This window comes from Thamnophis elegans, chromosome 1 (assembly GCF_009769535.1).
Source record: "Thamnophis elegans isolate rThaEle1 chromosome 1, rThaEle1.pri, whole genome shotgun sequence".
Lineage (NCBI taxonomy): Eukaryota > Metazoa > Chordata > Lepidosauria > Squamata > Colubridae > Thamnophis > Thamnophis elegans.
In genome coordinates this window covers 82,037,515-82,281,976 of record NC_045541.1, presented here as the reverse complement: position 1 = coordinate 82,281,976, position 244,462 = coordinate 82,037,515, and the positions used below count along the sequence as shown (strand labels likewise).

General features: G+C 37.0%; 7 protein-coding genes across 21 annotated transcripts in view; 2 read left to right on the top strand and 5 right to left on the bottom strand.

Annotated features, from left to right (window-relative positions):
• Positions 1-24,847: 24,847 nt before the first annotated feature.
• On the bottom strand, positions 24,848-50,355 carry SAAL1 (serum amyloid A like 1). Of its 8 annotated transcripts, none has more exons than XM_032226075.1 (14): positions 49,985-50,355; positions 48,101-48,269; positions 42,490-42,658; positions 39,737-39,832; positions 36,717-36,800; positions 35,197-35,276; positions 32,667-32,726; positions 31,419-31,534; positions 30,294-30,477; positions 29,691-29,776; positions 29,403-29,591; positions 27,898-28,094; positions 26,701-26,793; positions 24,848-25,014 (listed from the first exon to the last, which is right to left on the bottom strand). In XM_032226075.1, exons 3-14 carry the CDS (start codon positions 42,613-42,615, stop codon positions 24,922-24,924), a joined length of 1,404 nt encoding a protein of 467 aa, XP_032081966.1. In that variant the 5' UTR covers positions 42,616-42,658; positions 48,101-48,269; positions 49,985-50,355; the 3' UTR covers positions 24,848-24,921. The 8 variants fall into 8 exon arrangements, with proteins under 8 accessions (XP_032081966.1, XP_032082007.1, XP_032081992.1 ...); XM_032226116.1 differs by lacking the exon at positions 49,985-50,355 and adding an exon at positions 49,885-49,955; XM_032226101.1 differs by lacking the exon at positions 49,985-50,355 and adding an exon at positions 49,714-49,781.
• Positions 50,356-53,756: 3,401 nt separating this feature from the next.
• On the bottom strand, positions 53,757-93,025 carry HPS5 (HPS5 biogenesis of lysosomal organelles complex 2 subunit 2). 2 transcript variants are annotated; one of them, XM_032222331.1, is made up of 23 exons: positions 92,806-93,025; positions 90,707-90,852; positions 88,752-88,862; positions 87,904-87,968; positions 86,991-87,183; positions 86,139-86,272; positions 82,866-83,081; positions 80,833-80,904; positions 79,760-79,848; positions 78,173-78,351; positions 76,828-76,986; positions 76,159-76,318; positions 74,159-74,282; positions 65,905-66,054; positions 65,353-65,424; positions 63,917-64,563; positions 62,150-62,270; positions 61,686-61,841; positions 61,169-61,288; positions 60,205-60,318; positions 57,651-57,757; positions 55,997-56,273; positions 53,757-54,965 (listed from the first exon to the last, which is right to left on the bottom strand). In XM_032222331.1, the coding sequence occupies exons 2-23, from the start codon at positions 90,803-90,805 to the stop codon at positions 54,905-54,907; spliced, it is 3,426 nt and encodes a 1,141-aa protein (XP_032078222.1). In that variant the 5' UTR covers positions 90,806-90,852; positions 92,806-93,025; the 3' UTR covers positions 53,757-54,904. The 2 variants fall into 2 exon arrangements, with proteins under 2 accessions (XP_032078222.1, XP_032078230.1); XM_032222339.1 differs by lacking the exon at positions 65,353-65,424.
• A 101-nt stretch (positions 93,026-93,126) lies between these two features.
• Positions 93,127-115,498, top strand: GTF2H1 (general transcription factor IIH subunit 1). Of its 3 annotated transcripts, XM_032222322.1 has the most exons (16): positions 93,127-93,292; positions 93,401-93,485; positions 97,658-97,816; positions 98,879-99,071; positions 100,077-100,239; positions 101,748-101,841; positions 102,990-103,139; positions 104,220-104,299; positions 105,086-105,216; positions 107,904-107,991; positions 108,087-108,175; positions 109,628-109,745; positions 110,365-110,455; positions 111,376-111,491; positions 112,386-112,478; positions 113,072-115,498. In XM_032222322.1, the coding sequence occupies exons 3-16, from the start codon at positions 97,663-97,665 to the stop codon at positions 113,156-113,158; spliced, it is 1,647 nt and encodes a 548-aa protein (XP_032078213.1). In that variant the 5' UTR covers positions 93,127-93,292; positions 93,401-93,485; positions 97,658-97,662; the 3' UTR covers positions 113,159-115,498. The 3 variants fall into 3 exon arrangements, with proteins under 3 accessions (XP_032078213.1, XP_032078206.1, XP_032078199.1); XM_032222315.1 differs by having other exon boundaries at positions 93,127-93,485; XM_032222308.1 differs by lacking the exons at positions 93,127-93,292; positions 93,401-93,485 and adding an exon at positions 93,545-93,772.
• A 10,248-nt stretch (positions 115,499-125,746) lies between these two features.
• Positions 125,747-140,675, top strand: LOC116512018 (L-lactate dehydrogenase A chain). Its single transcript, XM_032222295.1, has 8 exons — positions 125,747-125,839; positions 128,435-128,569; positions 129,959-130,076; positions 132,216-132,389; positions 132,919-133,092; positions 137,657-137,774; positions 138,098-138,221; positions 139,955-140,675. The coding sequence occupies exons 2-8, from the start codon at positions 128,444-128,446 to the stop codon at positions 140,117-140,119; spliced, it is 999 nt and encodes a 332-aa protein (XP_032078186.1). The 5' UTR covers positions 125,747-125,839; positions 128,435-128,443; the 3' UTR covers positions 140,120-140,675.
• A 3,211-nt stretch (positions 140,676-143,886) lies between these two features.
• TSG101 (tumor susceptibility 101) lies at positions 143,887-178,560 on the bottom strand. 4 transcript variants are annotated; one of them, XM_032222277.1, is made up of 10 exons: positions 178,377-178,557; positions 175,795-175,879; positions 174,030-174,095; positions 167,507-167,670; positions 166,890-167,016; positions 162,208-162,274; positions 160,036-160,133; positions 147,809-148,011; positions 146,214-146,453; positions 143,887-144,341 (listed from the first exon to the last, which is right to left on the bottom strand). In XM_032222277.1, the coding sequence occupies exons 1-10, from the start codon at positions 178,416-178,418 to the stop codon at positions 144,252-144,254; spliced, it is 1,182 nt and encodes a 393-aa protein (XP_032078168.1). In that variant the 5' UTR covers positions 178,419-178,557; the 3' UTR covers positions 143,887-144,251. The 4 variants fall into 4 exon arrangements, with proteins under 4 accessions (XP_032078168.1, XP_032078155.1, XP_032078161.1 ...); XM_032222264.1 differs by lacking the exons at positions 143,887-144,341; positions 146,214-146,453; positions 147,809-148,011 and adding an exon at positions 153,860-156,681 and having other exon boundaries at positions 178,377-178,560; XM_032222270.1 differs by lacking the exons at positions 143,887-144,341; positions 146,214-146,453; positions 147,809-148,011 and adding an exon at positions 153,860-156,678 and having other exon boundaries at positions 178,377-178,560.
• Positions 178,561-180,258: 1,698 nt separating this feature from the next.
• UEVLD (UEV and lactate/malate dehyrogenase domains) lies at positions 180,259-205,280 on the bottom strand. The gene is made up of 12 exons (XM_032232124.1): positions 205,043-205,280; positions 202,314-202,398; positions 200,964-201,029; positions 198,868-199,031; positions 196,610-196,745; positions 188,326-188,444; positions 187,800-187,905; positions 187,081-187,251; positions 184,738-184,911; positions 183,793-183,871; positions 183,420-183,543; positions 180,259-181,299 (listed from the first exon to the last, which is right to left on the bottom strand). The coding sequence occupies exons 1-12, from the start codon at positions 205,082-205,084 to the stop codon at positions 181,135-181,137; spliced, it is 1,431 nt and encodes a 476-aa protein (XP_032088015.1). The 5' UTR covers positions 205,085-205,280; the 3' UTR covers positions 180,259-181,134.
• A 27,176-nt stretch (positions 205,281-232,456) lies between these two features.
• Positions 232,457-244,462, bottom strand: part of SPTY2D1 (SPT2 chromatin protein domain containing 1) — a 17,998-nt gene continuing 5,992 nt past the window's right edge. The window contains exons 2-6 of one of the 2 annotated variants that reach the window (XM_032224380.1): positions 240,144-240,258; positions 236,522-237,946; positions 235,762-235,927; positions 235,020-235,097; positions 232,457-233,064 (exon numbers count right to left, since the gene is read on the bottom strand). In XM_032224380.1, coding sequence (XP_032080271.1) covers positions 232,968-233,064; positions 235,020-235,097; positions 235,762-235,927; positions 236,522-237,946; positions 240,144-240,258 — 1,881 coding nt within the window. In that variant the 3' untranslated portion in view covers positions 232,457-232,967. Of the gene's footprint in view, positions 233,065-235,019; positions 235,098-235,741; positions 235,928-236,521; positions 237,947-240,143; positions 240,259-244,462 lie in introns of those variants that run through there. The other variant, XM_032224388.1, reaches the window with a different exon arrangement.

The following is a 244,462-nucleotide window of genomic DNA, read 5'->3' as shown; positions in this document are numbered from 1 at the left end:
TTACCCGCCCGAGTGTTGACTGTGGAATGCAAGTTGTGTCTTATTATTTTATTTTGGTCACTTATTGTTTGTTTTTTGGTACTGCACTCCCTTCCCTGTGATTGTAAGCCGCCCTGAGTCCCCTCAGGGAGAAGGGCGGCCTATAAATCTTAATAAAATGACTAAAAAAAAAATGACTTATCTAAGCAACCCACTGAAAACCAGACATGACACAGAAACCTTTCTTATGTCTCCATCCCATAATAATAATAATTGATTCCACCTTCTTTCCCTCAGTTCTCCTGTAAAGGTGATCATATGGATGAGTCAAAACCTGAAAGCCAAAAATATAATTTCAGCTCAGCTACTTGGAGAACAGGATGTTCTCCACATCTTGCATTAGAAAATGCACTCACTGAAATAGAACTCAGGTGATCCTTGAACCACATCTGAACTCCCTGACAGGATGCAAAGATGCAGAAGCACTTACATACACTGAAATCACCTGGAATGCGAATTTATTGTTCCCTGCACATGAAGAAATTGCTTTATGAAATCCATTTGTATTCTCTTCTCTAGAAAATATGATTTTTCCTCACAGATGGAAAAAAAGGGAAGGAGGAAAGGAGGATGGGAGAGAGGAAGGAAGGAAGGAAGGAAGGAAGGAAGGAAGGATCGCATATCATTTTTTGTTGTAGGATCAATACACTTGCACATTGTTGTTCTTATTTAATCATAAGCCAGCCAGCCAGCCTGCCAGCCAGCCTGTCTGCCTTCCTACCCACCCATCCGCCTCCCTTCCACCTGCCTGCCTGCCTGCCTGCCTGCCTGCCTGCCTACCAATAGAGCACAGGTTCGATTCCCAATATAGGGTATGGCTAGCTGATGAGAGCTAAATAGCTTGAAATAGATCTATACTAGTCTCCCTTTATTTATTTATCAGCATAAATATAACATACATACATACATACATACATACATACATACATCATACATATACACACACACACACACACACACACACATATACATACATACATATGCATACACACACACATACACACACACACAGAGTGGTTTGGTTGGATCACCATTATCATATTCTCAGTCATCCCAGTGGCTGGACAATTTCACCACCTCAAGTGACAGAGCAAAATTAGAAGCTGCAGAGAAGTGCTTCTATTGCTTCTACATGCCCCATGTTCACTCAGTGTCAAAGCCTGCTTTATAGTGGCCCTCATTCCTCTCAGGAAGACATAAATGTGTTCCCTGCTTACCACAGCATTGTCATGTGGACAAATTGGGGACTCCTCAAAGGAGAAATGGGGCAGAAAGAACAGAAAAATGCCAATCAGCTGTTTTCTCCATCTTTCTCTTTTGTAGTTCTCCTTTCTTTAGAAGGAAGATTAGCATGAAAATCAGTTTCCAATTGAAAATTGCCAATTGTTATTTTAAGATATTGAAAGGAGAAATTAGAGCCTGAAATTACCTGTCAAGTGGTCCCCCTCCCAAATTAGAGCAGCAATGTGCCTAGTCTGAAATTGTGTTCTGGTTCAAAATTCAGGCATCCTTGAGTACTCATTGAAATATGTAAAATAGAATAAAATGACAATTATATTGTATATTAAATTATATTGTATCTTATCCTATAACTATTGTATTTTACCCTGCTCTTATTTTAAATTGTTTGTATAGGATTCTATTGGTGATATGTGTTTGAACCTTGTGCTTCCAGGGGCCAGGGGTGAAATTCAGCAGGTTCTGAGAGGTTCTGAAGAACCAGTAGCGGAAATTTTGAATAGTCCGGAGAACCAGCAAATACCACCTCTGGCTGGCCCCAGAGCGGGGTGGGAATGGGGATTTTGCAGTATCCTTCCCTGGAGTGGGGAGGGGATGGAGATGTTGCAGTATCTTTTCCCCTGCCACACCCACCAAGCCACGCCCACAGAACCAGTAGGAAAAAAAATTGAATTTCACCACTGCTATAGGCTAATCAATAAAGCTACAATAATAATAATAATACTCATTGAAAACTTTATTCCTTCAGGGGATGCATACAGATAGCCTCAACCATTATAGCATTAGAACCATTATAGCCTTATAACCATTCATTTAGCGACTAAAGTTACAATGGCACCAAAAAAAGTGAGTTTTGACTGTTTTTCACATGGCCATTGCAGCATCCCCAAAATTTGGCTCATGTTTATGTCAGTATTCCAGGTCACATGATCTTCTTTTGTGACCTTCTGACAAGCAAAGTCAATGGGGAAACCAGATTCACTTAACAACTGTGTTACTAACTTAACAACTGCAGCCATTCACTTAATAACTGTGGCAAGAGAGGTCATAAAATGGGGCAAAATTCTCCTAACAACTGTCTCATTTAGCAACAGAAAGTTTGGGCTCAATTGTGATTGTAAGTCAAGGACTACCTATAATCACTTCTGGGAGAAGTGAAATCAGCATTTGTGATCTAGAATAAAGCATCAGATTTTAATAGTTTGTATGGGTGGAAGATAGGAACCCCTTTCCCAGGATGACTTGAGTTATTTAGTTATTACAAGTATTTCTCAATTTACAATTGGTCATTTAATGGCCATTCCAAGTTACAATGGCCTTGGAAAGAGGTGTGTAGCTCATAAAACACTCAGCCATTATGAAATATCTGCCTTATGACTGATTTCCAACTGTCCCATTACCATTTGCATTTTTTTCTGCTGGCTTCCCCAGAAAGTCAGTGTCTCTGCTTGCCAAGTTGATGCCCCCCCTGGCTCCGGGGGATGGCTGAAAGAGCCTACCAGAGGAGAAACAAAGTTAAAATCCAAAGATCCATTCCTGCAGCCCACTGGAGCAGTTGTTTCCACACCTGATGGGAAAATAAACTTGCCAGGCAGCTCTTTCTCTCCATCTGCTTTATGACCTGAGAGACAGAGGTGGGTTCCTACCAGTTCGCACCTATTCGGTAGAACCGGTTCGTCAAATCTACCAAACCAGTTAGAAGAGGTTCTACCAGTGGACACGGAAAGCAGGCCGCACCTACAGAAGAAGTTCCAAAAATTTTTGAAACCCACCACTGGTCCTTGGATATGATTATTCTACACTATCATGCTCATATTTATAAAACTCAGTGCCTCTGTGAAAGGTAAGGATGACTACTGCGTTTGTGGTGCAATCAGAACATTCCGTGTGTTGAAGTTGTTTTAACGCAAACCAAAGATGCCTTTTAAAAAACAAGTTTACATCATATTCTTATGCATGCCAGTGCTGTGTGTGAGGTAATTTAAGGTGGTTCTGACAAGTGTTGTCGGCATCTTCATATCCAGTCACATGGGCGGCAAGTCACTCCCATCCAGTCACATGGGTGGCAAGCCATTCCCACAAAGGAGGCCACACCCACAGAGTAGGTTCGAACAATTTTTGAAACCCACCTCTGCTGAGAGATCACATAGCAGCCACAACTGGAAGTGCCAGGATTGTGATAGTAGAACAAACAGTCATGTAAGCATCTCGCTTAATGACCACTTTTCTCAATGGCTAAGATTCCAGTCCCCAATTGTGCTCATAAGTTGAAGACTACCTGTAACTACAAGTAGTAAATAGTTCACCTACAAACCTGGCCCAGGAACAGGTTTTGATGAACGTGTCATAATCATCTTCATCGGGTTATTTGAAAGTCTGTAAGAAGACACACAATTTATAGATCATCTATTTTAATAATCTAAAAGGTTTTCACATTAGAAACTGGGGAGGCAAGATGAAAAGATAGAGACAGAGATGTTTGTAGTAGATGAAGGCATCACAGCTATTCCTGTGCAAACAGAAAGAGAGACGACGTTAGTGTTAGAAGGAGCTGTTCTTTTTTTCTGGGTTCTGAAATTGTTTCTCAGTCATCATTGATTGCAATCAACCTAATCAGTGCTCTGAGCAAACTTCAGTTTATATATTATGAGATCACTGTACTAATAATATAAAGTAATGAATCTGTGGAAAGTAATTTATTCTATCAGTAAATGTTTTGTGTGTACAAAAGTCATTACTCTGCATCCCAGCTCTATTCTCCCTTTGCGTGATTTGCTGCCATTTTCTTTAAATATTAATTTTGCTTCCCTTTCCTTTAAATATGGCTATGTCAACAGTGGGAAAATAAGGCTCAATCAGATGCAATGTTTGCTCGTTGATATGAAAATGAAGAGCAAACTAGTTACCGATTACAGCAAACAACTATAATCCCAAGAGCATATCCTGCCACGTAGAATTTTCTGCCACTCACTTTGAAGCTAATGGGTTGGCCAGTTGGCTAAACAAAACAGTAGACTCCTGTGGTTTGTTGTTTCCCAGATGTTTAAGACTTCAATTCCCATATTCCCCAGCCAGAAGCCATGATATCTTAGAATTGAAATCCAACACACCTGAATACCGGTAGTACTGGACTGAGAAAAAAATATGAGATGAGATATGTCCTTTTAGAATAGAATAGAATAGAATATACTTTATTTGTATGCCGCCCTTTTCCCTGAGGGGACTCAGGACGGCTCACAATTCAGGGGGAGGGAAGGACAAAACAAGTTACACACATGAAGACAGTACATCGTTAAAAGCGCAACAATCATACTATTCGGGTGGGGTTGAAGTCTTTAGCCCCAGGCCTGTTGGGACAGCCAGGTTTTAAGGGCTATGCAGAAGGTCCGGAGGGTGGTGAGGGTACGAATCTCCACGGGGAGTTCGTTCCATAGGGTCGGAGCAGCCACCGAGAAGGCTCTCCTCCGGGTAGTTGCCAGTCGGCATTGACCGGCTGATGGAATTCGGAGGAGGCCTAATCTATGGGATCTTATTGGCCTAGTGGAGGTAATTGGCAGTAGGCGGTCTCTCAAGTACCCAGAGAGAATCAAATTAATACAGCTAAAAAGTAGTCCATGTAAGCATTTTGGATCACTAAATAAATATTAGCCATGCATGAGGGAAGATTATGAAGGAAAGAGAATTTCAAGCCCTTAGTGTAATGCTGAAAAATTATATTGCCCAGAAGCATGAACATGTAATATACATTGTTGTTGTTAAGATTTATATAGCATTTGATTCAAAATGGGTCTTGGGCAGTTCACAAGTAAAAACATTAAAAAAAACAAGGAAAAATACAAGAACTGACAAATTGTAAAACAGGTGGAAACAGTAACAAAAAAATCCACGAGAGCCTTCACTCCCTCATGTAAAGAATCAGGTCTTCAAGGTCCTTTGGAACACCATTCTTATGGGAGTCACCTGGGGAAGGTACCTCACCCCAGGTGGTAAGTGCTGCTATGAACAGGTGTGCTTCTGAGTTCCTGATAGATGACATTGCTTGATTGAAGGTATCCAGAACATGCCAACCCTGCAGTTTGAATTGAGTCCAGTCCACCCACATATGGTTAAAAAAAATCCCATTGAGTTCATGAGATTTTTTTTAAAGCTATCAAATGGAATGGTATTTTGAAACACAGTTTGGCTCTCAACTAGTGGAGACCATTGCACAAAGACTGAAAATTGCTTTTAAAATTGAGTTTTGCAAGTGCTGAGAGATAATGCAAGGCCTTGTTAGAACTTATATTTTTAAAACTATAATAATATTCATTCAAATTACACCTGATTTTTAAAAAAAGATAATTTTAAATAAAATTTGAAGACACCATTTTTTAATTAATTTTTTGTACCACCCATCTTGTCTGGAGACATTTAGAAGCAACAATCAATCAACAGAAAGCAGGAAAAAAATATGAAATTCAGGAAAACAAAACCACCTAATGGGAAAGCATCATATTGATACCCATCAGAAAAGAAAGGAAGGAGACGCTAGTTATTGTCTCTTGAGCAATGTACTTCTCTACTTAATTGATCTCCCAAAATTAGAGCTTTCCCCTCAGCTAGTAATTTCTATTCTGTGTATAAATTCATTTCATCCCCTGCATTTTTATAAAGCCACGTCCACTACTGTTGTAGACCATTAGCCTTGAGAATCCCCACCCTAATACAGTCTTTCAAGAATCTGGGTCAGCTACCTGATCCCTCTGATGGAAAATATTTTTTTTACATGTGTGCCAGTTGGAAAACAAAGGATTTTGTCATAGCCCACTAACACCCTTCCTGAGGCACATCAGTAGCTTCGCTTCTAATTACATTAGCCTTGATACTTTCATGTGAAAAGCCTCCTTTCTTATCTCCTTATCCAAATTTGTCATAATTTAGCTGCAGAAGGAATATCATTGCTGACCATTGATCCATGGAAAGACCTTGATAGCCTAGAGTTTATTAAGCAAAGCTCATTTATACAACACAACACTTTAGCCATTTCTACATTCAAAGGTTTCTGCACTTGGTTATCAGTAAACCAATAGCAATTTTTAGTAAGTTGGAAAATAAACTGCAATTAGGTTTTAGAAAACTGCCCTGGCTCATGTAGGGCAGTATTGCTAACTGTGACAGCCAGTCTCAAATAGCAGTTTCACCTATAATGTAATCTTTGATCCATTCAATGACAAAGATTTACTCCAAGACCTCCAGCATACAACGCATGTATTCTAACCCATTGAACTCATGACTTCTTCTGAAATTACATTTAAATCAAATTTAAAATGTATATGGTTTAGGAGCATTGTACAGCAAGCAAGTCCTCATTCCAATTTCCATTTTCCATATCATTCTCTCGAGTGTCAGTCAACCATAGAATAGATGCTACATGTTGGCAGTGCCTTCTATGTCACATCCATGCTGAATTCCAACATCAGGTTACAATAAATATAGATTTGTATAATTTGTGTATATTCTTGAGATATTCAATAACCCCTGTTTTGCCCTGGTTCTTAGACAGATGGAACCTCTTCCAAGTAATTCCTTTGTACATTCATTTATAAAATTGCAAGTGCAAACAACACATTTAGCATAGCAGATAGCCTGGCCCAGAAATGATCTTTGTAACTCTAATCAGTTACAATGTCAGATCGCAGAGTATTGAAGGAGCTTATAAGTATAATAAAAACAATAAATAAAACATTGTTGCAATCAATCAAATGTATGCAGGCATATAGGAACAATACAACTCTATGTTTGTCAGATTGTAGCTTTTTCCAAAGGCTTCCACAGTTCACACCTTTTCGTAACCTAAGAGTCTCATTTAGCATTCTGAGTGTCATATTCATGGACAGTTGAAGAAAGAATACATCTCACTGAATCTCACATCCATTTCGTTTAATTTAAATGCAGTTTCTGTCAGATAATACTCTCCAGCTCCACATAATTCTTGTTTTGTCTCATTAGGAATTCAAATTGGACAATAACTATAACTGTCACTGGGCTAAGATCAGAGATTGCTTAGAATCTGAGTTTTAAAAGCAGGGAATGGTAATAGAAAACCTTGTAAGAAACTTTAACAAATACAATAAACATTAAACATTTTGTTTAGGAAAATGAGCTTTAAGAAAGTCAGTTTCAAATCATTCCTGAGGGACTTCAAGTGTTAGCTTGAAGAGCTTGGGAGCCGAGATGGCGCAGTGGTTAGGGTGCAGTACTGCAGGCCACTTCAGCTGACTGTTATCTGCAGTTCAGCGGTTCTAATCTCACCGGCTCAAGGCTGACTCAGCCTTCCATCCTTCCGAGGTGGGTGAAATGAGGATCCAGACTGTGGGGGTGATATGCTGACTCTGTAAACCGCTTAGAGAGGGCTGAAAGCCCTATGAAGCGGTATATAAGTCTAACTGCTATTGCTATTGCTATTAGCTCCTCACCAAATCTAAACTAAGGCAGTCAATGTACAGGTAGTCCTCAACTTGCAACAGTTTGTTTAGTGACTGTTCAAAGTTACAGCACTGAAAAAGTGACTTATGACTGGTTTTTCACACTTACCACCATTGTAGTGTCCCTGAAATCATGTGATCAAAATTCAAACACTTGGCAAGTGGTTCATATTTATGATGGTTTCAGTGTCCTAGGGTCATGTGATCACCTTTTGCAACTTTCTGACAAGCAAAGTCAGTGGTGAAGTCAGATTCACTTATCAACTGTGTCACTAACTTAACAATTACAGTGATTCACTTAACAACTGGAGCAAGAAAGATCGTAAATTAGGACAGAATTAACTTAACAAATGTCTCAACAACAGAAATTTGGGGCTCAGTTGTAGTCATAAATCAAGAACTACCTGTATCCAAAATCAAAATTTAATATAGACTGTTGGGGAAAAAATGTTACAAATACTTCTAGTAACCATCATGTTGCTAGTTCATTCATGCAGTATTTTCAGTAATGCAGTTCCAAATATATTAAATGAGAGAAGGAAAATAAATATAAAGCAGATAACAAACTATCTTCTGAATGTAATTATCAGAGTGAATACTGCTGTATGCCCTAACATACCCTATTTTCATCTCCTCCATCCCTCAGAAAACAGGATCAAACTTTAAGCAGAAGACAATATGTCAGTCATATTGTCTGCCACTGCCACAGACAATTTTAGCTCTCAGGAAATGGGCTCTGTATTTCATTTAACCATTTTATATAAGTTTATCTTTCATAATAGCATTTATTTTGAGTAATTGTTCTTACAATAACATTTTTTATTATATTGCAAACTGAGCTAATAATGATTTCTTTTGCCTTTGTAATATTTTACCAAGCTTTTGTAACTTCATTTTTGTTCTCTTTGGAATGAATTTAAGAACCTGCTGTAAATACTGGATTATAACAATCCAGTTGATTCTGAATCTTGTTAAATACATCGAGATAAGTGAGTCCAGGATTAAAGACTAAAGGTGATCATGTGTGGCCTACCTGCATGCAATGTATTTTGAAGCTGGACTCTTTGGTTACCCTAACCCATTAATTTCAATTAAAAACAAGGCACCTTGGGACTTTCTCTCTCAAACTACATTGAAGCTGGTGGAGCTTTTCCCTTGATACAACTTGAGGTTCTGTCAAGGCTAAAGTAGAGATGCAGTTCAGCACTAAATGTGCTGCCTTTCCCTGCTCCTCCCCTCGCCCCCAATTAATCATCTCTTCAGTGGAAGATAAGATTAATCACCTGCCAGCTATAATAAAGAAGGAGGATAATCAGATAGCTGTAAAATCTTCCTAAGCCTCTCAAGGTTATTTGTGTTGCATAAGCTTTATTTCATTTTCAAAAGAAGCCACTTTGTGGCATCCTTCATTTTATTAATATAGTATTTTGTGGTTTAAAAAGTATTTTTGTTTATAAATTTCCAAGCTACCTATGGAAAACTTTATTCCAAATGTTTTTCTTCACCCATAAATATATTCTGTCAGAAGAGAGCAGGCTTTGGGTGTTGTTTTGATCCCTCACTTTGCACATATAGTACTCATCTTTTTCAGCCTAGAGGAGTGGCATATGAGTAACTGAAGATGTAATCAGGTGAGAAAAGGCACAAAAGACCTTTTCTCTTGCACAACTGGCTTTGAATTCATCCTTTCACTAAGACCAGATTTCTCAATATGTTAAAGATAAACAAACGTAAGGAATAAATGGCAATCCTAAGCAATTTTTTCTCAAATAGCAATAGCACCTAGACTTATAAATTCTTCATAGTGCTTTTACAGCCCTCTCTAAGTGGTTTACAGAGTCAGCCTATTGCCCCCAACAATCTGGATCCTCATTTTACCCACTTCAGAAGGATGGAAGTCTGAGTCAACCTTGAGCCGGGAGATTTGAATTGCTGAACTGCAGCTAGCAGTCAGCTGAAATAGCCTGCAGTGCTGCACTCTAACCACTGCGCCACCGCAGCTCAGTCCCAATGAGTTTAGGAAGGGTTAATCCAAGTGTAATGTACTTTTAACATTCCTCTAGATTGTACTACTTCCCACTTTACAAGTTCTTCTATGAAAGAAGTGCATTTTGCTCCTTGGTTATGTATATGTATATGTATTTTATGTCTATGGGAAACCTGGATGCAAAATGAAACAATTACATATATTTGAGTTTAAAGTTTATAAGTAAGAATAGCATCTTTTGAATTTGGAAAGCAAGGCATGAAGAGAGAACAACAAGACAGAACAGGCACTTAGAAGAAGTGATGTTGCCATACCAGTTCATGATTTTTTTTTCCAGTTCCACACTGATTTTGACATATATAAAATCATTTATCTTTGGAAAGCAGAAGTGTATACTGATCAGATGTGAATACAATGTAAAAGATAGATAGATTATTCAAAATAGTGTAAAAGTTTATTGCACATAAGGTGTCAGGATAGAGTTCCCTTCCTCAACAAAAAGGAGAGATCAAAAAGAGAATTAAATGTGTAAAATTAAATGAAGCAGTCAGGTGGGAAGACAAACAGAAACTGGTTTTAAGTCCTGGCAGTGGAAATGTAATAAAACAGAAGCAAAAATAAAATGGTTCTGTATTTCCTCAAAATGAGCAAAATTGGCACAAAACTGTGGTCTGATAAAAGACATCATTTCATCAGAGTTTATTTCACAGATGAAGCAGAAGTGAATGTAGTGAAGTGAAGCCAAAATGTAACTAAGACATATTTTAAAAAGCAAAAAACAAGCGATTGTATGTATAGGAACAGAAATTACTGGTCACCCATATGCATCTTTGTAATTTCAATTTTAAAAATACACTCAGTTGCAGGCAGGAAGAGATTAGAATGCATAAGTTAGGTAAATGGGGAAATCATTGCATTCTTGGTGGGATAAAACCTAATTCCATGGAAATGAAATGGATTATTCATAGTTAATAATGATAGACTGATAATAACCGGTCTTGTCAATCAAAGAAGAGAGACATAATATAAACCAAGAAAAGCATATCTACTCATAGCCTAATCATTGTTTGCACATTTGCCTTTGCAACTGTTTGAAGAAGTAATTCTGACCTTTTCGTGTGAAATAAAACAATCATTTGTTCAGAAATCAAATACCATTGGCACTGATGAGTGAAGGAACTACTCCGAGCAAACAAGCACGTAGTCTATTTAATCACTAGCCAAGTTGCATGTTTTCCAAAGTGAAACAAAGGATTGGATGTGATGTGTGTTTATTTAAAAAAAAAAAAACCTCCATTGCTCCAAAGCGGAAAATAGTGGAAGGTGACCTAAGAGATAAATAGAATTTATGTAGCATCTGAACACAGTTCTATTATTTCTCCCCACCCACTTCCTACAACAATTGGCATCCAAATATATTAAGCACTCTATTGGGTTCTTGGTGCTCTCTGAAGAAGGTGTTTGCACTGATGATGTTATGTAGTTTGGTAATAAAACATCTGCAAGACAACCAGCAAGCTCAGAGAGCACTAAGAACCCCACAGGTCAACCCTGACTTACAAATATTCTATTCTATCAATAAAGCACTCCTTTTGTTGGAATTGATTCCATTTATCTGTCAAGACCATGGTAATTCACAAAAACGTATATGCTATGAAAAGTCTTTCTTAGTTTTTATTCCACTAGTTTGCCCAAGGATGTTGTTTGACTGAAACAATTTCCAGACACAAATGGGATGGAGGTAATTTGTCCCCACCCCCAACACCTCCATAACATATATGTAGGGTTAGTTTGGAATCTGCAGGGGGAAAAGATAAGAAAAAGTCTCTTTGGGTGGACCTAGAATCTGGCTGCTTTATTTGCCTCATGCCTCATTCTGTTCTCACTTTGATTCAGTGCTTCTTCCTAGAAATGTCAAGAAGCAAGAGAAAGATGAATGAAAATCTTTTGAGGTGAGCACCTGCAGAACATGATAACATTATATCAACATAGAATAGAATAGAATAGAATAGAATAGCACAGTTGGGAGAGATCTTGGAGGTCTTCTAGTCCAACTCTCTGCTTAGGCAAGAAACCCTACACCATTTCAGACAAATGGTTATCTGACATCTTTTTTAAAACTTCCAGTGTTGCAGCATTCACAACTTCTGGAGGCAAGCTGTTCCACTGATAAATTGCTCTAACTGTCAGGAAATTTCTCCTCAGTTCTAAGTTGCTTCTCTCCTTGATTAGTTTCCACCCATTGCTTCTTGTCCTGCCCTCATGTAATACCACCTTTCCACTGGTATATGCCTATATAGATAGGCAGGGAAGTAAGAAATGTCTACATTGTGATTGATGGCCTAAAACTGCCTACACACACGCACGAAATAGAACATGAACTATTGAAATAGAATAGAATAGAGTAGAGTAGAGTAGAGTAGAGTAGAATAGAATAGAATAGAATAGAATATTCTTTATTGGCTAAATATGATTGAACATACAAGGAATTTGTCTCTGGTGCATAAGCTCTCAGTGTACATGCAAGCAACAAAGTGTTCAATCATAAATCATAAGATGCAATCATAAATCATAAGATACAACCAACAAAGTGATAGTCATAACATACCAATAGGAGTAGGTAATAGGAAAGATGAGAAGACTCATCCCGACAAGACTGAATGGCTACTGATGTTCCCTCCCAAAGATTGGCTAATTACTCCATCTCTCAGTCTGGGGGGGGTGAATTATACGCCACTCAGAGAAGGTTCGCAATTTGGGAGTCCTCCTGGACCCACAGCTGACTTTAGATCACCATCTGTCGGCTGTGACCAGGGGGGTCTTTGTCCAGGTTCGCCTGGTGCACCAATTGCGATCCTATCTGGATCGGGAGGCACTTCAGATAGTCACTCACGCCCTCGTCACCTCAAGACTGGATTACTGTAATGCGCTCTACATGGGGCTGCCCTTGAAAAGTGTTCGAAGACTTCAGCTAGTCCAGAATGCAGCGATTGTGGGTGCACCTAGGTACACCCACGTTACACCTATCCTCCGTGAGCTGCACTGGCTGCCCATCGGTCTCCGGACTCGCTTCAAGTTGCTAGTTGTTACTTATAAAGCCCTGCATGGCATCGGACCTGGGTACCTGAGAGACCGCCTCCTGCCGATTACCTCCCAAAGACCGATTCGATCACACAGGCTCGGCCTTCTCTGGGTCCCATCTGCCAGCCAATGTCGGCTGGCGACTCCTTCTCTGTTGCTGCTCCAGCCCTCTGGAACGAGCTCCCTGTGGAGATCCGGACCCTCACTACCCTCCCGGCCTTCCGTAAAGCTACTAAGTCCTGGCTGTTCCGACAGGCTGGGGGCTGTTGAAATAGCCAGCCCCGCTCCAATTGTGACTGTTGTGTATTTTAATATTGTTTGTATTGTCTTATTTATCCCCTCCCCAGTTTTATTGTGAGCCGCCCAGAGTCCTTCGGGATTGGGCGGCATACAAAACCAATAAACGAAACGAAATGAACGAAACGAAGAATAATAGTAATACAACCTTACTACATGGTTAGATATCCTTAGGCATAAGACAGTCCTATGGGAATTATGTGTATAGCAGAGTGATGGCAGGGAGAAAAACTATCTTTGTACATAGCTGTTTTGACATGCAATGCCCTATAGGGTTGTCCCAAGGGGAGAAGTTGAAACATTTTATGTCCAGGATGTAAAGGGTCTGTACCTATTTTCTCAGCCCTCTTTGTGGCTTGGGCAGTATGCAATTCCTCAATGTAAGGCAGGCTAGTTGCACTTCATTTTTTCTGCAGTGCTAATTATCTGTTGAAGTTTGTACCTGTCCTGTTTGGATGCTGTACCAACCCAGACTGATTTCAGGGGGGGAAAAAATCTGAAGTTTAAAAGATGAAACTGTAGCTTCAGAATCATATCCAGAGCAACTTGAAATATTTTTTCAGACCCTCTCAATGCTCCCTTGATTCATGCGGCTCTTTTTCAGAGACACAAAATAATCAAATTCATAATTACAGTAAATAACAGCTGCCAAGTGTTTTGCTGCAATAGCCAAGTGGAAAATGTAAGCTGCTTATTAACATCAAGAGAAAGACGTTACAAGGATTGTGCAATTGGTCAGCCTTTGTAGTTTAAAAGATATGAGTAAGCAGTTTGGGGCTGTGCAGAGAGCTTTGAACAAAGGATCCGCTTCCCTTTTTTCATGTTCAGCTCCTGGTTTGTGTCAGTTCTTTCACATTTAAACGTAATCACCCCAAGTGTTTCTTTTTCTGTTTTTGCCCTACCACACTCTCAAGCAACAATTCTGTACTGTCTCTCTGGCTAAGTATCTAGAGAATCTTGCCTGGAAGCACACAGTTCTTCCTTATTGTGGTCAAACACCAAAAAGAGCTCCTTCCTGTGTTTATCAGCACACTCTCATGCTAACTTTCAGATGAATAGAGCTGAGGAAACGTGAACTGCCAACTCTAGAATACCAATCAAAATAACACCACAAATAACAGAATAGCAGAGCTGAAGGGACCTTGAAGGTATACTAGTCCAACCCCCTGCTCAAGCAGGAGACCCTATACCAGTGGTGGGTTTCAAAATTTTTTAGAACCTCTTCTGTAGGTGTGGCCTGCTTTGTGGGAGTGGCTTGCCGGCCATGTCACCGGGTGAGAGTGGCTTGCCAGCCATGTGACTGGGTGGGCATGGCCAACTTGTAAAATGTGGTGAAACTCACTTAACAATGCTCTTGCTTAGCAACCAAAATGTTGGCTCAGAAACTCTGGCATGTGACTGGGTGGGAGTGGCTTGCCAGCCATGTGACTGGGTGGGCATGGCCAACTTGTAAAATGTGGTGAAACTCACTTAACAATGCTCTTGCTTAGCAACCAAAATGTTGGCTCAGAAACTCTGGCATTTGAAGCACGCAAGTCTTAAAGCTGTCAAGTTACAAGACCCTTGCACCCCTAACCTTTTAGAAAAAAACCCCAGGGGTGTTCAAACTTGACAGTTTTAAGACTTGTGGACTTCAACTCCCAGAATTCCTCCTCTTGCTCTTCATCTTGATGATATGAGGACAGACGGGGGGAGAGAGCTGGAACCGGTTCTAAACGGCACTGTAGATTTGTGGAACCTTTTCTATAGAAGAGGTTAGAGCTGGCAGGAACCACCCCTGCCCTATACCCATGATGGTGAATCTATGGCACGCCCTCTCTGTGAACATGCCAACCATTGCCCCAGCTCAGCTCCACCTCCCGCCGCTCAGCTGATTTTCAGGTCTTTGCTATATATGTGCGAAGGGCGGGGTGCATGTGAAAGATGCGTGCACTTGTGGGGGGAAGGGGAGGTGCAGTACAACCTTCTCATGCCCCTTTTTTTATTCCAGGAGGCTTCAGGGCAGCCTGCTAGGCTGCATGCATTGTATTATGGGTGTGGTCATGCACAGGTGGTATCACACGCCCACACACACTTTTGGCACACGGCGACAAAAAGGTTAGCCATCACTGCCCTAAACCATTCTGGACAAATGGCTATCCAGTCATAATTTCTGAAGGCAAGTTGTTCCACTGGTTGATTGGTCTTGTTGTCAGGAAATTTCTCCTTAGTTCTAGGTTGCTTCTCTCTTTGTTCAGCTTCCATCCATTGCTTGTAACAAAGAGGCTTTTTCAGAAGGCAACTGGACTTTCTTATTTTTTTCTTTTGAGGACGTTTCACTTCTCATCCAAGAAGCTTCTTCAACTCTGACAGGATAGTGGGGAATGGAAGGATTTATATTTCTTGCTGGTAATCTGCATCCTTTTAGAGGGTTGATGAAGCACTTGGAGGTTTTTCTGTGTCCTCAGGATCACCTAAGTAGTACTCCCGGTTCCTGTAGTCTGCAATTTTTCTTTGGAAATCAATTCCTACTCCCTATTGCAAACTACAGGAATCAGGAGCACTACTCAGATGAGAAGTGAAACATCTTCAAAAGAAAGAAAAAAAGAAAGAAAGTCCAGTTGCCTCCTGAAAAAGCACCTTTAGGACAACTGTGACCTGGATGGCTGAGAATCTCTACAGGATCCATTGCTTGTCTTGCTTTCTAGTGCTTTGAAAAATAGGCTGACCCCCCCCCTCTTTTTTTGTGGCAGCCCCTCAAATATTGGAACATTGCTATCATTTTATTCCTAGTTCTTTTTTTTCCATTTAAACTAGACATACCCAATTCCTGCAATCGTTCTTCCTATGTTTTACTCTCCCGTCCCCTAATCACCTTTGTTGTTTTTCTCTGCACTCTTTCTCAATGTCCTTTTTATATTGTGGTGACCAAAACTGAATGCAATATTCCAAGTGTGATCTTACCAAGGGATTATAAAGCGGTAGTATCACTTCCTGTGATCTTGATTCTAACTGTATGTTAATGCAGCCTACGATTGCATTGGCTTCTTTGGCAGCTGCTGTACACTGCTGGCTCATAATTAAGTGCTTGTCCACTAGGATTTCAAGATCCCTTTCATAGTTACCATTGTTGAGCCAAGTTTCACATAATCTTTCCTGTGCATTTGATATATATATATATATATATATATATATATATATATATATATATATATATATATATATATATATATATATATATATATGTTGAATTTCATTTTGTTAGATAGGCCCCCGTTGTTCAAGTCTATAGTCCATCGAGAAATGTTAATAACAGGGATGTGCAGTCAGGGGAGGCAGAGGAGGCAGGGCCTCACCAGTGTCATGAGGAAAAGAAAAGAAAAATTAAAAGGAAAAAGGCTAAGGTAGTTGCTGCGAGACTCCAGAGTCACAATGGATGATTCTGAGTCTACTTAGTGCTAACTGCAGGGGGAGGCGAGAGAACTACGGGCCTCCTTTGCATAAGGAATTTTTCGCCTTTTAACCCTTGCTCAGAGTTAAGCAAGGATTAAAAAGTGAAAAATTCCTTATGCAAAGGAGACACGTGGTTCTCTGCCTCCTGATCTGGCAGCAGCAAATTTTGCCTAAGTTGCCTTTTTATTTTTACATTTTTTACATTTTCATCATGGCGGGCGGACAAGAGGAGAGTTGAAGTCCACAGCTGGAAAAGGTATGTGGATCGGACGGAGGGCGGGGGGGAATTCAAAATTATTGTAATTTAATTTGTAATTTTTTATTGTGAGTAATGTGTGTGTGTGTGTGTGTGTGTTTCTTTTTTTACTCAAACAAACTCTCTCTCAATTTGACTTAATAATGACTGTATGGTAATGTGAAACAAAATCCTTGCCAGGTTTGTAGGCCCAAAGATTGAGTTTTTGCTTCAGTCTGCATCTCACAAGGGTCATTTTAGGCAAGCCATAACTTTTCAATTCCCCTCTTTCACCTTTTCATGGGGGATAATGGAAATATATAGAAATTACCCTTCACCACAGATGCACAGACACAAACCAACAGCTGAGAACCTGGAGGGCATAGATAAGAATCTGGGAAATGTCCCCATGTGTATATGAGTTCATGTTGCATTTGTGCTACTGCTGTTTTCTTTTGTAATTCTGATTTTGTGGATTCTTGCATTTTTTTAACACTGTGATTTAAAAGGGTTTTGGAGAGCTATTTCATGAAAAGCAATATAAATTGTTATGCTCTGTGCATCCAAGCTCTTGAAATGAAATGACATATTATAGGTGATGAAGAGCAAGATGAACTGTCTCCAAATTTGAAATATAGATAGATAGATAGATAGATAGATAGATAGATAGATAGATAGATAGATAGATAGATAAATAAACAAGAAGAAAATGGAGGCTTTTTTTTAACAATGTGGAGTTTTGGAAGTCAATGTTATAAATTAAATATCCTATGTGCCATTGTATGCAGATGAAACATTTGTTTGTTAAGAATAAATAATGATACCAAGTAAAATCAATAGCAAACATGATAAGGAATAGAGGCATTGGCACTCACCCAATTCCTAGTTTTCAGTAAAAAAAACAAATTAAATCATTAAGACCAATGCTGGTTGTAAGTCAGTTGTATTTATATAATTTTATTTCTAATTTCTTACCTTAGCCAGGATTTTATAACATCAAAGAATTGTTCATTTAGTCATTAAAATTTAAATCGTTTCATGTAGCCATTAAAAATCAAATCATTTTCGATTGTTTCAATTGAAAATAAAATCAGAAAATTGCCTTGTCACTAAAATTAATGTTTTAGCAACAATAATTAAATAGGAAGATAATTTATTGTAATATTGACAAAGTTCAATGATTTAAAAAGTTCTAATTCATTTTTTTTGTTCCATTCACTATACTGCACTCTAACCACTGCGGTGGCTATGTGGTTAGAGTGCAGGACTGCAGGCTACTTCTGCTGATCATCGGCTGCCAGCAGTTTGGCAGATCAAATCTCACCAGGCTCAAGATTGACTCAGCCTTCCATCCTTCCAAAGTGGGTAAAATGAGGAGCGAGATTGTTGGGGGCCATATGCTGACTCTGTTAACCACTTAGAGGGGGCTGTAAAGCACTATGGAGCAGTATATAAGTCTAAGTGATATTGCTATTGCTATATGGGCGTCCTAGGAACAGATATTAATTTCTTCCTCTTATATTTATATTGTCATAAGAATTAGACAAGGTTTTTAATGGGACAAATTAGCATCAAAGCAAAGCTTTCTCAAAATGTGATGCAGAATATAGTTCACAGAGCTGATTAGAAGGATTAATCTGATTCCTTTCAGCATGAGCAAAAACTCATCTCAGAGAAATTCAACTTCTTGTTTTCAAATGACGAAGGTAGGACCAGTCTAATGTTCAATGAAAGTGCAACAGCCTTGGTCCTAAAACCACTGATTGAATCTGGGAAAGCTTTAAAGAATTGAATTAGCCTTCTAAGTAATTGAATGCATATATAAGTTGTATATATGTAGCTGTAATTTATCTTTTTAAAATTCTTTGCCAGTTCTGAACAGTTCAAGAATAGGGCACATAAGGTTCTGCTGGATCAGCTGATCCATAGGATGACTGAATTCCTTTTGGATCTAGTTTCTTTGTGAAACAAAAAAATAATTTGGGTTGTACTGTCGATATACACGAATTAAGACTACCAGATATGAGCTGCAAGAGTCCAGGCAATCACTAGGGGGTGACATAGAGGTACAACAAACTATTTAAAAAATAATAATAATTGAACAGTCATCTTGGATTTTTGCCATCTAGAGTGAGTAGCCCAAATACATACAATCCTGATCATAAAGATAAGCTCATGGAGGTACTTAATACAGGAATCCTGTGCAGATCTGAGTTTGTATTTCCAATACACAATAGCCACTAGGCAATAAGCAATACACACACAATACAGAGATGAGGCAGTGGCAATACAAATAATTACTTTGCTTCTCAAGATGAGACTGCTGCACTACTTCAGGAGTATTTCACAGTCCTTTAATAAAGGCATCCTTTCTATAAAAAATGAACATAATGTAAGAAAATTAATTTACAAAATACAAAACTGCCATCACCGAATACCTACCCAACTGGTAAATTATATTTTAGTTTTTTAAAGTGTACCACCAAAAAACCCCAAGTGCCATTTCACCCCAAATTCTATTTAAAAACCACGCAGACTAGAGCTTTCCTGTCAACCAATTACCAGTTCTCCTTCTTTATGATGCAATTCCAAAGTTAACTGGGTACATATTTACAAAAGGAACAGCATCTCACTGATCTTTATTGCCAGCTGCTGTATCACACATGCTCATAGGTTTACAGAGCTCATTTTAACATGTTCCTGTGCCCTGTTCCTCTTCACCCTATCCTTTACGCATGTTGCACCTGGACGTCATATTTCCTTCATTACTCTTGCCTGACAGGAAAACAAAAAGCAGGGCTCCATTATTTATAGCTTCTTTGTCATCTCCATGAAACAAGAAAGGGACTCGACCATGTAAAGACAGGAAGGCTTTGTTTAATTTTAATTAATTCAACTTCTTTCAGATCTGAGTAAATCCCAGAACCAGAGCAACCAAGCTAATTATATTGTGAAAGCTCTTTCCCCCATCTTAGGAAATGTAACATTGGCTATACAAGTAATTGACAAGTTTCTCCAAAGGTAAACTCAAATTGTTTTGAGTCTAAACAAATATTCCATCCTCCAATTCTGCAGGGCCATTTTCCAAAGCAAGATCTGGTAACATAAATCATGCATGTTGCTGATCCAGTTAAGACCCACAATCACAGCCTGATTCGTGAATCTTCGGATACTCAATCCTGCATTCTCAGTACTGTAATTAGTTAACAGCAGAAGGTTCACTCAGTAAATAAAGAAGAAAGGTTCATTACAAACAAGAATTTGTCATATTAACAAAGATTATCATTAAAAATTATCAGAATCCAGTCATCTATGTATGAATGCATATGCCAGCCCCAATTTTAAATCCTAGGTCTAATTCTCCTTTTATAATATTTTTGTTGCTTTTTCTAGAGTGGAATGTGGAAGGCACCTGCCTCACATTGACACAGGGTTTGTCTGAATTAAGGGTTTTTGTTTCCCTCCTTGCTAGCTTCTGATTCATTCCAGGAATACTGTATTAAAAATTAAAACTCTGAAGCTAAATATTTCATCATCACCACACTATCTCACTGCTAGCCTTTGCTTTCTATAATGGAATCTCCACATATGTGTACATTGTGTCTGCCCAACTAGCAATTTATATTTTAGATTTTTAAAGTGTACCGCCAAAAAACCCTCTCATTTTTTTTCAACAGGGCACATGCGCCTTAATTTCACCACTTATTTAAATTAACATTTTCTATTTATGAATGGAACATAGGTCTTTCATACTAATTCACATCAATAGGAATGCTGTTTCCAAGGAACACAAGTGACATATATTCATATGAAAAGATAGAGGGAATTAATTAAGACAGAGAATGGAAGTAGTGATCTTCCTCCCATATTTGGGCATATCGGGCGCTGTAATTATCTAATAGATATCTTTCACCCTGGCTTCGCTGATAACGGATAAGAGCCTGTGGCCTAATGGCTAAGATGTTTGCCTAGTATGTAATATAGCCCAGGTTCAAATCCCAGTAAGGGTATGGCTAGCGCTAAATAGCTTGAAATAGATCTATACTAGTCTCCCTTTATTTATTTATCAGCACAAATACAAATATATATATATATATATATATATATATATATATATATATATATATATATATATATATATATATATATATATATATATATATATTTAAGTCACAACCCCTGGTATGCCCAAATATCTGCCTAAGAGGCAATAGAGCACAGCACAGGTTCGATTCCCAGCAAGGGTATGGCTAGCTGATGAGAGCTAAATAGCTTGAAATAGATCTATACTAGTCTCCCTTTATTTATTTATCAGCATAAATATAACATATATATATATATATATATATATGTATGTATATATATATATATATATATATATATATATATATATATATATATATATATATATACACACCAGTAGATATAGAAATATGTACATTGTGTGTGTGTGTGTGTGTGTGTAGACTTTCATATATTCTCATATCTCATACCACTATACGTGAGAATTGACACTTGAGTTTCAAGGACAAACAAAAAGATCAATCTGTCTAGTGAGACCCCTTGACGTCATTAGCTATTGAAGATTTCACACAAGACTGCACCTACAATGTAGAACAGCCTGGACTTCCTTGTATGTACCACTCATTAACACCCTATTGACAGTAGTTACGGAAATTGTGCTACGAAAGCAGACCAGGAAATATTAGGCGAAGCAACTGATGCAAAACACTTCCCTTTCAAGAAGAAATAGCAGATGGCCCATTAAATATACAACCAACCCCATGCGAATGTTGTATGATAACAAGAATAATATTGATGCAAGCTTGGGGTTGTATTAAAGGGTGGCCTGTTGAGTCTTAGCTGCACACAAAAAAACATTTGATCACTTCTGGATTTTTATGAAAGAATTTCAACATGGAAAATAATAACACCAATGCTGAGGAGAACCAGAAAGAAAAGCATCACACAAAACAACCTGATAATGTCTGGGTATTCTCTGTAAATCTTCTCTTCTCTGGGGCAGCATTACACAGTCTTTTTCTGTATCAAATGTATGCCTGCTCTTTGAGTGAAGTGCCAATAGAAATGAAATGAAATATACACACTCCAGGTTTAACCTACCTTTTTCCCTTTCTAGATGCCACTTGGGCAAATGAATCATCTTTTGGTGCCAAGAGACCATAACTTATTTTGACCCTTGCCTAATATGCATTGCATTCTCTCCTTCCCCAAAAGGAATTTATCATCCCAATGTTAGGTATAAAGTGCCAAGTTACCTCCTTTTCTAAGAAATATAGCTAATCGACTTAGCTTTATATTCAAAGCAATCTTTCTAAAGAATTCCTACAAACCATATATATATATATATCATAGCACTGGGGAAAGTTAAAAAGCAGAAAATAAATTTTAAAAATTAAAATTAAAAAAAGTTAGTATTGGTGTTTTAAATTTCCATTTGTGTTCAAAGCAAAGACGAACTCTATAAAGGTAACTTAACTATTAATATTTTATGTATATGGGAAACCTGGATGCAAGCTGATCATAAAGATTGCTTGTTAACATGGTATTTATAGATTTAATTTTTTTTTAATTCACAGAAATAGAAACCAGACTACAGGTAGTTCATTTAGTGACTGTTCAAAGTTATATTACTGAAAAAAGTGACTTATGATCATTTTTCATACTTATGGCCATTGCAGCATCTCCATGGTTATGTGATCAAAATTTAGACACTTCACCATTGACTCATATTTATGACCCTTGCAGTGTCCAGTGGTCATGCGATCACCTTTTGCGACCTTCTGACAAGCAGTCAATAGGGAAACCAGATTCACTTAACAACCATGTTACTAACTTACAAACTGCACTGATTCACTTAACAACTGTGGGAAGAAGTCATAAAATGGGTCAAAATTCACTTAGCAAATGTTTCACTTAGCAACAGAAATTTTGGGCTCAATTGTGGTTGTAAGTTGAGGACTATCTGTATTTTCATGTAGATTCTAACATGATACAGACTCCATAATATCTACTAATACCATAACGAAGTAACAATTTGTAACAATGAGCTGCAAAGGCACAGTGGTTAGAGTGCAGTACTGCAGGCTACTTCTGCTGTCTGCCAACTGCCTACAGTTTGGCAGTTCAATTCTCACCTGCTCAAGGTTGACTCAGCCTTCCATCCTTCCATGGTCGGTAAAATGAGGCTCCAGATGATCGGGGGCAATATGCTGACTCTGTAAACCGCTTAGGGGACCATAAAGGCTTCTGAAGCAGTATATAAGTCTAAGTGCTATTGCTATTTCTTAGCAGCATCCCACAAATATTACATACAAAATTATACGTCAGGTTTATTTAACCTACACTATGTTAGCTGAGGATCACTGGAAATTCTATCTGACAGGATCGGTGCACATAGCTGCATAACATATTCAAAAATTCTCAGGCTTTTTCTCCCCTTATCTTCCTTTAGCTTCTTTGTGGTGCCTCAGAGGTATTTGGGAAATTACATCATGTCACAGACAAATGAATCTGGCTGAAGTAAAGGAAGCAAATTTCCCTCTTGTCTAAGGGTTGCTTTTCATATGTGATATGATTATTTTTTTTAACTCACCACCAAATAGGCTAGAAAGGATGGAATTCTTAAGTTGTTTGAAGAAGTTATGAATGTTGTAATTTTGTACAATTAATATTAGCAGATTGCCTTTGAATTTAAAAGGCAGTTTACTTCACTGCTATGCCCAAGAGCTGGTAGCCTGTTGTTCTTGCCATTAATCACAATGGACTGAACATGAAGGCGTGCTACAGATAAGGGATATAGCCCAATATTATGAATTTCATTTTTGACATTTTGGGTTCATGCTCCACCATCTCTATTTTTCTCAGCCACTGTGAAAGGCTTAGCATATTCCCATTTGAATTTCTCATTATTTTTCAGACCAGCGTACAACTCAATTGTCTGCTGAAGACTACAATGACTGACTCAATTCTTATGGCTTGTCTTCAGTGTATATACATGATGGAACATCCATCTTTCTCCAAAGTTACGAGTGTGGGGTTAAGTGGGGCAGCTGGTCTCACTTAAAATACATGGGATCTCTAGTTTCACTCAAAAAAAGGAATCCCCTTATTAACAAAACGTGTTATTGTGACTTTCTCTGGTCGACACTATACATTATAAGGTTAAGTCAAAGTGAATTAAAATTCCTTATTCTTGTCTGCAAAATTTACATCTGTTACTATTTTTATATTTTTCATCACACACACACACACACACTCAAGGTGATAAATATACACAATTATTCATGTCTATTTTCCCTACAAGAACCATCTTGTAAAGTAGGTTGGGCTGCGTGTATGACTGGTCAAAAGTTCCCAATTTACTTTGGTATCTAGAACTCTCTCTCATAGGCCAGCACCATCATCATATATCTAACCGGCTCTTTGTTACATGTTATGTATAGTATATGTTGTGTACTAAATGAAATTCATATGAACCTTCCTCCAATACTGCCATTTCCATACCAGTGGTAGTGGCAGAGAGTAGCTACTCCAGGTTATTACATGGCACTAGAAGACTGTGACAAATCAGAAGTATAGTTGAATTAGAATTTATTTCATGTAACAAAAATAATGCACAAGCAGAATAGCTGTCACATAGATCCGAATATTGTTTATTAGTTACAAAACTCTCCAGTTTTAGATGTTACTATAACTAAGCTTCATCTTGGTACAACTTTTTGAATTATTTTTTAACTTTGTAAGACAAACAAACCAAAGCAATCCAATTATGCTCTGTAAAAAAAAATCTTAACTAATTTTATCATTAATACAGAAAAAGGAGCACCTTTTTCATACTTTGATGAAGATTTGTTCATTTTTAACTGAAATTTACCACCTCAATAGCTACTAAGATATAAAATTATGTTGCATTTTGTCACCACCTACAGCGCTTTAAAAATGCAGAGCTGCGGATGCTAAACAGTCTTCAGGGAGTTTGTTTTTCCAGACCATTTGCTACGTTGCCTCCATTTTAAAAGGATTCTCATATAGGTTTCAATTTGCTTGGAATTCTTTACCCAATGCTTTCTTCAAAGAGAAACAAATTATTCACAGTCTCCTTGTAGCAAAATAGACACATGGAGCTATGCCTGGAGTTTCAAACTTGGGAAGCTTTTGCTCAGGTTGTCTGCAAGAGTCTGATCTGCTCCATGCAGCACTTCAAGAAAACTTTCCACCTGGAAAAAAAGAGAAATATATTTTGTCATATACTGTATAGCAAGTTGAATAAAGTAAAACATGGAGATTGCTAAGCAGGAGGAACTTATTCTGACAAGCACCTTGATCAGGATGTAGATAATTTCCAAACTAGTTTATGGGACATCAAATAATAATTTCTACAGAGTTACATACACAAATGCCTTCAAAGCTTTCTAGGTTTTGAACTTCCCAAATATCAGTCAATATCACTTCGGTGACAGTGGAAAAACTTCCTTTGTAATCTATTCACTGATGCTCTTTTACATGTAATGGAGAAATCATTGTGCAAAGGTTTCTTGGGTTAGAAAACAAACCAAACAAATACGGTTATAATATAGGTAGTCTTTGTCTTTCAACCACAATTGAGCCCCAAATATCGGTTGCTAAGTGAGACAGTTTAGACTTTTCCTGCCACAGTTGTTAAGGCAATCACTGCAATTGTTAAATTAGTAACATGGTTATTAAGTGAATCTGACTTCCACATTGATTTTGCTTATCAGAAATTAGCAATAGCAATAGCAATAGCAGTGGACTTATATACCGCTTCATAGGCCTTTCAGGTCTCTCTAAGCGGTTTACAGAGAGTCAGCATATTGCCCCCAACAATCTGGGTCCTCATTTTACCCACCTCGGAAGGATGGAAGGCTGAGTCAACCCTGAGCCGGTGAGATTTGAACCGCTGACCTGCTGATCTAGCAGTAGCCTGCAGTGCTGCATTTAACCACTGCGCCACCTTGGCTCTTAAATATTAAATATGAGCCAGATGCCAAGTGTCCAAATTTTTGATTCCACGACTGTGGGGATGCTGCAATGGTTGTAAGTGTGAAAAACAGTCATAAGTCACTTTTTTCAATGCCATTGTAACTTTGGATGATCACAAAACAAATGGTTGTTAGTCAAAGACCTGTATCTATTTCACCAAATTTATAACCACATTTCTGAAGAACTATAGGCAGTGTACAATAAAGAACAAAATTACAACACCAACATGACAATAAAAATCCTCTGATCTGAATACCTAGGATTGATGCTCTCAGTCAAAGGAATTGGTGAAATTCAAAAGGTAGAAACCTTTGAAGACTATGTATCACTGTAAAAATTATATTATAATTTACCTCCCAGAACTACAAGAAATCCCTCTGTGATCTGGCAGCTTAATCACCAACAGTTTTTCTGGCACTAACATATTCCCTTATTTTGCCAGTAGGAACCCCAAAATATTGGCACAAAAGTATATTCAGGGAATTTATTTATTGATAGATATCCTTGCCTCTGGTTCAGAAGCTCAAAACCATAGGACTCCCTCCTGTTTTTCCCTCACTGCAACAACCCTGTGAGGTAATTTGATCAGAGAGGACTACAACAGCCCCAAATCACTTGGTGAGCTCCCTTGGCTGAGGGTGGATTCAAATCTGCGTTTTCCCAGTGGCAGCTCAATACCTTAAAAATTTTATGGCATAGGTTATATAACTTGAAGCTGGGAGGGGAAGGAAGAAAGGAAAGAGAAGAGATGCATATTTTTATTCTACCAATAAAATTTTACCAGCCATGTTTTTTAATATAAATCTCTTTAAAATATTTAGATGGAGTCACATATATCAGAGATATTTATCCTTGACAATAGCTCAAACATAGCTTTTGCTTATTTCAGAAGTCATACATACCGAAGATGAATACAATGGAAGGAGATTTTGAAATGCGGAGGAGCATTTCTGTTCATTTATATGACCTTGCTTGAGCCCCTCCAATATGTTTTCCTAAAAATACCAGCAAAGAGTTAGATGCTGTTTGAATAAAGCATTTGTAATAAAGCTTATTAAGGATGGTAACTCAACTGTGAAAGACAAACATAAACAGTGTGTTCCAATAAAAAATGTGAGTCATGGCAACCCAGTGATCAAAGAAAACATTTTAATATTAATAACAATTCTGCATATGAAGAATGATAAATGTTAAATATTGAACACTGGAGTATTTAATATTCTACTGTCTTTCATGTGCATAAATCAATCTTTGAATCAGTGTGGCTATAGAAAAGGTGTTAAAAATGTAATACTCTATAATTGCTAGAAGGGTTCTGTAGGGTAGTTTTATACAACATCTGAAAAATAAGCACTTAAAACAAAAGGATAGATATATATTCTAACTCAATCAAACTAAAACAATTTATTTCATTAAAAAAAATATACTCATCCCACAGAGGACTGACATTCTCTGTCTACAGTAACTATTTTCTAGTGAGATTCTTGCATAAATTATAAAATGCAAGCCAGCCAGAGTTTTCCATCATTTTTAACATGCTGAGAATGTTCTATGCTTCTTACGTGTATATGCTCATACACATAAAAAAATAAGTTCCATTCCTTTCCATTCTAGAAGACAATTTTATAATTCGTAAGACAACAAATGCTTCAAAAAATTTTCAGAACTTCAAAAGATGTGACAGTGCAAGTACAGCACTAATATAGACACCCAGTTTATCTGTACAGCCCTTGGGGGACAAAGCTGCTTTAATAAATAGCACATATTTTTATAATTTATAGCAGGTTTATAGCTAGAAAGTGGGAAACTGGTCTCTCTCTCTCTCTCTCTCTCTCTCTCTCTCCCTCCCTCCCTCCCTCTCTCTCTCTCTCTCTCTCTCTCGTTGTAGTGGGGAACAGGAGGAGGAAGATTTGTTGGATATGTTTATTGCCTTGATTTATTTGTAACAATAATAAAGGCAGGATATAAATAAATAAAATGTTAAAGGTACAACTCCTTTAATGCATACATGGATACTTGTTACAACACTACCATAGTGAATAAAACCTGGGTTTAAACCATTCCTTAACTTTCAAGTTTATATGATTATTTTTTTTTACCTCTGATAATTCCTGGAGCATATTGGAGAGTAATTCACAACAGATGTCCTTCAAGATTTTTAAATGGAAATCGTCATCAACTACTTCCAATTTCTCACACTCTTCTGTCTGGGATTTCTTTGAGCTGTCTACAGATCTCTTCTCACATTCATCCATGTTTTGTAACACTCTAATCATGCTGTCAATCAGAGCCAGATCTGAAATGCAAAAAAAATAAAATAAAATTATGAATGAAAGTATGTTGGGAAAAAGCAGAATTCCTAGTAGCAAAGTAAGTTTTAAAATAGGTAGACTTTGCAGTCATTGACATTATCAGATGAGTATAATCTAAAAAAAGTCAGAACAGACAAAAGATAAACAAAGAGAAGCTGTTCTTTCTTCACAAATTAACCTAATATATATTATATTTCATTATATTTTCAAATGAAAATATTTCCCATAAATATTTACAGACAAAACAGTCTGTAATGCACACATCTTATATGCTATATTAAAAAGGACAATGTCAATTTGTTAGAATGTTATCATTTCAGTCAAAAATCTACGGCCTCAGACAAATTGGACAATATTTATCATAAATATTTATTCAAATCAAATGTAGGAAAATTAACAACAGCTTCAATTTATGTCCAAATGACAATAAATAAAATATTATGAACTATTTTTCTTTTAGTTCTTGAAATTGCAGAGAGAAATTTTAGATATTGGGAGATAAAAATAGGACCCTTTTGTGTCACTCTTTCCTCTTTTAGATGTATTGAAAAATAAATGTCTTTAGAGAGATTTATTTCACCAAACTTACTCAAGTACACAGTGGGCTATATCTTTAGCTCACTAATCAATTTTATAGATGTTGAAGTTGCTAGCTTCATTAATGCAGATCACAATCCAATAACTGTAAGACTGCCTAGAGGAATTTCCAGACCAATGAGAGTGGAGGCTGAATGTCCTATTATTATTGCAATTCAAGTAAACTGAAATGCCAATGTGAATTAGAGATTCTGACAAATCAGTTTACTTCTTGAAACTTCATAATCGACAGTGTAGGATTGCAGGAAAGCATTCATGAGAGAACTGTTTATTTCTTTGGAATGAAAGAAAAAGAAAACCATTAAAGAACAAAAGATCATATTGATAAATGAACTGAAGCAATTATGCTCAAGATATAAACAGAATCCAGTCTTAGATTTAGAATAAACTGATTCAAAATCAAATGGGCATAAAGGAAACGAATTATACTTACAAGATGATGATTTTGCTAAGCAGAAATATTAGGAAATTAATACCATTGAAAAAGGAAGAACGCAAGCTATGGCAAATTTACCACTTATGAATAGCAATAGTCATGGTTCACATGTAAATTGAATTGAATTTATTCCTGCCAATTTTTTAATTACCTAAACTCCACTCTGACCTCTGCAATCCTTCAAATACTCCATATTGAAATTCTGTGATTATATTCCCCACCATTTCAACTTTTGTAATATATCAGGCATAACACTTACTCTTTCCCATGGTGACATAGTCCTGATCTCTCTGTGAAGCAAAAATGGCTGATAGCACAGATAAAATAGAAGCCAACAGGGTCTTCTGTTCTTGAACAATAATTGGTGGATCATCTGGCTGGCAGAGTTCATTGCAAAAGAGATTATATAGCAAGCTCCATGTTTCCTTTCCTCTATCAGAAGATTTGACTGAAAAATGAGAAAAAAATTAGTCAAACTCTGAAAAAAAATTCTTTATTAAAGGACTTTCTACAAATACTTTGTTGTTACATGCTTCAGAAAACATACCGATTGTTTGAATGCCTTCATCCACTGTAGTGAGCAGCTGTAGAATATGCATATAAACTTCAAGTCCTTCGGAATTGTTATCTGAGCTGCAGTAAAGCATTATGAATTTTAGTTAGAATTATTCATTAAGAAAGATTTGTGTGTCTCTGTATCTATATGAGGAAACTCACAGTTGAAGGGTGACATATTGCTGAAAAAAGAAATTTTTTCAGCAATGAAATTTTTCTACAGTGATATCCAGAGGTGGGCATCACATAATGTAACAACCAGTTTGCCCAGAACCAAAAATGTGAGCTTGCATGCATACAGAATCCAACTTATGGCAATTAAAGAGGATGGGATAGTGCCGGGGATGGAGGTGGGGCGAGGGGAGGAGCCCAGCCACTGGTCGGAACTACCGGTTCGCCTAAACTGATTTGAACCAGCAACAGCCCACCTCTGGTGAGTTCCAAGAAAGTTAAACTCCAACATTTCCATTTAAAATTGACATGATTTGGTGTTTTCACTATAAAAGGCAGATAAAAGTAACCTGAACATTACTTGTCCAATATGAAAAAGGTGCCTTAAATTTCTATGCTTGCATGCATACTGACAGATGCTTACCAAACTTGTTTTGCAGCTTCAAGCAGACAAGGTAGAATTTTAAAATTAGGGACATCATCTGGGGAATCATCTGTGGGCTGTTCCACTAATGGACAAGAATCTTTTTTAATCCAGTTTATCATTAATTCTTCATCCAAATCAAACAACTTATCAACCACTTCACCAACTTTCACCAGCAAGTCCACTGAAACAAAAATTAAAGTACAGTTAAATTAAGACCACATAAACCACAAAGCAGAATTCAGAAAGTAAAATATTTTAATACGCTTAGTATACTATGCTATATTACTAGCTAATAGTAATTTGGATGTTTACTGCTTTGAGAATCTTTATAGTATTAGTAAATGAATATAATTTTATTTTCAACTAAATAAATACAAAATGACCAGAAAAGTAACCCAAGAAATGTTTTTTTTTTCTTTTTCTTAACTTGTATACTACTTCTTTCAACTTACTCTGCAGGAGTGTTAAAATAAAGCATAGCATTAAGAATTAGAATGTGGATTTCCAAAAATCAGTTTAATGCTATTACTAAATATCAGAGCAACACTTTGGATTTCAAGGCCAAAATGTGCTTTGGGGTATAAAAGGGCATGCACATACCATCTGTCTACAACTTTTTAATTGGAAATGTTACATATTTACCTTTCATATCTTGTACTCTTCCCCTTTTAGCCTATGTTTACCTTTTAAAATATATTTAGGACAACTTAGAAAATCAGAAAATCAGTGCCACTTATGGCACTTACAACTGAAGGTCCTTTTACCAAAAACCTGGATAGCTAAAGATTCCAGAAAGATGTTTCCATTGTTCCTTCAGTCTGGAAACGTAAGTGCCAACAGTACTTTATGAAGATCTAACCACATTCCTACTTTATATTAATGTAAATATAGTATGCTATTGACAACCCAAAGATATTATAACCATAGGAAAAGAAGGCACCAAAAACTACTCCACTTATTCACATGGTTTCGCTATATCGTGGATTCTTTGTTTCTTAACTAAGAATGCTTTAAGCAAAATTTTCCCTACAAATAATTTAATATTAGATTCCCATATTAGGCGTTTCCTTACTTCAAAAATGCTCTGATGCAATAAAATACATTCTTCATGTATTAGCTTACCATTTGTAGAACTAGACATGATAAAGCAGAAACAGTTATAGACAGACGGACTTTGTCTGATTCTCTCCACCCAAATATTAGCCACTTCATATTGACAGAGGCAAGTCAACAGTAACCTAAAACACAAATGGAAATTTAACAATGTGAGATTTTTTTGAAAAGCCCAAATTTATTTATCAGTCCTAGGAGCATCTAAAGGTAAGCTCATTAAATCTATTCCTAAATTAACTTGCATAGGGTTTCACTCTTCAGTTTTTATCATGATGTATGTTGATTAGACATGCAATTAAAATTAAAAGCAAATAAATGATATATGAAATCAATTTAAGTGTGAAGACCAAGTAAAGGGAAAGTAAGAATACCGTACAGAAGTCCTGGAAGCATCCTATCAAGTTCAGTAGCAATTCTCCAAAGTAAAATTAATAAAAAGTGAATCTACTAGCTTTCTAATTGCTTTTTAATTTATATTGCTAACTGAGCCTAAAGTAATACCTTGCCTTAATAAACTGCTCTGGGGACCAATGGTCATGAGGAGGTAGACCATGAAGAAAAACGACAGATCATTTAAATCATTTACCGAAAAGAAGATCAACTAGATTCCTTACTTTAGCCTTTTTGCCAACTAGAATACTCAGATATCCATGACAGTTGCCATGGACTGGAAGGATTAGAAGCAGCAAACTTCATTATCAGAATAATAATTCTTAAACTATCTATTGTCCAAAAGTACAAGGATCAAAAATAGCCACTTCAGCAAGGCCTCTAGAAAAGGAAGAACAAGCCATGCTGAATAGAATGGGTTGTATGTATGTATGTATGTATGTATGTATGTATGTATGTATGCATACATATACATACATACATACATAGAGTATATAGAGTATGTATAGGGTATGTGTATACACACACACACACACACACACACACACACACACACATATATACACACACCAGTATACGTATATTGCTCATCATCTTTATGGTCTTAAAGAACTAGTCCTCCTTTTCACATTGAGTTATTCCAACTACCAGCTTAATCTTGGTTTGTATAAAACAACCATACAAACAGTTGACCAAATCAGAAAATTGCATTTCACTGCAACAGAAACTACAAGTTTGCATATAGTGTACACAAATATCATGGTTTACCTATTTCCAGGTAAATCGGAATTCTACCATTCTAGCTTACCATTGCCTCTTATGCCAAAGGTATTTTAATCACTCAGAAACAAACAAAAAGAAACTTACCTGCTTGTTTCAAGCAGAGTCGGGGAATCAGAATCACATAAATGATGAAGCACTATTTGTCTGGAAAAATTATGTATCGGTTAAGCAGCATATAACATGAGACAAACATTATTTTCTATGCCTTTACTCAGACATCGGTCAATGTTTACTGAGCCTTCCCATCCTTAACATTTAGAATTGTCAAAATAAAGTACAAGGGAAATGTTGGAGGTTGTTTTACTACAGGTAGTCCTCACTTAGCAAACCGTTCAAAGTTGTAACAGACACTCCCCCCCCCCCCCCAAAATAAACTACTTACAACTCAATTTTCAGAATTCACATGACTATATTTTGGGTGCTTGGCAACTAGCTCACCTTTATGACCACTTGCAGTACTTCACATGACTGCAATTTATGATACTTTTGGCCAGATTCTAGTCTTTAGGACTAGTTTCTAGCAAAAAAAAAATCCAAAGGAATATATGGATTCACTTAATGAGCGCCACAAAAAAAGTCATAAAATCAAGCAAGTTGTGTGCATGTCTTGGTTTACAACTGTCATGAATAAAATGCTTCGCTCCATTACAGTCCTAAGTGAAAGTTTACCTGTACAAACTACACAAGGCCGACTTTTTAAAGTCTAGTCCCAACATGCACATATCACCTTTTTTTTTTAATCTACAGAAGAATGCTTAAAACTGTGCTTTATAAATAGGACTTTGAAGGTTAATGCCAGCTGGTGTTTTTAGACTACCACTTTTTATTTATTATTGCTCATGTTGAGTGTGATGCTTGTGATGCTGTAGAACAGGGGTCCCCAACCCCCCCCCCCGGCCACATCCCACTTCTGGGCTGCAACCCGTTGAGAACAGGGCCACACAAGCAGTGGGTGAGTCTGCACACACAGCTCCACTTGTGCTCGCACCCACCGCTTGTGCAACTGGAGCTGAGCCCACTTGCACCCTTGTCCGCCACTCACACGGAACCATTCCCTCTCCTCCCATCAGGCCGCCATGCTGAAAAGGTTGGGGACCGCTGCTATTTTTTACCCCTAGTTTGATTACATTGATTGGAGCAGCATACATTTTCATTAATACATACTTGACTTATTGAATGGTTCAGAGATGACAACTATGACATCAATCCAAGAACCTGATTCTACACAAATATACTTGTAACATTTCTAATAAAATCTGTAGCAAAGCCATTCAGAAGGAAACAGTAAGATTTATTGCTTCTACTAATTAATAATTCAACAGCAACAACATTGTCCTGTTTTGCATAACATAAGATATATAGGACACTGAAACAGGAATACAGATAGACCTCATTAGCAGAGTAGGGTAGGGTAGGGTAGGGTTCGGCAGGGCAGGGCAGGACAGGACAGAATTCTTTATTGGCCAACTGTGATCGGACACACAAGGAATTTGTCTCACAGTGCAGAAGCTCAGCATACAGCAAGTATCGATCATAATAGCAATAACACTTAGACCAGGGATATCAAACTGGATTTCTTTGAGGGCCAGATCAGTATTTTAGTTCTCCTCCACAGGCTGACTGGGGGGGGGGGGGGGAGATGGCACGGACGTCTCCTGCAGCACCGTCAGCCAAAATGGGGCATGGGGAGCATGCGACCTCCCCGTGCCCCATTTTTGGCCTGGACGGTGGGCTGGTTGAGTTTGACACTCCTGACTTAAACTTATATACTGCTTCATAGTGCTTTACAGCCCTCTGTAAGCGGTTTACAGACTCAGCATATTGCCCCCAGCAATCTGGGTCCTCATTTTACCAACATTGAAAGGACAGAAGGCTGAGTCAATGATCATAATTTAGTGACCACAGTTGGGACTGGCAACTTGATCATAAAGTGAAACGATTGCTAATGAAATCATGACTGAGCTTTCCTTTTATTTACAGACCTGTGAAGGTCATAAATGTGAGGACTGTTTTCGTTACTTTTTCATCACTGTCATATGCACAATGGTTGCTGGATGAGGCAGTTGCTAAGCATGGACTATCTGTATAATTATAACATTAAACAGGTAGATCACTGATCCATAAAGCACACCTTTTACCATTTAACTACTCATGTTCCACATTTCCTATTTACAAGACCAAGTTTATAGTGTCTGACATAGATATGAAAATATCCACAGGTATGGCCCCTTTTAGTCAATCTTTTCGTCCCTGCCCTCTCTATTGGTCTGTGTTTGAGATTGCTATCTTGCTTCCCATTTAAAAATCAAATGGAATATTAAGCTGCAGGAAAGCCCTACTGCTTTTCCAAAAACATTTCTTTCCCGTGATTCTCTTAATTCTGAACACACTTGTCCTTGATAATGTTTGCTAATACATATGTATAAAATCTTTTCTTTTCTAAAAAAAAATATTCTTACTTTTGGATTGGCCATACCTTACAAACATTAACATCAACTATATTTTTATTTTATTCTACAGTATATTAAGAATCTGTGTGTACTAAATGGTGTTGTGTACTAAATAGCAACAGAAACTAAAACTGGAGTCTGAAAATCATGAAATAAAAACTTACCCCAGGTTCTCATCTTTACTAATAGATATGCACGTGTCTTGGCAGCAGGCCATATTTCCCAGAATACCTACACATATTTCCTGCAATGAAAAATATAGTAGGTTAACATAAAGTTATATATACATTAAGATAAACATTATCGAGGAAATAATTGCTTAGTTCTCAATATATGCAGTATCAATTGAAGCAGGAATCGAATTCTCTATGCTGTCTTTTTTTCCTCAGCAAATAGCCAAATGTTTTAATAAAGTTTAATAATATATTTATTAAGTATTACATTTCTCGTACTGATAGCCTTTGCACAATACAACATTTTGGTATATATATTGTCATTTTCTACAAGCAGCATTACCTTATAGGCAGAGGAGGAAGTGCTGCATATACTGCCTTGAACTCCTAAAGGAAAGGTGCAATAAATCTAAGAAATCAATCTCTTGCTAAGAATGTAACATGGTTCCACCTCTATCAAGCTACTCCCTATTTTAATTACCCCATTGTGTAATTTTATATTATATGACAAAGAAGAAGGGGGAAAGCAAACACTGGCTCGATAATATCAAATATGACACAAAGTTGAACATACAATTGAAAGAAGCTGTGTTGGTCAGAGTAGCATGGAGAGCAGTTGTCTATAAAGTCACCAAGAGTCGGACACAACTAAATGGTTAAAAACAATAATAATTTTGGAAGTTATATCCAGGGAATTCAAAACCTTAGTTAAGCCAAGAAATGACCCATCAGGATATGTCAGTTAATATTTCTTAAATAGAAGCACAGAAGTACACAATCATGTGATTTTATAAATGTACTGTTTCTCAAGATTAGTAATATTAAGATCTATGAATGTCCCAGAATTCTCATCCTGTGGCTAAGTCCCTCAGATTTTAAAGCTGCTGACATTGAAAAATACCGCTCGAACCAATGATAAAATATTTAGAAAACCATAGAAGTATACTAAAAGTAATGGATTAATAACAAGTGTTACTAATAATTCAGAAATATTTAGTCAGTTGCATATAGTCCTCGACTTACAACAGCTCGTTGTAAGTGACCATTCAAAGTTGCAATGGCATCAAAAAAAGTGACTTAGGAGTTTTTCATATTTATGTCAGTTTCAGCATCCTTATGGTAACATGATCAAAATTCAGATGCTTGGCAACCTATATTTATTATGGTTGCACTGTTCCCAGAGCCATGTGATCACCTTTTGCGCCCTTCTGACAAGCCAAATTTTTTAACAGCCATGCTACGAAATTAACAGCTGCAGTGATTCCCTTAACAACTATGGCCAGAAAGGTCGTAAAAGAGTACAAAACTCACTTAACAACTATTTTGGTCAGTAACACAAATTTTGGGCTCAATTGTAATTGTAAGTCAAGAACTACTTGTATTTAATGACTTTCTTCTACTTTTTAAGATTGTATTTTTATTTGCTGTTTGTGCTTTATTCAACTGCATAATTCCTATGGTCCAAAACTCAACTACGTAAGTAATAAACATAGATTAATAATAGAACTTACAGTAAGTCGAGGACATTTGGACTTTGCAAGAAAAACCATGAATATGTCAGGGGCTTTAAACTCTTGTAAAAATAAAGCAACATCCTGAAAGGAAGAAAGTTGGATTGTTAATGTACAGTTAAACAAAGCTTGTTTGGTAAGAAGTAGCATAATTTTTAAAAGTTCATTTTGGAGTGCAAAACGTTTCTGCTAGCACCATCATAAATTATTTTTTTCTATTTAACATTTCAACTTCTATTGATGTTATCTCCTCTGAATGGTTCTTGGCAACACAGGAGCTTAAATACAGCAATGTGGTTGACATTACATACTTTCTCTAATTTATTAAAAAAATCAGCTGATCATAAACAAATGATCTAAACATTAATGAATAGATAGTACAAGATAGGTTATTTCTTTTGGAAGAGTAATACCAACAAAACACTTCAGTGTTTTATTTAAGATATGATCTGGAGAACACAGGGAAAATAAGATCTGTATGAGGAACTTCACATAGATTTAATAAACAATCTATGTTTCTTGGGCATCAATGTTACTGCTAACCCACATAAATCTGGGTAGAAAATTATGAATAAGTTTTACAGGGGTCAGGTTGAGGAAATAAAAATATACATATACATATAAATATACTTAAAAATACCATTCACTTTTAATAGTTTTAGTATTATCTATAATAGTATATTACCAAGATTTTTAAATTTATTAATATGTACAGGTAAAATGAGTAACAAAGCACAGAAAAAGATTTGATCATGTTCCAACACTGCCTATACAAACCTGATCACGTGTAAAAGAAAAATGAGACCCACATTTTGGGAATCCCTGTCACTTACAAGCCAAATTTTGCTTAAAATCTTGCAAAGAAAATTAGAGCAAACCAGATAGAGAAATGCCAGATAAATAGGTGAGTTTCAGAGGGATACAACTTGAGATGGATAATGCCAAGCATGAAAATACAAAAAGAAATTTGACTTCATTGACTACAGCCAAAGATCATGTAGATTCTTAGAACCTGAAACATGTTAATATGAAATAGCATAATAAAACAACTGACTCATCTTCACAAATTTTAAAAAATAAATTAGAAATTTCTGTAAAAATTGAGTTTGCAGTAAATAGTTCAGAGTGTATTAGATAAGAATGCATATCTTCTCCATATTTAGCAAATATATTACAAGAATGGAAAATTAAACTTACAGCTGAAAACTAAACTGGAGATTGACAATTTGAGATCCACAGAGGGTAACATTTTCTTAACCAAATGTAACTTTTTTAAAAAGTTGTTTTTGAAAGTTAAAAATGGAATATGAAATACCTTAAGTAAGACAAAGATTATGTCATTTGGCATGCTATGTGAACTTGCAGTTAACAGTGATAAAGTGAAAACAGGTAGTACGCTGGACAAATAAAAAATCTGATACTAGGAAGACAATGACAAACATAAGGCAAAATCATGATGGAAAAAGACATTTCAGAATAGTGAAGCTATGGCTTTTTTGATTTTAAGGAAAGCATATGAAAGCTGGAAATACCATAACAAACAACAGAAAGAAGATACATTTTCAAATAATAATAACTATGGAGGCAGTGACAAAGAGAAACAAATAAAAGTAGACTAGAAAGCACAAGCTCACAGACTTTGACATATGATAGAAGCAGATAATGGCCTACAAAAGTATTATACCTAAAAAATTGAGGGATATAGAAGAAAGGCAAGAGATTAAGAAAACAGACCCTATTAAAGATATTACAGGATTGTTCTTGGGAGAATGACTAAATCTGGGATAGCGAACCTATGGCACGCGGAGCCATTTGTCAGGGCACACAAGTCGTTGCCCTGTCAGCTGACCAGCACGCGTGCGCACACTGGCCAGCTGAGTTCAGCCTTTTTAAAAGCCATTTTTTCGCCCTCCCCAGGCTCCAGAGGTTTTATAGGAGCCTGCGGAGGGCGAAAACAGCCCCCCCCCAGAGGCCCTCCAGAGGCTTCAGGAGCTTCCCTAGTTTGGGAACAGACTTCAGGTTTGCTCATAGAGCCGGTTTAAGCCCTCTGGAGCCTTCAGGGACCTTCAGGAGGCTTCCCTGAAGGCTCCGGAGGACGAAAAATGACCCAACACTCGTAGGGCCATTTTTAGTCCTCCGGAGCCTTCAGGGAAGCCTCCTGAAGGTCCCTGAAGGCTCCAGAGGACTAAAAACGGCCCTATGAGCAAAGTGGAAGTGACTTTCTGTTTGCTCGTTGGATCATTTTTCGTCCTCCGGAGCCTTTAGGGAAGTCTCCTGAAGGTCCTTGAAGGCTCTGGAGGGCTTAAACCGGCCCTACGAGCAAACTGGAAGTCTGTTCCTGAATTTCCGGTTTGCCCGTAGGGCTGGTTTTTGCGCTCCAGAGACGTCAGGGAAGCTCCTGAAGCCTCTGGAGGACCTCCACGGGGTGGGGGAGGCTATTTTTGCCCTCCTCAGTCTCTTATAAAGCCTCTGGAGCCTGGGGAGGGTGAAAAAAACATGCAAAAAATGGGGGGAGTGCCTGTCATGCACGCATGCGCATTGGGGAGATTGCGCATCGCATTATGGGTGTAGCACGCCCGCACACGACTCCCCTTGCGTTCCCCCCGCTTATGGCACACAAGCCAAAAAAGGTTCGCCATCGCTGGACTAGATATCAGTAATTAAAGACAGGCCAAGACAGCAAATATTTGTATATGCAGAAGCTGAAGCCAATTTGAAAACATCTGCCTAATTCTAAAAAGAAATTCCATATATTTTCAACTTTTGAAGTTTTTCTCAGAAATAGATAGATGATAGATAGATAGATAGATAGATAGATAGATAGATAGATAGATAGATAGATATAAAATAGTTTTTGCTTGAAGATACCCCTTCGCTGCAAAAAATTATTTCAGAAATCTTTAATTTATGACTAGCAACTTATCACAATATCATTCCCATGGTTTTAATAGTTTCTAGTTATATACTCAATTCTATTTCCAAATGATTTTAATACTCTACAAAAGAGTTTTAATTAATACCTTATCCATTGACATGTCCCATACTTTGCAAATATCATTCTCCATCTCTTCATCTAGTTCCATTTGTTCTTCTTCATTGTTTAGTTTTGAAGTATCCTTTTAAGAGTTAACCAAGTTGTAGAATAAATAAAAAAATGGATATAAAATTACAAAGTAACTTTAAAAAGCCTACCAGTAGACTCAAGTAGTTATTGTAACAATTATTGTTAGCTACATAAAGCATAATAAATATATATATATGCTGCAATTAAACTAATGTAGCAGTTATGGGAACATTAGTCATTGCAACCAGAGTCCACCCAAGTTATTAAAAGATCAGACTTTTTAATTTCAATGTGATCTTTTGTTTTAAATTTTATGTACCGTATTTTTCGGAGTATAAGACGCTCCGGAGTATAAGACGCACCTAGATTTTGGGGAGGAAAACAAGGGAAAAATATCTGCCTCTGCCTCCCAGCAATTTGCCTCCTTGCAACAAACAGTACAGACAATATACACTGTTTGTAGTGTTATATTTCATACTATATGTGTACAGATACTGTTAAAATGTGCTTTCTGGAAGTATAGTTATTCTCTGCTATTTAAAAGAATAGCACTTTTTAAAACAATAGCACTGGGCCTCTTCAGATCAAGCATTTATTTTAAAAAGCTTCATTTTGTTACATTGCCTAGAATAATAATAAAGCAGTCTTTAAAAAAATAAGTCTAATAATTTGAACATTCTATAGGCATTTATAGTTGTTGACCTACCTCCTTGCAGCAAACAGCCTGATTAGCACAAGAAAAAAAAATCTGCCTCCCAGCAATTTGCCATGTGGAGCAAACAGCAAGTTTCACTTTCAATTTTTCCCAATCATCAGCTGTTAGAGGCTGCAGGAATTGCTATAGCTTCTTGAAGCCTCCGCAAGCCCCCCCTTTGCTGCAAAGAGGTAAATTGCTGGGAACAGAGGCCAAAGGGTGGGGTCATTCAGTGTATAAGACACACCCAAATTTTCACCCTCTCTTAGGGGGAAAACGGTGGGTCTTTCACTCTGAAAAATATGGTATTTTACATATAAAACTACGTATGTATCCTTGCATGACTCTTAGCAATTGGCCATGAGCACTGTGGCTTGCATCATGGTTAGGATGCTAGGTTGGAGGTTAGCACGCCCATGTTCAAGACTTGAGTGCTGCCATTGGGCAGAGTTGAGCTCCCATTCGTCACCAGCTGGGTGTCCCCTCGGGGAACAGTGATGTCAACAGTTAATCCTTTCAACCTGAAAGTGCCTCAGTGTTTCTGACAGGAGTACAGGCAAGCTATTAGACAATGATAATCAAATGATATCTATCACCTTTAACATTAGCTTTCGTGATCCTGTGCCACCCAAATTAGTGTAATTGAGGATTACAAATAACCACAGATATAAAGACACTTCGTTAATGTGTACTTTGCTTACATATTCTGCTACTCTGTTTCTCTTTGTTCAAAGCTAGGTACTGTTTGAAATAAGAGCATTTATTGTTTTTTACTGCTATTGGTTCAGTTAATTAAAAGGAATTTCTCTGGAAAGTCCCAAACTCTACCATATCTTTGTACTGTTGACATTCACTCCTGATAAACCAAAGGTGGAAAAGTTTGAAGTTTACATATATATTAATATTAGTGCCATGATAGGAAATCACCTAACAGTTCAACATGTCTACGTGAGCGTTACAGTAATAGCATACAATGGGTTATTTTTAATCTATGGCATATGTATTTTGTTAATACAATGAATTCATTTAGAATTTGCCCTGTGGGTTTTTCTTTCTTCCAATACATCCTGAATTAATCATCAAATAAATGATTATTTTTAGCAATTATTTAACATCCATTCAGTTTCTCCCATAGAAAATTGTTCATATTTTTTTATTATTATTTTTTCTTGGGTTTTTTTTCCCCGGTTATAAATGTGTTTTTATTTTCCATTTCATTTTCGTACAGTCACATATATACTGTGCATAACCGGGGCCATATAACATTAAACAATAAACACAGCCATTCCTCTTGTCGACAATACCCCCCAAAATAGAAACCCAATGTACCTCTTCGACCCTCCATACACCCTTTCTTTCGCCCCCCTCCAACTTTCCATCTTCCCTCCATCATTCCCCTCTACCCTACTTCCCCTCCCCCTCTACCACTCCTCTCTCCCGATACACTCCCTCCCTTCCTTCTCCCCCTCCCTCCAGTCCTCTCTCCCACCCTCGTTACCTCTCTTTCTTCTATCCCTCTACTCCTCCCTTCGGTGTATTTCTACAATCTATTAATATATTCAGCTTGTCCTATTTTTACAGTGGAATTAAAGAGCAACAGTATACAAGTGCCGTCACGTTACTTTAAAATCTAGCACATACTATATATCCCCCCATCCCCCCTCCACCCTAACACTCCACCTCCCTTCCCCCCCCCCGACTTCCCAGAGCCCGTAAACGGTATAGATTTTTAACAAACAGTCTAAAATATATTAAATTGTTCATATTTTGACTGACTTTGTTCAAGTTTTAACAGAAGAACCTTGGGTATCATTTTTTAATACTCTGATTACATCGTCAGTATCTGCAAACTTGAACCATAATTTATTTCCCAATTAGCTATTAAACACCTATTCTCAAGGTACTAACCCTGATGTATAACCTGCTTTATGGTTGCCACACTTCTATGAAAAGATGTTTCACATTTAGCATATAAGAAGTGCACACAAAGAAGATAATCAATACAATAATAATACCTTGATTAATTTCTCAAGTACACCAATCAGCCAGTGTTTGCTGTAAACTGTATTTCCAATAGAATCCCCACCAGCCACTTCTTCTTCCTCTGAATCACTTGAGGGGGGTGAAGGATTTCTGTCCATATTTATGCAATGCTATCCTATTAATAGATAGATTGAAAGGTTCCTAAAGAAAAAGTAGAAAACAAGAGTTCAAACATTTTATTTTGAAAAGAAAATTGTCTTAAGGATAATCCCAAAAAGCATTAGCAAGAGATGTGGAAGGCCATAGCAGTAAGATTATTTGAAGATATCTATGGTCCTTCCCAATTTTAACATTTCAAATTCCTATGAATGATTTCTAAATAATTTCCAATTTCCTAGGAAAAAATAGGGCTGTTAAACATAACTAATTACAGGTAGTCCTCGACTTACAACCACAATTAAGCCCAACATTTCTATGTGAGGCATCTGTTAAGTGAATTATGCCCCATTGGTACAGTGGTTAGTGCGGTATTGTAGGCTACTTGTGCTGACTGCTGGCTGACTGCAGTTTGACAGTTCAAATCTCACCAGGTTCAAGGTTGACTCAGCCTTCCATTCTTTCAAGGTGGGTAAAATGAGGACCCAAATTGTTGAGGGCAATATGCTGACTCTGCAAACTGCTTAGAGAGGGTTGTAAAAGCACTGTGAAGCAGTATATAAGTCTAAATGCTATTGCTATTTGGCGACCTTTCTTGCCACAATTCTTAAGTAAATCACCAGTTGATAAATTAGTAACAGGTTAAGTAACTCCAGCTTCCCTATTGATTTTGCTTGTCAAATGGTTGCCAAAAGGTGATCACATGACCTTGGGACACAGCAATGATCATAAGCAGGAGTTAGTTGTCAAGCATCTGAATTTTGATTATATGATCATGGGGCTGCTACCAAGGTTGTTAGGTGGGGAAAATGGTCACAAATCACTTTTTTCAGTGCCAGTTAATTTTGGACTGTCCTTAAATGAACTGTCCTAAGTCAAGCATTACCTGAACAAATAAATATAAAATAAAACCAGAAAAGGGAAAACAAAGTCAGAGAAATTCAATTGCAAAGGGAAAGACAATCTTTTTTTTAATTTCTTCAACCTTGGGAACAAATTAAGGGTCCTAGAATTGCAGAAAACACAACTTCAGCAACAGAATGGTCAATTCTTGTAATGCTCTGACTCTGTTGTTCAATCCTCAAACTCACAGCTTCAACCTTAAACTGTCTACCGTGAACCTTACCCCATTCCTATGAGGTCTGCAATGGGAGTGTGTATAAGGGCACCAGCATGCCTACCGTCCCTGTCCTACTGTCCCCATTTATTTGTACTCATTTCCTTGTTCATGTCCATGTTTATACTTAGACCTGTTATCTTGTATATGTTCGACAAACTAAATAAATAAAATAAACAACCAAAAACAAGTCGGGGCGGAGCTAAATGACTGAATTGCCAAGTTAAAGGCTTGGCCTCCTAGGGTTAACAGTAACAGAGTTGGAAGGGACCTTGGAGGTCATCTAATCCAACCCCCTGTTCAGATTTTGTTCCTCCTCGCCCTCATCCTCAGAAAAACCCCATTCACAGAAAACCATTTCCCACAAGCTACCATATACCGGGACCCGTTCCTCCCGCCGTCTACGCCAACCTCCACTGAAATCCCAGCGCCGCCACGCAGTTTCCCACCCACCCACTCCCACGTGCACAATTTGGCTTCCCGCCGTTCCGGTAGCCGATTCCGATTGGCCCGTGTTTTTGTTTTGTTCCTAGAGGACTCCACCTCCTTTCCAGCTTTCCCTTCTGGTTCCCGCCTCCCGTGGGCTGAACCAACCCATCAGCGGCGTCGGGCCTGGGCCTCTGGAGCGGGCGGGGCGACAAACCTCGTTCCCTCCCGCAGTTGGAAAAGACCCGGGTTGAACCTGGAGCGGTTCCTGGGGTCTCCGCACTCCTGGCGGTGAAAGGGCTTCCTCTCGCAACGGCCAGAAATTGGTTAGCGTCCCCCGTCTCGGAGAAGACGCGTCCGTCCTCGCACGCACGCAGCCCTTCGCCTCTTCTGACGCGGAGGCCAGGGCGGCCGCCCCCAAACGTTAGCGCCCTCCGCCGGCTTTTTTCGGTGCAACGTCTTTCTCAGGGGTTGTGCAAGAGAAGCGCCGAGACGCTGGAGGACGGGTGGCAGGTCGAACGCAACTCACACGTTCTCCACGTTCAAATGCCGCCTCTTGGTTGCTTTAGGACAAGGGTCTCCAACCTTGGCCACTTTAAGCCTGGCGAACTTCAACTCCCAGAATTCCCCAGCCACCATTGCGGACTTCAACTCTCATTGCTGGCTGGGGAATTCTGGGAGTTGAAGTCCGTCAAGCTTAAAGTGGCCACGGTTGGAGACCCGGCCGACTTTGGCTGCCTTGCAAGGTTGCTTGGCCTAGTTGATAACTGGATTATCAACGGGGGCGGGGGGGGGGGAAATCACCTGGAGATTTGAAAAACAACAAAAATCTCTCGGGGGGGGGGGGGGAGGGAGGCAGCTGTAAACCGTAAAGCTGCCAAGCAAAACTTATGGTGGCAAGCACCTGGAATCTAGGTCAATTCAGGGTTTTTTATCTTTGTACTTTTTACATCAAATAAAGTAGGAAAAGCCCGTTGAGCGGTGTGGCTTTTAAAAATGCTTCTTAATTCCTTAAATGTTAACTCCTCTGGGTCAGATTATCAAGAAAGATAAGAAAAGTGAACTTCCAATGGAGGAGCTGATAGCATTGGGAATCTATCCAACTGCCTTTCTCTCGGGATTTGATGGTGCTTTTTCTTTCTCTGCAACCCTTATCTAGATTTAGCCCATTTTCAAATTTGATCCTCCCCCCCTCCCTTGGAGAACATGACTCTTGGAAAATGTTGCTGCCTTTATTGCATACCCAAGAATCTATTGAGAATTCTTTTTTAAAAAACCACTCCTGACTAAGGTAACAGCAAACTATTTCCTACATTTTCTAAGAAACCAGCATGGGTATGTCTATGTACCGTATTTTTCAGACTATAAGACACACCAAATTTTTTAAAAAATTAGGTAGGTAGACAGAGGGATAGAGAGGGAGAGAAATACAGTAGGTAGGTAGGGAGAGAAGGAGTATAGGTAGGTAGGTAGATGAAGAGATATATTTATAGAGAGAGAAATACAGTAGATAGGGAGAGAGAAAGAGTAGGTAGGTTGGTAGGTAGAGGGATAGAGAGAAATAGAGAAATACAGTAGGTAGGTAGATGTTTCCAGGTGTATTTATCCATGTGCTGTAGAAAGAAATCGCTGACAATCTGCAGCACCTAAGACTTTGTTTCTGCTGGCACAGCACTTGATCAATGTAATTCTCATCAATCAAAGAGCTTTCCAAAAGGAAAAAAAATGTTTGTGCACTCTGCAGACCTCCCAAAAACAGCCCATTCTTTGCAAAAATGGGCCTGTTTTTTAAAAAAGGCATTAATAGCCTTGGGGAGGGAGACTTGCAGAGTGCTCCTGGGGAAACGGCCCATTTTTTGTGAAAACCGGCACGTTTTTTGTCAAAAAAAAATTGCATACATAGCCTTATGGAGGCTTATAGAGTGCTGTTGGGGGCTGGGGGGCAAAAAACAGCCCATATTTTGCTCATTTCTGCCCTCCCCAGCCCCCAGGAACTCTCTGAAAGCCTCCATAAGACTATGCATGGCCATTTTGGTGAAGGGGCGGGGCTTCAGGAAGCCAAAAAAATATATGCTGTATTCAATGTATAAGACGCACCCAGATTTTCAGCCTCTTTTTTGAGGAAAAAAGGTGCATCTTATACTCTGAAAAATAAGGTGATCAACCAAATGCACGTAGTCCTCAAGTTACGACCACAATTGAGCCCAAAATTTATGTTGCTAAGTGAAACATTTGTTAAATGAGTTTGCCCCATTTTATGACTTTTCTTGCCAGTTATTAAGTGAATCATTTCATTTATTAAATTAGTAACCAGATTGTTGAGTGAATCTGGATTCCCCATTGACTTTGCTTGTCAGAAGGCTACAAAATGACCCTGGGACCTGCAACCATCATAAATATGAACCACCTGCCCAGCATCTGAATTTTGATCATTTGACCATAGGTATGCTGCAATGGCCATAAGTGGTCATAACTCACTTTTTTCAGTGCTGTTGTAACTTTGAACAGTCACTAAATTAACTGTTGTAAGTCAAGGACTACTTGTATTAAACATAACTGATGGAATTATTACAAATTATTACAAATAACCACAGATATAAAGACACTTCGTTAATGTGTACTTTGCTTACATATTCTGCTACTCTGTTTCTCTTTGTTCAAAGCTAGGTACTGTTTGAAATAAGAGCATTTATTGTTTTTTACTGCTATTGGTTCAGTTAATTAAAAGGAATTTCTCTGGAAAGTCCCAAACTCTACCATATCTTTGTACTGTTGACATTCACTCCTGATAAACCAAAGGTGGAAAAGTTTGAAGTTTACATATATATTAATATTAGTGCCATGATAGGAAATCACCTAACAGTTCAACATGTCTACGTGAGCGTTACAGTAATAGCATACAATGGGTTATTTTTAATCTATGGCATATGTATTTTGTTAATACAATGAATTCATTTAGAATTTGCCCTGTGGGTTTTTCTTTCTTCCAATACATCCTGAATTAATCATCAAATAAATGATTATTTTTAGCAATTATTTAACATCCATTCAGTTTCTCCCATAGAAAATTGTTCATATTTTTTATTATTATTTTTTCTTGGGTTTTTTTTTCCCCGGTTATAAATGTGTTTTTATTTTCCATTTCATTTTCGTACAGTCACATATATACTGTGCATAACCGGGGCCATATAACATTAAACAATAAACACAGCCATTCCTCTTGTCGACAATACCCCCCAAAATAGAAACCCAATGTACCTCTTCGACCCTCCATACACCCTTTCTTTCGCCCCCCTCCAACTTTCCATCTTCCCTCCATCATTCCCCTCTACCCTACTTCCCCTCCCCCTCTACCACTCCTCTCTCCCGATACACTCCCTCCCTTCCTTCTCCCCCTCCCTCCAGTCCTCTCTCCCACCCTCGTTACCTCTCTTTCTTCTATCCCTCTACTCCTCCCTTCGGTGTATTTCTACAATCTATTAATATATTCAGCTTGTCCTATTTTTACAGTGGAATTAAAGAGCAACAGTATACAAGTGCCGTCACGTTACTTTAAAATCTAGCACATACTATATATCCCCCCATCCCCCCTCCACCCTAACACTCCACCTCCCTTCCCCCCCCCCGACTTCCCAGAGCCCGTAAACGGTATAGATTTTTAACAAACAGTCTAAAATATATTAAATTGTTCATATTTTGACTGACTTTGTTCAAGTTTTAACAGAAGAACCTTGGGTATCATTTTTTAATACTCTGATTACATCGTCAGTATCTGCAAACTTGAACCATAATTTATTTCCCAATTAGCTATTAAACACCTATTCTCAAGGTACTAACCCTGATGTATAACCTGCTTTATGGTTGCCACACTTCTATGAAAAGATGTTTCACATTTAGCATATAAGAAGTGCACACAAAGAAGATAATCAATACAATAATAATACCTTGATTAATTTCTCAAGTACACCAATCAGCCAGTGTTTGCTGTAAACTGTATTTCCAATAGAATCCCCACCAGCCACTTCTTCTTCCTCTGAATCACTTGAGGGGGGTGAAGGATTTCTGTCCATATTTATGCAATGCTATCCTATTAATAGATAGATTGAAAGGTTCCTAAAGAAAAAGTAGAAAACAAGAGTTCAAACATTTTATTTTGAAAAGAAAATTGTCTTAAGGATAATCCCAAAAAGCATTAGCAAGAGATGTGGAAGGCCATAGCAGTAAGATTATTTGAAGATATCTATGGTCCTTCCCAATTTTAACATTTCAAATTCCTATGAATGATTTCTAAATAATTTCCAATTTCCTAGGAAAAAATAGGGCTGTTAAACATAACTAATTACAGGTAGTCCTCGACTTACAACCACAATTAAGCCCAACATTTCTATGTGAGGCATCTGTTAAGTGAATTATGCCCCATTGGTACAGTGGTTAGTGCGGTATTGTAGGCTACTTGTGCTGACTGCTGGCTGACTGCAGTTTGACAGTTCAAATCTCACCAGGTTCAAGGTTGACTCAGCCTTCCATTCTTTCAAGGTGGGTAAAATGAGGACCCAAATTGTTGAGGGCAATATGCTGACTCTGCAAACTGCTTAGAGAGGGTTGTAAAAGCACTGTGAAGCAGTATATAAGTCTAAATGCTATTGCTATTTGGCGACCTTTCTTGCCACAATTCTTAAGTAAATCACCAGTTGATAAATTAGTAACAGGTTAAGTAACTCCAGCTTCCCTATTGATTTTGCTTGTCAAATGGTTGCCAAAAGGTGATCACATGACCTTGGGACACAGCAATGATCATAAGCAGGAGTTAGTTGTCAAGCATCTGAATTTTGATTATATGATCATGGGGCTGCTACCAAGGTTGTTAGGTGGGGAAAATGGTCACAAATCACTTTTTTCAGTGCCAGTTAATTTTGGACTGTCCTTAAATGAACTGTCCTAAGTCAAGCATTACCTGAACAAATAAATATAAAATAAAACCAGAAAAGGGAAAACAAAGTCAGAGAAATTCAATTGCAAAGGGAAAGACAATCTTTTTTTTAATTTCTTCAACCTTGGGAACAAATTAAGGGTCCTAGAATTGCAGAAAACACAACTTCAGCAACAGAATGGTCAATTCTTGTAATGCTCTGACTCTGTTGTTCAATCCTCAAACTCACAGCTTCAACCTTAAACTGTCTACCGTGAACCTTACCCCATTCCTATGAGGTCTGCAATGGGAGTGTGTATAAGGGCACCAGCATGCCTACCGTCCCTGTCCTACTGTCCCCATTTATTTGTACTCATTTCCTTGTTCATGTCCATGTTTATACTTAGACCTGTTATCTTGTATATGTTCGACAAACTAAATAAATAAAATAAACAACCAAAAACAAGTCGGGGCGGAGCTAAATGACTGAATTGCCAAGTTAAAGGCTTGGCCTCCTAGGGTTAACAGTAACAGAGTTGGAAGGGACCTTGGAGGTCATCTAATCCAACCCCCTGTTCAGATTTTGTTCCTCCTCGCCCTCATCCTCAGAAAAACCCCATTCACAGAAAACCATTTCCCACAAGCTACCATATACCGGGACCCGTTCCTCCCGCCGTCTACGCCAACCTCCACTGAAATCCCAGCGCCGCCACGCAGTTTCCCACCCACCCACTCCCACGTGCACAATTTGGCTTCCCGCCGTTCCGGTAGCCGATTCCGATTGGCCCGTGTTTTTGTTTTGTTCCTAGAGGACTCCACCTCCTTTCCAGCTTTCCCTTCTGGTTCCCGCCTCCCGTGGGCTGAACCAACCCATCAGCGGCGTCGGGCCTGGGCCTCTGGAGCGGGCGGGGCGACAAACCTCGTTCCCTCCCGCAGTTGGAAAAGACCCGGGTTGAACCTGGAGCGGTTCCTGGGGTCTCCGCACTCCTGGCGGTGAAAGGGCTTCCTCTCGCAACGGCCAGAAATTGGTTAGCGTCCCCCGTCTCGGAGAAGACGCGTCCGTCCTCGCACGCACGCAGCCCTTCGCCTCTTCTGACGCGGAGGCCAGGGCGGCCGCCCCCAAACGTTAGCGCCCTCCGCCGGCTTTTTTCGGTGCAACGTCTTTCTCAGGGGTTGTGCAAGAGAAGCGCCGAGACGCTGGAGGACGGGTGGCAGGTCGAACGCAACTCACACGTTCTCCACGTTCAAATGCCGCCTCTTGGTTGCTTTAGGACAAGGGTCTCCAACCTTGGCCACTTTAAGCCTGGCGAACTTCAACTCCCAGAATTCCCCAGCCACCATTGCGGACTTCAACTCTCATTGCTGGCTGGGGAATTCTGGGAGTTGAAGTCCGTCAAGCTTAAAGTGGCCACGGTTGGAGACCCGGCCGACTTTGGCTGCCTTGCAAGGTTGCTTGGCCTAGTTGATAACTGGATTATCAACGGGGGCGGGGGGGGGGGAAATCACCTGGAGATTTGAAAAACAACAAAAATCTCTCGGGGGGGGGGGGGAGGGAGGCAGCTGTAAACCGTAAAGCTGCCAAGCAAAACTTATGGTGGCAAGCACCTGGAATCTAGGTCAATTCAGGGTTTTTTATCTTTGTACTTTTTACATCAAATAAAGTAGGAAAAGCCCGTTGAGCGGTGTGGCTTTTAAAAATGCTTCTTAATTCCTTAAATGTTAACTCCTCTGGGTCAGATTATCAAGAAAGATAAGAAAAGTGAACTTCCAATGGAGGAGCTGATAGCATTGGGAATCTATCCAACTGCCTTTCTCTCGGGATTTGATGGTGCTTTTTCTTTCTCTGCAACCCTTATCTAGATTTAGCCCATTTTCAAATTTGATCCTCCCCCCCTCCCTTGGAGAACATGACTCTTGGAAAATGTTGCTGCCTTTATTGCATACCCAAGAATCTATTGAGAATTCTTTTTTAAAAAACCACTCCTGACTAAGGTAACAGCAAACTATTTCCTACATTTTCTAAGAAACCAGCATGGGTATGTCTATGTACCGTATTTTTCAGACTATAAGACACACCAAATTTTTTAAAAAATTAGGTAGGTAGACAGAGGGATAGAGAGGGAGAGAAATACAGTAGGTAGGTAGGGAGAGAAGGAGTATAGGTAGGTAGGTAGATGAAGAGATATATTTATAGAGAGAGAAATACAGTAGATAGGGAGAGAGAAAGAGTAGGTAGGTTGGTAGGTAGAGGGATAGAGAGAAATAGAGAAATACAGTAGGTAGGTAGATGTTTCCAGGTGTATTTATCCATGTGCTGTAGAAAGAAATCGCTGACAATCTGCAGCACCTAAGACTTTGTTTCTGCTGGCACAGCACTTGATCAATGTAATTCTCATCAATCAAAGAGCTTTCCAAAAGGAAAAAAAATGTTTGTGCACTCTGCAGACCTCCCAAAAACAGCCCATTCTTTGCAAAAATGGGCCTGTTTTTTAAAAAAGGCATTAATAGCCTTGGGGAGGGAGACTTGCAGAGTGCTCCTGGGGAAACGGCCCATTTTTTGTGAAAACCGGCACGTTTTTTGTCAAAAAAAAATTGCATACATAGCCTTATGGAGGCTTATAGAGTGCTGTTGGGGGCTGGGGGGCAAAAAACAGCCCATATTTTGCTCATTTCTGCCCTCCCCAGCCCCCAGGAACTCTCTGAAAGCCTCCATAAGACTATGCATGGCCATTTTGGTGAAGGGGCGGGGCTTCAGGAAGCCAAAAAAATATATGCTGTATTCAATGTATAAGACGCACCCAGATTTTCAGCCTCTTTTTTGAGGAAAAAAGGTGCATCTTATACTCTGAAAAATAAGGTGATCAACCAAATGCACGTAGTCCTCAAGTTACGACCACAATTGAGCCCAAAATTTATGTTGCTAAGTGAAACATTTGTTAAATGAGTTTGCCCCATTTTATGACTTTTCTTGCCAGTTATTAAGTGAATCATTTCATTTATTAAATTAGTAACCAGATTGTTGAGTGAATCTGGATTCCCCATTGACTTTGCTTGTCAGAAGGCTACAAAATGACCCTGGGACCTGCAACCATCATAAATATGAACCACCTGCCCAGCATCTGAATTTTGATCATTTGACCATAGGTATGCTGCAATGGCCATAAGTGGTCATAACTCACTTTTTTCAGTGCTGTTGTAACTTTGAACAGTCACTAAATTAACTGTTGTAAGTCAAGGACTACTTGTATTAAACATAACTGATGGAAGAGTTGACCTCTGAAATATCAGTCAAAACCAGAACTAGAGTTCCACATAAAATGTGATTTCAAAGCATAAGGAAATTTTCTTCTGAACACTTGTTCCGATTTACACAAATTCTTACATTTTTCACATGCCATCAATTTTATTTCTGACCATAGGGGCAGCATCTCAATCATTTTCCGCATCCATATGCACACTTCAAGCAAGGAAATGAAAGATTAGGAATATGTGGCATAAATACCGGTAGATGGAAACAACACTAAGCAGATAGTGGAAGTAGCATTTTATTTATGTAATATTTGTAATTTTATCAATTTTATCCACATGTATTTTATAATTCAAGCCACTCACTCATAAATATATTAAGTATATACTAAACAGGAGAGGTGAGAAAAAACTGATATTAAAGCCCCTTCAGCTCCAAAATGAGAAACTCAACTGCCTCCAATTATAAAGTTTAAGGCAAATCTAGGAGTAAATAGATATGCATAATAAATAAATTTTAGAAATATGTTATAAAAGATTGCTATTGCATCAAATCGAAGAAAATACTTTAACAATTAAAATATTGGGAGAAATGATACTGTTATTCACCTGAAAAAAACCCTCAAAACCTCTAAAATTCTTCTCTTTTTATTCCTCAACAGATAACCACAGGAAAGCTTCTTTCTGACTTGGCTGCCCCAGCACAAAAACCAAATTTGGCATTACACATCTATTTAGAAGATTTAATTAAAGTCCAAGTGCCAAAATAAAGCTTTCTCTGTGCTCTCTCTTTCTCTTTTGGAGAATCTTAGCTGAAAAGTACAGGAATTTCAGTTTCAACAATTCTAGGCTCCCTATATGATTAAACCTATTAGTCATATTTAAGAAAAGTGAAATGTTTTTCAATGAAACACTTATGAATATTATAAAAAGGAACTAAATCTAACATTTCGTGGTAAAACTTTATCACTGAAAGTCCTGAAAAATAAAGAAGCAACAAGAAAATTATATTAACTTTATTAAACATCAGGTTAGGTAGAAAACTGAAAATGTTCCAGATTTCTGTTAATATCAAAATGCTTACAAAGTATAGTGCTTGTTAATAAATTGTTTCTTGTAAAAATAGAAGACAGATAAGACATACGCTAAAAATAATTTTGAAAATAGAATGCAGTGCAAAATATAAGTACTATTTCATGAACTCTCTGTGCGTCTAAATCAGTCTTAAAACAAACTTGAGGTAGTACTCATTTATACAACTGGTGAGCCCAGATTTCAAGGGTTAAACAGTGTGACTAACCTACCCCTCTGCTTCCATCGAAAACCTTCCCAAAATAAAACAATAAGCTGCTTATGCATCTGTGGAGATGAAACATAGATCAGCCCCTGCATGTGGGAATGGGATTCTTTGGATTGTAGCTAAAGTTATCAGGTCTTTTATTTAGCGCTCTGTAACAAATTTCCTTCCTATTCAACCTAAAGAGAAAGACATTTATGCACACTTTCTACCCTGAAACAGATAAGTAGAGCATGAAATGTCTGTCCTTGAAATGCTGTAAACTAGACAATACAAATGGTGCAATTCTAATTTCATTTAATAAAATGCAAGACTAATCACAATAAATTTATGATTAATCTTTCCCCACCCCAGCTACCAAGACCAAAAATCATTAGTTTAGCGACAAACAAAAATTAGTACAGTAGTACATGGTCCATGCCATGGATCATACATAAGCATAATTTAGATGTTTGTTCAAAACATTGTAAGTGCATACATGAAAAACGCAATCAAATGCAAGGTAAGAAAGTGTCATTTATCTACCAGCAATGTCTTCAATTTCTTGAAAATCCAAGTAAAACAATCCTCCTTCCTACCTCTGACATGCTTTTAGAAAAATGTGGGTATTTTTTTACTCATTCTATTCCACAGTGAATTGGAGCAACTCGGTAAATGCTGAAATAGGCACATTTTAAATACATGCAAGTTACATGAATATCTGTTTTGAATTATATATTAGTATTGTACTTAATTCTATCACTTATTTCATTTTTTAATATAACTAATAAAGTTTCATAATATTTTTACATATGTGGAATGTTAGATACAATCATACAATTCTTAACTGAACAGTGTACCATGCTGAAGATTTCAGTTTAATCCAGAAAGTACATCATGATTTTTTAATGATAAGGTAGTTGTAATTACATTCATTTGCAAGCTGTTTTATTTTAAAAAATCCAAAAATTTTGACAGAAAAGTGGTTAAATATTTCATTATTTTAATATAACCAAATTTAATATATATAGTACATAATAAGAATAAAGAATTTCATCTTCATGCCTGTTCAAAAAAAAATTAGTCAAAAAAATATTTTGCATATAAATGATTTTCTGTCTTTTTGGTAATAATGTCATGCAACACACCACTTATAAATTAGGAATATACTCTCTAATATAGAACAGGTATCTAATTAAAAACAAAGCTTTATTATATTCATTACTGCATCTTTTTTATACAGGAAGGTTTTTCTTTAAAATGATGCAACGTAAAAAAAATGATTCTTATTGTTATCTTTACAATCCAGGGTGCTTTTTATGCTTGTTGAGACCACAGAAATCGGTCACATCTTTCTAGCATGGACTGGATCAAGGCTCTGCCAACAGAAGTGAAGAATAAAGAAAAAATGGTAAAGAAATAAGTTATTTTATCAAGCAAACTGACCCAGAATTATAACATATTTGTCACCACAGCTCCAAGTTTTTATACACTTGTAAGACCTATTATCCCCTTTGCTAAACTAAATAAAATAAAATTTCTAATTCAAAATAAAAAAATTAAAATTCACAAAGAAAATGCACAAAACTAACTTCATTTTCTTCAAAAGAGATACTGTATATTTATTCTAGTTTTAAGAAGCTATAGCAAGGAAAGGCAACTTTCCATATTTTGTTTAATATCAAAGGAAGAAACTCAGTATTACATCAAATACAGTAGAGTGTCCTGGAATTCTTTACAAAGTATGGGCATTGGATTTGAGAAGGTTTATAGTGAGTCATGAGAAGCTGTCTATAATAGTAATGCTTAAATATAACCTTTAAAAATGACACATCAATCAAAACCTTTCAAGACAGAGGGAGGAATTGCTACCTGTTAACTTTATATAACGTTATATAAATATTAACTTTGGTCAAACATTTTTCAGAAAATTAGGAAGGGAAATCACACAAAATTTCCCTAAACATAAATCATAAATTGTTTATAGTTGTTGAGGGTCGAGTTATTTTTATTGGCAGATTTATTATACTGAAATCCTGGAAAACTTTATTTTGATCAATGCTCTTAAAAGTGTAGGAAAAATTCTAATGGGAAAAAAATTTGCCACAACAGAAAAAAAGCAGAAGTAAAGAGACTTGAATTCTTTAATTACATATTATTTATTCAAATTTGTTCTCCATTTTTAATTGTTCAGTCAACTTTTGAATGTTTCTTTCAAGTTTTGTTTTTGTATTTTATTTTTTCATGTTGATGTTCTATTTGTCAGGAAAAAAATCATAGTACCAAAACCACTGGAATCTTAGTACTTAAGAAAATTAATTGTGAAGCACTGTAACTCTGTTCACATTTCTAAATCATAATATAGTATTCTGGATACAGTCTGTAAGAAACAATATTCATAACTCTTACCTTTGCCGTTTTTCAGCAATTCTTAGTATCTCACAAATCTTGGCAAATCTTTCTGATAATTCAGCTACCAAATCACATTCCTGTAACATCTGCAAAGAGCGATCTGGACCAATTATTCTCGCTGCAAGGAGTGCAACATTTTCAACAGTAACAGAATTTGACCATTCAGGAGTACCATTGGTAACAGCTGTGTCCCTTTGTGAAACATGGATGTTGTGATGACTCTTCACAAGGCAAAGAAGGAACTTCCATTCTTCTATTGTCTTTGGAACAGTTCCTAAATACAGATTTGATTTATGGAAAAAGTTATTTACCGCAAATCACTTTTATTTTACTTGATATGTAGCAAATACCTTAGTACCTCTACGCATTATGGGACATGTCTCTCACTACCTTCTGATCTAGACAGCAGTCAATGGATTTATAAAGTCCAACACACATCAGTGGAAGATACAAAGCCATACTAACGACATGTTATCCTATACATCTTATCCAATATATAGAATAAGATGGAATATTTTTAATTTCATTTTGCATTATATAAGGGAGTTGATGGTAGGAGGGCCAAATTCAAATCATAGTGATAGCTTTTTAGTTGTTGAAAATTGAAAGGAGACATTAAAATGAATTTGTTCACAATTTCCAAGTTAACACAGAAGATATGCAGGTAGTCCTTGACTTACAATCATAATTAAGCCCAACATTTCTGTTGTTAAGTGAGTTGTTAAGTGGGTTTTGCCCCCTTTTACGACCTTTCTTGCCACAGTTGTTAAGTAAATCACTGTAGTTAAGTAACATAGTTGTTACAACCTTCTCAGGACTACCTGTATCTATAAGGGAAGATAAAGAAGTCTGATTAAGAGAATAATATTTTGATGCCACTGCTGACTATTGATTGCTCTCGAATCTTTTCCACTGACAAAGAAAGAACTCTATAGTGAGAAGTCTGGAGAGGTTCAGGCTTTTCTCAGTAATCTGGGGTCATATTAGATTGCCAAGGATACATTAAATCCTACATTCTTACATTTTCTCAACTTACATCGTAAATGGAATGAATGTTGACTAACTAAAAGTAGGATACTGGATGTAACTTTTGTTTTTAATACTGGAGCCTGGAGGCAAAGAATGGTAAAAAGCGACATGATCACCAATTACCACTATTCAACTTCTGGAGCCAGCAGATGATTGATTTGATTTCTATAGCTGCCCATTTCAACAAGTGCCTCTGGGCAAGTTTTTAGGAAATCATAATACTTTTGGCTCTAATTATATGGATAAAACAAATCTAAACTAAAACTAAATTCAACAGGTTTTCAAAATCCAAAAATTGTTTTTTGATTTATAGAAGAACTATATTTTTCAAAAATCACATTGTGTGCAAAATTTATGTTCTAATGTCTCCTTATATAGAATTCTAAAAAGAAAGGTTTTTTGTTACATGAAATTGTTTTATTTCAGTGTTAATTACATTAAAATGCAGGCCTTAGATCATAGGTGTGAAACCTGATCACATGTGACATATCGGGATATTTTTTGCTTTGCAGGGTAGGGGTGGGCGTGGCCTGCACTGGCTGTGTCCGGACCGTGGACCGGCAGTTTGACAGTTCTGCCTTAGATACTTAATATTCATAATTGATTCTAAAATTAAACTAACCGTCTTTGGTGTTCAATAATTCCATGTCATCCAAATGAACAATTTTTGTAAATACTTCTGATCTTCTATCCAATTCCAAACAAAGAGAAAGATATCCAGGCCAGAAGCTATAATAGTAAAATGAAACATTAGATTGTAGTTCTAAATGGATGTTCTCAACTTAAATAACAAGTTGAAATAATTTATTTCTAATGTATTGCTCCAATTCATTAATGTCTTTGCATTTGACAATATATGGTATGATTTGTGATCTGTACTCTGAAGTTGCATAGACAATTGAAATAATTAATGAATTGGTGCATGGAAATCATCTGGAGAACATTTCCATAAGGATAAAAAAAGGGGGAGACAATATCATCATAGGAGTTTATTATAAATTGCTTGGACAGGTAGAAGATATGAATGAAGACTGTTTACGCCAGACGAACAAGCTTTCAAATATGCAACATTCCATTTTTACTGACATCTGGAAATCTACTCTGGCATAAGGCAGAGGTCTGAAAATTTTTGAGAATATAGAAAAAGGAATAAGGGGTCTGCTATCTTGGATGAAATCCTTACCAGTAGAGGAATTGGTTGAAGAAATAAAGATGATAAATAACCATGTTCATAATATCAAAAGGAAGAATAGAGGAAAGTCATATTTGTATATTGAATTTCAGAAGACTGCAGTTTGGTAAACTTAGAAGGTAGGTAAAATCTAGTAGTTTGATATCCTGAAGGGGAAGTGTCCGGAAAGGATGTGTCACTAAAAGTGTAAACAAAAACAATTCCCACTAGAAAAGAAAACAGTAAAAAATCTAAAGAGACATGGATACAATAAGAGGCTTCTAAAACATTGTAAAGGAAAAAACGTCTAGAAAATGGAAGGAGGGATATATAAGCAAAGGATAAAAGATAGTTGCCACAAACAATGGAAATTTGATCAAAAAGACTAAATAAAAAATTGGGGTAATAAGCCTTGGGCGAAATGGGAGCTAGCTTTTGATTTCCAAGATGGCAACTCGGGAGGCTGACCATTGCACAAGTACTGACCGTCTCTTTTGTAAATAGGCATCATTTTAAATATTTATGATGCTGATGATAAGGACTGTTTTAGATCAGATGTAATTTGCAATTTCCTGAAAAGAACTGTGCTTTTGAGTTTTAGCCATGTTGCTGCAGATAATTTGACTTATTTAATTTTGCAGTCTTGGAAAATTTCCTTTTTGGATGTATTGGTCATAACTCATAACTTCAGGCAAGCTGAATGTTATAGTACAGGTGGGAATGGGCAGTTTCTTTAAAGAAAAAACAAAGAAGGAAATCCAAGAGTGTGAAAATGCCCCTCTTTATGTTAGAAATAAACTGACTAGCTATAACAGGAAATGACTTAAAGAATGTAGACTTTGTAACTAAACTATAACTATCTTTATAAAAAGGCACTGTCCAAACTAGATGCTCTATTCGAAAAACATACTCCTATTAATTCTATACTTTTGAGAGATTCAATAGAGAAAAAATATCTCAAAGTTCATTATCAGATTAAGAAATTGGGGTACAATGTAGTCCAAATATTAGACCCAACTGAAAGAAAGCAAAGAAGCTGAAAACCATGTTTAAATTTTTCAGGGTTGTATTTTTTACAGGTAAATGTAACTCATTTTTCAAATTTGGTCAAAATAAAGTAGCAAATTATTGCATATAATTCAATAATATTTCCTTTCTTATTTTATTCAGATGCATCCTGAAAAAATCTATATGGTTAAAAGTTGACACATAGTTACACAAAATCTACTCAGCAACCATAATCAAGATTTCAATATATCACCAGCCACAAAAGAAATTCTAGCAATGACAATTATGGGCTGAACTAATAAACTGATTTTTAAAAATCTACCAAGAAGGATGAAGGAGAGAGGAAGAAAAACAAATTTTAACTGGTTTAATAAATTGTGATAGGTAAAGCAGACAGATAACGTATTTGAACGTTATTAAGAATACAGAATTTTTTTACAGCTTTCTATATCGGCTTTCCTTAGCTTTTATAATTGTCCCTTCTGCATTGCCTTCCTCTCACTATAACCTTGTCCTATAATGTAACAAACCTAATATTAACACTTATAATAGTATTCATTATTTATATCTCCATATATTTGTATTCTCTATTTTCTGTCTTGGCTTCTGTTTTCTAGCCACTTTTACATTTTATTTCATACTTTATAGAAGTTCTTTATAGAAGCTGTAAAATTACTGTATATTGTTATGTATGTTCTGTGTTTTGTTTTGTCTTGTTGTGTTTTTTTTTCTTTGCTGTGTCTTTCCTATTGTTTTTAAAGATTAAAACATTTAATAAAAAATATTTTTTTTAAAAGAATACAGAATACACCGAAGCAAATTAGTCACCATTAGACCAGAAATATATAGGGAGAATGGTTGTGTTCAAGAATAATGCATATCATACACTGAAGCTGGTATGTGAAAGGATAAATTAGGAAAAAGGACAGAACAAAAATATATACATTATATGATTAAAATGAAGGTTTTTTTCAAGAATGCTTTAAGAAAATATTACCCTTTGCTTTGACAAATATCAGTCATTTTCTCCTTCCTTAAAACATCAGTCGGAAGATTAAGCAAAAGTAAAATCAGTTGATTATACCCCCAAGTAAACAAATGCGAATGTGGCCTGAAAACAATAATTGAAAATTATATTAGATTTTTTGTAAAGAAGGCTCAATAAATAATTGTAATCAAAATCTACACTGACAATATTTGTTTATAGTTTTAATACCCTGCTCTAATTAGGCAGGGTGGATTACAGTGGAATAGGGATATGTTGGCTCTTTTTGAAATGCCAAGAGTGGGAGCTCCTGCTATCCTGCTATCTATATCACCTGGCTCCTGCTATCTATATCACCAGGGAGTATAAATACTATTAATACCTAATATCAATATTAATAGAAGAAATTTTATACTGCCATTAATCAGATAAAATATTACAAAGGGGGACAAAAAAAGGAACATGCTTAAGGAGAAAAAAAAAAGAAATTTACTGATAAACCTTTGAAAGCAAGCCTTGTTTTTCACAGCTTCCCATTACATGTGATCTAGGACAAATTATTCACAGGCAGGAAATATTCTGTTGGAACTTTTCTTTTAATCATACCAAACTTAGGGAACTAGTTTCAAACAGCTTTTTCTGTTTGAAGATAAAAGTGGTTTCGGATTCATGCAGTCTAGGTTGTCAATTATTTGGGACTAGCATTATAAAAAATATTTGGGAGAAGATAGGGGAGCTTTTACTTCAAATAGCGGCATAGTTTAAATGCATATGTAAAAGCAATGGCTTATTGCAGCTTTATGATATTCAACATTGAGGAGGAATTTAAAAAGAGCAAAATATAACTTGCACATGTTGTTTCCTAACACTAGGATTTGATTATCCAAACTTGACCTTAGGAAAAATGTATAGATGAAATCTAGGAAAAAGATTTTTAGAGTTATATAATTAATCAGAAAAACTAATCAATTACAACCATGGATTTCCTTGAGCATCCATTGTGCTTGTTTTATGCGGGGCATCATGAGACATTGCCAAACACAGCCACTCCAATTGTAATGAATCCGGATGGAGAAGGGATCGAAGGAATGACAAACTAGAAAAAAAAATCTATAATTAATTTGTCTGCTTTATACTATCTAATTAGGCCTCACATTTTTAAAATCTGAATTCAATATACTGTATTTACACATTTAAATAGCAAAAAGAAGCAAATATTACCACACTGTTTGTTCGGTTTTAAGAATTCTTGAGTTTATAAAAATGGAGAAAATGCATTGTGTACCAGTAATATTAGTTTAGCATATCTTTTTGAGTTGACAAAAAAGCTAGATCATAAAACTAATGGATATTTTTTACCTATCAATTACTAATACCAACTTAGTACTACTTTCTTTCCTCAAATGTCACTAAGATGGGATTAATATTTTTATCATGTCCCTGTATCCCATCCCTTGCATCCCTTATCCAAATTAAGGCAACATAATACATACCGTTTGTCCTCAGCCTTTGATTTTATAAGGCTGTCTAAATATGCCAGAAAATGTTCAGGATTATTTTTACAAATTTGCTTGATATCTGAAGGTCCAATCAAAGGATAGAACCGGGTCAAAGGCCTTAGAGAAGTTTCTCTGAATTTTTTATAAAGCCTAATTAAATAAGACACAGAAAATAAAGTTATTTAAAATACAAGTCTTCTTAGAAGTAGCAACTTTAATAAATTACTTGCACTACTTATTCAAAAAATGATCAAAATAAAGTTTGCTTAAATTTAATTTACAAAAAAGAAAAGGAGTATGATGATAACTACATATGCAATGGCATGTTTACAGAAGTACAAGATTTCTTCAAAAACTACATGTATTTGATGATGGCTCTTGAAAAGAATGTGATTTTTTTCTGTTTAAATACCTAAGAATTAAACTATATGCATTCAAACAACTCTAATGCTTTATACCTTTCAGCATGTGCCAGCAAAAGTGGAGCATCCCAAGGCCCTAAATCAACTAGCAACTTCAGTGTTTTAAATATATCTCCATTTTCGAGGGCCACTGTCACAGGGCTAGTCAAAGTCAGTTCTGAAATCAATAATTGTATGTTACAAGCATTATACTTAATAGCAACATTAGGCAAGACATTTTCATAGTGCCAATCTTCAAGGAACTTTGCTGAAAAGGTAAGACTTTTGTATTTTTAAAGTACATATGTTTCATTGCAAATCCAAATTATTGTAGTTACAATAACTAAATTATGGTCATACATACTAAGCTCATTGGTGGCTTCTTGAGTCCTAGCAATACTGATCAAAATGCACTGGAAACAGATAATATTTGAGATGATTCCCATTCATAGTGGAATTTTATTCATTCCCCTCCACATCTATCAAATCTATTTTGAATTATTCCCTACCCAAAGCTTAAAATAATGAGGGGGAGGAAAATTAATGTATTAGAAGTAGGAATCGTTGACTTACAACCACAACTGAATCCAAACTTTCTGTTGTTAAGTGAGATAGTTGTTAAATGGACTTAGCCCCATTTTATGACTTTTCTTGCCACAGATGCTAAGTGAACCACTTCAGTTGTTAAATTAGTAACATGGTTGTTCAATGAATCTGGCTTCCCCATTGAGTTTGCTTGTCAAAAGGTCGCAAAAAGTCATCACATGACCTAGGGAAACTGCAACCGTCATAAATATGAACCAGTTGCTAAGCAACTGAACTTTGACCATGTGACCATGAAGATGTTGCAATGGTCATAAGTGTGAAAAATGATCATGTCACTTTTTTTAGTACCACTGTAACTTCCCATGGTCACTAAACAAATGGTTGTAAGTCGAGGACTACCTGCAGCACCTTCTTTGGGCTAAGGATTGTACAGTATTTGGTTCTTGAATGGCATTCCAAGATTCAAAAAAAATATGTGGGACCAGAATTAATTACTAAATTGAAATTAGTTAAATAACATTTAAATAAACTAAAGTATATAAAAAACTAATAGGATCATATTATTTAATCTCTCCTTCATATCTTTGATTCTGAGGTGGTAATACAACTGGATCACACCTTGGAATCAAACCTCTGATTCAATCTGGTGTTTCAATCAAATCAGTAAATGGATTTTTGTATGTGCACAATATATGGTGTTACTGACAGCTTTTCGAACCACAACTTCAAGTCACAGAATTTGAATTTGATTGTTTATTAGTGACTTCTAATCATTTAATGCAGTGTTTTTCAACCACTGTGCCGCGGCACACTAGTGTGCCGTGACATAGTGTAAGGTGTGCCGTCTGAAAAACACTTTATATATAGTCAATATAGGCACAGAGTTAAAATTTTTTAACATTTTCTAATGGTGGTGTGCCTCGTGATTTTTTTCATGAAAAAAGTGTGCCTTTGCACAAAAAAGGTTGAAAAACACTGATTTAATGATCAATAGCAACTTTTAAAGATATTCTAGAGATGGGGGGATTGCACATGAGAAAGTTTAGATGTTGGTTTCTTGCACTCACATAGTGCACACTTATATGCACTGGATGATAATAAAAGGTGTTTTCAAAGAATTCTGAACATTTTAATTCAAATCAGAAGAAATTCCAAGGCTAGTGTGGGAAACATCCAGTCCACAGATCTAATTTCAAAGATTTACTACAGATTTCTCTGCAAGACACAACTCTACCAAATGGACTGACACCAACACACAAGACCCTGAAAATTACTTACCTTTCAAACCTTCCATATAGACATCCCAGACTTCAGGATGATTATTATGACAGGTAATAATACACCTCTTCAACCTTTCTAGATCAAGGAGGAAAAAATAGTCTCTAATGAACTTAGAAGCTAGAGCACATGAACCATCAGGTAACACACCTGGCTCATTATTTACTTGTGAACTTTCATATACATTTAATTCAAAACATAAAGTTGCCAACTCTGTCAGGTCTTTTTTAATGTTCTGTGGTATAAAAAATGGGGATTTAATCTGGTAAGGCTGGTTGAAAACTGTTTCTGTCCTCAAAGGCTGTTCATGTAGTATATTATCAGCCTGATAATTTGTAACTGAATTAGTATTTTCTTCGCAAATTTCATCCTGTATTGTATTTGGATTTTCACTTTCACCGTTTATTCCCAATACTATGTTCAATTCCTTATCTTCGGGCTCATTGTGTTGTTCCTTTAGCGCATTTTCTTGAAAAGATTTGTCTTCAGGTTGAAAAGGCATTTCTTTGTCTCCCTCAGTTGTCTCATTATGTAAAATAACCGCTGCTTTTAATCCACAGGTTTCTTCCAGAAATGGAATCCAATTCAGCAAAACTGCAGTCAAGTTTTGTGGTTGTAACAAAACAAGTGGATCCTGGAGTCTGGACCTTTAAAAAAATGAAAGAATATTCAACTTGTAGTTTAGTGAATACAAAATTGTTGACAAAGAATTCTGTTGAGCTAATGCTGCAATTCTATTTCAGACTCTTCTAATGGACCACAACATTCAAATATCTTTTTTAGTTTCTTTATCATAATTTATAATTATTCAGATAAACACAATTATGAAGCCTGCCATATTTTCTCCATTGCAATCATTAATAGTTTCAGCACAATCTGATTATTACATGTAAAATTTCAATGGATGGATTCTCAAAGCCTAGAGAAACATGTTTTTCTTTCTTCCTACAGCATTGAACTAGCTGTGCAACTTCCATATTCTAGTCTAGCAAAATTATGATGAACTTCCATACTGCCTGCAACTTCCAGAAGAAATTGAACTGGAAAGAAGTCTTTATATTCAACCTGAATATTCAAGTTGGATTAACATCAAAATATACACCCACACAGATAGAAGTTCTACTTCTGTACTTAAAGGGAGAATGCTTTTTGTCAATTCCACTTTCTCCCTATAACCTATATATATGCCAGCCATCTGCAATCCACTCTGAATGAAGACAACGTTTGAAAATTATCTTTCCCCCCTTTTCTTCTAACAAACATCTCTGCTGGATTGGAATTCCTTCCACATAAAGATGTAATTCATCTACATGCAGAACATATGTCTGATCCCACCAACTATACTCTACAAGTAAGTTTATTATATTTAATATGTCATTTCTCAAAGGAATATATAGCAGTACACATTTCATTTTAAAAGACCTTGATTTACTTACAGAGTTTCTGTAGTTATTGCTTTGAGATCTTTAAGGTAATCCTCTTCTGGAGACTGGCTCTGTTGCTCACCTCTTGACATTTTAATAAATAATAGGTGCATGTTAAAATAATCCTCTCTTTTGTTTCATTTCTGTACAGTTCTGTAGCATTTAGAATATCAATCTAATCTTGTGATTACTTCTACATTCAGTCTCTCACATTTCAACAGTACAAATACCGATTTTAAAATCTGAATTTAAACATGCACTTAGAAGTGTTCTAAGTGGAGATTTAACCAAGTTTGTTATCAAATATGTATTTTGTATGCTTGATGCTCTACACTTATATTGCAATGTATTTTTTTATCCCACTTCAATCCCCATAGTAATTCTAAATGGCATTTTAAAATGGATCAAAATAAGAACTTTTAGGCATGCATTTGCAATATGAGACGCCTAGCAAGGTTCTCAATAGCTAACTGACTAAACTACAAAAATAGCTTGCCTAATTCATTATCATATCAAAAGAAAAAGAAGTTTTGGCACAGGGTGAAAAAATGTAATCAAACTCACTCTTTTTCCAGAGGCTGAGCTTCTAATCTGGCAGGCACTTCTGAGAGTGGCTCTTCATCTTTAACATCTTGTCTGATTCTATCAGGATTCAGATGAAGAGTACCAATTTTCTCAATTTTTTCTGTGGTTTTCCGTACAAAACTAGAAACACTAAAAATAAAAATGGTATGAGTCTTAGAAAGCAGAATGCTAAATTAAAGTGGATATCTTTAACACCACATTTGTTTTCACAGGCCATTAAACAAATATGAAGAGAGTTTATTAAGCATTGGCATAGATTCTGAATCACTAAGAATCATCAAATTTTTAATTATTAAAGCAAAATACAGAAAAAAGTGCTGGTTCTACAATTAAGATGTTTAGCATTCCTTGATAAACAACTGCTATGTTTCACAAATAATAAAATTCTATTCTATTCTATTCTATCTAAATATTCAACAAAATGTCAAAACTCCACTATGAAAAATTAAAATACCGGTCAATGTTTTTACAATATAAAAGCCACTAAGTCTTTTCATAATTTCATTTCTGGGTAACTTGCTTGGAATCTGGTCTATTAAATCTAATTGCTATTTTATTCTAATTTCACATTTTAGCATTATGGGGGTTTGAACCAAACAAAATTAAATGGAATATTGCAGGCAACAACTGCCAGAATTAAGTGCACTACTTCTCTACCATTCATATAGATACATTTGTTAAACGTGTACTGTATATTTTCTAAAATACACAAAAGCTGCCAGTACATATAGATGTCTACTGTATTAATCTAAAAAGTAAACATACACTATTAGCAGTATAAATGAAACACTGGTGATTAATATTTCAGAGTTTTCAGAACTATTCTTAGGATTTAAAGATACATGATTGGAGGGAGAGGTTAGAGAGAATGAATACTGGACCCAACAGGACTATTCCAAAGCCTGCACTGTATGCTCAACTAGACATATAGAAGAACATAAAGACTTCACTAACTGGATTTGCTGAGTGTAACATATCCAGTAAGGATTACTTGAAAGGAGAGGGGGGGGGGGAAACTGCTGCTCAGCTTTGGAAAAAAGTCACCAGCAGTTTCTCCATATACTAGAGTTAGATCTAAATAATTGTTGGTGATTATCTTTTTTAAAAAAAGCATCTGGGTGCATTTATTGTAACTTTCAGAAATAAAAGAATTAACCATAATCACCTGAGCTCAAGAACATTCACTTTATGCAAATCAAAAAAATAAATTCTGTAATTTTAGGCACACACAGGTAGATATCACTTTTATTACTAAAAAAGCTTTTTTCCCCAAATAACAGCAAAACCTGGAAGTAAGTTGTTACAATCCTCAGCATATCACTTTTTAGAGCACACACAAAAAAGTCATAAAATTTTACTTTCATTTTAATAGTAAGTCACATTCATTTCCTATGTGGTTTCAACTGTTTGTTCTAACTGAATAAAATAGATCCAAACGATAGCATACATGAACAGAGAGGAGCTTCCATTAGGAAATATCACCATATTCTTCTTGTTCTTCCCTTGCTGCAGTTCTGATATCTATAATATACTGGAGTCCCTCTGATCTTCAAGGTCAACTTCTGGGAGGCTTTTTATCATGGGGAAGATCTCATTTCCTCTTTCCATTACTGAATTAAAATGTCTTGAAAGGCTGTGGGGCATTACTCCATGAAACTAAATGATAGGAAGTTCAGAACAGATAAAAGGAACCATTTGCTCTGCACAATCAGCCAGTTTCAAGTCTTAATGTATGAAAGATAATTCTATTACATAGTTATGGGAACTCTGCTTCATACCTAGTAATAAAATATAACAATATGGATGACCTGTTTGTGGGTTTCCTATTGACATCATTTGGTCCCCAGCAGATCAAGGTTTTGATCAGTGGAATCTTTTTACCTCTTTAAGTTTGGTTTTTCTTATAGCCATCTTCTCCTATTAACAATGTCTCTTCCACCTTTATAATCAGGCTTTGGGTATACTGTAATGGAATTTGTTCCTGGAACATTTTTCTTTGGAAACGGTATAACTTGCTCTTCTGATCAGATTCCCTGCTCCCAAGTGGTTTGGATGTAATATCAATCCAAAAGCATTTACTTGCTTTGGTCTGCTTTCTCTACCTTTAACATTAATTTTATATTACAGTTTTTTCTTTTGGATCATTGGCCAAGAACTGAGTCTTACTTGAGAATAAGACAAGAGGAAAATTGAAATTGGCCCTAAGTGCTACAGAGAGTTGCTCCTTGCAAGAAGATTGCAAGGCAACAGTCTTCAGCTGATTTAGAGCTCTGGGAGATGAGGACATAGCCAATTTCATGCAAACCAGTTACAACCTTTATGGACATTGGTTTTGAATACTTCCTTTTCCAATCACTTTTAAAATTGCTTGTAGTTTAAATGTTTTATTCATTTTCATTTTCAATTTTGTACATTCACTTATATACTGAATATTTGCAATAATAATAATATGATAATAAGAAAAGAAAAACCCCAACCTAAACACAACTCATCATAAACCCAACCTATCACTTTCATACACCCCTTCTTCTCCCCCTCCAACTTTCCTTTCTCCCTCCAACGATCACCCCTCTTACTTCCCTTTCCCCTCCTATCTTTTCTCGCCTTCCTCACCCTCCTTCCCCTCTCATCCTCCTTACATTCCCCTCTTCCTCCCTCCTTACTTCTCCCTCTTCCTTTCCTCTACTTCTCACTATGGTGCATTTCTCTCTTCCTTAATCTATTCAGTTACTAAAAATTTCGCTAAAAAGAAAAGAAGAAAAAAAAAAAGAAAAAAAAAAGAGAAAAATAAAAAGAAAAGATAAGGATCAACAGTATACAAGTGTATTCTTCTTATTCTATGTATTAAAACTATATCTCCACCCACCCACCCACCCCCAATGAACCACCCTCCCTAATCCCCTCCGACTTCCCAGGTCCCACACCCAGCACAGTTCAATACCATTCACCTTCTAAAATATCTTATTAAAAATAATAATAAAAATAAAATAAAAAAGAACACTCCGAAAAAAAACAACGAAAAAGTAAATAAAAAAAAATTAAAAAATATTTTGCATTATGCTCAGCCTCCCATCATTCTTAAAATTTAAACAATATAAATCATTCCATTTATATTTTGTCCTCGTCCCTTACTTCTTTGATATTTACCCCCATCTTCCTGTAGACTCTCCAGATAGCCTTTCTTAACCTTATATTCAAATATTAGTTTATACAAAAATCAATTTATCTTCAAATACAGAGCAATCTAATCATACTTTCGCTACTCATCTTCCTACCCTTCGTTTCTCCTCTCCATTCCTCCCAAGCCCAAATTCCATAAAATTAGGATCTCACTCTTCACTTTAAAATCCTGAGCTTTTTATGTTATACTTCAAGTATATAAATCCGTAAAATGTGTGCCCAAAATCCATACCACTTCATTCAATCCCAAGATCCCTTCATCGATATCCCGCTCCACCTTCCCTTCTGCCCCACTCCTCCCGACTCCATTCATCCCAAACCGCAATTCAAATAAATCTTAGTCCCCGCTTTCCTCACAGAAAACAATTCATGCGCAGTTTGGATTGAAATTCAAATAAGTCTTATAAAAGTCCCGTATAATATCTGTCCAACATAAGCAATGCTTCTTTCCATGCCTCATCAGTACACAACTTTACCATTTCATACCAAACAGAAATCCTAAAATTTTAATCAGTCCAAGAGCTTAGAAAGTATTTTAAAGACATCGCTGGATCTATATTCTTTACTCTTCTGCCCTTCCGGAAAGAAAAGGCAACCCTCTGCCTTATAACCACATGTCCCGCTGCTTTATAAATATGACTAAATCCTCAGTTTCCGCTCCTCTGCCTCTCCAGTAGGGGGAGAACAACTCCCTCCTTCTTGTAACCAAGTGAATTGCTGCTTGTCTCTCCTTCACCTTGTCCTTCCGCATTTCCGAGTGAGTCAAGAAGCCCCGCCTTCAGAGTTTTATAATAAAAGTCCCGGGCTTCCGAGACAGAATTAATACGAAATCTTTGATTTTCGAGTGTAACTGTGATTCCAGCTGGAGCTTCCCATTTATACTGTATTTGACGATTTCTAAGTTCTTGGGTTAAAAAAAGTATAGCCTCTCCTTGCTTGCAGCATCTGGAGCGGGATCTCTTTAAAGACAAACAAATCATGGCCATCGATTCGGAGCCTGTTATTGTAAAACTTTTGGATGATCGCATTTCTGGATTCTCTTGTGAAGAAGTATATAATTATGTCTCTTGGAAGCTGTCGTTGTTCTGCTACACACGAATTCTGGCGATAGATTTTTCGAATATTCCAATCAAAATTGAATCCCGGACCTCCCACCGCATGGCTGAAAGCTTCTACAAACGTCTGTTTCAAGTTCTCTCCTTTCTTTTCGGGCAGTCCTCTGACTCTTATTGCAGACGCCTTTCTGTTATAATTTATCATTATAAGTTGTGTTTGAGTATCTCTAATCTCTTGTTGTAATGCTTGGATGTTGGAAGTCAAATTAGAATTAGCCTTCTCCAAAGTTTCCAGTTTGGTCTCCATTTCTTCGATATAATCTGTCAAAGTAGACGTAACTTCGAACATATCCACCTTTATTTGGGCAATTTTGGTCTGTATTTTATCGCATAAATCCAGCACAAATTCTTTGATTTCTTGTTTAAAGTCATTGAGTATTTTAAAAAAAAGCTCCTGTGTCAAGGAATCTCCAGTAGGGGGTGTAGGAGGCAAAGGCAGCGATTTACTAACAAGTTCTTTAAGCACATGCGGGGGGGATTTTTTTGCCTGCTTAGACCTGGGAGGCATTATAGATAAAAGCTGAGAATAAACGGATAAGCAGTGTCTTCACTTGGTCAGTTCAATAAATTATTTGTAGACTTTGCTTGTTAATGAGTAGCAATCTCCGGGGAGATAAAGCCCGTTAATTACGTCATCAATCACCAACACAGTAAAAACGCCATTTTGAAACCCGGTTGAACAAAGAAGTTTCAAAGGAAAAACAAGGCTGGTGTTTAGATAGTTATATAAAAAAAAAAACATCACAGGAGTAAGACCCGCTCGTGTTAGCCTTAAGTTGTTTTAAGCAATTTATCATTGTCCTGAGGGGGGGATCGTCTGTCTAGGGCTGCAAAAAGGCAGCTGCGAGGAACTGGCTGGAGATAAGAGCTCAGTTACGCTGGATCTCTTCTCCGTTCGCAGCCCAAAAAAAAAGAAGGGGGGCTGTGAACTACGAATAAATCCTAGCACCTGAGCTTCTGCCTGCCCCTTTCTGCCAGAAAGGGGTGATATCTATTGATCTTAATTAGATATACAGACCAGAACTCTGAGAGGGGCTCCGTTGAGCACCTTCGGCGACAGGCTCCTCCCCCCCAGAAGTCCAAAAATTGCTTGTTAATTGCTTTGAATCATCTCGTTTTTCAGCACCAGATGAGTTTCCTTCAATCCTTAGTGAAAGAAGTTTTAAGCACAAGTTTAAGAACATTAAAACATTCTTTTTTCAGAATAAACAGCAAAAGGGTTATTAGAACACTGATCTTGAAAAGTTATAAATAGGCTAAAGGTGCAAGTGGATTCGAAATAAGATTTCAAAATTCCTTCTGAAACCCTAACCCTTAAAAAAAAAGAATGATCAAATGGGAACTTGAAGGTTGAACATTAGATGGGGCCAAGAAGGAGCTAAAAATTAGAATTAAAGAAGAACACATAAATTTGACTTACTGATACAGAATGTCCTTTAACATTGGACATTACAGAAGGATAACTATGGCCCAGAACTTAATTTTAAAAGTGCCTGCCATTATAGACAGACTATGTTTAAAAGATGTTATGAAAGAGGAACAAATTTTACTGGACAAAACTGAGATTGATCTGAAAGTAATTTAAAAATGACAGGCTACAAGAATGATATGGAAAAAAATGCTACACTAGCTATACAAATAAAACTGGTTGATGTCTTAATAATTAAAAAGGATATACAAATAACAGACCAAAAGGGTGAACTGGATAAGTTTCCTGTACTGGATTTATAAAAGAGACTTGTTCAATTATTTTATGAGAAGGAACAAAGAAAATATGAACAATCGAATTCTAGGACCTTATTTAAAGGGATTAAAGATCAAGACTGTTAAAAGTGAAAAGAAGGAATATAGAGTTTATTGTAAAGTATAAAAAGCAGAAAAGTTATCTCTGGTAGCCCTGAATGGACTTTTGCTGATCAGGATTGAACAATGAGGCTTTAAGAATTTGTTTATAGATAAGATATGAGATATGGGAAGAAAAGATCATTTGTTGTATTTTTACAGGTGATAACTTACTATAAAATTGTTTATAATTGTGATGAAGGGGCAAGCCATTTCTTTATACATTTTTCTTTTCCTTTACTATATTCTTCTTTTTCTTTTTTTGTTTTCTGCACTTTCCATTTTTTCTTTTTATTTGTTTAGTTTGTATTAGTTTTTAACTTTTTAATTGTAACGTTTAGTAAAATAACTAAAAAAGGAAAGATGAGCAGTACAGAATAAAGAGTATGGGAAAAAATGTCATATCTTAAGAGACATATCAGTAAAAAAGAAAAGTATTATTCCATAAATAAGGGGTTCTTACATCTAAAACAACTTCTATATTCAAGAAAATGTTCTTTTTAAATAATTTTGTTCATAAAATTAGCCAACTAGGTAAGGAGAGAGACAGACTAGTTCCCATGCCAAAAATATTATACCAAGAAAAAAACAGAGAAAAAGGGGCACTCATACTACTTGCAGCCTTGTTATCTGCAGGTTCACATATCTGTAGTTGTCACAGATCAAATCTCACTTCTAGGTTTGCAGAGTTAATGTTTTTGGTCCTCTTTTTTATTACTTTACAAAATTTGTAAAATGGCAGATGGGCTTTTGGTGGCATAAAGTATCTTTTTCAAAGGATATGCTCTTCCTCCTCCTCCATCAGGAGTGGCAGCTCTTCCTCAGTCAGTCTTGTCACAAGGCTCCATGCAGCCTCCTTGTGGCAGGTCGTCATGTACTTCAAGGTAATTTGCTTTGCTGGTGATGGAGGAAGTTGCTTCACGCACACCATATAGTTCACATACTGTAGACTTCTCTAATTTGTGCAACTTTTTCACAATCTGGTGAAGGAGTGTCTTATCACATCAGTTGAATTAGTGCTGCCCACAAACCATTGGCAGCTTGGCATAAAAACCCTGAGGTGCTTGTGGTTACGACAGTCCTTTATTTTGAAGCCTTTAATCACAATGTTGGTGATAATGGACAGTCTATACCCAGGATGGGGAACCTATGGCACAGGTGCCACAGGTGGTGCACAGAGCCATTTGTTGGGGCATGTGAGGGGTTGCCTTATCAGCTGGCCAGCACGCATGAGTGCGCTGGCCAGCTGAATCCAGCTTTTTGCTTTTCTAAAGCCATTTTCTGCCCTCCCCAGGCTCCAGAGGCTTTATAGGAGCCTGGGAAGGGTGAAAAGAGCCCCCGCTCCCCTCCGGTTTGCTCGTAGGGTTGTTTTTGCCCTTCAGAAGCTTCAGGGAAGCTTCCTGAAGGTCACTGAAGCCTCCGGTGGGGCAGGGAAGGCTGTTTTCGGCCTCCCCATGCTCCTATAAAGTCTCTTAAGCCTGGGGAAGGCGAAAAAAGCATGCAAAAATGGGGGGAGTGCCTTTCATGCGTGCATGCGCACTGGGGGATCGAGCGTTGCATTATGGGTGTGGCACACCCGCGCACGACCCTCCCCTGCACCCACCATGGCACGCGAGCCAAAAAAGGTTCACCATCGCTGGTCTATACTTAGCAAGCACATGGTGTGAGTGGGGAACTCCCTTATCACCAGCTAAACAAGTTGTCTCAAAGAAAACTAGCTAACTATATGGAGTTTCAAGACAGGATTGATCCACTGAAATTTGTTACAACCAAGCCAGAAGAAAGAAAAAATGGTAGAAAGTACAGGCAGCTTCTCATGAAGCAAGTGGCCAATTGTTATTTCCTAAAGGCGCAAGATCTTTTAACTACTTAGTGATATCTCAAAACTCATAAGCAAAATACATCTTGGAGAAGTCCATTGCTCATTCCACCACTGTGACATTTTTAAAAGAAATCTTAAGTCTCTATTAGCTAGCTTTGGGCAAGTTGAAAGGTAGGTTGGGGAAAAAAAGATATGGATTAATATGGTATGTTTAAATTATACTAAACAAAAAATAATGATGTAATGGATAAAAAAATTCACACACAATTTTTACCTTTCCTTAACAGCTTGAAGGGAGACGAGAGGAGATGGGGAACGGAATGATAATGGAATACTGAATGGAAGAAAAGTCTCACTCCGAACATTGTCCACCACCAGAGAAGCATGAGATATGCTGTCTAATGAACAAAATTAAAATGGAAAGTCATAACATAAAACAACATTTAGGAATTTTGTGAAGTGATTTGCCTATAATGTTTAGGAATGACCACATGACATTTCCCATTAGATTTTTCAGATTCAAATAGATTTTTAAAAAATTATCCAACCACAACTTCCACCTTTTAAAATTATTATGGAAACAGGTCATTCATTTTGAATCTCCAAAGATTAGAGATCTGGAAACTTCTTTCCCCCAGGAAGGTATGATTCGAATATGACAAACCATAACGGGAGGAAATCAATAGGATTTTCTGATAGAATTCATTCATTTTTATGTCTCACAATGAAAAATGTCAGGAAAGTAATTCCTTCATATTATAATTTATGCCATCTGCACACCTATTATTAACAAACTTTTTATATTCTAAAATGAAGAGGTTCAACTGAAACAAAAATAGAAAAGATTTCCATTACCCTTTTATAAGGCAGCAGGTCTAAATGAATTTGTATGTATAATTTTATATAGAAAATTTGCAAAACGTAATTATCAGTGAATGTTTACATTAATAGTAAGTTCATAAGATGTTAGCACATATCTGCCCTTATCTTGGTTTGAAAGTTAGTCAGAATCAAATCTAATTATTACTTGGATGGGAAAGCTACAGAATTCCTAGAGACTCTTGACTTATCATACAAGCAGCCACATATTACCAACGTTACCACAAAGTGCTCCCAAAACACAGCATACAAATTAAACGTCGTCTTACTCTATTCAGCAACTTAAGATTGCCATATGACAAATAACACAAACATATACAACATTACAGAAGATAGCTGACCAACTAATTTTATTTTAAAAAAGCAGCTTTTATGAACTGCCATTCACTATATAATATGCAATTGCTAAAGTGAGGTGCAACTCATTAAAGTTTTATGTCTTTTAATGAAGTTTGTTAAACTAACAAGATACAACTAGATTCCTTTTTGGCCACAATAGAGTAACACAATTATCCTCCTACAATGTATACAACTCTATAGTGTATTAATCCTGTTCAGCATGGTCCAGAGAACATTATTATATTCCAGGGTTCTTCAGAATCAATGATTCTTTGCCGATCTATGGATTTTGCATAATTTACTGGGGTGCAATGTAAACTAGCCTCCTCATGGTGCCCCCCATGGGCAATATGACTTTGTCATGGCTAAATAATCTACACATTCTGGCTCCTGAACATCACAAGGATTTCCCAGCAAGAAGCAGCAGCATAAATATAAAAACAAAGGCTCTTTTAAGATGCTGTATTCTGTTATACCATATGAAATAAATAATAGATTTGTTTATGAAAGCAATAGAGTATTAGTAAGAAAGGGAAACTGTCCCAAATGTGAATACTCTGATATATTAAAATGTATTATGTATATAAAGATTATCATGTCTAATTTTTAAACCAATAAGCCAAAATGGCCAGATTCACACTTACTGTGATTTACAAACCACAGTGGCTAGACTCACATAATATACTAAGCCAAAATGAAAGAAAGCACATTGTGCTTTGAATACTGGGCAAAGCTGATCACTGAATTAGCTAATCAGCTAACTTCTGACAGCTCATTAAAATTCAGAATTACTTAGAGCTAAGTAAGAAAAGGGGACAAAACAAGTGGGTGAACACTTATGAAAATAGTACAGAATGTTGTCATTTTTATTATTTAGTCTTAATATGAAATTGGTATTCAAAATCAATGCAATCCTATCTTGATGTCAATTTAATGTCATTTATATAAAGTCCAAATAATGCCAAATTATTGGAATTAGAGCAACCGTATTCTCCAAATAATCAAAGCATGTCCAACTACTTGTTTATAAAAGTACCCAACAAACATTTAAATTACCATGTTCAAGCTGTTCTTCTTCTTGTTGTATGTGAAATTCTTTCAGCCTTTCATCTTCTGATAACGTTTGGCTATGTAAGGAGCAAGAATCTTCATCAGACTGACTGTTTCTTCTACTAATAACACGATAAATTCCAGAATCTAATATGCTGAAACTCTCCTGTTAAGAAAACCACAATATAAACTATGTATTACCTCTTACATAATTAAATATAGATTAAAACATTTGTTTTATGATAAAACAAAGCCAACTCTCCTACAGATTTTAAGAAGAAAAATTGCATGTTTAACTTTCCAAGTAAATGAAATGTATAGATGGGGCTAGTATTCATTTCTACAGCCCAAAATGTTACCACTATCCCAAACACATACAACACATCACAAATAAATATAGTGTGCATTGTTAGTGCTATTATGGCAAAGGTTATTTACAGAAGGAAAAACTTGATTTCCCAGAGAATTTTTAATTAAAGGCAAAATACATATTGAATTTCTCCAAATTAAATTATACTCTAATTCTCTATCAAATCAAGACACTCTTGGGATAAAACATACAAGCCAAATGTTAGGTTCAATTTTTAAAAATTGTAATACATACTATATTTGACAACTTCCTAACATATCCAATGTAACGCATATAATGAAAAAAATGTATAGGGACATATTTACATGTGAAGAAATACTGCTTCTTCTGCTGCTGCATGCAGAATCTAAAGGCTCAAGTTTTGAGATCAGTTCTTCAAGTTGAGTAATGAGATCAGTTTCTGTTGACAGATCCAACTGTGACTTCAGATGTTCCAGCTTATCTGCAGGAAGAAGTTTTCTTGCCTAACAATGCACAAAATGAATGTCTGAGGAAAAAAACATCAAGGCTTTATAAAATTATAACAGAGTTTTAAATTTGTTTGGGGAAATATATTACACATCCATTAATTATTCCAATTTAGAGATTATTCTTTATATATTCATTCTTAATAAATTATTAGTTATGACTTAATTATTTAATATATTTATTATTACATTGTAGTTTTAATAATTCCAATTTAATTCCAAGAGCCAGTGTGGACTATTGCTTAAGGCATCACTAGGACTTGCAATCTCCTGGAAGAGAGACAAGCTAGGAAATTGTGAGTTCTTGCCCATCACAAATTATAGATTTTTAGTAAAATTATACTGGTAGTTAACAGACAGGAAACAAAAGGATTAAAATGATAAGTATCTGATACTGAAGATACTAAAGAAACAATAAAATTTCATTACTAAAAATTATTAGAAAGATTGAATAATGAACTGAACAAACACAAACCATCTTAAATCGTCTTAATTTATGAAGATGAAAATTCTAAGTATTAAAAAATAACCCACTATACTCTATGCTTGGGAATACCCATCCCATATAGTTCAAAAGTATCTTGAAATTCCTAGAGCACAGGTGTCAAACTTGATCGCGTCACATGACGTATCGTGACTTTTTTGCCTTGTGGAGCCGGAGTGGATGTGGCCTGCATGTGATGCAGATGTGGCCTGCCTGACAGAGTCTGAAGGAGACACAGGGAAAACAAGCAGGAAAACCTTAAGGGTAAAGGTTTCCCATGTCTAGTTTGTTTAACTCTAGAGAGGTGCTCACCTCGTTTCTTAATTGGGGGAGTCAGCGTTGTCCAAAGACATTTCATTGCTGGTCATATGGCCAGCATGAATTCTGTCACTTTCCCACCAAAGTGGTACCTATATTTGTACTTGTATTTGCCTACTTTTGAACTGCTGAAGCAAGTAACGGGAGTTCACCCCATTACTTGGCACTCAGGTCTCAAACCTGGGCTGGCAGCTTTCCAGCCGACAAGTTCAGTAACTTTAACTGCTGAGTTACCATGCCAGCTGTAAACCTTAAGATGAGTTAACTTAAAAAAACATAGCAATAGATTTGTATCATAAAAAAGGTATCAGATTTGTTTTTTAATACAATGAATATATTAAACATTAAATGAAAACAACATTAAATAAAAACATTTATTACCCGACACAAAACAATAGAATTCTGAAAAAGACAACACATTTTGGCTGCAAGAGTCCAAAAACTTCTTCTTAGCAATCGTTCCACACATTTTTCAATTGTCAGAAGGGAGAGATGAGAGACTTTTCCATTGGTATGTAAGCAGAAGAGTTCATTTTTATATATTGCAATATCATAGATGTCTAGAAAGAAAAATATTACTTTAGTCAAAACTTTAGTTCAAAACCAGCTTCAAATGCTGCACATACATCATAATTAAGAATAAATTTGCTCTTCTCTTAAAAATGTTCTGTTTACAGGGATGTGAAGGACAAGATGATAGCATATCTGTCCCATGTCACAAACAGACAATTTTCCATTGGGATATCTAGCCTATCCCAGTTAATCACACAGAATTTGGACTTTTTTCTTTGCTTAAAGGGAAGACCTCCTTTATATAATTCAACAATTAATTATAACTTAAGGAAATAAATAAATGAGAAAGTAAAACGAGAAGGAAGATCACCAGCAATAAGTCAATCACTATTACTCCGCTCAAATAAGAACTTGCAAATCACTAAGTTTTGAGTCCTGCAATACATGTCTGCATATATTTGTTAGGATGCAAGTTTACAAGACATAATATAAGTATAGTAGTATAGTAGTTCCTTTAGCGATAACAACTAAGATTGGCAACTCAATCATTAAGCGAAGCAGTCACTAAGTGGACAATCCTGTGACTGTTTTGTGATTTTACTTCAGCTTTCCTTTGGATGACAGCATCAGAAGGATACAAACCCAAACAGCAGGGTGGGCCCAAACGGTGGAGAAGGTTCCTAGAATTTGAGTCATGAGGGAACCAGGTAAAAGAACAAAACCCCACCCTATGGAATGCTCACCCTGGACTGGGAAAATTAACAAGAAAAGAATTAATGTTTGTGTTTACATTCGTTAGAAAGGAAGGGATTAAAGAGAGTAAGCAGGCACAAATCACAAATAGAAAGGAATGTGTTGCAAGTTTGTTTACCTACTAGCTAAATGTAGCTGTTTAGGAGGCAAAAAAAAAAGGTGTGAAACTGATCAGGGTCTTATCAATTTCAGGAAACGGCTGGGAGTTCAGTTCTAATCAATTAAGGCAGGGGTGTCAAACTCGCAGCCCACAGGCTGGATGAGTCACATGCTGGCCCCGCCCCTGCCCGGTTTAGTGAAGGAGGGGAGGATCCTGATACATCATGTGATGCCACTGTCATGACACAAATTTGACACCCCTAAATTAAGGTGTTTTGTGGTTAGGAGATTTGAGGGACTCCTGTACACAAGAGAAAAGCAGTTCAGGAAGATATAGTGTTTAGGCAATCTGGAGGAGAGAGAAAAAAATGGCTCAGGCACAGGACAATGCATACTAACTGACTGTAAGGATAAACACATCACTGAGAGAGAGGCTACAAAAGTCACAGAGTTGCTTTTCTCTGTCACAACAGCAAACAGTATTAAATTGTGATTTGTCATACAAAAAATTCTTTAAAACTTTGTAGGAGGATATTTAGGCACGTCAAAACTTCACTGGCATTGCTTCAAGACTACATAAAAGCAATTTTTCTCTATGCTTACCTTTCACTTCACTCCAGAGAAGAACTTGGACGTTCTGAGGGATGATAATATAAATGGCTCTTTCTGTCCATGTCATTATACAGTGCTCACTGTAAGGAAACAGAATGCTTGTAAACAAAATGTATGTGGCCGAAGTGTTTTGTGTTTGTTTTTCACTGATACTATTCTTCATTTTGGGCTATTCAAACAAGGAACGTCCCCACTGCATGATGAGACGCATTCACTTCCTTAGAAACAGGTGGTGGGAAAGAGACTCTTCTCTCTCAAACCGCAAGGTTGGCTTATCCAAGATTTGTTCTCACCTGGCCTCTAATCTGCAAATCCCCCTACTGAACTCAAATAATTGTTATAGGCAGCCCAGAGTCACTTTCTCATGAGGCTCTATAAATTGGAAAATAAAACTTTTAAAAATTTAAAAAATTGTTTCTACAACAAGCATAATGATAAAAGTGTAATGTGAGAAGGCACTTGTTTAAGATTGCAGCAAAGAAACAACGCACTGCACTCATCATACTTGTTAGGGCAATGAATGTTTTTCTGCAATTAAAGGAGCAGAAGTTTTGTGAGTCATAAAAATTCACAGAAATTGTTCCTATGATAACGTAGTCCTAAATCTTTATTATGTGGCACTTAAATAGTACATTAATCCATTAAAACCTGATTCTGATAAGAAAACTATGATTTTTAAACAATTACTATCTCTGTTCATACATCTTGCAAGTCCATAAAATGATTTTATTTGGCTTTTGGCTGTGTACAAGGATTTATTTACTGTGTTTTGTAAAGACAGGATTACAAAATCTAATAAATAAACCATGATTTAATAGCTTGCATGTTTGCAAACCCAGCCAATTTGCCTTTATTCTATAAACACTGGAGGAAAACCATGGATTAAACCAATATGTGAAGTGTCACTACCTCTTAACATTACAGTGTTGTTTTGGGGATAATACAAAACATGTTTGGAGATGAATGACATATAAATAGAATTCTTACAGAAGCAAAAGAGATAAATCAAATAAATATTTAAGAAATCTCAATTTATAAAAATAAAAATCTTGTTTTACATTTACCTTAAATAAAGCAGCTTGGGGAATGCCAAGGACTGAGGAGAGCATGCAGAAGCATTATACTCTGGATCCTCCCTTTTAAAAAAGCACATTTAGGTAAATTAGGATTTAGTTCTATTAATTGCATCAGTTTTATTTTATGCTTCAGAACTAATTTGTTAAATCACAACGAGCTGAAGATTTGGAACTGCTTATAGTTTTGAATAACTTCATTTTAAATTCTTTTCATGAACATATTGATTTACATCTGCAAATTTGATGAGTTCCCCATTTATTCCCTCATCCAAATCATTGATGAAGATGTTAAAGAGTACTGGGCCCAGTACTCTTCAACATCTTCACCAATGATTTGGATGAGGGAATAAATGGGGAGCTCATCAAATTTGCAGATGACACCAAGCTGGCAGGCCAACACTCCAAAAGACAGGCTTAAGATACAGAAGGATCTTGACAAACTTGAACATTGGGCACTATCTAATAAAATGAAATTCAATGGTGAAAAGAGTAAGGTTCTACATTTAGGCAAGAAAAATGTAATGTACAGGTACAGTATAGGTGGTACCTTGCTCAATAGTACTAACTGTGAGAGGGATCTTGAAGTCCTAGTGGACAACCATTTAAATATGAGCAAACAGTGTGCAGCAGCTGCCAAAAAAGCCAACACAGTTCTAGGCTACATAAAGAGAGGGATAGAATCAAGATCACGTGAAGTGTTAATACCACTTTATAATGCCTTGGTAAGGCCACACTTGGAATACTGCATTTAGTTTTGGTCGCCACGATGTAGAAAAGATGTGGAGACTCTAGAAAGAGTGCAGAGAAGAGCAACAAAGATTATTAGGGGACTGGAGACTAAAACATATGAACAACGGTTGCAGGAACTGGGTATGTCTAGTTTAATGAAAAGAAGGACTAGGGGAGACATGATAGCAGTGTTCCAATATCTCAGGGGTTGCCACAAAGAAGAGGGAGTCAAGCTATTCTCCAAGGCACCTGAAGGTAGAACAAGAAGCAATGGGTGGAAACTAATCAAGGAGAGAAGCAACTTAGAACTGAGGAGAAATTTCCTGACAGTTAGAACAATTAATCAGTGGAACAGCTTGCCTCCAGAAGTTGTGAATGCCCCAACACTGGAAGTCTTTAAGAAGATGTTGGATAGCCATTTGTCTGGAACAGTATAGAGTTTCCTGCCTAGGCAGGGGGTTGGACTAGAAGGCTTCCAAGGTCCCTTCCAACTCTGCTATTGTATTGTATTGTATTGTATTTTCTTTACTCCAAACTTTACCTTATTTTTTAGAATGTTCCCAAACACCTAAACATACTTTTCCTATTTTAAAGCATTTGTCTATAACAATAGAAATAATATTATGTACAAATGTTACCCATAAAAGTATTACAAGTGACACTTTGTAGACAGTTTCATACAAATTTCTGAAATTTTGGCATTATGTCGACCCAACATAAATCTATTTCTTGCAATGTTTTTACAACTTGATATTGGCAGGATTTTCTATATAATTATTTGTATAAAAAGATGTATCACTAAAACTAGCTCAGACTGTGCATCTTTGCCTGCCTGTCCATATCACTTTTCTTAAATGGTTCTGTGGACAGATATCACAAGGAAGGTTGAGAATTACAATACTTTTTCAAACATGTTTCATTAAAAGTGTAAGCTTCTGTAAGCTACACCTCACAGATGGTTAATGTGAGCCATACTCATCAAAGCTTCTGCCTTTTAATGAAATGTATTAGACTGAAAAGATACTTGTGGATCTCTTCCTATGTGAATCAGCAGAAAATTTTCAGAAGCAATTCAAATTGGCATCACTTTAAAGGCACCTTTACATAATATTGTATATATGTCACTGGAATTACTACATCAAAGTTGGACAGGCAGACTGACTGATAACTTTAGGTTTCAGCTTCTCACTTTAACTTACATATTAGAATGCTGATGAAATCCTTTCCAAGCCTGGCACACACCCCACTAGATTTCAAGCCTACACAACCCTTGATTGCATTAGAATCAATACCTGATAGTAATAACAGGAAGAGATGGCGCTGACAACAATTGTTTGAACTGATGTGTACTCAGCACTTCCCCTTCAAAGTTGACTTCCCATATCCGTGAACCAGGCCGTGCACAATATATCAGAGACTGTTGATTTGCCCCACTCTTTCCAACAGGAAAAAAACAAGCTCCATATTCACCATCTCTTTCCTTGTTTCCAATTTTCCAAAACTTTTCCCTATTTAACCAAAAACAATGAGAATGTAGAAGAAAATTTACTGAACACTATTAAAAATCCCCAAAGATTTGAAGGCATCTCCATATTTTAATATCTATATATAGTATATATAATTTTTTTAGCTTATAAAATTCAAAGAATTACCCCCAACAGCAGAAAATGAAAGTCCTTTAGGTTAATAGGGTTTTCCTGTCTCCTTCCCTAACCTTCATTTTTCTACAGTATCAAAAGCCACTCCTGAAAATTGAACAACTTGCAGGAACAATATCAGAACTTGTCTGTGCTATCTTGGCTTGACTTCTGGGGAATGTGAAGGATGAGGTAGCCAGAGCTTACGTGAGTCTTACATTTTATTATATTTACCCTCTTTTGGAGCATAATCTCTAAAGCAAATTGTGTATGAAATTTTATCTTGGATTGCGCAGAGTGAGGACAGAGTAAAAGAAATAGAAAGCCTTGTAAACAATGAAACCTTTGGAAACAAAGTTAGTAAAGGTACTGCATCAGCATACTTCAAGGTTACAAAATGTACAAGCTTTGACACTCTGAAGATTACAATGACCATAAACAAATCAGAAGGTTGTGAAATTTACTATCTAAAGTGGATAATACCCTGTTTCCCTGAAAATAAGCCCTCCCTGGATAATTAGCCCAATTGGGCTTTTGAGCAAATGTGCTAAAATAAGCCCTCCCCCGAAAATAAGCCCTCCCTGAAAATATTGCAACAGACCAGCAGCCATGAGGTGACCATGCTCACAGTCTCCTGCACCTCAAAAATAATAAGACCTCCCCGAAAATAAGGCCAAGCACTTATTTCGGTGGTTCCGTGTCTTATTTTCGGGGAAACACAGTATTCTGTGAATATTATAAAGAGCAAATTTTCAATTTCAACTATGCTTTTAAAGTAAAAAAAGCTAACCCTCAACTTACAACCACAATTGAGCCCCAAATTTCTTATTCTAAGTAAGACAGTGGTTTTTCCCTATTTCATGACCTTTCTTGCCACAGTTGTTAAATGAATCACTGCTTTGCTTGTCAGGTCACAAAAGGTGATCACATGACCCCCAGGATACAGTAACTGTCATAAATAAATGCCAATCACTAAGCGTCCAAATTTTGATGACATGATCATGGAGATGCTGCAACAGTTGTGTGAAAAATGGTCATAAGTTACTTTTCTCAAAGCCATTGTAACTTTGAATAGTCACTAAATGAATGCTTGTAAGTCGAGGACTACCGCAGCTCCCTCTTTGTAGAGTTTTACAAGTATTGACTGAAAGCTGTTAACTAATTAATCTAATGAAGGAAAGTTTCTAGTATAAAAACAATGATCCCCATTAGAGATGGTTACAAACAAAAGAGGTAGTCCACTAACTGAAATTATCTGTCTGTGTGTCTATCTAATTTTGAAACACCTATCTCCCACACAAGAGAGACCCAGGGCGGTGTACAATAAAATATCGAAACATAAAAACAGTATATAAAAGTCAAAATTTAAAAAGAGGCAAAGATAATTAAAAATCAATGTTAAAAATTAATTTAAAAGGGAAGGCTTTCAGGATGTTAATCAGCCCCACAGCCCACGCTGTGCTCCCCAAGCAAGGCTGCAGAACTATGTTTTCACACCGTTCTGAAAGGCAAGAAGAGGGGAGGCCCACCTTACCTCTGGAGACAAGAAATGTTCCAAAGGACATTTCCAGAAAAAGGGCACAACAAGCAAACAATATAAAATTGCACAAAGGCCCTCCAAGTCATGGTTCCAGGACAAATCTCAAATTACCACCAGGTCTGTCTGGAGTAATAAAACACCGTCCAAGACCAAAGATGATAAACTCCCAGATGCAGAGCATCCCACCCACAGCCACACTCAAAGTTTGAATGGGGAGGAACTATTTTCCAGATGTGATTGAAGATATTGGCCACTACTTATAAAGCCCAGCACAGGGCCTAGTCACTCAAGGGACTATCTGTCTCATATAGCATCATGCAACCAGTTTGGTCTTGACATGGTTGGCACACTCTGGGTTCCATCCATTAAGCAATGACACCCATTCAGATGTCAGAAGAACTGTTTTTCTGTAGCAGCACCTGACCTCCAGAATGGATTCACCCACCCACCCCCCAAAAAAATACAAAGAGCTCCTACCTTGCTAGCATTTGCAAGGTCCTTAGACATCTGATTCATTGTCCAGACAAGTGATAACCCTTTCTTTCTGCCCTCTTCTGGATTTATTTTATTGTTGTTTATTGTTCTTTCTTGTGCTGTTTTATTTTTGTACTATTGTTTTTAAGTTTACAGGAATGGTAAACCAGCCACAGTTGCTAGGCATTCAGTGGCATAGAAAATGATTATTCACGTGATCTGCCATAGGTGCTGTTTCTGGAATGGCACCAGTGTCTCTTGACAGGGCAGCAGAGAGGTGAGGTTTGGGCGGGGGAGATGAGCTGCGAAACTGGAGAAAGAGTAAGATGAGTTAACTAAGGAGAAGAAGGGCTGAAACTAACCGCCCAAACTGAGAATGTGAGCAAGAAACAGAAAAGCAAGCAAGCAAAATCTCTCAGAGAAGAGAGATAGATTCTCCCTGACAAAGAGAGCGGGGATAAATGAAGGAAGATCTCTGCTCAGCAAGAAGAAAAGTAAAAGCAGATTTATATCCTGTGTTCTAGTTAATTTTTAATTAACTAGTTTGCTGGCAACTAAGTAGCCATAAGAAACTATCTGTATTACAGCTCTGTTCTGCAATGTAAAGTATTTAATTTATGTCTTATACCTTATTATGATATTCCTTATTTTCAATACAGTTACAACTATTACCTCAATGTATGCAAGACTTTCATGTTGAAGCTTTCAGGCTAATAAACTACTCCTCATGTAGAACTCATGAAAATTATGAGTTTGAGAACCTTGAGCTAACACATATAATTTAATGTTACCTTCAGAGGTGTGACAAAAATATATGCTCTTATTTCTAAGTGCAAGGTACTATTTTCAAAGATGCCTTGCAGATTACCTGCATGGCATCAAATTTTCAGGCAGTTTATTAATATTTTAATTACCTCTCCGTGTCACATAAATAAGAGCGTGTAAGAGAAGAGATAAGCAATCTGCCATCCAGATAATCAAGCTGAACCACACGAGAATCAACTGTGGTTATAATATGAATGGGAAACATCACAAATGCAGTAGCAGCCTATAGAAAAAAATGAAAATGCACTCATGTTTTTCATGCCTAATTAATACATTCATAGAGAACAGGAGTTTCAAAATTAAATTACTAAGATAAATTGTTCAAGAAAACAAAAGCAAAAGAAAACTTACATATAATTTATCTTTTTAAGATACATTTCATGTTACATTTGAAATGTCTGAAACTGCACATCATTAATATCTAAGGACCAATGAAAACATTTTTCTAAATATTAATATGAACTGGGGGAAAGAGTATGCAGTGTAGGACAGCTTCTTCTTTGAACTTGATTGATTGATAATGTCATCCTTTGATATTATCTTCTTACACAATTCAGAATACAAACGGATTCTCCACAGGGATGCCACAATAACCCAAAATGTAGTTTTATGCATGTGGTTTTTTAATCCAAACTGTCAAATTTGATTTCAATGAGTTTGGACCATTATATCACAACTCACAAACAACCTTCTTTGCTCATCATGGAAGCAACCACTTTCACCCTGGCAGTTATTATCAGACCTGGGTTTGAAACCAGAAGAATAAAGGGGAGGTCCATCAAACAAATTAGCCCATTAACCTAGCAATGTTGCAGCTTGTGCTTTCTTTAAAGACATTGGTACTTTGGACATCAGAAATCCTGACTGTTAAGACTTGCTAATGTTTGTTAAAACTTGCTAATGCTTAGTTCTTATGTTCAAAATACAGTAAGAAAATATACCTTTCCTTGTTTGGAGGAATTAATCTTGATCACAGACACTTTCCCCACATGATCACCAACAAAAACACGGAGTGCATTAGTATCCCAACAAAGAGCTGTTACTTTTCTGCCTTTGTGCTCAGAAGAGATATAAATCCTCTCTGGCTTCCCACGGCGCTCTTGATTTAATTCCCATACAACTACAACGCCTTGACTGTGAAAATAAAGTTTATTATTTCTAAGCAGCCATTCATTCATAATATTACATTCATTATAATATCAAATTCAGTAGATATTAAAAGATACATTTGAGGTCAAATGTTAATTGTGAAATGGTCATTTCAAACCCTTCCACTGCCAGCTGAAGGTTAGCCCTTACAAAAAAAAATGTTGTATGCCTCTTCTCTTAGCAGTCCTCTTCCAATGGATCCCGCTAAACAGACAGAATTATTTACAGACAGAATACTCTGAAAAGCAAATAATATTAGCCTTGTTCTGACAAACCATGGTTTGACACCTGAATTTAAGTAGTTCATCCTTCTCTTTCCCCTTTTTATTTGCACAAAAAGTGAAGAGAACATAATACTCCACTTGTGATATTTTGCAAGTCAGAACTGATCACAGCATCCAATGTTTCTGGATACCAAGACAAGCTGATAGTGTACATATTTATTCTTCATCCCATGCACACAAATGAGTTGTAGGACAGTGGAACATCTGAAGTTCTAAATATACTATTACGTGAAAAGGCTATTAATTAATTAGATGAGTAGTCTGGAAAAAAAGACTGGACATCTCTAATTTTAATATTCATTTTACTTTCATTTTTCTCAACACATATATAAGCATCTTGCCTGCATCACTGAAATAAATATTTTCTTGTCAAAATGTCATGATGGACAGTACATAAATTATTTGATTAACATGTCGTTACCTGGTAGCTACAGCAACATAATCCTCATCATGCAAACAAAAGGCAACAGAGGAAATGGCACCTTCCTACAAAGAGATAAAATGATCACCCTAGGTTTCCACAATGTGCCCCACATCACATACATTTTTAAAAATTATCTAGTCCAATCATAACACCTGGTATCATTTATTTGTACTCTAAGGTCTAAGGTTTTAAATTGATTTTTTTCAACTTCTTAACCATGAAAAAACTGAGCATTATCATGTTTCCCGGAAAATAAGACAGTCCCGAAATAAGTGTTTGGCCTTATTTTCGGGGAGGTCTTATTATTTTTCAGGTGTAGGAGGCAGCCAGCATGGTCACCTCATGGCTGCTGCTGTATTACAATATTTTCAGGGAGGGCTTATTTTAGTGCATGCGCTCAAAAGTCCAATTGGCCTTATTATCCAGGGAGGTCTTATTTTCAGGGAAACAGGGTACAAATGGAGTATCAATGAAGAAGTAATATTGGTAGCAAATCCGTTCTCCCAAATGGACTTCTTCTATTTTGCTGAAAATTAGCAAAAGCAGCATAGTGGTCACATGACTATAGTAAACTACAACCAAATATGCAAGATTGTAAATGTTACCAAGCATATGAAATGTGATGGGGGGGGGCGCTGTTGCAGTAGTTATAACTTCAAGACCAATCATAGGTAATTTGGGGCAGAGGGGTAAGCAACAAGTCATTAAACAACCACTACTGTATTAGGCCTCTAAAATTAATTTTGTTTTCTTTCATTGTTGATTTTCTGAATCATCTTTTCCAGTTCCTGCCCATTACAATCCATTCTTACACTAAGGTTGCTGCAAGTTTAATTCAGTCTTACCTTATGAGTAAGGAAAAGCCTCTGTTTCCAACAATCTTTCTGGATGAGATTTAGGCCTCCACCTGAACTTCCTAGTGCTAACCATTTTCGAGAAATTCCGATACACGTACACTTAAGGGGAGGGAAAGGAAAGTTGTTATTAAAAGGCTTCAATTTGTGTCTGATTCATAATTAATCATATTTTCACTTCCAAGAAACAGGCAGGGAAGATCTTATGTTTGCTTCTACCATGTTAATTTTGAATTCTAGAACCCACAAGTCTTCTCAGCAGCTTAGCATAAAACACACTGCCCATAAACTAGTGCTTCCTTGAGGTTTTTTGATGGCTCCCAATTCCCTTTCACACATCTGACTTTTTTTTTGATAAATTACTATTTAAAAATACTAATAGACTGGGTAAAGTAGAAGAGCTAAGGTATAGAAATAACAACATGAAAAATGGAGAGAGTTTGAAGACAAAAAATATCTTCCTCTGGGCAGAGAGTCACATTACTTTGAGACATTTCCTTCCTTTTGCATCTCACCAGGTGTATCCTGATACATACCACAATGACTATATGCTGCCCTTGATAAAAAAGAGGGTATAACAGCCCAGTTCACAAATACACCATGTTTTAATGTTAAAGAACAACCCTCAATAAAGAACTTGGTATTGTGTATGCCTTTTCACTACCTGCAGAATTTCAGATACTTCTGCTTTCATTTTAGATTAATAAAGACAGTGTATGTGATTGTAACTCTACCGCAGACAAAAGATCTAACATGAAATAAGCTATTGTGTCTTCCAAACTTTAAGCAGATTTGTCCAACATGCATGGTTCAAACAAACAAGGGTCAGATACAATTGTCTGAAATTGTGTTAATTTAAGTACAGGTAGTCCTTGACTTACAACCATTTGTTTAGTAATCATTTAAAGTCACAATGGAACTGAAAAAGGTGACATAATCATTTTACATATGACTGTTGCAACATCCCATTGTCACAATATCAGAATTTGTGTGCTTGGCAATTGGCATATATTTATGACAGTTGCATTGTCCCAGGGTCGTGTGATCACCATTCGTGAACTTCCCAGCCAACATATAACAAGTAGTCAATGAGGAAAGGCAGATTCACTTAACAACTGCAGAGATTCATTTAACGACTATGGCAAAAAGTCATAAAATGGGGCAAAATCCACAAACTGCCCTGCTTAGCAATGGAATGGTAATTTTGGGCTGAACTGTAGTCGTAAGTCAAGGATTACTTGCAGTCATATAAATCCCTACCTGTGGTTTAGAAAAACTACATACAAGAGGCTTACACATCGGGCACCCAACAGTCTATTTTGGTCATTAGTTGAGGGCCATCTGTAACCAATTTTAACGTTTATCATATTTCTCAATCCATGATGCATTGGGAAAAAAACCTGTGGAGAATTATTATTTATAGTATAGCCAGGATTTAATTTACAAAATTACAGCAGACTTAACAAGAATTGCCAAATCATTCTTTGCTGATAGGTCTAGCTGAAAAATTGAAAGAACAGCTAACATGAAAATGCACAAATTAATGAAAGAGGGCATTTGTTTTGATAATTCCTAATAAAAAGTGAAACTAACATTCAAAATACATTGGCTGGCCATTAATCAAGTACAAAGCTAAAACAGGAAGCAACATTTAATCTGGCTAAATTACAGACATTATATCTGAGCAAAATATTACCCTTTCAATTCCTGGGGCAGTTTATGTTTGGAATTCTTTAATTCCATTGTTATTTTATTTTTATAATTTGCTTTTTACTTTTATTTGCCCAAAACTGTTTCAGTTGCAGACCAACTAGCATGATTACCTACAAGAGACCAGCAAATATAAATGTTGCTTTATAATGTATTACATGCTATTAATATATAGGATGTCAAACTACAATCAAAAAGGGAGAAAAAGCGGAAAAATAGCTGTGACTCAAACCCACCTTCAGACGACTGGAATCTAGCCTGAGAGCAGAAAGCAGGGGACTAAGACATTCAAACTCTGCCAACACATGGCTGTAAGATTCAGGTATTGCTGCCATGACAATGGCCTCTGGCAAAATGTTATTGCTTCATTTTTCTATTCCTCCTGTAAGGGCAAACGTGAAATACAATTTCATACTGTTAATTTGGCTACCTACAATGTTGATACTCAAAAGTGTAAAATGCCCAACATGGCTGCTATATTTTAACCTAGTTCATCTGTGCTAACCTATATTTTGCTCCATAAACCACTGTAATTTACTGTAACGTAAGAGTTATGCTAAAGCCTATCTTTTAAAACAAGCTGTTAAAGTTATGCATTGTCCAAAGCCAGAACTAATCAACTTCTTCAGGAAGAGGATATAAACTTGTCAGCTTAGGGCAAAGCCAGTTGCCTCTTGAATGCCTATTTTCCTTGTGCTATTGAGGAGTTGTATGTTATTCTTTGTTAATATATCACATTTGTACTTTTAGTAAAGTATATGGAAAGACTACAGGTAGTCAACTTACAACCATTCATTTAGTGACTGTTTAAAAGTACAGCACTGAAAAAGTGACATGACTACTTTTCACACTTAGAACCACGGCAGCATCTTCAGTCATCTGATCAAAATTTGGGTGCTTGGTAGCTGACATATTTATAACAGTTGCTCTGTCCTGGGGGGTCATATGATCACTATTTGTAACCTTCCCACTTGGCTTCCGACAAGCTAAAATCAATGGGGGAAGCCAGATTCACTTAACTACCACAAGATTCACTTAACTGCAGTGATTGGCTTAACTATGATTAAAAAAAAGATCATAAAACAGGGCAAAAGTCACTTAACTGCCTTACTTAGCAACATGTTGGGCTCAATTGTGCTCATGAATACTGGTATTCATAAAATCCCTGCCTGTGGTTTACATACAAGAGATTTAGACATGAAGCACCCAACAGATTATTTTTCTCAGTTTGTTTCCATTTTTATAGTGTTTGGTGGATCTTTCCCAACTGTTTAGTTTTTATATAAAGCACTTTAGTCATAGGATGGCTTAATCAGGAGACACAATTAACACTTGGCACTAGTTTGGGTGAAGGAGCAGGAAGAAAATATAGGAGGTGCAGAAGGACTTGGGAACTGCAGGAGAAGTTTTCAGGAACTGAAAGTACAAGTTAAATCACCAACCCTCCAGCATTTACGGAGAAATGATCTGAGTCAGGGTTGAGATAAATATTACAAGCCATGGTTTCAAATCCTGATTAAAACTCTATACTTCATCCACAATGTCTTTCATCGTGGCTAATATACAGTGAGAATGTTTTTTTCTATGCATTCGTGTGTTTTTTTCGTCCGTGCTGTGCAGAACAAAGTTACATCTTACTCCACTTTCCCAGCCTTTCTTTCTCCACTGCAGTGTTGTTTCAGAACAGATGATCATTTAACCTTATGAAGTTTTATCATTAGATGAATCAAACTGAATTCATACCTAAGTATCAGAAACCCGCTTAGGATTTATTTTTTTTATTTATTTACCGAAAATTACTCCCTCATCTAAAAGCATAGCTGAGTATACAGCGTCTTTAAGGATGCCCCTGCAATTTAAGTAAATCTGCGAGACGATTTCCTTTCCTGGGGAAGGAAGGGGGCTCTTTCTCAGGATGGGCAGCCCGAGATAACTCTCTGATGCCTTCCTGCAGAGAGATACGTAGATCTGACAATCCCTTGAGAATCGAAGACGCGGCTCTCTTATTTCCAAAACCTCCTTTCGTGCAAAATCAAGAGAGCTCCGCACTCCAACGAACAAGATGCAAGAAGTAGAATGGGAGAAAATTAAAAGCGGGGCTTAAGGCGGGTCCCAATCGTCTCTCCCCCTCTCTGTGTCGCGGGAGACAGTACTTTGGCGAAAAGATTCATACAAAAAGGAACGGCAAATGAGAGAGAAACGGCTTCAGCTATACGGATTTAATCCACTCACCCACCCACCCCAATACCTGTCGGTGACAGTCTCTACAGATTTACACCGAGTCCGAGCAGAAGAGCCTTTGAAAGGGGCAGTCCGGACTTCAAAAAGGACTCACCGCAACTTAAGACCAACTCGTCATTTTCTTTTAAAAACGCTCTTCGCTATAGAAAAAGCCCAGGTACCCGTAACCCGGAGCCTTAAAGGGGTAACCGCTGAACCCCGCAGATATGCAGCCTCCGCCGAAACTCGAAGCCCTCTGCCGCTCCACAGCCCCGCATAGGAACCCCGGCGCGTGACCGCGCGAGCTCTTTTTTTCTTTCTCGAAGATCCGCCTCCTCCTCCTCGCCCCGCCCCTCGCCGAGTCCTCATTTCGCAGCGCCCCCCTTCTCGCATCACGTGACGCCGCACGTTTGCCCCTCCCATCGCTGCTTTCTCCCCCCCCCTTCGAACCCTGGCTCAGGCAGGAATCCCCTCCCCCCCTCGGTGTGGCGCCGGCAATCGAGAACGGATCCATCCGGTGTACGCGGAGAAGGAAGAGGTTTGGGAAGAAAAGCAAGGAAAGGCATCCGTTTTATGGGACCTCCCCCCCCCCCAAAAGGCTCGTAAGGAATGAGGCGGGAGCCACCGCGGCGTGAACTCTATGGTCACCCGCTTCAACCTGTGTTTTATTGTTTTGTTTTGTTTTTTTGTTGTTTTTTTTTCCCCGGAAGGCTGTCATGGCGGCGGAGATGCGAAGAGACCGTTACGTGACCAGAAAAGAGGCCTGGGGAACGACAGGTGCGGTCACGTGAGAGGGTGAGTGTCATGGCGGCGCCGGCCCATTACGTTACGCGCCCTTCCTGTCGTGCGTGAGCGCGCGGCTTCCGGTCACGTGTTTCTTCGCCGTGCTCCTGGCCGCCCCATGGCTCCGGTGAACGAGGCGGCTCTTGCCGCCGCTGAGGTTTCTTACAAGCCGTGAAGAGGACGGCGTGGAGGCTTAGGACCCCCTTTCTTGCTTTCTTTTTAAGCTTCCGTGGGGCGAGCAGAAAAGGAGGAGCCGGGGGGAGGGGCGAGAGCACAAACACGGTATAGTCGCCTTAACGGTAGGTTGATGGGACTTGTTTCAACGGTTCCGGGTTTGGGCCCCACCTCGCTTTCTCCCAGCATTAAATGTTGAAGTTGGTGGGTGGAGTGAAGCAATTTGGCCTTAAGTGTTAAAGTTATTCTTCCTTCCAGGTTTAGTCCTCGGGCTCTTCCTTTGCGTGATCGGGCATTGTGAACCTTACAGGCAGGTGGCAATGCGGTTAATGTAGGACGGAGTGTGTTGTTCCTAGGGAGTATTTTCATTACCTCGCGGAATGTTTCTAAGTGGAGTACATTTTTCTCTCTCCTTTAATGGGAAATGAGGTCTTCGTGAAATACAAGTTTCTATCCCCCCCCCCCCAATTCTCCGGAATTGCTTCTGTAAGAGAAAGGGTTTGCTTAGTAATTTTCCTAGCGTGGTGTAGGATTTGGGATGGGGTTTTTTTTTACAGGTTCACTGATTTGAAAGAAAATGGATCTAGAATTAGATAACAGGATTTACACCATGGAGAAAAATGTAAACAAATAATCATGCTAAGTCTTTTTATAACTGCATTTTATAACTATTGCTTTATAAAATGTTGTTAACTAATGCACTTTATGAATTTAGTGCACTGACTCCTTGCTAGTAATACATTCTTTCAAATTAGGATTCCATCTATAGTTGGTTTAAAAATACATTTGGTTCCTGTATTACAGGATTTTTTCATTCAGAGCAGTTAAGGATCACCACATTTTGTTTAATGTATGAGGAGTCTATTTAGTTGTAAAGTTTGAGTAGAGGATTATGGAGAAGAAAAAGTGCTACAAAGTAAATAGGATGTGTACTTTTGCTGGGCTGGGAAGGAATTTTCTTGGATGATATATATTATGGAGATAATTAAACATTGATTTTTTCTCTCTATTTGATGTAAAGAATAAGAATTTGTAAATCATCTACTTATAGCAGAAAATTTCTTTTTGCTCCCTAGTGAATTGCTATGAAATAAAATATATTGCATTCATTCATCTTTGCAAATGATTGTGTAGTTAATATAGATCCATAAATGAATATTTTAATATTACAATTAGTTAGAAGTTATGTATTGTTCATTTACTTAAAGCTATCTTTAAATACCACTTCCACTTAACATGCCTCTTCCCATTTAAAATCTCAAAGCAAGTTATAGTAAAATTCAAACCATGAAACATTTGATAGAAATTATAAAAGGTACAATAAAACAATACAGAGAGTAAAAGCAGTTACAAAGATGTTTGAAACATTACACTTGTATTAGCCCCTTCTTTGGATAAATGTTTCTTCACCTGGTATCAGAAAGAAAATACAACTCTGCATACTTTAGTGGCATCCAAAATTCTACCTCCACCATTCTGACTCAGAGACAGCATATGCTGTTGTAAATGAGTACTGAAAGAAAGCCTTGTTTGAATATTCCCACTTAAAATAGTCTTGAATAAATACATTTAAAACAATGTGGATATATGTATCCATTTCAGAAGGTAAGCATAAATTGTTTGGACTGTCTATGCATAAAGAGATTATTCTCACGGGACAATGACAGCAAGAACTTTTTTTTTTTGGCACTGGGGTCTCCTTTGAGAAAATCTGCACAATATGTATTATATATCTATATCTCCTTTTCTATCTTTTTACCTTGGATAAATCCTTCAATTTTTAGATACCAAGGAACCTTTGCATAAAAATAGCACACACACAAAAAAGTGAAACATCACACTAAAATTCACTTCTGGCCTACACAATCCAGTTAACAATAGCACAGTGGCTGGCTGGCAGTTGAGAATGGCATATAAAAAATTCTCACCTTTCTATATGGTGCAGTTTTCTGTGCCCTGACATTGAATAACTGTGAAATAGAATACATGGGACATGAATTACTCAAAGCTATGATTTTTGTTGCTTTGATCAGCTTCTTGTAAAATCCACAATAACTTTTTGTAGAACCTAAAGTTGAAATTTTACACTGAAAAAGATTGCTCTACAATTTCAAAATGTTCAGAATTATTTAGCAGAATTTGAGGGAACAGGCGGGGTAAAAAGTAATTATGTCCTTGTTCCACACTAAAAACTACTTTCTTGCAAGTAAATGGAATTAATTTGATACCTTCCCTAAAACCAACTGTTCTTCATATAGTTTGCAGGCTGTAATGGACATGGGTAGATTTTATTACATATACTATAGTGATTAGAACTTAACATGAAAGTATCAAGTTTCAGAAACAGCTTAATAATTTTTTTCATCTCAAGTGTGTCCAGACAGATTTTAATCTGTGATTAGCAAACTAGGTATTTACATGTAATGATCAGGTTCAAATCAAAGTTGCTGGTCTGTTTTCAAAAGGGTATGATAAAGCTAATGAAATTCAGCTGAGTATATCCATTGAAGTTTGTATAAAGTGTGCCACCCAATTTTGTGTGTTCTCTCGTTCCACGATAGCCAAGTGATTAGTTTTTGTGTATTCTTTTTTTGGTTTGGAAGGAACATTTAGCTCTATTTTCTTCTACTTTTACAACTATTAAATACAGCTAAATATACTTACAAGCCAATTGTAACATTCAATAGATTTGGTTTTCCTAAACCAAAGTGTGTTCCACATAGTTGATGGTCTTGTATGGAATATTTTGACTAGGAGTTATAGTGGGGAAGGAGAATTGCATTTCTTTCAGAAATATGTATTCATCTAATCTCACTTCTAGGTGAATTATTAGCAATGAGATTATTGGGGGGGGTGTTTTCTCTATATGTTTTCATTTGTCAGATGAAGGTTTTAGAACATTCTACCTGGTAGCAAAGAAGTAATGCCTATGTTTAGAAATGTTTGAGTCTATATTTAGGACTATGTTTATTTATGAATCAATTATATGTTAGATAAACTTTATCTGTCTTAATTATAGGTCATAATATCTTATGAATGTGGGTATGTGTGTGTATTTAAAAAGTCAAGTAAAATAAGTACTGAAAGCACATTCCTTTGGTTTAAATCTAATGACAATCTGTTGCAGGAATGGCACTTCCATTGTCTTAGTGACCCATGTATTGTTGGATGTAGTCCAATATGTTAAGTTAATAATACTCAGATGCATACATATTTCATGCTGTCCTTGCGACTACTATCTCCATGTGTCCCCATTGTGTTCTGTTCTGAAATATACTTTTGAGAACAGGTTTTGAGAATCAACTGCACATGGAAAGAGAATATTATCTCTTCTATGAATGCAAGCACTTAATATCATTAAAGAAATTGTGGTTTTCTTTAAAACATACATAGATGAGGACTTGGGGGAAAGCAGGGGGAATCTGTGCCTTTATATCTTTATTCAAAATGTAATATTTTCAGCATTTTTGCAAATGCGATACTTGACATCTGCAGTTTTATCACAATAGATGCAGTATCTTTTCTTTTAAATCCTCTTAACAATACATTATGTCAGAATAATTGATATTTAAGAGAAAATTGGAAACTCCTGTAATAATTGTATATATCTAATAAAAAGGCTCAATAAACTATGCTGTGGTATTTTAAACATTCTTATGAAATCCTGTACAATCAAAATCTTTACAAAGTCATGCAAATCAAATTAAATATAAAATATTACTGTTAGTGGTTTAGGCTTATTGGTAACTAGGTTTACACCTATTACTAAGTCATGGCTTCTTTTAACCATCATAAGCCAAAAGCAAACAAACCTCATAACTTGGTGTGATTTGTTAATTTAATTTACTAAAATGTCTCCAATTATGGAAACTAGAGGGAATATTTACTGTCCTCTTAATTTTTAATGATATGCACTAATAGCAACCAGTAGTATAAAATCACAGTATAAATTTAAATGCTTAGCTATGAAAATCAAATAACAAGATTATTTTTAATTCAATATCCTATAGTCATCATGGCGACATCATCTGAAGAAGTGTTATTAATAGTGAAGAAAGTGCGTCAAAAGAAACAGGACGGTGCTCTTTATCTCATGGCTGAAAGAATAGCTTGGGCACCTGAGGGCAAAGACCGGTTCACTATCAGCCATATGTATGCAGATATAAAATGTAAGTGAAAACTTCTGGGGTTTTTTTTGTCTTATACATATTTTCTAAATATTGAGATTTTCAGTTACATTAATTGGTGGGCAAGTTTATTTTTATTTAGTAGGATTTATATGCTGTCTTTCATTCTGGGGATCAAGAAGGTGTACATCAGCAGTCTCCAACCTTTCTGGCTTGGCAGCCCAGCACAGTGGGGGGTGGGGGGGGAATGGTTCCATGAGAGTGGCATGGAATGCAGCTTTGTGAACGCAAGCACCCACCACTCACATAAGTAGAGTTTCACACATGTGCTCACCCGCTGCTTGGCTCAGTTCTAAACAAGCCACAGTCCAGAAGTGTACCCCAGCCTTGGTGTTGGGGATCCTGGTGTACATAATAAGCTTCCTGCACCATACATTAACATAAAACAAAGTCAACCTCATTTGTATTAGTATTTTAAGAAGTACAGGGAAGAGATGAATATACATTTGCTCTTTCTAAGTAATTCATGGTTACTGTTTTTTTAAGTTAAATTCTGATTTTTTTCCCCTTGCTGTTTATAATTCTTCTGTAACAAAAAAATTAAATGTCTTTTTGGTTTGCAACCAGATGACTAGCTAAAGAACTCAACAGTCATTAGAGCTGTAGAAGCAAGACTTTCAGGAGCTGCACTTCTGAAAGTTACCAAATAGTTGAGCCCCAATTGATAGAGCAATGGCATAATGACACATAAATGAAAGGTGCCACTGTTCAATTTATGGATGACTTGCTTATCCCAAAAGCTATATATATTCTAGAGAAAGGCTGTAACTTAGCACCATATAAGCCTAATGCATTAAAAACAAGGATTGATATACTGCTGTTTAAAGTATCAGAGTTTCGTAGAAGAGTTGGCCAGACTTGATTATGGGTTATATTAATTGAAATACATAATATGATTTATATTGTAGTTTAATAAGTGTTCAGGATAACATTCAGGAAATTAAGTGCTATTTTCAAAAAATGGGAGGGATCTGTAAAGCGGTTTCTTTAAGACAGATTAATAAACCATTTGATGTTATGTAATACATGTTCTCTTTAATATAGGTCAGAAAATCAGTCCTGAAGGAAAAGCTAAGATTCAGCTTCAGTTGGTATTGCATGCAGGAGACACAACTAACTTCCATTTTTCTAATGAAAGTACAGCAGTAAAAGAACGTGATGCAGTTAAAGATCTTCTTCAACAGCTGCTACCAAAATTCAAGAGGAAAGCCAATAAAGAACTAGAGGAAAAAAACCGGTAAGAGTCTTCAATTAAAAATAAACTATTTTGGGTAATCTGTTAACATTAAGCAGTAGTAATAAAGACTGATTGTAGTTTAAACATCAGGAGCTACTGTGCCAGCCAAAATGCAACCCTATTTTTTTTCAATGTATCTACATTTTCTGCTATTGGAAGTGTGGGTATCCTATCTTTTGTGAGAGATAGAATATATTTTTCCACTATCTTAGTGAAAACATGAAAGTTGTACAATCAATTATAAAACTAAATGAAGTTGCATTATAAAATATAGTGTAGCATCAATGCTACACGAGGTCCCATTTTCTATGGCTCAAAGTATTTTTCCTGAATTTATCATTCTGAAGAATTGATAACATAAATTTCCTGGTTGGTTGGTAGCAATATAATAAAGTAGAGTAGCAAGCATACTTAAATTTATTACAATATATTTTTGTAGAATTGCACAAAAATACTTCTATGTGTGAAAATTAGGAATTTATTCGAACACCATATGATACTTCTTTGAAATATGTGCTTGTTTTTTATCCTTTTATCTGTAACAGTGAATTCCTAACTAATTAAACAGGACATAATTTGGGCCTATAATGGCTTATGTAATCATATTACTTCTGTTGATTCTCCCCCTCAAATTTATTTCTTACCTGTTGTTTTTAGGATTTTGCTACATGTCTGGGAATCCTGAGTAATATAAAAATGCTTTTATTTTTAGATACTTGAATGGAAGTCTTTTTTTCCCCATGTACATTATATACATATCAGAGCTGACAGTTGGAAGTTAGTTGCCCCAAGTTTTCATTTTCCTCTAAATTTGCTTCAGTTGTCTTAGTATGAGTCAGGAACAGTGCTCAGGAGTACAAAATAAATGAAAAGCATGGAAAATCTTATTGCAAAACAGAAGCTTTCTTAGTGTACATTAGATATGACCATTTGATTATTTCTTTGGTAAACTCTTACTTCCTAATGCCTAATAAGCTTAACAATAAGTTTTAAATATCTTCACAGAATGTTGCAAGAAGACCCTGTTTTGTTTCAGCTTTATAAAGACCTTGTTGTAAGTCAGGTGATTAGTGCTGAGGAATTCTGGGCCAACCGTTTAAATCTGAATGCTTCAGATAATTCTGCAGCACCTAACAAGCAAGATGTTGGCATTTCTGCTGCTTTTCTGGTATGTTCACTTGATTTGTTTGGTTTTTTAATAGGAGAAATGCAGATTCCTATATCTCTTCAATCACTGGTTTTATTTTTAATTCAACTCATACCTTTTGGTAAGTATGGGTTGAAAATGGGATTTCCATTTTAGATCACCACCTTAGTAATACTTGAAAACCTTTGGGAGTTTACAGGAAGAATATATGTAGTGTAATACCTGCTGAATGACTGTTTATTTTAAAAATCCTATTTTTTAAAAAAAATTGGAAACCTCTAGCATGCTGAATATTATATACAATTTTTTAAAGGTAATTCAGCTAGGCCTTGATTTATAACCATTTAATGATAGTTTGAAATTACAAAAGCCATTAAAAACTGACAACACTTCCTGAAAGTTACAATTGTTGCACTACCACTATCCTGTGGTCATGTGATTGTAATTTGTGAGCTTAGGAACCAGTTCACATTTACAGTGGTTGCAGCATCTTGTGGTCATGTGATCATGATTTGCAACTTTTCCTACCATCTTTTGACAAGCATAATCAATTGGGAAAGCTGTGCTTTGCTTACCGACTTGCTACAATTTCTGTATGGTAGAAATGATTTTAAAATCATCAAGTCACATGATGAGTTGTTTAACAACCACATCTATTAACCAAAATTCCAGATCCAATTATGGTTATATCTCAAGGACTACCTGTATACTAACGATTCCATTTGATCAACAATTGAAGTAAATAGCAACAGATTCTCAGTCATCCCCACAAGCCAGAAGCAACAGCAAAAAGGGATGGGATAGATAATTAAAAATCATCCAAGCAATTGCCACCTTAAATAACACAATGTCACACCTTCCAAAGCCATCTGATAAAAAAAAAGTCTACTGAAGGCAGTAAACAAAACAAGGCTCCTTAAGGTAGCAACAAGATTCACCCCAAGATTCATCACTCATTCATCCCAAACAAATTTATTGGGGTTGGTTGGACTTTCAACATATATTTTAAAAAATGGTTGTTTGTGTTCCTATGCTATTGATCCAACAGATTTGAAAGCATATTTATCTACATGATTCAGTCAGGTCTTAATGGTTTCTCTATATTGATTGAATATTCTTAAAATGGTGAGTCAGATTTTAAGAGAAAAAGTTAAGATTTTATTGTGTCAATGTATTATTAAACCATATTCCAAACATACATAATTTGTTTGTGAAGAACTTTGGGTTTTTGTGGTTGGAATGTTACAAAAAATTGAAATATTCTTGGAAAGACAATTGTGTATCAGCATCAAAATGTGGCTTGACAAAAATGTATTGTTACCTTTTGAATTTACTCTTCAGTAATGCAATGGAAAGACTGGGCAATATTATTCTTTGTGCTCATTATTTAACTTGTTATTTAAAAATTGGATTGAACTATTTTTTAATCTCACTTTAATTTTTCTTGTATTCGTATTTTTTTCTTTTTTTTTTAACAAAAACTAACAAAAATGATGGGCAACCATTTTGAAGATATTTTTATATTGTAGGCTGATGTTAGACCTCAAACGGATGGATGCAATGGGCTAAGATATAATTTGACTTCAGATATCATTGAATCAATATTTAGGACTTATCCAGCAGGTAAACTTCTATAATATCATATTCCTGTTTCACATATACTCCACTTTTCTTCTAAACTTAAAATGTGATTTGAAAGTATTATCCCTTCAATTAAATATGGCAATTATGCTGTGTTCTTTATACATATCACTAGGAATATATGTATCTCTCTAAACTACTATAAAGGTATGCTTAATAATACTTTAAAATTATCATAATAAAAATAATGAGGCTGTATAGAGATGTGAATTCAAAGAGAAAATTGATTGAAAGTATGAGTATGCCCTCTCTGCCCTTATCAACAAATCCTTTAAAAGCTGCCTGGTCTTAAGATCGCTTTTCCCACTTGAAATACAGATCAGTGCATACCTAATGAATAATATGATCCATTAAATTACCTTTTTCAAAAAATGCCTCCACTAGATCTTTTATATCAGCTGAATCATTCATTTGGCAAGTGTGCAGGTGTACATGGAAATGGAGACCAAGAATTAATTCAGAGTAATTTTATTCTGTTTCATTGTGGGGCAAACTCTGAACAGGAATCTTGGTCAATACTTTCAAAGACATTGATTGAGCCTTTTTTAGTTGTATTGCTACATTAAGCAGAATGTATAAGCATTACAAATAGTTGAAGTTTGGAAGAGGGATCCAGTGGTCGAAGTTCTCTATCCTAGATAGAGAATTCCTGGCAACACAGTTTATTCATTGCTTGCCTGTTGTGGTTTTTTTGGTATGCTTGATAACCTTCTCCCAACATATCATAGACGGCCTCATTGGGCAACATCCTGGAATGATCAGGCCAAGAAGCAACCCTATCCAAATGTATGCCTCAACAGGCACTATAAATTGTGTAAGATAATGAGTTTTGCTGGTATGATGTTCAATGATAATAATGTTATTCTGTATTTTGAGCAGAGAGTAGTAGTAAATATTAGAAAAAATAACCCTGTTTATTCCTTAAACAGTACTGAAATGCTCAGTATATTTATGTGGAATAAAGTACCATATTTGCGTTACGGAACAATGCTAAAATCCTTTTTATTGCGTTCCAAATGCTCTTTTATTTGATGTACTTATTCATCTGAAATTCAGTATCTTAAGCTGATAAACAAAGAGTTTGTGATAACATGGCAACTATTAAGTCTTAATCTTTATGTTTATTATAGTAAAACTTAAATATGCAGAAAACGTTCCACACAATATGACAGAAAAAGAATTCTGGACACGATTCTTCCAGTCTCACTATTTCCATAGAGATAGATTGAATGCAGGATCAAAGGACCTTTTTGCAGAATGTGCCAAAATGGATGAAAAGGGTATGTCTACAAGCATTGTGGTATTTATAGCCAATTGTATTAATTTTAAAAGAATGAACCTATATCTAGTATGAGACTTTAGAAATACTTATGTATAGCTTCTTTGGAAGCAAGTCCTATGAAGTCACCAAGAGTTCGTTTTTATAATGAAAATTACTCAGATGTAAATCCTGTTTTTAGTGAGATTCGCTGCCCATTTTTATATAGACAAGGATAATGTTTTTCCAGGTTTCTTTTGTCTTATGAAAACAATGGACCAGTCAGGAATATACAATCATGTTGGAGTGTCTTAACTGTATTATGTGTAATAAAATAAACTTGGCTGACTTACAAATTAATCTAAAAGGAGAGAAACTCGAAAATGTATGAATGTATATATGTATTCCCAATCTTCATTTCATAAATAACTCAAGATGGCAAACATACCTAATGTTGCTTCCTGCTCTTATTTTCCTACAACAACCATGAGGGGTAGGTTGTACTCAAGAAAGAGAACGATTGGTCCAAAGTCACCCAGCTACTGTTATGGTTAAGATGGGATTAGAACTCACAATGTCTTGGTTTCTACCCTGATGCATTAATTACTAGACTTCTCTACAAAAGACACTGGTCCAGTTTGCATGTATGATAGACTATAGTCTGTCATGGCGAGAATAGAATATTGTTGCTTCCATTCTCTCACAGGTGTGGGTGGAGAATATTAGAATCTTCTCCTGTTCTTGGTTATTCACAGTTGATAGTTTCATGTGAAAGCTGGGATGCAGGCATGAGGAAAAATCATTCCGTTGCCATGAACAGAACCATTTTTACCACACAGTAATACACCAGTGGATTCTCCTCAGTATTTAATGTTAACTACATTATAATATCATAAATCATTATGAAATAGTATTCAATGAATAATACTAGATTATTCATGGAATATTAGTACTGTGACCAAACCATTTCCTGACAATATTATTAAGCTAGATAGTGAAAAGTATATGTTGGAATAAGGTATTGTCCTGTTCTTCTTAGGGCTTTGGAATAGTTTATCCTTATATATCTGACCCAACTTCAATTTGGTTCATTCTTTTGTAGGGTTAAAAGCAATGGTCTGTCAAGGAGTGAAAAATCCTTTATTAGATTTAACTGCCTTGGAAGATAAATCATTGGATGAAGTAAGTAAAGGAGATTTGAAAATATAAAATAAATTCTATACTGAGGGTGAGCAGAAAGAATACTTTAAAAGATTCATAATTATTTAGCCTTGACAAATATATTTTTCTTCTTTCATAATGATAGCCTTCCTTATCAATTTGGGTCCTCAAAAATAGATGCAAATTATATTCCCTCACTTCTCTGTTGTTTATTGGAGAATTTGCAGTGAAATTCTATGGGCTTTTCCAACATATGCTAGATTTTGATCTGAATGTGCATGGATCTTATTCAAGCATGGATTTTTAAAAGATACTGGTTGTTAGAAGGCCCTGATTAGGTAAATTTATAACATACTGTTGATCTAAGTGAAACCCAAATTGGCTTATGTTTCATTTTTCTAAGAACTGATATTCACATTTCTCATTAATTTTATTGCAAAATCTAAATGAATTTTGCTAGTTTAAAAACAGCTTCAGAAAAACATTTCCTACTGAGCAATTTTAAAGAAGAATAACAACATAATACTTCACTTAAGGAAACTTGGCTTAATTGCACATAAATAGAAAAGGTGTGGTGGATGGAAACCTTAAAACTAGATTTCTTTTCATAATCATCCTTTTACATAGTATTGCTGACATTCTTAGACTTACCATAAATTCTTTCAGCTTGATTTTTGTTCGAATGCAGAAAAAATGAATTCCTATGAAAACTGTTAAGTATACTTTGGTACAATCCATATTTTAATTAGTTCTTCATTCGTCATGAGTCAACATGTCTTTCAGGGTTTGCTTATTTCTTTGTGGCAGGGTTATGGTGTGTCCTTGGCACCATCCACATCCAACTCTACAAAATCAGTAAAGGAAAGTAGTAATGCAGCTATTATAAAACGCTTTAATCATCACAGTGCCATGGTCCTTGCAGCTGGACTCAGAAAACCGTAAGTCTCAACACAGAACAAATTTAGATATAAGAACTCAGAGGATGGGAATTGTCTCCCTTTGCGTTGTCATAAAACCTTTGTGGCAGTGACGAAATAATGTAGTTTTAAGCTGTGGCATACTTATTATGATATAATTGTTAAAAAACAGATTACACCTTAAATTATCATTTGAAAATCACTATTGAGTGATTCTTTTCCAAACACCTCTCAAATATACACCCCTCAAATATGGAAGATTAGGGACATTCTCCAGAGCAAATTTGAAAGTACAAACAGAAGGATGAATCCTGTGCTAGGAAAGGAATGAGCAACATATAAGATCCCTTTTTGAAACCTGCTGTATAATTATTACAATTGTTACTAATATAACTGAAATAATATTTTAATTAGAATTATTCTATCTAAGCTTAAACTTTTTAAACTTAGAAAATCATTTAGAAAAATCATAAAAGTACCGTATTTTTTGGAGTATAAGATGTACCTTTTTTCCTCAAAAAAGAGGCTGAAAATCTGGGTGCGTCTTACACATCAAATACAGCATTTTTTGCCTCCCAAAGCCCCACCCCTTCACCAAAGTGGCCATGCGTACCATTATGGTGGTTTTCAGACAGCTCCTGGGGGCTGAGGAGGGGAGAAATGAGCAAAAAACAGGCAGGTTTTTTTTTTCCCTACACACCTCCCCAGCCCCCAGCAGCACTCATAAGCCTCCGTAAAGCTATGCATGCAATTTTTTTTGACAAAAAAACGGGGCTGTTTTTGCAAAAAAAAGGGGGGGAGGGTCATTTTTTGTTTGTTTTTGCCCCCCCCCGAGCACTCTGCAAGCCCCCCCCCCAAGGCTATTCATGCCTTTAAAAAAATGGGCCTATTTTCATGAAAAACGGACCGTTTTTGGGAGGTTTGCAGAGTGCAAAAACTTTTTTTTTCCTTTTGGAAAACTCTTTAACTGATTGAAGAGAATTACATTGATCAAGTGCTGTGCCAGCAAAAACACCTGCCTATCTACTGTATTTCTCTCTATATTTCTCTCTCTATCCCTCTACCTACCTACACACACATACACACACACACTGTCTCTCTCTCTCCCTACCTACTGTATTTCTCCGTCTCTCTCCCTTTCCCTTTATCTACCTACCTAACTAACTACTCTCTCTCTCCCTACCTATTTACTGTATTTCTCTCTCTCTCTACCTATTAACCTACCTACTCACTCTCTCTCTCTTCCTACCTATCTACTGTATTTCTCTCTATTTCTCTCTATCCCTATACCTACCTACACACTCTCTCCCTACCTACCTACTGTATTTATCTATTTCTCTCTCTATCCCTTTATCTACCCCCCTACCCCAACTACTCACTCTCTCTCCCTACCTACCTACTGTATTTCTCTCTCTTTCTCTCCCTCTATCCCTCTGTCTACCTATCTACTTTTTTTTAAATTTGACTCTTTAAAACTTTGGTGCATCTTATACACCGAAAAATACGGTAAAACTATCGCTCAACTTTAGCATTTCAATTTGCAGTTGGAGGATTGTGTAACTGCATCAACTTTCTCCAATAAATATTCCTCCATATGAATTATATCACATAGCAAATATTTCAGAAAATATTTATAACGCTTTTACCCTATTGCAATCAAATGATTCCTGATGACTTACAGGCTAAATAAACAAAGAGAATTGCATTCGTAACCCCGTCTTTCTTTCCTTCGTGTAATTCAAATCAGACCAGGCATTTGCTGATCCAGGCACCAAGTAGATCTAAATCAGCTTAATCATATCTAAGTATGTCACATGCTGTCAGACAAGTATTGTTTAGCTCTGGATTTCTTGGTATTTTCATTTGACATTTTGCTAGGGACATAAGTGTAGCACATATGTGTGTATAAGTTAAGTATGTATAAGAGATGCTTATGCATAAATTGAATGATGACTTTGACTAAAACAGAAATCTGAGGGGGGGAATCATTTTTGCTTGATCTTCGAAATGTAACCCTTTAAAGCATTATACAGAACTAATTCAAATTGTGTGAAATGTGTTATGTTCTTTAAAGGAAAGGCAGTGTTTGGCCAAGAGAACTAAGAAGTTGATTTTATATAAATGTTGGAGGATAATTGATAGCTCTTGTTCTTGCCACACATTTTACTTCTGCATGAATGTGTTTTTTCCATCTCCTCCTGTGGATATAAAACACAGTTTGGCATGTGTATAGAGGCATTTCAGGCACCGTACCTTCTTCCCAGGGTCAGTGAATATAGCAATATCGCTTAGACTTATATACCACTTCATAGTGCTTTACAGCCCTCTCTAAGATGTTTACAGAGTCAGCATATGGCCTCCAACAATCTGGGTCCTCATTTTACCAACCTCAGAAGGATGGGAGGCTGTGAACCTTAAGCCTGGTGAGATTTAAACTGCAGCTAGCAGTCAGCTGAAGTAGCCTGCAGTCCTGTACTCTAACCACTGTGCCACCTCAGCTCTTATTCTGGAATGGCATCCCAGAAGCTTAAAAAGCTCTTACTAGAACAAAGCAAATCCGTCACTTACCCAAACTTTCCCTTATACATTTAGAGGTGTTTTCTGCTTTCATGCAGAAATGAATGGGTTTTAGTCATTCATTGTGCAGATTTACTTAAACATGTATTACATATTCAGAGACAAAGCAATTATAAATACTTTATTTTCAGAGAAGCACAAAATGATCACTATAATGAGACCAGCAGTATAGATGGAAACTCGAGGGATTCAGATATCTTCCAGCCACCAGTGAAAAAGGTAAGAATATTACACAGATTTATCCTATTTTCATAATGCAAATTTTGTTTCTTATGCTAAGTTTTACAGAGCCCTGATTATGTCATCTCTTGTAGGCAAAGCTACAAGAATCTATTGAATATGAAGATTTAGAACACAACAACAGCATTAAAACTATTGCACTAAATCTAAAAAAATCAGATAGGTATGTTGTGTTCATTGTTATGTTATTTTTAGCATAATATTATTTGCAAAAATTGTTTTTGAGCATCTCAAAAGAAAATACCTTGACAAGATAAACATATTTTTATCTTATAATTGCTACCCTTAAAATAAAAATAAGATCATGTATTTATAGTTATAATTTAACAGACAAAAGTAGGCTGTGAAAGAGTCATGATAATGTTACCCTAAATATGGTTTGTGAAAATTGATATAACCTTTGATACCTTGCAGTGGAGGAAACACATAAGAAAAAGTAATCTGGAAAAAAAATTCTCCTTGCCTATATAAAAATGGACAGTATATCCCACTAAAAACAGGATTGATATCTCAGTAATTTTCATGATAAAATTTTTATATAAGCTTTGATACCTTGAAGTGGAGGAGCCAATTTCTTACGTGTATTTATTGATTTGGGTATCAGAAGAAGAATGGAAATTAAAAACAGTATACAATTATTATTGCAATGATCCTTCAGAAAAGGTTTCCATAATTTTGAGCCAGGTTAAAATGGGATTAGAACTCACAATCTCTTGCTTGCCCCCATTTTATGATCTTTCTCGCCACAGTTATTAAGTGAATTGTTAAGTTGTTAAATTAATAACACGGTTGTTAAGTGAATCTGGCTTCTCCATTGACTTTGATTGTCAGAAGGTCGCAAAGGGTGATCACATGACCCTGGGACACAGTCATAAATATGAGTCAGTTCTCAAGCATCTGAATTTTTATCACACGATCATGGGGATGCTGCATTAGTCATGAGTGTGAAAAATGATTTTTCAGTACCGTTGTAATTTCGAACAGTCATTATACAAACTCTTGTAAGTCAAGGATTACCTGTACTATATTGTCTGTATAAAGATGTAGAGAAATACATTTCTGTACCAATTTAGTGAAGAGAGGTGAAAATCAGAATTCTAAGCAGCCCATTATGAGATTTATGATAAAAGTTTTATTATTATCAATTTAGTTTTGCCGCCCTGTCTTGAGTTGAGGCACACATGATCTGCATCACATTTTCAAGAAAGTACCATTATGCAGGGTACAAGAGAGAGGGAGGTTGAACAGGCTTCAAGTTTTCCCATAATTTATCTTGAGAGGTGGAAAAGTGCAGATGTGGAATCTATCAGTACTGTTTACAGAAGCCCTGCAGAAGTGGCCTATTTCTCAATGGTGAAGCATAGGAACCAGTCAACAATGAATCAATCCTCCCTGAGCCAGCCTGTTCTTCCCCTAGGAAGGCAATCATTTCGTTTTCAGTACAGATATCTGGCATAGAATATCCTGTCTGTGCTAAATGAGCTAATATATCCATAGTTTTCTGAATCATCTGTCCCATTTTTAGGGTACTAAAGTCTTTAAAATAATCTGAAAAAAATGAAAATTAAGTTTTTATTCCCAGAAAGTCAATTATAAGCTCTTTTCTTTTTAACAGGTATTACCATGGTCCAACACCAATTCAGTCACAGCAATATGCAACGAGCCATGATATTATTAATTCTTTGTGTAGTATTAGAGAAGAAATGGAAGGCTATGTACCCAAATTAACTCAGGTAGGAAAAATGGTCCTGATTTTAAAAGAAAAGCTCTCAAAATGGAGTATCTAGTAGCCTTAGGGTATTCTTCAGTGCCATATTCTTTGGCAGATAGGGTATTGCTTGAAACTGCTTATTTATGTACATGATTGGAGGGAATGTGGAATGTTTCAAAATTATTTTCAACAAGCATGGGGTGCTTGGCTTGCAGGCTAGAGGAACTGTTACTGTTGAGATTTCTGTAGTTACATGTATCACCTGTTTTTACTTATTTATTCACCATTAGTGCACATATTTTATTGATAACAATCTATATTTCACTACAGAAAGCCAGCTTGGTCTAGTGGTTAAGGCACTAGGCTAGGTTATAATATCAGACAGATTAACTTTTGCCTTTAATTTGATGGATTTTAGCTGTGCCATGTTTTAATTGATTATATTGAAAAATAACTTGGCAATAATTAAGAGAGATGAAGTGTACTAACTCTAGCATATGTAGGTACAAAAAACCCTGTCTCTTTTAGTATTATAATAGCCACTACAGTTAAATCCTTACGTTTCAAACTCCATTGTCAGCCTTTTTTGTTTTGTTGTACTACAAAATTAACTGGAAAAAAATATTTAACTCACCTTCCAGGTTCTCTCAAGTGGTGCTGCCAGTAGTACTATCACAGCCCTGTCACCTGGAGGAGCACTTATGCAGGGTGGAACACAGCAAGCCATAAATCGTAAGAACTTAGTGTCTTGGCTTATTTGTGACTAATCAGTTTGCAAAATCAACTCAAATGTTCATGTCAGTATAGTTCAGTGGTTCCCAAACTTGGCAACTTTAAGACTTGTGGACTTCAACTCCCAGAATTCTCCAGCCAGCTCTGTGAAGTCCACAAGTCTTAAAGTTGCCAAGTTTGGGAACCACTGGTATAGTTGATAAATCAGTCTCTTCAAGCAAAGTTGAGAAAATATGCAGAACAGCCCTTCTGAAATTTGTTTCCAACTTCTTAAAGGTAGCTCCATTCTAACAGTGATGAACAGAATACCAGAGTTGTTAATGTAGTATCTTTAAACATTTTCTTGGGTTGGAAAGAGTAAAGGAAGAATTAAAATGCATCGTTATACAGTCTTAACATTAGTCAAAGTACTGACAGACTTTAAAATAATTTGCCATCCCTCCAGTTTATAATCTGCAGTACAGAGAACAAATTCAAATTTTCAAGCATTCCTTATTATATAATCTTCCACACTTACTTCAGCATATCCAAAATTATTTCAGAGCTCTCCCATGAATAGTTTCTCTTCATATGGGTATCGTGTAGTCAAGATGTACACAATATGGACTTAAATCCAACACTTATTTCTGCCCAGAGAAAGTTCACCTCTAGCTGACGGGTGTGGTGTGGTTTTTTTGCCAAGTCCTTCCTTTGTCTTGCAATTCTTGCTATGTATCCTAAAGAGCAAATTTGAGAGTAACTTTCCCTTTCTTCCATTGGAAACCATTTGCTGAATCAAAAGCTTTTTGTGACATGAAAGAATCTCAGTGTCTGTGAAAGGAAGATCTTAAATGGCACTCTTGGCCTCAGAGCTAAACTTTTTGAGATCTTGTTACTTGTTGTAACTATGTACTTTCTTTCTTTCTTTATGTTAATTGTAGAGATGTTGCCAAATGATGTTCAGTCTGAACTGAAGCACTTATATGTTGCAGTGGGAGAGTTACTACGACACTTCTGGTCCTGTTTTCCTGTTAATACACCATTCCTGGAAGAAAAAGTAAGAAGAATCTTTATTACATTTTTCATAGAGGGAACAATTAATTAAAAGCAAAGATGTTCATAATGATTATATAAAAAAATTATAGGGCAAATGAGCATTGTGCCCTATAAACAGTATGACTGTTTGCGCTGAAGTAAAACTTTGTATTGGGATAAATTTAATACTAATTTTCTAGCTTTTTTGTCACATTTTCTACTTGCCGTTGCTGTCGCCTGTTTACATTGCAAAGATTTTGAAATTGGAGTACAATATGTTATAGAAGTCATTGTATCTTATTTGAGCAAAAGCCTGGACTATGTATACAATGTAGGCCAAATGCAGTATTAGGTATGGCAGAACATTACATCCATGGGTTATGGTTCATCCCAAATGGGCCTGAAGCAGTCAGTGATGTTCTAGGGTGAGCAGGAAAACAAAGATCACTGAAAGAGACAGCAATTGAAGGGATGTTAGAGAAAGAAAAGTGTGGGGAAACGGGAGGAGGAAACTGACTGAGCATGCAAGTTGGGGAAGCAGGCATGAGAAGGGAAGAGCAGGAAGCTCAAGTAGCATTGCGCACTTAGACCAGGCAGGGAAGAGAGAAGGGAACAGGGTGAGCCAGCTTTCCCATATTCCCTATTATAAGACCTCCTCAGATTTGGCTCACCGCAAACATGGAACCACCAAGATTTCCAGGCTTCGAGTTTCCTGAACCACAACTCACCTACCAATCTGGAACTTTCAGTCCATAACATTTTTGCTTTATGCACAGAACAACACACAGTTTTTGTTTGTTGGATACCTGTGATACTTACTAAAATGTATCTGTTCAAATTCATAAATACTATTTTTGAAGGAATTATGTGATTTACATAAGAGACCATGTGGTTAATATTTTCTATCTCCTTTTAGGTTGTAAAAATGCAGAGTAATTTGGAAAGATTTCAAGTTACAAAACTCTGCCCATTCCAAGAGAAAATTCGAAAGCAGTATTTAAGCACAAATGTAAGAAAAAGCCATTCTTTTCTTTTATCCTCCTTAAAATATATAAGTTTGTAAATTGCTTTGTTCATAAATAAATCAGCCAATCTGGTTATTAGAAAATAAAATGGTTAAATTAGTGAGATTTTATAGGTTCAGAAGCTTTTAATTGAATAAATGTTTCTGAAGTGAATAATCATTATAGAGTCATAGGAACATTTCTATAATTATAATTTGATATAAGATAATTATCTTTTATTTGTAAAATGTATTGAAATTTAGAGAACTAGTATCCACTTATTATTGGGTAGTTTTCTGTGGATTCTCGGGGGGCAATTTTGATCTATCCATTGTCTCTCAAGATAAAGATGTTTGATATAAATTGAAAATAAATATGATTCCCTTTCTTACTATTTTAAGAAGTGTCTTCACCTTATATGTAATTGTTAGGCAGTGAAAATATATGACTTTAAAGTGACTAAAATAGTAAAATCATAGGTTGGTGGAGAAAAGTCTTCAATTCTACTTTTATGTATTTCTTAATGTTGCTTATTCATTGTGACACATTGTTTCATAGTAGCAGCATTTCTTTTTGCAATAAAGTTTTTTTTTTCCAGCTGGTAAATCATATAGAAGAGATGCTCCAAACAGCCTACAATAAATTCCATACATGGCAGTCCCGACGTATGTTGAAAAAAACGTGAAGACCACAGTGTTTCCAACGGGGGACAAATTTGCAATAGCTGTAGGAGCCACAACTACTAACTGTGTGTAGATCTTACAGAAATTGCAGGGGATGTCAGCATCATAAGGACTTTAAAATGATGCTAACTGAGCTTGCACCTTTTGGGAAGAACAGAGGTTAAACTTGAAAACAAAGGATTTTAAAGGAACCAAATCAGAAAAGCTAAGTGGCAAACACACACACACACACACACACACACAAACATAAAGACTGTTTACTGCAGTTACTCAGGAACTGCTTTTGATTTTCATAAGAGCTGCTTTCAAAAATAAAATCTTTAAGAGATGTGTATTAATATACTCCAAGGTTGTTCATCTAATTTTTAAATATGTATGGCACAGGGTAGAACTTAATATTTCTGTTAATGCTGTCTTCTGGCATTTTATTGATTTCTATTTGTACTAGAAATAGATTTAAAATTTTACACAGATTAACTATTCAAGTACTTAAGGAACCTGGATGCAAGAGGACAGGTTTTTGTCAAGGTTTCCTTATAAAATCAGTCAATGCACAGAAATACTTAGTGTTTGAAGGAGACATACTTGCAGGCAGTGCAGAATTTGATGCAGAATTTTCACCAGCCATTGTTTGCAGGTTTCCTTTGGAAGGTGAGTGTGTGCTACTGCATTTTTGTTTTGTTTTTTAGCTTCGTTTGGAGGTGAGAAAGTCATTTGTTATGTAAGTGTTAAGCACTTACAAAAATAATAACTTTTATACTTTTCTCAAAACAATCTTAAATGTGCTTTCTTCAGTTCTTTCCTGACGACTGTTAGCGCTGTATTTGGCGACTAGATAATCATTGAAGAGTGAATATCCCATATCTTTAAATATATTGGGAATCCTTACAACATTTAGATACAAAAGAGAGGCAGATCACTCTTACCTAAAATGTACCTGCCATGTATTAAGTACTTGACTTACTAAAGCAAAAGTAAACTTGTTTTGCATAATCTGTGGAGTCAGACTCCTTATATTTGTTGTCTTAATGTCTTCCTCATTAACAATTCATTCTTGGACCAAGAAAACAGCTTAGCTTATATGTAATAAGATGTATTGAAATGATGAGCCAGAGGCTTACGATTGCATAAAGAGTTTTATTGGCAAACATTGGAAACATGGGACCCTTCTGTTATATCCATGCCCCTCTCCATTAAAGAATACTAGAACTGTATTACTAATTTACAGTGGATTGAGATGGTGGGTTGCTACCTCATCTCTGTACACTGTAGCACTGATCAGTTTGTGAGCTGCAAGAGTTACTTTACTCCTTATATAAGAGCATGTACTTGTATACATGTTCTTGGTTTATGCCAGTGATTTTGATAGATTGCAAGAATTAAAACTTTTTAAGCAGCTACTATTCTGTACTATGCGGTAGATTTAAGGCATTAATTTTAAATTTGCTACTACTTTTGTTTTCAGAGAAGCTGCATGGTATGTACTACAAAATGATACTTGCATCCGCTTACCCTTTGAGGGGAGGGGGGAGTCCCTTTGTATTTTACTTCAGTTGTCCCAGTTAAAATGATTTGTGAAAAGCTGAAATTAATCATGAAAAATAAAGAATTGATGCTGCTATGGGAATATCATCTTGCTGAAATATGATTCTGGTGGTACACGATTATTTAAATTTATTTGGATAAGTTAATTTTTGGTGTCCTGGTCATTATGCCCAGTTACAGTTGTTGTTACACACAAATCTCAAACATTACTTCTGCAACAAAGAGTAAATTGAAACAGATTCTAAAGAGTTGATTGAGGCTGAGAGCTAGATTGACTTTTACAAATAAATTCCAGATCATGTTAGATCTGTGAAGACATACATTTGCACTGATAGTTCTTTGAGCAATAATTAAATGATGCAAGCTATAAATGTGGGTTTAATTGAAACTAGCTTAGGCAGATAACTAGATTTATAGTCATTTAGCAAAATATGTTCTACCTTCTTCCTGATCATATATTTAAATATGTAGGCTTTGAAGAATAACTACAGTTGCGAAAATATTAAAATTTTAGCTATATTATTTGACAAATAACTATTAGATGATTCTACCAGAAGGTGGCAACAGCAACTATTTGGCATTCTATTTATAGACAGCTCTTTTCTACATTTGCTATCTGACTTGCTGATTCCACTTCTACTGAAGCATGGTCCAAAACAGATAAGTGATTTGAATACGAACTCTGAATGTCTTTTGCTAACCATACAAGCATTGAAATCAAAACTTATATTTAACAGAACATCATATAACTTGTATCCCTGGCATTGATAAAAACTAGAATAAATCTACATTCTCTACTCAAGTGTTTGCTGGTGATTTAGGATATATGTTACGATTTTCCGTACATACAAAGCTCTAAAATCATGTATCTGTTAGTGTTTTATGCGTCTGAACATTTTAGAAAGCTGATTGTTTCTAATATATTGATTCATAACTGACTTTCAAACTTTAGTCTGCAAAAAAGGTTAGGAATCTATTTCTTGAACTTTTCTATTTTCTAACTTCTACTTTAGATTTAAAAAGTAACATTGCATTGGCAATCACAAGAACTAGTTACATATTGTTATATCAAAAGAAATATTTTTCAGTTTTTTAAGGTATGACATTACTTAGGGATAGACATTCTGTGACTTAGAATATTTGAGTTAGGAAAGTACAACTAATGCACAGAAGCTAGCCTATTTTATTGCTCCATCTGCCCTTTAGCATTAGATCCATGGGACTTCCACCCTATTGGTATTCTGGAAAGCCTTGAAGACTCAGTTCTAGGTCTCGCGATGAGGTGGATGTGGTGAATATTTGTGTATTTCTGCCTATACATTGTGCCTGGATTCCATTTTGCTTTAATTTCTATTTTTATGCTGCTAGGATTGTTTGACCTGATGAAAAAAGTGCCTTGACAAATTTTGCATACCTTCTTTAAAACAGCCTATTCTGAGAAGATATTAAGAGGCATTTATATTCTCTTATCTAAGCCCCAGACTTTCAATAGGCACCAGGAAGTCATCATAAGACCCTCTTCCACAAAGGTTAATCTCTTAACAATGTGAAACTTCTTTTGAGGACTAAAAGGCTAGATAAAAGGAGGTGGGAATTGCCCTATAAAGTGCAAGGCATGGGAATTGAAGACTTCCTGGTAAAATAAAAGGGATAATTCATGCCATAGCCTTAGCAAATCATGTTCTTCTGACAGCAGTCTGGCTGTAGGCTTTAGGTTTTTCTGTAGAGTCAGAGTTAATTAGGGATTGCGGCTAAGCATCATAGTCTGCCTCTGTATTTGTAATTTCAAATATGTGCCTGGTAACTAACTCATAATTGGGTGGATCAGAATTTTAAATTTTAAGACTATTCAAAAATCTAACAATCAGCCTGAAATTATGACTCAGTGTGGCTGTTTGTGGCTGTTTTTACTTTATCTGGGAAAATAAAGTGGGAAGTGAAAGGAACTGTACAATAGATAGAACATCAATCATATTTTTGTAAATGAATATAAATTGATTCAGTCTTCATTAATTTGCTCTTATATTCATTAGATCCATTCATTACTACGTATGCATCTGTTTTCAAGGAACTTGATGTACCGCCTTCAATTTATCTACATAGCAGTCTTATGGGCTGACAACTTAATGGAATTCAACCAGGTTGCTTCCACAAATATCTCTGGATGGCCAAGAATGCTAAATGGTTGTTGAGTTTTTCAAAGTAGGCTGCATAATTTTTTGACAACCATTAATGTCATGATTTATTTCTTGATCCTGTGAAGAAACTCAGATCCAAGGAATAACTAAACACAAAACAACAGTATGTCTGATGACATTTGGGTTATTCCAGGCATCAGAGGATTCACCTCAGGAGTAATAAAAGCTTAACAGTACCTGTGATAAATACTTCAAAGAAAAACACCAACAGATAACATCAATCAGATTAATCATAAACAATCTGTGATGTTTTCTAAAAAAAATTACTCCAAAGTATTCTTGAAAGTTTGAGCAAATGTTTCAGCTAATCGTTTTGTAGCTGCGTGATAGGGTGCTCATTTCATACAGCTATTTTATTCAAACTGTTCAGTTTTAGAAAAAGCCAAGATTCCTTGTGACTAATTGTTTTGCCACAGCCGTTCTTCCAAAAAGATCTCTTTATATGCAGGGGTGTCAACTCGGGTCATCACAGCGGCATCACAAGACATATTGTGACTTTTTCCCTTTGCTAAACCAGGTGTGGAATGGTCAGCATGATACACCCGGGCCCCGAATTTGACATCCCTGCTCTATAGTATAAGTAACCTGCTGAAGAAAAAACAACTTTATGGTCTATTTGAACATGCCTCCTTTATAACTAAAAAGTTTGTGCCCATAAAGGGACCTACAAAAGTGTTATCGATATTTTGCAATGGCAAAGCAGGCCATTCCTAAGGATAAATGATGATGTTTTAGATGGATATCATTTGAGCAATTTGGCAAACTAAGCAACTTTTTACTAGCTATTTGGCTTGTTCTATTTATAGTCATTAAACAAAATTACAAGTATTGTCATTACCACAAAAGTATATAACATATTTTTCCTGTAGAGACAAATGATCCATCTGCATTTATGTGATGTATGTCCTTTACAATTCTATGTATGTATCTGTGTTCTCTGCAATGCTGCCTCTGAGCACTTGCTATAAATGGAATCCGTTTTGTGAATTGAGGATTGGCAGTAACCACTGATGTTTAATGACAACAATAAATTTCCTTCCATATAGCATTGTAGTATTTAACACCTCAAATTAAACTTAGCATCTATCTTTTTATGCATAGTTTTCTCTGCAGCTATGAATGAATGAATGTAATGCAAAAAATAAAAGGATTACTGTCACCTTTTATGATTTTCATAACCATACTATATACCATACTGGAACATCACAAGTTAAATTCACTGTCCAGGTTATAATTTATTAGTACAGTATCTGATTCACCGTTTTTTCAACTTCTGAAAGCTTGTTTGCATTGCCATTCCTCCCCACTTACTGCAACATGTTCAAGAGATGTAGCACAGCACTGCCAGCGAGGTTGGCAAAGATGTTTAAAGACAAATCAGCTAAAAGTTGGAAGAGCCAGTAGATACCTGGATCTTACTATCACACGTGGTGGACATGTGGAGAAGCAAAGAAGTACTGGACAAAAATAAAGATAAGGTTGGAAAAGATGATAATATTTTTATTGGGGATATTACCTAAAATTTATAATAAAGAGTACCTATTTAATTATTCATGTATTAACCGCAGTAAGAATTGTATGTGCCCAATATTGGAAAAGTGAAGAGATTTACTGACGAGAAGGTGATTAGGAAAATATTAGAATGTGCAGAAATGAATAGACTAATAATTAGCAATTAAGGAGAAAGAACAAACGTATGATAAGGGAAGTGTTTTATCAATGGTTAGAATAAAAAAGGAAATTGGAAATAAAAGAAGGCAAAAAGAATATAAAATATATCAAGATAGAAATAAGAATAAAATGACTTGTTAGTATGATGAGAATAATTATGTTTAATATTATTGTATTTTTATTAGATATGTTAAGAAGGAAATGAAGAGTTTTGCAATGTTTAACTTTCAATGTATTAAAATTTGTGGAAGGATGTTGCGCAGAAATATTTGTGCTCAGAAGACACACTGTTTAAGAAAAGATGGAATGTTTATATTTTTAAAATTGAACAAATAAATAAAATACTTTATACAAAAAAAAGATATATATATAGCACAGCAGCTAACATTTGACAGGAATTTCGTATAATTAAGATTCCTAAAAGGTTTAGGACTCATCTGACTTGGGAGCATTTAGAGCTGCTTGAATGTCCTTGGTGTTCTCTGAGCTTAGTTACTTACAGACATTTCATTACCCAACAAAGCAACATTATTGGGGAAAAACCATGCCCCCAACAAAAATGGCAGGACAAGGTAATGTAATTATGTTCACTCCCTGTGAAGCAAATACTACACTCAAATTAGTTTAGGTATTGAAATGTCTGCAAGCAAACAACCAAGCTTGGAGAGCACCATGAACTCCACAACCGTAACCTACATATTCTGTTGTTTGAATTTTCTCTGTTCACTTTTGTAGGCTTTGTACCTCAATGATGTGACCACCTACTGTTACATTTAAAGAGCACACATTTATTGCATCACATTTAAAAGCTATAGTGTGTCAATCTCTGCAACACTCCCTCAAAATTTCATAGATGCACTTCAGTGATGATATCTAGCACAAAGTTTCTGAACAGCCTTGTAGCACTTAGTCTATGGCTGTCAGCCAAAGTGCTGAAACAGACTTCTCTAAACCAAATCGAGTTTTTGCAATTTATTTATTAACCTTGAAGATTATAAGTGACTTTCAATTTAGGGGCGGTATTCTTCCAAACACCAATTGCTAACATAGATTCCCCACCTGCTTGTAAGTACCCTAGGATTTCTGATTGATTTTCATGTGAGGCAAAATGCTAAACCAGTATGGACTTCGCCTTGATCTAGAAAGATACTGTGTTCCTGCAAATTTGTATTTCATGTAAGCAACAATGGTGTACAAATTGGCAACATTCTACAGAAACCAGTTAATATTTTGTCTTCAAAATTGATGATCTACCATCAATTTGATATTGACTCAGCAACCATTTTTTTCATGACAATCTGCTCCAATCATAGTTCTTCAGAACTTACTGTATCTATGACCACGGTCACTGAGCCCATCCACCTTGCTGTTATTCCCCCTCTTCCTTCCACCATTCCCAGCATTAGAAACCTATTCAGAGAGTGCTAGGTCTTTGCATAATGTATCCTGAAGTAAGCTAATTTGAGTTCTGGTCATTTGTGCTGAGTGAAAACACTAGATTGATTTTCCCATGGTATCATCAGCAGTCTGTCCAACACCAATGTCCATGGGCTTCAATACTGCCTTTGAAGGCCATTCAGAAGTCACAGCTGGGTCAAAATACAGTGGCATGGGCAATAATAGATTCTCCTCATTACTTCATATATCATTGCAGCTTTAAAAGCTGCAGAGTTTACCAGTTGGTTTGTAAGTGGAATTCAAGGTGCTGTTTATCACCTATAAAGCCCTTCATGGCCAACACCTGGTTATTTGCTCAATTAAATATAATCTTGGGCTTTGGAAATATACCATTTCTGCCATAGCCCCTGACCTGGCACAGCATCCTTCCCAAAATATGGATGCCTCCCACCCTTCAAATGTTCTGGAAGTCTTTTAAGACCTGGATTTATTTTAAGGCCTGGGTTAGGATGTTTGCAAAGCCCCTGTCAGTTTCTTTATTGGATGTTATTTCTGTGATTTTCTCTCTGCAATTGTCTTCCTTAAATTATGTTATTTCCAATATTTAAGCCACCCAGTATACTTTTGTAATCATATGGCCTTGAAATCTAATAAATAATTTTTTGTTGTGCTAAATCTTACTTTCTCCCTTGATCTTTTGGTTTCAATGAATTACTTTAAGCATGGTCTAGCAAATCTTAAAGAGGTTCATTTTGTGCCAATATTCTGAGAGTAGTTTCTAAATAATTCATGCATGCAACTGCATCAGTGATGAATTTATTTGTTTTTTATATTTCTCATGCAGACTCTGTTATGAAATCAAATGCTGAAATATTCTCAGCTCTGAATATAACCTCCCTGGATGCTAGCTAAAGCAAAACAGTACTTTGTCTAAGACTCCAGTCATATGCATTAATTTTCAGGAATAAAATTCATGGAATTTGACAAAGCAGAGTTCTAAATGAATATCCTGTACACAGAATTGAACTGCATGCTTACAAAGTTCATAAAGAAGCTTGTAAACACAAATGCATCTGCCATTTGGGGGTTGCGGTTAAGGCATCAAACTGGAGACCAGGAATTAGTGTGTTCTACTCTTGCTTCAGCAGAAAGCCAGCTTGATGAACTAACCAAGTTCTCAGACCTAGAAGGAACTTGCAAGCTCTTTCATTCATACATACACATTCTATGTATTAAGTGCATAACCGTTCTCATCCTATGTTCTGCAGTAACCCAGGGAGGTCATAATTGAAAATAAAATCTGTTGAAGGTTAGTAGACACTATCAACTTCTAAAGAAATAAAGAGTGCTATTTGAGGGCTTCAAAGGTGTATTTTGAGAATACTTTTTATCTTTTCCAGATTTTCTCCCTCGGGTTTTCTCCAGATGTGTTGGGCCATAGATGTGTTGGGCCATCACTGCCAGTACTGGTTTGGAAAATACTGGCAAAACTTACTCTATTTTTTTTAACTAAGGCTCACTTGACAGAATAAGCCAAAACCAAACACTACTATTTGATACTCTGGATATGTGACTCCAGCATAATTGTAATCCATCATTGGGCTTTAGCCTCTTGTACAGACCCAGCAATTATAACTTAATATTTTACAAGGAGAAAGACGTATCTTATAGCCCTGTGAGAGCCCCTTTGTTGACCAGTTATCCTGTGAGCTACCTTCCAGGTTGAATTTTGCTTTTTTCTGTCAACTCAACACCCCAGGATTAGGTTAAGGAACTGGTTCTCTGCATGGTAACATCTAACATATCCTACCACTACCACCACTTGGCTCTTTAAATAAAAAGTTCAATATCATCTGAATTCAGAGAATAGCACTTAGCACTTAAACTTATATACCATTTTACAATGCTTTACAGCCCTCTTTAAGCAGTTTACAGAGTCCGCATATTGCCCCCAACAATTTGGATGCTCATTTTACCCACCTCGGGAAGGATGGAAGGCTGAGTCAACCTTGAGCCAAGTCAAGGTTTCTGCCAATCAAATTGGCTGGGGAATTCTGGGAGTTGAAGTTCATACATCTTAAAAGTTGCTAAAGCTGAGAAACACTGATTTGGACCAGGACTGTGATTGAAGAGCTTGTGCAACACCAGTGTGTGGGTGGGAGGCAACCTTTAAACTGCACAATTGCAGGCATCATCTTCAGTCCCCACCCTTAAATGGCGCTTGGTCTTAGCGTGTCATGCAAATGTTCCCCTGCTGTTTTCTTTTTGTGGCTTGCCTACATTGCCTATGCAAAGAATTTCCCCCTAGTAGGAGATTCTTCCAAGCTGTCACTTCCAACCGCTTGGACCAATTGTATCTATTCTTTGTTACTCTAGGGACTGTGATTTCCACAGATTTAGCACTTCCTTCTCCTGTTTTCCTCTTCTTTGTTTCCTTGCGTGGCTCCTGCTAAAGTGATGCCCATTTTCTGAAATAGGGCACACATTAACTTGTTAGCCAACTGAAATAAAGGATGCACTTGCTTGATGATAAAAAGCTGATTTAACTGGATGGGTGCAGTCACAAGGAATTGGGCTCAACATGAAGCCACCCAAAAAATAAGATAAAATAAAAGGCTTACCTGTAATTTCAGCTATAATCCTGCCTTCCGCATATAAAACAAACCAAAAACAAAAGCCTTTTGAAGGAAAAGCTGGGCCTTACATCATCATTCCTTTTATCGGTACCAAAGCAGATGTCAGGGTTCCGACCGATGCCCTAATGAGGTGGCAATTTTATAAGCATGAATTCAGTGGCTCCTCAAAGCTCTGTCAGCTGCAACAATGGATAATGCCCATTTTCCATGAGATAAAAGTGTGAGGCCTTTGAGCCAACACCCAGAACATAATGCTCATCATTCTCTCTCGTTAATACTGAAGAAATCTCAGGGCAGATGGCAGATACCCTGGATGATCCCAAATTGTTTTAAGCACACCAAGTATTTTACAAGTAAAACAAATTATGTTGTAAAAATAGAAACAAAATCATTGCTTACTTTTTTCCATTTACTTTCTGATACCGGTATCATGTTATGGATTAAATTCCATTGAATTCGATGCAGTTTAGAAACAGGTCTACTAGACTTAAGAGAGCAAAACTCTGAATGACCTTCAGTTCAAACAGTAGCAAGAACATCCAGAACACTGTAAATCTTTGCTACCATCTCATGATCACCTAGGTTTTTGCAGTGATCTAGAAGTTCTACCTACCAACCAATGTGTTTATTTGCCTGGTCAAAAAGAGCCTTCCTGTAACTGTAAATTAAGACTACAGAGGTTTTACAGACAGGCAGGGAGGCAAGGGGCAAAGCCTTCTTGACCTTCCAAAATGCTATTCTTGGATGTTCAATATCTCTTACAGGAGTTATAACCCAAATGAAATGTCCTTAGTCAGTCTCTGTTGAGAATGCTGTTAAGTATTTCTCAGCATTACATCCCTGATTTGAGAAGACATGAACAAGTTGGAATATTGGCAGTGTTCCAATATTTGAGGGGCTGCCACAAAGAAGAGGGGATCAACCCTCTTGAGGGAGACCCCTCAAATAAATACAAGCTCATTTCACATAACACCGTAGGCTAAAGGGGGAGGATGACTGGAGGATAAGGGTGTCCTATGAAGCCAGCAAATGAAGTAATGGTTCAGTGAGCAAACCCAATCAAGTTATCTCAATAAACCAAAGTTTTGTTGTTGTTAGTTGCGATGTCATGTCCGACTCATCGGAACCCTATGGACAATGTTCCTCCAGGTCTTCCGGTCCTCTACCATTCTCTGGAATCCATTTAAGCTCATGCCTACTGTCTACAAGGGATGCAGTGGCTCAATGGCCAAGACACTGAGTTGTCAATCAGAAAGGTCAGTGGTTTGAATCCTTAGTGTCACATAACAGAGTGAGCTCCCATTACTTGTCCTAACTTCTGCCAACCATGTTTGAAAGCATGTAAAAATGCAAGTAGAAAAATAGGGACTGCTTTGGTGGGAAGGTAACAGGTTTCCGTGCACCTTCGGCATTTAGTCATGCCAACTACATGACCACGGAGACGTTTTCGGATAGTGCTGGCTCTTCAGCTTTGAAACAGAGATGAGCACCGCCCCCTAGAGTCATCAGGAACGACTAGCACATATATGTGAGGGGAACCTTTACCTTTACTTACTGCTTCAGTGACTCCATCCAGCCACCTCATTCTCTGTAGTCCCCTTCTTCTTTTGCCCTCAATCTTTCCCAGCATTAGGCTCTTCTCCAGTGAGTTAACACTTAACTAAAGTTAGAGCTCACATAAGAGATTGCATAAATCTGCAGGACCACTGAGTGGCAACAGAACTAATGTATTCTGCCTTCTAGCGGTCAAGAAAGGAGTTGCTTGATTTTATCACTGGGAAGCATAAAGGGAAATCCCAGCCCCCTCTCACCGAACCCCCTCCCCCCATGCCACAATGCCTACAAAAGAGAGCACAAGAAAATGCATTCTTCACCTCTCTTCACTAGGCATCTGCTGCTTTCCCTTCACCAGGCAAAGGATGATATTGAGGTGACTGCTATCATGTCATCCCTAGTCTTTTTCATTAAACCAGACATTTCCAGCATCTCTCAACATTTTTTTTTTATAATATGGTGACCACAATTATATCTATTGGAGAGACACATAGTGAAAAACAGGACATTCACACATGTAACGGCCTCAGAAGTACCCACTGGGAAACTAGCCTAAATTATTTGAAAATTCTTTCTTCTTCATCCACTTAAGTGGAGTGATGGGAAAAATGCATAATTATTTGGCATGGTGGATAGTAATGGATAGTAATGGTCGGTAGTCCACTGAGAACTATTGCCTACATTGCCCAGGCTGACTCCAGTCCCTTGTTCTGAATAGGCGACATGCCTCTTTTTGCCACCCTAAGAGATACTCGGGGATTGGGTGATACAGTACAGGTAGTCCTCAACGTACGACCACAATTGACCCCAAAATTTATGTTGTTAAGTGAGAAATTTGTGAAGTGAGTTTTGCCCCATTTTACCGCTTTTCTCACATTTGTTAAATAAATCACTGCAGTGCTTACCGTAGTAACACGATTGTTAAGTGAATCTGGTTTTCCCATTGACTTTGCTTGTCAGAAGGTCACAAAAGGCGATTACATCACTCCGAGTCACCGCAACTGTCATAAATGTGAGTCCCTTGTCAAGCATCCAAATGTATCATTAAATGTCTATAGAGATGCTAAGGCATCCAAGCTTGTCCCAAAGGTGCTTTTTTCCCCAAGAGGCAACTGGACTTTCTGATTTTTCTTTGAAGACGTTTCGCTTCTCCTTCAAGAAGCTTCTTCAGCTCATCCAAGAAGCTTCTTCAGAGAAAGGTTTTCCAAGAAAAACCAGAAAGTGCAGTTGCCGCTTGAAAAAAGCACCTTTGGGACATCCAAATGTAAATCACATAACCACGGGGGGACGCTGCAAGGGTCGAAAGTGTGAAAAACGGTAATGTGTCACTTTTTTCAGTGCCGTCGCAACTTGAAACGGTCACTAAATGAACTTAAGTGGAGGACTCCCTGTACAGTAGAATGGAGGGACATGGGAGGCCGGGCGCCCCAGCTTGCCCACCACCCCCACTAGCAGCAACTACGAAGCACCCGCCAGAAAGGGAAGCCCGCAGAGGCCGGGGGTGGGGGTGGGGAACCTTCTCCTCAGGCCAGACGTGAATCTTGGCACGTCTCCCGGAGGCCGCCCTCCCGTGGTCACGTGTGGGGAGTCCCTGATAAAAGCCCTGCCGCCGCCTCCCCAGCCTCGCGGTACTGGAGCGGCAATTGGCGGGGTTGCAAGGGGCTTTTGCATAGACCACCAGGTAAGGGAGCGGGCTGGAGGCGTGAGGCGGGGTGGGAGGATTGGGAGACTCGAGCTTTTCGCTGGGGAAAAGCATTTTTTTTTTACTCCGCGGTAAAGGATGCGGGGTGTTGAGGAGGGGGATGCGCGCCCACGTAGAAACAATGCCCGAGCGTACGAATTAAAAAGCGCGGACATGGTCCTTCCGAATGGGATTTGGACGCTTTCGTTGCCTGAATTGCTTCGCAGCCAACTCTTGGGGAGTTGCTCCCTTCCTCGGCCTCTTTCCCCCTTGCAAAGGACGGCGGAGAGCCCCGGGTCTCTTCGGAGGGTGGGGGGAGCCTCGAGATTTAGGGATCGTACGTTGGAGGAAGATGGCCGGATCACCAGATCGGGCCGGTAGGGATCAGAGCAACTGGTGGTTCTGAACGAGAGGCCGGTGGTCTGCTAAGCCTAGCGGCGTGGATGCAACTTTTGCAGCGTCCCGGAAAGGCAGCGGGGTCGTCGGCTTGTCCACGGAAGCCTCCGCGTGGAGGTACTCATTGCAGCACGGCAACTCCGCCACCCCCGCAGTCGTATCTTTTTAAAATCGGCTGGTGAGAACCGGCTTTCCTTTCTAAGGCTGCGTTTGTCGCCTCGAAGCCCCTGGGGTCACTTCGGCTTGGCCCCTCGCAGTGGGGCTTCAATCTTCCCGAGCGAGGGAATTGGGCTTGGCTCCATCTTCGCCAATCCTGGAATTAGTTTTCCCATGTCCCAAAGGTGTTGGACTTTCCTATGTCCCAAAGGTGTTGGCAACTGGACTTTCTGGTTTTTCTTTGAAGACCTTTCTCTTCAATCAATCAATCAATCAATCAATCAATCAATCAATCAATCAATGGAACGACTTGTTCCAAGAGGTTGTGGGTGCTCCAACTTCGGAGTCCTTTAAGCAGAGATTAGACTATCATTTGTCTTAAATGGTGCAGGCTTTTCTGACTGAGCTGGGGGCAGGGGTTGGACTGGAGGAGCCCCGAGGTCCCTTTCAACTGTTATTCTGCAGACTCCAGACTCTTATGCCCTGAGTAACCTCTCTGTGGCTGGATGGTGGAGAATGGAGGGGTTTATGTTTATTATCACATCCAGTCAGAACTGAAGAAGCTTCTTGGGTGAGAAAGAAAAAACAGAAAGTTCAGCTGCCCCTTGGAAAAAAAACCCACCTTTGGGACAACCATGCTGTGGATGGCATTTAGTTTTCCTATGCAAACTCATGGTCTCATCCTCCAAGGGCCTTTTGTCTCCAGGACAATGGTGGTTCCCCTCCTCTTTGCAACAGGAATGCATTGAGGAGAGAGCTTGTGTGGATTCCTTGCTTTAAGCGAGGGGCATTTCCCAGAGAGCTAAAGGGGAGGGGATGGGGGAAACACTATTGAGGGGAGTTCTGTATAGGAATCGCTCCATGACCGCATTGGGTTTCTTTCATCTATAGCTGGATGCAATTGTTCACCAGTTGCACCCTGGGGCAGCGCCACACGCAATTAATTTATATGCCCCCCCCCCGCAGGAATGCTGAACAGGAGAAGCAGGTCTTATGGCTACAGGGGTTAAAAACCACATGCTGTGTAGAATAAACTTCCTACTGTACATAATGAAACATTTTTTTTCCTCCTGATACATCCTTTACCTCCTGATACTTACAGAAATATCCTGGCTTGCTTTGTCCTTCCTGCTGGAAGCTTAGTGGAGCCAGATAGTCTCCGCTTTTTCCAATATTACTATTGCAGCTGCCCCATCAGATGCCCTGAGAAACAGACTTTCCCAGGGCCCCTTGTGGAAAAGTACAACTTCCAAAGAGTGATCAAAACTGTGCAAATGCAAAGATGTAAGAAGACCTTTTTAGTTTGATCACTATGCAGGGTCACCAGAGTTCAATGTGCCTGAGTGAAATTGTGTATCAGATTGTACCCTGAACCAGATTATCTTCCCAGCCACAGACTTTCTGGACTTTAACTTCAAACAATCACTTTCATGCTGTCTGTGATCTTTATGTCCATAGTGCAGTTTTCCCAAGGCAAACCATACATTGTTTTCACTGCTTTTGTTTATATGGGTCCCATCTCTGTGAGTTTTCCAGTTGTCATCTAAATTTTGTGTCTCAATGTGCAATGAGCAAGTTGAAAAGAAGTCGTAGGATATTGCCTCTCCTAAGGCTGCTCTTGCCAGATCCTAAGATTAGAACGAGTAAAATGTTGACTATGCAATTTATTGTGCTGCTGCTTCAGAAATCACTGTGATTAAAAACATGCCTCAAGGGACTATAGGACAAATTCAACATGGACCTCATGTTGAAGATGGTACAGCTTCCATGGTCAATGAGAACCAGGCTTCTTGATCCTCATTCCTGTCCTTTTGTTCTGTTGCATCCACGTTCCTTGTGAAAAGAAAATCTGGTAAAAACCAAATTGAAAATAAACCAATTCTGGCACATTTCCAGAATTAAATTGATATATGTGAATGTGGGGACATGAAATATCTGAGTGCAGAGATGAGGCTAGAAATGAACTCTGACAGCAAATGTAAATACCGTACAGCAAATGAGAAGTGTAAGATAAGGAGTTTCTTGTCATTTTTTTTCTTCCAGTGTTACAAGATGTCTCTCAAAGAAAAACTAATTGAACATGTCCATAAGGAAGAACACGATCATGCCCACAACAAAATCACTGTGGTTGGGGTTGGTGCAGTTGGCATGGCTTGTGCCATAAGTATTTTGATGAAGGTAAGTGATGTCTGAGTTTACAGGGTGTACTTTGCAGTATTTTGTATCTCTGCAATTTGTTTGAAATAGACAGCTTCTGTGGATCCAAAGCATAGATTGGGAGCACTACAGAGGTAATCTTTAAACCAGAATGTCTGCTTCTAATCTGTCTCTGTTCCTTCCTTCAGGTTTGCCCATGGCCTTCAAGAGTGCTGTGACCCCGTTTGATGTCACATAGCATTAATAAGACTAGTGGTAACATAACATGTTAGTCATTTTTAATGCAACTGAGAGAAAAGTACTCCTTAAGGCAATTGAATTCTCATCCCTTTTATTTCTTCATTCTGTCTTATCTTTCTGTTCAAAATCTCTAATGTTAATATGAATAATAATTGAGATAACAGGCATCCTTGTCTAGTTCCCTTCCTGATGGCCACTTTTTCTGTCATTATCACCATTTGCCATCACTTTTGCCGATTGGTCATTATAAATAGTTTTAACCATATTTACGAATCCCAAAGTCCATCATTTGTAATTGCATTATCATATATCTGTTGTATTATTTATTTTTGAAATGTTAAAAAGCCAGTCCTGTCTGCCTAGGTGAATAGATCTGTGGATAAAAAGCTTTTAATTCTGTTGAAAGTATTAATGCTAGGTTACTAGAATTAATCCTACTGGAAGGATCTGAGTTTAACCAACAATATTTGTAGCAAAATCATCTCATAGGATATATCCTATGAACGATGTTATCTAGTGCAGTGTTTTTCAACCTTTTTTGTGCAAAGGCACACTTTTTTCATGAAAAAAATCACGAGGCACACCACCATTAGAAAATGTTAAAAAAATTTAACTCTGTGCCTATATTGACTATATATAAAGTGTTTTTCCCACGGCACACCTTACACTATGTCACGGCACACTAGTGTGCCACGGCACAGTGGTTGAAAAACACTGATCTAGTGGGACCACTGTGTTGCAACATCTGCCCCCTGGGACATCATCCCTTTGGAGATTTATTCACTTGCCTTCAAGTGAGCCCTAAAACGTCCTTCTTTCTCCACAGGCCTTGATTTAGGTTTCTGGAGGTTGGGGGTAATGGGGGAGGTTATTATTGTTTATTGTTTCCTCAGGGTAGTTTCTAACAAGTTTTTCTTGAATATAATTTTGTGAAGTTGGTTTTTGGGCAGACTAGTAATTGGACAAATAATTCTGATCTGATAAGCCATGCATGAGAGATTATTGGAGACTCAGTAAATCTCCTGGCTTTGCCCAGGAAAGTGATAGATTACATTTGGTACTGCATTTCACTACCCAGGTAAGAGCTGGAGAGAATCTAATGCACCATTGTTAGGTCATTAAAAAATATGTGGGATGCCTCTCTCTCTCTAACATTTGACCCTTTTTTAGGACTTGGCTGATGAACTTGCTCTTGTTGATGTTGTGGAGGACAAGCTGAAGGGAGAGATGCTGGATCTTCAGCATGGCAGCCTCTTTCTCAAAACCCCAAAGATCGTCTCTGGCAAAGGTTATACAATCTTTTTATGTTACAGAAACCCTCTTTTGCTTTAGGGAAATGGCAATATCTGATATTTCCTAGAGCGAATGGGACTTTCGCCATGGGAACCAATACAATTCCCTTTTTTGCTAAGATAGCTCTTGGTATGATAACACCCACCCACACCAAAACAATACCAACGTGGGTAGAATCATATATCACATGGTATATCTATTAGCACAGTTTTGGAAAAGTTAATCATGTCTAATAGTTATTTTAGTGGGATTAACTTAGAGCAATTACTAAATTTGGATCCTTCTCACTTGGTTTTCCAGAATGATTAAAAACAGATGCACTTCACTATTGCTCTCTCCTGATGACAGAACTCTTAGCCTTAGTTTCCCTCCCCCCTCCTGCCCTTCCAGCTCTTCTTTTGGCTGTAGTGGCAGAAACAATCTCCAATAACCAAAATAAGTTCATTTCTCCATTGTTCCGTTAAATGGTTCTGTAGTCAGACTGCCATGATTACAAAAAGGATTAAATGGATTGTAGCCAAATCAGAGTGATGTAACTTTTTTCATTCATTATCAAAGATAAGCAAAAAGAAGTTTTTAGAATACAGTCATGTGAAAAAGAAAGTATACCCACTTTGAGCTCTATGGTTTTTACATATCAAGTCATAATTTAAAAAAATCTAGACCTTAGTAGTTCTTATAAGTAAGTACAACCTCAGATGAACAACACATGACATATTGTACCATGTCATTTATTATACAAAAAGAAAGCCGAAATGGAGAAGCCGTTTTGTTTTCTGGTAACTGCAGACAAAATCAGACTCCACCTCTTCGTTAATTCAGGTTTAAAATGGAAAGATTTTAACACTATTTCTACATCATAATAACCTTCCAGGCTGATTCTTAAAATTCTTTAGCCACCTTGCCTCCCTTCTTGAAAAGTGCAAAGTCATATGCAGGCTGACTGGCATCAGGTTGATTCTATACATCAGTGTCTGCATTTGGCTCTTTGCTATTAACTGATTCCTGTTACAGCTATTCAGAAAAGTGAGATCATGTTGGACTGGTTTATGGGTGAAGAACATATAGTATATGACTTCACCTGATAAAGATTATATTAGCTGGGAGATCCAGCTTTCAGTTGGTTCCTTGGCTAGGCTTAGATGTGAGAAATTTGGAGGAAAAACAGGGAAGTGTATAAATTGATCCTTGCTTCTAGCTCCAGAAGGCTATTAAAGAGTGTAGAACATAATCTGACATTGAACACCGGACATTTCAAGAAGGGTTAAAAAACTTGGTGCATGTCCAGAAAAGATATCAAGCTAAGTTTAGAAATAAACATTTTGGCCCCAGAATGGTCTTTGGCCCACATACAAATTGTTCTGTCACTAAGTGCATGGATTTATGGGGCAGATAATAAAATAAAAACAGAGATTCACAAATCAGAATTCCAAAGAGCAGTGAGCTAACTACTGAATAGGGCAGGCTACTGTTTTAAATTGATGTTTTCTTTTTGCTTTATTTAATCACAGCCTTGCCGGTATTAGCAATTTAGGTCATAGCATTTCATGACAAGCGATCTCCATCACCCTTGTCAGTATCATTTTGTCAAACCCAAGAACTATGGGTTTGGGTTAATTGTAGCTCTGCCTCTGAGGCTAGAGAAGAGACTGGGGCCATTCATTGACTCTGCTTGAAAAGAGCTAGCAAAAATAAATACATAAATAACAGGATAGTTAAAGTTTTGTATTACCTCACATGCTTTTTATTTTTTTGACCCGGAAACTTGAGCATTCTTGCAATCATGAGAATTTGGGGATGCCTGAAGACAAGTTTATACTTCCTCTTGGATACATTTCAGGCACACACAAAGTAATTATCCTCAAATCAGCTTTCAGCAGTGTTGGATTCTAAAATCCCAAAATTTACAGACTTCAGGATGAGGAAGGCTGATGTCGCTACTTATTTGCAACCTGTAAGTCTAAATGAATAAGTATCACCATAGGGCATCTCTTTCCCTTTTAGTAGTTTTGCATCTCTCATTCTATAGGCCAATTTTTCTCTGACATGAAGGTGTCGTGCAGTCGATTCATCCATTGCACAGGCAGATGCTGAAATGTACAGTATGTTGAACATACAATTTCTCATTTGGCAGATTATGCAGTGACTGCACACTCTAAATTGGTCATCATCACTGCTGGAGCTCGTCAACAAGAAGGAGAATCTCGTCTGAACCTGGTTCAGCGCAACGTGAATATCTTCAAATTCATCATTCCCAATATTGTCAAGTACAGCCCACACTGCAAGCTGCTTGTTGTTTCCAATCCAGGTTAGCCATCTCCTTTTCGGAATGTTTACAGTCTATTGTTTATTGTACAGGGATTTTAATGGGAGACGGACATACGTCCCTTTGATGGGAATTTAAAGAAATTCTGAGTTTTCTCTTGCAGAAACTAAATCCACTTTTGTACTTATTTGCAAACATCTGTCAGGTCCAGTACAAATTTAGCAATACCTTTCTTCATAATGAGACTGGAAGTCAGTCTTGGGCATGTTGCTAAAAATGAGGACCTGGATTGTTGGGGGCAATAGGCTGACTCCGTAAACCACTTAAGAGAGTGTTGGATAGCACTATGGGGGTATATGAGTCTAAGTGCTATAGCTACTGCTATCTTGGCCTTCCCATCATTGAGAAGTCCCTGTGTACAAGTGAAAATAAATGGACAAACTTGCCTAACTTATCATTCTGGTCTGGAGACAAAGTCTGCTAATGTTCTATAAGGATTAGCAATCTTTCCTCACCGTTTCTGCCCTTAATATGGCAGGTGTTTTCCAATTTAATTTTTTTAAATCAACAGTGGATATTCTGACCTATGTGGCATGGAAAATCAGTGGCTTTCCTAAGCACCGTGTTATTGGAAGTGGCTGTAATCTGGACTCCGCCCGTTTCCGCCATCTGATGGGTGACAGACTGGGTATCCATCCTCTCAGCTGCCATAGTTGGATTATTGGAGAGCATGGGGATTCCAGCGGTAAGCAATAATTTTTCTCTTGGCATTAAGACTAATTACATACTAAGCAGAATGGAGAAATTATTCTGGGAAAAGTTGTGCAGATTTGCAACATTTTGTGAAAGAACCCAAGATTGTAGAAGCTTCTGTTGTGTAATTTATTTGCTGGCCTGTACCTGAAACCTTCCAACTTCTTTCATATTCTTGGTGGCTGGGTAGGTGTGTAAAATTTTAACAAAATCCTTTTAATCTAACCAGAGTTCTGTTGTACTAGAAGTACATTGGCTTCTAAATGTGAGATTTACATGCTGAGCAAACCTAATGGAAGCTTTCTCTATTCCCTTCTCAATATAAAAGTTAATCTACCCTGCCCTGCTACATGAAGGTAACACTAGATGAGCTATATTTGACTTTTAGTTCTGTCAGAAAAGGTCAATTCTGTAATCCAAGTAGGCCAAACTCTATCAATCTGAATTCTAAACTCATAACATGGGAGTTCAAAATAAATCTTGTAAGAGACTCTTGGAGTTTTATAAAGGAAAGCTTGGTTTTTTGTTTTTTTTTTACAGTTTGTCCTATTTGACCCCATGGCCATCCTACACACAAATCAGTGTAATAGCTCACAATAACTATTTTTAACAATCCGTATGCATAGCATAGGGATGAGGTGGCTCAGTGACTAAGACACTGAGCTTGTCGATCAGAAGGTCGGCAGTTCAGCAGTTCGAATCACTAGCACCGCGTAACAGAGTGAGCTCCTGTTACTTGTCCCAACTTCTGCCAACCTAGCAGTTCGAAAGCATGTAAAAATGCAAGTAGAAAAATAGGGATCATCTTTGGTGGGAAGGTAACAGCGCCTTTGGCATTTAGTCATACCAGCCACATGACCACGTAGACGACTTCCGACAGTGCTGGCTCTTTGGCTTTGAAACGAAGATGAGCCCTGCCCCCTAGAGTCTGGAACAACTAGCACATATGTGCTAGGGAAACCTTTACCTTTATGCATAGCATAGAGTATTTAAAAAGTATATAAAAAATACTTGCAGACTTTCGGGAAGGGTCGTCTTAATAACATCTAATTGTATTACTGTTTTTCTTAACATGATGTAAGGACCCAGACTAGCACTTTTTACACCGGTTGTGATAGATGATTTTTTTCCTTGTAGCACAGCTAGCACATTTTGCATATGGAACAGCTGAAAAGATACTAAAATTTCTTTCAACGGAAAGATATATCAACTTCCCAATTCCATCACTGCATTGCTTCACAGGGAACACTAGCCTATCAAGAATTCCCTCAACTTTGGAAGATCTACAACACCTTACTGTTTTCCTTTCTTTTTTTTTCCTCTTAACACTGGATTTTCCTCTCTTTTTTCTTTACATACCTCCTATAAACTCAGTAGACCTCCCAATATAGCTGCCAAGCATGCAGATAGTGATTTGTTGTCCATAGATATATTTGTTTCAACTTACTGGAGTGAAAACCAGACTCTGGATACCATCTGTCCTTAAGACCCATTGTATATTTCCATCCCTACCATTCCCACTAATTCCCTAGGTTTCTGGGACTAGTGCAAGACAGTGGAGCTGTGAGTAATCTCAATTGGCCCAGGAGATATGAGTTCTTAGACCTGTTTGACATCCTAACTGGGGAGTTTTTTAGCATCATCAGACACATTGAGTCAAGGGAGATTGAACCACTTTGGTTGCGAAGGACATGCTTGGAGATTGAGTAGGACTGTTTATCAGCCGAGGACAGTAAATCCATACAGACCAAATCTTATTTGAACACTTACATGACTCAGCCTTGGAGCACCAGGCATGGGAGGTGATATTTATAAATTGTCATAACTTTTGGCCAAAATCTCAGCAATTAGGCACAAGAAGGATTTCTGATCATCCACTCTCTATTGAGACCCAAAGTTCATGAATAAGGTGAACTTGATTTTTCAGTAGAGCCAGAAAAAAATACTCCCCTCTGCCCCACTCCCCAAACCAAGTTATTGCAGTAAAACTGGACAATAGGTGAGTTGTTGAGATTTACCTGGACAAAGCAAGAATTCAGATTTAGTGCCATTACAAAAATGGCACTAAGTGGCAAATACCTGGGCCACAGGGCAGGGGTGGGCTTCAGCCAGTTCGGACTGGTTTGGGTGAACTGGTAGTTACGACCAGTGGCTGGGCCCACCCACCTGCCCCAGCGCTATCCCATCTTATACAATTGCTGTGTTTTTGATGCAGCATGCATGTGTGCAAGGCACATGTGCTCACATTTTTGATTCTGGGAGTACCGGTTGTTAAATTATGTGAAACCCACCTCTGTCGCAGGGTGTTTGTGACTAGTCCAAGACATGCATGTGAGTAGCCTATAATAGTTAGAACAACTTTGCCTGCTGAAAAATTATGGCCCATTCCACTAGCAGGTTTGTATCTTCCTTAATAAAGCCCTCAAAACTTAGCGCTTGTGCTTTGGCTGAAGTCACCTTTGGCAGAACAATGCTGTAGAAAGTAATTCAGTGCAAGGACCTAGGATTCCCATGCCTAGAGGCAGCTCCTAGTACATTTTAGTATAGAATGCTTTGCTATAGAGAAATAGCTCAGTGGACATACCATGAAGGTCTTTAGTGTGTCATGTCCCTTCTTTCCTGTGTGTTTCATGTTTTCCTCTTTGAGCTCTCTTTCTAGCTTGCCATTCCAAAACTAGGAAGGGGGCTCCTTCGCTAAAAGAGAAGTCAGAACTTTCTTGTCTTGCATCAGGAGTAGGAGACAGTTACTCCTTGTAGATAATGTCCTATCTTTATTGTAGATCAGGGATTTTCATAGTTGAATCCAATAGACCAGGGGGTCAGCAAACTGTGGCTCTGGAGCCGCATGTGGCTCTTTCCTCCCTCTGCTGTGGCTCCGTCACTTGTCGGCGCCACAATTTTGAGGGGAGTTTCCAGTTGGAGGGGGAGAGAAGCACAGTGCGCCAGAAGACACTATGGCAAGGGGTTTTCTTGTTGTCTCCACAATTGTTAGGGCTTTCAGTTATGACAGGTAGAGGAAACGCGCGCTAGAAGGAGACTCTTTGGTGGGGGAACGGAAATTCCGGTCAGCTCCAGAATTGAACAGGGGGCTTCCAGTTAGGACCTTTGTGGCTCCTGGTATTTTCTTTTCTTTGGGAAACAGATCCAAATGACTCTTGAAGTGTTTATGTTTGCTGACCCGTGCAATAGACCATTTGATGAAATTTGAAATTTCTTAAAAAGGCCCAGGAATATCTATTTTCAATGTTATGGTGTAACATTAGGCATTGATAGTTTATTCTTCATGCAGTTGTGTAACCCTGTACATAGAAAGGTTTGCTTTACTTTGCACTTTGTGATACAATAACTACCTATCTCTATGTCATATATTACAAAATACTTGGCTAGCTACTCTTAAACAAAAACTAAGGACATAATAAAAGGAAATATTTAGTTAATCATTCTTGCTTTGGAATACAGTATTGGATCTTTTTCACTTCTCCTCGTCCATTTTTGCCAGTCCTCCATTCCAATAAAATGTAACAGGAAAATGTTAGTCAGATCTCATGCATTTGCATTAATTGCTCAGGCTCCTTTTCATTTTGGGATCAAGATAAAATTGCTACAAAATTCTGCTTCATCCAGTAAACTCTTATGTAGTGAAACTAAACAAAAATAAAAGATCAGAAATATAATATCCAACTTTTTAAATCTGTTCCCAGGTTTCCTGTGCCTGAAAGGAGCAGTGTTTGCTGTTCCACAAGCCCTGCAGGATAAATTATACATAGTACATGGTGTCCAAGCCAAATTCTAGCTGTAGAAGCAGAGGGGACTATTCACAGCTCGCTTACCACGTCCAAGCCATTTTGTATATAATTGCCGTGACTTAGTTAGAAAATCAGTTATGTGAGTATGTTTGGACTTCATTAAAAGGATTAAACTGATTAATTAATCTGATTCTGAGGAGGATGAAGCTCGGGGATTTATCTCATTCCATAAGGCTAGTCACGTATTAATTATACAAGGAACTTGTGTTCTGAAGGTAAGGATAAAGGTTGAAAAACATGGATACAGAATTTACAAAGAAAATGAGGGTACTTGACCATCTTAAGAGAACGAAATGTGTTTGCGCAAAGGGTACAAAAGCTGGAGGAGCTTCCAGTTATGTTCGAAAAAAGATCCAAGGTCCACAATAAAGAGGCAGTGATTGGTCAGTAAGTCAGTATGAAAAGGAGCTGCTGTTAAAGATTTACTCACTTCTTTTCCTGCCAAAGTTGTTCATTCAAAAATGAGAGTAGGTTTGGGTCCTGATTATCTGGAGCTAATCCAGTATCTCTTTCTAACCAGGTCAAAGGCTCAAGCTGTTCCTTTACAGTAAATGGATCTTCATTGCTTACTAGAATGAAGGCCATATTTGGAACCAGCTCATCCGTTTTCACTTGTTTCATAGCTTTCCTTGAGGTTCATGTGTGGGAGAATTAAAGTGGTAGCTTTTTTACGCTAACCATATAATTTTGTAAATATAATGAGATTGTGTTCTGAAGGCGTGAATAACCTGGAAAATCTTTTTTATTCAGTGCCTGTCTGGAGTGGTGTGAACGTTGCTGGTGTCTCCCTAAAAGAGTTGCATCCTGAAATGGGTACTGATGGAGACAAGGAGAACTGGAAGGAAGTCCACAAACAGGTGGTGGACAGGTAACACTTCAAATTTATGTGGCTAAGAATCATACAAAACATACAGTGTGATAAAATATAATCACATTGTGATAAAATATAATCAGAGACTTAGGTAGTTCCACAAGTATTATAAGACCCCAACATTCCAACATATGTTGGAATTTATTGGCAGGCACCATCTTTTTATATATTTCTGAAGTACATGTATTTCAGAACTAAACAATCTGAAACCATTGGTTTAATTTGCAAACTAGTTTGCTGTGTTTTAGATCATTTCCTAGCAACATCATGAGTGCTGCCATAGTTCTGCAGACCAATCTTAACATTGTAATCTATTGCAGTGCTTACGAGGTGATCAAGCTGAAGGGATACACATCATGGGCAATTGGTCTGTCTGTGGCTGATCTGGCTGAAACCATCATGAAGAATTTAAGGAGAGTACATCCAATTTCTACAATGGTGAAGGTAATCAACTACTCCTTTAGTCATTATGGTTTTATAATTTGTGTATTTAGCCACAATTCAGTTCCAACATCCTGGATCCAGCAGGAATTGGAATGCAAGCAAGACTAAACTAAAGATCTGAAATATTCTACACATACCAGAGTGAATATGGACCTCAAAATCACCACTCCTGCATACCTCAGAAAGAGACTGGATTTTGTTGAGAAACAGCACAGTGAAGGCAGAGAAAGAGCAATGAAAGACATACATGCAGCGGGGAAAAATAGCCTTTGCAATAATAATGAGGTGAGGGAATAGCAATCCGAAGGGAGAAGACATTACTGAATCACTTAATGTGGAAAAGAACAGTCACGGAAGACAAAGTAGCTATCACTGTAGAAATAACATTCAGTGGGGAAAGCATATAAGCCGTATTGGGAAAAATAACCCAGTAGGAAACAATGCTTAGGAGTAAGAATGGGGAGCACGCAGGTTTTGGAGAATAGAGTAATAGAAGCAACCCGCCCTTTTTTTTTGTAATATATGTCTGTTGAATATGTAGAGGAAGAGAGAGGGGGTATTGTGCTTCCTTTGGGATTTCAGAAAGAGAATAGAGGGACCAAAAAGATAGCTCAAGTTTAATCATGGTAGAATGTGGAGGAGCAGGAAAGTAGAGAAAGCAGGTAGGTTAGTGGGAAGAGGTAGAAAGGCTTGGATACCTTTCAGTCACATGATCGTGGTTCTCTCCTAAGGTTCAGGGAAATTCAGAGGGTGGTTGTTGGCATTCTGTTCCTTGGTCTGATCTGGACGGATAAGGCAAAGTCAGCTACTTTTTTTATACTGCAAAACCCAATTCTGAAAGGGCAGCTCTAGGAATCTGGGAAGGCTGTGCTTACAAGGCCTAAGGAGGCAATCAAGCAAAAAGGGCAAGTTTGCTTCTGGGATACTCGGTAGACCTCTTGCGGCTGTAACTGCAAAAGCCTGTTGATCAGACAATCCCGACAGCATGTTCTCTGCTTCTTTCCCAAAAGGGCAGTACATGAATGAACCCTGTCTTCACAAGATGTTCCCTGGTGTAAGGGTAACTTTCCAAGGTGGGAAGTAGGATGGGGAACTTAATAGTGGCTGCCTGGTTCTGCAGTTCTCCCCCAAGAGAGTTCAGCTAAAGATAGAGAGAACAACTCAATATGAGCCTTTCATTGTTTCTATTTCTGGTCAAAAAGTACATTTTTAGTGTCTTCTCAACCTTGGTCAGATGACTACTGCCCTTCCTTAGACAAATTCAAAACAGGCTTCCGATTTCTAATGATCTCAGATAGTTCTGCTAATAGTATGGATTTCAAAATGGGCAACACGGCAGCTGCAGGAGTACAATCATTCCTTTGTACAGATTGACACACAAATTGACCACTATGGGCAGCTACCATCTTGACTGTTTTTGCTGTCTCCTCCTGTGTATATCAGTGATCTTAAAACATAAGCCCTTCCGTTTTTCTTTTATTCAAGCAAATTGGTATCAAGAGGATGTGTGTGTGTGTATGTGTGCGCCAAGCTTAACTGCTCATCTCCCTCATAGGAGTTTTTAGTCCAAACACTGCCTACATAATTATTTAACCTTTTTTATCTGAAGGTTTTTAGAATATTTCTCCATATAAATTATGTGGCTTTCTCTAATTTCTTCCAGTGATGATAAAATGTCCATTATATTTAAAGAAAAGTGGTATTTCATGGCCATATATATTTTACCTTTCCAGGGTATGCATGGAATTAAGGATGATGTCTTCCTAAGTATTCCATGCATTCTGGGCTCTTCAGGCATTACAGATGTGATCAAAATGACTCTGAAGACTGAAGAAGAAAATAAATTGAAGAAGAGTGCGGAGACACTGTGGGGAATCCAAAAGGAGCTTCAATTTTAAGTCTGTCTCTTTGCTGTTTACTAATGTGAAACAGGCCTTAGTTGATGGTTATTTGCACTTTTCAAATGAGACAATTCCTTTGCAAGTATGTATTTGAAGCATCAGTGGTTAAATAACAATATTCCTCTTCCTCATTTAGAAACAGAAGCTGCAAGATTCCTATCTTGATCTGTGACCAAAATAGGAATATAATCTAGTTTTATGAAGGGACAGTCAATCCAACATCTACTTAACACTACTAAATGAAATTATCCTGCTTTTTCCCAGTTAACATCAGATCAGAAAATAAGTTACTTGGTTTTCCAAAGATTTTGCTGTCGAAAATGATTGGCAAATTCACTGACCAATATTTTCTGCTGACAGGTGACTTAAATTTCCACTACAGAGCAATGGTAAATGTATTTTTCCTGACATCAGTGCTTCAGGTCTTTGTGTATATTTTTCAAGAGAACTCACTGTACTCTCCTGCGGGAACTGCATGCAACATTAAGAATTGATGCAATTGTCTAGCTTTAGTACCAGCCCAAAAGAGCAAAATAAACATCAATTACTTTTGTCTGCCTTCATTTTATTTCATATGCACCCACGCTTCTGGCAAGCGCTCAAGACAACATCTAACATCATTTTTGAAAATGAACTCTAAAACTAATGCCAAAAATTAGTAACAGTTAAAATGGAAACATTTGATGAAATGGACGAACACTTCTGGATGCCAGGAGTGTGGACTGGATGTATCCATTGCTGAGGAGCGTTACCTGAAAAGGCTGATTCCTACATGCCAAAAAGATTTGTCTTCTCTTGAGACAGCCTATAGGATCCTCAGTAAGGACCTTCTTGCAGTCAAATGCATTTGTAATGGAAAAAACTCTAAAATGTTTAGGGCTTCAGAAGTAACATCAAAACCTTAATTATGTTCTGTAAGAAAATTTCAACCAACGCATTTTTTTAATTGCTAGGATTGGATACAAGCCACAGTTGTGAAGATAAAGCACATTATGAGGGTCAGCATGGGGTGTAACCATGGCATATCAGTTGCCTACTCTAGAAGGGCTGAGTAACAACCACCACCATCATCGTCTTTTAATGACCCCATAATCCCTTGCAGGGTGGAGTCTGGGCAACTGAATTGGGCGGAGTGTTCACTGGCCGGATGCCCTTCCTGTCGCCAATACAGAGTTATATTCAGCAGATAAAATCTCAATGTGTCCAGAGAGAGAAATATCTGCTTCTACCTAGGATCGAACTCACAGCCTCCTGATTGTGAGGTGAGAGCTCCATCCCTAGGTCACCGCATCACTCGCTGACTAACAACCATGCCACAATTGAAAATCAAGGTGTATGTTGATGACCTGCAGCCGTTTCATTTACACTGGAAGACTAGACAAATTCATCTTGTTCAACAGCACAAGTGCCCAAAAATAACCTTGTGTCACATTCTGGATATGGCTCAATTGGAAATTCTATTATAAAAACACCTGCCTTGTGGCGAGATGGGTTGCAATTTTAAATTAATAATAAAACACTTAAAATGGTCTTATGTAGCTGTCCAAACGAAGCCATGGCTGATGGGTATCAAATGCTCTTAAATCACAGAGCCATGCTGCCCTCCCAATACAGTTTCATCGTGCTGAAACATTAAATGATAATTGGATTATACAGTTATCAGCAGGAAGCTTCAGGAAAAAGTATAAACCCATTTAAAATTAAGTACTATAGTAAATAAGTGAAGCATTCCTGGTTTCAGCAGAAAGGAACTCGAACCTTTGACAATATACTAAATCCATATTTGCTTGAAGCAGGGGAAAGAAAAAGGTTTAGTTATTTTTTAGGATTGGTTGAGAAATATTTTCCACTAGTTAAATTGACATTTTTATATATGTGGTCTCAACCAGAACACAATACTTACCTTACAATGGTACTCCTGGTATTCCTAATTATATGCAAGGATTCGTTTAAGATTCAACAGAATTTGCGTGCTGCTACAGTTCATATATTAGCATGATCTGAATAATACCTATGTAACAGGGACTAATAGGTGAAGAATTCCAAGCTAATCTTAAAAGAATATTATGAATAGCAAGCTGAGGATACAACCATCAATATTTGCAAATACAAAACAGACTATTTAGGCATGCACAGAATTTACACATCATCATAATGGCTTGTGTTTAAGCAGTTCTGCAAATCCCAATGCATTTACTGAGGAAACTTAATAAAACATTTCACATTTGATCCCTATTCCTATGTGATATTGTGGGAACCTAAAATATTAAATTTAGTGATAAGTTGGTTTTTTTTGGTCTAAAACATGGTTTAAGTTTTGGAATCAGTCTGTTACAGGACATTATTTCAATCTATTATTAAAAACAAAAGCTATTTACCAGTAATTCATAGTTATTATATGCATTTAGCAGATAAAGTGCTGGAATCAACTCATAGCTAGAGCCAGCTGAGGAGGACCTATGGAAATTATTGAGGTATGATCTTGCCTGGTTATCAGGAAAGTTTCAGCTGGTTGGTTCTGCAGAAGTTCCTTGCTGCTGCAAATTCTGCCACCTGTTTTTTATATTCATGTTGGATTTAAGCAGTAGTGAATGCTTTTTTTGCAGAATGGGGTGATTTGCCCTGTCTTGAAGCAGTAACAGCCCATCTTCTCCTCAAAAGGTAATTCTTGGATGTAAGAGAACTGGTTTAAGTTTCATCCAGCTGCAAACCTCCCATTTTGTTGAGGTAATTGTAGATGCACAACTTCAAAGGACCCCTTTTGAAGTTCAATTAATGACAAGATACAGCATCCAAGATGGCATAGTGTGTGTTTAGGGATGACTTCTGGAGGATTCAGGAGGGGGGTAGTGGTCCTCTTCTCTCCCCTCCCCCCCGCCTGATTTATACAGTAAGTAGTCCTCACTTTCTGACCACAATTGGGACTGGCAACCTCACTAAGTGACGCCCATCCCATCAAATCCAGTATGAGAGGTATGTTATATGTCTCATCCATGAAGGAACGTCATCTGACAGGTCACAGGAAGAGAGCATTTTCCTACCCTGATGCCCATCCTTTGGATCATCTTTCCCCTAGAACTTAAAATAGCTCCAGCACTTCTGGCCTTTAGTAAAGGTCTGAAGACATGGCTGCATCATTATGCTGGGGGATCTGATAATAGTGGGTTAGAGCCTGTTAAAGGACTACATTGTTAGTAAGTTGAATTGCACTCTCAGAAGTAGTATTTTCCACAGTCTTAATAATTTTTATTGTTTTAAAGATTTTTTAGTGTATGAATTTGGTTATTTTTTAATATGTGAGACTGGTGGCAAGACAAAAAAAGGAATTCTCCCTCTTATAAAATCAGTTCCAGAGGCTTTAGAGATCAAAGTTGAATACAGGATAATCAAAGTACATAGGATTCCTATGACATAAGAGTCATAGGGTTCACAGACTTCAATCATAGCTAATAGTGAATTAATCTACATATTTTCATTGGTTTATTGGTTATAGTTCTTCTTTAAAGTAATTCAAGGTAATTACCATCTTCGAATTTGTTATTAATTCATTAAATTAATGGCACATTTTAAGAGACATCTGAAAGAATTAATCTGATTAAAAAAAGAATAGGTGATTTAACAATGAGAAAACATACAGTATTTATGGTTTAATAGGGGAGAAGTGATAATGTTTTTTCAATGCTAAGAAGTGTCTATTAAACAAGCAAATAGATCGGATCATACAACAATTTTTAAATAATGTAAAAGACATTTTAGCCTTCAGCTATCTTCTAGGGTTTTATTACAAATTGATCTTAGAAGTACACAGATAACAATTTCAACTATATTCTGCAGATGTTAAATGAAAAGAAAGACATGCTCACTGCACAAATACCTATAGCACAAGGAAAAAAAGTTATGCAATGGATTTTATTTAGCCATCAGTCCATCAATGCAAAAGGTTTACAGAAAATTGAAAGTGCATTCATAAAAGCTAGTCCTTACCAAAAAGAAGAGAAAGAAAAATATATTATCCATTCAAAATATCTTACAATTGAATGATATAATAACTTATTTTTTCCACCTACATATTCAAAGGAAACTCAGAATATGACCATTTGGCCCCTATTACACTTTCTCATGCCATTGATTAGTAGAGATCACTGAGTCCTGCAGTCTTTCTTGCTTTCTGCATAAGTGCCCTCAGTTGGAACTGCTTGCGAGACAAGAGACGGACATGCTGAAAAGAAGTAAAACAGGTCAAGGATAAATCGTACAAGACTGATAAACATGATATACACGTATTTGAGATCATCAATTACCCCATTATTGAAATAAATATCCAGATTTTGATTTTGAAAAGAACTGGTCAAAATAAAACGTATTGTAAGAAAAATTGTTTGATTTTTAGTACCTTTCCTTCCCAAATGGATTTAAGTTTACTTCTTAAGTATTTCCAGGAAGTTTAGCTTTCCACAGTGTATATGGGGGTTTTTACTAAATATTTTACATATATTGATAAAGCCATAAAATCAACAGGAAGCTGCTCTAATTAGCAGAAATGGGACTATATTCTAAGCCACTATATGATGTAAATGTGGATCATTTCTTTTTTTTTTAAACATATTTTTATTTCCATTTTCATAACATATAATCACATGTATACTATACATAACCAGTATCATATAGTAATAAATAATGATTACATCAGTTCCTCTTGTCATCAACGCCCCCAAAAACAAAAACCCATTATTAGCTTTTCTGCTCTCCATACACCTCTTTCTTCTACCTCTCTCCTACTTCCTATCTTCCCTCTATCATCCCTTCCTACTCTACTTCCCCTTCCTTTCTCCTTCTCCTCTCTCTACATTTAAATGTGGATCATTTCTATGCAGGTAGCCCTTGACTTATGACTACAATTGAGCCTAAATTTCTATTGCTGAGTGAGACAGTTATTAAGTAAGTTTTGACCCATTTTATGACCATTCTTGCTGCAGTTGTTAAATGAATTAATGCAGTTGTTAAGTTAGTACAAGGGTTGTCAAATGAATCTGGCCTTCCCATTCACTTTGCTTGTCAGGTCAGAAAAAGCGACCCCAGGATACCGCAACCATCATAAATAAGAACCTGTTGCCAAACACCCAAATTTTGATCATGTGACCATGTGGATGAGGCAGCAGTCATAAGTGTGAAAAATGGTCATAACTCACTTTTTCAGTGCTGCTGTAATTTCAAATGGTCATTAAACAATGTAAGTCAGTGACTACCTGAATAATAAAAATTAACATAATAATATAACAGTGTTTTCAAATACCAATTTGGAATGTATTGACTTAAGGAAGCAGGGATTATAATTGGTTATATTATCAGAGAATTCTGGAAACTGTGGTCCCAATTATAGAAAACATGATTGAGAGATGTATTATATAAAGGTATCTAAATCCATTATTTCCTTGTCTTTAATTGACTGTACTACCTCTGCTCATCAGCAATAATACACAAAGAACAGAAGATGCTTTTTTAAAAATAAGTGTTGTAATGGTGTTGCTGTGAAGTATATATGAGTGAATTGCAAAGAACTCTACTGATTTTGCTCTGGTGATTCCATTTTCTTCTCTCCCTAGATCTCACTGTTGAGAGAGCTTTATTTTATTCAACAAAAGTAAGTGGGAGAGGCCAACAGCCAAGCCAGATTCATAAGATACCTCTCTGAAACTTCAGTATATACACATGGATTCCTTTGAAAAGTAGCAAGATAATAATCTGAATAACCAGGAGCAGAGAATTAATTACTGGCAGAATACTGGTGGAAAAAATCAATTGCAAAGTAAATTAGTTGAAAAAAAACAAAGAGAAATGTGGGAAAGAGAAACTAAACAAAGAGATGAGATGCAGAACAACTTGAATCACAGCATATGCTTGTACTGTATCTTTGTAGTTACCATGTGGATGGTGGGTCCACAATTGCTGCCTGCATACTATATTAGATCAGGAAAAGAAAATTCTGCATTTGCATATCACATTTACTAAATAGCATTAAAGTTCAGAATTAAGGTGGACAAGTGGAAGGGCCAGTATATTCGTGTATATTTGAATATTTCATTAAAACTACCTTGAGAAAGATGTCAAGGTCTATAACTCCACGTCTCAGTGCTTCCCCCAGATAAAAGATGGTATCTTCAATAGCATTTTCCTCTGCATACAAGTTCAGTATCTGTTTGTAAAGTGGTGCGGTAGGAACAATAACTTCATCTATGTCATTGTTTTCTGACTGACTTTCCATTTTTTCCAAGGCAGAACTTAACTCTTCATCTTTCTTTTTCAGGAGATCGATGTTTTTGTCAACTTCAGCCTGGACAGACAGACAGTAAAATGACTTTATATCCATTTAAAATTGACACTCTAAATTTCACTTTTCACCTTCACCTACTGATTATTGTACTTTTTTGGGGTTGTTGTTCCTTTGAGTGAGTCTTCACCCAGACAAGTCCCTGCAGTTTTTTTGGAAACATTTTGGGAACTGATTTGCCACTGACTTTTTCCCAAGGCCGAGACAGACTAATTAGCCCAAAGTCATTCCAGTTTCTAATCTGGTATCTTTAATCACTGGCTGCCAACACAATTAGTGATATAAAATAGCCCAACGAAATTAAGAAGAGACTTAATAGATTGGAATTAAATCCTGTATTTCCTACATTAACTATTTTCCTTTGGGATTCAGTAGTGATAACAGACTGGTAGCCACCTGCACATTGTCACTATTCTTAAAAATGGCTTAGAATGTTTTTTGCCTTGCTGCTGATAATTTTAACTATATATTACTTAATCTACCTTGAATCATTTATCATTAGTTTACCAAGATTACTCTTAGGTTCAAGTATAATATATAAATAAGAAAATGAATAATCAATTAACTTTCTCAATGCCCTTGTAATTTTATAAGCCTTTATCATAAATTCTTTTATTCATCTTTTCCTTTAACTCACTAGATATTACTCTAGATCTCAAATACATTTGAGTATTTGACTATGTTTTCCCAACATTACAGTAGTCATTCTGAAATGCAACAGTCTGGCCTATCATATATTTCTATAAATACATATTATTATAAAAAATAATTTTCAATGCCCTTCTTAATAATTAAGTATGATTTAATTTCAGAAACTGCTTGTCATGACTTCATTTTGTGCTCAATCCGTTGTTTAGGAATAGTGTGTTTTCCCCATTGGACCTGCCCATTTTGATGGTGTCACCGTTTCATTATAGATATGTGATCTCCACAAATAATTAAAAACTGCTCCTTCAGATTCAGAATAAATCACATGCATCTTATCAAGCAAAAATTATTTCAGCTTACCTTCTTATAACAACACATGCTCAGGTGCTTCCTTCCAATATTTGACAGATTGTAAAATACATTTTTATGTATGTAAAAGTTCCCTATTTAATAAGACTACACAATATCCATTTAACCTAATTTCTACATCCTACAGTAGTTACATTTCTAAAATCTATAATTATGAATAAAAAGAAATGTACACACTCCACCTTCACATATGATTTTTTTTTTGCAATTTGTCTACCATTATGAAGACAAGTTTGACCACAGGTCATATGCTCTCGCAGTAGAAGGAAGGGCGGGGGGTGGGGGGGAGAGGTACTAATGCACAGCCAAAATTATTCAGGGAAGAGTATCCTCCTGCTTACCACCTCCTGGTCTAGACGAGTTACCATCTCTTCAAGCTTCTGATGACCCTTTTTCAGATCCTCTTCTGTGCGCTTCAAGGCATTGAGTTCTGCCTGGGCACGATCCATTTCTTCTTTCATTCGCCATCTCAATTTATCACTGACTGCTGATATAAGGGAAGCTCGAATAGTGTCTTCACTAATTGTGCCATCTCTGCTGGGACCTGCAGAATAAAAACCACTATCACAGAAGTGCTGCTATCCACTTCCTCAGACAGACCCTTGGGCGTGACCTCTGAATATTTTAAAGGGAAAAAAACACAAAAGGAATACCACCTCGTGCTAACTTGGAAAAGTCATACTTTAGAAGGGTATATCTGTGAACTTTCAATGCATTTAGGAATACAGATAGTCCTCGACTTACAACAGTTCATTTAGTGACCGTTCAAAGTTATAACGGCACTGAAAAAAGTGATTTATGACCATTTTTTAAGTTACCACCTTTCCAGCATTCCCAGGATCATGTGTCAAAATTCAGATGCATAGCAACTGATTCATACTTGTGACCATTGCTGCGTCCCAGAGCCATGTGATTCCCTTTTGCGACTTTCTGACAAGCAGTCAATGGGGAAGCCAGATTTACTTAACAACCAGGTTACTAACTTATCAACTGCAGTGATTCACTGTGGCAAGAAATGTCGTAATATGGGGCAAAACTCACTTAGCAAATTTCTCACTTTTTAACAACATAAATTTTGGGCTCAATTGTGGTGGTAAGTTGAGGACCACCTGTAAATGGATCCCTGGCCAATTTAATATGGGTTTACTTATCTCATCATAGTTTATAACTGAGTTATAAAAATTTCAACCAGTTCTCTAGGAGCTTTCATCTAGTGCAAAAAAGATTAATTAAGCTTCCACAATTTATTAATTAAAAATAAAATTTTAAATAAATAGCAGGCCTTTCTTAGGAATTCAAACTTCATAAGCATCTAGTGCACTTGAATTACTCCGATGTTGGTGGATACACCATAAGTAGAAATTTTCATTAGGAAAACTTAAGAAGTGTCTATCTCAGACTATTACTGATCATTATTGCTTGCTGTTACTTATTTTTAAAAAAGAATTGTAAGAGCACTATATACTGAAAATAAAGAAACCCTACTTTATTTTTATACAAATGTTCTTTTCTTTCCATCCTAGTTGTAAAAAGCTACAGGGCAAATATTATGATCATTTGACATGTGATGCCAGGTATTTGTCATGCACAAATGATTTTTCTTATTTTAATTCTTCTTCTCAAACATTCGGGCTAAAATGATTTTAAGTTACATGTATTACAACAGTATCCAAAATAGCAAGAATTAGGAACAGCCCTTTATGATAAAAATTGTATTTTACCTTAACACACCAACTCAAAGTGCCACAGGTTTCACATGTAGTCTGAGTTTGCCGCATCCATAAATGTTCTTAATATTAACATTCTTCTTCTAAATCACAGCCTTTTTTCAAAATCATGAGTCCTTTTTGTTTCTTTTAAGATTTCCATTGCTGAAGCAGCATCCAGATTATGAAAGGGATTCTGATATGTCCATTCCAGTAATACCAGTTATTAATACATATCAATACAATATCAATATTTTTGAAGTGTCCACACAACAAATAAAAATAGTGAATGACTGAAAATGTCTATTCTTCCCACAACTTCCATTCTTTCTTGTCAACTTCATTTATTCGGATTTGATCTTCAGATGAAATTGATTTTCAGGGTCACAGATTCTGATCCAAATTTCTTCATTTTGAACTTCATATGATGCTGAAGAAGGTGCGATAATTCCTTTTAAAATTTTCTTTCTTCTGGCTTTCACTTTTCTAAACTCAGGTTTTAATGATGTGTAACAAAAATGAATATAAAATCTTCAAGTTCAGAATCTAATGAAGGATGGTTGAACAGTACAGTTTCTATTTTCTTTTCAACATATTTAAAGTTCATTTATGAATTTCAGCATATATCAAAGTATCTTATTCTTTTTCATACTTTCATTTTGAGTCTTAGGAACAAGTTTAATCGAGGTTCTGAATGTCTATCATGCTGATCACTGTTCCCTAAAATCTCTCTTCTCTTGAAAATAAGCAAGCCTGCCATATGCAAAGAACTCTGAAAATTGGTATCAAACTAAGAAATCTTTCTGCATAACAAATGTTACATAAATTAAACATTTTTAGAACTCTAGACATTTTCCACTAATAAATACAATTTTTCTTAAATGCCAATATTATATGGTGTATTAAAATACAATTTACGGACTATATTGGATAGAGTGTTCAGTTTGCCAAGAAACATACTGAAAATCTCTTAAAGTTAATATCATCATGAAAAAACCCATCATTTTTACATTACTTGATATTAACGGTTTTACTGTAATTCTTTAAAGGACATGCATATTTTGAAGAATGAAATGAAATGGAGAAACTGAGGTTGATAATGCTGCTAGATGCATTCTGTTTGTATGGGCAAATAAAAGCTCCAAACTGGTTCTAATCATTTCTTTAAAGCTCCCAAGCAAATGACTAACAAATGGCAAACAAAGAAAACTTTAAAAAAAAAAAAAGAATAAAGGGCAACTATGTATGTTTTTCAACAAGCCACTTTTACACACACGGAAGTGCTGTTGGGATTTCAGTGTTAATGTACTTAGGTGACAAAAAATAAAATTCAATTAGAATAGAAAAGGAAACAACGATGTAATATAGAATATATCTTATTTTTAAAAGGGTACCATGATTTACAACAACAAAGTGAATGCAAAATTGTATGTAATAGTCTTATTTCAAATTCACCTACCTTTTGCCTTAGATAATCTGGACTCATTTTTGCTAACTAACAAAGTCCATTTTTCTTGAAAGGCATAATCTTTTGTGAACTGTAGTTCACAATTCAGATGCAAAGTGGCTAGACTAATGTAGGATTTAAACTGGGGTAAGGTGTAGGGAAAAGGAGGGGAAGGATGCAGGTTTCATAGAAGACAGACTATAATTTTAATATCATGTTAAAAACCCATTGTGTTTTTAAAAACCTTCTGGAATTGCCTGAAACATTTTGATGTATCCCAGCTCAACAATGCTGTTAAATTCACACTTTTCCAAAACAGGCCCTCTGAAGTCTCCTATGGAGAGCCTATTGTGCCAACATAAACTTGCATGTCAGAATTTTCCCTCTCAGAGTTTCCTCTTGCCCATCCTTGGCAGTGCAAAGGGCGGTGAAGAAACAATTCTAATCAAAGAATGTGAGTCTTTTAGCTAAGATAGTTACCACCTAAAACTACAGTATACTATACAATCTCTATACTGACAAGACAAACACAAATTGGATTTCTTATTCACAAGTGCATATTTATGAAGACCTTGCATACAACTCAAATTTAAGGCCAGAAAAAATAACAATTACCATATGTATAATTGTGTGTGTGTGTGTGTGTATGTGTAATTTATGTGTCTAAAAAAAGTACAAAGAACCAAGGAAAATTATATATTCCAAACAAGAAAAATATATTGGTTTACTCCTTTAAGAATATGAGTCTTAGCATTTTCTCCTTCCTTCTTCCATAATTAGCCACACACTAAGAAGCTAGGTGGCATGCAGCCATTTATTACAAGGAATACTTGAAACATTTAACCTTTACCATATGGAATCTGATTTCAGAAGTGACCTTAAGGTACTGTGACCTTACAGTATATAGACTACCAATTAAGCCCAAAAGAAAAGCAGCCCCCAGCACTGAACTTGGCTGCTCAATAAACTGACATTTAATATCACTCATAAGACATTTTTTCTTAAAATATTAACACTGCTCAATTATTTTCTTAATTTAATCTAAATAGATTTAATCTAAATAGATTAAATTGGTGTATTCTGCTAGAAGTGGCAGAAATTTTATGTAAGAGAGTGAAATTCATTTAAAGTTATAAATCAAGACGGGAATCGCTGAACAGGTGATTTGCTGACTTCCAAGGGATACTATGTGCTAAGTTTTTCTTTAATTCAAGTTCAGAATGAAATAGTCTTGAGATTATCTTGGTACAATAAAGTCACTTTTCTAATATAAAAAATAGAACACTGACAACAAACCATTACCACTGATTCCTTCATTAATTTGTTCTGGCCTGAAATGTCCCTTGGTCCTTGAGAAAGGGAGAACAGCTATAAATCCAAAATAATAGCCACTGTCATATGCAGCATTTTCAGTCTACTAAACTGATCTGTGGAAACCACCTAGAGCGTTATGGTGAGTAAAGTTTTTGTTTGCTTGTTTGCTAAAAAAAGAGGAACAATTATATTTCTTTTAATGGGAATTATTTTCTGGAAAAATAAAACAATAAAACAGAAGTCTTTTGATTTCTGCATCATCTTCTCCTAACCTGCCCAGAAGAGCTCAAGTATTTATAAAACTCATCTCTTACAGAGAACATTATTTGGGAGATATAAAATATTTACTGGTTTTAGCTAATAAGATGATCCTGAAATGAAGACTAAACAACATCTTGCATGGCACATCTGCCAAAACCACTTAGCAAATGGAAGATCATCTTGCATTTTAAAGGGAAACTATTTGTGGAATATAAGTATTTATTTCATGTAAATACACATCATCTATCCCAGAATGCCACCAAGACCATTCTTCACCCTCTTTCAAATAAAAGCTTAAAAGGACTTCATAAACAACACAAAACATTTCAAATCCAATCTGTTTCAAGTTCAAAATGACCTATTTCAAGCAGGAAAAAGTGGTTTTTATTCATAAATTTTCACATGGGCTGAACCAAAAGCTCTACAAATGATCTCATTACAGATGAGATTTAGGAACACAGAGAAACAGTGATAAGCCCAGCCACTTGTCCATCTATCCCAGCATTGGCCAGGCTGCCTGGAAGAGGCTCTTGGAAGTATCAGGCTGTAGTCTTGACTCTACTACCTGCTATATTTAATTAGAAATGCCAGAAACCGAATCTGAGATGTTATGAATGCACAACGTCTCTTCCTTTCATCCCATCACCAACATAGCTCCTTCCAATTATGAATTACGAGAGTCATCCAATGAAAGGAAACATTAGCAGTGTAGAATATCAAAGTACTTGTCCTGTGAGGTTGATACCTGGACAACATATAACAATTACATTTCCCTTTATGTAAAGGACACTGACATCTTTAAAAATTAATACTAGTACCAACCAGTAGTGTGATGTGGAACTAAAATATTTGCGTTTGTGTTACCGAGTTCTGGGAAACTATGGTCACCCAGAGAATCCTATGAAACCTATTACTAGGTTCATGCTGCTGTAGGTAATTATCTGCCAAACGTATCTGTATTATCAAAATCTGAGATATACAGAACACCATGTTGGTTGTGGACAGACAAACTATTCCCTAATATTTAAATGCAACAGTAGGTCTTTTATTGATGGTAGTATTGCTTATTCACAAAGAGAGAATCAATGTGTAGTTGTTTTAATGATTTTATACATATTAACCAAATGTAAATATATATATTCAGTATTTGTGACTGAAAGACTATTTCTAATATTTTAAACAAATTATTCTCTAAAGAATAATAATTCACTGTATTCAATAAACAGGTCAACCCCCATCTCTTCTTATTTATAGAGCCCAGTGCCCCTCTGGCACAAAACCAGTTTGGCAAATATGTATCCCAAGACTAGAGCACAGGGATGAATATCTGGACAGGAAAAATTAGGAGACTACCATGTGCAAATGGAAGGCATTTTCAAGTCCTGGTAAAAACAAGCTTGAATCAAAGCCATTATGTTTAGCCATAAATAATGGCCATTAAATACTGGCACCAACATTTGCTTTCAGCTTTTGAAATACCACATGGTTGCTTTATTTTCAGGGTAGCCAATATAATTGAAAATGCAACCATTTCCAGTATATCTGATATTAGACTAAGTGCCGTGTCAGCACATGATTGTTAATGGCTCCAAAAACAGGATTTGGAGAAAAATAAATTGCAGGATATTATTAGATGCCCATTAATACCATACAGTACAAAAAAACAAAGGCTAATGTTTTATTATTTTTAAAACAGAACCCTCCAAATTATAGAAATCAGATGATTCAAACAGATATCCAATGTCAATAGTTTATGAAAGATAAATCCTGACAAAATACTGGAGCTTAAAGGCTCTTTTACAAGCAAATATACAAAAGGCAATCTGTAAACTGCTGTTTCCAACAGTTGTGCTGTTAAACCCTCACTGGAAAAAACTGAAGCATGCCATACACATTTGAACACAGTCCTATTTGCTCTCACAGATAGTATAATTCTCCTCATCTGGCTGGAAACTTCAGAGATTCTTAAGCTAAATTACAAAAAATAAATCTGCTCAAGTGTTTCACTCTATGAAGTTAATATTTAAAAGATGCCGTCTCCACACCTTGGTCTTCTACATTCCATTCCACTTGTCTTACTTTCAGTCATTCAGTTCATTATTGAATGAAGCTTTCAAAGTCCCTCTTTTAGAGGTTGAGCAGACTTGGAAGTCTTTTGAGTAAGGAACTCATTTCAGAAATGACAGAAAATCGACATAAATGATTAATATTGATTTCCTTCTTGCTTGTTAAGAAAATTAAAGTCACAATACCACATAAATGCAGTGTAAGTTGAATTCAATATTGAAACACAAAATGAGTCTTGTTTTGATTCGTTTGCAAAATTGTTTCCTCCTTAATAAACAAATTGTTACTGCACAGTAGGTTAGGGAGGGTTTTGTGGGGGAGGGGCTGTGTGTGAAAATATACACGTCTCTGTATTGTAAATTTTCCTTACTTGCTTCTAAAATTGTACTTCCCTTGAACAATCCTTCAAGGCAAATTCTGGTTCAAATCAATGATGCCAAACCATGAACTGCCATTGTTCTCTTATAGCGCTACTGTCAAACAGTTCAACAATACCTTTGGGATAAGCAGACCATCTCTACCTTTATGCATTTGGAATCAAAGAAAGATTTTCTTCAAGCACAGCAAACAAAAACTCTAAAGTGCTTTGATATCCCAGGGGGAATATTGACAGGAAAATCATTACAATTTCATTTTAATTATCACAAGCGATCTATTCACTCAAAGTTAACAAACAATATTTTTGTAGACCCTCTCATTTAAAATAGCATTTTACAAGTATCATAACTGCTCTAAGAAGCATATGATACTATTTTGCATGCATTAGAAAAATGAATCATTGAAACCTTTCTTACAGCAAGTCTAAGAGCTCTCATATCTAGAACAATTGCTAGAAGAAGGAGAAGCAATTCTTTAGTCCCCATTTTTTAAACCAATTTTCCATTATGCCAAAAATAGGGAGATATGGTTCAATGCATATTATTAAGAGTTCAGTAAATGAAACAATTTTATACCACAGTTCAATACTAACAGATATTGTGATCTGGATCAAAGCTAGTACAAAAGGCAGAAAGGTGGAGAAGAATGTGGGGGACTAAAATGATATTCCTATCTTAATAAATTATGTGTATTAAATTGAGAATACTACATTTAAACCAGCCACTAATTGCTGCCTATAAGACATGCAATTGTGAAATAGAATTGCTTAAATTTTTAGCTAGGAAAAGTATTTTCAAAAAACAGTGTGTCAGAAACTAGATCTTCATTTGATCTTCCCTTTATATTTATATAATCTTCCACTTTTTGAAAAGCAGAACAAATGTTCTAAGGTACAATGCTGAATCAGTAATAGTGGGCTATATCCAACATACATTAGCTGACTTCCATTTGCGTAATGGGATTTTCCTTCCTTTCCCCTCCTTGTGCATGATCCTCAAAGCATACACAAAAGAGTTTGTCAAACTTCTACAGGAGAACTGGAATAACTCCTAACCCCAATATGTTAACACTTAATAATTAGTTCCATCTGACTCACATGAAACAGCTTTGTAAACTGTTACTTATACTGTAGATTGATATAATCATGCTATATTCACTTTGGGGAGATGGGATCAATTAAGGATAAATTTGTTTGGCAGTCTCATTCAACATACATGAGAAGTGAATTAAAGTAAATGAAAAAATAAACTGTATTTGCAAAAAAATAGTTAAACACATTAACAAAAAAATTCTTTGCAGATTATAGGGCAATGTCACAGATAACTGCCTTAGTAATCCGTACCCAGCTAAATCATAGGCTGTCTGTTATCTATAAATTCATGTTACCATGCTTTCTCTATTTGTAAAAAGTCTCCACAGTTGTTAATACATAACGGGTATCATTTTTCTTCCATTTAAAAGCAAACCAAAGTTTCTAAAGCACTTTGTAAATCCAGGTTGAAGATATCTGTGCCACTCTCAGATAAGAGCACACCATCTAGGTGGAACAATCCAGGAGATTCTGGTACAAGTAAATCATGTTGGATCACAGTCCCTCCAATATATTGTATAAAATAGCCCATTTCTTCATTGAGTATTCTTCTGCTTCTCTCCATCACTTTATGGGGTATCTCTTGATTCCATACTTTCCGGGGTATGATATTAGACCAGACTAGAAAGGTATTCTTGAATATTTGCTTAAGAAGTCCAAAATCTTTCTTCATTCGGTTTATGACATCCAAATTACTGGCTGTCCCCAAGTCATTGCCTCCTAGATGGATCACCAATATATCAGGATCTGTTAGCCTCCGTCGTGTATGCAACAGGATGGGAACTAATTGATCCCACACCATTCCACTCTTTCCTAGCCAATGTAATTTGGCATCCTCCAGTCGAATTCCCAATTGTGGACCAAAGCTTCTTTCAAGTGCCCGTTTTTCTGCCCAGAAAACATAAGAATGACCACAAATCCATACCTGTTTCTGCTTTCTTCTGCCATCTGCTATTAAGAGAACAAACATACATTAATCCTTCATCAACTTTGTGGTCAAAGCCCTTTCTGAAAACTCTACCCAGAATAGTTTTCTGTATTGCTCCATGTAAAAACAATCAAAATGTTAGACATAAACACACAAAAACTTTCCATATTGCCAATCTGATTTGAACACTACTTCAAACAACTGTTAATATGTTGGTGTATGCAGTTTACAGAGAAATGATTGCATCTAAGTTATATAACAACAAAAATAAAACCATACTCCCCCCCCCCCATTCCCTCTATCTATTGACATTTTCCAGAGCAACTCGGAGCTATCTTTGCCAAGTGAAGACTCAAGTACACATTTAGCTCTTCTTGAAAGAGCAGTTAACATTGTTAGCTTTCAATATTCAGTGACCAATTATTGATAGACTGAACCTAGACATAATCCCCACCAAGACAATTTAAGAGATTAAGAGATAAGAACAAAATATAGTTACATAGGTCAAAAAACACAAAGTAATTGAATGCCAGAGTTAATTGAGATCATCAAGCATGGCAGATAGTGGTTGAAAAAGCAGTGCAGATACAATACTTTTTTATTATATCTCTTATAGTTATGTATCTACGAAGCCATAGTACAACTTTTTGAAGGAGGATCAATATTGTTTTGCTGAATTACATGCAAATGCTTAGGTTCCTCTTTAAAACAATAAAAAGGTATGACAAGAGTACAGATTGACGATTATGATTTTGAGTCTCCCAAGACTTCTCTTCCTACTTCTCTACCTGACACTCTGGTGTCTGCATTTTGCTAGGCTTCTTGTCGAGAATATTCAGTGAATGTGCTGAAGTCACCCAGTAAGAAACAGCACAGTATTTCCAGATTCGGGAACACCTGTCCTCACTAATATCAAATTCCATTCATGGAACAGGATACATTCTTGATTTGGCATTCAGTTCAAAAAGAGTTGGTAATACGAGGTTCAAAGAGTCTGTATGAAATGTTCATAGAAGATTATGAATCTCTGCAGGTATGATAGCTTAAAAGTGTCTGTTCCAGGCAGTTAATAGATTTGAATGACTGTGTAAATTCAATTTTTTTCCTGAGCTTGAGCTGAGCTTCCTGAGTTTTTGACAATACTGTAAAAAAAAAAAGTCCTGCTTCATCTGTAGACTACAAAATAATCCCAGGCAATGGACACTGTTGATTCAAAGTATACTTCCGTCTCTTACTGACATCTGATTAAGTAGGCGGATACAAATGATGAAACAGGAGGAATGACAGTTTGAACACCAATAAAGAAATCTCAGGAACCTCAGGTTGAGCAGGTACTAGCATCTCTTTGCATTCTGTAAAGTGAAGGTAGCAAAAGGAACCATATTTTGCATTCTTATTGCGTCAGATCCAAATACAGGTAGTCCTCGACTTATGATCACAATTGAGCCCAAAATGTCTGTTGCTATGTGAAACATATGTTAAGTGAATTTTGTCTCATTTTATGACTTTTCTTGCCACAGTTGTTAAATGATTCACTGCAGTTGTTAAATTCTGACTCTGCTTGTCAGAAGCTCGCAAAAGGAGATCACATGATCCCAGCATACGGGAACCGTCATAAATACAAGTCAGTTGCCAGGCATCCAAATTTTGATCAGGTGACTATGGAGATGCTGAAATGGTTGTAAGTGTGAAAAACGGTCCTAACTCATTTTTTTTCAGTGCCTTTGTAACTGAATGGTCACTAAACAAACTGTTGTAAGTTGAGGACTACCTGTAAGTTGTTGCTGTTTTTCCATCCTGAATAGCATCTTCTTCTTTAGTATGTGGAGAGGAATAGTAGACAATGAACAATGCAGCAGCAGATAAAGTTGACTATTCATTGTAAATCTTGAAGATATGAAGGTCTTGATGATTTTGTTGTCCCCTTTAGAATTTCCACTGTTAATTAAAGTAGCCAAGGTTCATGCTTAAACACAATGACCATCTTCTGTCTTCAAAGAGGCACTTACAAGATATTTTTTTAAAGTATAAAAAATCCTAAATCCAAAAGATTTGTATAATTACAAACCAGTATCCACTATACTATACTAAAGTCTTTGAGAAAGTCCTTTTTTTAAAGACACGTTCAGAACGCAGGAGGGGGACTTCTTCCATGATGTTCCCAAGTTATGGAATAAATTGTCTTGGGTGCCAAATTTAGTTCCGTCTATCTTAGCTTAAGATTTACTCTTTTTTTTGAAAATTTTATAATTATATTATTAGGCATTTAATTAAATCTTAATTATTTTCTGTTTTTCTACATTAGCTCCCTTGGTAATCTTGCATGACTAGGAAAAGGGGATACATTCTGGCTTTTCAACAAAATATTATTACAAGAGAGACAACATGTCTGCTTTCTGGACTAAATGATGCTGTGCCTTCTAAACAAATTTTTGAGTTTCAAGATTTATGTTTACTTCTTGGGAAGGCAAAGTCCCAATCAAATGAATAGCCAAGGTGTGGTCATAGCTTCCAAATTTCTAGGACTTATTACAAATGGATTTAATTGTAAATGCACCATTTAGTCCAAAACAGTAAGGAATTTAGCGATGTATGGAATAAAAAACAGCTGCTGATCTGAATTTTTATCTGACAGAAAGTAAAATTTACATACAATAGTCATACATCTATTGAGTATCTACCCATGAAATTGGATATTCAGGCTACTTCTAACATGATGTACTTGCTCAATAATACATAAATAGAAAAGAAATCTGGAGGCCTGAAAATGCATTGAAGAACATATTGAAGATACCTCAAGCCTATTCAAACAAATTTTCAGCAACATTGACTGTTAAGGTTTCCTATGTTTATCTGTAATTATATTCTTTACTATACTATATTTAGCTGCAGCATCACTATTTGCATTGTAGTGATTACACTGTCGGTATTCCTATGCATTTGTTAGCATGTTAAAATTTCTCCCAAAATCTAAATGTCAAAACTAAGATTAGCTTCCCAGAATAAGATTAGAGAATAAAACAATTACGTAATTTTGTTCTATTTGCTTTTTGGCTTTAATTCATTTTCAACTTGCTAAGATGACAGTTTCAAACACATACAAATTTTTATCACATACAGCAATCAATTAAAAATAAAAGACTCCTCATGAATGAAACAGCAGAAATCATTCCTTCTTTTTGTAAATCAAATATTGGAAGAAAAACAATATATGTAATGTAAGAATTAGTTTAAAAAATCAAATACTGCTTTTATCATAGGTTTCTTTTGTTGCTCTAACCAACAACAATTTTTGTAAATGTAAATATTTTGGTTTGTACATTTGCAGATGCAAATCTCGTTTTCCACCTTGAAATGGTTCTTTTGAAATTACTCACCCACAGTGGTTACGGGAGGTTGAGAAGGATAATGTGGTGTGCTGGTTGTTGCTGGAAATGGCCCACTAGGTGCAGTATAAGGGTAGCCTGGATAACCACTTGACCAGGAAATGAAAGAGAAAACAAAATAGGATTATTGAAGCTTAATGGATTCAGCTATAATCAGATTACCATTCAATCTAGTGATAAATTCATTGATGCTTATATGTTTGAACACTACTTCATATTATTTTTATACATGAATATTATATTTTTAAACTCATGTTCAAAATATTTGAAGGAAAGACACCGCATCCAGCTATTCAAGGCTTAGTCTCTTGTTAACTGTTTTCATTCTGCTCTGTTACTTTCATGAAAAGAAAACTGTAATCTTTTAAATCACAGCATGGACACCAAGCAGATTCCTATATCTCCTGGAAGATAAAATGGTATTTTTGCATTCTGTATTTCGCATACAGATGATCAAAATAAATTACAACTTTTTAACAGAAAAGTACACAGAAGAATGCTACGGGAGGACAAAAAAAACCCCAATAAACTAAGTATGTTGCAGGATTTATATTAAGACCATAAGTACTGAAAACATCCCTAGTAATTCACCTAATTGTGTAGCCATCAATTAATAATTAAAATTAAAGAATATTCAAATGAATAAAAATAATGCAGCCCTTAGCTTCCTTAAAAATATTTTAAATTTGCCGAGTTGTAGTTCTTGGATGTTGCTGAATTAGAAGGCTGAGCAATGTAATCCAGCATGATCAGTGGTGAAAATGTTCTAGTTTTACCACAAAGCCACAAATTTGAGATCTCCTATATACATTTCAGAAATTCACAAGGAACAGCCTTGCATTTCCCAGTACTGTTTCTATATTGTCCACTGTTGACTCTATCCCTAGACCTACATGTGAGAACTGCTCACATATGGGAATCTCATTTGCCTTCTTGTTGTATACATTTGCATATGCATTTGCATGTTAGAGTGGCATTGCAGGAAGAACCAGGACAAGGATCTCTGTTATAGAGCCCAGTCATTTTCACAGACACCTGTGCCTTACATATATGTGAATTCAACACACATACATAAATTTTCTGACACTGAACCCTATCTGTTTAAGGGAAATCTGCCATCCCTCCAAATATCAGAGAAAAGTTCGGAAAGCTTGTTAAGGCAACTGAAGCAGGTTAAAAACATATTTTGGGAATGATAATCAAACACTAAACTGGCCTTGCGAATAGATCAGCAGAAATAAGGGTCACATACAAAACACAATAATCATGAAAGATGGTAAGGAAGATCCATAGAAAATAATGTACTCCTGTTGAATACAAGCTTCAAGAAGGTTTGGGGAGACTGGGCTTGCAATGAAAATATAAAAAAGCATGCATACAAAGAAGATATTAATTTTTCTGGACCAACTACGGAAGTTAATGCAGAAGGAACCTGTCCTAACTTTTATTGGATGTGATGAAAGCTTCTTTAGAAGAATGGGAGAGAGAAGGAAAAGAAAGTGGGGCTTGTTCATTTGAGCACTAAGAGTACCTTTCCTCAAAGGAGAATGATGACTCTCCCATATATCTGCTGGCTTTTCTTGCAAACTACTTATCTATCGAGTATCAGCTCAGCATGAGATACACCACTGTATGTCTGGTTACCACAAACCACGGAATGAAATCATGATCTACATGTTAATTTAGGATGCAGATGACATGAAGGCTATTCCAAAAACACGTTTAACTAACATGGAAGCCTTCTTTCTCTGAGTGACTGCAGAAAGTTCTACCAAACTCAAGTAGATTACCAGCTTGCTACTTAAGCATTTTAAGTGTGATACACAAATGAGGTTTTAGATTTCCCTACAGATTTTCTATGCAAAGTTGTAAAGGTGTGGAGCTACTGGAAATGAAGTAACACATCTTGTTCAACCTCCTGATCTAATTTCAACATCTAATTTCTGAAGATTCTTGTCTAAAAAAAATTAACAAAATAAAGCTAAATTTATTTAAACTTTTTAAATAAATAGTGACTCAAAAAGAAAAGCTTCATAGAGGTCAATTTGGAAGTGCGCATATTTTTGAAACATATGTTTAGACTAAGATTCCATCTCAGAAATAGCACAACAGGACATAATCAAAATTACTATGTTTCTCACCATGTAAGCAGATTTATTTTACCTTGGGTTAGGAGGTTGTCCAGGAGGAAAAGGAGAGATTCCGCTTGGCATTCCTGGCATATATGAAGCTGAGTACAAAAGCAATTTTGCAAATGTTATCAGTCTGAGATAACTTTACACATTAAAATGCTACTTTTATACTGCAGAATGTTTTGAAATATTCCATTTGTGAATATTTATAAAAATAAATGCTTCAAATGTTTATCACATTTGCTACAGCAGTGAAAGACAACATGATGTCCTCTGAAACCCCTCTGGTATCCCTATGACCTTATTTTCAGGTGCAGTGAATAAGAGCAGGATGCTTGCTGATAAGCCAAGTAGCAATTTCAAGCACCATCTTTATTTATATGAATGTATTCGCCCAAAGGAATTGTCAGAAAATAAAAATGATGTGTGGCTGCAGTTTGATGCTTTACTTGGAAATATGTCCTTCTGCCAAAGAAAAACGGTCAAAAGACAAGTGGAACTGATAGATATTATCTTGGCAGATTGGAAGGAATGAAATGAAGCAGTTACACTACTGTTTTCTGGGTAGCAGATATTTTATGAAGAGCTACTTCCAGTTAGAGCACTATTTTCTGTAGTCGTCCACATTTTTAAAATTGCAAACATCTTATCAGACCTAAAAGCTCCTTCTTGGCCTATAGCACAAAACCTAGAGCTGTACATGCCAAAATCTAGCAATATAATAAAGTTTTTCCTTTTAAAATTCAGTTTAACATACAGGAAGTGACAATGTTGATCTTGGGGGGAAACAAATGAAATGTACTATATTAACTTTAAATAACATCTCTTAATGCCAATTTAACCTATTTAAATTGTATTTTAATCCTTTTCATTATAGTTTATTACGTCGCCAACATCTAGCCAAATAAATTTCTAGAAAATTTATTAGCTTGGTCATTAATGTGCAATATTCCTATAATTTGTAAAACTTTACTTTTGCATTCGAAGTCATTTATTAACTAGAAGATTTCAAACTAATGGATAATAAATGTTTGACTGACATCTACTGGCAAGAGATAATAATTTCATTATGCAGGTGCTTGGCAGTATGCATCTTGAAAATGTTACTGCTGAGAAATCTAACAAGAATAGATGTCTACTCTATGTAACATAGAAACATGTTTTCCTACAGCAATTAATTTTTATTAAATTAGTAAGCATACAGTATATTATGAAAATAAACCTTACATACTCTACAGAAGAAATTACAACAGACTTCTGACATTTATAAAAAAAACATTGAACTCACACACTTTAGACATATGACATAAGTGGATCATATGGAAAACATATTCTTGGCCAAATTGAAAGAATTAGAAGAAAATGAAGACACTGGAAAAGTTAAGGAGGAGCATCCACAGCAATGTTCATTGGCTTCAAAATATCAGGTGCAACCTCACCCTTTTTTAATGTATGTTCAAGAAAATGAAAACCACCATTATTATACGAAAACTGTAACTGATAGAGAAATTCTGTTGTTTCATATGTATTTTTTCCATAGAAAAAATATTACTGTAAACTTAACAAGCTGTTTAAAATATTTCAGTGGAATAAACATAAGCAATGTTCTCCAAAAATTCAAATAGTCCTCAACTTACAACAGTTCACTTAGTGACCATTTGAAGTTACAAGCACACTGAAAAAGTGACTTATGACCATTTTTCACACGTATGACCGTTGCAGCATCCCCATGGTCACGATTTACATTCAGATGCTTGACAACTGAATCACATATACAGTATGACAGTTGCAGTGTCCCAGGGTCATGTGATCCCCCTTTGCGAACTTTAGACAAGCAAGGTCAATGGGAAGCCAGGTTCACTTAACAACCCTGTTACTAATTTAACAACTGCAGTGATCCACTTAACAAATGTGGTAAGAAAAGTCGTAAATTGGGACAAACTCACTTAGCAAATGTTTTACTTAGCAACATAACTTTTGGGCTCAATTGTGATCGTAACTCAAGGACTACCTGTATTTAAAAATTGACATTTTCCCCACATTAGTTCTTCTCCATAAAATTAGATAGTTTCAGCTGTTAACATTATTTTTCATTTGGTTAATGACACAGAAATAACCTTACCAAATCAACCTATTTTTCCTGGGATAACAGGGCCCCAAGTATTTTTTTTTATTTTGTTTTTTTTTATTTGTTTATTATTTATGGACAAGAGATAATGTTTACCTCTATCCAGCAAGAATTTCTTACCAATTCATGTAACACTTAACTTATTTCATTTTACTACATACCCAGAATATTTAAAATGTAGTTCTATCATTTGCAAAACATTAGAATACTAAATTACTCATTAAAGAACTTTTGCTGGAAGTCTAAATCTCCGTGTTACTTACATCAAAAACTTAATTAGCACTATATCTAGGGATTTTTCTCTGTCCTATTAAACTAAAATTGATTATTCAAGTTTATGTAGCTATAAAACTAGTATCAGCCAAAAGTCATTTGAGGCACATGTTATTTGAGGGATGGCACCCTTTTATATAACCAATTTGTATGGAACAGATTATTGTAAATAATATTGTCATGCCCCCATCGGACTTTAAATCTGCGGGGGAAGATGAGCTGGAACAAGAGCCGACAGAGATCAGCTCGAGAGGGCGGCTCTATTGGTCTTGGAGCAAACTGGGAAAGGGCAGAGTCAGTCCGGGCAAGGCTTTTCAGGATTAGACAGGCTTGCAGACAGTGAGGAGCAGGAGAGACAGAGCTCAGGCGAAGAGCAAGGACCACCCCTTCCTGAGCACGGAGGGAAGAGAGAAGGCGAGACCAATGCAGACTGAGCCAACTACGAGGGAGGAGAGTGCTCCGGCCCCCTTCACAAGGCACACCTGGGGACTGAGATGTAAGGAGGTGCTGGTGGGAGGGGCATTTGTCGGTAACAAGCAATGAATCTGTGGAGCCTCGTGTGCACTTGCCGACACCTGGAGAATACTGTGCTTTGTCTTTTGGGGCTTGTCCGGTTTGCCAGCTTTGCTGAACTTCTTGTTCTGGTTACTGTTTGGCTAACCTGGCTTGCTGGACTGCTGGCTCTGTTAACTGTTTGGCTAACCTGGCTTACTGGACTACTCTCAGCCAGAGGCTGCTGAAGGTGCGTGTGAGAGCTTTGCTCCAGGACTTGTGATAAACGTGGGGATATTTGGGGGCAAAGCTGGAGCAATAAAGGGAAGTTAGATGTGTTCTCTAGCCTGTGTTGCTTTTGTGCCACACCCTGGGTCATCACGAATACCTTCTAGAACCTTCTCACTAATGTAGCTATTAAAATCTTAGCTCATGGTTTAATTGAGGTATCAGCCAAGAATTTGTTCAATGATAGGGTTATCAGACTTTAAAACTAAAGCGATATAAGCTTCGTAACACGAAGTTGACGCAATGTTATTTATATAAGATACCCAATATAACTCCCAAAGTATGGCAACTATTCTTTCAATATTTTAAAATCAATTTATAATTTTTTTCATAATTGCCCTGGGGGCCTCTGAAATTTATTCAATTTAACAATTTTATAGCTTTCCTATAATATAATAGAGGGAGCTAAGTCCCTATCTAATCTAATAATGCAGATTTCTGGAAGCTACAGAATTTTTTAATTGCATTTTTTAAAAAAATATCCATCTGCTCTGTCAGTATTGGCATTTGCAGAAGCAAGGAGCACTGAGTGTATTGGAAAGGCCGATACACAATTTATTACTATCATAAAATATAATACAATCTTACTACCCTGCTATTTTTATTAATATTTCTCTTCCACCATTTTTTTTTTTTTTACTTTCCTTGGGATTTTTAAAAGTGAATTTAGATTAAGTTTTTTATTCCTTTTTAGCATATAGATTATCATTTTTAAAAAGTTATATTGTGGACTGGGCAACTGTCAATTACAAGACAGAAACCTATTATGGATGATCAGCAATATTCTTCCACTCAAAGTAATAACTATTTTAAAAATCCTATGTAAAAAAACAAACAAACCCTATTTTGTTTGGAACTGCCTACATTCTTAGATGCTACTTTAATAATTCTTAGGCCCTTGATTTGGACTTAAATTATTAAGCTTCCACCAGGCTTATAACACTGACTCTAACTTTAGATTGCATACATGTAAGCATCATATGAACACTATTAGCAATGACAAAACCACTATCAGTCAATTGCCAAAAACAGCTTTACTTTGAGCAGCTTATATCCTGCGAAATTACCTTTAACACCATGACACTACACATCAGACCCTTAGGAAGGACTCGATATGTGGATAAAAATGCCAAAAACAATCTAAGTAACTGGTTAATCAACCAGAATAATAAATAAATCGAATATTTATTGATCCCTTGTTTGATATTTTTGTAAGTAACTCCTATTTCCCTCACAACAACCCTGTGAGGGCTGAGACAGAATGACTGGCCCAAAGCCACCAGCTGTCTTTCATGCCTAAGAGAGGACTAGAATGAACTGTGCTGGTTTCTAGCCTGGTGCCTTAACCATTAGACCAAAACTGGCTCTATTATAACAATTAAAGTTATGACAATAATTTTTGCAATTATTGTCATTCTGTAACAACCCAAATACAATGTCATAATAGCAGGACTCTTCCAGAAAAACCACCCCAAAATTACATGTTTGCGCCCACGATTATTCACATATTATAGTGGATGTAAGATGCTTACTGTTTGGTGGTCCTGTTGCTTGATAAGGTGGATAGGAAGCTGAAATGGTCGGTCGAGAAAAGACGGGAGGTTCATCTCCAAACACCACAATCATAACTTGAATCAGTCCTATTAAATCTGATTGTGGCTGGAAGTTAAAGCAGAGAAGACAGTTACTTTTTTCTTCTACAAAAATAGTTTGGTTGCTCATTATCTGTACCGACAGATTCATCATCTCATCGGTTGCTGAAAATTAGCTGGTTATCCTTTTCTTCCATGTTAAGATTTCACTCCCCTTAGTTGTCATTCAATTAACAGAACTGAATGTCAAAACTGAAAAAATAACATACCACCTTCAAGATACTGCCAATTCCCGTCAATGAATTATACTAATTACAGCCAACAGCAATGATTATTTCAGTTGCAATTCTTAATAACACCAAAAGAAACATTGCAAAATTATTAATATGTAAACTTTGTAAGACGCTAATATTATATTCAACAGAGCTCCATGTGTCCAAGTTCCTTTTCCTATTATATGAATATGAAATATGCACATAGGTATACGAAATGAAATCAATATTAATATCTCAAAACAGTTGATTATTAATGCTTAAACACCTTAAAATTATACTTACATGTTTCCATTCATGTAGATATGGAAGATATATCCTGCCATTTGCATCAACATGCTTCCCCGTTTTAATTGTCATCGAACTAGTTGGCTTAACAAAACAGATTGGCGGATTGAATGGATATGTATCCAGTAGCCACAGGCATATTGGGATGTTGTAAATGTGGCCTAAAGAGATTTTTTTTAAATGATGTTATATATCCTTGTTGGTAATAAACGGTTCTGTGATAAAATACTGAGGTGGCATAATTGTTACTATAGTATATTTCAGTGCATAGGAATGGTCTTGAAACACAAAACTGAACTATTTTTATAAGCACATACAACATGGCTTTGGAAATTAATAAACAAGGTATTAGAAAAGCAGGTCCATTATACAAAGCATTGGATACTTAATTACACTGCATATAACAATCTTCCTCAATTTTGTCTACTTTTGATACTGGTGGATTTATTTGCATTTTATCACACTGAATCTTTTATCCTCCTCAGCCCTCAGAAACCAAAATAAACATTTTAAGTGTTCCCCACCCCTCCCCACTTTCCATTATTTGTCCCAGACAGATGATGAAGAGCCAACGTTTTTGAGGAGCTAGTTCCAAATGGATGAAAATGAGAAGGGGAAAAATGTTATTTACACACAATACAGAGACTGGCTGGGAGTTCTGGGAAACTAGGTATAAGCATGCAACCTGTTCTGGAAGAGTAGACTTTTATTTAAACATTGAACTTGCACCAGACTGTTTGTAGAGAATCAAAGGATTAGGTCCTAATGTCTTTGGTAAACATGTCCCTGAAAACTGGTATTGTTATAATTGATTCACAGCAGCAACATCATATGACATAGCTAACTTTGGAAATAGTCATACAAATCTGGAACAGATAGGTAGAGCCAACATATCTCAGAAGCCTTTTAGGAGGTCCATTTCTATGAACTGTATATAGAACATAGTTCTATAAACTATGAACTATTCTATGGTTCATTTCTATGAACCATATATTAACTATATGGTTAATTTTTTAATGCCCATATTGTCACCTGTTTTCTGCTGATCAGTCATCTGAAGCAAGGGAATGTTCCGGGAGATAGAGATTATTTTAAAAAATGTTAAATCTTGATACTGATATCTCAACCCAATCTTCCCTACCTGCATGGCACCTCTCCCATACTGACCCGTGCAGAAATGCTCACACACCCTCCCCAACCTGCACAATACCACAGGTACCTCCTTGCACCCACCCTGACCCAGGCGGTGCCTCTTATTCAATTGGCCACAAATCCTCCAAATTTCACTCTCATGGGATTAATTGGTCCTGGAATTCTGTAAGTTAGATATCTTGGTTCAAAAACTGTTGCCCTATGATGCAGAGTTTTGCCCAATTGAAGATTACAAACAGACATGTGAGTTTTAGTAATATATAAGTATTAACTTCATCCCTCAAAATTAGCTAATAAGCATTCATCAATATCAGCAATACAACACTGATCATGTTTCTATCACAGATAAAATTTTAAAATTAAAATAGGATTAGGATTTAAAAAAGCACTGAGAATAATAGCACTATTTTGCTGAGGTTGACTCAGCCTTCCATCTTTCCGAGGTGGGTAAAATGAGGGGGCAATATGCTGACCCTGTAAACTGCTTAGAGAGGGCTGTAAAGCCCTGTGAAGCAGTATATAAGTGCTATTGCTATCTTTGTACAGAACATTTGCTAAGAATTTTGGAACAACCCCCCCCCCCCCCAATAAACCTTAAAATAGCAAGCTTCGCAAAATGCCTTTTTTAAAGGAATTTCAAAGAATCAAAGTAGCAATTTTAAACAATTAGGGATTTTTTTTTCAGGCTTCTGGAAGACAAAGACCCCCAATTACACGTCATACAATGCTAAACAAACTCATATTTTAATACATCATTAATCCATATTAGAGAAGTGAGATATATCACAACTATTATTAAATTATTTGCAGAGGCACATTTTTTTATGGAACACAATTAAATTTAATCCAAATTCCTAAATACATTTTTCTAAATGGTTTAATGTATCCCAAATATGGCATTCTACAATGATAGAGGCTTCAACAAAGTGGTTCAACCAGGACTTGAATTATTTAACTCTACACTTGGCTTCTAAAACTTCTATTATTAGTCCTCCTAGGAAAAGCAAATAGAAATCAAACTGCTGCAGTAATGGCTTGTGCTATGTCTGAGGAAAGACAGAGCTTAGGATAAATGTCTTAGATATGGACAGTAAAGTTGAACCCAGCAGAATTTCTGCTCTCATTCCTCTAGGCAATGTTTCTGAACCGGCTAAGTACACAGATGAGTTTATGATTTCTACATTCTGCAATGTATTGATGCTTTTGTATTTTGATATCCAACTCACAGCTATCTTGGAAAAGAGTTATTATATAAGAATCTACTCCTATAAAACGGGAGTAGTGAAATCTCTGGTCCAAGTCTTCTTATACTCTTATCATTGCAGAAAATTGATGCAGATTAGTACCACATTACGAACAAACTCTCCCAGGTGAACTGACAAATTCTGTGTTCAACATCTATCTGATCAGGATTCACAGATAACTACAGCAATGTAGTCAAGTTCACCATAGCAACTAGCAGAATATGCCAGCAATTACAAGCAATCAGATTTCCTTATGCCATGAAAGCTCAAAACTTCTTTGTAATAAAGTTTTACTCAAAATTCCTGACATTTCTCACCACCTGCTATTGAGCTTCTTCTGCTATGTTAGTGCTAAATGAAGTATAACACATTTAAACTATTTTAATGCTATTGCATTGCTAACTATATTGGTATCTGTGAGCATCATGACAGACAGATATGTAGAGGTTATGCAAATCATTCAAATGAGATGCTTCATAATGTGTGGGAGCATGGAATATAGGGTGTGTCAAATTTTTTCAACTTTCAATTTCCAAACATTAGGGGTGCTCAAAAGTTGTGACAGATCTTGGGGATTGTAAAGATATTTTAGTTACTTTAATATAATTTAGAGGTGCTTGGTAAATAACTATATAAATATCATAACTTTCTAACATTTTGTTTCATCTGATAGGTTCAGCTGTCTCTTTTTGTTAAATATTATTTTGTCTGAGAGTATTAATACCTCTGGTCTTGTTTCCTGTGAGTGTGATAACTAATCTGTAATGGTTCTTAAAAAAGAACAAGACTGGGAACATTCACTCATATGAGCAACCTAATTGGGACTGGCAGAGACTTGTTGCTGTCTAGCTCCCAACACTGTGAGACATTCTCAGATATGGCCTATTGTTAAGAGAATAATATTGTAGTGATGATGCTAGAAACTACCCTGCAGCCAGTCTTACAAGAGACATATATCCAAAATTGCTTGAAAAGTGGGAATGAGTGAACAGTTCTTTTGTGACCCGCTGTAAGTTCACGAGTGACAATCTTGAACAAGATCCAAGAGAGCTGGGATCAAGCCAAAAACATATTTTTTGGTAGAGGAAAGTTAGATGTCAAAGAGACTTTCACTGTGAAACTCGACAAACTGATATCCTCAACTGCAAGTGTGAAATTGTTCTGTGTGCTGAATTTGACTGCCCTGCTGGCTGCAAAAAAGCTCACATTAACTGTACCTGCCCTAAGGAGACGAAGATACCATTGAAGGAACTTACTTTCATTAAAGGTCAGAGAGACAAGATTGGTTCTTTCAGATAGCACCAGACTGGTTTACCAGATGTGCCCGATTGGAAACAACTAGTCAAAAAGCAAAAGGGTAAGATGATGAGCGAAAAAGGCTCGCTAAATATAAGCACAGAAGCATTCCAGACATTTCGATACTGACAAAGGAAGTAATTATGATGAAAATGAAGGACAGATGACTGATAATGAAGAACATTATAGAAGTTATGAAGAGGCCTACTTCAAAAGAAAAGACAGAATACAACAGATTAGAAATAACAAATGTCGCTATGCAGAGCATAAGATACGGTGTTGGTCTACGTGCCACTGCTGCCATTACTACAGCCACCTGAAGAAACCGATCACCGAATAAGACAAGAGACTCGTAGTTGACCACAATAAAATCAAGAGAGCCCAGGAAAAAATTATGAAGTCCCTAGTTCAAGAATTTGATGAGCTCTATAAGAAGGGTGAAATAGGATGCATCTATGGCCGTATAGATGGAAATAAATTATGCTGAAAGCAAACAATTCAGACCAGCAATTCCCCAGTACCATCAAATAACATTTTTCTGTGTGCAGTGAGTCGGGTGGAAGATATCGTTATCATTTCACTCCAGAGAAAAGATCAAAACCAGGAAAACCTGCTCAAGTGATTGCAGATAATCTTGTGTATTTCATGAAGAAGAAAGGCACTGACAAAAGCTTGAAGGCCATTGGAGGAGATTCTACACAAATGTTAATATTGGCTGTGAAAGGGGTGCCAAGCTTGACTGGAGGTTGATCTGGTTGATATGTGCACTCCACACAAATGTATTACCCCTACAACACTTAATCACAAACTTGGATGGGAAGACCTTGTCTAGCAACAAATGGGCAGATAAAATTGGCAACATGGTAAACACTGCAGCAGAATGTGACATTTATCCTTCATTCACCAGAGTTTCAATTGAGAGACAGTGTTGTAAAGGATCTCCCTACTGATCAAGTTTATGGATATAAGATCACACAGGCAATAAGGACAGGAGAACTTCCCACAGATCTGGCTCTTCTGGAAATTGGTCCTGAAAGCCATTCACACTGGTTGACAACTGCAAATAGGCTTTGTCGAATATGGGTTTCAAGCATGGCTTTAAAGGCAAAACTCTTCAAAACTTAAGAATGATAGTTGAATACATCGCTGGTTGTACTATCCTTGCTGGTTCAACATTAAAGTAAAACATTCCTGGATTCAAGGCCCGCGTTATGTGTTGATCCAGACTGCAAAAGAAGGCTGTAGTAGATGTTTTGCCAATCATTTTGAATTCAGCATGATACGCTTTCAGTGAAATGATAAAACCAGACATTCTTGTGTTCAGATGACATTCAAGAGAGGAGAGCTGGTGTGGAAAGAGCGTTGACTGAGGGGTACAGACAATGACGTGCTGGGAGATTTTTCTGTATGTGCAAGGAAAACATCTTTAACCAACGCCAGAGCATCCACTTTGCTGGAGCTGACTGACTGGTCTGAAGGTGTACCTGAGCCACCTTTGACGTGCAAACTGACTACAGCAGAAATAAAAAAGTTCATTGATGAACCAAAGCAAGTACCACAGTGGCCCTGTCATGCCCAATCAATAGAGAGATGTGTGAAACAGGCTACAGAGGCAGCAAGCAGAGTGTATACATGTGAGAAACATAAGGTTATATCAGAGGCCGAGAAGCAAGTCAGCAGCTGATGTCGAAGAACAAATCAAAACAAGACTTGATGAAACTCACTTAAATATTTTTGTAATTCAGATAATTGCTTTCTAATATTAGTTTATTAGTTTATGATTGCATGGATTATTTTTTGCTTAGCTAGATAAGATTCATGCAGAAAAAAACTTTAATTTTTGTAGCACAAAGTATAATTTTCAGAAATTTTTAACAGTATTTGGGTTACAAGGGACTGTTGTGGGGCATATGATCAGATGTGGATTTACCATACCAAGCTAAATGTTGTGTAAAATTACTTATTTATAGAACCCCTCACTGAAAAAAAATTGCAAAATTTAATTTTCACCCCATTAAATGACACACCCTAAATTAGATAATATGTCTTTGAATCACATCAGCCACATCTTAACAACATGAGAAGCTCCTTCTAGCTGATTCTTTGGGTATGCACATGCATAGCTACTTTGTATTCAAATCATCTCATTCAAATGCTTTGAATAGTTGTTATAGAGACTTTTATCTACCTGGATTTTGCGAATTCTGTTCCAAAGTAATGCCACCTAACCACATGAGAAGAGATAGGAAACTATAAATTCTTTTGCTTTGAGTTGGCAATTTTTAGATTGCAATAAGTCTGTGTTTTAGTTTTGCTGTCATTGTTCTGACTGATTTAAAGCAATGTATCTGAAATGCACAAACTAAATACGTTACAAAATGAAGAATACAGTTCATGGTAGTCCTCAACTTATGACCATAACTGAGTCCGGAATTACAGCTATAAGTCATGGCAGATGTTAAGCAGGGTTTTACTACCTTTTTTGCACTGGTCATTAAGTGAATACCATGGTTATTAAAATCTATTTCAGCCAATGGCCGTTTTTGCCAGAAACTAGCAAAAAGGCCAAAAATCAGTATGCTGCAAAAGACTGTAGTCAATTGCCTAGCACTGAAATGTGATCATGTGATTGCAGTACACACATGGACATGTGGTCATCAGAACTCCAGAAACGGGTTATAATACCTTTCTTTTGGCGGGGGGGGGGGGGGGGGGGAACCATTGTAACTTTGAATAGTTGCTAAGCGACTGATCATTAAGCGAAGACTACCTGTACAGAGACAATGGTTTCAAATAATGTATGCAAACAGTTCAAAATACATACATACCTCTGTAATTTACAGGAATGGTTCCCGTAAGGCTCATCAATTCTCTTGATGAACCATCATTAAAAACTGAAAAGAAGCATTGGTTTATTCAATATACAGATCACAGACATGGAGCACATTAACAAAAGTAAGCACATCAACTCAGTATCAATACTTCATTCTGACCAGAAATAAGCACACATCTTCTAAGAAAATAAATTCTGTACAATATAAAGTGTTTGGCCGTGGCACGACAAAACCGCGGTCCACTAAAGCGCGCCCGATTAAAGCGCGTACCTGACATCAGCAGCAGCGCGACAAATATGACCGCGGAGAAAAAAGGGCGCTTTAAAAAGCGCTTTTAAAGCAAGCCGATTCACGTAAAGGTAAGGGTTAGGGTTAGGTTAAGGGTTAGGTTTAGGGTTAGGTTTGGGGGGGTTAGGTTTAGGTTTACGCGTTAATTTTAACTTTACCGCTCACAGCGTGCTGTTTTCGTCGCGCTGTGATGACATCAGGTACGCGGTTTCGTCAAGCACGCTTTAGTCTACCGCGGTTTTGTGGTGGAACCGTGTTTGGCGTGTCATTTATAGATAGCTATGATTTCTTCACTATAGGTTCTATGACAAATGCTGTTTGCCAGATACTGCAACTCAAGAAAACTATACTCTTTTAAAAATGAATTAATTATAGAAATTTTCAAAACGGACATAAAATGAAAATAGTATGTGGTCTCAATGAAGAATATATTATTTATTTCTACCTTACTTGAATATTTTCTTCCTCTAATGAGTGACTACTTCTACCAGTAGAAATAATGACTACCGGTACTTCTAATATTAGAAAGCAAAACAAGATTGTGTGTTAGCTTCATGACCTGACATCACTCACTAAAATGCCTTAATTATGAGACAAGCACATAATCTTGTTTCACTTCCTCAGTATAGGTAGTCCTCACTTAACAACCACAATTATAACCGGCAACTCCATTATAAGTGACACAATAGTTAAGTAAAACATCATGTGACTATACCTGACTTACAATGTAAGTTATGTTGTGGTTATTAACGGAATCATTCACAGTCATTAAGAGAATCATGAAGTGACTGCAACCTGTGAGTTCGTTGTAGCTCCTCATTGACTTTACTTATGGGAAGCCAGCTGTGAAGCTTGCAAATGGCAATCATGTGACTAGGGGATCCCGCTATGGTCATAGTTTTAAGGAACAGTTTTAAATCACTTTTTCAGTGCTGTTGTACAATTAGTTCTTGCAAAGTTATAATGGTGCTGAAAAAAGTGACTTCTGAGTACTCTTCTCACTATTATCTTGATGTCAGTCACATGATTGCAATTCAGATCTTGGCACCTGCAGTGTCCTATGTTCACATGATTGTGATTTGCACCTTTCCATCTGACTTCCAAAAAGCAAAGTCAATGAGAAAAGTTGTAAATCTTGTCTTCTTAATGATTGTAGTGATTCATTTAATAACAACAGCAAAACAGGTATAAAATTGAGTGCAGTCACATGATTCTTCACCTAATGACTGCATGACTTCAACAATAAATTTTCAAATTCCAATTGTGGCTGTATGTCAAGGACTAACTTTAACTTTGGGTGGTCACTAAACAGGTTAGTTGTTAAATGAGGAATAGCTCAGTAAAACTATTTCTATATTACTATATAATATAGTTATATTATATTATATATTATATAGTAATATAATATTACTATATAATAGTTAAATGTTAACAAAAACCATACTGAAAAATACAGAAAACAGCAACTTACCATAGTTATCCATAACAGGTTTGAGATCTTTGTACTGGCCAGTAACATTGACAGTTTCCTGAACTGCCAAGTCTCTGTACTTGTACTAGAGAAAATAAAAATAATGTTTTAAAACACTTCTAACAGCAAACCCATATATCAGCTTACTAGTGTTTGGAATCTTCAACTGCAGTTTATGACATATGAAGTTCTATCATCACAATGTGCTTTATCTTAAACATTTTAACCTATGAAATTGTTCTCTTGGATTATCAACAGGATTTGCAAAGCAAGCATGATTAATCGGGGATAGTTATAATCTCATGATACAAATGTGAAATTAGAATGACCCTATTCCTTACTATTTATATGGAAGTCCAAAAAGTAAAGGCTTTTTCTAATGAATCAACATTAGGAAAATCACATTGCAATTACATAACATTTAAGTAAATTAAGAGTTAAGTAATTAGGATAGTTCAGAAGTTGCTGAATTCCCAGTACTCCTTATCACTGTTCATTCCTGTACGGTGCTGGAAAAGGATCTGGAGATACCTGAAGGACCACAGACTTCCAATCCTTAAGGTGGAAGGATATGGGCTTTATCCAATGGTGCCATTCCACATACAGAATGGCTTCTAGCACTTGAACTTGTATTATTCCTTTCCTGCATTCTTCATAATTGCTTTGGATAGTTGGGTGATTTGTAAGAAAGAAAATGTGGGTATAAAAGTAAGAAAAACTCCTGCTACAGGGAGAGTTGTACTTCCATAACATCAGAAACAGTATATACACACACATACAGAAACATGTATGTGTGCAATACATATCATTATTGGACAGATCAGCTGGCTGTGGAGATAAATAGCAAGATATAAATACCATTTCCCAGTAAAACTGTCAGTTTTCTCAATATCACTGTTTATGGGATAACAAACATTAAAATCACTTAAACATATTTAATTCTGCTTGGTCCATAAATATAAATGTGTTTGCAAACATGCACATATAAGTTACCTTATGGTTTACAAAAATATCCACAGACTTTATAAAAAGTTGATAAACATCTTCTACATACACTATGTAATAGTCACATTGATACATTTCTCTACCAACCCCTCAAAATGATGCATTATCCACAACAAATCAAGATGATGCCAAAATGACAACATTCATGTTCTGATATCTAATACAAGTGAGTTGTAGCATTCGCATGATGACATTTGCATGCATTGTCATTTGCCCTTCTCAATCTATACTGAAATGGCCTATAAGGATTTTTATATGTTTTCACATCCAGGTGAAAGAGAGTGGACATAAAAGGCAGAAAATCAAAAAGGAAATCCTCAGATATTTAAAAGCATATTTATTGAAGTGTAAGAGATCTAAAAACAGTGATTCTTGCACCAAAACCATCTTTCAAATGCATGAAAAAAATAATTTCTTTAGAAATCTTATTTCTACTTCCTTATATTTCTTTAAGTTAAGCACTACTATGCAGCTATTTTTTAAAAAAAAATAGAAAATAAGGAGTGGCTAATTGTAAAATGTTCTGGGGGGGGGGGAAGGAAATAAAACACAACAAGGGGAGACTAACTGAAAACTTGGAAAAAGCAAACCAAGCAAAGAGTTAAAGAGAAAGACCAGTGGCTTTGTATTTGTCCTGAATGCAAAGACAATTTATAGCAGACAAAACCAATAGCTACCAAATAGTCTTGTATATTCACTTTCAAATAAAACTTCCTATAACCTGATCCAATCTAATGGGGAAAATATGCTCCAAGACTTCAGACACCAAATTCAGCTGATCTCTCTTTCTCCTGAGATAAGTAGTCTCCAACAGTCCATACCACAAGACTGAGAACTAAGAAGAGGGTAATGATGTAAAGAGGAAGCACTTATTTTCTTTTCAGTCCTGTAGAATAAGTTTTGAAAGAAACATTCAACCTTTCTCCCAATAAGGACTACTGGGGGAAGAGCACTAGTGGCCTGCAGAAATTTAATTTTTATTTTAAGGCCCATCTTATCAGTCAGAGATGCAAGGGTGGAGAACTAGAAGAGTCCAAAGAAGCCTTGTTTTTGGGAGAACAACTGTCTCACTTCAAGATTAACAGCTGACTTGGAAGAGATTGCTCTTCAAATAGGAGCCAGAGTTTTTCAAAAATTATGGACCACTTATAAATTAGATGGGCTCACTGGAAATTCCAGACACTGGAGATTAGAACATTTCCTGTAATTATAAGTCTACTGCATCCCCAGGGATGAGAGAAAACTCTTCGATATTTTTCTTTAGGCTATTCGTGTTGAATTTAGAGCTGGCCGTTGGAATAGGCAGGTGCCCAAAGTTTTGGCTACTGTTTATTTGTGGATACAAAAGTTGGGTCTCTGGTGAGGAAGCGGCAAAAACCGTCAGTTTATAGGGGGGGGGGGAGTGAAACGCGAACGGCTCGGAAGGGTCTCTCTTCCCTCCAAAAGGAGGGATTTTTGCTCTATCGTCGCGGCCCGCCCCCCAAAAGAGACCGGGCAGAGAGAGGCCTTCAAAAGAGGGCGGCTGGGCTGAGCCGACTCAAAGGCTGCTTTGAGAAGGGACGCTTCAGGGCCTTTACCTTAGCAAGCATTTTCTTCAGCTGAGTCTCGGACAAGGCCATGGCGGCAGCGGTCCCTCCCTCGGTCGTGCTACCTCCTACGACCTCCACCCCCTCCTCTCAACTCCCGAACGAACAAGAACCTTTCGGAGCTCCGCTTCCGACAACCACCGCGATCCGTTTCCGCTCGGCGAGGCTGCGAAACGTCACTTCCGGCGGCTAACTGTTTGTTTAGTTTTTCTCTCCCCCCGCCCTCGACCAGAGAGAAAAAAATAGTAATAGAGTTTTCACTTTAGTCCCTCTGGGAAGACAAATCATAGAGAGGGTGGGAGGGCATTCCGATTTCCAGTCTGTTCTGGGTTGTAGTTAATTGGATAGAAATGGGGTGTGTATTAATCACTAAGATACGCGACTAAGAGCAGAGGCTCGGATTCTAATCCTCCCAATTTAGGGTGGGTGGAATCTATTCGGTGAACTTTCCTAACAGTGAGGACAATTTAGGCAGTGGAACAGCTTGACTTTAGGTGCTTCGTCGCTGGAGATTTTTAAGAAAAGGCTGGACTGTCACTTAAATGGGATAGAGCAGTGTTTCCCAACCTTGGCAACTTGAAGATGTCCAGACTTTCAATTCCCAATCGCTGGGGAATTCTGGGAGTTGAAGTCTGGACATCTTCAAGTTGCCAAGGTTGGGAAACACTGGTATAGGGTTTTCTGCTTGACCGGAGGAGGGGGGTGGACTAGAAGTCTTCCAAGGTCCCTTCCAGCTTTTATTCTGATTGATCGGCAACAGTCCTATTCTCTTGACCTGTTGTCAGACTCATACTTGAAGAGTTAAGTTAGCAATTTTATCGCTCAGTGCTACACACAGGAATCTTTTCAGATTCACAGTTTGCACCTGGGTGAGATAAGGTCAACAGCATTCAATGGCGGGTGCGGGGAGGGAGGGAGAGAGATCAGACTTCACCCTCTAAACAAATACCGCCCAATTTGGCCAGTCTCTCTTGTACACTTATTTTAGAAGGTTGTAGGAGAAAAAAGAAGGAGAGTGCAAAAGTTGGCTTCAAACTCAACATTAAGAAAACTAAGATCATGGCATCCGGCCCTCTCAATTCCTGGCAAATAGATGGGGAAGAAATGGAGGTAGTGACAGATTTTATTTTCCTGGGCTTCAAAATCACCGCAGAGGGGGGCTGCAGCCAAGAAATTAAAAGACACTTGCTTCTGGGGAGGAAAGCTATGGCAAATCTAGACAGCATACTAAAAAGCAGAAATATCACCCTGCCAACAAAAGTGCATATACTCAACGCTATGTTTTCCCAGTTGCAATGCAAGCTGATAAATAAATATAAATTTAATTTATTATTGTTATTATAAACAAGCACAACTAATCCCAAGACAAATTCACAAGTGGGCTTACTCTTTATTACTATTATTTGTTTTAAAATTAGGATAGGTGGCTTCACAACCTGCTATTTCTGCTCTGATTTTTTTTTAATCAGTTGGTGATTGCTCCCTGCAGTTTTCTTGGCAGCATTTTTCATTAGTGGCTTGCCAATTCCTTCATTGTAGTGCTGAGGGAAAGTAACTGGCCCAAAGTCACCCAGCATGTGTGCTGAAACTCTACAGGATATTGTTACTGCTGATTCAAAATACCAGCAATGCGCCCATAAAATTGTGCATCACTTCCTCATTAAATCTTTACCTCTGAAAATCATAGAATGTAAAGCAAAAGATGTACATCAGATACCATACGCTTTATTAATATCTCATCAAGGTTTTTTTTCCATATCGTAATTTTTAGAAAAATAATTAAGGGAAAATGGCAAAATCATTGTAGGCATATATTTAATTACACAATAACATTTCATTAAATATTGTGAGGCAAATGTTTTTGCATTGCTAAAAGCTTAGTGCAATATTAGAACTGAGCAGCCAAATACATTAAAACCTAACCACTGCATAATAATGAATAGTGCATTTACATGTTGTTCCTGTCCCTTTCCAAGAGCATGGATCCAGCTTCAAGAGAAAGATTGCTTTGGTAGGTCCTCCTTAGTTTTAGGGTGGGATAAAGGAGGATAAACAAAGTATGTTCTGTGCCTAAAAGAGAAAGAATCCTGCTTTCTCTCTGGGTCTTGGGAGCCAATAATGCAGCAATGTATTATGCTAATATTTTTAATGGCCTTCACCCAAGACTTTTCCCTAAAAATCTTTAGAATCTATACAGAACACTTTGAGAACTCTATTTAGACATATTGAGCCTAAAGTAATATTTGTGCAATGGCAACTTCAGATGACTGATTTGGTAGTGTAAACATTTAAAAAAACATAAATAGCAGTTGATCATGAACATTGATTTTAGACAATACTGTGCTGCTGTTTCTAAGAAATGTATATTATCTATATACAGTCAATAACATATGGGAAATAAATATCTAATGGTGATACATTACCTCTGACTGCCTAAAATCTCTGATTAAAATAAAATTTTATTTAAGAGAACAAAGTTGAATAGTAGTATTGAAGGCCACAGCATAATGAGGAAAGGGCAAAGAAATACAGTCATTTATGATTAGAAAATATTGCCATGGCCGTTAACATAAATGTTAAATGTTCCCTAGCCTAAATGTTTTTTTTTTTACTAATTTTAATTATCATATAATAATATACACTAAAGTTTTCACACTGTGAGAATTTGATGTTGGACCCAGTTGGTTGTTAATATCTTTTCTGCAAATCTCAAATATTTTAAGAACAAAAATCTACGGTTCCTTGACAGTCAGAGCTTCAGTTGCTGTTGAAGGTCATTGACAGATGTAGCACTAGTTTGAAGTTTTTCAACTACATTATCCTCTTCCACAGGCTTCATCATTTCAATTACACCGCTGATTCCAAGTACACAAGGCATACTTAAAAATACTTCACTGTTTATATTATAACATCCCTAGAAGAAGAAGAAAAAAACATGAGCATAATATTTTTACATGTATCTGGATTTCATCAAAGGTATATAAAATATAAGGCACTTTGGGCTTGAATTTTACATATGCCAGTCACTAATACTTGTAAGATTTAAATAAACTTGCAAGTACCGTATTTATCGGCGTATAACACGCACCAGCGTATAACACGCATCCCCCATTTTAACACAAAAATTTGAGTAAAAATTTTTTTCATTAAAAATAAATGACTTGGAAGCTCGGAACTTAATGTTGGATTAAAATTTATAACATTAGAACATGAATTATAACATTAACTCCTCAACATAAAGTGCCTTCCTTCCTTCCCTCCCTCCCATCCCTTTCTTTATGTTTTCTTCATGCTTTCTTTTCTTTTTCCTCTGCTCTTTTTAAATCCCCCCCCCTTCTTCTCCTCCTCTACATTTAGGTTGGATTAGTTTGTACAACGGTCATCAAACTTCTGAAGTAAAAATAAATAAATAAATCATATTTAAGAAGAAGAAGAAAAAGGAAGACGTTTTTAGTTAAGTCAAACGTTTTAATAAAAGTTTCATCTTTTAAGATTTGTCCAACACATCCAATTGTAACCTTAACAGTAAAGAATATCACCCCAGCTGCTAAAGGTTCAACCAGTCTGAGAACCATTGAAAAGACAACAGTGCAAAATCCAAAAGACACAACTTCCTCACCGCCATTGCTTTGGTACCAAATCTTTGAGGAAGGGGCTCCAGAAAGAAGGAGGAGGAGGAGGAGGAGGAGGAGGAGGAGGGGGAGGAGGAGGGAACCAAAGAGAGGCTTTTACCGAGTCTGCGCCCCACAGCCAGGACCGTCCTTGCGCCTCAAGCCGCGTTTCTTCCCCGCAAAGCCCTTCGGGCAACCCGAGAGTTCCTTTTGGCGCCAGAAGGGCTTTGCAGGAAGAAACGCCGCGTTTCTTCCTGCAAAGCCCTTCTGGCGTCAAGCGGAACTCTCGGGTTGCCCGAAGGGCTTTGCAGGAAGAAACGCGGCTGGAGGCGCCAGGACGGTCCTGGCTGTGGGGCGCAGACTCGGTAAAAGCTCTCTTTGGTTCCCTCCTCCTCCCCCTCCTTCCACAGTCTGTGTGACGCTGCCGCCAGGCTGAGAGCTGCCGCTGAAACAAGTTTGGGGAGGTCCTTTGCAGGCAGCCAGTTCTAGCTGCCTGCAAAGGACTTCCCCACGTTTGCTTTGAAAGAAACCTCTGCGCGGGAGTTAGAAACCTCTGCGCGGGGGTTTCTTGCCATGTGCGCGGCCGCGCACCTTAGAGGGAACAGTGGACCCGGCGTATAACACGCAGTATCGGCGTATAACACGCAGGCAGGGTTTAAGCTTGCAATTTTAGTTTTAAAACTGCGTGTTATACGCCGATAAATACGGTAATTACACAATTTAGATGTATTTTTTTATGAGCTATAAAATCCCAGATTGACACTAGATGACAGCAAAGAGATAGAGAAACTAATTCTTTGCTCTTACTTAGTGACTGGAACTACAGTATTTCAAGTGATTTATAGCATATAAACCTCAAAAAACCCAAAGTGAAAATTTTCTGCTTTAAATCACATTGGCTTTATAAACCATATTAGTTATCAAAAGGTATGACCGAAATAAGCCAGCAAAAATACTAATCATTTTAGTGTCTGACCTTTATTGCTGAGAAATATAATTTATTCTGTTCAAAGTGATATTTAGAATTGTATTTTCACTTAAATATTTTTTTAAGTTTTTAAAAATGGCTGACAGCAACCAACGAAGAGGAACTTTGACACCTAAAATGAGGTGCTGGACCAATTTCTGATGCTGCCATGATGGCCACTGTAGCAACACAAACCATGAAAACAGCAAATTTATTTTCAAATGAAAGTTGAAAACAATATTTCCACATTGGATCAAAAACACCCAAAATCAGCTGGCCTCTGCTATGGGATATATAGGACAAGAAGAAATGATTAGCCAGGTATCCTCAAGCCCAAACCAGGGTCACCTATAGATTCATAATCCTTTTTTTCCCCTTTCTTCTAATGTTTTTCGATTGTTATCTATAGACTTAACATTCAGTCTTTTTCAAAAGTAAAATCAGTTTCCTGCTTACCTTCACCATAGTTGATACAGAATGTATTTTTCTTTTATCATTCAATATAGTGTCAGTCAGATCAGCTATTGACAGACCAACAGACCAAGACCTTTGGCCTTTTCCTTTCAGAATTTCCATGGCTCTAAATACAAGAAATACATCTAAGACTTTAAAATGACTTTTCCAACAAGCATTATATTCTTTTCAATATCCACATATTTGCACCAGACCTGTTGTTATAGTTAAATAATGTAGATTGTGCTACTCGGATACAGGTGAATATTTATATTTGGGCTACAATCCTATACCAGCTTACATAAAAGTTCCATTAAAATAAGCGTCATTTCCTTCTAAATACATAGATGTTTTGATAGAGACATAGATGTTTTACCTGTTAGTCAACACCTGTTGATCATTTGTTAACTTATCACCAGGATGATTTATCACTGAATTAGAACTCCATGCTGCCACTGCATAAGACAATTGCAATTAATTTTCTTTTTCAAACATTTGGATAGTTAGATAATGCGTCTTGGTTTTCAACCTATGTACTTTGTACTCTATCGTGTCATGCTAATAGAGGTACAATACTATCTCTAATTTCTCCTATTAGCTATTAATTACAGCAGAGGTTGGCAAATGTTCTAAACTAGACTTCATTTACCAATTGCCTAGACCAATTGCAGCAACCATTTGAAGTTATAATGGTGATGAAAAAAATAACTGCAACTGTGTATTTACTATCTGCAGTGTCCCTCTGTCCTGTGATCACCATTGTAAACAGAATATGTTGTTCTGTGCCTGACCCATTCATTGTTTATCTTTTCCCCCCTTGTGGAGCAGAAAGATTAAGGAAGGATTATAATAGAGTAAGCAAGGGAATATACATCAAAAGGAATGTAAACATTCAGTATATTTCCCATTGTGTGCCTCTAACTCTCTTGTAATCTCTCTAATCTTCCTACTCTATGAAGGAAGGAGAGAGAAAATGGATCAGGCCCAGGAGGAATTGTTTAAACATTTATTCTTTCTTGCTAATTATCCCAGAACCAGGGCGAGCATTTCAAAGGATGAAAAAGTGAAGAAAATGAAAGCATAGTTGCAGTCACTTGATTTCCCACTTAATAATGGCTTTGTTAAATGACCAATTTCTAGTACCAATTGTGATCACTAAAAAAGGACTCCCCTACATTTTCGTTTTATAAAATTGGACCTTCAGCATAAATTTCAATTTTTTCTCAAATAAATATAAAAGTGCTCATTTATGTTCTAATTCAAAGAGGAAAGAAAATGTAAAATGTAGATTCCTAAATCATACAGCAGTTCACAGATTTACCTTTGTTTACTCCTTGTTCACCGATAATCCAATTGTCTTTACTTCTGCTTTGGGCTTTCAACAGATTTGTAATAACATACTGGAATCTTGCTGAATCCAAATTGCAACCAATTCCAATTACTCTGCTTTTGGGAAATCCACTCAGCTTCCATGACACATAGGTCATTATTTCTACTGTAGTTGTGATAAAAAAAATACATTAAGAAAATTAAAAAAATATTTTTAAATCAATGTAAAATAGTGGTTTAAAGTGTCTTGTAGATATTAGTGGTTTTTAATGATTTTTGTATTTAAATTCAATTTTTAAGCTTAAGAAAAATTATACTGTTGTTTGGGCAACTCTTTAGGATAAGGAGGTGGAATGGTGTGCTATGTAATAGGCACATACATCTATTAATTTCTATGATTGCTGAGGAATCAGAGGTTTTACTATTTCTCTGTGAACAGCTGCAGGATGTCAATAACAGGTCAGGATTTCTTGCATAATGAGAAGGTTTCATCACCATAAAGATTCGATTGTGTTGGAGAAAAAATGTGAAAGTACTAAGTTTAGTATTATTTATTATCTATCCATTAGACTTTGGATAACACATACTATTGAAGTTTCTTGTATCTTCACCCATTCTCATTTATGGCACAGATATAATTCTGAAAATAAATAGGGAGCAAACAGTACTGCTGGTGGTAGCTAGACAGGTAATGAAATGTCTACAAACAAACAAGGAACCAAGCTTGGAGAACACCAAGGACCTCACCCTGAACTACAGATTGGAATCTTCTATTTAATTCAGAACTGGAGACGGAGCCTTTTTGGAGGTCTCTGATAAACTAACAGTCCATATGTCAACTATTAGATGTACCATATAATTTGGAAAACAGCAATTATACATTTTATCTATTGCTTTTGTTATTTTTGGGGTGGGGGTCATTTTTAATTATGTTCCTCTACAATAGCAAGCAAGCAAAAAAAAAAAAAAAAAGCAATGTCAAACCGCTTCCAAAATCTTTCCAAGAAACTGTAAGAACATATGCAGGCAGTTACCAGGATTGACCCAAATGTCTGCACAAATACACCAAAGCAGGCACAACAATATGTCTTTAGAAAAGCCAACATCCACAGGGAGTTAAAAAGTCATTACATTTTGTTGCAATGATGCAATTGAAGCCCTGCTCCTTTTGTATGTGCACCAACACTATATACATATCTACACTTCCTTCTATGGATGCCCTGAATAGAGCTCATAGTAATTGGTCCATGTTAGGTTCCAAACAGCAAGAACTGTTCCTATGTAATTGGATTTTTAAATTATTCTTTCCAGAATTTACATAATTTATGTAAATAAATTGTTACGATTGTCAAAATTCCCTTCAACATCAAACATTTGTCCTTCCCTATTCTGCTGATGCCTTCCTTCAAATCAGAACTGATGCCATCCACTGATTTCAATGAACCCTCCCAATAAATTAGGCAGTCTTAAAAATATTAATTATGCTTCTTAATAGGAGGCAAACTGAAAAAAAAGCCATCTTTGCAATATTAAATACCCAGAAAATATTTGAAAAGTCTGGCTGGAAGCACAAAAATGGTGAAAAGACATTTAATTCATGTAATATGGGCTGTTATCATTTCATTTTGGCTTAATATCCTTAACATTTTTAATATAATATTACAAAGATCAGCATCATTTAAATATGTGAATTGAACTTCATGGACCAAACTCAAAAAGCATGGCTACAAGTAACATGGATTTATGGATTTATCAAGCAGGGAAAGCAGCAAAAATATTACTGTTCAATGTTAGAAAAATAGCATAACCCATCTTTACAATCTTGGATTGTCACTATTCACTTTTTGTATATGAACAGAACAGAAAGAGAAAGGTAGTTAAGGTTTTAACAAATTATCTGATTTTTTTGTAAGTGGTATACCATGTTTCTGCTCTTTATTTCTGTGCTTGTGTTTGTATAGTTTTGTTATTTTAAAATATTGTAATCCTGCTACTACCTTATTGGAGATAAGCAATGGAGTTGAATCATGCAACAAACCACACAACCTTTATATAATATTTGGAATCAGAAAAATCTATTGAGGTTTTTAAATTGCCTAAAAGGAAATTTCCAATAACCATTCATCACGTAGAACAAAACAAAACCACCAATAGATTTTTTTAAAAAATTGGCCTAATACTTGATACTGTTATTTTGTGATTGAGAATTATGACAAAATAAGATTCCTCTTACTCCTCATTAAGAAGATGTCAAAAAAACCTAAGATAATATCAATTGCAAATCATATCTTGTGATTGAATTCATAGAATTATATTAATCTTTGTTATACAGTACCTGGTTGTGAAGAAATAAGTAGTACACTGTCTTGACTGTAATGAGCTATTGAGGGAATAATGCCTCTGAACAGTTCCACATTGCTCTGTACAACCTCCAGATAGGACTGAGCATTGCCTAGAGAATTAACGGTAACCACCACCAATTTTGAGTCCGCTGATGCAGAAAAATCTACAAAAATGTAAAGAATTGCAAATTATTGTTGAATATATCTTATTTTCAAGAATGGCATTTAAAAAAAAACTATGATAATCCATGGCTGATTTTCCTGACTTGAGATAAGTAGGTAAACGTATCACTTCCAACCACTTCCTACTTATATGGTTAACAGAGGAATTATTAATACTACTGAAATTGAACCAATGTCAAAAATTCATAGAGAATTCATTCTATTATATAGTAATGTCTCTTTACACATAACCCTTTCTATGTTCTGCCCTTTGTGGAATGCAGATAGAAATCTCACAAAGAATATAACATGGATCAATATTTCATATATGTAATAACTGAGTATGCTTTGTCTGTATTTGCTGAGCTCTGGGATAACTACATTAACCAATTTACATGTATATAGGCTTATCCACACAGTACAAGCTATGCCCAAGACTAAAGCACTGAAGTGAAAGAAACTTTCAAAAAAAATTGCACCCCACAGAACAGACGAAGTGCATACTTCAGTTTGCAATATTGCTAGAAAATACTGTACACTATAACACTACCTCGACTAATTTCCACCTTTGGCAAGTCAAAGATTTCTAGGTCCATTGTTCCTCCTTTCACTGTAGCTTCTGAGCAGTCCAAGACAACCACTTTGTCAGCAACATCCTAAATTGATTCAAAAGAAAGAAAAAAATATTTTTCCTCAAAGCAAATACAAATTGTATCCTGAGAATAATTCTATGGGATTCAATCCAATAAGAATAACAACAGTACAAAAGGTTAAGTAGTTTTTTTGTAAAATATCACACAAACTAAAAAGAAAGCAAAAATAAATTCCTAATGCATCTAATAAAAAAGACAGAGTTCGTAAGTATTTATTATGAGGTTAGATGGAAAACGTCTCCTAATGAATATACACAGAAATGCATTATTAATCTCTAATAAACCATAATTTAGAAGACATTTATGGAGAAAATATTCTGTGAATATGGTCTCAAATATTCCCCTACTCCAATTATTTTATTACAATATAAATTGGAATACAAAATAGAAACAAGCATAACAGTAATTATAGAAAGTGCATACCTTTGCTGAAATAGCCAAAATACAAGCAAGGCCCAGATCTCCAGCCCCAACTATTGTAACTTTGCGTAATCCTCCATCATTTTTGTTTCCTTCTCCCTTTAATTGTCCATTGTTTTCACCTAAAAACCATATGCCATTTATATAAAAAATTATGCATTGTCTTAAATGCTGACACTCAATAAAAATAATTTTTAAAATGCTTTGGTCTGGATAACTGTAATTATGGTACTTTGAAAAATTAAAAAAAAGTTATGCAAACAAATCCTATGCATGGATGTTTACTTAAACGTAAATTTGCTGTGTTCTATTTATCTTACCCTCAGATAACATGCAAGGGATTGCAATGTGATTTTTTTAGGTTAAAAAAGAAATACTGTTGTTGGAACTAATGGGAGCTTTGTATCCATTCCAATCTAAGCTGTGGGAAGGGCAAAGACTTTCCTCTCTGTATGTTCCAATTTGGCAAAGGCTATTCCATTCTAACCATTTGTTACACAAAAAATTGATCGATATAAGCAATACCAAACTCAAAAATACATTAATAGATTGAATTAGTGATTCTAACAATAAAAAAGTGGACAGCTCAATTAAAGACTTGGGGGTAGAAACCAATGTTCAGCGTTCATCACTCAATTTATGTGATGCTCAGTGTTCATCACCCTATTAATGTGATTACACCAGTGATGTGCGGTGAGGTTTATGGCTGGTGAGGCAAGCGGGCAAAAGCCGCCCTAGGTTGGACACAGCAGCAGGGCTTTCGGACGCCCCGGCGCTGTGTTCACCATAGAGGCGGGCGTCCTGAAAGGCCCGCCGCTGTGTCCGACATAGAGGCATCCCGCCTCTATCGCGGACACAATGCCGGGGCGTCCGAAGCCCTGCCACTATGTCCGACATAGGGCGGCTTTTGCCCGCTTGCCTCACCAGCCATAAACCTCACCGCACGTCACTGCCAGAGATGTATCCAGCAACAGACAGATTGTTGTGGTCCAGCATCCCCAATCAATAGGCCCTCTTTTAGGAATTCTGAATCTCTTTTGCCCTGATAGATTCAAGAGTTTACTTGGCCAACTATTTTGCTGAAGGCCAAAGGCTCCCCCAACTCCTTGGGATTCTCCTGGTCTTTGTCAGTATAGGGACTTTCCAGAGGGGCAGAGCCTTAGGTTGAGTTTTCACATCTAGCAGAAATTTCCCATTCCTGCCTTGCACCAAAGTCACTCCTCTCCCATCTAATAGTGACACTGCTGAAATGAAGAACTTGGAGGTAGCCAGGAAGAAGTTTTTTAAATTGGGGGGGGGGGCTTTGATAGAATGTAGATGGGAGTTTCCTTTGACTTCCAATGTAGCAATAGATAAAAAATAATCAATTCATAAAAATGCAATATGAAACTGTGGGAAGAGGAAAAACATCAAAAGATTCAATATTAAAATTAATTAGAAATTTGAAAAAAATGACTAATATGTAACCGGGTGGGGACGGAATCTTCATTTAATGAATTGAAAATGGAGCTGATTTTCAACATTATACATATGTGGATGGATGGATGGATGGATGGATGGATAGTGGTGGTGGTGGTGGTGGTGGCAAAAGCCGCCCTAGTGGTGTGTGTGTGTGTGTGTGTAGCTCATCAGAAAGAGATCCAACCCTGGAAATAAGGAAGAATTTCCTCACAGTGAGAACCGTTAAGCAGTGGAACAGTTTGTTTCCAAGACTTGTTTGTGCTCCATTCTTGAAATTTTCAGGAAAAGATTGGGCAATCATTTGCCTGAGATGTTAGGAGGAACCCTTCCTTGGGCAGGGAGTCGGACTAAAAGTCGCTTCTGCCCTAGGATGCCATGATTCCCTCCGTGCTTTGTGCCACAATGATGGTGCTTCTCTGTTGTTCAGGAACCAACAACTTCCCACATGAAACATACAGGCTAAAAGGCCACAAAGGGAACCAGCCACCGGCCACTCCTAGACCCAGGTGAGTTGCCCTCCTTGGGTGGGTATTGAATATGGCCATTGTTTACTTGGTTGCCGAGGGAACCAGATTGTTAGTTTCCCTGAAAAACCACTAGCCAGTGCCCAGCTGCCCATTCTCCCTTTGTGCAGTGAAAGGACGTGCAACTAGTTGGTCATGGCTCTCAGAAGGCTCTTCAGAGTAAGTGTGGCCATCTCAGCTGTCAAGAAACTGGCAGCAGGGGAGAAAGTCATGCTTCTCAACTCTTCTGACTGATTCACAGCTATTTCTCTTCTCTTCACAGAACATCCAGAAAAGGTGTTCGTGTTAAGTCCTCCCATGCCAGCCGACGGGAGGGGCCGGAGCAGCCGCAAGCTGATTGGCTGCGATGCACCAGCCAGCTGGAGCTAGACGTGGCGAGTGTCTATTGGCTGACCAACTGACAGTTCCGTATATAAAGAGCTGTCAGTTGGCCGGGAGTGGTCCACATTCTGAATCCTCCTAGTTACCAGACCTGTATTGAATAAAGCTGTGAAAACCGTTACTGCAGCCTCAAGCCTGGTTATTTAAAAGTTCGCACCTTTTCTGTTGTCTGAAGAGCAACGTTGAAGAACTTCCTGTGCCTCCTGACAGGTACCACACCCTTTTCCTTAAACCCTGGGCATGGTGGGGCACCATTGTTGCACTGCAGAGTCTGTAAGAGCCTCTCACCAAATGGCTTTCTGTCCAGAAGGGGCTTCAGGGCAAAAAGATGGGCAAGGTGACTGGTTGGGCTGAGAAAGGAGATGTTAGATGGATGTTTTTTGACATGTTACCTTCTTCTTTTGGTCAGGAACTGAAAGACCAGCGGGGAGAATGGGAGACACATCATGTGTCTGATGGCGTCACATCTTCCTCTCCTGGGGTAAGGATGCTTCTGCAAGAACGCCAGTTCATGCTTCAAAACCGGGTGAGGGAAGGGAGGAATTCCCACTTGGGGGGAACCTGGCCAGCCCAGAAAGCTGAAGAAGGGGTCCTTGGATTCATGGGATGATCTTGATGGCTCAGAAGGGAAGATCCTGGGAAATACTAAAGAGGAGCCATTTTGAGTCTCTTCTTATCAGCCACATTTCCCATGATCTGCTGTCTCTTTGCCCTCTATAATGCAGCCCTTCTTCCCGGGGAAGATAAACATGCTGAGGACTTTTAATTTACAATAAACAATTGTTTCTTGTAGGTTGTGATGGGTGGTCCTGCCACCGCCCGGAGTCCCAGGAAGGAAGATGTCAGGCCAGCTCTCATTTCATTGAGGTTAGTGTTCTCAGCTGAGGGATTCTGAAGCCCCCAAGAGAAGGGCTAGAAGAAAGGTTGGCAGAGGGCAGGCATCTCTACCCTCTGCCTCTACCTCTGCTAACAGAAGAATGACTTTGGTCTCTCCCCAGAAATGAGAGCTGTTTGAAGTGGACGCCGCAGCTATCTACAATTTGGGAGACCTGCACTGAGTCGGTAAGGCCAGACCAGCTCCTCCCCATGGTAGTGGCAGAAGCCCTGACTCTGTGCATTGGTTAAAATGCCAAGAGATGGAATATTTGCGTTCTTATTGCAGGATCCATCAGAAGAATTCCATCCGATGGGGATGGCTCTGAGCCCAGGGGATGTGCAGGAGGGAAGTGGTGACTGGCTTTCAGGGTAGGTATCACTTCGGAGGGTAAAACACTTGCAGAGGGGAGGCATCTCAGGGGAATCCCACTGGAAGGCCAAGTCCCTTTGCAGGCCAGCCGGAAGGGTTCCTAGAGCTTCCACATGACCACTCTTACAAAAGGGCCCGGGGCTTATTTTGATCTTTGGCCCTTTTGTTTTCTCCCCCCAGAGAGGAAAGGCAGGAATACCACAGGCCGTGGCTGTCCACCATTTTGGAGACCTCCACTGAGTTGGTAAGGACTGGACAGTTCCTCCCTATGTAAAAAGAAGAAGCCCTGTCTCTGTGGATTTCTTAATAAGCTAACAGACAAAATCTTGATATTTTGATTCCAGGAACCACAGGACTAACCGGTGGAGGAGAAGCTCTCTCCTGGGCAGGGCACCTCTTCTCCAGAGGTAAGAAAGTTTTGGCAATGGGGCCGATGGTTAGGGTTAGGGTTAGGGCTATGCCACGACTGCTGATGGGAGTGGGAGAAATTTCTAAGCTTAAAGCTTGCAAAGGCTCTCTTGCTGTTGGCCCCTAGGGCCTGAATGCACCCTATCTTCTAGCAATATTATTGGGATGCAGAAAGCTTAAGATTTAGCCTCCATATTGTTATTTGCAGGATTCGCTGACCGTCCTGTTGGGCACCAGGACCAGCAGCCTCTGTGAGGTGGACTCCCTTGCTGACCTTCTGGAGGAGGAATCTGAGGATAGCTGGGACCAGGATGCAGAGGCCAGCTCCTCTTCCAGTCCATGGGTAAGAAAGACAAAGTGTTTTCAGTTGGGCAGGGATAGAGTCCTCTAGTCAGTTCTCCTAACCTGAGGGAACTGTGCTGGAGCGCTCTGGGCAGTGGAGCAAGGGGATACCCGGCCCTTGGGACAAGGTACTTAGTCTAACTACAGTATATGCACCCAAGCTCTGGTGTGACTGGTTCCTTTGCTGCAAAGCATCAGGGACCAGTGTTCTAAATGGGAAATGTAATCCCCATTCAATAGTCCCTTTTTTAAGGAATTCTGAGTTTCGTTTCTCTGATTGCTTAAGAGGAATCATTGTTGTTCACAGGATTCTCCAGAGGAAGAAGACACTCTGGAGGATCTCAGCAGCCTGGAAGAGGTATGAGCCCCACAGATAGGAAGGTGTCCAATATGCTACCTGGGAAGAACGGAGGGCAAGTACAAGTAGCTATATAAAGAACAACATGGTACTAATAATAGTCTTTGATTCCTCCTCCAGATGCTTCCTCAGATTCCCCTCCAGAGGTCAGCCTGGAGGAGGAGGAACCAGCCCCAGGCTTTAGTTGGTCAATGGTCCCAAGCAGCCTGTCAAGAGTGATTTGACTGAAACAACAGCTGCCACATGGCAGCCCTGAGGCTTCAGGTGGGGAAAGCAGGCAGCTGCCAGCTTGCTAGTAATGAGGAGGAGGAATTGCCTTCTGCACCTCAACCAAGAACTTTTAGGGGACAGAAAAGCCAGGAGTACTGAAGGTCAGCTGCATTACTTGCAAGGAGCCAGTCTCTCCCTTCTTGATGGGCTGCACCAGAAGCTGTCTCTTTAGCCCAGCAGACAGACAGATGAGATGCTGGGAATGTGTTCATGAGCAGTGGGTTGGACTAGAAGACCTCCTAGATCCCTTCTAATTCTGTTGTTCTGTCTGCCTACAGGACGCCTTCAGAAATGGAGGCTATGCAGCTGTAGGACAGAATCTCCCGACCTACAAAGCCCTGCATGGCGATTTCCCATCGAATGTTGTTGTTGTTATTGTTATTGTTCTTGTTTGTTCTTAGTTTCTTCAATTTGTTATTTTATTTATATTGTTATTTATATTTGTTTTATTTATATTGTTAAATTTTGTTTATATTGTTAAAAATAAAAGCAATGGTTAAAAAAAGTTTAAAGGGCTCAAATGTCTATACACCAATGCACAGAGTATGAGGAATAAACAGGGTGAATTAGAAATTCAAGTAAATGAGGGCAGATACGATATGTTGACATTACAGAAACTTGGTGGGATGAAACCCACAAATGGAACATACAGCTAGAAGGATTTAAATTATTTAAAAGACATAGACCAAATAAAAGAGGAGGTGGAGTTGCACTATATATAAGAAATAACTACATCTCTACAGAAATAGAGCACAACGATGATGAGAACTATCTTGAATGCATTGGGGTCAATATTAAAGATTGGGGGGAAATGACATTGCCATAGGTCTATACTACAGGCCACCCAACCAAGCAGAGGAAGTAGATGAACTTTTTGCTAGTCAGCGAACTAAGGTATGTAGGAAGCACACCACAATAGTAATGGGGGATTTTAACTACCATGACATCAACTGAGAAACAAACTCTGCACCAAGTGGAAGATCCAACAGGTTCCTTACAAACCTAGCAGACAACTTTGTTTCCCAAAAAGTGGAGAAGGGAACAAGGGGATCAGCCATATTGGATTTAATTCTCACTAACAGAGAGGAAATGATAGAAGGTGTTGAAGCCACAGGAATCCTGGGGGCAAGTGACCATGCAATATGGGAATTCAACATTATGCAAACACAAGTAGTAGAACAAAAACAAACTAGAGTTTTGGACTTTTTATGAATTGATTATTTTTTATCTATTGCTACATTGGAAGTCAAAGGAAACTCCCATCTACATTCTATCAAAGCCCCCCCCCCCAATTAAAAAACCTCTTCCTGGCTACCTCCAAGTTCTTCATTTCAGCAGTGTCACTATTAGATGGGAGAGGAGTGTCTTTGGTGCAAGGCAGGAATGGGAAATTTCTGCTAGATGTGAAAACTCAACCTGAGGCTCTGCCCCTCTGGAAAGTCCCCATACTGACAAAGGCCAGGAGAATCCCAAGGAGTTGGAGGAGCCTTTGGCCTTCAGCAAAATAGTTGGCCAAGTAAACTCTTGAATCTATCAGGGCAAAAGAGATTCAGAATTCCTAAAAGAGGGCCTATGGATTGGGGATGCTAGACCACAACAATCTGTCTGTTGCTGGATACATCTCTGGCAGTGACATGCGGTGAGGTTTATGGCTGGTGAGGCAAGCGGGCAAAAGCCGCCCTATATTGGACACAGCGGTGTGGCTTTCGGACGCCCCGGCGCTGTGTCTGCCATAGAGGCGTTCAAAAGCCCTGACACTGTGTCCGACATAGAGGCGTCCCGCCTCTATGGCGGACACAGCGCCGGGGCGTCCAAATGCCCTGACACTGTGTCCGACATAGAGGTGTCCCACCTCTATGGCGGACACAGCACCGGGGCGTTCAAAAGCCCTGCCACTGTGTCCGACATAGAGGCGTCCCGCTATGTCCAAAAGCCCTGCCGCTATGTCCAAAAGCCCTGCCGCTATGTTCGAAAGCCCTGCCGCTATGTCCGACATAAAAAAAATGCCAGCCCGCGCACCAGCAGAGGCGGGTAAAACACACACACACAAACACAAATTACTTACAATAATACAATTACTTACAAATTACATTAATTTTGAATTCCTCCCCCTCCCTCCGACCCACACACCTTTTCCAGCTGTTCCACAGAGGATTTCAACTCTGCTCTTGTCTGCCATGATGAAAATGTAAAAATGTAAAATGAAAAAGGCAAGAGCTGCTGAGGTCAGGCTGGATTAGCTGCTGCCAGAGTCCCCAATGGATGACTCTGCTTAACTGTTTAAAAAAGCCTCTAAAAAACGCCCTCTACAGGGTGAGGCGAGAGAACCAAGTGCCTCATCTACATAACATCCACTGTGACACTGGCAGCAACTACCTCAGCCTTTTTCCTTTTACATTTTTTTTCTTTTCATGATGACAGTGGTGAGGCCCTGACTCCCCTGACTGCACGTCACTGGATTACACTCAGATTGCCTTTAAAAAACTTTATAGATAATGCCAACTATTGTATATGCCATCCACAAACTCTCTAAATATCCTTTTCCTGCCTGACATTGGACAGTGCATTCATCAATGCTGGCTCGGTAGTAGCTTGATAATGGGGAGGGGAAGTTGGACCTTTGAGATATTTTTCACAGAGATAAAGGAATAGGAATTACCAAAACAATGAAAAAATACAGATTGCCCCACTTTCAAAAAGGGGACAGGTTGCCCCTCTCCCATCAAAACAGCAGGGAGAAATGGAAAGGAGTTTTGACAGCATAGATTCCACAACATAGGCATCTCATCTGAAAGTGCTGGAATTTTTGTATATCTTTAAATTTCCTTCTAATAAATAGAGGCACTTAAGAGTCCTTTGATTTTTGCTCCTTGATTAACTGCTTCCAGTTCAGACTAAAAGGACTGAAGTCTGAACAAAAGAAAGGGGATCCACTGTGCCAAACATTTTCTAGATCAAGCATGTCCAACCTTTTGGCTTGCCTGAGCTGTATTGAACGAAAAAATGCCTGGGGCCGCATATAAAATATGTAATATAGTCAATATTTATAAATATCACTACAAATCATATAATGTTAAAAGTTGCAATTGTGTGGACGATATTACTAACTGCCCAGGGCCTCATACAGTCCTTTGGCCATGGGTTGCACACACCTGTTCCAAATCCTATGCTTTGCAATTAATAATATAATAGTTTACTAATTTGGACTCTTCCAGGAAAATCCAAAACAAAAATATCAAGATATTATGAATTATACACACAAATAACAGATGATAAGTTTTCAGAAAAGATGAATACCTTCCACAATTTTTGTGATATAAGAAAGTAGGTCCATCTGTCTGGCTTCATCAGAAGATGATAATGCATATAAGGGGAGTTCCTCTTCAAATTTTGTGCTCATTTCCTGTAATAATCCTATAATTACTGACTGTGGCTGTAATAAATACAGGAAAAATTAGAAATTATTTATATAACTGATATACCACTTAAAACATTGCTCTAGTAAAATTTTAAGATAGCCCTTTAGATATCTAAACTGCTTGGGAATATGAGGTATGGATATTAATCACTGACACAAAAATATTGGAATACGTGTCAAAACAGTATTTTTCTTCATTGTTTCATGACCCATTTTCCAATGATTCCCTAGGGACAAGTATAATAAAGTAAGAGCACAGGAGCAGGGCTATACAGATGGGAGTGCCCTGACTCACCTAGCTAGAATTACAAAAGGACAAGAGCATATTTTAATACTGTTGCTGACTGAGTCCTTAATTTTTTTAATGAATGAGTTATTTTATTCATTCAGAGCTGAGATGCCACTGAAGTCCCATTTTGGTGCCTGACACTGTGAGGATTTAGTGGAAGGAAACAGAACCCTAACAGGTTTTGTACACTGGACTTCTCTTTCAGCTCTAGTGATTACTGTGAATGAAGAGACACAATTCCTGAAGTAGATCCACAATTTACAGGCCCTCCTGGACACATAGCTCCTGGTGATGGATATAGCCAAGGGGATTGTTACCCAGCTTTGGCTTATGTATAAGTTGTGACCTTCCCTGGCACAAGAGGACCTTAAAAGATTGACTCATGGTTTCTTTACCATCTACACTACTACAATGCACTCTGCTTGGGGCTGCCTTTAAAAACTATCCAAAAGCTTCAGTTGGTACATAATAGAGTAGCCCACATGCTCACTGGTAAATAGCAATAGCAATAGCAGTTAGACTTACATACCGCTTCATAGGGCTTTCAGCCCTCTCTAAGCGGTTTACAGAGTCAGCATATTGCCCCCAACAACAATCCGGGTCCTCATTTTACCCACCTCGGAAGGATGGAAGGCTGAGTCAACCCTGAGCCGGTGAGATTTGAACAGCCGAACTGCAGAACTGCAGTCAGCTGAAGTAGCCTGCAATGCTGCATTTAACCACTGTGCCACCTCGGGAACCTATCATGCCTATATTGCAGTGGTGGGTCGCAGGCAGTACGCATCTCCTTACAGAAGTTAGGTTGACCATTATAATTGTGCCAGGAGAAGCAGCTGATGGTTCTCCATTTTTGGGAAGTCAGGGAGTCAGTGTTCAGAAGGCACCCAGTCCTTTAGAGTGGCCTTGAACTAAACTCCCAAAGGTGCTTTTTCAGGAGGCAACTGGACTTTCTTGTTTTTTATTTTTTGAAGATGTTTCACTTCTCAAAAGAAAAAACAAGAAAGTCCAGTTGCCTCCCGAAAAAGCACCTTTAGGACAACCATGACCTGGATGACTAAGAATGTCTACAGACCTTGAACTTAAGGTTAGATCTGCTCCTGCCTTCCTCACCTTTTGGAAGATGCTGGATACCACGTTTTTCCAGAGATATTTGAGTTGCAACACCACTTTTGGTACTATATGTTTATTGCTTTTATTCCTTTCCTGTGTTTCTGTATTTTTATTTTGTTGTATTGGTAAAGTTGCTTAAATAGTAGTAAAATAAAAACCAAATAAATAAAGGAAGGATAGATGGATGGATGATGGATTAAAAAAGGCAGAGCCGAGGTGGCGCAGTGGTTAAATGCAGCACTGCAGGCTACTGCTAGATCAGCAGTTCAGCGGTTCAAATCTCACCGGCTCAGGGTTGACTCAGCCTTCCATCCTTCCGAGGTGGGTAAAATGAGGACCCGGATTGTTGGGGGCAATATGCTGACTCTCTGTAAACCGCTTAGAGAGGGCTGAAAACCCTATGAAGCGGTATATAAGTCTACTGCTATTGCTATTGCTGCTATTGCATGGTTTGGGGATAAAATCTCCATCTGTTCCTGAGTAACAGTGGTTAACTTGACTTTGTTAATAAGGAACCTGAAAACCTAATATTACCTACCATCCATTCTACATGTATTATGATAACCATTTTGTATTCAAATAAATTATATTTTATCTCATATTGCACATATTTATGTATGTAATTATATGTGGAAAAAAGATAACTGCTATTAAGAGGTATAAGGGTATATCACCTTTATATAAATTTTAATAAGATAATAATTATAATTTTATGTGATGCATTTATCTAATTCTTACATGGCTCCAGGCTTGTAGATATGGCAGATAAATCCTTCCACGGACATCGACATGTTTTCCTACAGAAATTCCCATGTTAGCAGTTGGGTTTAGAAAACAAATGGGTGGAGCAAAAGGATAAGAATCTAAAATCCATATGCAAATTGGAATGTTATAAATGTTACCTGTCAAAATACAAAATAATAATCTGGTTAGCAAAGATTCCATGTAGTCTCTGCTTCTCATTTCAGCTAGCAGAGAGAATGAATCCCCTACATGACAGGGATGGAAAATCAGTATCCTTCACCCCCAAGTTGAAGCTGCTCCTTAATTCTTGTTGATTTTCCAGGAAGAGAGTTAAAACTCTACTCTTCTGAAGAGACACTGCAGCATATGTTACATATGTGTTGTAGATTTGTTATCCAGCAGGTATTTACTATTGGATTTGTATTAAATTGTTAACTTTTGATACTGAAAACAGATTTGCTGACTGGATAATTACTGGCTGTTATTTGTTTAAGATGATAACAAACCCAGGAAGGTTTCATGAATAGGTAGTTTGATTTGGGATGGGAATAAACTTCCTTCCCAGGGGTGGGTTCCGGCAGTCACTACTTCTGGTTTGCTCATGGGCACGCTCCATGGGCGGCTTTGTGTGCATTGAATGCACATGCACAGTGCAATAAAAATTGTTCTACGCACGCGCAGAAGCAAAAAACAAGATGGCAGTGCCTATGGCACCGCCCAGAGAACCGGTTCGGGGACGTGGCAACCCTGGGTCACTACCGGTTCCAGCAACCCACCAAACCACTACCAGTTTGGCCGAACCGGTCCGAACCAGTGGGAACCCACCACTGTTCCTTCCTCAGGCTGCTTTATGAGGGGCAGGGTGTATGCTGCTGTCCACTTCAGCCTGGGTTAATGTGAGGGTCCCTGTAGTTCCATTCTGAACCACTAGGGTTTGTCACTGAGCTTGCTACTCGGGCTACCTAATCAAGAGGACCTAGTGTCAAATCTACCTTGGGGTTCTTATCGTGCACCCTCTTCCATGAAGTTTCAGCCTCTATTGCTGGACTTCTTTGGTGGGGCATCAGCACTGTAGCTTCTTCAGCAGGTCTTTCCTGATGGACCTTTTTGATATCTCTTTCCTTTCTTTGATAGCTCCATGATCTCTTCCAAAGTCTATTGCTATATCTTTGGGATAGCTGCTACATTAATTATAGCCAAAAACTGATTTTTTTTGAGATTCCATCCATGGTCTTCCTCTGGACAATGTTCCTCCACAAACCTCTGCTGCTTCTATAGCACTGTGGCAGGTCTGTTACTTTAACTGCTGCTGAATCTCCTCCTGATCTTCACACTGCTTTATCTCCCTGTAGTTCCACTATTGCAGCATCAGCTTCATGCTTAGCCAGCTGCAGATTTTTTTTATTTTCTGCTGCTTAATTTTCACTATTAAAGCTTAATAAAAGCTTGCTAAGAAACTTCAGCATTTTATTTATTTTGGTACTTAGTAGATTCATAAGGCTATCTAGCTTAAGTAATGTGACTTTTTGTCCCAAAGGTACTTTTTTTTTTTAAAGAGGCAACTGGACTTTCTAGTTTTTCTTTGAAGACTTTGTGTCAGGATTTCTCATTTCGTCTCTCATCCAAGAAGCTTCTTCAGCTCTCCTCCATCCAGTCAGAGCTGAAGAAGCTTCTTGGATGAGAAGTGAAAAACCAGAAAGTTCAGTTGCCTCTTGAAAAAAAAAGCACCTTTGGGACAACCATGACTTGGATGAATCTCCATAAATGTGACTTTTTGTTTCTTACCTCAGACTTAAAGTTGAAAAAGACCTCTAATGATGCTGTACTATATATTCCTGCTTTTTATTTTATCAGAGCCATCCAAATAAGTAAGTAGACTAGGAAGGGAGGGGTGGCAAGGTATTTCTTCATGTGCTGATCCAGACCCTTTCCTTGAGAATATGCTACTAAAATTGCTTTATTATATTAGCTGCTTATTGTGGTAAGCTGTTTCTAGCCTTGACTGAAGCAACATATAATCTCATTTCAAAATATATTATTTGAAATCTTCGAATAACAAGAAATACAAAGGAAACATTTCTTGAACTCACCCTTATATTTTACTGGAACAGTACTAGTAAAGTTCAGAAGGTCTTTCTGAGATCCATCCTTAAAAGCTGAAATTCAAAACATTATATCACTATGGATTTAATTTTTCCTTTTAAAATTGTCCTAATTTAGTACTTATGTATTGTTCCTAACATTTCAAATTAGCTAAAACAGTCATTTGTTTTATTAATTTTTTTAAAATGTGTGTCTCTGTGTGTATTAAGGCACTGAACTAGAAAGCAGGAGACCATGAGTTCAAATCCTGCCTTGGCCATGAAACCCAGCTAGGTGACTTTGGACCAGCCATTCTCTCTCAGGCCAATCCACCTGACAAGGTTACTGTTGTGGGGAAAACAGGAGGCGGAAGGTGTGTTGGATATGTTTGCCACCCTGAGTTATTTGTAAAAATAATAAATGCGGGATAAAAATAAATAAATAAATGCATTACACATGAATACGTACACACAAGTAGAAATTACATAGAATTTCAAAGCATCATAATAGGACATAAAAAGTAAATTCAGCAAACACAGATTTTCTAAGGCAACATAATGCTACAGAATATCTATTCAAAAATACAGGGATGCTAATTTTAAAAAATAGCAGCATATAAATATACATTTTGTTTTACTGTGCGATTGTTGTAAAGGTTATAATAGTAAAAGTGATCAATTAACTGTTGAAAATGTAAGAAAAATATACAGTAAAATTGTAATCCCATGCATACTGCCCAAATAATTGAAAGGAAACAGTGGGTATAATTCCTATTAAATACATTATAGTATTAATATGCATGTTCCACTATTATACTGTTAATGCAGAACACACTTCAGGTGGCTAAATAATAGCCACATACAGTGTATTAATATTCAGCATTTATTTCACTTTATTCATCTGATTTATAAGATCCCCCAATTAAAAAAAATTGCAGGTACAGATAGTCCTCATCTTACAACCACAACTGAGCCCCAAATTTATGTTGCTAAGTGAGAAATTTGTTGTGAGTTTTGCCTCATTTTATGACTTTTCTTGCCACATTTGTTAAGCGAATCACTGTAGTTGTTAAATTAGTTGTTAACTGAATCTGGTTTCCCCATTGCCTTTGCTGGCAGAAAGTTGGAAAAGGAGATTAGATGACCCCGGGACACTGCAACCGTTATAAATGCGAGTTAGTTGACAAGTGGCTGAATTTTGATCCCATGATCATGGGGGTTGCTGCAACAGTCATAAGTGTGAAAAATGGTCATAAGTCACTTTTTTCAGTGCTGTTGCAACTTCAAATAGTCACTAAGCAAATTGTTGTAAGCCAAGAACTACCTGTAATCTATCTATCCCCAAAATAGGAATCTTACTGTAGGTGCTCATTGTGAATTTGATGTTGGGATACAACTCGTTTATGTGCTTCAGTTCTTCTATGGTCAGATCTCGGAATTTATACTGGAGACATAAGAAAGACAGTTTTAATTATCTTAAATATGAACTACAGGGCCCTGTAAAAGAAAATGTCTAAACAGCCACTTGGATTACACAAGAATTCAACACACCAGGGGTGAAATGTAGCAGGTTCTGACAGGTTCTGGGGAACCAGTAGCGGAAATTTTGAGTAGTTCGGAGAACCAGCAAATGCCACCTCTGGCTGGCCCCAGAGTGGGGTGGGAATGGAGATTTTGCAATATCCTTCCCCCAGGAATGGAGAGGGAATGGGGATTTTGCGGTATCCTTCCCCTACCATGCCCACCAAGCCACGCCCACAGAACCGGTAGTAAAAAAAAAATTGAACTTCATCACTGCAACACACATATATCTGGAATTTTTCATTGAGCAAAATTCCTAGGGAATGTGGGAAAGGGGTCGTGAAAGGGTGATTTGATAATAAAATCAGGATCTCTATCTGGTCAAAATGTTTTAACAGAATTTAGGAGGATCTATAGACCTTAAATGGATTAGAAGACTTCAAATGAGATGGGGAGGGATCACAATACACCTGACCACATTGTCAATGCTGCACCTGGCTCTTACAGGAGCTTATTTTGTATGAGACTCTTATGACAACATTCAATACACAATCCTGTGGCATGTTTGCTGCAAATCATGCTCCGACCATAGACTTCACAAGCAGCAGTAAGCAATAGAGGATACACTTTCATAGCAAAGTTTGTATTAAGTATATAAAATCATCATCCTAAACCATAAAGGGATGTTTATGGTTTGGGCTTAGAGCACTTAGAGAGCTATCCAATCCACAGGTTTCTGAGCCAGCAGAAATAGCATGTCAGCATAAACTGTGCTCCTATTCTCTGTCCTTACTCAGCAATAGTAACAAAGCTGTCTTTATATACTGCAGGCTAAATTAAGGAAAAGAATTGGTGGATGCCCTCAGATTTGTTTACCTTCCTCTTGCAAGTAGGGGATCAACAACCATTCATTCTCCTTAACATGAGTCGGGGGGGGGGGAGTCAGGTAAACGAGGTTGGTGCTTACAACAATGAATTTAGTCATCTGGCCAGTTGCCTTAGAGTTTGTGAATGTGCAGTGACATACCCTTTATTCAGCTCAATGTTTCAGTCACTCAGGTTATTTGTGCTCATTCTCCTCACTGCTACCCGGGTACCAAAACAGAGAGCAGTTGGGCATGGAGAAAGGGTACAGGATCAAGTGGGACATAATAATGCTCAAGCAATGTGCCTCACCTATCTTGGAAGAACCCAGAAGTGCTTTTTCAAGAGGCAACTGGACTTTCTGGTTTGTCTTTGAAGACATTTCGCTTCTTAAGCAAGAAGCTTCTTCAGCTCTGACTGGATGGTGGGGGATGGGGATTCAATTCCCCACCATCCAGTCAGAGTTGAAGAAGCTTCTTGGATGAGAATTAAAACATCTTCAAAAAAACCAAAACATGGAAAGTCCAGTTGCCTCTTGAAAAAGCACCTTTGGGACAACCATGGTCTGGATGCCTGAGAATCTCCATAGAAATCTCAAAAGGAGTTCTAAGAAGAGAAAAGTCTATTTTAAAAAAAGAAGCAGCTAGGAAGGACTTAATGGTATCTCAACTGCACCCTGGGGATAAGAGAAAGTAACACCACCAGGAAAGAGCAGAAAAAGGCTGTTTCTGTGATATATACATACACTCCAATTATTTGGGGGCATGAGAAGCAGCATGAACTATGAATTGCATGCATACCCCGTTGTGATTTATTCAATAGAAATTTAGGCAATTTCAACATTGTGTTAATTACTGGGTCCATCAGGAGATCAGCTTAATAGAAAGAGATCATACATCAAACAAGCATGTCCTATTGTAATAATGATGAATCTGTGATTTCTATTCCCAAAACAAAAGAAAGGTGATGGGATTCGATGGTATATAAATTATTGAGGAGGAAATAGCGAACATTTAAAGCGGAAAGGGAAAAACAAACCCCTAACGCCACAGGGTTGAGGAACCCTCGCAAAAACATGTACCATTCACTGCGGCTGAACAGGGAAGATGGGGTCCCGTAGCTTATGCACTATAGAACGGGAAGAAATCGAATTCAAGAGGGAAAGAGAGCAAAGGAAGCATGATCCAATGCAATACTTTTCAATGAAGGAGAATATTTATGGCTCAGGATTGAAATGAGGAGTCCTTGCTGCTCTTTGAGCTTGCTTGTTTTCTTGCAGAACTTTCATTACCCTAACTAGGTAACGAGAGAGCGCTAGTTACAGTAACGTTACCTAGTAACTAGGTACCTAGTTGCCTAGATATATGTTACCTAGTTAGGGTAATGAAACGTCTGCAAGAAAACAAGCAAGCTCAGACAGCACTAAGGAGCCCTCAATGTTTTTCAAACTTAGCAACTTTAAAATGTGTGGACTTCAATTCCCACCCCCCCACCCCCCCCAACCAGCCATGTTAGAATTCTGGGAGTTGAAGTCCACAACATCTTAAAGCTGCCAAGTTTGGAAAAAACAAAAACATTGATTTAATGGATTCAGGCAGTCGCTCCCTCTCCCTTCAAAGCCAGGGAAGGTGCTCCAAAATTGGGACGCCGAAACCAGCGCTCGCGCTTCTAAAACTCTTCCTCCTCCCACTTTCGCCGCTTGCCTTGCTCAGCCACTTCCGCAACTTCTCCTCCGAGAACTCCATGGTTCGCTCTCCCAGAGGGTTCGGAGGCGCCGGCAGCGCTTCCTCTTACTGTCAGCCAGAGAGAAGACGGCAAGCGGCAAGGTCCAATTAGTCGAGCAATTTGCAGGGCAGGGCAAGACGGGGCAGGGCAGGGCTACAGCGGGCGCGTCTGTTCTGTTCGCGCTGCTCAGGTGAGAGAAGCAGCTACGCGCAGATCTTCTCCTTCTGGGAATGCTGAAAAGTCAGACTGTGGCTCAGGTGGCCGTAAAAAACGTCGGAGCGAATCAGCTGTTCGAGCTATTTTGGTTCGAATCGAACTGGGACTCGTTCCCCTGCGGCATTCTCCACTAGACGAACTGCATACCAGCCCTAATTAAAAGACATTACCTGGCATAGGATTTTCCCCCGTGACACAGCTACCTCTGAAAGAGATACTTGTCTGGCCTGGCTGTAAAATAATATACAGGGAATCCTCGATTTACACAACAGTTCATTTAGTGACGGTTCAAAGTTAACAATGGCACTGGGGGAAAAAAGTGACATGACCATTTTTCACACTTAAGATCCTTGCAGCATCCCCATGGTCACGTCATCAAAATTAAAATTTGGGCAACTGACTCATATTTATGACGGTTGCAGAATCCCAAGGTCATGCGATCCCCTTTTGTGACCTTCTGACAAGCAAAGTCAATGGGGACATCAGGTTCACTTAACAACAAGGTCACTAACGTAACAACTGCAATGATTCACTTAATAACTGTGGCATGAAGGATCGTAAAATGGAGCAAAATTCATTTAACAAATTTCTCACTTAACAACATAAATGTTGGGCTCAAATGTGATCATACATCAAGGACTTCTTGTATATAGAAGTCAGCCTCCCTAACGAAGCAAAGTTAAGCTCCACTTCCCAGGGCAGTGCTGAGATTCAGGCAGTTTGCACCACTTTGGGAAAACCGGTTGTTAACTTTCTGAGCAATTTGGTGAACTGGTGGTTGGAAGAAATCATTAGGGCAGAGAACCGGATCTTAAATTATTTGAATCCCACCACTGTGGGATTCACCAGGGTACCCCTAGGACCCCTGTCCTAGGGGTACCCTGACTATTGTTAGAATGGGCTGCTTGATATCGTCCAGGTATGTTTGACAATTTACCAGTTCTTTGTAATTGGTCAAATTAATTTGAGTTGAAGAGCACTAAATTACCAATCTGGATAACTTTCAGAGAAATTTATCATGGTTTTCATGAAAGCGAGTCTGGATGGAAATTGTAGGATTTGACAAAAGACTTTGCAAATGATGGATGGGAAAATCACTTGAAAAGATGAGCTGGGAATAAGTGCTTATTTGTTTGGTTGGATTGGCACTTAAAATGTGCCTTGCTAGGTTTTGACTTAGTGTTGTAGGGACTTTAGGGATTATTGTAGTATGTAATCCTAGACAGTGGTGATTAATCAGGATAGATTATAAAAAGAAAAGCCAAAGTATAACCTGAGACAGTTTAAAATACTTATAACTGCTATGCAGAAGATTGGAAGCCATTTCTTTATATTTTCTTTTTTTGTACTTCTAACTTTTTCATTTGTTTCTCCTTTTCTCCATCTTGTTCTATGATAGTTTGCATAATATTCTTTGACCTTTGTTCCTCTGGTTTCCTCCAAAGGAAACGTCTGATTCCTGTCAACTTTCCAAATGTTGGGAATAATATGATAACACATCCATTGAGTTCTTTTTTTAAAAAGCTTTTATTTTTAGACAAACATAAACAAACAAAATGAAAAACATAAAGCCATCTTCAGTTACAAACTGTGTGTCAGTTGGTTACAAGGTTTCTCAGCATCCCTTCCATAGCCAACAATTACATTTCATATATAATAATATATTATCAAATCAAAAATATGTATATACATTATTATTATTATTATTATTATTATTATTATACCTCATTTATTTGACTATCACCATTATTCTTCGTTTTCCACAAGATATATTAAGTATTGGGATCATTTACACCATAGCAATTCAATATATCATCTCAGATAATTCCAGTAATAAAATATTTTATGTTATATTCTATAGCATTCAATTGTTCTTATATTCACCACATTCTCTAGTGACTTTCATTCCCATATTTTTTTATCTAACCACAAATAAAATAAATCCCATAACCTATAAAATTGTTTATCTTCTTTTTCTCTAATTTCAAATGTCAATTTACTCATTTCAGCACATTCCATTATTTTATGAATAACTTCCTCCTGTATTGGTATTTTCTAATTTCTCCAATTTTTAGCAAATACAATTCTAGCTGCTGTTAGCACATTTACAATCAAATATTTCAGTTCTCTATTATATGTTTCCGGTATAATTCCCAATAAAAAGATCTCTGGTTTAAAGTGTATGTGTTTGTGTATCGTTTTCTCCAACCAAGTGTGGATTTTAGTCCAATATCTTTTAGCTTCTATGCAAGTCCACCACATATAATAAGAACTGATGACATTTCCAGCACTTTTCCGATTTGTTCTTGAACATTCTTGCTATTCTCGTCAGGGGTAGATGCCCCCTGTAAAACCTCTTATACAAATTTTCTTTGTATGCTGTTGACTTGTCATTTTATAATTTTGAGACCACAATTTCTGCCACTTATTTAAGTCAATCCCATGTCCAAAGTTTTTCCCCCAAGCTATCATAGATTCCTTAACTTGTTGTTCTTCTAGCTTAACCTCTAATAAGTAGCCATATAGTTTTTTAATTACCTGTTCATCAGTACCTGTCAAAATTTTATCTAACTCAGTCATTTTATTATGGAAACCTTCCGTTTTAAGATCTTTTACATATCTAGACTTTATTTGCATATATGAAAACCAATTCATCTTTATTCCTTCCTGTTCTAATTCTTGCAAAGATATAAGTTCACCCTCTGCATTCAATATTTCACCATATTTAACTGTTTGTTCCTTTTTATATATTATTGGATATGAAAATGCTTCAATAATTGATAACCAGACTGGAATTTTTAAGTAATGTTGCCTTTTAATCTTCTCCCAATTTAATAGCAAAGCCTCCCGTATATAATGTATTCTGAAATACCCGTGTTTTAGTTCCCCTGTACCAGGGGTGGGTTTCTCGCCCCGTTCCAACCGGATCGGTTGGAACGAGGCCGGCGGCGTCCTCGCGCACGCACGCGGCGCGCGCATGCATACTAGCGTCTGCGGGATGCTCCAGCTGCTCCTGGAGGATCGCGCAGGCGTTCTGCGCATGCGTGGAAAGCGCAAAATTCGAAAAAACCGGGTAAGGAGCGGGCGCGGGTGTGCGGGCGCGCGCGGGCGCGGGGGGGGGGCTTCGCCGTTCCCGGAAGTTACTTACTTCCGGGTTCGGCGACCAACCAGATCGCAGGGACCGGTGCGAACCGGTCGAAACCCACCCCTGCCCTGTACCATAAGAAAGCATGCCTTCCCAACAACAAATCATGCCCTTCTACAGTCAGTAATCTAGAATTTCTTAATGTTATCTATCCTTGACCCACATTAAGCTTGTTGCCTGATAGTATAATTCCATATTTGGCAGACCAAATCCTCCTTTTATTCTAACATCTTGTAAACAATTTTAATTTTATTCTTGCTTTCTTTCCCTGCCAAATATATTTCAACACTATTTTATTTAAGTCATCAAAATAATCTTTCCCAAGTCTGGAATTGTCTGAAACAAATATAAAATTCTGGGATATATATCTGGGATATATATCTGGGATATATATCTGGGATATATATATGTGTGTGTGTGTGTGTGTGTGTGTGTGTGTTTTATTTATGCTGATAAATAAATAAAGGAAGACTTTATTTATTTATCAGCACAAAAAATGTTATATATATATATATATACACACACACACACACACACACACACACACATTTTGATTGTAGAGATTCTCCCTATTATTGATAGTTGTAAGTTTTCCCATTTTGTCAAATTTGTCGCAATCTGCTATTTAAGCTTATAGTAACTATTCTCTGTAAGTACCACATGTTGCTGTCAAGTATATTCTCAAGTACTTGTCCTTGTTCGTGACTTGGATCTTCAAAGCTTCTGCCAATTCTTCCTTTTGTCTTGATGTATATTCTTTGTCAAAATCTTCATTTTATTTTTGTTTATTTTCAAACCTGCTACTTTTCCGTATTCCTCTATTTTATCTATCAATTTAGGTGCAGTCTCTAATGGATCTTCTAGGATGAAGACCAGGCCATCTGCAAATGCTTGCAATTTGTATTCTTCCTTTTTAATTTTCATTCCTTTTATGTCTTTTTCTTTTCTAATATTTCTGTTTAAAACTTCTAATGAGAAGACGAATAACAAAGGGGATAGTGGGCAGCCTTGTCTTGTCCCTTTCCTTATATCAATAGAATCTGTCAATTCTCTGTTTATCATTATTCTTGCTGTTTGTTTAAGGTATATAGTTTGTATGGCTTGAGTAGATTTCTTACCAAAGCCCATCTGTTCCAGCTGTAACGACATAAATTGCCAATTCACATTGTCAGAGGCTTTTTGTGCATCGAAGAACATCAAAGCCATTTGTTTTTCAGGGTGTGCCTCATAATATTCCAAAGTGTCCAGAATTATTCTCACATTATCTTTGATTTGTCTCTTTGGTAGAAACCCATTTTGGTCAGGATGAATGAAATTATTTAGATATTTTTAAGTCCTGCCAATATTGAAGCAAATAGCTTATAGTCTTGAGTTTAGCAGAGAAATAGGTCTATAGTTCTTAATTTGAAGTGGGTCCGCCTCCTCCTTTGGCACAAGTGTAATATATGCTTCTGACCATGATTTGGGTATCCTTCTCTCTAACATAGCCTAATTCATTACTTCTAGTAATGGAAAACAGAGCGATTCCTGCAACAACTTGCAAAATTCCACTGGCAGTCCATCCGGGCTTGGAGCCTTTCCATTATTTTGTTTTTTAAGTGCTTCAGTTAACTCCATCATCGTTATCTTGCCTTCTAGCATCATTACAATTTCTTTAAATATTTGGGATAGATTGGCTTTCTGTGAATATTGTTTAACTCCTTCCTCCTCTATATTCTCTTATTCATACAGTTTACCATAGTAATCTTGTATAATTTTTGTTTTCTCTTCATTTCCATGACAAATTTGCCTTTGATCATCTATTAATTGCAATATTTTCCTTGATTCTCTCTCTTTTTTCAATTTATATGCCAACCATCTACCTGGTTTATTTGCATTTTCAAAATAGTTCTGTTTAGCACCTCTAATTTTTGTGCTAATTCCTCCTTTTCCATTAGGCCATTTTATGTTTAATCGTGTCCATTTTTATTTTAATGTCCTTTTTTGTGGAGATTTCTGTAAGTCTTTTTCAAGTCTCTTGTAGTCATCATCTAGTACTTTGAAGGCTTGTCTTTTCTTTATATTTCTCTTCCTTGTATAGTCTATTATTAAACCTCTTATGTAGGCCTTCATTGTGTCCCAGAGGTTCTGCATTGATATATCTTCTTTTCTGTTTTCTTTAAAAAAGAAAGCCAATTCTTTCTCTATTTTCTGTACAAAGTCCTTCTCTTTTAATATAGTATTATTTAACATCCATCTAGATCTTTTCCTTTGTCCTTTTCATTTAATTGTCATTGGATTCTGGTCCGCCCATGTACTTGTTTCAATGTCAATTTCTTCAGATCAGTTCCATTGTAGCCCATATCATGTCTATTCTGGAGCATGATAAATGTCTAGTTGAATAAAAGGTATATTGTTTTTTAGTGGGATTTCTTTCTCTCCAAACATCTTTTAGGTCTATTTCATCAGTCATTTTAGAGAAGGATTTCATCCAGTCCCCATCCAGAAATGCCAAGAAACTCTGGTGTCATTTTTTAAGCAACCATGGGCAGATAATTGCTCATACTTGCCTTAATATTATTGGCCAAATTTCTTATTGGTTATGCTAACCAAGAGGTGCAGCTGGCATTGTCCCAGAAACGCGGCAAACATGGCCAGATTCCCATCATATTTATCTGGCATGGCTACTGGGCACTTCCTCCTTGGCTGGGGGGTGGAGTTGCAGCTCTCTGCAACTGTTTAATTTGGTCCAACATCGTGATTTGTTGTGCCATTTGCCTATTTTCAGCCATTAATTGTTCCATAATTAATGAAATAAAGGTTTGTCAGGCAGGAGTCAAACTGTTCTGTCCCCCTTCTCCGCTCGTTAACAGACGACAGGCAGACAAACGTAAAAGGAACTCACTTTATCAGTTCTCGGCTCAGACTGGCTGCGAGCCCCAAAATAAACATAAATAAAGTCTCTGACTACATAACAGAATACCAAACAAAAACTCTTACAAAGCAATGCACTTCTCCAAGTGCCTCCTTGAATCAGGGTTACAGAAAGCAAATCACTTCTCCAAGTGCTCTCAAATAAACCACGACCGATGATCAATGAATGTTGAACGAACGAAGGAACGTTGACTCCTGCAACCAGGGTATGGCACCATCCATCCTTTTATCACCCGAAGACCCACTAACGAGCCCCAGCTGCATTGTTAAACTTGCATACCGAAAAGACTCACAGAAGACTGCTGCTGAATCACAACAAAAGGCATACAATATAATCTTATCTCCTTCAGATTGCCAATTATTTTGCACAACACAGACATTCTGCCTTTAAATGCTTACGTGGTTTCAATGGCTAAACTATTGCTCGCTGAACCAACTATTCAAAACCAGTAATTCCGCAAGGAGAGAGGATGGGAATGAGCATATTTCAAAAACTAAACACATATCCTAAAAGAAAATCCACCCACAACCAGCATTGAGTGGAGCTTTTATAAGCTTTAGAATAAATGAGCTGGAAGGGACCTTGGAGGTCTTCTGGTTCAGCCCCCTGCTCAAGCAGGAGAACCTATACCAGAGGTCTTCAAACTTCGCAACTTTAAGACTTGTGGACTTCAACTCCCAGAATTCTCCAGACAGCTATGGACTTCAACTCCCAGCTATGCTGGCTGGAGAATTGTGAGAGTTGAAGTCCACAAGTCTTAAAGTTGCCAACTTTGGGGACTCCTGACCTATACTATAATAGTATATACATATAGTATACTATACCTATATCAAAGAAAGCTTCCGTGAGTTTAACAACATCCATATTTCCAAGGCTAGAAACGGAAGATTGCAATGCGAGCTCCCTCCTGCTGGTAATCCAAACCTCCCTAACCAAAATCCACACCACCAAAAGAGAGCAACCGCACTTCTGCTATCACCCCCCTCCCCCCGTTACTTTTACCCAGCAGCGTCTCCATGCAAAGTAAAAGGATGGCACGAAATATGTGACCGTTTTTTAAACACAGTGGTAAAGAGTTCTCTTGCAAGCTCAACTAGAATTCGATTGATGGGGTTATTTTCCCCTAAGAACACCGTGCACGATCTCCTCGCCCATCGACCGTTTAAAAAAAAAACTTTTCACCAGCCAAGAAAGTCAGTTAAGACGCTGGCGGTGTTGGGGGGTGGGCGATTGAAGTGGCGCGTGCCCCTCTCCTGGGAGGAAGGCGGTGATTGGTGGGGGGGAGGTGGTGACATTGCTTAAAGGGAAACCCGCAGCTATTTCCAGGGTTGTTTGGGTAATTTCGTCCTTCTGCCCGTGCTGATGAGCTTTAAACACTCCATCTTCTGCTTGGCAAGTTTCTCCTTTCCATATGAGAATTAGCTAAGGGGAAGCTACCAACCTAGGGGCGACTCCCTCTGCAGCCAACACAATACACGATGATCTTTTTTTCATCGCTTTCTTAGCTCCCCCTGCCACCCCCTTGCCTCTTAGAGCCCCCCTGCTGCCCCCCTTGCCTCTTAGTGCCCCCCTGTCATCCCACTGCCCCCCCAGGTGGCAGTATCGCCCACTTTGGGAACCACTGATCTATTGGATATTTTCAATTTTTTCATCTGTTTTTCCTGCTTTTTGTTCAGTATTTTCTGTTCTCTGTTCTATCTTCTCAATTCTATTTTTAATACTCTCTGTTCTATTTTCTATATTCTCTGTTCTTACTTGTATCTTTTGTATTCCTTGCATAATCATCTCTAATGTTACTCCCTTGTCTTTTTCCTGTTGTCTGTATTGATCTTTGTCTTCCTGATGGTGAAGAAGAGGAGGTTGTTGTTGCAGAGCCAGTGGTCATTATTTTTTTGCTCATCTTCAAATTCTTCTATGCTTTAATCCACTTATTATGGAGGACAGTTGTAATCCCAAATAGTCGTGGAATAGTCAATGGAAGAACGTATGAAAAGAAAAAGAAGAAAAAAAGGATTTTTATAAAACAATCGCAAAAAGTAAATAAAAATAAAAATATAAAAAATAAATAATAAAAATAAAAAAAAATAAAAAATGTATATAAAAATATTCAGATTCTATCTTAATCCAATTCAATAAAGCAAAATGCAAATGTATCCAAAAGAAGAGGGGAAAGAAAAAACAGAGGTGCAGCACAGCTTCTTTTTCTAAAAAAAGGAAAAAAAGAAAAACAGGAAAAGGAAAAAGCCAAACTTCTTCTACAAAAGGCCTCAGATCAGCTGGAAATTGCTAAATGGAGAGGAAAGCAGGGGAGCGAAAGGGAAAAATAAAATTAAAAAAAGCAATGGAAGAAGGTAAACACTGCCACTGAAAAAGTCCAAAGCTTTTATAGAAAGTCCAAACTTTTATAAAATGAAAGCCTTTTCAAGGTCACACTAGGCTTTTCCCTTTGAATTTCTATTTATTCCTTCAAGGCAAGACTCCACACATTGATAGTATCACAGAAGAGTACCTGTATAAACAACCTCCATGCTCATCACACTATCCTTCCTTAGCCAAATGTTGTGTCCTTGAAAGGAACAACTTTTCTCCAAACACTCATGTGAAAATAAAAACAATGTTTCAAAACATTCTAGATGGCAGTGTTACTTATTATATGGTGAGCTCTTAGGACAGCAAACTAGAGGCTCAGGGTTGCATGTAACCTGCATTATTTTGTTGTGTGAAGACAGCCATTAAGTATAAATGTGAAAGTTGGTTTTTATGCTTATGCTTATTAGAAGACTAATAGCATTTATAAACACTCTTTAAGTGCAAGCCCTTCCCATTGATTGCATTAGCAGGAGTAAAAGCATTAGAAGAACTTATTCATCTCTACCATGTTCTGGTTGGGACCTTACTTGAAATACTGTATCTTTTTTAGAGCACTGCAATGCAAAATGGGCAGTGACAAATTGCAGTTCAAAAGTCCTATTGCAATGATGAAGGATTTGGAAACCAAGTACTATGTGGAATGAATAAAGGAGTACAGAATCCATAGGGCACCGAGAGGACATGATTGCTGTCTGATATTTGAAGGACTGTCACATACAAGAAAGATTCAAATTATTTGATGCCTTAGAGGGCAGGACCAGAGTCACTATGTCAAAACATCAAGGAAGGAAATTGAAACTAAATGTCAGAAGGAATTTCCTACTTGTACAACTGTCAGTCAGACAACAATTTCCCCATAAAGTGATACGTCTTCCTTTGCTGAATCATGCACCGGGCTGGGGACTGGATTAGATGACTTCTAAAGCCCCTTTCAACTTTATAATTGAATATTTGAATGCAATTTTCTTCAACCTCTGTGCCCTATAGAGCTTCAGACTTGATCTCCAAAATCTCCAAAGATATTGCTGAAAAATCCACATGTCTGAATTTTTTTTAGATTTAGGTAGACTAAATTAATATATTATGTGAATACAGCCTAAAAGTAATGGAAGATCCTTTTAAAGGCTATGGAAATAATATATTAGAGTGAGTGTCTCAACCAACACTTGTATTCTAAACTGCAAAAGGAAAGAATTCATACTGTGAAGATGACTCTCTTTTCAACGGAAATCACTACACTAGATAACATCATTTCTTTCAAAGGAGCCAAAGTAGATAGCATCAAAACCTCTGAATGCTCAGGGGGGTAGCAGTGGTTAAGAATACTTTAAATATACTTTTCTATAGATACTTCCACACACTACTTGAAGAGGGCATGAGTTCCAAAGTTATTTTTTTATTTATGTTTATTGTTTTAAGCATTTCATTGGTCACATACTACTAGTTTAACTGCTAGTTACGCGCTGTTGAGAATCACATCAAATGAGAGGGGCAGCCATATAAATTTGCCAAACATACAAATAAATTAAGTTAGCTTTTTCTTTTTAATAACATTCTGGCACAACAAAACATAATTTAAGTTAGAGAAAAGAAAAAAACAAGAAAAATAGTAATAGAATCAGGTAAATAAGGAATTTACAAATGTGATAAACTTATGACTTTGCAGATTCATAAATGATCCAATATATCTAAATATGTTTCATCCAAAACCCCTGTTAAACGCTACACAGAATAAAATGTTTGTGGGAATCATATAAATCTCTGTACATGGGGGAAATATGTAATGTAATGCTTTTATTTCTTCCCTGAGAGGTCAAGTGAATGAACTGTATATATACCATTCTGATAAATTCTCTTACAGTATATTATCCACAGATTGCATTGTAAGATATCTTGATGTAAATTATCAAAATTTTCAAACCTTGGGATTTGTTTGCATAAAACAAAATAAAAAAGTGTGCAGATGGTGATAAGAGTATAATTCAGCAAGAATTTTAAGGATCTTCCAAGCATCAAGAAATGGGGAGGTCTTATTCTAAACATGCCCCTGGACATGCCAGAGAAATGTGTTTACCATTTAAATTCTTTTTTTTTAAATCACCAAGAGGAGGTTGGTGCTCTTCTATCTACTATATGTAGTCCAAATATTCTCTGTGCAAAGTATGAGAAACTGGAGATTCCTGCATTCTGTTCTCCAAGTTCCCAAAAATGTGAGTTGTTGTACTAGAGATAAAACTAGTTTCCATGGAAAGATAGGTCTGGTTATGATTTGGCTTAAGTAATCAGCTTCATGTAATCAGCTGTAAATTCTAGAATTCATGCAATTCTAGAATACAGATTAAAGGGCTTGGAAGAGAATCCTGGAAGAACAACATTGGTCCTGTTTTCCTTCTATGATTCATGGAAAACTCACTCAAATTCAGTGCCTATGACTAAAGAGGATCTAGATGAGTTTGATAGTTCCAAAGCAGTCAGGGGTCTCTTGCACCCAGACAAGCAAAAAGCAAGAGCCAGAGAGATACATAGATCTTATTTAAAATGTTGATCAAAGATAGTTCAACATGCATAACAGTGGTGGGATACGACTGGTACGCCCCGGTACGGGTGTAACTGTGCCTGCTGGGAATGTTCTGGTACGGTGCTCCAGAGGGCCCACCTGCCCGCTGTCCTTATCTGTATTTGAGTTGATCGGGGCTTCCGCACATGGAGGGTACGGCACCTGCGCAGCGTTCCGCCGTGCAGCTGGAGCATTGTGGAGCATCGTGGGCGGTAAGTATGCACACATGTGCTGCACGCGTGCATGTGGTGGATGCCTTGCCCTGTTGCACCGTACCGGTTGCACTGGGATCCAGAACCCACCACTGATGTGTTTACACTACCAGAAGACCTGAAATACAGAACTACTAATTGCTTTACAACTAATAAGAGAACAAACCAACTATAATAGCTATAAACATGTGTATTTTTAATGGTAAGAAATAGCTACAGAAATATTAATAGAAAAGAAACATAGTAGCTTTGATATATGAACTGAGACAAAGTCCAAATTGTTATTTTAATGGATTGACTCTGTGTTTAGAGCAGGAAGAGATAAGGAGATATGGTAAGACAAATCCTTGAAATTTCAAGGTATGAACTGTACAGTTAATCATTATCGGGTACAAATTGCAAGGAAAATTTCCACAAAACTCATTAAAACCCATTAAATAAGAGCCGTGGTTGCGCACTGGTTAGCATACAGTATTGTAGGCTAATTCTGCCAACTGCCAGCTGTTCGATCCTGGAGCAGTTCAAGGTTGACTCAGCCTTCCATCCTTCCGAGGTGGATAAAATGAGGATCGAGATTGTTGGGGGTCATATACTGTAAACCACTTAGGGCTGTAAAACACTATGAAGCAATATATAAGTCTAAGTCAAACTCGTGGCCTATGGGCCATTTGCGTCACACTTTCCCAGCTACCAAATTAGCTGCAGCATTATGAACCAGCTAAAACTTCCTAGTCATCTTCCAAGTCAGTTTCTGTGTTGTACATTGCAGTAGTCCAGGAATACGATTAGAACATAGGTAACTGTCAGCAAAACATCCTGCTTTACATAAAGCCACAACTGACACACTAGCTATAGTTTTATATAGTCCTGTCTTGGATATAGTTTTTGATAAAACTCATATAGAACTAAATGTTTAAAGGACACGGCTGAAAAGAAATGGGAAGAAAAATGATATATTAAAATTGGTACCCAAGATTAAGCAGGATGTGACCCTTTACCACAGAAACACAGGCTGTTGACTATGAGGCCATTATACTTTCAGGTCACCCTTTCAAGGGGCAGAGGAAGTGTTTTACAGAACTCTAAATCAACAAAAATAAAATGAACCTAAATCTCTCCACAAACACTGAAAAGCCAATATCTTTAATAAGAGAGCAAAAAGCTGGGAACAAGGACTTTAGGTTGCTAGAGAAAAAGGGAAAGAGACGTTTAGTCATAGCAAAAACTGCAGAACATTACATGGAAATAGGGGCCAAATAAAGCAGAATTACAAAGCTGAATCAATTTAACCCACATCACCACCGGGAGTTTTAAGTAGATATAGATTCATAATGAAAGGCCAAAGTCAAGGCAAGCAGAGTTATGTTTATTTATCAGAGAGTGAATCATAAACCAGACCCTGAGGCCAGATGTTTTTAACATTTGTGGAGCCAGTGAGGTGGAAATTATGAACCAGGTTCCTCCTGTCATCTTTTTTAATGAGATTGATTATACCCCTTTAAAGAGGTTTTCCAGGAAAGGAATATGCATATTACCTTTCTTATCTCTTGTCAGATTAAACATTTGGTATCTCCAGCAGTATGGCATCATTTTTCCATATTGCCTGTCTCATCTGGTTTTGAAATTTAAGACACTAAGATTTGTATTTTCATTTTTCTTTTTTGCTTAGGTTCTGTACAAATTGTACAAAGGGGAAAAAAACCCACAGGTTGTGTTTGTTCTGTGGGTTTGTCTGTTATTCAATATTGTATGCACTGATCTTTTAATAATAAACTAAAAATAAACTGAATAATCACAGCCTGTTCTTTTGCATGCATAGCAAGGTGGCAAGGTTTCTGGTTCAGAAAGCATGGAACTTTTTGTTTTGCAGCTAAGTTTTGTAGTTAAAATGGTTTTGCATTTTTTTCTCTAAAAATGGCCTTGAAAAACAAAACAAAGAGAAATATTATATTTTCAACCTTCCTCATATGCATGTGCGCACACAAACATACACACATCAGAATGTCAAATATCAAAGCTCAGATAACTTTCTACTGCACTATAAATCTTGATTCCCATTCCTTCAATTCTAACTATTCTCCTATAAGTATCCTTTTTTTTCCATACCCATTTCTTTTCATATCCATTCTGTTAGTTTCTTTTGACGAAAGCATTTTACAAAGTGCAGAAAAGGAATAGCAAGTAGTAAGCCAAAAAAATTTTAAGACTTGAAGTATTGTAATAGATTCTTAAAACCTTATACAGTTACTAATACTAATAATTTGATTAAACCGTATTTATACAAAATGTATTCATACTATCCTTGCAGGCCCAGGAACTTGTGTCTCTTGACTGTGCAAACTGTGAGAATTGTACTTTCTATGTTTTTTTTTTCATTTGTACCAGCAGCTATTTTCATGACCTAAAAATCACATGTGATCTGATATCAAAAACATCTCACAATGACTCTGCCCATCAATTCCATCTCGGGACTGCCTTCACACTCCTGCAGATAGCCTTGGTTTGAGCATCTGCTTAATTACTCTTACACATTTTACTGGGAAATCCAGGATGGGATGGTCCTATGAGATGTATCAACCAGATACAGATTTGAGGTCTTTAAATTTGAAGTCCAGAGTGTGTGTTGTTGTTTATTTCCTTGTAAATGTTTATATGCTATTTAAAACAAAAGCTTCATTAAAAAGTGACTACCTGATTTGGCAATTCTAATACTTACCTACAACACCTTTGATTCTATCAGATAAACTGTTTTGTTGATGTCATTCTGCTGGGAGCAATTGTTCTGTAACAAGTGATGTCACAGTCACATTCATTGCATGGGCTGGTTCATCATAAATAGCCATCAAGCCAGAGTAGTGAGTTACTTAAAAACAGTTGAACTGAAATTTCCATTTCAGTTCTTTTTTTTTCTTTAAAAACTGATCATACCAAATCACATAGGAAAATCCTGCGAGAATTTATACAATGATTGTCATTGGTTGGCTGCTATTCCTTCTCACTTTGCATCTAATAAACAGAATTCCAAAAGCTAAGGTGAGTACGATTTAAATATATATTTAGAATTTCACCTAGGTTATTGTTGGATGCAGAAACAAAATATGTATTGAATTTATACCAAAAGCAAAATTATTCATAAATAAATCTTATTTGTAAGAAGAGAAAAAGATGCCAAGCTATTGTAAATATTTCCTCACTTCATGAATTACTGGTCATATGAGAGAAGGGTGAAAGGAACAATTTATTGACTATTTAGTCCTTCTACTGGAGCACATTTTCTATTATATTTTCCCAGGGTTCTGGACTCATGTAAACTTCCCTTTAGATCCATGTACCTCTTGCAACTAGCAGTAATTGAAACCATGTCACAAAGACATCAGGAGTGTTGCTGTATGCTGTATGATGTACATAAAAGTTGTTGTAATTTTGACAAGTAGGTTGGCTTGTGGGTAGTATGCAAAAATTAAAAGTCCTGGCTTCCATGATATAGCATGAGGATGGTTGAGAAAAATCTGGTCTGCAGTTATACAGGCCACACTCCACGTGGGATAAGTGTAACTAAGACTGGTAACCTAGTCCAGTGGTTCTCAACCTTTTATTCACCATGGACCCACTTTAAATACCTTTTGTGGCCATGGATCAAAGCCACGGAACCCAAGTCTTAATGCAAGATTTAAATTTGACAATTTCTTCAAGCCTTCATGGACCCCTTGTGATAATATCGTGGTCCCCCAGGAGTCTGTGGACCACAGGTTGAGAATCATTGACCTAGTCTATACCTTAGCTACCTTACTAAAAAGCATTATATGACATTTGCAAGGTGATGGTCAGTAGAGTTTGGTATCTCTGAGCCTATCTGGTGATGGTCAATGCTTGTGGAATATTATAGTTTGAAATGTAAAAAAACCAAAAGAATACAAAAGAATACAAATTAAAAGATGAAATTAAAGAAACAAAAAAGACATATCAGTGAAATTATGGGAAAGTGGAAAGGTATAATATAGATCTGAATGAAGGTGCTCTGATTTTGTAGAAAGAAGTTGATGAATATATGCAGGAAGTTAAGATATAGTTTAATTAGAATGAAAGGGCTAAAATGTCAGATATATGAATTGGTGTCACCTGGATTGTTATAGATACATATGAATGTAGCAAGTCATAGACTGATGATTTTATGTAACAGTAATGTAAATACATTAAAGTCACTTTGAGGAAAAAATGTGTGCAGTGTTCTGAAGGAAGAAGAAATGTGTGCAGTGTTCTGAAGAAAGAAGAAATTGACATGAGTGGATTGGCAGGAATGAGATAAGAATGCAGAAAAAGTGGGCCATTTAAGAGCTAAGAAGGAATAAGAATGGCAACTGTTTTGTGAATATCTGTTGGAAGTAAAGCATATAGGAGAACAAATCAAATATTTAGCAAATTATTCAATACTGATACTATACAACATAAAACAACTACAAAAGAATTTAAAACAATTAAAACAATATAAAATAAATGCTTGTAATCTAATAGGGAATGTGAATTTACATATACTTTTGTATAAAACTGATATTGTAAGAATCTTAATAATTTGCAAATATTAAAGATTGTATGATCAATATAGATGAGAAAATTAATAAATCAGGATTAGGGTTTTGGCTGGAACCAGTGTTTGATAGAAATAATGGCACAAACAATTGCAGGTTATATATAAATTGCTAAAACTGAACCACTGTTCTTTAAAGAGAGATAATGACCAGATTTATCATGAAATAAGCTCCCTAAATTTCTCTAGGTTTGCAAAGCCATAAAGCAGATTAGGTGTATAGTTTATCTCTGCTACATTTTGGAATTGCTTCTTATTAAAGAATAAAATGGCCCATTCAAGGTAAACGCTAAGTGCACCTGAACATTCATGTCTTTATGCTTATGTTACTTTTTCACAGCAAATTTTATTGTTTTAACTCTTAAAAGAATGGATGGAAAATGAGGACCACTGTCCATCTTCTGGTCTGTCTTCCCCGTTCCTTAAAAACCTTGTTAGAGGATCAGGAAATGCCTTTGAACAAGTAGAACATGATAGTTCTATCAAGTTCTATCAAGAAAGGATGAATAAGACCCGTGGTGGGATTCAAATAATTTAACAACCAGTTCTCTGCCCTAATGACCAGCTGGGTAGGTCATATGACTGGGTGGGTGCGGCCAACTTAACATCACTTACGTCGATGGGCGCTTCGCCTTAGCTTTTACAATGTAATAAGGGTTAACAAGAGAGGCAGTTTCTGTTAGGAGTGAAATAAAAATTAGGCTAGAAACAACACCAGAATGTTTCCTTCCTGCCTTCCTTACAGGATTAGCCCTGTAAGTGGGGAAAAAAAACAAAATGAGATTTCTTTCAACAACCGGTTCTCCGAACTGCTTAGAAAGTTAACAGCCTTCTGAATAGGTGTGAACTGGCTGAATCCCACCACTGAATAAGACCCAGTTTAACAGAGACATTGTCTTGGCAATTTTGGTGGAGGTGTTTTTGTAAATGTCCATGCATACTTAGAAGAGGTAGGGAAGTCCTCCTCAAAGCAGGCATGCTGACCTTCAGGGGAATGGAGCATTTTGATTCTTCAAATAGTGGTTTGGATATACACGGAGGCATTTACATGTTTGGGTTCTTTGCAAAACCCCTTTTTTAAATGGCTGAGTCTGGGCTGTTGCTTAGCTGTGTTGTATGAAAAAATAAAATAGGTTTTGAATCTTCCCAAAGTGAGCAGTGATAAGTGCAATAAAATAAGTAAGCTGAGTGTTGGAAATTGTTATTATTTCTGAGGTGAATATTTTGAGAGTAAAAGAGATTTAAAGGAAATATATTTACAAGCATGGAACTGGAACAAAACAGTAAAAAAAAAAATCCACTAAAGGCTGGCAGTTAACCTTTGGTAAAAGCAACCAACAACGTCTCCCATGGCTCACAAGGTCTCCATCTTCTGATCCGGAAAAAGAGGTCTGGCTGTCATTAGGTGTTCCATGAGAAAAATATATGAGGCACCTAATATTATTTAATCAAAGATTAAATTAATGGATGGAGGGAAGAAAATATATATCTGAAATTAATTTTAAAAGCCTGATGCGTGAGCAAGTATCTGTAGGCTTGGCTTGGGTTATCTCAAGACATGTATTTCCCATTTATCTGCTGTTTTTAAAAAAAACAAACATATTTCTGCAAATAAGAAAAAGTCTCTTGTTGAGCGTAAAGTACAGCATTGTGTCTATTAACTTTAGTCTGCTATGCTGTTTCTTTAGAACCCAATAAACAAAAATTGCTTATTTATCAATGCAGAAAAAACAAAAAGAGGTCAATTTTTTTATGCCTTGATAAAAGACATCTGGGGTAGAAATATGAACATGTGTAAGAGTGTCACAGAGAAGAAGCCAAGAAGGCGAAGACTTGTTATCAATCTTTCCCAAATGTAGGACTCAGAATAAATGGTTTCAAGTTGTAGGAAGGGAGGTTTCTAACTGTAAGAATAGTTCAGCAGTGCAACTAATTGCATATAGAAATGGTGAATATGTTCAAGCCAAAGCTGGAAAGCCATTGGTTAGGAATGTTTTAATCAGGGGCTAAGCTTGATGGCCAAATGACCCTTTGCAATCCCAGATTTCTCACAATGAGAAGTATGGGCACTGCATTTATGAGAGTATAGACAAGATATAGGGGGATACGGTGGCTCAGTGGCTAAGAGGCTGAGCTTGTCGATCAGAAAGGTTGGCAGTTCAAGGGTTCAAACCTCTAGCACTGCATAACGGAGTGAGCTCCTGTTACTTGTCCCAGCTTCTGCCAACCTAGCAGTTTGAAAGCATGTAAAAAATGCAAATAGAAAAATTGGAACCACCTTTGGTGGGAAAGTAAAAGCATTCCGTGCGCCTTCAGCATTGAGTCATGCCAGTCACATGAGACATCTACAGACAGCACTGGCTCTTCGACTTTGAAATGGAGTTGAGAACCACCCCCTAGAGTCAGGAACAACTAGCACATACATGCGAGGAGAACCTTTACCTTAGACAAGTTATAGAGGCCTGGAATTAAGTTTTGATTGAGAATTGAAGACGGTACCTACTTTCCTCCAAAATTTAAAATTAAGAATTACCGGCATTTTGTGATAGGCCGATCTCATGAGTTAACTGTATCTTGCATGAAATCTTATGTAACATTTTCAGTATAATTTAAAAAAATGTTTTTGGTATCTTTGGTATCACAAAAAATTGTGGTGCATATTGGCAGAAAAGAGGGCTGACCTCTTGTTTTAGGATGCTCTTGTTTCAGAATAAGGAAGACACTTGCTCGTTCTTTCTCTCTGCAGCTTTTACAACATTCTTCATAGTTTTAGACATGCAAGGTATCTTACTAAATGTTTAGTTTTGCTTTTTCAAAACAACATTGGTAACCTGCACATTTGTAAGGACATTAAACTTGAAAGTATGTGAATGATGTTTGCGGAGATTTTAGAGATAGTTTCCAGAGATCAAGGATAGGTTTCAGTGCCCTGTACAGGAATTTTTTTTTTAAAAAAAACTTTCCTATTCTTGGAAATAAATGATGCAAAGGGGGTGGGGGTGAGAGAGGACATGATGCAGATAAAAGCAATTGATTCAATGCAACTATGTTAAATAATTTCATGCAGACTTTAGATTTCGGTTTCAATAGGGTAAAATTAAATATAACTATAGTTGCTAAGTAAGCAGGCAACAAAAAAAAATTGCTAAAGGTTTATACCCTCCCAATTTAATCTCCAGTTAGGATCATGGACTCTTGGCCTAAGTTACACTTCTTAGTTTACTTCTTTTCTGTATGAACCCTGATAAAACAATATATGTTGTTTCTTTCTTCAAATGCTTGAGTGATATCTTCTGTGTTTGGTTGCAGGGGGAACCAGGAAACAGCGAAGGTGAAAAAAAGCCTTAATTGGCAGGCTCCCTTAGACAAATGTAGCCTAGGACAGAATTTCCATCTATTTTAAGAATGATGGTCCAGTTTGGAAATGCAGTTTAAGACACCACCAAGAAAGGAGATTTCCTGCTCATGAACTAATAGTTAATGAAGTACTGAAGACAATGAAGCCTTTTGTTCCTGTTGTTGGTAACTCATAAAACCCTTGCGAGCATCATGTTATATGTTCATGACCTGGACTTTCCACATACATTACTGTGTTCCACTAAACACAGAACAAAGCACATTTCAAGTATTCTGTAGAACAGTATATTTGGAACAGATTCATTTTACGCTTATCACTTAGAATGTTTGAGTGCTGATGCAACTTTTGATGGACGGATACTTTAAAAATTGCCTACTAGCTGCAGTGATAAAAATTCACATAACATTTAAAAATATATAATTGGTGGGGACATCCTCACATAAATACTAGTATCAACACAACTGGGTATTTTTGGTAAAGGTATTTATTTTAAAAAATTAAATACCATCTTAAATAACAAAATTATAACTAGGAAAGCCAGGAATAAAAGAGCAAGTGATGCAAGAAAACTGCATTTAAAACTATTTAAACAGCTCAAAATTGAAAATATTTAGACTGCAATCCTACCTTGTCTTAGCATGAGTCAAAGTCATGGAATTCCACTGGAATGAATTCCAGATTAGTATGTAACTTGGATTGCAAACTAAGATGTTTTAAAAGCCTCAGTGAATTTAAAAAAAAACAACTTATGGTACTTTCCCTTTCTCACAGTTGTTATATACATGTGTCTATATCTCTGTATAAATAGATAACCTAATCTCCATTTTCATCTTCTCTATATTGGACAACACATTAAAGCGCAACAGAGTAATAATTAGCATACCATTTTTGCAATATATTCACCCCATTATTTCTTTTTTGCTTTTGAGATCTTATTGTAACTCATAAAAAATTGAAGGTGGAGAAGGATAATAAGATTCAACACTGTCAATTATAAACAGTTATAAAATATATGTTTTTATGGATGTATCTGAGTATAAGAATTAATGTCCTAATTTATAATTTCTTGAGAAAATTTAGGGAAAAATAAAGTCAACATAAACTCACAATTTAAATAAACACTACTCTTGATACAAAACCTACTTCAGAATTGGAACAAAATAATGTAATTTACTTCCTTTTCATATTTTAGTATTGTTGCTATATTTCTATCTGAATGCAGAAATAAACTTAAGGCATCTTATTTCATAGGTATTAGCAAATATTATTAATGTACAATAGAAGCCAGGCTTATAAAACCATATGTAGTTGTATAGGAATTGCAACTAGTCAGCCTATGCCCATTCAGGCTGATAACCATAACCTCTTTCCCTGGAACAGAGGTATTTTCAATGTCTGGTTTGTATTAATAATAAATCCACATAAAAATAGTTTGGGGGTTGGTTGGGCTAAACCTTTCTCTCTCTCTCTTTTTGATCTTGGACTGAAATTATTAGAGCAGATTTCTCAAGGAAGAATAAGAGTGGTTCCCAGAAAAAATTCAATGCTTCTTTATTCAGAAAAAGGCTTTAGAAAATCGGGCATCATTTAAGTTCAAACTGGGTGATCTAGTAGTATGGTTTGTACTCCTCTTTGTCCTCTGCTAATTGTGCAACTTAATTCAATAAAAAATAGATAGTGGCCAAAATCTCTTCTGCAGCTCTTTGAGCTACCTTCACTTCTCCCAAGAATTATGATAACTCCTAAATAATGTGAGTTAAACTGTAAGGGATTGCATGGAGGAAGCTGTATACAGGGACAATTACTTTAAATCATGATAAGATGTTACTCCACTTAGTTGCCATTGAAGTCCTATTTGACAAATCACATTGGAAGATCCCGTCCAGTAATATTTGTAGGTAAGGTCAAAATAAGTCAAGATAGAACAGAGATACAGAGGACAAATTGTTGTGACTCAGCAGAAGCCTTCTGTGAGTTGTTTCGGGGTTCATGCAGGAGAGGATAACAAGCAGCTGTGGCTCGTTAAGGATCTCCTTCTGCGGATAAAAGACTGATGGTGCCACGCCCTAGTTGCAGAAGTCAACGTTCGTTTGTTCCATCCTGTTCCGTTCCTGTTCTAGTCAAGTCTCTGTTTGTTTGCAATCATCGAGAAGAAGCACTTGGATAAGTGATTTGATTTATATAAGCCTGTTTTGCTGTAGTTTACTTTTGCCAGAGAATTTATCTGTGTTTATTTTGGGCTCGCAGCCAGCAAAAGCCGGGACTGATAAAAATATTTCCTTTGAAGTTCTGTCTGGCTGTCGTTTCTGAACGAACAAGGTGGGGGTCAGAATAACAAATTATCAGATAAAGTTTGATACAAGTATGACATGCTACCAAAAGCAAGAAAAAAGTAATTACTTACTCAGATTTGTTATTTTACCATGCAAACATAAGCATTATGCACTATATTTACTAAGTCCCTAAAATATTCCAGCCAATTGGGGACTATTTCTACATCCTAAAAAGGCTATGAATTGTAAGACACATAGGTGCATTTGTTTACATGTCTCACAATTCTTTTTAACCCTGGCAATTCCAGAGAAGAGTCTGTAGAAAAATGCTGCAAATTCAGAAAACTGTAAAACCATCTCTCCCAGAAGGGTCCCATAATGTGTTGTTTTGAAACGGTAAAACCTCCTTCTATCCACAGTTCCATAGATTGTTAATGAAAACACTGAGTCACAAAATGGAAAAATAATTTCAAGTCATAATATTTTATAGAGCTCACTTGGAAGATTTTGGACAATTTAACAATTATCAACATGATTAGCGCATTGTAAAAACATGTATTATTCCATTATTAGTTATTTTACACTCTGTTACAGTTCTTTGTCCCATTTTTTTTCCAGAAATACTTGTAAATTACTCTTTTAGAAAGATGCTCAATGGCATCTCAACATCTGCTACAAATTAAAGCAAACCAGCAAAAATCTCAATACAATATTTAATGTCCGCAATTTTATTATATACATCATTTGTTTCAGTCTGTATTCGGTGCAAAAGCAGAGTTTAATTGAACCAGAAAAAAGTTATGCTTAACAGTTTTTACCTGAATTGTCACACTGTTGAATATAATAAATGTAACAAAAACATAAGATGGACAAACTCTAAAAGTATCCTCAGTTATATTTTATACTTGATTGTATCACTCTGACTCAACGAAATAAATAGAAATCTAAACATAGTTATAAGAAGTTATTTACTCAATCGCTTTAAGACTATTTTTTTTCCAGTGTTTTGGTCTCCTGCTCCATATTATAGAAATGCACTTTAGTTGTAAAGGTAATTAAAGTTACATAAATGAAAAAGTCAAATAAGTAGTTATGTGAGAATAAAAAATGGGAGTTTATAAAAATAAATTTTTATACATTTTTATAAGATTCTGCTTTAGAGAGAACAAATCAAAATTATTTACTAGGGCTTTTTATGATGCACATTTCAGTTTTCTGGTAATTTTCTGCTGTAAAAAGTGAACAACTGAAATACATAGAAGATAACTATAAAATGAAGTCTTCATAAATACAAAGTGCCCTTAAGTTTTATTTAATTTTAATAAACATTAACTAGTTGTGCAAAGCAAGGCCTGGAAGGACTTGATGTAAAACAACTTTATTTCATATTATCAAGCTGCAACAAAGCATCTTTGACAGCACAATTAATTCTATATCTGTTTTCTTCCTACATTCATAGAAAGGTTATATATGTAAAAAAAAAAGGCACATCTTCCAACCATTGATCAAAATCTGCAATTCAAGCCAGAGTTTTCTTCAATCACACAGAATTGATGTTATTTAAATTTCCTCCCAATTGCTTCTATCAGCTGAAATGGGAGGGCGAGAGCGGCATTCGAGCCGTTCATAGGCCCTAGAATGAATGTTGGGAAAAGTGTCCAGAGTAGATTGTGGGAACATATGGGGAGTTGCTTTAGGAGTAGAGAATGATTTATTATCATGAAAAATGACATATGCCAGTTATTCCGTTTTGTTTAAATATTCTTACATCGTAAGAGAATCCTTGTATTCTACTTCCCTTACAAAGTAAGTAGCCAATTTACGTAAGGTTTTTAGACTGCTGTAATCCTATGACTCTCAGTTTAGTTTTTAAAGATGAAAAATATTTTCCTAAAGTGAAATAATGCAAATAGACAATTTATCATAAAAAGAACTTACAATTTTGGATGCTATCTTTGGAATGCCAGATACCTTTGCCATACTTTATCTGCTTATGTAAATTTTAATAAGCAATATACTTACTAAAAGCAATAAATTATATAAAAATGAAGAGATCTATATAAATTATCTTCTAGTTCATTATCTTCTACATGACAAATAACATCCAAATATTTAAAAATATATTAGTCTTGAATTAAATTTGCAAGAAGCAGTCAAAACATGCAGTATGTATTGGGGAGATTTGTTCCCCAAAAATTTGGAACTGAACACAAGTTTGTCATTACAATTTTTTTGCTAAGTCAGAGGTTTGTTGAGGACATAATCTACATAGATATCAGAGGCGCTGAGGATTTCAATACTTCAACATTCACGTTGTAAAATGAACAGTAACTTGGTCATGTTTCAACAGTCATTATCTTGAATATAAAGATTCATGAGTGCACCTGAATAAAGTAGGTTTTCTTATAATACACACTTCTGTAAAAATAGCACTAGTGATCACAGTAACCAAAAATTGAGAACTTCTGTTTTGCACTCTATTATAGCAATTGCTAAACTATTTCATTTCAGCAAATACGATGCCTTACTAAATAGTGAAAAATAAGTTTCATAAACAAAAATATCCATTATTTTCTTTGTAGTAATTCTGAAGTTTGACCTCTTTGTCATATTTTAACATCCTTTCCTGATAAAAGATTTTATCTCTAGTGATTATTCTTTAGTACATTCTTTCCAGGATATTCCATTTCCAATTCTGTGTGTAATCTCATAGACTTAACTTTTAACAAAATGAAATTTCTTGGTAGGATTGCATGATGTATTTTAAGAAATATTTAGACTTTTTATTTCCAGTAACTTCATTTTGCATAAATTCTTTATGAATTTAAAAAATATTGAACTGGATATTCAAATATTAAACTGAAACTCCAAAGCACAATTTTTGTAGAACAGAATGATCTGAGATTCTCTGGCAACTATGAAATGAACATCTCTATTATTGTGCATAGCTTGAAAGTTTTTTAAAAGTAAAAACCACTTGTTAAATCATAAAATGTTGGTTTCTGTTAGAAATCTTTTCAGCAATGTTGTTAAGCAGTTAAATGAAGCAACTGGAAAGATGTTTATATTTACTAAAATGTAGATAGCATCTGAATGAACGCAGAAATAAACTCTACTGGTAGCCTTTGCAATTTTTACAAAGCATGCAGTTAACCTAAGAAACATAAATATTTAAATTAAATCAAAGATGTAGAATTGAGTTATAAACCACTGCAAATTAGTCTTTTCCAAGATGATGTATGATGATGACTGGCAATGAAGTTTAAGCCCCATATGCAAACAATTCATTTGGTCATATTTCTTATAATATAAAATAATGTCTGATTGCCACTAATAGAGGCCATATTAATTTTATGCACTGCAAAAGAGAAAATAATTAGCTGACTGGGCTTTCACTGATACTTCAACCCAATCTGCACGGAGGAAGAACGGGTTCTAAATTCAAGAGTTGGGAGATTCAGCCCTGGGTTGAGTGTCAGAAGAACTTCTTTTCAAGGGTGTAGAAAGAAATTAATATTGACAGCCATGTCACTGCTGCCTCATTTCTTCTTACTGCTTGTTGCTACCGTGGGGCAAAAAAGTATTTAGTCAGGCACCAATTGTGCAAGTTCTCCCACTTAAAAAGATGAGAGAGGCCCGTAATTGACATCATAGGTAGACCTCAACTATGAGAGACAAAATGAGAAAACAAATCCAGACAATCACATTGTCTGATTTGGAATTTGTTTGCAAATTATAGTGGAAAATAAGAATTTGGTCACCTACAAACAAGCAAGATTTATGGCTCTCACAAATCTGTAACTTCTTCTTTAAGAGGCTCTTCTGTCCTCCACTCATTACCTTTATTAATGGCACCTGTTTGAACTTGTTAGCAGTATAAAAGACACCTGTCCACAACCTCAAACAGTCACACTCCAAACTCCACTATGGTGAAGACCAAAGATCCATCGAAGGACACCAGAAACAAAATTGTAGACCTGAGCCAGGCTGGGAAGACTGAATCTGCAATAGGCAAGCAGCTTGGTGGGAAGAAATCAACTGTGGGAGCAATCATTAGAAAATGGAAGACATACAAGACCACTGATAATCTCCCTCGATCTGGAGCTCCATGCTAGATCTCACCCTGTGGGGTCAAAATGATCACAAGAACGATGAGCAAACATCTCAGAGCCAGACGGGGGGACCTAGTGAATGACCTGCTGAGCTGGGACCAACGTAACAAAGGCTACCATCAGTAACACACTGCGCCGCCAGGGACTCAGATCCTGCAGTGCCAGATGTGTCCCCCTGCTTAAGCCAGTACATGTCCGGGCCCGTCTGAAGTTTGCTAGAGAGCATTTGGATGATCCAGAAGGGGATTGGGAGAATGTCATATGGTCAGATGAAACCAAAGTAGAACTGTGTGGTAGAAACAGAACTCGTCGTGTTTGAATGAGAGAGAATGCTGACTTGCATCCAAAGAACACTATACCTACTGTGAAGCATGGGGGTGGCAACATCATGCTTTGGGGCTGTTTCTCTGCAAAGGGACCAGGACGACTGATCCGTGTACAGGAAAGAATGAATGGGGCCATGCATTGTGAGATTTTGAGTGCAAACCTCCTTCTATCAGCAAGGGCATTGAAGATGAAACATGCCTGGGTCTTTCAGCATGACAATGATCCCAAACTGCACGGGCAATGAAGGAGTGGCTTCGTAAGAAGCATTTCAAGGTCCTGGAGTGGCCTAGCCAATCTCCAGATCTCAACCCCATAGAAAACCTTTGGAGGGAGTTGAAAGTCCGTGTTGCCCAGCAACAGCCCCAAAACATCACTGCTCTAGAGGAGATCTACATGGAGGAATGGGCCAACATATCAGCAACAATGTGTGCCAACCTTGTGAAGACTTACAGATTAAGACCTGGCTGTTCCGGCAGGCCTGGGGCTGTTGAACTATCCAGCCCCATTCGAGGTTACGACTGTTGTTGAATTTTAAATTGTTGTTTTTTATTTTATTTTTGTATCCCCTCCCCTTTTTATTGTTAGCCGCCCTGAGTTTCTCAGGAATAGGGCGGCATACAAACCAAATAAATGACAAATGAAATGACAAATGACAAATGTTTGACCTCTGTCATTGCCAACAAAGGATATATAACAAAGTATTGAGATGAACTTTTGATATTGACCAAATACTTATTTTCCACCATAATTTGCAAAAAAATTCTTTCCAAATCAGACAATGTGATTGTCTGGATTTGTTTTCTCATTTTTCTCATTTTGTCTTTCATAGTTGAGGTCTACCTATGATGTCAATTACAGGCCTCTCTCATCTTTTTAAGTGGCAGAATTTGCACAATTGGTGGATGACTAAATACTTCTTTGTCTTACTGTATGTATGTACTTATTCCATGACAGTTATTTTCAGGGAACATCATCTTTATATCAGATTGTGATGTCGAAGCTTTGTAATATTAGTTTTTTTAAACATAATCTTGCAAAGCAGGAATCAGAAAATGTTAATATTGCTTTCAACATCATCATTGGCTAAATTTTAAAATCTGTGCTTTATAGGAAGAGAAAAGGTGACTTAAGAATCTTGACTCAGAACACAATCTCTTTTGAAAGATAAAAAACATAATTTTTCTAATTTTTATGGAATGAAAACAGACTGTATTGTTATTAGGGCCCACTTGTTGTAAGCCAGTGCATAGTCAATCAGCAGTCTGCTGGCATCCTTGAATTACTTTACATCATAGTATAATTAATTTTCATTTTTACTCCAGCTAATATCCTTCATTAGTGCATTTATTTGTGTTTCAGAAAAGGAAACTTGGCAATTATTAAAGGTCAATATTTGAGCGCCAAACGAAAGAACATAATTTTGGATCCAGAGTTGCCTCTTTGTGAGCACAGAAAAATCATTTCTGTTCATGATAGGGATTGGGTTCCAATAAAAACTTTCTGCTCAAGGAAAAAGCCGGACTAATGTTTTCTCCTAATTTCCTCTTTTGGGGCAGTCCCAGTAACTAATTCCCATCCTACCCTGGAAAATATCCCAGTATTCCCACAGTAGGGGAAGTGGTGTTGAGTGTTGAGGAAAAGCAGAAAATCATATTCCAAATTTTCCTTCTCCAAGGCATGCAGACCGTTGCACCATAAAATCTGGCACCAAGTCCTTATTTTCTGTATGTTCATTTTCTACGTGATTTCTTATTCTTTCATATGCGAGTACAACTAAAGCTAAACTTTGGAACAAATAGTAGAATAACAGTCAACCAAAACTGTGGCAAATTGGTTAACGTGTTCTCAACTTCTTTGTTTGCTTTCTGTTTTTCAATTCTTCCTCTTCACGTTTCATTTCTTCCAGATCTTCTTGCACTCCGAGTCTCAAGCTGGAAAATAAAGTTTTAGTCATATAAAAATTTTAGAAAAAACAACAATTTAAAACCAATCACAAGATCTAAAACATTTTTACCAAAATGAATTCCAAGCAACTCTGTTTTATTATGATTTCTTATTTACCTCCATATCTGAGCAAGTTTTTTCATTCTATAAAAGAAACTACTTTTCTTGGGATTGAATTGTTTGAGTATGATATAATTATGTAACCAAAAAAAGAGTAAGATGGAAAAGATGGTTATAATCTAAGAAATAGAGAATGTTTTATATTATATATTATATAATAAAAATATAATATAATTTTTTTAACAATATAAATAAGACTGAATCCTGTAGTATGGTACTACCAGTACTATTACTACTACTAATACATCCAGATTACTCAGATAGCATCATGAAAATTCATGAACAAAATATAATAATTTAACATTGGTCACTTTTTTTAGTGTTACAATAATGAGCAAAATATGTGGTTTACTTCTCAACCCCTCCAAAAAGCCAAAGAAAGTTACTGTGTCACCACATCCCAGTAGTTGAAAAACAATGCATACTCCAAATGCCAAACGTTTGCCGACCAGTGTATTTATACCAAGTGTAGGCAACTATTATACCACAAAATGGTTTGTACCGAAATGGTAAAAATTAAAACATGGAATGATGTAATTTCATTATAAATTTGTCATCCTACATGTGTAGAATATTCACACATTCTGAACAAGAGACTTTCCTTCACCGACAATAACTGCTTGCAGACATCTGCTTTCCTCAGCAGAAAACCAAAGACTTGTAACTAATGTGATTGAGAAAGATTGGAATTCTAGTTCACTCATTTGTGAAAGTAATCTCCACTTGATAATATGATGATTCTGAAGTATCAGTATTTCACGGTGGATAGTCTGTGTTTTATTAATATTATGGATATTCTGATCAGGTTACTGAGGGATGAAAATATTTTGCTCTAAAAATATACTGCTCAAAATAGGTAGAGACACTGATTTTACTCTACAGGTAGTCCTCGACTCACAACTTCATTCAAAGTTACGTCAACGCTAAAAAAAGTGACTTGAAGATCATTTTAAACACTTAATGACTGTTGCAGCATCACTAGGGTAAAGTGACCAAAAGTCAGACACTTGGCAACTGACTCATATTTGTGATGGTTGTGGTGTCCCGGGATGATGTGATCAGATTTTGAAACCTTCCGACAAGCAAAGTTGCAGGAAACCTGATTCACTTAACAACTGTATCACTTATTTAACAAGTGTGGAGATTCACTTAACAACCGTGGCAAGAAAGGTTGTAAAATGGGGCAAATTTCACCACAAATGTCTCACTCAGCAACATAAATTTGGGCCTCAATTGTGCTTAAGTCGAAGACTACTTGCATGTCCTTTCCTCCTGCAGCTTTTTGCCATGTCTCAATCTCTGAAAGCAAATAACATAGTATCTACCAATAGGGACAAGAAATAGGAAACAGCTGAAGCAAGAAGGGAAGAGAGTTTGAAAGGAGCAATTATCTTCTCCCATCCTGAATTGCCACACTACTGCTTATTTCTTGTTGCTGAAGACAGATAACAGTTTGATGAAGTGGAAAGGCTGCAGTAGGAGGAGGAGCGGGTGGCCAGAAAGCACACAGAGGAAATCAGACAGGTGGGCAGAGGAAGGTGAAATGTAGTAGAAATAAGTGAGCAAGCAGCAGATAGGTATACTGATTGAATAAAAGAGACAAAAAAAGAGACAGCACTCTTAATCTTGTAGTAGCTGATGAAAAAATACTGAATATCGTGTGATTACTGTTTTTGCATTGAAGCTCTATATAAGTTCATATAAGATGACATGGAAAAACCCAATTAAGTTATTATTCTTTAAAATCATTTTTGACTGGTTTCATTTTCAATGAAGGATTTCAATAATATGTAAGCGTGAATCAGCTTATTTTAATTTTTACCTTCTGGCTTCCTCTTTCTGCTGTTCTTTCCAACTACTTTCCATGTAACGTAAGGCATAGTCACTTTCATCTTTGTATCTAAAAATAATGAAGTTAAATTCAATGCTATTTATCTAGCAGAATTATTTTGCCTTGCACAATATTATTATTTCTTAGGCTGAAGTTCTTGGGGGAAAATTTGGAGCATGCATAATCAAAGGGCAGGGGGGGGGGGAGAGAAAAGGAAGCTCTGTTGTATATGTGGCTTTCTTTAGGTAACCGTAGACATTATTATAATCAATATTAATTATTAATTGCAATATATATATATTTAAATAAAATAGAAACACGACAATTAATGCTATAATTGCAGAACTAAACTAAGCCAGTTTAAAGCCACAATATAGTTAACTATCCTTTTCCAAAGCAAGCAATTAAGTATCTTGTACTTATAGTACAACGGTCTCTTTCCTTTCTGCTATAATTACTGCAAGCCACATAATATTTCCTGAACTTTCTGACTGTAGTTTTGAAAATAGCCATTCACTCCATACAATATAGAAGAGCTACTGATGATTTTGGCAGAAATACAATTTTCTAGTTACAGTTGTTGCAGGCAGAATTGTGTAACAGTATCAGTTTTAAAAAAAATTATGTTAAAAACTTTTAAAATCTTTTTACCTATGTTATAAATATTCATGTAAATGTTATGGATTGGTATAAATATACAACAGTAAAATTACGTTAAAGCTTATTTTCTCACTTTGCCCGATCATAACCAAATATCTCTCTGATATGTTTCGAGATCTCTTCTTGAGGCTCTCCTTCATCATCAATAAAATCTTCCATTTCAGAATCGTCTTCATCTTCATCTTCATACTTTCTTTTATAGCTACTGGTAATAGGTGGAAGATATGGTCTTGGAAAACCTAGGTCAGAAAGACATGATATATATATATATATTTCATAAATTGCCTACTTGAAGGTAAAACAATGGTCCATACCTAGGACAGAGGATGGGGCATCGGGAAATTATCTCTCTGCTGCAGCTGTGCACCCTGAAAAACCCTAAAGCACACTGGCCACTCTTCTGTGTGCCAAAGAGATTTAGGGCTTATCATTTCTGATGCCTGCTGCAGGACTCCCTGTTGCCTATACTGCAGCTGCCCAACCTGAGAATTGCCCCAACACCCAGAAAGGCTTCAGGGTAGATGCCGTTGGCATGCAACAACACAATCTGTCATATGGTTCAGGAATACCCATTCTAAAATCTTATTGAAGCCAGCAGAATGTATATCCAAGTCAAGCCTTAGGTTAGAGTAGTGTTTTTCAAACTTGGCAATTTTAAGATGTGTGGACTTCAACTCCCAGAATTCCATAGCCTGCATCTTAAATGTGTTCACGTTTGAAAAGATCTTATTTTGTGGTGGGGAAAATATTTTTTGAGGGTGCAATTTTAAATGGTTGTGTTGAAGCCATCCCTAAATACATACACACTCTGAAGCACAAACTCTCAAGAATACCTTGTGGAGTAATCCCAGGCCTGTGATTAGGAAATGGCCTCATTCCATTCAGCTGTTTCGGAACCAGAGTTTTGGATGAGATTGTTTCTGATACAACAGTACACTTTGGCTTTAGAGTTCCAGCTGTAGTGGTACTTGGCCGACCTGGTCCTGAGCTGCTATCCCTTCCAAGTCCAGGGTTTACATTGGAATTTGGCCGACCAGGTCCTACGCCTTGGCTACTGCCTAAACATACGGGCCTTGAAGTGATGCTTGGTCGACTAGATCCCTTGCTTAAATTATTACTGGCAAGTCTAGGTCCTGTGCTTTGCTGTCCTTGCCCTGAGCTGTTTTCTGATCTCCTGGGTCCCATGCTACGTGATCCATGCCCAGTAATCGAACTGCGGCTTGGCTGCCCGGGGCCTGAATTCAAGCTGCTCTTTGATCGTGCAGGGGGTCCTCCTGTAATTGAAATGTTGCTTGCTTGCTTGGAGCTGGAATTTCTATAAGTTTCTTGCTGGGAAGAAACCATACTGGTTGATTTTAAATGGGTGCTATTTTTTTTCAAACTTGTTTCTTTATCAGATGATGGTCTGAGAGTTCCATTTGCAGGTGTTTTCAAGACTACAGTTTGGGATTTAGATCCAGTTTTCCCTCCTCCACTGGGTCCAGCTTTAATGTGATTATTGTGAGGAGGGTTTTTTAAAGGCCCTTTAGGTGCAGATTTTACTTTTTCAGCGTGGCTTGTTTTGGAACTAGATACAAATTTGGAAGATTTTTCACTCAAAACTGGTCCTTTGGTTTTCTTATCGTTATTATTTTGCGAGGGATTGCTTCCTTTAGAAAAGGCGGGTTTGTCTGCTGAATGCCTGCTAGCTTTAGCATTTACTAAATCCCTCTGAGAACTTTCCTTTTTGGAAGAACTTGATGCAGCTGTATATTTCATTTCCTTCTCTGATCTCTTTTCTTTTAGTACAACCCCTTTTCTGTTTCTCTTCTCTAAGTACTCTCGCTCTCTTAATTCTTCTGCAGTCATTGGTCTTTCTTCAGTCTTTTTTACAACTTTTATTTCAACTGGCTCATACTGTTTTTTTTCAGCAAGCTTTAAAAGATCATTAAAATTCATTGCTGGAGGTGCACTTTTGGCTAGCACCTTTGGTTTTTCTGGAACTTTGGACGGTTTCTCTTCATATTCTTCTGATTCCTGCTCAGACTCTGACATATTATAATCTACTTCATTCATTTCATCCTGTGTCCTACATTCTGTGCTTCCAGAACTTCTACTTTCATGACCCTGCTTCTTTTTAGGCTTGTCTTCCATAGGAATGCCATTATAACCATGAAAATTATCCTTTGTCCGTGAAGCCATAGCTCTGGCTTTTCGGTCATGTTTCATTTCCACGCGCCTAGCCAGTAGTTCTTGTTTTCTTCTTTTTTCCAAAAGATCTATAAAGAACAAAAGCTTTAGTATATAAAAAGACTCTGCAAATATATATCTTGCAGATATAGATAAATTCTACAGAGTTTAGGTTAAAAATTTATATTCTAACTATGTATTATCCAAAATATCAGACTACAGATTCAGCATATGCACAGTAGGTAATAACACCACAGGTTTTAACTGAAACATCTTTAAGTAAGAGGGCTGGTACAAAAAAAAAACCTGTATGGCATCTCCAAGAAGCATAGGTTTCAATTAAGCATGAGCTTCTCACTCTACTTTGAAACTAAGAGGACCATTAAAGAATAGTTCTAAGTTAAGATATGGGAGGACCTGCTGCTCTGAGCAAGCTCAAGCAGTTCTTGACTTAAAACCATTACTTCAGCAATTGTTCAAAATTGCAATGGTGCTGAACAAAAAGACTTATGACTTATGCCCAAAGTTACAGCCATTGTAATGGTTCTGCAATCATATGATCAAAATTCAGATGCTCAGCAGCGCATCTGTTATACACTTATGTGGTGTTGCCACTCTCCCATCCCTTGTGGATGTAAGCCAACCTGCACAGTCATTGACAGTAGTGCCAAGGCTGAGTCTGAAGTAGAGGCCTGGCTCTTCAGGAGTCTTAGCCAGCCACCACCAGGCCTTGACATCAAGCTTAACATTTTTGCTTCTACTGACATACTTCTCCAAGGTGTACAAAGCTTGGAAAATGGTGTGATTCCCCCAAAGCCCAGCATTCCCCATGATCTGCAGGATACTGCCCACCTTCAGCTGTTTTCTCCGGCTGCTGAGAGGTGTATGTGGCCTATTCAAAGCAGCACCAGGCCTTCTCTCCCAAAGCCACCTTGTACACTCTCCAATGCTTTGGGTTACTTACCTCACAAAGGGCTCTGGGGGTGATGGCAGGTGGGTCTGAGCCTGCTGAAGGTCCTGGGTCTCTATTTCAGTGCTGCATGGCAGGCAAACTTAAGCTTTGCATCGCACTGAGGTACAACCCCCTTTAACTCACATGTGGTCTCCCAGGGCCCCCACTGTGGTGGATTGCACTGGTCAGGATTCCCAGGAGAGAGGAAGTGTGTTCCAAGAACAAGAAACACTTTAGTTCATAGAGTTGGTATGAGAGAGAAGGAGGGTGAAGACAGCCCCTCCCTAATAGTTCTCTGAGTATGGGTTTGTGTAGTTAGAAGAGTGCTTTCATTTTGCAAGGTTCTGTCACGACGTGTGGAACAATAACAAATACATTTGTAAGAATAACCATGAGCTTTGGTTTTGGGGGGCCAGACAGCTCCTTAGATAGGACTCCATCTGCTTAATGACCATAACTAGGAGATTGTGGTTGTGAGTGAAGTGGTGACAGGTTATCTTGCTTTGCTGAACAACCAAGATTCCAATCCTAATTGTGATTGTAAGTCAAGGACTTTGTAAGATGGAAAAAGAAAATCAGTACATTATTAATCTTTTTTTAAAACTGTACTTGCTTTTGCTTTTAACTGTATAATATATTAAAACTAACTTACTTCTAATTACTTGCATATTGATATTAAACTAAAATTGTTATTCAAAAAAACTGATCCTGCCTGGTGTGCAATGCCCAATGAAAACACACACCTGGGTGGAGATTGCAAAAGACTTTATGCTGCACAGAAGGACACTCTCACTAGGCAAAGGACCCACCTTCAACAATATATGTTTATAACTTTACTTGATCTTAAGCCCATAAATAATACCCTAGTTTCACCCAAAAGACCAACCTACCTTCATTCCCTGTATTCAGCAAATTGTGCATATGTTTTAGCATAATCATCATCATTTTCACAATTCTCAGCAATTGGTACCCCCAGATTCCTTTTTTCTTTGTGGTCACCTTCCCAGGCTACATTTGGGGTTTCATCAGAGCAACCATTCCTGAGAGACCAACCTGTTTTCATTACCCTTTATATGCTAGCAACTGACTGCAAAGCTAAAATAAGAATTCCTTATAGACACCAAATGTTCAGAGGAAGGATTTTCTGCCCTTTCCTTCAAAACAATTTTTAAAAAGTCAGTTTTGTTTCTGCTTTTGTCTCTGTCAAGATGACACTGAATATATAAAAATAAGAAAAGCATGACAATGATTTTCAAATGGAAACCAGAAAAAAAGTTTTTTTTTCAAGAATAACTAATCATAGTCTTTATAGAAAGAAAAATGCTTAATGATACCTTTTTTCCTCTGTTCCTCTTCTTGCCTTTTGAGAAAGGCTTGCACAGCTGCTGAATGAACACCTTTGACTTTTGGATCCTTTTTGGGAGGGCCAACCGCCAAACTGTATCTCTTCTGCAATGAAACAAAAGTTTCACAAATATGAAACAAATATGAACTCATTACGTAACTATTTTCAGCTATGTTCAAGAGGATTATCAGTATATAAAAATTTCCTCATACATTAGAGTAAGAGTTTCTTTATTAACTAAAAAAATGCAATTTGAAAATTTAAATTCAGATCTGCATCTCATCTTCTTTATATAGAATCTAAGAGATTTTCAAAGACAAAGTATGAAAGTAAACCAAAATGACATGTAACATAAAATGGTAAATAAATAGGGACATTATTTCTATTGGACTGTAATTAATAAAAGTGACTGAGTTCCTTTCTATAATGTTTGGGATCTTATCAAGAAAAAGTTCCCTTAAAAGGATCAAGCATATTGAGAAAAGAATCATTATTCATAGCTCTTTAAAGAGATTCTTCAAAACGTTTAAATAAAAAAAATTAGATATCTGGGGATAAAATATCAAATCAAATAAGAAAAATATTTGGACAAGTACAATTTCTGCTAGTGAAAGGTTATAAAAATGTAACCTCATATTTTGAACTAGAGCTTTTCTATGCTCTAGTTCAAAACATGACATTTTAATTACTCCTCCCCTTCTCACTTACAAAATACATCTCACCCACAAAATACTGTGGTGCTAAATAATGTTTTACTAACATTAAAGTAGAACAATTGAAGATTATATAAAACATTGAAAGAATCATTTTAACAATAATTTTTCCAGATGTACTTAGCCCTACACTTGACTGAACATCTATTATTTTAGAATAAAATCTTAGATATATTGATCGATCAATTCACTTCCTAATATTGGGTCGATTAGGTTCAGATTAGTTTGGCACTATGAGCAGTCATAACCCACAGACTATGTAACCTTATCACCTTTTGCTTATATACAAAGAAATGGATTAAAAAATAACTCATTTTTTGTCAATTTTATATTTTGAAAGAACTCAGAAAGCTATGGGTAGTTTAAGTTTGTGCACAAATCAAGACCTGAAAACTGGTAGAAAGTGAGGTTTATAAAACATCTGAAAAATCTAAGCGGAATCAGGCTCATATAAATCTGCATAACAGTCGTTTGCAGAAACTAAGCAATAAAGTACCAGCATAAAGTACCAGCATTGCATTATCTAATTTGTAGCTTCATAAAGGGATATCCAGAAATCCACCTTTGGTGAAAAATATATTGATTAGATTTTCTTGATAGGTTTCTACAAGTGGAAACACTGATTCTTGTTTTTCCAATAGCACTGGATGCCACCTATATAGCTAAATGTTGCAGCAAAGTGCAAATTATATTGCTCTTATTACAAAGTACCAATAAAATGAGCAAAAATTCAAAATGCCTTTAGAAATGGTTTAGACTGAATGACATACTACATGCCCTAAATATAAGTTGAGAAATAATTGAACAATGTAAAATTAGCATGAATTCCCTTTTGCATAAGCATTGCAGAAATATTTTAAAATCTCATCCTCCCTATACTAAGAGTGAAAATAGCACCTGGTTTCAGTCATTCAACAATACAATGAAGAAAGCTCTCAATCCCAGCTGAGCAAAATTCATATTCAAAATAATCAGAGCCTATTAAGCTACAATGAATTTGTGCATGAATATAATATGCCCTTATTTCAGGATTTCTAATTCACTTATTAAGCTGTGTATAATTACTATACGATAACAAGAAATAATTTTAAATATACTTAATATACCCATGTATATTAAATCTGCAGTAATAGCTGAACTATTACTATGATCTATCAGTCAAGCAGAACTAGCCTACTAACTGTTTCAGTTTAAAAACAGCTAATTAATTGTTAGACGCTTTCCCCAAGGGAAATGAACTAATGGGCCAACAATTTTAATGACACATGATGCAATACTATAATTGGTTTTGTTTATATAAATTGTCAAATGTCATCTAACACATCTTTCTTAGAAAGCTGAACAATTTCAAAGTCTTTTTCTTATTTCTTAAAAGGGTTTCAAATTGGCCTGCAATACAAAATATGCATTTAATAAAACTCTATTCATAATTATAAAATTAATGAGATGATTCCCAAAGCTATGAAAGCAGTTTTCCTTCAGCTTAAGAACCTGCCCTGAACCAGAAAAGGGAAGTACAAAGCCTGTTAGGGATTAACATGGCCCACAAAATACAATACTTGGGAATTTGGCTCATGGAGAGATGTTCCTCTATCAAGGTAGATAACTATATGAAATTGCTACAGCAGGTATCTAAAGATATGACTAATTGGAGTGGCAAACAACTGTCTCTGATGGGCAGGATTGCGACAGTCAAGACATATGTATTACCAAAATTTTTGTTTCTGTTTCAAACGGCACCAACTAAATTGGACAAATTTTTTAAAAAATCTTTGGAGACAATAGTGACTCGATTTATATGGCAAGGCAAGAAAGCACGAATTAAAGCCCAAATATTGCAAAAACGTAGAGAACTGGGAGGCTTCGGAGTACCCAACTGGGAAGCATATTATAATGCAGCAATTATGACATGGGTGAAAGATTGGGTGATGTTGAGTAGAAGGCGCCTATTGGCTATAGAGGGACATGACCTCCCTCAGGGATGGCATGCCTCCCTCTGGCAAGAAAGAGACACCCCCCATAGGTACTTCATGGGACATTATATTCAGAAGATTTTGATGGGGGTCTGGGAAAAGATGAGGAAAAAATACTATCTTAGGGTTCCATGCTGGTTGGCACCATAGAGGCCTTAACGCATCCCAGTGTATTTAATTGGACAAGAAACATAACATATAAAGACATCATGACAGAAGATGGCAACATGAAAACGAAGATGGAATTAGAGCAGCAGGGCAGGAATCTGGAATGGTGGGAATATTTACAGGTTAGAAACAGGTTTAAAAGTGATAAGGTACGTTTTGGGATCTACCCAAACCCTCAGGGGCTAGATAAGATTTTGTTTGGTGGAGACAAGAAAATGTTATCGAAGATTTACCAATTTTTGACCTGCCAAGATGCTAATGAAGAGATGGACAAAAGCCTTCTAATAGCATGGGAGAGAAACTTTGGATATGAAATTGAAATGGGCAAATGGTGGGATCTATGGAGTAAGACCATTAAACTTACAATATCTACAGCATTCAAAGAAAACATATACAAGATGGTTTATAGGTGGCACTTCCCCCCAACGAGGTTAGCCAAGATGTTCCCTGGGTTATCTCCATTGTGTTGGAAATGTGGAAGAAAGGATGGCACATTCTACCATATTTGGTGGTCCTGTACTGAGGCCACGAAATATTGGAAAAGGATTAAAAAATGGCTAAAAGAGGTTACCGGGGTAAACATGGAATGGAGACCCGAGAACCTTCTACTAAGCATTAAACCAGAAAACATAAGCAGTTCAATATGGCATTTGAGCCTACATATAATTGTAGCCGCAAGAATAACTTATGCACAATTTTGGAAATCCACTACCATACCGTCGGAAGATACTATAATTAAAAAGATCTATGAATGTGCAGAAATGGACAGAATGACGGGATGGCTGAGGGACAAAGGAGAAACGGAACATTATCTTAGCTGGAACTTATGGTATATGTGGGCGACAAGGAGAACAGCAGGGACTTAAAATTGGGGAAAGTTAAAAGTGAACATGGGTATTGTAATAGATCCCTGAATTTTGTAATGAGAAGATGTGGCTTAGAGACCTAACAATGAGGAAGGAAAGAAAAAAGTTGGGCTGTGAATGACTGTCACCACGGGGGGGGGGGGGGGTTGTATGTTTAAAATTGTATTTGTATCTGTATGTTTTACGCTTAAAAAAATGTATAATTAATGAATGCCGATACAAAAGGCTGTATATTTACTTTATATTGTTATGTATGTTTTGTCTTTTCTTATGTTGTATTTTTCTTTCTGTTTTTAAAGGTAATAATGTTTAATAAAAACTATTTTTAAAAATTAAAAAAAAAAGAACCTGCCCAATGCTGTCTGGTATTTGGAAAGAAAATATCCACCAGCATTGCAATCCTGTAAGAAGAGTACAACATCCAAAATCAACATTAAAGCTCACATTTTAATGAAAGCTTCACATTGTATTTGACATGGAGCCTTATTTATTAGTAATTTTGGAATAAGATTTAATCACATTTTTATTGTATTTATTTTTCCCATCAACCCATATTATTTTATTTAAACATATGCTGAAATTCCAAGA

What these genes read in the sequence shown, in the direction of transcription:
- SAAL1 (XM_032226075.1), bottom strand. Translation starts at nt 42,615, where the DNA reads ATGGACAGAAATCCTTCACCCCCCTCAAGTGATTCAGAGGAAGAAGAA. An exon ending in CCAAATGTCCTCGACTTACT is followed by an intron (nt 35,277 to 36,716) that starts GTAAGTTCTATT and finishes TTTTCATTGCAG; the next exon opens with GAAATATGTGTAGGTATTCT. An exon ending in ACTCTGCTTGAAACAAGCAG is followed by an intron (nt 31,535 to 32,666) that starts GTAAGTTTCTTT and finishes TTTGTGTTTTAG; the next exon opens with GTTACTGTTGACTTGCCTCT.
- HPS5 (XM_032222331.1), bottom strand. Translation starts at nt 90,805, where the DNA reads ATGGCAGCAATACCTGAATCTTACAGCCATGTGTTGGCAGAGTTTGAA. An exon ending in TATGTTGCTGTAGCTACCAG is followed by an intron (nt 87,184 to 87,903) that starts GTAACGACATGT and finishes TTATTTTCACAG; the next exon opens with TCAAGGCGTTGTAGTTGTAT. An exon ending in CTTCAAGCTGTTAAGGAAAG is followed by an intron (nt 66,055 to 74,158) that starts GTAAAAATTGTG and finishes TTTTATTTTTAG; the next exon opens with TGTTTCTAGTTTTGTACGGA.
- GTF2H1 (XM_032222322.1), top strand. Translation starts at nt 97,663, where the DNA reads ATGGCGACATCATCTGAAGAAGTGTTATTAATAGTGAAGAAAGTGCGT. An exon ending in GCATTTCTGCTGCTTTTCTG is followed by an intron (nt 100,240 to 101,747) that starts GTATGTTCACTT and finishes TTTATATTGTAG; the next exon opens with GCTGATGTTAGACCTCAAAC. An exon ending in TCCAGCCACCAGTGAAAAAG is followed by an intron (nt 107,992 to 108,086) that starts GTAAGAATATTA and finishes CATCTCTTGTAG; the next exon opens with GCAAAGCTACAAGAATCTAT.
- LOC116512018 (XM_032222295.1), top strand. Translation starts at nt 128,444, where the DNA reads ATGTCTCTCAAAGAAAAACTAATTGAACATGTCCATAAGGAAGAACAC. An exon ending in GCTTGTTGTTTCCAATCCAG is followed by an intron (nt 132,390 to 132,918) that starts GTTAGCCATCTC and finishes TTAAATCAACAG; the next exon opens with TGGATATTCTGACCTATGTG. An exon ending in CACAAACAGGTGGTGGACAG is followed by an intron (nt 137,775 to 138,097) that starts GTAACACTTCAA and finishes AATCTATTGCAG; the next exon opens with TGCTTACGAGGTGATCAAGC.
- TSG101 (XM_032222264.1), bottom strand. Translation starts at nt 178,418, where the DNA reads ATGGCCTTGTCCGAGACTCAGCTGAAGAAAATGCTTGCTAAG. An exon ending in ACCTGTTATGGATAACTATG is followed by an intron (nt 174,096 to 175,794) that starts GTAAGTTGCTGT and finishes GCTTCTTTTCAG; the next exon opens with TTTTTAATGATGGTTCATCA. An exon ending in CATTCCTGTAAATTACAGAG is followed by an intron (nt 167,671 to 174,029) that starts GTATGTATGTAT and finishes AAATCTCTTTAG; the next exon opens with GCCACATTTACAACATCCCA.
- UEVLD (XM_032232124.1), bottom strand. Translation starts at nt 205,084, where the DNA reads ATGGAGTTCTCGGAGGAGAAGTTGCGGAAGTGGCTGAGCAAG. An exon ending in TATCACAAAAATTGTGGAAG is followed by an intron (nt 188,445 to 196,609) that starts GTATTCATCTTT and finishes TATGGTTTTTAG; the next exon opens with GTGAAAACAATGGACAATTA. An exon ending in TGAACAAGGAGTAAACAAAG is followed by an intron (nt 183,872 to 184,737) that starts GTAAATCTGTGA and finishes TGTCTTATGCAG; the next exon opens with TGGCAGCATGGAGTTCTAAT.